Genomic DNA, 288358 nt, shown 5'->3' with positions numbered 1-288358 from the left:
TCCCTTACCGAAGCGAGAGCGGAAAATTTGTGTTGTGGTGTCATTTGACGCCACCAGGGCCGACGGTTTTAAAGCTAGATCAGAAATAGCGTTCTGCGCACAAGAAGCATGAAACGCGCTATATTAAATTACCTAATTCTCTCGAGCGTCAGTGCAATGCAAGCGGGAAAAGCAGCCATACTTACCGCTCACTCCCATTCATTTTCCGATCTACTCCAAAAGCCGGTGCTTTAAACCTTCCCCTTGTCGTACAATATGGAGCTGTTATTTCGTTGCGTCAGTGTTTTCACAGAAGACGACGCTACCGGGTTGCACCGATATGCTGGCTCCCGTGCTAACAAGAGACGCTATGTTGCGTGAAAAACGCAACATAGCGTCTCCAAGTAAATTCTATGAGAGAGAAGTGAACCGCCGCGAGAAGAGGAAAAGAGTGATCTATGAACTAAACTCCGCAACAAGACTCACAAATGTGTGCAATAGAAAACCCGTATCGACGTAAATAAATTCAAAGCCAAGACAAAGGCACGCCAGAACAGTCTTCGTCTTCTCTGTGTTCCACGCACGGGAGCACTTGGATTTCGCTGTCTGGATTTTGCGCTTTTATTTTCGTTCTTTCTGCTTTGCTGGAGCAACGAAATACCCATGCAATCACTGGGCTTCGGCCAGTGACGATGCGGGAATGTGGGGCTTGGCGTCGCACAAGCTAATCAATGAGCTGGAACAATAGAAAAATACGCAGGCAAAGCTGCATTGCTATATACACCCGAAGGCAGATTACTGTGACGACGAAGCTACGAGCGCGAGACCACCGCTTCCACGAGCGCGCCGTTGTCACAGCGTGCCGTTCTCACGAGCGCGCCGTTGTCACGAGCCCATGGCCAAGCCATATAGCATTGCCCGCTGCTGACTTCAACAATGGAATCCCAGAAAACAACGGTGAGTTCACTGAGCTGTGCTTTAGCAGTTGCTAGGCTCTGCTTGCTGTACTTTCTTGCGCTTCGCTACCAGCGAGGAAGCGGCGTTCAAAGCATTGCTGCTGCGACCTTCTGTCCCCATTGTGCCAGCAATTCAGCCATGCTGTCGCAGTGTTTGTGCCGCTCTGTATGTCTCGGGCTGATCTTTGTTCGCTCCGAGTTGAGTGCGGCTGGCGTTCATGTGTCACGTTTAGAACTCGCTTCGCAGCTTTTGCCTCGGGTTGTATCGCTTTTGGCAGCGCTAGCACACAGCTTACAGTCCGTGTAAGCAGTCCCGAAGGGTTCATGGTAACGCGGTTGTGCCGCGCATTCTGCTGCTGGAGGCGCTATTTGCTCTCCGGATGGGTGAGGCCTGTCAGTTTTGAGGGCTACGAGAGCGAGGCGGTCTTGGTTCATGGTAAGCAACGTGCGGCTCAGAGCGTCACTCTTTGTGCTGTGGCGGGATGGTATGAACAAATGGTTAGGCCCAGGAAAGCTGCGACTTTAGACGAGAGCACGCACCAAACATAGGCTGGCGCTCGTGCGGAGGCTGATGACGATAGACTCCTATTTTGGTAGCCTCAGTGCCCTACGCAGAGGAAGTAAATTTGATCTTAACGCGCACCTAAGCGAAGGACGCTGTCAGTCTGAATGAGCGCCTCGTAGCTTAGACTTTTCAAGCTGCGGTCACGTGGGTCTCAGTCGGCAGCAGTTTTCCAGCGCCACCTGTGCAGCGGAGATTGCTTTCACCCATAACTGCTTTTTTCGCACTTTCGTTCACCGACACTTTTGCCATGTGATCCCTATTGTTTGGTACCAGTGGAAGCGTTGCTACCGTTAAAATGTTTTGCATTCTGCCGTCATTGTATTCTCCACCGAACTGAAGCGTGTAACCGGGGCGTAATGCCTACCAAGCAGTGACCAGCGACAGTGCGCCAAATGCGGCCAGGCCTCCAGCAGGTTTCACTCACGGCTCACGGCGGCGAAAGTATTCGCTCGTAAGCTGTAATTGTCCCGAGACAGAAGCGGTTGCGCCGTGCATCCTGCTGTTAGAGGCGCTGCTGCTCTCCCGACGGGTGAGGACTGTCTGTATTCATGGCTACGAGAGTGGTGCGGTTAGCACACAGAGAGTATAGGTGACTGCTGAGTAAGAGAGCTTAGGAAAACAGGACGAAGAGAGCATGGCGAACTGAACGCACCCGGGAGAAATACGGGCATATAATGGCTATGCTCCAAATCACTCTGCGCTAATTGGTCCAGTTGCCGCCCCTACCGGCCCTCCAGAGCCGCAGCACCAAAATGTAAGGAGACCGCAACGCAAAATACGCGAGCGCGATCACTTTGAAATCTTCATACGAGCAGACTGTCACGTCTGCAAAGTCCCTAAGTTGTATCCAATCATGCAGAGCCCCGCCTGGTCCCGCAAAGCCAACACCACGACATCCACTAGCGAGGGCACCACCTTAAGAGTCTTCTAAACTCTGCAGAATACCGCCCTGATGAGGGCATGCGCGTTATAATGAGATATACCTGATGAACTTTCTGCTTTCTTCTAGGACGACTCCCCAGCCTCGTCCGCCATCAACGGCCAGGCCACGGTAAGAAAAACTTACATTCTCCTCACTGCATCACTGGGAATGCTCTGAGGAAAATAACATACATTTTTTAATCTTTATAGGCGGCCCATAACAGTTGCACCACCCCTTCCTACCTACCCGCATGGGACTCCGTCACCGTAAGCGTAACCATGTCTCGTGGATTGAAGTTTACAAGCTGCATGAAGCATGCCTTCGGTCAACTCAGAGCTCTTCAGGTCCTCGGTGCTGGCATCCACCACCGGTGGCTAGATGACCATATGAACGTCATACTCTCAAATCCTAATCTCTCTTTGACTGATGACACAGTCCAAATAAATTTTAATATCTAAAACGATGCAGTCAACAGCCCCCATTTTCCTTGCTTCGCCAATGATCATAGCAAGCGTCAAGACGCACCCAGAAAATATGGTAAAGAAATATCCACCGGCACCATACAAGGCTTCGCCAGCTTTTCGGAAATATCCAAGGTATCAAATTTCTTTAAGTTTGAAACAACATAGAAAAGGTCATCCAACGCGCATCGAAGAAGCGTTGCACGTCGTACAGCAAGCATGAATTGAGATATGAACAAACGTTGCGCAATATGACGAAAAACACTTGCTCAAGCTCACGAACATAGGCACAAAACTAACCCCACTGTAGGCTGAGAATAGAGCGCACGCACTTTCTAGGACAAACAATCAACCACTCACGAAAGTAATTCCAGGCACATAGGTGCCAAAATTTACAACGATCGCCTGATTTCACTACGACGAAACAGAGGTTGTGAGTGCGACTTTCATTGACACTTTTTGTACCGAGCTTAAGTGCACTTCAGGGTCCCGGTGTTAATAGTGTACCTTACTTCTACCCTTGTTACCTCCGTACGCTTTGCGTGGTCTTCAAGTCCATGGTACAGAGAGGTTGGTCAGGTGGTCCTTGATAATCACAAAGTGAACATGGCAAAAAAAAATCAGTGTGCTTGCCAACATTTCGACAAATGGACTTGTCCCCTTGTCGAAACGAAGACAAGTCCCGACGAAGAAAAAAAGTCTAGTCCAAACGTTGGCAAGCGTCTTCTGGTGCTCCTAAACAGCAATGAAGCGGACACCAGAAGTTGTTTCCATGAATTATGCATAATACAAATTCCTCGAGTGCTCACCTAAATTGTGTTTAAAACTTCTGATATCAATTTCATTAAAATCGTGATTAATGGTATATTACCTTTATAACATTGTAAAACGCCATCTGAAACATTGGTCGGTCATAAAACCCCACTTAGTTTGAGACTCAGCCCTGATACCTTACCGGTGCATAATAAGGATGCCACCTCTAGGCCAGGTCATCCCCCGGAAAGGCCCCCACCTGGACACCCTCCGGTGGCGAAACCACTGTAAGCGTCTTTGAAAACCTTCCATATAATAATCGTTAAAATGTTTTGCATCCTGCCGTCATTGTATTCTCCACCGAATTGAAGCGTGTAACAGGGGCGTAATGCCTACCAAGCCGTGACCCTACCAAGCCGTGACCAGCGACAGTGCGCCAAATGCGGCCAGGCCTCCAGCAGGTTTCACTCACGGCTGACGGCGGCGAAAGTATTGGCTCGTAAGCTGTAATTGTCCCGAGACAGAAGCGGTTGCGCCGTGCATCCTGCTGTTAGAGGCGTTGCTGCTCTCCCGATGGGTGAGGACTGTATGTATTCATGGCTACGAGAGCGGTGCGGTTAGCACACAGAGAGTATAGGTGACTGCTGAGTAAGAGAGCTTAGGAAAACAGGACGAAGAGAGCATGGAGAACTCAACGCACCCCGGAGAAATGCGGGCATATAATGGCTATACTCCAAATCACTTTGCGCTAATTGGTCCAGTTGCCGCCCCTACCGGCCCTCCAGAGCCGCACCACCAAAATTGAAGGAGACCGCAACCGAGCGCGATCACTTTGAAAACTTCTTACGTGCAGACTGCCACGTCTGCAAAGTCCCTAAGTTGTATCCAATTATGCAGAGCCCCACCTGGTCCCGCAAAGCCAACACCACGACATCCACTAGCGAGGGCACCACCTTAAGAGTCTTCTAAACTCTGCAGAATACCGCCCTGATGAGGGCATGTGCGTTATAATAAGATATACCTGATGAACTTTCTGCTTTCTTCTAGGACGACTCCCCAGCCTCGTCCGCCATCAACGGCCAGGCCAGGGTAAGAAACACTTACATTCTCCACACTGCATCACTGGGAATGCTCTGAGGAAAATAACATACATTTTTTAAACTTTATATGCGGACCCCACCAGTTGCACCACCCCCTCCTATCTCCCCGCATGGGACTCTGCCACCGTAAGCGTAACCATGTCTCGTGGATTGAAGTTTACAAGCTGCATGAAGCATGCCTTCGCTCAACTCAGAGCTCTTCAGGTCCTCGGTGCTGGCATCCACCACCGGTGGCTAGATGACCATATGAACGTCATACTCTCAAATCCTAATCTCTCTTTGACTGATGACACAGTCCAAAAAAATTTTAATATCTAAAACGATGCAGTCAACAGCCCCCATTTTCCTTGCTTCGCCAATGATCACAGCAAGCGTCAAGACGCACCCAGAAAATATGGTAAAGAAATATCCACCGGCACCATACAAGGCTTCGCCAGCTTTTCGGAAATATCCAAGATATCAAATTTCTTAAAGTTTGAAACAACATAGAAAAGGTCATCCAACGCGCATCGAAAAAGCGTTGCACGTCGTACAGCAAGCATGAATAGAGATATGAACAAACGTTGCGCAATGTGACGATAAACACTTGCTCAAGCTCACGAACATAGGCACAAAACTAACCCCACTGTAGGCTGAGAATAGAGCACACGCACTGTCTAGGACAAACTATCAACCACTCACGAAAGTAATTCCAGGCACATAGGTGCCAAAATTTACAACGATCGCCTGATTTCACTACGACGAAACAGAGGTTGTGAGTGCGACTTTCATTGACACTTTTTGTACCGAGCTTAAGTGCACTTCAGGGCCCCGGTGTTAAAAGTGTACCTTACTTCTACCCTTGTTACCTCCGTACGCTTTGCGTGGTCTTCAAGTCCATGGTAGAGAGAGGTTGGTCAGATGGTCCTTGATAATCACAAAGTGAACAAGGCAAAAAAAAAAAAATCAGCGTGCTTGCCAACATTTCGATATATGGACTTGTCCCCTTGACGAAACGAAGACAAGTCCAGACGAAGAAAATAAGTCTAATCCAAACGTTGGCAAGCGTCTTGTGGTGCTCCTGAACTGCAATGAAGCGGACACCAGAAGTTGTATCCATGAATTATGCATAATACAAATTCCCCGAGTGCTCACTTAAACTGTGTTTAAAACTTCTGATCTCAATTTCATTAAAATCGTGATTAATCGTATATTACCTTTATAACATTGTAAAACGCCATCTGAAACATTGGTCGGACATAGAACCCCACTTAGTTTGAGACTCAGCCCTGATACCTGACCGGTGCATAATAAGGATGCCACCTCTAGGCCAGGTCATCCCCCGGATAGGCCCCCACCTGGACACCCTCCTGTGGCGAAACCACTGTAAGCGTCTTTGAAAACCTTCCATATATTAACCGTTAAAATGTTTTGCATCCTGCCGTCATTGTATTCTCCACCGAATTGAAGCGTGTAACAGGGGCGTAATGCCTACCAAGCCTTGACCAGCGACAGTGCGCCAAATGCGGCCAGGCCTCCAGCAGGTTTCACTCACGGCTGACGGCGGCGAAAGTATTGGCTCCTAAGCTGTAATTGTCCCGAGACAGAAGCGGTTGCGCCGTGCATCCTGCTGTTAGAGGCGCTGCTGCTCTCCCGATGGGTGAGGACTGTCTGTATTCAGGGCTACGAGAGTGGTGCGGTTAGCACACAGAGAGTATAGGTGACTGCTGAGTAAGAGAGCTTAGGAAAACAGGACGAAGAGAGCATGGAGAACTCAACGCACCCCGGAGAAATGCGGGCATATAATGGCTATACTCCAAATCACTTTGCGTCAATTCGTCCAGTTGCCGCCCCTACCGGCCCTCCAGAGCCGCAGCACCAAAATTGAAGGAGACCGCAACGCAAAATATGCGATCGCGATGACTTTGAAAACTTCTTACGTGCAGACTGGCACGTCTGCAAAGTCCCTAAGTTGTATCCAATTATGCAGAGCCCCGCCTGGTCCTTCAAAGCCAACACCACGACATCCCCTAGCGAGGGCACCACCTTAAGAGTCTTCTAAACTCTGCAGAATACCGCCCTGATGAGGGCATGCGCGTTATGAGATATACCTGATGAACTTTCTGCTTTCTTCTAGGACGACTCCCCAGCCTCGTCCGCCATCAACGGCCAGGCCACGGTAAGAAAAACTTACATTCTCCTCACTGCATCACTGGGAATGCTCTGAGGAAAATAACATACATTTTTTAATCTTTATAGGCGGCCCATAACAGTTGCACCACCCCTTCCTATCTACCCGCATGGGACTCCGTCACCGTAAGCGTAACCATGTCTCGTGGATTGAAGTTTACAAGCTGCATGAAGCATGCCTTCGCTCAACTCAGAGCTCTTCAGGTCCTCGGTGCTGGCATCCACCACCGGTGGCTAGATGACCATATGAACGTCATACTCTCAAATCCTAATCTCTCTTTGACTGATGACACAGTCCAAATAAATTTTAATATCTAAAACGATGGAGTCAACAGCCCCCATTTTCCTTGCTTCGCCAATGATCACAGCAAGCGTCAAGACGCACCCAGAAAATATGGTAAAGAAATATCCACCGGCACCATACAGGGCTTCGCCAGCTTTTCGGAAATATCCAAGATACCAAATTTCTTTAAGTTTGAAACAACATAGAAAAGGTCATCCAACGCGCATCGAAGAAGCGTTGCACGTCGTACAGCAAGCATGAATAGAGATATGAACAAACGTTGCGCAATATGACGAAAAACATTTGCTCAAGCTTACGAACATAGGCACAAAACTAACCCCACTGTAGGCTGAGAATAGAGCGCACGCACTGTCTAGGACAAACTATTAACCACTCACGAAAGTAATTCCAGGCACATAGGTGCCAAAATTTACAACGATCGCCTGATTTCACTACTACGAAACAGAGGTTGTGAGTGCGACTTTCATTGACACTTTTTGTACCGAGCTTAAGTGCACTTCAGGGCCCCGGTGTTAAAAGTGTACCTTACTTCTACCCTTGTTACCTCCGTACGATTTGCGTGGTCTTCAAGTCCATGGTAGGTAGAGAGAGGTTGGTCAGATGGTCCTTGATAATCACAAAGTGAACAAGGCAAAAAAAAAAATCAGCGTGCTTGCCAACATTTCGATAAATGGACTTGTCTCCTTGTCGAAACGAAGACAAGTCCAGATGAAGAAAAAAAGTCTAGTCCAAACGTTGACAAGCGTCTTGTGGTGCTCCTGAACTGCAATGAAGCGGACACCAGAAGTTGTTTCCATGAGATATGTATAATACAAATTCCCCGAGTGCTCACTTAAACTGTGTTTAAAACTTCTGATCTCAATTTTATTAAAATCGTGATTAATCGTATATTACCTTTATAACATTGTAAAACGCCATCTGAAACATTGGTCGGACATAGAACCCCACTTAGTTTGAGACTCAGCCCTGATACCTGACCGGTGCATAATAAGTATGCCACCTCTAGGCCAGGTCATCCCCCGGATAGGCCCCCACCTGGACACCCTCCGGTGGCGAAACCACTGTAAGCGTCTTTGAAAACCTTCCATATATTAACCGTTAAAATGTTTTGCATCCTGCCGTCATTGTATTCTCCACCGAACTGAAGCGTGTAACAGGGGCGTAATGCCTTTCAAGCCGTGACCAGCGACAGTGCGCCAAATGCGGCCAGGCCACCAGCAGGTTTCACTCACGGCTGACGGCGGCGAAAGTATTGGCTCGTTAGCTGTAATTGTCCCGGGACAGAAGCGGTTGCGCCGTGCATCCTGCTGTTAGAGGCGCTGCTGCTCTCCCGATGGGTGAGGACTGTCTGTATTCATGGCTACGAGAGTTGTGCGGTTAGCACACAGAGAGTATAAGTGACTGCTGAGTAAGAGAGCTTAGGAAAACAGGACGAAGAGAGCATGGCGAACTGAACGCACACGGGAGAAATACGGGCATATAATGGCTATGCTCCAAATCACTCTGCGGTAATTGGTCCAGTTGCCGCCCCTACCGGCCCTCCAGAGCCGCAGCACCAAAATGTAAGGAGACCGCAACGGAAAATATGCGAGCGCTATCACTTTGAAAACTTCTTACGTGCAGACTGTCACGTCTGCAAAGTCCTTAAGCTGTATCCAACTATGCAGAGCCCCGCCTGGTCCCGCAAAGCCAACACCACGACATCCACTAGCGAGGGCACCACCTTAAGAGTCTTCTAAACTGCAGAATACCGCCCTGATGAGGGCATGCGCGTTATAATGAGATATACCTGATGAACTTTCTGCTTTCTTCTAGGACGACTCCCCAGCCTCGTCCGCCATCAACGGCCAGGCCACGGTAAGAAAAACTTACATTCTCCTCACTGCATCACTGGGAATGCTCTGAGGAAAATAACATAAATTTTTTAAACTTTATAGGCGGCCCCCACCAGTTGCACCACCCTCTCCAATCTCCCCGCATGGGACTCCGCCACCGTAAGCGTAACCATGTCTCGTGGATTGAAGTTTACAAGCTGCATGAAGCATGCCTTCGATCAACTCAGAGCTCTTCAGGTCCTCGGTGCTGGCATCCACCACCGGTGGCTAGATGACCATATGAACGTCATACTCTCAAATCCTAATCTCTCTTTGACTGATGACACAGTCCAAATAAATTTTAATATCTAAAACGATGCAGTCAACATCCCCCATTTTCCTTGCTTCGCCAATGATCACAGCAAGCGTCAAGACGCACCCGAAAATATGGTAAAGAAATATCTACCGGCACCATACAAGGCTTCGCCAGCTTTTCGGAAATATTCAAGATATCAAATTTCTTTAAGTTTGAAACAACATAGAAAAGGTCATCCAACGCGCATCGAAGAAGCGTTGCACGTCGTACAGCAAGCATGAATTGAGATATGAACAAACGTTGCGCAATATGACGAAAAACACTTGCTCAAGCTCACGAACATAGGCACAAAACTAACCCCACTGTAGGCTGAGAATAGAGCGCACGCACTTTCTAGGACAAACAATCAACCACTCACGAAAGTAATTCCAGACACATAGGTGCCAAAATTTACAACGATCGCCTGATTTCACTACGACGAAACAGAGGTTGTGAGTGCGACTTTCATTGACACTTTTTGTACCGAGCTTAAGTGCACTTCAGGGCCCCGGTGTTAATAGTGTACCTTACTTCTACCCTTGTTACCTCCGTACGCTTTGCGTGGTCTTCAAGTCCATGGTACAGAGAGGTTGGTCAGGTGGTCCTTGATAATCACAAAGTGAAGATGGCAAAAAAAAATCAGTGTGCTTGCCAACATTTCGACAAATGGACTTGTCCCCTTGTCGAAACGAAGACAAGTCCAGACGAAGAAAAAAAGTCTAGTCGAAACGTTGGCAAGCGTCTTGTGGTGCTCGTGAACTGCAATGAAGCGGACACCAGAAGTTGTTTCCATGAATTATGCATAATACAAATTCCTCGAGTGCTCACCTAAATTGTGTTTAAAACTACTGATATCAATTTAATTAAAATCGTGATTAATCGTATATTACCTTTATAACATTGTAAAACGCCATCTGAAACATTGGTCGGTCATAGAACCCCACTTAGTTTGAGACTCAGCCCTGATACCTTACCGGTGCATAATAAGGATGCCACCTCTAGGCCAGGTCATCCCACGGAAAGGCCCCCACCTGGACACCCTCCGGTGGCGAAACCACTGTAAGCGTCTTTGAAAACCTTCCATATATTAACCGTTAAAATGTTTTGCATCCTGCCGTCATTGTATTCTCCACCGAATTGAAGCGTGTAACAGGGGCGTAATGCCTACCAAGCCGTGACCAGCGACAGTGCGCCAAATGCGGCCAGGCCACCAGCAGGTTTCACTCACGGCTGACGGCGGCGAAAGTATTGGCTCGTTAGCTGTAATTGTCCCGGGACAGAAGCGGTTGCGCCGTGCATCCTGCTGTTAGAGGCGCTGCTGCTCTCCCGATGGGTGAGGACTGTCTGTATTCATGGCTACGAGAGTTGTGCGGTTAGCACACAGAGAGTATAAGTGACTGCTGAGTAAGAGAGCTTAGGAAAACAGGACGAAGAGAGCATGGCGAACTGAACGCACACGGGAGAAATACGGGCATATAATGGCTATGCTCCAAATCACTCTGCGGTAATTGGTCCAGTTGCCGCCCCTACCGGCCCTCCAGAGCCGCAGCACCAAAATGTAAGGAGACCGCAACGCAAAATATGCGAGCGCGATCACTTTGAAAACTTCTTACGTGCAGACTGCCACGTCTGCAAAGTCCCTAAGTTGTATCCAATTATGCAGAGCCCCGCCTGGTCCCGCAAAGCCAACACCACGACATCCACTAGCGAGGGCACCACCTTAAGAGTCTACTAAACTCTGCAGAATACCGCCCTGATGAGGGCATGCGCGTTATAATGAGATATACCTGATGAACTTTCTGCTTTCTTCAAGGACGACTCCCCAGCCTCGTCCGCCATCAACGGCCTGGACACGGTAAGAAAAACTTACATTCTCCTCACTGCATCACTGGGAATGCTCTGAGAAAAATAACATACATTTTTTAAACTTTATAGGCGGCCCCCACCAGTTGCACCACCCCCTCCTATGTCCCCGCATGGGACTCCGCCACCGTAAGCGTAACCATGTCTCGTGGATTGAAGTTGACAAGCTGCATGAAGCATGCCTTCGCTCAACTCAGAGCTCTTCAGGTCCTCGGTGCTGGCATCCCCCACCGGTGGCTAGATGACCATATGAACGTCATACTCTCAAATCCTAATCTCTCTGACTGATGACACAGTCCAAATAACTTTTAATATCTAAAACGATGCATTCAACAGCCCCCATTTTCCTTGCTTCTCCAATGATCACAGCAAGCGTCAAGACGCACCCAGAAAATATGGTAAAGAAATATCCACCGGCACCATACAAGGCTTCGCCAGCTTTTCGGAAATATCCAAGATATCAAATTTCTTTAAGTTTGAAACAACATTGAAAAGGTCATCCAACGCGCATCGAAAAAGCGTTGCACGTCGTACAGCAAGCATGAATAGAGATATGAACAAACGTTGCGCAATATGACGAGAAACACTTGCTCAAGTTCACGAACATAGGCACAAAACTAACCCCACTGTAGGCTGAGAATAGAGCGCACGCACTGTCTAGGACAAACTATCAACCACTCACGAAAGTAATTCCAGGCACATAGGTGCCAAAATTTACAACGATCGCCTGATTTCACTACGACGAAACAGAGGTTGTGGTGCGACTTTCATTGACACTTTTTGTACCGAGCTTAAGTGCACTTCAGGGCCCCGGTGTTAAAAGTGTACCTTACTTCTACCCTTCTTACCTCCGTACGCTTCGCGTGGTCTTCAAGTCCATGGTAGAGAGAGGTTGGTCAGATGGTCCTTGATATTCACAAAGTGAACAAAAAAAAATCATCGTGCTTGCCAACATTTCGATAAATGGAGTTGTCCCCTTGTCGAAACGAAGACAAGTCCAGACGAAGAAAAAAAGTCTAGTCCAAACGTTGGCAAGCGTCTTGTGGTGCTCCTGAACTGCAATGAAGCGGACACCAGAAGTTGTTTCCATGAATTATGCATAATACAAATTCCTCGAGTGCTCACTTAAACTGTGTTTAATACTTCTGATCTCAATTTCATTAAAATCGTGATTAATCGTATATTACCTTTATAACATTGTAAAACGCCTTCTGAAACATTGGTCGGACATAGAACCCCACTTAGTTTGAGACTCAGCCCTGATACCTGACCGGTGCATAATAAGGATGCCACCTCTAGGCCAGGTCATCCCCCGGATAGGCCCCCACCTGGACACCCTCCGGTGGCGAAACCACTGTAAGCGTCTTTGAAAACCTTCCATATATTAACCGTTAAAATGTTTTGCATCCTGCCGTCATTGTATTCTCCACCGAACTGAAGCGTGTAACAGGGGCGTAATGCCTTTCAAGCCGTGACCGGCGACAGTGCGCCAAATGCGGCCAGGCCTCCAGCAGGTTTCACTCACGGCTGACGGCGGCGAAAGTATTGGCTCGTAAGCTGTAATTGTCCCGAGACAGAAGCGGTTGCGCCGTGCATCCTGCTGTTAGAGGCGCTGCTGCTCTCCCGATGGGTGAGGACTGTCTGTATTCAGGGCTACGAGAGTGGTGCGGTTAGCTCACAGAGAGTATAGGTGACTGCTGAGTAAGAGATCTTAGGAAAACAGGACGAAGAGAGCATGGAGAACTCAACGCACCCCGGAGAAATGCGGGCATATAATGGCTATACTCCAAATCACTTTGCGCTAATTGGTCCAGTTGCCGCCCCTACCGGCCCTCCAGAGCCGCAGCACCAAAATTGAAGGAGACCGCAACGCAAAATATGCGAGCGCGATCAGACTGCCACGTCTGCAAAGTCCCTAAGTTGTATCCAATTATGCAGAGCCCCGCCTGGTCCCGCAAAGCCAACACAACGACATCCACTAGCGAGGGCACCACCTTAAGAGTCTACTAAACTCTGCAGAATACCGCCCTTATGAGGGCATGCGCGTTATAATGAGATATACCTGATGAACTTTCTGCTTTCTTCTAGGATGACTCCCCAGCCTCGTCCGCCATCAACGGCCTGGCCACGGTAAGAAAAACTTACATTCTCCTCACTGCATCACTGGGAATGCTCTGAGGAAAATAACATACATTTTTTAAACTTTATAGGCGGCCCCCACCAGTTGCACCACCCCCTCCTATGTCCCCGCATGGGACTCCGCCACCGTAAGCGTAACCATGTCTCGTGGATTGAAGTTTACAAGCTGCATGAAGCATGCCTTCGCTCAACTCAGAGCTCTTCAGGTCCTCGGTGCTGGCATCCACCACCGGTGGCTAGATGACCATATGAACGTCATACTCTCAAATCCTAATCTCTCTGACTGATGACACAGTCCAAATAAATTTTAATATCTAAAACGATGCAGTCAACAGCCCCCATTTTCCTTGCTTCGCCAATGATCACAGCAAGCGTCAAGACGCACCCAGAAAATATGGTAAAGAAATATCCACCGGCACCATACAAGGCTTCGCCAGCTTTTCGGAAATATCCAAGATATCAAATTTCTTTAAGTTTGAAACAACATTGAAAAGGTCATCCAACGCGCATCGAAAAAGCGTTGCACGTCGTACAGCAAGCATGAATAGAGATATGAACAAACGTTGCGCAATATGACGAGAAACACTTGCTCAAGTTCACGAACATAGGCACAAAACTAACCCCACTGTAGGCTGAGAATAGAGCGCACGCACTGTCTAGGACAAACTATCAACCACTCACGAAAGTAATTCCAGGCACATAGGTGCCAAAATTTACAACGATCGCCTGATTTCACTACGACGAAACAGAGGTTGTGGTGCGACTTTCATTGACACTTTTTGTACCGAGCTTAAGTGCACTTCAGGGCCCCGGTGTTAAAAGTGTACCTTACTTCTACCCTTCTTACCTCCGTACGCTTCGCAGTGGTCTTCAAGTCCATGGTAGAGAGAGGTTGGTCAGATGGTCCTTGATAATCACAAAGTGAACAAGGAAAAAAAAATCAGCGTGCTTGCCAACATTTCGATAAATGGAGTTGTCCCTTTGTCTAAACGAAGACAAGTCCAGATGAAGAAAAAAAGTCTAGTCCAAACGTTGGCAAGCGTCTTGTGGTGCTCCTGAACTGCAATGAAGCGGACACCAGAAGTTGTTTCCATGAATTATGCATAATACAAATTCCTCGAGTGCTCACCTAAATTGTGTTTAAAACTACTGATATCAATTTAATTAAAATCGTGATTAATCGTATATTACCTTTATAACATTGTAAAACGCCATCTGAAACATTGGTCGGTCATAGAACCGCACTTAGTTTGAGACTCAGCCCTGATATCTTACCGGTGCATAATAAGGATGCCACCTCTAGGCCAGGTCATCCCCCGGAAAGGCCCCCACCTGGACACCCTCCGGTGGCGAAGCCACTGTAAGCGTCTTTGAAAACCTTCCATATATTAACCGTTAAAATGTTTTGCATCCTGCCGTCAATGTATTCTCCACCGAATTGAAGCGTGTAACAGGGGCGTAATGCCTACCAAGCTGTGACCAGCGACAGTGCGCCAAATGCGGCCAGGCCTCCAGCAGGTTTCACTCACGGCTGACGGCGGCGAAAGTATTGGCTCGTAAGCTGTAATTGTCCCGAGACAGAAGCGGTTGCGCCGTGCATCCTGCTGTTAGAGGCGCTGCTGCTCTCCCGATGGGTGAGGACTGTCTGTATTCAGGGCTACGAGAGTGGTGCCGTTAGCACACAGAGAGTATAGGTGACTGCTGAGTAAGAGAGCTTAGGAAAACAGGACGAAGAGAGCATGGAGAACTCAACGCACCCCGGAGAAATGCGGGCATATAATGGCTATACTCCAAATCACTTTGCGCTAATTGGTCCAGTTGCCGCCCCTACCGGCCCTCCAGAGCCGCAGCACCAAAATTGAAGGAGACCGCAACGCAAAATATGCGAGCGCGATCACTTTGAAAACTTCTTACGTGCAGACTGCCACGTCTGCAAAGTCCCTAAGTTGTATCCAATTATGCAGAGCCCCGCCTGGTCCCGCAAAGCCAACACCACGACATCCACTAGCGAGGGCACCACCTTAAGAGTCTTCTAAACTCTGCAGAATACCGCCCTGATGAGGGCATGCGCGTTATAATGAGATATACCTGATGAACTTTCTGCTTTCTTCTAGGACGACTCCCCAGCCTCGTCCGCCATCAACGGCCAGGCCACGGTAAGAAAAACTTACATTCTCCTCACTGCATCACTGGGAATGCTCTGAGGAAAATAACATACATTTTTTAAACTTTATAGGCGGCCCCCACCAGTTGCACCACCCCCTCCTATGTCCCCGCATGGGACTCCGCCACCGTAAGCGTAACCATGTCTCGTGGATTGAAGTTTACAAGCTGCATGAAGCATGCCTTTGCTCAACTCAGAGCTCTTCAGGTCCTCGGTGCTGGCATCCACCACCGGTGGCTAGATGACCATATGAACGTCATACTCTCCAATCCTAATCTCTCTTTGACTGATTACACAGTCCAAATAAATTTTAATATCTAAAACGATGCAGTCAACATCCCCCATTTTCCTTGCTTCGCCAATGATCACAGCAAGCGTCAAGACGCACCCAGAAAATATGGTAAAGAAATATCCACCGGCACCATACAAGGCTTCGCCAGCTTTTCGGAAATATCCAAGATATCAAATTTCTTTAAGTTTGAAACAACATAGAAAAGGTCATCCAACGCGCATCGAAGAAGCGTTGCACGTCGTACAGCAAGCATGAATAGAGATATGAACAAACGTTGCGCAATATGACGAAAAACACTTGCTCAAGCTCACGAACATAGGCACAAAACTAACCCCACTGTAGGCTGAGAATAGAGCGCACGCACTTTCTAGGACAAACAATCAACCACTCACGAAAGTAATTCCAGGCACATAGGTGCCAAAATTTACAACGATCGCCTGATTTCACTACGACGAAACAGAGCTTGTGAGTGCGACTTTCATTGACACTTTTTGTACCGAGCTTAAGTGCACTTCAGGGCCCCGGTGTTAATAGTGTACCTTACTTCTACCCTTGTTACCTCCGTACGCTTCGCAGTGGTCTTCAAGTCCATGGTAGAGAGAGGTTGGTCAGATGGTCCTTGATAATCACAAAGTGAACAAGGAAAAAAAAATCAGCGTGCTTGCCAACATTTCGATAAATGGAGTTGTCCCTTTGTCTAAACGAAGACAAGTCCAGATGAAGAAAAAAAGTCTAGTCCAAACGTTGGCAAGCGTCTTGTGGTGCTCCTGAACTGCAATGAAGCGGACACCAGAAGTTGTTTCCATGAATTATGCATAATACAAATTCCTCGAGTGCTCACCTAAATTGTGTTTAAAACTACTGATATCAATTTAATTAAAATCGTGATTAATCGTAAATTACCTTTATAACATTGTAAAACGCCATCTGAAACATTGGTCGGACATAGAACCCCACTTAGTTTGAGACTCAGCCCTGATACCTGACCGGTGCATAATAAGGATGCCACCTCTAGGCCAGGTCATCCCCCGGATAGGCCCCCACCTGGACACCCTCCTGTGGCGAAACCACTGTAAGCGTCTTTGAAAACCTTCCATATATTAACCGTTAAAATGTTTTGCATCCTGCCGTCATTGTATTCTCCACCGAATTGAAGCGTGTAACAGGGGCGTAATGCCTACCAAGCCGTGACCAGCGACAGTGCGCCAAATGCGGCCAGGCCTCCAGCAGGTTTCACTCACGGCTGACGGCGGCGAAAGTATTGGCTCCTAAGCTGTAATTGTCCCGAGACAGAAGCGGTTGCGCCGTGCATCCTGCTGTTAGAGGCGCTGCTGCTCTCCCGATGGGTGAGGACTGTCTGTATTCAGGGCTACGAGAGTGGTGCGGTTAGCACACAGAGAGTATAGGTGACTGCTGAGTAAGAGAGCTTAGGAAAACAGGACGAAGAGAGCATGGAGAACTCAACGCACCCCGGAGAAATGCGGGCATATAATGGCTATACTCCAAATCACTTTGCGTCACTTCGTCCAGTTGCCGCCCCTACCGGCCCTCCAGAGCCGCAGCACCAAAATTGAAGGAGACCGCAACGCAAAATATGCGATCGCGATGACTTTGAAAACTTCTTACGTGCAGACTGGCACGTCTGCAAAGTCCCTAAGTTGTATCCAATTATGCAGAGCCCCGCCTGGTCCTTCAAAGCCAACACCACGACATCCCCTAGCGAGGGCACCACCTTAAGAGTCTTCTAAACTCTGCAGAATACCGCCCTGATGAGGGCATGCGCGTTATAATGAGATATACCTGATGAACTTTCTGCTTTCTTCTAGGACGACTCCCCAGCCTCGTCCGCCATCAACGGCCAGGCCACGGTAAGAAAAACTTACATTCTCCTCACTGCATCACTGGGAATGCTCTGAGGAAAATAACATACATTTTTTAATCTTTATAGGCGGCCCATAACAGTTGCACCACCCCTTCCTATCTACCCGCATGGGACTCCGTCACCGTAAGCGTAACCATGTCTCGTGGATTGAAGTTTACAAGCTGCATGAAGCATGCCTTCGCTCAACTCAGAGCTCTTCTGGTCCTCGGTGCTGGCATCCACCACCGGTGGCTAGATGACCATATGAACGTCATACTCTCAAATCCTAATCTCTCTTTGACTGATGACACAGTCCAAATAAATTTTAATATCTAAAACGATGGAGTCAACAGCCCCCATTTTCCTTGCTTCGCCAATGATCACAGCAAGCGTCAAGACGCACCCAGAAAATATGGTAAAGAAATATCCACCGGCACCATACAAGGCTTCGCCAGCTTTTCGGAAATATCCAAGATACCAAATTTCTTTAAGTTTGAAACAACATAGAAAAGGTCATCCAACGCGCATCGAAGAAGCGTTGCACGTCGTACAGCAAGCATGAATAGAGATATGAACAAACGTTGCGCAATATGACGAAAAACATTTGCTCAAGCTTACGAACATAGGCACAAAACTAACCCCACTGTAGGCTGAGAATAGAGCGCACGCACTGTCTAGGACAAACTATTAACCACTCACGAAAGTAATTCCAGGCACATAAGTGCCAAAATTTACAACGATCGCCTGATTTCACTACTACGAAACAGAGGTTGTGAGTGCGACTTTCATTGACACTTTTTGTACCGAGCTTAAGTGCACTTCAGGGCCCCGGTGTTAAAAGTGTACCTTACTTCTACCCTTGTTACCTCCGTACGATTTGCGTGGTCTTCAAGTCCATGGTAGGTAGAGAGAGGTTGGTCAGATGGTCCTTGATAATCACAAAGTGAACAAGGCAAAAAAAAAAATCAGCGTGCTTGCCAACATTTCGATAAATGGACTTGTCTCCTTGTCGAAACGAAGACAAGTCCAGATGAAGAAAAAAAGTCTAGTCCCAACGTTGACAAGCGTCTTGTGGTGCTCCTGAACTGCAATGAAGCGGACACCAGAAGTTGTTTCCATGAGATATGTATAATACAAATTCCCCGAGTGCTCACTTAAACTGTGTTTAAAACTTCTGATCTCAATTTTATTAAAATCGTGATTAATCGTATATTACCTTTATAACATTGTAAAACGCCATCTGAAACATTGGTCGGACATAGAACCCCACTTAGTTTGAGACTCAGCCCTGATACCTGACCGGTGCATAATAAGTATGCCACCTCTAGGCCAGGTCATCCCCGGATAGGCCCCCACCTGGACACCCTCCGGTGGCGAAACCACTGTAAGCGTCTTTGAAAACCTTCCATATATTAACCGTTAAAATGTTTTGCATCCTGCCGTCATTGTATTCTCCACCGAACTGAAGCGTGTAACAGGGGCGTAATGCCTTTCAAGCCGTGACCAGCGACAGTGCGCCAAATGCGGCCAGGCCACCAGCAGGTTTCACTCACGGCTGACGGCGGCGAAAGTATTGGCTCGTTAGCTGTAATTGTCCCGGGACAGAAGCGGTTGCGCCGTGCATCCTGCTGTTAGAGGCGCTGCTGCTCTCCCGATGGGTGAGGACTGTCTGTATTCATGGCTACGAGAGTTGTGCGGTTAGCACACAGAGAGTATAAGTGACTGCTGAGTAAGAGAGCTTAGGAAAACAGGACGAAGAGAGCATGGCGAACTGAACGCACACGGGAGAAATACGGGCATATAATGGCTATGCTCCAAATCACTCTGCGGTAATTGGTCCAGTTGCCGCCCCTACCGGCCCTCCAGAGCCGCAGCACCAAAATGTAAGGAGACCGCAACGGAAAATATGCGAGCGCTATCACTTTGAAAACTTCTTACGTGCAGACTGTCACGTCTGCAAAGTCCTTAAGCTGTATCCAACTATGCAGAGCCCCGCCTGGTCCCGCAAAGCCAACACCACGACATCCACTAGCGAGGGCACCACCTTAAGAGTCTTCTAAACTGCAGAATACCGCCCTGATGAGGGCATGCGCGTTATAATGAGATATACCTGATGAACTTTCTGCTTTCTTCTAGGACGACTCCCCAGCCTCGTCCGCCATCAACGGCCAGGCCACGGTAAAAAAAACTTACATTCTCCTCACTGCATCACTGGGAATGCTCTGAGGAAAATAACATAAATTTTTTAAACTTTATAGGCGGCCCCCACCAGTTGCACCACCCTCTCCAATCTCCCCGCATGGGACTCCGCCACCGTAAGCGTAACCATGTCTCGTGGATTGAAGTTTACAAGCTGCATGAAGCATGCCTTCGATCAACTCAGAGCTCTTCAGGTCCTCGGTGCTGGCATCCACCACCGGTGGCTAGATGACCATATGAACGTCATACTCTCAAATCCTAATCTCTCTTTGACTGATGACACAGTCCAAATAAATTTTAATATCTAAAACGATGCAGTCAACATCCCCCATTTTCCTTGCTTCGCCAATGATCACAGCAAGCGTCAAGACGCACCCGAAAATATGGTAAAGAAATATCTACCGGCACCATACAAGGCTTCGCCAGCTTTTCGGAAATATTCAAGATATCAAATTTCTTTAAGTTTGAAACAACATAGAAAAGGTCATCCAACGCGCATCGAAGAAGCGTTGCACGTCGTACAGCAAGCATGAATTGAGATATGAACAAACGTTGCGCAATATGACGAAAAACACTTGCTCAAGCTCACGAACATAGGCACAAAACTAACCCCACTGTAGGCTGAGAATAGAGCGCACGCACTTTCTAGGACAAACAATCAACCACTCACGAAAGTAATTCCAGACACATAGGTGCCAAAATTTACAACGATCGCCTGATTTCACTACGACGAAACAGAGGTTGTGAGTGCGACTTTCATTGACACTTTTTGTACCGAGCTTAAGTGCACTTCAGGGCCCCGGTGTTAATAGTGTACCTTACTTCTACCCTTGTTACCTCCGTACGCTTTGCGTGGTCTTCAAGTCCATGGTACAGAGAGGTTGGTCAGGTGGTCCTTGATAATCACAAAGTGAAGGTGGCAAAAAAAAAATCAGTGTGCTTGCCAACATTTCGACAAATGGACTTGTCCCCTTGTCGAAACGAAGACAAGTCCAGACGAAGAAAAAAAGTCTAGTCGAAACGTTGGCAAGCGTCTTGTGGTGCTCCTGAACTGCAATGAAGCGGACACCAGAAGTTGTTTCCATGAATTATGCATAATACAAATTCCTCGAGTGCTCACCTAAATTGTGTTTAAAACTACTGATATCAATTTAATTAAAATCGTGATTAATCGTATATTACCTTTATAACATTGTAAAACGCCATCTGAAACATTGGTCGGTCATAGAACCCCACTTAGTTTGAGACTCAGCCCTGATACCTTACCGGTGCATAATAAGGATGCCACCTCTAGGCCAGGTCATCCCACGGAAAGGCCCCCACCTGGACACCCTCCGGTGGCGAAACCACTGTAAGCGTCTTTGAAAACGTTCCATATATTAACCGTTAAAATGTTTTGCATCCTGCCGTCATTGTATTCTCCACCGAATTGAAGCGTGTAACAGGGGCGTAATGCCTACCAAGCCGTGACCAGCGACAGTGCGCCAAATGCGGCCAGGCCTCCAGCAGGTTTCACTCACGGCTGACGGCGGCGAAAGTATTGGCTCGTAAGCTGTAATTGCCCCGAGACAGAAGCGGTTGCGCCGTGCATCCTGCTGTTAGAGGCGCTGCTGCTCTCCCGATGGGTGAGGACTGTCTGTATTCAGGGCTACGAGAGTGGTGCCGTTAGCACACAGAGAGTATAGGTGACTGCTGAGTAAGAGAGCTTAGGAAAACAGGACGAAGAGAGCATGGAGAACTCAACGCACCCCGGAGAAATGCGGGCATATAATGGCTATACTCCAAATCACTTTGCGCTAATTGGTCCAGTTGCCGCCCCTACCGGCCCTCCAGAGCCGCAGCACCAAAATTGAAGGAGACCGCAACGCAAAATATGCGAGCGCGATCACTTTGAAAACTTCTTACGTGCAGACTGCCACGTCTGCAAAGTCCCTAAGTTGTATCCAATTATGCAGAGCCCCGCCTGGTCCCGCAAAGCCAACACCACGACATCCACTAGCGAGGGCACCACCTTAAGAGTCTACTAAACTCTGCAGAATACCGCCCTGATGAGGGCATGCGCGTTATAATGAGATATACCTGATGAACTTTCTGCTTTCTTCAAGGACGACTCCCCAGCCTCGTCCGCCATCAACGGCCTGGACACGGTAAGAAAAACTTACATTCTCCTCACTGCATCACTGGGAATGCTCTGAGGAAAATAACATACATTTTTTAAACTTTATAGGCGGCCCCCACCAGTTGCACCACCCCCTCCTATGTCCCCGCATGGGACTCCGCCACCGTAAGCGTAACCATGTCTCGTGGATTGAAGTTGACAAGCTGCATGAAGCATGCCTTCGCTCAACTCAGAGCTCTTCAGGTCCTCGGTGCTGGCATCCACCACCGGTGGCTAGATGACCATATGAACGTCATACTCTCAAATCCTAATCTCTCTGACTGATGACACAGTCCAAATAAATTTTAATATCTAAAACGATGCATTCAACAGCCCCCATTTTCCTTGCTTCTCCAATGATCACAGCAAGCGTCAAGACGCACCCAGAAAATATGGTAAAGAAATATCCACCGGCACCATACAAGGTTTCGCCAGCTTTTCGGAAATATCCAAGATATCAAATTTCTTTAAGTTTGAAACAACATTGAAAAGGTCATCCAACGCGCATCGAAAAAGCGTTGCACGTCGTACAGCAAGCATGAATAGAGATATGAACAAACGTTGCGCAATATGACGAGAAACACTTGCTCAAGTTCACAAACATAGGCACAAAACTAACCCCACTGTAGGCTGAGAATAGAGCGCACGCACTGTCTAGGACAAACTATCAACCACTCACGAAAGTAATTCCAGGCACATAGGTGCCAAAATTTACAACGATCGCCTGATTTCACTACGACGAAACAGAGGTTGTGGTGCGACTTTCATTGACACTTTTTGTACCGAGCTTAAGTGCACTTCAGGGCCCCGGTGTTAAAAGTGTACCTTACTTCTACCCTTCTTACCTCCGTACGCTTCGCGTGGTCTTCAAGTCCATGGTAGAGAGAGGTTGGTCAGATGGTCCTTGATAATCACAAAGTGAACAAGGAAAAAAAAAATCAGCGTGCTTGCCAACATTTCGATAAATGGAGTTGTCCCTTTGTCTAAACGAAGACAAGTCCAGATGAAGAAAAAAAGTCTAGTCCAAACGTTGGCAAGCGTCTTGTGGTGCTCCTGAACTGCAATGAAGCGGACACCAGAAGTTGTTTCCATGAATTATGCATAATACAAATTCCTCGAGTGCTCACCTAAATTGTGTTTAAATCTACTGATATCAATTTAATTAAAATCGTGATTAATCGTATATTACCTTTATAACATTGTAAAACGCCATCTGAAACATTGCTCGGTCATAGAACCCCACTTAGTTTGAGACTCAGCCCTGATACCTTACCGGTGCATAATAAGGATGCCACCTCTAGGCCAGGTCATCCCCCGGAAAGGCCCCCACCTGGACACCCTCCGGTGGCGAAGCCACTGTAAGCGTCTTTGAAAACCTTCCATATATTAACCGTTAAAATGTTTTGCATCCTGCCGTCATTGTATTCTCCACCGAATTGAAGCGTGTAACAGGGGCGTAATGCCTACCAAGCCGTGACCAGCGACAGTGCGCCAAATGCGGCCAGGCCTCCAGCAGGTTTCACTCACGGCTGACGGCGGCGAAAGTATTGGCTCGTAAGCTGTAATTGTCCCGAGACAGAAGCGGTTGCGCCGTGCATCCTGCTGTTAGAGGCGCTGCTGCTCTCCCGATGGGTGAGGACTGTCTGTATTCAGGGCTACGAGAGTGGTGCCGTTAGCACACAGAGAGTATAGGTGACTGCTGAGTAAGAGAGCTTAGGAAAACAGGACGAAGAGAGCATGGAGAACTCAACGCACCCCGGAGAAATGCGGGCATATAATGGCTATACTCCACATCACTCTGCGGTAATTGGTCCAGTTGCCGCCCCTACCGGCCCTCCAGAGCCGCAGCACCAAAATTGAAGGAGACCGCAACGCAAAATATGCGAGCGCGATCACTTTGAAAACTTCTTACATGCAGACTGCCACGTCTGCAAAGTCCCTAAGTTGTATACAATTATGCAGAGCCCCGCCTGGTCCCGCAAAGCCAACACCACGACATCCACTAGCGAGGGCACCACCTTAAGAGTCTTCTAAACTCTACAGAATACCGCCCTGATGAGGGCATGCGCGTTATAATGAGATATACCTGATGAACTTTCTGCTTTCTTCTAGGACGATTCCCCAGCCTCGTCCGCCATCAACGGCCTGGCCACGGTAAGAAAAACTTACATTCTCCTCACTGCATCACTGGGAATGCTCTGAGGAAAATAACATACATTTTTTAAACTTTATAGGCGGCCCCCACCAGTTGCACCACACCCTCCTATGTTCCCGCATGGGACTCCGCCACCGTAAGCGTAACCATGTCTCGTGGATTGAAGTTTACAAGCTGCATGAAGCATGCCTTCGCTCAACTCAGAGCTCTTCAGGTCCTCGGTGCTGGCATCCACCACCGGTTGCTAGATGACCATATGAACGTCATACTCTCAAATCCTAATCTCTCTTTGACTGATGACACAGTCCAAATAAATTTTAATATCTAAAACGATGCAGTCAACATCCCCCATTTTCCTTGCTTCGCCAATGATCACAGCAAGCGTCAAGACGCACCCGAAAATATGGTAAAGAAATATCTACCGGCACCATACAAGGCTTCGCCAGCTTTTCGGAAATATTCAAGATATCAAATTTCTTTAAGTTTGAAACAACATAGAGAAGGTCATCCAACGCGCATCGAAGAAGCGTTGCACGTCGTACAGCAAGCATGAATTGAGATATGAACAAACGTTGCGCAATATGACGAAAAACACTTGCTCAAGCTCACGAACATAGGCACAAAACTAACCCCACTGTAGGCTGAGAATAGAGCGCACGCACTTTCTAGGACAAACAATCAACCACTCACGAAAGTAATTCCAGACACATAGGTGCCAAAATTTACAACGATCGCCTGATTTCACTACGACGAAACAGAGGTTGTGAGTGCGACTTTCATTGACACTTTTTGTACCGAGCTTAAGTGCACTTCAGGGCCCCGGTGTTAAAAGTGTACCTTACTTCTACCCTTCTTACCTCCGTACGCTTCGCGTGGTCTTCAAGTCCATGGTAGAGAGAGGTTGGTCAGATGGTCCTTGATAATCACAAAGTGAACAAGGAAAAAAAAAATCAGCGTGCTTGCCAACATTTCGATAAATGGAGTTGTCCCTTTGTCTAAACGAAGACAAGTCCAGATGAAGAAAAAAAGTCTAGTCCAAACGTTGGCAAGCGTCTTGTGGTGCTCCTGAACTGCAATGAAGCGGACACCAGAAGTTGTTTCCATGAATTATGCATAATACAAATTCCTCGAGTGCTCACCTAAATTGTGTTTAAATCTACTGATATCAATTTAATTAAAATCGTGATTAATCGTATATTACCTTTATAACATTGTAAAACGCCATCTGAAACATTGCTCGGTCATAGAACCCCACTTAGTTTGAGACTCAGCCCTGATACCTTACCGGTGCATAATAAGGATGCCACCTCTAGGCCAGGTCATCCCCCGGAAAGGCCCCCACCTGGACACCCTCCGGTGGCGAAGCCACTGTAAGCGTCTTTGAAAACCTTCCATATATTAACCGTTAAAATGTTTTGCATCCTGCCGTCATTGTATTCTCCACCGAATTGAAGCGTGTAACAGGGGCGTAATGCCTACCAAGCCGTGACCAGCGACAGTGCGCCAAATGCGGCCAGGCCTCCAGCAGGTTTCACTCACGGCTGACGGCGGCGAAAGTATTGGCTCGTAAGCTGTAATTGTCCCGAGACAGAAGCGGTTGCGCCGTGCATCCTGCTGTTAGAGGCGCTGCTGCTCTCCCGATGGGTGAGGACTGTCTGTATTCAGGGCTACGAGAGTGGTGCCGTTAGCACACAGAGAGTATAGGTGACTGCTGAGTAAGAGAGCTTAGGAAAACAGGACGAAGAGAGCATGGAGAACTCAACGCACCCCGGAGAAATGCGGGCATATAATGGCTATACTCCACATCACTCTGCGGTAATTGGTCCAGTTGCCGCCCCTACCGGCCCTCCAGAGCCGCAGCACCAAAATTGAAGGAGACCGCAACGCAAAATTTGCGAGCGCGATCACTTTGAAAACTTCTTACATGCAGACTGCCACGTCTGCAAAGTCCCTAAGTTGTATCCAATTATGCAGAGCCCCGCCTGGTCCCGCAAAGCCAACACCACGACATCCACTAGCGAGGGCACCACCTTAAGAGTCTTCTAAACTCTGCAGAATACCGCCCTGATGAGGGCATGCGCGTTATAATGAGATATACCTGATGAACTTTCTGCTTTCTTCTAGGACGATTCCCCAGCCTCGTCCGCCATCAACGGCCTGGCCACGGTAAGAAAAACTTACATTCTCCTCACTGCATCACTGGGAATGCTCTGAGGAAAATAACATACATTTTTTAAACATTATAGGCGGCCCCCACCAGTTGCACCACCCCCTCCTATGTTCCCGCATGGGACTCCGCCACCGTAAGCGTAACCATGTCTCGTGGATTGAAGTTTACAAGCTGCATGAAGCATGCCTTCGCTCAACTCAGAGCTCTTCAGGTCCTCGGTGCTGGCATCCACCACCGGTTGCTAGATGACCATATGAACGTCATACTCTCAAATCCTAATCTCTCTTTGACTGATGACACAGTCCAAATAAATTTTAATATCTAAAACGATGCAGTCAACATCCCCCATTTTCCTTGCTTCGCCAATGATCACAGCAAGCGTCAAGACGCACCCGAAAATATGGTAAAGAAATATCTACCGGCACCATACAAGGCTTCGCCAGCTTTTCGGAAATATTCAAGATATCAAATTTCTTTAAGTTTGAAACAACATAGAGAAGGTCATCCAACGCGCATCGAAGAAGCGTTGCACGTCGTACAGCAAGCATGAATTGAGATATGAACAAACGTTGCGCAATATGACGAAAAACACTTGCTCAAGCTCACGAACATAGGCACAAAACTAACCCCACTGTAGGCTGAGAATAGAGCGCACGCACTTTCTAGGACAAACAATCAACCACTCACGAAAGTAATTCCAGACACATAGGTGCCAAAATTTACAACGATCGCCTGATTTCACTACGACGAAACAGAGGTTGTGAGTGCGACTTTCATTGACACTTTTTGTACCGAGCTTAAGTGCACTTCAGGGCCCCGGTGTTAATAGCGTACCTTACTTCTACCCTTGTTACCTCCGTACGCTTTGCGTGGTCTTCAAGTCCATGGTACAGAGAGGTTGGTCAGGTGGTCCTTGATAATCACAAAGTGAAGATGGCAAAAAAAAATCAGTGTGCTTGCCAACATTTCGACAAATGGACTTGTCCCCTTGTCGAAACGAAGACAAGTCCAGACGAAGAAAAAAAGTCTAGTCGAAACGTTGGCAAGCGTCTTGTGGTGCTCCTGAACTGCAATGAAGCGGACACCAGAAGTTGTTTCCATGAATTATGCATAATACAAATTCCTCGAGTGCTCACCTAAATTGTGTTTAAAACTACTGATATCAATTTAATTAAAATCGTGATTAATCGTATATTACCTTTATAACATTGTAAAACGCCATCTGAAACATTGGTCGGTCATAGAACCCCACTTAGTTTGAGACTCAGCCCTGATACCTTACCGGTGCATAATAAGGATGCCACCTCTAGGCCAGGTCATCCCACGGAAAGGCCCCCACCTGGACACCCTCCGGTGGCGAAGCCACTGTAAGCGTCTTTGAAAACGTTCCATATATTAACCGTTAAAATGTTTTGCATCCTGCCGTCATTGTATTCTCCACCGAATTGAAGCGTGTAACAGGGGCGTAATGCCTACCAAGCCGTGACCAGCGACAGTGCGCCAAATGCGGCCAGGCCTCCAGCAGGTTTCACTCACGGCTGACGGCGGCGAAAGTATTGGCTCGTAAGCTGTAATTGCCCCGAGACAGAAGCGGTTGCGCCGTGCATCCTGCTGTTAGAGGCGCTGCTGCTCTCCCGATGGGTGAGGACTGTCTGTATTCAGGGCTACGAGAGTGGTGCCGTTAGCACACAGAGAGTATAGGTGACTGCTGAGTAAGAGAGCTTAGGAAAACAGGACGAAGAGAGCATGGAGAACTCAACGCACCCCGGAGAAATGCGGGCATATAATGGCTATACTCCAAATCACTTTGCGGTAATTGGTCCAGTTGCCGCCCCTACCGGCCCTCCAGAGCCGCAGCACCAAAATTGAAGGAGACCGCAACGCAAAATATGCGAGCGCGATCACTTTGAAAACTTCTTACGTGCAGACTGCCACGTCTGCAAAGTCCCTAAGTTGTATCCAATTATGCAGAGCCCCGCCTGGTCCCGCAAAGCCAACACCACGACATCCACTAGCGAGGGCACCACCTTAAGAGTCTACTAAACTCTGCAGAATACCGCCCTGATGAGGGCATGCGCGTTATAATGAGATATACCTGATGAACTTTCTGCTTTCTTCAAGGACGACTCCCCAGCCTCGTCCGCCATCAACGGCCTGGACACGGTAAGAAAAACTTACATTCTCCTCACTGCATCACTGGGAATGCTCTGAGGAAAATAACATACATTTTTTAAACTTTATAGGCGGCCCCCACCAGTTGCACCACCCCCTCCTATGTCCCCGCATGGGACTCCGCCACCGTAAGCGTAACCATGTCTCGTGGATTGAAGTTGACAAGCTGCATGAAGCATGCCTTCGCTCAACTCAGAGCTCTTCAGGTCCTCGGTGCTGGCATCCACCACCGGTGGCTAGATGACCATATGAACGTCATACTCTCAAATCCTAATCTCTCTGACTGATGACACAGTCCAAATAAATTTTAATATCTAAAACGATGCATTCAACAGCCCCCATTTTCCTTGCTTCTCCAATGATCACAGCAAGCGTCAAGACGCACCCAGAAAATATGGTAAAGAAATATCCACCGGCACCATACAAGGCTTCGCCAGCTTTTCGGAAATATCCAAGATATCAAATTTCTTTAAGTTTGAAACAACATTGAAAAGGTCATCCAACGCGCATCGAAAAAGCGTTGCACGTCGTACAGCAAGCATGAATAGAGATATGAACAAACGTTGCGCAATATGACGAGAAACACTTGCTCAAGTTCACAAACATAGGCACAAAACTAACCCCACTGTAGGCTGAGAATAGAGCGCACGCACTGTCTAGGACAAACTATCAACCACTCACGAAAGTAATTCCAGGCACATAGGTGCCAAAATTTACAACGATCGCCTGATTTCACTACGACGAAACAGAGGTTGTGGTGCGACTTTCATTGACACTTTTTGTACCGAGCTTAAGTGCACTTCAGGGCCCCGGTGTTAAAAGTGTACCTTACTTCTACCCTTCTTACCTCCGTACGCTTCGCGTGGTCTTCAAGTCCATGGTAGAGAGAGGTTGGTCAGATGGTCCTTGATAATCACAAAGTGAACAAAAAAAAATCAGCGTGCTTGCCAACATTTCGATAAATGGAGTTGTCCCTTTGTCTAAACGAAGACAAGTCCAGATGAAGAAAAAAAGTCTAGTCCAAACGTTGGCAAGCGTCTTGTGGTGCTCCTGAACTGCAATGAAGCGGACACCAGAAGTTGTTTCCATGAATTATGCATAATACAAATTCCTCGAGTGCTCACTTAAACTGTGTTTAATACTTCTGATCTCAATTTCATTAAAATCGTGATTAATCGTATATTACCTTTATAACATTGTAAAACGCCTTCTGAAACATTGGTCGGACATAGAACCCCACTTAGTTTGAGACTCAGCCCTGATACCTGACCGGTGCATAATAAGGATGCCACCTCTAGGCCAGGTCATCCCCCGGATAGGCCCCCACCTGGACACCCTCCGGTGGCGAAACCACTGTAAGCGTCTTTGAAAACCTTCCATATATTAACCGTTAAAATGTTTTGCATCCTGCCGTCATTGTATTCTCCACCGAACTGAAGCGTGTAACAGGGGCGTAATGCCTTTCAAGCCGTGACCGGCGACAGTGCGCCAAATGCGGCCAGGCCTCCAGCAGGTTTCACTCACGGCTGACGGCGGCGAAAGTATTGGCTCGTAAGCTGTAATTGTCCCGAGACAGAAGCGGTTGCGCCGTGCATCCTGCTGTTAGAGGCGCTGCTGCTCTCCCGATGGGTGAGGACTGTCTGTATTCAGGGCTACGAGAGTGGTGCGGTTAGCTCACAGAGAGTATAGGTGACTGCTGAGTAAGAGATCTTAGGAAACAGGACGAAGAGAGCATGGAGAACTCAACGCACCCCGGAGAAATGCGGGCATATAATGGCTATACTCCAAATCACTTTGCGCTAATTGGTCCAGTTGCCGCCCCTACCGGCCCTCCAGAGCCGCAGCACCAAAATTGAAGGAGACCGCAACGCAAAATATGCGAGCGCGATCAGACTGCCACGTCTGCAAAGTCCCTAAGTTGTATCCAATTATGCAGAGCCCCGCCTGGTCCCGCAAAGCCAACACAACGACATCCACTAGCGAGGGCACCACCTTAAGAGTCTACTAAACTCTGCAGAATACCGCCCTTATGAGGGCATGCGCGTTATAATGAGATATACCTGATGAACTTTCTGCTTTCTTCTAGGACGACTCCCCAGCCTCGTCCGCCATCAACGGCCTGGCCACGGTAAGAAAAACTTACATTCTCCTCACTGCATCACTGGGAATGCTCTGAGGAAAATAACATACATTTTTTAAACTTTATAGGCGGCCCCCACCAGTTGCACCACCCCCTCCTATGTCCCCGCATGGGACTCCGCCACCGTAAGCGTAACCATGTCTCGTGGATTGAAGTTTACAAGCTGCATGAAGCATGCCTTCGCTCAACTCAGAGCTCTTCAGGTCCTCGGTGCTGGCATCCACCACCGGTGGCTAGATGACCATATGAACGTCATACTCTCAAATCCTAATCTCTCTGACTGATGACACAGTCCAAATAAATTTTAATATCTAAAACGATGCAGTCAACAGCCCCCATTTTCCTTGCTTCGCCAATGATCACAGCAAGCGTCAAGACGCACCCAGAAAATATGGTAAAGAAATATCCACCGGCACCATACAAGGCTTCGCCAGCTTTTCGGAAATATCCAAGATATCAAATTTCTTTAAGTTTGAAACAACATTGAAAAGGTCATCCAACGCGCATCGAAAAAGCGTTGCACGTCGTACAGCAAGCATGAATAGAGATATGAACAAACGTTGCGCAATATGACGAGAAACACTTGCTCAAGTTCACGAACATAGGCACAAAACTAACCCCACTGTAGGCTGAGAATAGAGCGCACGCACTGTCTAGGACAAACTATCAACCACTCACGAAAGTAATTCCAGGCACATAGGTGCCAAAATTTACAACGATCGCCTGATTTCACTACGACGAAACAGAGGTTGTGGTGCGACTTTCATTGACACTTTTTGTACCGAGCTTAAGTGCACTTCAGGGCCCCGGTGTTAAAAGTGTACCTTACTTCTACCCTTCTTACCTCCGTACGCTTCGCAGTGGTCTTCAAGTCCATGGTAGAGAGAGGTTGGTCAGATGGTCCTTGATAATCACAAAGTGAACAAGGAAAAAAAAATCAGCGTGCTTGCCAACATTTCGATAAATGGAGTTGTCCCTTTGTCTAAACGAAGACAAGTCCAGATGAAGAAAAAAAGTCTAGTCCAAACGTTGGCAAGCGTCTTGTGCTCCTGAACTGCAATGAAGCGGACACCAGAAGTTGTTTCCATGAATTATGCATAATACAAATTCCTCGAGTGCTCACCTAAATTGTGTTTAAAACTACTGATATCAATTTATTTAAAATCGTGATTAATCGTATATTACCTTTATAACATTGTAAAACGCCATCTGAAACATTGGTCGGTCATAGAACCGCACTTAGTTTGAGACTCAGCCCTGATACCTTACCGGTGCATAATAAGGATGCCACCTCTAGGCCAGGTCATCCCCCGGAAAGGCCCCCACCTGGACACCCTCCGGTGGCGAAGCCACTGTAAGCGTCTTTGAAAACCTTCCATATATTAACCGTTAAAATGTTTTGCATCCTGCCGTCAATGTATTCTCCACCGAATTGAAGCGTGTAACAGGGGCGTAATGCCTACCAAGCTGTGACCAGCGACAGTGCGCCAAATGCGGCCAGGCCTCCAGCAGGTTTCACTCACGGCTGACGGCGGCGAAAGTATTGGCTCGTAAGCTGTAATTGTCCCGAGACAGAAGCGGTTGCGCCGTGCATCCTGCTGTTAGAGGCGCTGCTGCTCTCCCGATGGGTGAGGACTGTCTGTATTCAGGGCTACGAGAGTGGTGCCGTTAGCACACAGAGAGTATAGGTGACTGCTGAGTAAGAGAGCTTAGGAAAACAGGACGAAGAGAGCATGGAGAACTCAACGCACCCCGGAGAAATGCGGGCATATAATGGCTATACTCCAAATCACTTTGCGCTAATTGGTCCAGTTGCCGCCCCTACCGGCCCTCCAGAGCCGCAGCACCAAAATTGAAGGAGACCGCAACGCAAAATATGCGAGCGCGATCACTTTGAAAACTTCTTACGTGCAGACTGCCACGTCTGCAAAGTCCCTAAGTTGTATCCAATTATGCAGAGCCCCGCCTGGTCCCGCAAAGCCAACACCACGACATCCACTAGCGAGGGCACCACCTTAAGAGTCTTCTAAACTCTGCAGAATACCGCCCTGATGAGGGCATGCGCGTTATAATGAGATATACCTGATGAACTTTCTGCTTTCTTCTAGGACGACTCCCCAGCCTCGTCCGCCATCAACGGCCAGGCCACGGTAAGAAAAACTTACATTCTCCTCACTGCATCACTGGGAATGCTCTGAGGAAAATAACATACATTTTTTAAACTTTATAGGCGGCCCCCACCAGTTGCACCACCCCCTCCTATGTCCCCGCATGGGACTCCGCCACCGTAAGCGTATCCATGTCTCGTGGATTGAAGTTTACAAGCTGCATGAAGCATGCCTTTGCTCAACTCAGAGCTCTTCAGGTCCTCGGTGCTGGCATCCACCACCGGTGGCTAGATGACCATATGAACGTCATACTCTCAAATCCTAATCTCTCTTTGACTGATTACACAGTCCAAATAAATTTTAATATCTAAAACGATGCAGTCAACATCCCCCATTTTCCTTGCTTCGCCAATGATCACAGCAAGCGTCAAGACGCACCCAGAAAATATGGTAAAGAAATATCCACCGGCACCATACAAGGCTTCGCCAGCTTTTCGGAAATATCCAAGATATCAAATTTCTTTAAGTTTGAAACAACATAGAAAAGGTCATCCAACGCGCATCGAAGAAGCGTTGCACGTCGTACAGCAAGCATGAATAGAGATATGAACAAACGTTGCGCAATATGACGAAAAACACTTGCTCAAGCTCACGAACATAGGCACAAAACTAACCCCACTGTAGGCTGAGAATAGAGCGCACGCACTTTCTAGGACAAACAATCAACCACTCACGAAAGTAATTCCAGGCACATAGGTGCCAAAATTTACAGCGATCGCCTGATTTCACTACGACGAAACAGAGCTTGTGAGTGCGACTTTCAGTGACACTTTTTGTACCGAGCTTAAGTGCACTTCAGGGCCCCGGTGTTAATAGTGTACCTTACTTCTACCCTTGTTACCTCCGTACGCTTCGCAGTGGTCTTCAAGTCCATGGTAGAGAGAGGTTGGTCAGATGGTCCTTGATAATCACAAAGTGAACAAGGAAAAAAAAATCAGCGTGCTTGCCAACATTTCGATAAATGGAGTTGTCCCTTTGTCTAAACGAAGACAAGTCCAGATGAAGAAAAAAAGTCTAGTCCAAACGTTGGCAAGCGTCTTGTGGTGCTCCTGAACTGCAATGAAGCGGACACCAGAAGTTGTTTCCATGAATTATGCATAATATAAATTCCTCGAGTGCTCACCTAAATTGTGTTTAAAACTACTGATATCAATTTAATTAAAATCGTGATCAATCGTAAATTACCTTTATAACATTGTAAAACGCCATCTGAAACATTGGTCGGTCATAGAACCCCACTTAGTTTGAGACTCAGCCCTGATACCTTACCGGTGCATAATAAGGATGCCACCTCTAGGCCAGGTCATCCCCCGGAAAGGCCCCCACCTGGACACCCTCCGGTGGCGAAACCACTGTAAGCGTCTTTGAAAACCTTCCATATATTAACCGTTAAAATGTTTTGCATCCTGCCGTCATTGTATTCTCAACCGAACTGAAGCGTGTAACAGGGGCGTAATGCCTACCAAGCCGTGACCAGCGACAGTGCGCCAAATGCGGCCAGGCCTCCAGCAGGTTTCACTCACGGCTGACGGCGGCGAAAGTATTGGCTCGTAAGCTGTAATTGTCCCGAGACAGAAGCGGTTGCGCAGTGCATCCTGCTGTTAGAGGCGCTGCTGCTCTCCCGATGGGTGAGGACTGTCTGTATTCAGGGCTACGAGAGTGGTGCGGTTAGCTCACAGAGAGTATAGGTGACTGCTGAGTAAGAGAGCTTAGGAAAACAGGACGAAGAGAGCATGGAGAACTCAACGCACCCCGGAGAAATGCGGGCATATAATGGCTATGCTCCAAATCACTTTGCGCTAATTGGTCCAGTTGCCGCCCCTACCGGCCCTCCAGAGCCGCAGCACCAAAATTGAAGGAGACCGCAACGCAAAATATGCGAGCGCGATCAGACTGCCACGTCTGCAAAGTCCCTAAGTTGTATCCAATTATGCAGAGCCCCGCCTGGTGCCGCAAAGCCAACACCATGACATCCACTAGCGAGGGCACCTCCTGAAGACTCTTCTAAACTCTGCAGAATACCGCCCTGATGAGGGCATGCGCGTTATAATGAGATATACCTGATGAACTTTCTGCTTTCTTCTAGGACGACTCCTCAGCCTCGTCCGCCATCATTGGCCAGGCCACGGTAAGAAAAACTTACATTCTCCTCACTGCATCACTGGGAATGCTCTGAGGAAAATAACATACATTTTTTAAACTTTATAGGCGGCCCCCACCAGTTGCACCACCCCCTCCTATCTCCCCGCATGGGACCCCGCCACCGTAAGCGTAACCATGTCTCGTGGATTGAAGTTTACAATCTGCATGAAGCATGCCTTCGCTCAACTCAGAGCTCCTCAGGTCCTCGGTGCTGGCATCCACCACCGGTGGCTAGATGACCATATGAACGTCATGTTCTCAAATCCTAATGTCTCTTTGACTGATGACATAGTCCAAATAAATTTTAATATCTAAAACGATGCAGTCAACAGCCCCCATTTTCTTTGCTTCGCCAATGATCACAGCAAGCGTCAAGACGCACCCAGAAAATATGGTAAAGAAATATCCACCGGCACAATACAAGGCTTCGCCAGCTTTTCAGAAATATCCAAGATATCAAATTTCAGAAAGTTTGAAACAACATAGAAAAGGTTATCCAACGCGCATCGAAGAAGCGTTGCATGTCGTACAGCAAGCATGAATAGAGATATGAACAAACGTTGCGCAATATTACGAAAAACACTTGCTCAAGCTCGCGAACATAGGCACAAAACTAACCCCAGTGTCGGCTGAGAATAGAGCGCACGCACTGTCTAGGACAAACTATCAACCACTCACGAAAGTAATTCCAGGCACATAGGCGCCAAAACTTACAACGATCGCCTGATTTCACTACGACGAAACAGAGGTTGTGAGTGCGACTTTCATTGACACTTTTTGTACCGAGCTTAAGTGCACTTCAGGGCCCCGGTGTTAAATGTGTTACCTTACTTCTACCCTTGTTACCTCCGTACGCTTTGCGTGGTCTTCAACTCCATGGTAGAGAGAGGTTGGTCAGATGGTCCTTGATAATCACAAAGTGAACAAGGCAAAAAAAAAAAAAATCAGCGTGCTTGCCAACATTTCGACAAATGGACTTGTCCCCTTGTCGAAACGAAGACATGTCCCGACGAAGAAAAAAAGTCTAGTCCAAACGTTGGCAAGCGTCTTGTGGTGCTCCTGAACTGCAATGAAGCGGACACCGGAAGTTGTTTCCATGAATTATGCATATTACAAATTTCTCGAGTCGTCACTTAAACAGTGTTTAAAACTTCTGATCTCAATTTCATTAAAATCGCGATTAATCGTATATTACCTTTATAACATTGTAAAACCCCATCTGAAACATTGGTCGGTCATAGAAATCGACTTAGTGCGAGACTCAGCCCTGATACCTGACCGGTGCATAATAATAATGCCACCTCTAGGCCGGGTCATCCCCCGGATAGGCCCCCACCTGGACACCCTCCGGTGGCGAAACCACTGTAAGCGTCTTTGAAAACCTTCAATATATTAACCAGACCTGAATTTCACCCCTGTAATGTCACGGGGAAAATACTCTCTTTCCTGTCATTTAGGTCTCAGGGCTGCCATTTCCAGGTTCTGCCTGCGGTTGCCTGACCGTGGTTAGAATATATGTGACCCTGTGTACTTGCTCACTGACATATTTCCTGAGGCCCATACAAATCAGTTCGAAAAAACCTTCTTCTAGATGTGCGCCAACTTTAGCTCGACGGCCTGCGCCACGGCTGTCTCGTGTTTTAAGTAGTATGCATCCACATGCAATGGTACAGTCGCGAGTTAAAAAGGTTAGCACGATGACGTCACCGGAGCAGGCAACTGTAAGCACCACCTGTTTTTGTCCCACACCTTACTGTTGTTTCGGTCGTGTGTAACACAGTGGACTGTGGCGTGGAAGCTGTGATGCCAGCGCATTTGACAGCTGGTGATATCGCTCTGTCGTTGAGTAAAAGTAAGGAGGTCTGGAATTGAAGCCACGATCCTCCAACACAGCTTGAACATATCGTGCGAAACTAGCTCTAGCCTTGTTGGTCATTTAGAAAAGTCATTTAGAAATTACAGTTCCAAGAGAGACAAATTAATATTGGACAGTTCATTAATCAATCATTCATACTGCCTATGGCACTAAAAAACGATAGTGTCTTTGGAACCAAGGTTTTTCTGTTTTTTTTGTTGCTGCTGGAAGAATTAACTGAGCAATCATTTTGAATCAATCGGTTCTGATAGTGAGCCCAAGACCGCTACGTATAGCGTGCGGTCCTCTACCCATTGTGCCATATACGCCGCCAGTAGCTGACGATTGTTCTGTCGGTGTAGATATTATGACAAGTTTAACATTTCGTGTAGTCTCCAGGGTCACGCCCTCGCGTAGGTGCACACGCGGTGCACCTTTTTGAGACAGCAGGTTAAAAATATTGGTGGTTTAAACTAATGATAGGTCGCCCACCGCACTGGCTGTCCGTGGTAGTGGTCACTACCTAAATTCTAGGATACACTTGGCGTAAGTACATGCGAAAGTAAGGCGACTACACGGCGCGCTGCATGCGGAAGTCATGGGTTCAGCTCTCACTGGTGGGGCATGTTGTTCCTTATTTCTTGGAATTATCTCCCATCTCAAATCATTGCTAAGTTACTTCCAATTTGCGATAGTAAAGCAGAAGAGGAAGAGAAGCAGCAGAATTTCACTGTGCATAAATTGGTTGAAAAAAAATACTGGTTTTAGCAAGGTACACTCTCGTACTAGTTGGTTCAGTTGGATGTAAAAAAATCGAATGTACTGATCCGGAGTATAGGGGTTAAACACGACTGCGGCGGCCGCGTGTCGATGGAGGCAAAATGCGAAAAAGGTGCCGTGTGCTGTGTGACATCTCTACGCGATAAAGATCCCCAAGCGCTCGAAATCATTCCGGAGCCCCCACTACGGCACCTGTTTCTTCTCTTAGTCACACCTTCGTCTCTTCCCCTACGGCGCATTTCAGGTGTCCGCCGAAATGTGAGACAAATACTGCGCCATTTCCTTTCCTCAAGAACCATTTTAAATCTAGACATAGCACGGGGACGTCGTGCTTCATCTCCTCCCCTCCTCTTACGCCCGGCCTTGCCCCCCCCCCTCCCAAATGTTGGAATGTTTTAATGCGACAGCATTAGAGGTCCCGTTCACGAGATAAGTCGGCGTCTGTCCGTCCCTGTCACGAAAAAGCAGGTGGCCACCAGCCACGGACAGGTGGTGAAAACCTGCCCTCGGCATAGTGGACAACCAGCACACCATTACATTCCGCATCTGATCTTGGCCAAGAAACAGACAGCCTCCCGAAGACCTATCTGTTCAAAGAAGGGCCCTGCGGGAGCTAAGGAAGAGCAACCTGGGTCTCACAAGCCCCACTCGTGGCGGTGTTTGAAACAGCCACCTGTCAGTTCACTTTCGCATCTCTTAAACGCTGCGCCACTGCGGCAGGACTTGTGCGGGGACTCCCCGCAATTTATGAATCTGTGAAATATAAGGAGAACTTGTGTGGAACAGACCTTTAATGCAATCGCATTGGAGTCTTTAGAGTAGGTTAAGTGTTCTCATAGTTTGTGTGCACATTGTGCAAGTTTGTGTGCTGTCCGTTTGTTTTGCTTGGGTCGTCCCACCTACCTGTTCAAGGTACATGAGAGCTCGGCTCCCGGCTGAATAGACAGGAGGACTCATCGTAAAGCGTCGCGTTGCGGCAGTGTAGGAAACTGACAGCATACGCAAGCAGGGCTGCAAGAAAGATGATATCGTTTCCATTATCAGTATTAGGGTACTATGCGAGACGAAGGGGTGATCAAATGCGGTTTCATGTTCCGTAGAACTTTCTTGCCACCACTCCGTACGATCAATTTGTGCACGTTTCGCGAGCGAAAAACAATGAAAGTTGGAATTGCATCTGCCAGAAAAGTCACTGAATCCTACTGTGTAGTAGTACATAAAGCAGAACTGCACTCATTTCAGATGAGGACCTGAAATAATAATATGTTAACACTAACAGAACGAGCGAAGGTGGATGCAAGTGGCGCAAAATCATGCAATCCCTGTGAGCTTTCGTTCTCAGCATCACGCTGATAGCCATTTTTTTTTTCGTTTACAGATTGCCTCGTCGCCTTGCAAGGCCCGCACCCACTCCGTCCAGGCCACCGTGAGTTGTGACGGCAGTCTCTGCATGCAACAGTCGTTCACAAACGCGCAGTCTGCGGCTGACAACGCTGTACAAGGATGAGCAATTGCGCGTCGAGGAACCCAGGAACTATTTTAAGGATGATAATTTGAGGAAGGGCTAATTTAAAAATTGAACCGAGATATTTTGTTTGAGACAGCTTCATTGCCGTCTTTTGTTTTTTCTTTTTTTTTCCATCATGGTACTAAGTAAACCAAATCCTTCAAGGATGGACCACAAATGCACCTTCGCCGCACCTTGAGATGGACGGCGAGCTAGGGTGTCCATGAAAAGTGCTTTTCGTTCCATATTATGTGCCGGTTCGTCGCCAAAGGTAGAAAACAAAAGTAATGGTTGATAATGATGAAACTAGCACTGTCTCTATGTGTACGTAGAACATATAGTAGTGATGGCAGCTGGCTGAATCTCCTCCCTCTTAAGCAGACCGACAGAAAATAAACGGGTGCGATCGCTCTTTTTCTCTGCACAAGAAGACAGGGCAGTATGCGTACATTGCGCATGCAGTTGTCACCTTTGCCAGAGCCGTTGGTTAGTTTCCTGGCTACAAGGAGATAAATAGAGGACGGTGAACGATGCCACGTATTACTCCCGCGTGTGGCTGAGTAGCAAGCGAGAGAAGTGGGAGAAGGACAACATGAAATTCTCTTTTCATGCGACGAAATTTATCTGGTTAAGTGTCGCAGAAATCGCAAACAGAAAAGAAGCCACATCTGGGCGTGCTGCGGAGGCTCGTGCACTTCTCACGCCTTTCTTGCGGAGCCAACGCTCTGGAGTGCTCTTGGTTTTGAAGAAATGAAAGGCGCAGTAACTGTCTCATATCTCGGTGGACACCTCAACCACGCCATTGGGAAGGGAGGAGGATGGGAGTGAAAGAAGAAAGGAAAAGGTGCCGTAGCGGTGGGCTGCGGAATAATTTCGACCACATAGGGATCACTAACGTACACTGACATCGCACAGCACACGGGTGTCTGTCCGTTTCGCCTCCAAAGAAACGCGGCCACCACGGCCGCGTTCGGACCAGAGCACTCGAACTGAGTATCCGAGTGCGCTAACCACTGAGCCACCGCTCCATGTTCCCGAGAGCAGACGAGGCTCGTCTGCTGGGAGGTCGGGGGAGAGAGACGCTAAATGGCTGCGAAAATCCGCGGTGTGCTTCCTATCAGCACACTCACTTTACTTTCTATTATCATAGATTATATTTACTTAGCGGTTCTAGGCGAATAGCCTGTAATTCATGTATACTAATGCCTTATTCATCAGTACAAAGAAAAAACACGCAGCAAAAAATTGGGTGTCCCTACTATTATAAGATTACCAAAGAGAATCGCATCACAGGTCTTCAATTCCAAGTTTTGCGCTGTATATTAAGAGGAAACGCCTTTGCGAAATATGTCACACACTGTTTCCGTGAGGGGAACATATTTTGTAGACACGGGGCAGCACAGCAGCCCAAATATGGTGGTTTATTGGCTATCCACCTCTCTTTGCAAGCTCGAAATACTTTAAATATTTTTTTATTAAACCTTCTCTCGTTTAATTTTCAGTCCGGTCATTACGATGCACATTTGTGGTTGCGTGACTCGGAAGCAATTGGTCACTCATTCCTCTCCACATCCTTATGAAGCCATTCTTGATCAATCTCAGCGCTGGATTCTGTTCCGAAATTCGTCGTGGAGCGCACACAAAGCCTGCTCTAACCGTGCACGATGGAAACCACTTAATGTGCCGAAGCTCCGGAGTTACCATGCTGCCCAACTGCAATATATGCGGCAAAATGCAATTGCAGCAACTCAGTGCATCTGCCCCGACTTTCAGCATTGGCCTATTATGAATGAGGTCGACGCAGGAGTCACAATGCACGTTACGGCTAAGGCACTGAGTCTCAGATAGAGCGAACGTTCCTACCGCAACGAAAACGCAGGCCCCAGAACCCCGCGTGCAGGATCGCTCCGTCCATCCGCAGTTTTCATCGCGAACGTATACATAAGTGTTAAAAAATTCAGAGAGCACTGGTGAAAGCGTAAGTGCGTTATCGTGAGCGTTCGAACTCGACACAGGTTGCGCACTGAGAAATAAAACGAATACGCGCCTCCGAACGCCGATTCCACAAACGCTGAATCCATAAAGGTCCGTGCGAAACACTCGGGCACTCGATTTGCACGCTACTGCGGCCGCGGAAAGCGAAGCGCAGGCAGAACGACTAAGCAACTAGTTTATTCTTCATGCTGGGCCGTACAGAAGAAGACAAACACGGAGCGATCTGCTCGCTCGCCTTTTGTAGCGGGAGCTACACTAGGCTACCTGTCGAGCATTTCGCGGTACAGGCGAGACGCCAGTTGTGCGCATGCGCCGTTACCATGGCAATCGGGTTTGAGGAGTGGGTGCGTTGCGCGCACCCAGAGTTCACGGATGGAAGTTGTGAGATCGCAATAATTGGTTGCTATTTGCTTTACATTCATATATCCCTGGGAGTCCATAACACTTCTGGTGGAGTGGTGCAGTTGTTAAGTGAAGCGCCACTGCTCCACGCACCTAAGCCCCGCGATGGCAGGTACTGCATCGCTGGGGTTAGACGCCCTCATGCTTTGGCATATGTTGATCAGATCTTTCGTCACCTGAGATATAGGTTTCCGGTATCCAGCCGAACTGTCCTACCGCCTACTTCTACTGCGCACTCCGTAATGGTGGCGGTCAGATTATCGTTCAGTGTATGGACATTAAGATAGCCTTCCTCAGTTAAAGCTGAATATCTGTTTTGCAGCGATATCCTGAATTCTTTTACTTTCGCTCTTACCGCTAACTCGCTAATGGTCTTCCTCTTCACTGGCTTCTTCCGTTCCCTCTTCTAGTCTAATCGAATTCGAGACTTACCATTCTGTGGTCGCTACAGAGCACCTTTCCGAGGATGGCCACATCTTGAAGGATGCCAGGTTGAGCGCATAGTATGAAGTCAATTTCATTTCTACTCTCACCATTGGGGCTCTTCAGGTCCACTTCCTGTTCTCTCGTTTGCGGAAGAAGGCATTCATTATCTGTAAAATATTTCTCTCTGCGAAATCGACCAATAACTCTCCCCTGCTATTTCTAGAACATATCCCATAGTCGCCTACCGCGTGGTCACCAGACTGCTTGTTGCCCACCTTCGCATTGAAATCAACCATCAGCACAGTGTACTGTGATTTTGCGTTATTCATTGCCGATTGCACGTCTTCATAGAAACTTTCAACGGTCTGGTCATCATGGTTTCATGTATTCGCGTAGGCCTGCACAGGTTTCAGCTTGTACCTCCTATTGTGCCTAATTTCAATAGCTGCTACCCTCTCGTTAATACTATAGAGCTCCTCTACGTTGCCAGATATATCCAGATTAATGAGGAATCCCACAGCTAGTTCTCGTCTATCCGCTAACCCGCGATAGCACAGTATGTGTCTGTCCTTTACTACTGTACACGCCTCACCTGTCCTCCTAACTTCGCTAAGTCCTATGACATCCCATTTAATTCCTGCAAGTTCTTCAAACAGTACTGTTAGGATAGCCTCACCACATGAATTTCTAGCGTTAAACGTTGCCAGTTTGAGATTCCAATGGCGGCCTGTCCGGAGCCAGAAATTCTGATCACCCTCCGCTGCGTCACCGGTCTGACCGCCGCCGTGGTCAGTTGCTCCGCAGGCGCTATGGACTGATGGCCGAGGGCTAATTGGTTTGGTCATTGAAGGTTGTGGCCAGGTACTGAACCAGGGTGGCCAAATCCTGTTATGGTGAGGGAGTGCGTTGTCCGTTCTGGTCACCGAGATCAGGACGCACCTCTGGCCTGGTTATGCAATTCCATCGACACGCGAATTTTTTTTCCAAACCCGGTGGAGAATTGCGCGGCACCAGGATTCGAGCTCTGGTCCTCTTCGATGCGAGGCGGACGCTCTACCTCAACGCCATCGCTATCTCCATCTCCATCGCTACCTCTATCGGGGGAATTTTATGACCTAAAAAAAGTTCCAGGCCCACCTGGCCTTGTCTTCCGTATCTACACTGTTAGAAAAGAACGCCCAAATAGGAGTAAATGGCTTATCCTCTAGCGTACACCCAAAATAAGGTTTTATCTACACCATATACAAGGGAGGTATTTAATAGTACAAGGGAGGTATTTAATAGTACAAGGGAGTAAATTTTTTACTACCCACAGAAATGTTTCCAAAATTGGCGTCATGTTTATTTGCCCTCATTCAGACTCATTCTTACAGCAGTGGCAGTGAGGGAAATTATGCAGTTATTGCGGTGGCCACCGGCAACCCAGCTTGGGATACTGCGCCGCCCTAATGTGACCTGCGTCGTGCGGTCATTTCGCCGTCTGCAAGCCGATCGGCGGCAGCAGAAGTCGCCTGCTTGTTGTCTGCTTTTGCTGTACGAGCTTGTTTCGTTGGCTATATTTAACTAGAAACGAAAGAATAATAATTTCGAACTGATTACTCTCATGAAGGTACCTTGGTATGGCAGTGTTTGCTTTCATATTCAGTTTTTTAATGCTTAGCTTTTTAATATCACCCAGGAAAAATGCAGCGTCACCAGCTCAATCAAGAGCTCGACGTTGAAACTATGTTCTGTCACAGTTCCATGTTCATGAAAAGTACTGTAATTTGTTGAAACACACCGCGAGAACCACACCGAGAAAAAAGCTGTGAGAATTAAGTTTATGCGGGGGCTCTAACGGGTGTGTTGAGACTAAAAAAGAAAGGTCAAGTATGGATAGGGCACTCGAGGCTTCAGAAGAGCAGTTCATTTATGTAGCTTACTGTAGCGGAGAAGGGCGAGAAGCCCATATCTTGTACCGCGGCCGACACCCGTGAAGGAACAGAGGTGAGCAGAGATCCAGCGACTATGGCAACCAAGGAGCCGTGACTCACCGCCATTATCAGACGACCGACCGAAAGAAGATGAAACGCAAAGTGGCGGTGCGGATGGCGCAAAATGATTTTTCTGCTCCATTCAGGACTTGGGGTACATTGAGCCAAAGAAACTAAATTTAAAAACGGGAGTTATGAGGAGGAGAGTCCTCATTTGTGTTTCATTATTTTTTGCAGGGAGTAAAATAGGTAGGAGCACAAGGGAGTAAAATATTTACTGCCCAAAAATGGTGTCATGCTTATTTATCCTCATCCAGGCTCATTCTTGCACCAGTGCCAGCTGCATAAACGAACAGTTAGCTGCGGTGGCCGCCGGCAACCCAGCTTGGGATACTGCGCTACCCTAATGTGACCCCACGTGACGCGTTCGTTTGGCCGTCTGCAAGCCCAGGGGCGGTGTAGGCGGAGGCGGCAGGTGTCGTCTGCTTGTCGTCTGCTTTAGCTTTCCGAACTCAGTTGGTTGCCTGTGGTCATTGATATAGCGATGCAACATTGGAATCAAAAGCTAACAGCTGAAAAGGAGTCTCGGAGCAGTTTTCATGGTCATCCACCAAGCTGTAGATGATTAAAAATCAGAGGAGAATAAAATGACAACACCTCCGGAAGTATTCTGGTATGGCATTGTTTGCTTCCATCTTCTCTTCTTTAAAGCTTGGTTTCTTAAGATGTCTGCGGAAAAGTGTAGCCTCACGAGCTGAATCAAGAGCTAGGCATTGAATTTATGTTCTATCAATGTTCCTTGTAGATGCAACACACTATACTCTGCTGCAGCGGATGGCGACAGCGACAGCGAAAAAAGCTGTGAGAATGATGCCTGGGGGAAGGGGGGGGGCTCCATTGGGATGGCGACACTAACAAAGGAAGGTGAGGTAGTGTTGGAGCGCTGGAAGCTTCACAAGAGAAGTTATGTAGCTTATTCTAGCGGAAAACGGCGACGAGCCGGTATCTTGCAACGCGGTAGGCGCCCGTGAAGGAGCACAAGTGAGCAGACACCCACCGATGATGGTGACCACGAGGACGTCCTTCACCGTCATTATTACACAAATAAGCTCGTGCAGATAAGACGCTAGGTGGCGGTGCGGACGACGCATAATTGTGTTTTTTTTTGTACCACTGTAGACTGGGGAGCACTGAGACCAATAAACTTCGTTTCAAAATGGGAGTTAAAACAAGAGGAGAATCCTCATTTTTTGTGCCTCATTATTCAAGGGTGGAACTAATTCAGGTCATATATCGCATTTTTGATTCATATTGATGAATAAAATGCTTCCGCACAGGCAGTATACAAGAGGGCACCGACCGATTAAAATCCCAATTGTGCTGATTTTTTTATACAGTGAAGGAATTCAGATATTTTTTAAAGAACGTTGACTAATGACCGATGAAAATACCTCCCTTTCTTTAACACATTTCCAAAGAATCGCTTTGCCTGTATAACAATGGCGACTGATAATGCGTTTCTCTCCTCTTTCGGCGCAGACAAACACTATACCGAATAGCGCTATCGCTTTTTCGAGCCTGCAATCCTCGCGCAGCTCTGAGCAGATTGCAGAAATGGAGCGGAATGTCACCCTGATCTCTTCCCATTTTATGCGCTTTGTTCACGCGCTTATCAAGGAACCGAAAACAAATGTTATGAAAAGGAAATAACGTCTACCCTTTCGGTCGTTGTCCAGTAAGCTCGCTGATTATCATGTCCTTTTATCGTCTAGCATGAACTATACATGCGTTATTTCCCTTTTCGAGAAATAAAGACGTGTATGTATGTATGTATGTATGTATGTATGTATGTATGTATGTATGTATGTATGTATGTATGTATGTATGTATGTATGTATGTATGTATGTATGTATGTATGTATGTATGTATGTATGTATGTATGTATGTATGTATGTATGTATGTATGTATGTATGTATGTATGTATGTATGTATGTATGTATGTATGTATGTATGTATGTTTGTATGTATGTATGTATGTATGTATGTATGTATGTATGTATGTATGTATGTATGTATGTATGTATGTATGTATGTATGTATGTATGTATGTATGTATGTATGTATGTATGTATGTATGTATGTATGTATGTATGTATGTATGTATGTATGTATGTATGTATGTTTACAAGGAGTAAACATGCTAGGTGCATGAGTATACACGTGAGTCGCAGCCGTGACGTCATTGAGGAGGCTGCATTGGTGGATTGGTGGGCATACTTGGCCACCGTTTGTTTGCGGTCGTTTGAAATAGTCTGTATCCCCGGGAAAGTACCGGGTGTGTTTTACAGTGTCCTTTGTTTAGCTATCTTCCCCAGGTCCACACTCTGGCGGTTTGGCAACCAACAGGTGTTGGTTGCGATAGTCACCCGTGTGGCATGCTTCAAACGACACTGCACATTGGTCTACTTGTTGAACGGCGTAACTGAAATGGAGGCTCTAATGTGCATGGTAGCAAACGCGCTTGGTAGCGTAGCTGGCGGCTATAGTGGGGCACCGCTGTGCTTGTGGATGACCTATCTTTTGGGTATGATATTTGGTTGAGCGAACAGATCAGGGGCGGGTATTTTGGCTGATCCGTTTGTTTCATGCAGGAGGCTACGGAAGGTGCGGAAGGGGCTGAGAGTAAACAAGACAAGACTATTGTTCGCAAGCCCAGCTTTGCGGTGAGACGACCGGTCACACGTCAATACTGTTCGATGATTCAGTTCACTCACATACCGACTTGAAGGCGCCTTTCTGCACGTTCATACATAGCTATAGCGCGTCATACATTTCTGCATAGCCCCTAAGCGTAGCCTGTAAACCATCCAGTTGTGTTGTACAATGTGTCAATACAATCATCATTCGTAATTGGACGGTGTAAATTTGAATAACGACAGGTCGCATGGGAGTGCACAAGCGACATCGAGTTTCAGTGCTTTTAATCAAATAAAGCTGCAAATATCAAGAGCACAGTCAAAGAATACAGATCTAAAACGGGGGGAGGAATGCGCGTAACAGCGCGAGGATGCTTGCAAAGCACCCAGCATAGTCAGACACCTTCCCATATGGTCCTCTGCTTCCTCTGTTCCGCGAGGAAGCTGGATCGTTCTTAAGCTCAAAGCCATAAACTGCGTCATCATGTTACTTCTGCTAAATGTCAAGCATCTGCAAGCCGCATAAGTATAAGTTACACTAAAAGCTTCCTTTTACTTTTTTTCCGAGGGCCATCGTTTTATTTAGTCTACAAACACTAAACATGGTGGAAATGCAGCCCTGCAATCCTTTCGAATGACTTGGCTTGTGAGTCCGCCCGGTTTCGTGGTTTAGCCATACTTTCCATCCACGCCATGTACATTTCAGGTCAGTTACTACATGAGGCGTAACCACCTGCAGCAGCCTAAGACCCCAAATAACGCTGGCCACGTAGGCAAGTGCTTTTTCTGTCACTCTTTTCAGTTGGTGCTTGCCCCTAACACTTCTCTGCCTTGCATGGAAGAAGGCAAACTATAGCCGGATACAACTCAAGAAAATTTGGCAACTGTCCCTCACAGGCGGCCCTCCAACCACTGGAATCGGCCTATATTCGTTGGCATCGCGCATAACCGCCTTGCACCTGCTAGCAACCTGGGATAATTCGACGCCAGTCGTCAGATGGCCTCCTGTGAGGGGCAGCTCGTTCTTGAATTGCGCCTGACTATAGGAAGGAGCGTATTGCCGAACAGCCAATGTTCTCAGAGCCTTATGATAATTCATCGCTGCCTCATTTACTCATGCGAGCCATTGGAATTTGCTTTTACGACATAGAGTGGTTATCATTAGGTGTTCAATTTGGGGCTTATTGTACTTGAATGTTTTTGTATTGCCTCATCCTTGTCTCCGCTTGACGTGCGACTTGATTATGTCACAAAGACTGTGTGCAAATACGATCGTTAAATTTTTCCACCTATTCACATTTCTTCTATTGTTTTTTTTTTCTAATTATCCGCCGTGGTGGCTATGTGGCTTTGGCATTCGGCTTCTGATTCCACGGTCGCTGGTTCGATCCCGGTCACGGCGGCCGTATTACGATCGATGGAAGCAAAATATAAAAACAACCGTGTGTCCACCGGTTGGTACATATTATTCCTTAGCCCTCCACTACGGCGTCCCACATAGCCTATGTGTCACTTCGGGGTGTTGACCCCCCAGAATTGTTTTAATTTTGAGTGCTTAATTTTGTTTTTTCTTAAACTCTGATACCTGTATTTATCGCACAGATTCCCTTATGTGGCGTCTTTACTGCGTCAACGGTTTTCACTGGCAATTAATTTTATGATAATGATGCTATACTAGCCTCAGGTATTGGATAACGATTTAACTCCATAACTCTGATGTTGAGCTGCAAATGAGAAGGATAACAAAAATAGATCGGCCGAGGCTGCTCGCTCTGCAACTGCCGTTCTCTAATCGGCTGGAGGGTTGACATCTCTACGACAGCCCCCACTTTTTCATCACGCATGGGAATGTCAGCAGACCGGCGCTTGTTATGCGCCGCGCATGACGTCAGCCGATTAATTTCATTATTAAGCCGATTTCTCGACTGCTAAGGTCAGGCGCTGCATTTTTTAGCGTGATAAATTAACCCGAGTAGATTGTGCACACTGATACAAGCTGCTGTGTTCATTTTGCCATTTCCTCGCTGCGCTGCTTAGTTGTACTTCGCATCCTGTCCTGAGCAATGCGAAAAATTATGCTTCCAGGCTGCTTCCCAAATTCTCATTTTCGAAACGTATTTTCTGGTGCACGCTATGTACACCCCTTTCCTTCCGTATTTAAGGGAAAGGGGTGCGAGCTCCATTGAAAAGCACCCTCCTATTGATTGATGCAAAGTTTTGTTTTGTTTAGACACTAGGCACAGTGTTCAATTTTCTTGCTACATGTGAGCTTTCCAAAGGAAGAGAAAAACGAGGGAAAAAGCGCTCTGAGAACATCGCAATGTTAAACATCCACCAACGTACTGTAGTAACAGGTGCGTTGCACCGCGGTCGAGAGCAAGTTACCTTGTCGAAAACGCGGTGGAAACTTCGTAGCGCACTTTGAATGCTCTAACAGACTGTATGCATAGCGCTGAACTTCTCATGACACTTGTCTACGTGCACAAAACAAAGAAAAAAAACTAGCTGACATGTTTCACGTTTCGCGATTCCGCAAACAGCGCGCCTCAAAAGGATGGTCCGCAACATGCTCAAATTGAACAAAGAACTGGCAGTGGCCCTGGCTGCTGCAAGGACAGAAGTAACGAAAATGGAAGAAAACGACCTTCGCCGGGCGGAGGCTCACCAGGTACTTCCACAGGTGAGAGTCCTTGTTTGCAGGGTTCTAGATTTCACGGTGCTAGCTTTGGTCTTTGAGCCCCCACATTAGTGCCCCGGTCCTTTTCCACGAGGCTTACGCTGTAAACTTTTGTTGTCTCTATACTTATTATTTTAAGGCAAACTTACAGGAGGAGGAAAGTTAGAAACATTTCCATGCTACAACCTTTGTCTGTAAAGTTCCGAGGCTGAGTCGATTAAAAAAATGCCTTTAACATATAAATCAATTGTGCGCCACACCTTCCCCCTTGCAGTCTATACAGAGCTTCCAATTTCTTCTTGAGGTCTTGGAAACAGTTGGAAAACGCTTCTTTTGGCAGGGCTGTCAGATCCTTTGTCGTGGCGTCTTGAATGACCTCCACGCTCCCCATCCAGCGACCTTTTAGGGCTCCCTTCACACGAGAAAACAGGAAAAAAAAACGAATTGCGAGAGGTCAAGCGACTATGGCGGATGGGGAAGCACAGTAATGCTGTGCTTGGCGAGAAATTTTGTCACACTGGGAGCAGTGTGCGGCCTTGCGTTATAGTGGAGAAGGCTCCATTGTCCAGATGCACATAAATAAGGTCGACGGCGTCGCGGAGCATCATGCATGTGTTGGAACACGCGGATATAAAACTCCTGCTTCACCGTCTGCCCTTGTGGGACGAACTCGTGAAAAAAAATTATCAGCATCATCTTTGTTTCGGTCTTCTGTCGCCGCACCTTTCCCGATGCCGGAAAGCTTGTGCATCTCCATTCGGTGCTCTGCCTCTTTGTTTGAGGATCGTATTCAAAACACCATGTTTTGTCATCAGCAATGATGCGGTCGACGAATTCAGCATCCTTCTCTGCCTCAGAGAGCAAATCAGCGCTTACTGATGCCCGCGTATCCGTCTGGTCTTGTGTGAGGGAGTGCGGGACAAGTCTGGCATTCAGCTTTCATTTCCCCAAGTTCTCGCGCAAAATTTCGTGGCATGTTGTCTTACTAATGTCGAGAACATCTGATGGCATGCGGACTGTAATGGTGCGGTCTTGCTGTACGGTTTCTCTGATCCCAGCCACGTTGTTTTCATTCCGTGACGTTGAAGGGCGCCCCTGCCTTGTGTCTTCTTCCACCGACTTTCTCCCCGAAACGAACCTCTTGTGCCACTCGAAAACTCGCGCCCGCGATGTCTGGTTCCCGTAAACGTGACGAAGGAGCTCATACGTCTGTGTTGCTGTCTTGCCAATCTTCACACAGAATTTTGTGTTTACACGCTGGTCGAGGTGGACGTCCATCTCTCCACATTCGCTCACAGTAGAATGCGCAGATGACTGGTGACAATGTATTTTTCTGCATGTAGTGCCATATAGGAGCTGCCACAGCAATTAACATAAATAGTTCAGGAGTTCAGGTTAGAAAGAAAAGCTGGCGCTTAACATAGGCACCCGAATTTGCTTATAGGAATCATTTCTAGAGAAGAGAAATAATTCAGTCTCGAAAATTTACGGACAAAAGTTGTATATCTGAGCACGCCACAATTAGTGCAGCAAATAGCAAAATACTTGGTAGGAAACCCCTTACCAGCTAAAGCTACGCCATAATGGTTATATTTCCACTTAGTGTAGTGTACATTAATTAAACCCTGTCGTCAATTTCTTCACTAATATCTACGTAATCACTGTGTCGACGGCGTCGCTTGATGCGAGATTAGAATATCCGCCTCGTCCAGGTCCTTCCAAAGCATTACTACGTGGTCCTGTATCTATAGAACACCGGTTTTTTGCGAAGTAATACTTAGGTTTTTTGTTGCATAAAAACTTCCCCTCGATTCCTTAAACTCCAGAGGCTCTCAGCTATTCTTGTGGAATGCGTTCAGTTTTGTGCGTTGTGGGCGTTCAGAAATTGCCACCAGTTTCCTCCGAAAGCAACGAGCAGATTCGGCCGCATAGACCACATTACGATTTCACAAGAACGGCAAAAACGATCTGCGCACTGTCTTGAGAAAACCACAACCCGTGACGACAAATGTGACAAGAAAATCGATGTCAGGTGGTTTAACTTTTACCACACGCAAAAGGTGGGGCGTTTGCCTATAATTTCTTACATGCAAGGCGGTTCAAAAGTCCGTTTCAGTCGCTGATGCTCCATTAAAGAAATTTGCCCTCCTTCAACGAATTCCAGGGATAACATTTGCCTAAAAGAGGAGATTTTAAGAGCTGAAGTTGTTCCTTTTTTTTTTCAAACTGACGGGAATTTTCATGCGCCTGCAAGTAAAAAGGGCCTGAAAAATAATTTTGGCCAAGTGGAGGGAATTTTCGGTTACGGCATGCAGCACCACTGGGCTGAGAAAGTATTCTTAATTCTGAAGTGAAATTATTATTTTATAAAAAAAACAAGTGAAATTAATATTTTATATAAACAGCGTTAAATTCTATTTATAATTTCCTGAAGTTCAGGTACATACAAGTGTAAGTTATGTGATGGGTACTTACAAGGAATATTTTCTAGTCCGCTGCGTAAAACAGGGCATCATAAGATTGGGACTTCAAACCTGCCTCGCGTCGGGCATACCACCGTAGATCACCGAACTGGAAGGCGAGCCACTAATCTTCAGACAATGCGAGCAGCCGCGGAGGGAGAAGATATCAGGTGGACTGATGTACTCTATAGCAAGTGCGTGTGCCGGAGAACATATGTAGTGCGACTTTCGCGCCTACGGAAGAATGCGAAGAGCTTTGCCTGTCACAACTTCTCGATCAACCCTACAAATTACTGGCGTGTATATACAAGTCTGTCGTGTACATTTTCTGCAGTGACTTGCGAAATCTAAAGCCAGGTTGTCTTAAAAGAGGCTAGTCCTACTAAGAATGTCAGAAAAGCTTTTCTGGATAGTTTCACGGTTTGACCTCTCGTGAACTGTGCAACTCTCACGAGCCCTTGCTCTGTCTCGGCGTAATTCCCAGCTGGGAGCCACAGAACCTGCGCTAGCGCTGTCATGATTCTCGTACTGTATGTTTGGCTTTTTTTTTGTTTTTCTGACGCATGTGACCATTTTGTAGCGAGTACAAGTGTCGGATTTTTTTTGACGCATAGCGTTGATGACGTTTGTCAATGCTAAATTAAACCATTGTAATACTGTTTTATAGGCAATGAAAGTGATTATTAGAAAGCTTTCTTTGCAGGAGTGAGCGACCGACTCGGCCATCACAGATCATAGGTTTCCACATACCATCCCAGCAAACTAATACTGGCAAAAATTTGCGCAAAATGGAGCCATTCCACGGCTTCGCAACGGCTAGCGTCTGCTGCTTTTGTAATATATTCTACTCACTGCTGGAATTGTGCAGCTACGATTGGTGATAAAAAGTTTTACAACTCACATATAGGAAAAAATGCCAGACCCTGGAAAAAATTATTTTTCAGCGTAATTTCTCCTCACACTAATGTACTTCTTCCATTTTCGTGGAAGGCTTTTGATGCCTTGAAATAAAAAGGATCTCTGGTTGCGAAGCCACTCCTTTGCGGCAATTTGAAGCGAGTTGAATTCATCGAACCTTGTTCCTCTCAGGTGTTTCTTCAAATAAGGGAATAAAAGTCACTCAAGGCCGGATCGGGACTTTATGCTGGGTGGTCCAGCTTTCAGAATCCACACTTTCGAAGGGCAGCCTCGGCAACACGAAACTTGTGAACCATGGCGTTGTCGTGCTGGAGGAGGACACCGCTTGTCACCAATCCTCGCCGTTTTTCAACGATGGCTTCACGCAGTACTGAGAGAACGTTGGCGTAATATTCGGCTGTTACTCTCCTGCAGTTTTCAAGGTACTCAATGAGCAGCATCCCCTTTGCGTCCCAAATAAGTATCGCCATCATTATCCTCTCTGAGTGTTCGGTCTTGAAATTAAGGGGACGGGACCCCTAATGCCTCCGCTGCAGAGACTGCTCTATAGTTTCTTGGTCCCATTTGGTACAGCCTGGACTCATCCCCAGTAACAAGGCGGGAGAGAAAACCTTACGGGTCGCTTGAATAGAGGTGCAAAAGTTCCCTCGATGAATGCACCGGGTGGCATCGATCTTGGGCTGAGAGGTTCCGTGGCATCCATCGTGCCGAGTCCTTCGACATACCCAAAGCATCGTGAATGATAGTGAAAGCACTGCCATCAGAATTTTTAAAATTGTCCAGCAACTTCGAACACCTTGATGGGGCGATTATTTATTGTAGGGCTCTCTGCTGAGGCTGAATGGTCCAAATCGGTTGAAGTCTCCGGCCACCCTGACCTTGGGTCGTCTTCCACGTGCACACGGCCACGTTTAAACGTATTGAACCACCGAGTCAGTGTAGAATATGAAGTACATTCACTGCCATACACATTCATTATTACAATCTGAATTTCTTTAGCAAAACTTTATTTTTTTGCAGAAAATTTTGATAACGTTCCGGTACTCGAGTTTGAAATTGTGGGAGGACGCCTTGTTTGACTTACATATGAAGACCAAGCAAAGAAATGGAAGGCTTGTTATCCTGACTGTGCTTTGCTGTAGAGATGACCTAAACAAAATATATAGGAAGGTAATTGTCCGACATTTTGGTTACAGGCAAGAAGCAAAACTGTTTGATCTCCATCGTGTGTCTCTCCGCTTCCGGGAGCGAGTCCCCAGCCCCGATGCTCGAGTTCTAAGTGTGTACGACGCTCGAAAGCGCCCGAAAGTTGATATCATAGTGAATGATAAAAAAAACCCCCACTTGGTCGGAATAAATCAACAGCCTTCCGTTACAGCATGCATCCCTCATTATTAATGACAAAGCTTCAGGATGGAAGTGCACCATTTATTAAGTTCAAACCGGCGCAAAAGAGAGAAAAAAAAGCAACGCATGAAGGAGCTTCACATTTAATCTCGCCTTAGTAAAATGCTGCATTGTTTAAAGAGGCCTGGAACTTCCTCATACCCTCCCCTTTCTTATGTTTAACACTTAATCATGTGTTACGGCGTAGTACTCCTGTGGTGGTGGGCAACGCCTGCGGCCTTTGGAAGGCAGAGGACGACGCTCCCAAACGTGCAAATCAGGGGTAGCCACAGCCAAGACTTCAGGTTGACTGAAATGGCAAGAGCTAATCATCGTTCAGTTTTTTCTCCGCTTCTCATATGCGTTTAGGAAGAATGATTACGGGACTACACCATTCGTGTGACGCTGTATGGAGCCTCCAAGGCTTTTCTGCTAGTCGACAGTGGTGTAGTTCATGGCTCATTCGTGCTTATTATGAAATGCTCATTATGCCCCCTGTTATGCCCTGCCCGTACTGGCGAAAATTAAGTGCATTTCGCTTTCCTTTCTTTAACGCGCTTTTAGATAATAAGCAGCATGGAAGAAGGCAGTGCGGAGCATGGGGGTACGTACGGCCAGCACATAAGGGCATTAAGGCTCCTACACGTCCTCCTGACACCTGGAGCAGAGGTGACGCTCACTGACTCGAACGACGGCAGCGAGGAGGGGTGCGTTTTTCTCTTCTTTATTTTTCCTCTCGCGCTTGTAAATTTTAATACTTGCGCAAGCACGGCAGCGAGAGTTACCGGTAGGGAGGAGAACTGGCTCGTATAAACGATAGGTCGTATTGAAAACCAGAGCTTAAGAACACAGACAGACGACGAGACGAGACGAGACGCACTGAAGACACACTGAACAATAGGAGGGGAAGTGGGACCTTTTTCTTAATGTTTCAGTAATCTGCTGCGTGTTTAAAGAGGTATGGGGACATTACAGCATATTAGCGCGTGCTTGTGCTTGTCATGCGTGTAGCTATTCTGGAGCCTTCGTTCTGCATCTTGCATAGAGATATTAGTTGTGCGAAACTTCCACTGTACTTCGCGACGCGGTTGGGTACTCTCACAGTGTGGATGAGGAGTTACAGCGTAAACAAGCCATGGGTGGAAGGCAGAAGAAATTTGCATTCATACGCAGCAAAATACGCACGTATTTCGTTTATTTAGTACCCTATGCCCAGAAATGTATCTCGCAGGTGACCATTGGATGTGCACCTTTGCTACAAGGTTGCCTCGATAGTACTCTTAAATTGAATGGCACTGATATGGCGCATTACGCAAAGAGATTGATCTTTTGAGTCCCGGAGTGTCCTTACATAAAATTACTGGCGGCAACAGGTGGTCAGTGCAGCGGGAGCGTACAAGGCCGTGTCTTGGCGTATGCTGTAATGTAGATGATCGCTGGTAATGTGATCGAAGCGAAACGAATGACAGGATTGTGAAAGAGAGGTTGGAAATTTTTCGTGGCGTTTCCTGGTAGGGAAGGTAAGCTTCTGGGTCTCAAATTACAAGTGAGCAAAGCTATATTTCCTTGGATCAACGATGCACTATCAAAATTTGGACGGCCACAGTTAAGATACGCGACTAATTTTATGGCTCGGTTAGGAAGTGGCAGACTACGGCGCAGAAAACCCAGGGCACAGCTAGCCTTACTAGCGATATTTCTAATTTTTTGTGACAATGATAGAATACGTGCTAGAGCAATGTTAACTTGCGCGGATATTACTTAAAAACTAATAGGTCGTATTTAGAACAAATTTGTAATTTCCTACAATGAAGAGTAGTTAAGCGTGTTTCAGTGACGTCAGGTAGCAATAATCAACGTAACGTTCAACAGTCTAGCAAAGGAACAGCGGTTCACAATTGATAGCGACGTGCTGGAAGTGGTAAGGGAATACGTCTACATTGGGCAGGCTGTGACTGCTGATCCGGATCTTGAGAAGGAAATAACAAGATGAATAAGAAGGGGGTGGAGTGCAAATGGCAGGTTCTCTCAATCATGAATGGCAATACAACCGCTGCATCTTACCGGTGCGCCTCCATGGGGCAGAAATATGGAGGCTAACGAAAAGGGATCAGCTTTAGTTAAGGACAACGCAGCGAGCTATGGAAATAAAAATTATACGTGTTACGTTAAGTGACCGGAAGCGGGCCGAGTGGGTAAGAGAACAAACGTGGGTTTTTTACATCCCAGTCAAAATCAAGAGGAAGAAATGGGCTTTGGCAGTGCATGTAATGCGAAGGCAAGATAACCGCTGGTCCTTGAGGGTAACACAGTGGATTCCAAGAGAAGGCAAGCAAAGCAGGGGGGGAAAAAAGTTAGGTGGGCGGATGAGAATAAGAATTGTGCGGGGCACGGTGCGCGCAGCTGGCAAATGAGAAGGTTAATTGGAGAGACATGGGAGACGCCTTTGCCCTGCAGTGGGCGTCGTGAGGCTGACGACGATGATGATGGTTAACTACCTCTTCAAGGATACAGGTGTCAATATTGTTAGTAACATTTCGGTAAATTGTACAATTGTCGCCAAATAACTATCTCACAGGAAATATTTCCAGTTAGATGATAATGCATATTAGAAAACGCTTAAACCTAAGATAGGAAAAGATTCCCTAGATAGTTCGTACCTATCGCGCAATCATAGACGCTCTTCCCTACGGTCACGTTACCAGCGCGAGTAATCACCACTCACAAAATCTGTTGATATCAACGTCACCCTTGCTGTCTGAACAAAAGGTCAAACATGGAAAATTCAACGATTGATTCATTGTTGCTCTCATCACGGTTCGCATCGGTAAACTTTGAACTTCCGCGAAGCCCACGACGACTGCTTGGTATGGCAGAAGGTTCCAGGAGTTCAACCTCTCCCAGGAACACTAAGAGTCTGCTCGATATCTCCATGGGGTGCTCGTCGAATTACGTTGGAAGCCATCGTTGATGATGAACTGCGCAAGACCTTAACATTTTTTTTCGTTCAAATTTTTGTTTAGCTTAACGCAGTTGCCCAAGTTTGCTTTGTGCAACATATCAAAGGCGTTTATTGGGTCCTCATGAGAAACGTTTTTGTACACCCGGAATGCATTGCAGTAAGGTGCTTTCATCTCTCAGATTTGGTGCATTGCTCAGCCGTAAATAGCTAGGGTTTAAGCAGTTATAATCAATAACCTTTGTACATAAACTTTTAGAGAAATTCAAAAATAAACGCAGAAATTACAGCTGATCCACAGCAACCGGATATGCACTCGCTTGCAAACTACGGCGTGCAGCCCGATGACTGTTGTCCGATAATCCATCTAAAATTGCTACATCCCGTTTGTTCAGTGCGAAACGCGTATATGTCTCCAAAGTATATATCGAACGCTTCGAGAATCCGCGCTTCTACATAGGAGTGCACTGCGCCGCAGTGCCTTTGTGCGAAGCAGAATCTCAGCACTGAATCGGAAAGAATGTCCCGCTTAACGGGAAGAAAATGACGGCTCTTCCTGCGCGAATATGCTGCCAACGTGTCTGGAAGTTTAATGCCCATGTGGTTTACATAGCTAGCGTTTAGTTTTGCCTATAGCATCGGCGCTAGGTTGCTGATGCTGAAGCTTGGGCCGGCTGTCACTGTCCACTATCACGCGATTTTATGGTTATCGCATTCGCTACGGCCGAGAGCCATAAACGTAGCTCCCAATGAATGCGACAGTGCAGGACGCAAGACCCAAGTGGCATGTTATAATCACTTATCTTGTCAAGCCTCGCTCCAAAGATAAGTAGAATTAAGAAGCATCAATCTGAGTATGTTATGTGATGACCTTGAAGTCGAGTCATGCTGTAAAACGCAGAGAAAATGTCTACACGCAAGCCAAACCAGTGCTCCATCGTACGCAGGGGTCCATGTCAGCAAGAAAATGTCGCCCAGGGGCCGGAGGAGTGTGGCTTCTCTGTAGAAGAGGACAAAAAGCACAAGAAAGATCCGGAAGTGCCGCGTCGTTCAACAGGTTGTACTTCTTAAGCACTCTTCTCCCTTAGGCATTCGGTACTTTAGAACAGTGACTGCGTGCTTTCCTGCTAATATGGGAAAACAGAACAGTGCGCACTCGGTGCACACCGAAAGAGCGAATGTCAATGATGGAACGAAGGCTGGTTCGTATACAGAGGTATAATTCAGCTGGCTGGCAATCACCACAATACAAAGACGCTATTCCACCCTGCCGCCTCCTTTTCGGTATTTCAACTTGAATATCTCTGGTTTTCCAAGGCAAATTTCTGGCTGGTTGTTTACCTTAATAAACCACATAAATTATCATTACGAGATGAGAACAGCCCTGGATAGACACAGCACTACTCACACATGGAGCTTCCCAAAACTACCAGCCTGCCACCCATTTTATCGAATCTGATGCTCTCTATAGCCTCTAAGGGCCAGCAACCTCAAGGGGGTTGCTCTCCGCTCCAAGGAGTGCAGCAGCAGCATCTCTAGGTTGGCGTGTTGCCAGGCCAATTCCCGGGTGGTGGTCCTGTGCAGCAGCAAGGTGGTCTCCTCCAAATCTCGGCGCCTCGGCAACATGGTGGTGCAGGCAGCTATATCGCAGCTGACACGCCTTAAGAACAGGCCACTAGCATGATGGGTTTGATGGGCCGAGATGATGGACAGAGCGGAATGCACATTCAGCCAGAGGCTGCTGGAGCTCTGCCCAGTGGAGAGTGCCCCAATGGGCCGCTCTTTATGCACCCAAACTCCGTGCAGTATCAAGGGGAGCTTTCAGTCAGGTTCCATGGAGCAGCAAAGTAAACATGCTAAATACAAAAGTAAACATGCAGCCCTCTCCATAAAACTCTCATAATCGGGCCTGGGGTGCGGCCTGACCTCGGTGAACCGAGAACGCATTCCCTCCCCAGAACAGGATTTGGCCGCCCAGGTATAGTACTTGACCGAAACCTTCTATATGGAGGAACCAATTAACCCTCGGCCGTCAGTCCCCAGCGGCTGCGGAGCAACTGACCCAGGCGACGGTCAGACCTGTGACGCAGCGTAGGATACCAAGAATATGCGGCTACGGATAGGCCGCCATTTTAAACGAAACCTGATAACGTTTAACGCTAGATCCTAATCCAGAGAGTCTTGACTGGCAGTGCTGTCAGATGAACTAGAGGCTATTAAATGGGATCTCGTAGGGCATAGGTTAAGAGGACAGATGAGGCGTAGGGTATACAGTACTAAGGGACGGGCACGTACTGGGCTATCGTGCGTTAGCGGAGAAACAAGAACTAGGTGTGGGATTCCTCAACAATCAGGTTATAGCTGGCAACATAGCGGAACTCCATAGTATGTGGTGTATTATTAGGGGGATAAATACGTTTTTCCCGGTAGACACCGTTCGCGGGTGACACCGTTCAAAACCGCCCAACCCCACGCCGTGATCCCGCGCGCTAGCTGGCGCTCACCGAACACGGCGGGCCTTGCTCTAAGCGGAAATAAGGAACGACCCTCTGGCTGATAGAAACAAATCATTTATTCCTACGACAACAATAACGCCATCTGGCAACAGAATACGCTAAGGAATCGAGGTCCTCCTACTCACTAGCATGGTTACGAGAGAACTTCGTCCGCGCTAGGGCCGGGGAGAAGCTCCGAAGCCAGACCGGACGAGATTCGGGACAGCATTGCCTTAACGAGGCCTCGCCCCGCTGGCAGCGAGCTCTCCAGACGAAGAGGAGAGCTGTACCCGGTAGTAGTAGTAACAGTAGGTATCTATTATTCACAGAAAACAAAGTTAAGAGGTCATGAGAGGTGGTTGGAGTCCTTAGTTCAGGAGCCCTATGGCCGTCTCTGACGCCTAGGCCTGACGGACAGGTTAGCGTTGGTCGTGCAGTTCGGAGCTTAACGGAGTGGCATTCCACAGTTCCTTGTTCTCAATGTATGTGTTTGGAGGTGAAGTGGCTTGTGCCCGATGCACCCCAAGTCGCATGGTAGGCTGTGGGCTGACCAGCGCACCATTGGCAGGTGGGGCGGTATCGTTCTACGAATATCGTGTTGCAAATCCTTACATTAGGAAATGCGTAGGTCTGGAGTTGCCTCCATTCCCTAGCTTCCTGCGCAGTCAGTTGTTTGTGAGGTGGTGGTATTAATCGAGTCATGAGGTGTTGCTGGCCGAGTCTAGCGTTGTAGACTGTGGACATGGGTTGGATTTGCGAATGGCTTGAGACCAGGAAAAGACGCGCGCGCGCAGCAATCGCGCCGTTCGAGGCGCTCGTACGGCGCTCGTAACGCTGCGACGCCGGCGCCCTGCCTCGTTAGCTACGGTAACTGACTAGGTAAGACGCTTCTTGGGGAAGCAAACTAAAGGAGACGGAGTAGGCGCGTCGTCAGAAGTATTAACGAGAGGGTGGCAGTTATCGCAATTTGGCTTAATAAGAGGTACGTACTGAAGGTGGAAAAGGCCTACGCGCCGACATCTGGCTGTGACAAACAGATCGTAGAAAGCTTCTATGAGGACGTGGAATCGACTATGAGCAAAGCAAAAACACCGTACAGTGAACTGATGGGCGACCACAATGCCAAGGTAGCGAAGAAGCAGGCTGGAGACCAGGCAGTAGGCGACTATAGCACGGGCTCTAGGAATAAAAGGGGGGAGTTTTTATTATTGTTCGCAAGGAATAAACAATTTACGTATCACGAATACACTTTACCGCAAACGTGAGAACCGGTAATGAACATGGAAGAGCCCAATGGTGAAACTAAAAGAAAAGACTTCATAATATGCGCTCACCCTGGCCTCTTACAGGATGTTGCGGCGACCATAAGGTGGGAAGGTCTCGAATTAGTCTAAAATTGAAGAGGGAACGGAAAAGCCTATTAACCAGTTGGCGCTTACAGGAAAAGTAGAGGAATTCGGGATATCGTTGCCAGACAGATATTGGGCTTCAACTGAGGACCACAACCTTAATGTTCAAACAATGAACGATAATCTCAGGGCTATCATTACCGAATCCAGAGTAGATGTAGGTGGTAGGTTTGGTCTACAGGATACCGGCAAGCTAATTCAGGAGTCGAAAGGTCTGATTAAGAAACAACAAAGCATTAAGGCGTCTAACCCCACAGACAGAGTAGCACTGGAAGAGAATCGAGTATGCTCCAAAAGAACGGAGGTAGCCTAAAGCGGTGAGGAAGGAGCCGGGCATAGGTAAAAACGAGATATATTCGTTAAGAGACAAAGAAGGCAATGTCATTAGCAATACTGATGAGTTAGTTAAGATAGCCCAAGACTTCTACACAAATCTATACAGCAGTCAAGGAAAACTGGACGTTAATGCACCGGGCAGTAGAGCAAAGCACTGGGACCTCACGCTACTAACGATAGAGGAAGTAAAAAAAGCTTTATTAGCAATGAAAGAGGGGATAGAAGCTGGTGGGGATCAGGTAACAGCAGATCTGTTGAAGGACGGAGGGGAGATTGCGCACGAAGAAGTGGCTACCCTGTACACGCACTGCCCTATGACCTCGGCCGTACCAGCAGTTTGGGTGAACGCTAACATTATCTTAATTCACAAGGAAGGAGACGCCAAAGACTTGAAAATTACACGCCGATCAGCTTAATGTCCGTTGCCTACAAGGTATTTACCAAGGTAATGACTAATAGAGTCAGGACAACATTAGCCTTCAGTAAACAAAATGATCAGGCAGTTTTTCATAAACAGTAGTCGATAATTGACCAAATTCGCACAATCAATGAGGTGACAGAGAAATGCGCAGAGTATAACTAACTCCTGTATATACCATTTAGAGATTAGAAATCGTTTGACTCAGTTTGAACCTCAGCAGCAATGCAGGCAATGATCATTCAGGGTGTTGAAGAGCCTTATGTAAAAATACAGGAAGATATCTATAGCGGGTGCACAGATACTACAGTCGTCCACATAGTCAGCAATAAAATTCCAAAAAGGAAGGGTGTCCGGCAAAGAGACGCGATCGCTCCAATGCTTTCCACCGCGTGTTTGCAGGAGGTATTCTGGCCTGGATTGGGAACTTTAGGGGATAAGAGTTAATGGAGAATACATAAGCAATCTGCGATTCGCTAATCATATTGCCTTGCTGAGTCACTCAGGAGACGGACCACAAAACCTGAAGAATGTGTTAGACAGAGCAGTACTGTGGGTCTAAAATTAATATGCAGAAAACCAAAGTAATGTTCAAAAGTCTCGGAAGGGAACAGCAGTTTACAGTTTGTAGCAAAGAAGTGGTAAAGGAATACGTCTGCTTAGGGTACATAGAGCAGGTCCCAATCAGGAAAGCGCTTTGGCCAGGTGGGGCGTATTTCCCATATTCTCTCAGATCATGAATGGCAGTTTACCAATATCCCTCAAGAGCAAAGTATATAACAGCTGTATCTTACCGGCACTCACCTGTGGGGCAGACCGTGGAGGCTTACAAAAAGGTTCAACGAAAGGACAGCGCAGCAAGCTATGGAAAGATAAACGTTAACAGACCTGAAGAGGGCAGAGTGGGTGAGGGATCAAACGCTGGTTAATGACATCATATTCGATAACAAGAGGAAGAAATGGGCTCGATAAAGGCATGCAATGAAGACAAGTCAACCGAAGGTCCTATGAGTAGTGAACTCGATTCTAAGAGAAGGAAAGCGTATCGGGTGACGGCAGAAAGTTAGGTCGGCGGATAAGATTAAGAAGTTTGTGGGGATAGGGTGGCTGCAGCTGACATAGGGCAGGGTTACTTGGAGAGTTATGGAAGAGGCTTTTCTCCTGCAGGGGGCGTAGTCAGGCTGACGATGATGATGAAATTGTATTCATGCAAGAAACTTCGGCAGAGATACCGACATCAGTCCTCACCGTGTCCTACATTTTTTTGCGAAATAAAGCCCGAGTCCTTATTTATTGGAGCAGTATAATATGTACAACCATCGTAGACGAATCAAATTCTTTGCACTTATTCTCTCAAGGTCCCTCACAGTGAAAGACGCCTTTGGGTTAGTAGTTAACCCGTCGTCAATTGCCAGAGGGCTGCATGCTTATGTTTTTGTTATTAAGGAGCACAGAAATCACACCTCAACCATAAGCCGCCATGGTGGCTGAGTGGTTATGGCGCTCGGCTGCCGGCCCGAAAGACACGGGTTTGATCTCGGCAGCGGCGGTCGAATTTCGATGGAGGCGAAATTCTAGAGGCCCGTGTACTGTGCGATGTCAGTGCACGTTAAAGAACCCCAGGTGGTCTAAATTTCCGGAGCCATTCACTACGGCGTCTCTCATAGCCTGAGTTGCTTTGGGACGTTAAACCCCTATAAACCATAAACCAAACCAACACCTCAACCTTAATCCACTGAAAACACGAAGGGATGAGACGAAAGAAGAGCGAACAATGCCTAAGGGAAATGCTTGTAACTGTGTTTCTTTCATTGCCTTTGTGATCGGCTACATTCGCCGATATCCTTGGCTGTGTAGAAAATCACTGTGTAGACTACTCGGTAGTGCTTGCTATAATGGACTGCCTGAAAAACAAAAAAAAATTGGCTGGCGGTTTAGCATTGCTAAGCACGAAATAACGCGCGAAGGAAGTTGTTTGCAGGTGGACACCACCGCCACGCGCCTGAAAGCGTGATTGAGGTGTCTGTCTATTGACCCAGGAATTAAGCCAGTTATGCACGTCTTCAAATGTTTCATCATCATTGACGAATTGGCGATTTACCCAATGTGCGCCAGCGGACTATTCTCCAGTGCCGCGTCTCTGCAGCAATGTTGTCAACGCCAGCGCGTATTGCTCTAGTGCCGTGTTTCTATCGCAACGTTGTCCAAGCCAACGCATGCAGCGCACGTCTCTCTGTCACTACCGCAATATAACTGAAGACGCGAATAATGATATAGTATTAGTTGATGAAGAAGCCGATGTGTAATGCACAGAGCGAGAGTGTGGTGCAGGTTCACACGAGGCATGATTTTCTGCGGTGACAGCGTAGTGCTCTGTTGCAGTGTCCTGTGGAGCTCATCTGTTTGCGCCGCAGCTGGTTCGAATCTCAGTTGCGGCAATATTCATTACATTTATTTATTTATGGTTCGCCTAAGGCCACCGTAAAGCTCATGCATCACTCAAAGCGGTCAGCCGGTGTGACCTAGGGAAATAGTGTTTTTACACTGAAAATGCAGTTCGCAAGTGTCTAGTTACCAATTGTTGTTCGCATCTATGTCTATTTGCCTTGCTGCTCCTTACCTCAGAAGGGCCGCAATAAGGATGTTCGTATCGACGCGCCCAGCGAAGGTGAACACCAGCTGTATCTGCAGGCGGGACGCCTTGCGTGTGGGTGGGGGAGAGACACATAGATGGGGGGGGGGATTATGGGACAACAATCCATCTGATGCATTCAACTCCCAATTTATTTCTCTCCGAAAGCAAAAATGGTCCCTATAGAAATCACTTCACGCAATTGGAATCATGCTAGTGCTTTCCTTAGCTGCGTCAGATGGGACTAAGCTGTGCGTGCGTGTTTGAGGAGCGGGGGGATTCGAAGCTCTTTCGCCTTCCGCCCTGCACTGCCATCCCCCTCCCCCCCTCTCTTTGATGAGCGCTGTGCTGGTAAAACACGCAGTTAAAACATTTTTCGATTAATAAATCCGTCATAAAACATCATTGTTGAATGTTTCAAATAGCGACAGGCCTGTCTGTATGGAAAGAGTTCACCGCTGTTGAGTGTCACGCTCAGCATAAGCGTTTCTTTTTCTATCGTCCACAGCAGGGTAAGGCCACACGGCCGGTACCATGGTGACGGACAAAGGCGGTGCAAGATCAAAGCACTTGGCATACGGTGACGGCCAAAGCTGTTTCTCCAGACCAGCTTAGCCCGAAAAATGTGCTGTCAGTTGCGACCGAGTAGGACTACAGCGCTGAAACACAGTGTTGTCGTTTTTACCAGCTGTTAGTAGTCGACGTCAGGATACTCATTAAACCGACGCTTGCCTCTTCGTGAATGAATGCATTATAGTTAGGGGCTACATTTACTCTTTGGGATTTCACAGATTGTTGCACTTTTCTCCACCACTGGTTCGGCGTGATACTGCAGAAGACCGTTCGCAGAAGTCTGTTCCTTAGTGTGGCGGGAAGTGGCAGGCGTTGTATAACATTGTGTTATGTCCCTGTGCGTTTAATGCTACAGCAACAGGCGCATGGAATTCTTCGCTAGGGTAAGTAGCTCCGAAGTAGCGAGCCGTTACGGACCGCGTTCATTTCTGTATGCGATGAGAATATCCCCTACGGGTGGGTACGTCGGAGGGTCGGAGGCCTCGTGCGATGCGGGATGTTCCTCCTTTGCGCCATAGGAGAGAAGATTGTACTGTATCTTTATCCTTCTTTCATATCAGCATCTCAAACGCACTTCTTCCTCTTTCAGCTGTCCGTGACGCTCGGCTGATCCACAGAAGAAGTTCTCCGCCATCCGCCTGCAATTTGCCTGCTATCCCAGAAAGCTACGAAGAATTTTCATGTCAGTCACGTGAGTAATTGCATCTGGCTTCGGCTGGAAGGGCGTAAAGCGTATTTGCTGACGACTTCCTAATTGCTAATTCTGAACGCATCACTGATTTTATTGTGCGACCTTTTCGCCACACCACGCCTTATTATGTTGCGTCGCCGAGGTACACGTCGAACAGAATTCGGCATGAAGCAAAATACGGATAGATGTTTTCTACACCCAGGACTAAGGCATGGGAACTAGGATGAATATTAAAATGAGGAAGGGGACCTCGTCATTGCTTGCGCAGGTATCACCATATACATGGTAGATTTAGGAGAATAAATGTTTGAGCGAGTTGTGTGACATGCATTTATCCTCTTCTGGTTCTTGTCAGTTCCTGCTCTCCTCATAGTTTCAAGTTTTGGTGGTGCCAACAGGGGGACTGTGGTTGGAAACGCACTGGCCAAACATGTGATTAGTTAAGCCATCAAAACCTATTCAGCGAGTTAAATAGTTATGTTTAGGTACAAAGTAAATGTGTAGAACACGTTAATATTATTACTGTGCCAAACTAGAAGCTGTATTCACTGCGTGAAAGAAGCATTCAGGACAATAAATTCGGAAAAGCAAAGTGTGAGAATTGCTCAGCGTCCTCCGATTTCGTCATGATGTAGTCCGCCATCCATTTTATCGAATCTATTGGTCTCTGCAGTCTGCGAGGCCCAGCAACCTGAAGCGGATGGCACACCACGCCAAGGAGCACAACCGCAGGAGCTCCAGGGTGGCTCTTTGCCAGCTGGCTTGTTGCCATTTAGTGTTCCACAGCAGCAGCAAGCAGGACTCCAAAACTCGGCGCGTCTGCCACACGGGGATGCAGGCAGCCAGCAGGCAGCCGACAGCAGCAGCCGAAGGCAGCAAAAACGGGCCACCAGCATGGTGGGTTTGATGGACACAGATCCCATTCGGCGACAGGCAGCGGGAGCTGTCCCTATGGAAGGGGACCCCACTGGGCCGGCATCCATAAAGCCAAGGTCCATGGAGAATGAAGGTGAGCTTTCAGTTAGGTTGGAGCAAAAAAGTGAACATGCAAAAGGCAAAAGTAAAAAATCCAGCCCCTCCCTGAAACTCTGTACTTCGTCTCGTAATTGCCTTGGGGCACTGTGGAGGAAGATAAAGACACCCTCAGCTAATCAGGAGAGCACAATAAAAAGTGTTCGTCCGTGCCTCACCGTTTCTTGTCGTCTGCCCAAGGCGTATATATATGCGGTTAGCAAAATAAAATAGACGATGCCTACATATTCACGCAGATGCAGCGGTACGTAGCAGTAGAGCATCCGCCATGAGTGCAAGAGTACCGCGGTTCGAATATAGGTGCCGCGCAGTTCTCCTCAGGGTTAAAAATAATCTCCCGCGCGGTAGTAGGTGCCCGGAGGATGTGTGCTCGGGCAGCCGCATTCGCAGCTTGGTTACCACGGAGTCCCTGGTGGGCCGGCGCCCACATAATGCGCCTAGGCGTGGGTTGGATGTTTACTAAAGGCGTTGTAGAGTATATGTCACAGGCCAGAGGACATACCTCGCCCTTGACATATCTCTCGCAAGTGAAACGCGAGTCTGTGATGGCAACCTTGCATTGGGGGTCTGCAACCTCGAGGGCGATAGCGACTTCTTCAGCCCGGTGGGCATTCTCGGCGCGGAAGGCGATCCCATTGCAAGGAGGGCCCATTTCAAGATCTGGTGGTCTACGACTGCCGTGTGGTGGCCCAGTGGATTCCGACCTGCGAAGCCAACGTAGAACACGGCGGGTTTGGAACCAGGTTGTGTATCCAACGCCCGAGCACTCGCTGTTCTCCGGCCTTCGTGTGTGTTTGGAGTTAGGTTGTTTGGCATGGGGTCGGCCCATAGCGTGTGCCACCAGAGCTCCGGGGTACGGAGTGGTTCCTCCAGGATAGAGGATATGTTATTTGAGGTGACTGAGTATACGGCGTCCTGGTCCCGTCGGCTGCAGCCTAGTGTATTGACTAATGAGATGAGCCTCCCACAGCTTCGGGAAGGTGTGGAGCACCCCCTGGGCCATGAGGCGGGCCGTGGAGGTGGTAATCGAGAGGCCCAGAGCTCGTTTCACGACTTTGAGAATACTGAGATCTAACTGCTTTGCCTTAGCTGCACTCAGGCGGAGGTAAAACGCCGAGTACAGGAGACGACTAGAGACACAAGCTTGAGCGAAACTTAGCGCATCGCGTCCGCGCAAGCCATCGCTACGGCCTACCACTTGCTCTACGCGCTTAATTTTGCCGATGGTGGTGTCGAATGTTAGCCATCGATGAATGTGTATGCCCAAGAATCTGATCTGGTCAACCTCGAAGACAGAACCCTCGCGGAGGGTAACGCACATCGCGGTGGAGTCGGTCTTGCAGGTGCAAATGTGTAGTAGCTAAGACTTGGCTGGGCAAGAGCGAGTACGCATGAGTTGACATAAGTCTAGATCGACTATGGTCGGGGCTTGCTGGAGGTTGTCCTCCATCTCACCGACACTTTCTTGGTTAGCCCATAGTGTTATGTCGTCGGCATACATTGCGTGGTACCCCCTCTCTAGCCACTGTAGAAGGGAAGGTAGCTCCTCCATTGCGATGTTGAACAGCAAAGGCGAGAGCACAGCGCCCTGAGGAGTGCCCCTAGTGCCCATGCGGCAAAGTCCGTACTCCTGATCATCGATCCAGAGGAGGGCCTGCCGTTGGGAGAGGAATTCCTGGACGTAGCTGAACGCCACAGCAGTGCAATTGGTGCGGCTGAGGTTGGACAGTATGCTGCCGTGTTTGACTTTATCGAAAGCGCCCTTAAGGTCTAATGAGAGAATAGCGTGATCTCTGCGTGTAGTCTTCAGAGCAATGATGATAGCCTCGCGGAACTGTAAGAGTGCGTCTTGGGCCGACTTGTGCGAGCGGAACCCGTACATGGCGTCTTCAAATTGACCATTGGGTTCGAAATAGGAAGACAACACGTCTGGAACCACCGTCTCCAAGAGTATCTCAACACGTGATGTTAGCGCAATGGGTCCCAAGTTGTCAAAGTGCACCGTCTTTCCATGCTTAAAAATAAAAATTACAAGGAAGGTTTTACATTCACTAGGAAGGGGAAGCCCGTCCCAAATCTGATTGATGTAGTCGAGGAGTGGAATATACGCCTGGTCGGGCAGGTTCGCAAGCAGCGTAATTGTAATGCGATCGCGACTGGGAGCCTTACCCCTTCTCACTTTGGCTACGGCTGCTTTAAAACCATAGAGCGCGAAAGGAGCATCTAGGTACGTGCTGGGTTGTCCTGCATACTGGAAGTCAGAACCTTGTGGGTCCTCTGTATGGCATATATGACTCCGCTCACTCCATGCTAATAAAAAAGGGGGATTGCTTCACTTTGTCTCGAATCCGCCCTCAGAGAATCATGCTCTCATAAGATGCCAATAAGTTTTCAAAACCAATTGGCCAGGCTGTCTTCAGCTGGGTGCCCTGGTTCGTTCGTAACGGCAGTCGCTGAAAGGCTGCTACAAAAGATAAAGAGAAAGGCTGTGAGAGCTGGGGAAGACGTCCCTCGGGAAGAGGTGGTGCGACCTGTGGTGGTTCCCTATGTGCACAAGCTAGCCCACATTTTGAATGAAAGAGACCGAAAAGAAAAAAGAGGGCGTGGCACCAAACATGGGCGGTCGTTCATGAAGTGCGCCTAAGGTTGGTTTATGGGGGTTTAACAACCAAAAGCGACTCAGGCTATGAGAGACGCCGTAGTGAAGGGCTGCGAGAATTTCGATCACCTAGGGTTCATTAACGTGCACTGACATCGCACAGTACACGGGCCTCTAGAATTTCGCTTCCATCGAAATTCTACTACAGCGGCCCTGATCGAACCGGCGTCTTTCGGGCCTGCAGCCGAGCGCCATAACCGCTCAGCCACCGCGGCGGGTGCGCCGAAGGTGTCGTCTACGAAATTCCCCTCTCCTGCGGGTGCTCCTATATAGGGCAAACAGGATGCTGCGTTAACGATTGAATCGGGGAACATGAAAGAAACGTAGAGCAAGATAAAGAAGGCCCAAATATGCCTAAGCATATAAGGTCCTGCCCTTCACACTCTTGTGAGCCGTGTTTTTCTGGTGCGCGAATTTTGCCAGAAAGCAAAGACACAAGAGCCAGAGAATAAATCGAAGCTTTTTTATTGCAAAAAAAGGAAGCATGTGCATCTGCGACGCGTCCACATCTTTGTATAAGGTAGAGAAAATTTTTTTCACTCGTTCGCTATCATATAAACTTTGAAGATGATAGCATTCTTTGCGTGTACGATGGTATATATTTGTCCGTGTTGCCTTCAAATAAATCAGTTGTCAGTGGCGCTCCGTTCCGTATTTCTACCTTGTGTTGTGTCTGTTTTCGCGCCTGTAACCAAAAAGATGTATAGCTATCAACTTGCCCCACAAGACCGTCTTTTAAGCTATATTTCCAGTACAGTGGGCCTGTCTGTGTGTGTGTCGTCTCCATGTTTTATTGACCAATGGATTTCATGTACCGTTGCTACCACTTGTCGTGCAAGGAACATCGCCTTTTGTATCAAGAATGGACTGGTGCCTGTCGAAGTATGTGCCCTTTTCCTGCAGTGTTACCCTCCTGGGGACATGTTAAGCGGATAAGCAGGATCCTCAGGTCTGAGTTATGGCGTCAAATCCTCCAGCTAAATGACCTTCTACGCATCGCCTGCCAAAAGCGATATCTTACCTGGTTGGCTGACTTAAACTTTGCGCTCTGTGAAGAGGTTAGCTTCCCAATTGACTGAACAATTCTGGGTGTGCGTGTTAGACAAGCTGCTGAAGGAAAGAAGTGCGAAGAAGGAGAAGTGTGGGGGTGGTTTAGTGGTTGTGGGGGACATTCGTCTGCCTGAGGAAATGTCATCAATTCTTCGGAATGGACCCAAGTATGGACTGGAACCACAAATGCCGCCGCAAGTACTGATAGCCATCAATCGTAGAATCGCCAGTAAGGCCAATTCAGAAGAGCGTGAAACACTGTCTACTTGAGAGCGTAGACTGCCTTCTCAAGTCCTGCGACCGGGTACCTGATCGTCATAAGGGAACTGCACCCCGAGCCATTGTGTCTTTCTTTAAGGAAAATAACCTGAGGCTTTTACAAGCAGGTAAAGAAGGTGGATTTGTAGTGTTACCTGAAAATAATTTCTCGGAAAGAGGAGCCCAGGCTATTGAAAAGAATTTTGCGCCTGTCAAAGTGAAATCTAAGAAAGTTAAAAACAGAGCTGTTGCAATGTGTGAGCAGCTAGGTTTAGTCCGCCTTAGCAAAAAGATTTCCAAATGCAAGAATAATGCATACAAGGTGTTCTTTTCGCTAAAAACACACAAGCAAGGGATGCCCTTTAGAACTATTGTTACTGAAAAGGAGTGATGGCAGAGGCCGCTTAGCCGGTTCTTGTTGGAAAATTTGGGTAAGCTTGATTTAGAAGACCCCTTTCTTACCAAAAAATCTGAAGAAGTATGTCAATTCTTAGAATCTCATCGTGATGTTGGACGCGCCTTTTCGGTAGATGTTGTGGATTTATTTTATTCTTTTCCTCACGAAGCCCTGTTCACTGCAGTCAGAGAGTGCATTGAAAGTAAGGACCCTATTTTTTTTCAGAATACTGCCGGTATATCCATCAAGGATTTTTATCCCTTTTAAAGTTTTATTTACAATCTACCTTTGTAACATTTGACGGGCAGTGTTTTCTGCAGAAAGCTGGCATATGTATAGGCTCCTGTGTTGCACCTGTTTTGTGCAATAATTTTCTTTCCCAAATGGATCAAGTTTTGCACCAGGTTTTAATAGCAAGCAACGTTTTGAAAGTGTTCAGGTATGTGGACGACTTTTTATTCAATTTTACTAAGGACGGAAGTTTGAACTTCGAAGAATCGGTGCGCGATGCTTTAACCTTATTTAGACAACATGGAAATGGCTCAAGTTTTACTTGTGAAGTACCTGAAGGGGATGTTTTACAGATTTTAGATCTCAGTATTGAGTTTTGTGAGGAACGGGTTTGTTGGGCGTATGCTCCGCGCGCAAAAAAGGGACTTCTGCCATATGACTCCGCCCACTTCAAGCTAATAAAAAGGGGGATTGCTTCACTTTGTCTCCAATCCGCCCTCAGAAAATCATGTTCTCACAAGATGCCACTCATTTTCCAAAACCAATTGGCCAGGCTGTCTTCAGCTGGGTTCCCTGGTTCGCTCGTAACGGCAGTCGCTGGAAGCCTGCTACAAAAGATGAAGAGAAAGGCTGTGAGAGCTGGGGAAGATGTCCCTCGGGAACAGGTGGTGCGACCTGTGTGGGTGCCCTATGTGCACAAGGTAGCCCACAACTTGAAGAAGGTCGCGAGCAGGCATGGTGTGCCGCTTGTTTTTTGAGCCCCAGAAAAGATCGGAACCTTTGCTCTCGTATTGAAAGAGACTGAAAAGAAAAGAGGGTGTGGTACCAAACATGGGCGATCGTTCATGAAGTGCGCAGAAGGTGTCGTCTACGGAATTCCCCTCTCCTGCAGCCGCTCTTATATAGGGGCAAACAGGGCGCTGCGTTAACGAGCGAATCAGGGAACATGAAAGAAATGTAGAGCAAGATAAAGAAGGCACAAATATGCCTAAGCATATAAGGACCTGCGCATCACGCTCTTGTGAGCCAGGTTTTTCTGGCGCGCGAATTCTAACAAAAAGCAAAGACAGAAAAGCCATAGAATTAATCGCTCTTTTTATTGCATAGAAAGGAAGCGTGTGCATCAGCGACACGTCCATACCTTTGTACAAGGCAGAGAACAATTTTTCACTCGTTCGCTGTCATAGCAACTTTGAAGATGACAGCATTCCTTGCGTGTACAATGGTATGTATTTGTCCGTGTTGCCTTCAAATAAATCAGTTGTGAGTGGCGCTCCATCCCGTATTTCTACCTTGTGTTGTGTCTGTTTTCACGCCTGTAACTAAAAAGTTGCATAGGAAGCGCTCACACAGATCCTCAGCTAGCTGTGCATTCGTGCCCAAGTATTGTGTAGAGCCCCCTTGAGGTTGCGTTGTGTTTCACCTCGCCTGTTGGACGAGTCGAGGAGAGCACGAAAGAAGTGCCAGGTTCTCTTGGAACCCAGCTGTCCTACAGCTCGGTTGCAGCGTGCGGTCAAGTTGGAGTCAACCAAACGCACAGCATACACCTCGACCTGTGTAGTGAGCTGTGCTATGCGTATCTTGAGACGGCGGTTCGTCTTGTGTGTGCGCTTCCATCGACGGATGACACCGCAGCGGGCCTCCCACAGATGAAAGAAGTGGTCGTCCACCGCCGGCGTGTCATCCGTCATAGGAAGGGTTTGAGTGTGGTCACGCTGCGGTGCAGTCATGTCTGGCCCAAACGACGTACCCCGCTTTTAGTAGGACGTTTGGGATCGGAGCCTTGTGGAATTGGTGCCATTGTGTGAGTTTGGCTTGGCCCCAGTCTTTTCGGGAAATGTTTGTGTGAATGGTGACACGAAGTATGCAGTGGTCCCTACCAAGGGTTTCGCTAAGTTGCGTGTCCAGTGGATTTGGTGAGGATGAGGTTTCGTATTATGGACGTACCGACCAAAGTGGGGAAGATGGGGTCCATAAGGAGCGTCAGTTGGAGCCGGGAAATGAGTTCGGCCAGACGTCGGCCTTTACCGTCGTCCTCACGCTAGCCCCACTATATACTGTGGACGTTAAAATCGCCCACGATAACGTTTGGAGCCTTGCGGGCCACCCGGGCCGCCATGAAGAGGATCTCGTCTAAGGCGACCCGAGTCCATCTGGGCTGGACATGTACGTTCAGCACAAACAGGGAAAGGTCGTGGCGTCGCAAAGGAAGGGTTTGGACCATAGAATATTCGGTGTTGTCGTCGTTGATCTCCAAGTCGTGTGAAAGTGCCGTATGCGATTTGTGAACGAGAATGCAAGCTCGGTTGTGTGCCTGGTACTGCAGTACCCCGTGAGACGGACATCAGGGCCTGCTTCCTGAAGGGTGAGAACAGCCGGAGGTGCACCCAGATTGGCAAGAAAGGTCTGAAATGCAGCCCGACGGCCGTCGCGGAGGAAACTCCGAGTGCTAAACTGCATAATCTCTAAGAGCTCGGCTTGACTGGAACGGTTAAGTGCTTTGGAACTAGCCACGGGTATCGGTAGATGATTGAGAGCGAAATTCTTCGTCGTTCAATAAAGCCACTCTAGCATGTGCAAGGCTACGCTATGGAGGTGGTCGTGCCTTCCTGGGCATTAATGGAGCGTCCGACTTTACTCATGGCCTCCCCTTGCACAATTTCCTGAAACTGTTACACTTGAGGATAAAATGAAGGAATAAATTATGCGTTCGAATGTCAAATAACGTTTCGTGTGTTAACCTCCTGATATTAAGAGCCCAATAAAAGCTGAGAACCTGGCAACTGCTCAATTTCTACCGCAGCATTGTAAAGCACAGCAAACTGTAGGCATGGCGGTCAAATCGTGGTCTTCGTTCCTTTTGCATAAAACAGTTCAACGCTCGCATTTTGTCACTTTCGCTTCACAGCCCTCGCTCCTAAAATGTATTTTTCTGTCAATATTCCTTGCATGACATCTTTCGGTTGCTTGTTACTAAAGGATACTTTTATTTTTGAACAGAAGCCTCTGCCTCTTTTTTTCCCGCAAAGAAAGTGTTTTGTTTGAAGCTCAAATAGTTTTCGCCTGCGCGTGGTTGTTTAAAAGCGATAACGAAACCATAATTTTTAACACTGCGAACGCCTTGCACAGCAGCGGGCAATCTCTTGTGATGAATTAAAAAGGCCGAACGTTGATGAATGACGGCAGTAAACAAAGTTCAGGTGTTGCGCGACACCAGCTGCGCCTGATTCACAAGCCCGCGCCGTTGAACTAAGGTGAGGCAGAACACTGTGCATCTATCATGATAACGGAAAACGCTATACAGTGAGAGTAACTATATGTAATGACATGGTCGTCGCGCGAAGATACCCGTGAGGAAACTTCAGCGCGTCCGTTCTTTTCTCCCCTTTGCAGTTTCAGTGCCGTCGACTGTAGGGCCCGAAAATGGGCACCTCAGGACCGCTCAGTTGCGGCGGCCGGCCTCAAGCGACCAAGACGACACGGTGACGACCACACCTGTTTCCAGTGGACGAGTACGTACCCTCGAAAAACCCAGAAGAGGCGAAAGTTATTATAGCGTACAGAAGCAGGCAGCCTTGAGGACACGCAAGAGGTGGCAGGTCGGCAGGCGCCTACTTAATTCGGATCAGTCATTCGGGATGTCATACAGTTTGCTATATCTGGCGAAAACTATGCCCAGCTTAATGGCAGTCCCTTGCACTCCTACATGCATCCCTTTTAACTGACCAGCCAATTACATTTTAATGCGAAAGCTTTATATGTCGATTAGACCAGAAGCCGCCGTCAGCTGCATGCGGAACGCTAATCTGTTTATCTACCTTCTGTAGTTCTACATTGTGCAGAGACACACGTATGAGAATGCGAAAGGATTATGCATGGTGCTTCACCTAAGAGTTTTCACAATTTTTAAAAATGGGCTTTTTGAGTTAGAATAGCGTTCTTTTTTCTTCGGCATAGCACTGTTACAGGTGTAGAACAGCACAACGCAGCTAAGGCGTGCTAACTAGCAGGCTAGTTAACTAATATTGATTCGTTAACTTTTTAACTATTACTCTTAGGCTCCCTAATTATGGGGCTGAGCGTAGTTAACTGTAAGTAATATCCGTATCAGTTTTTTAGAATTTCGAAAACGCGGTTACCCTCCGTGCTGTAGCCCAACAATTTCTGGCTTCATGCCAAAATACATGCGCTTTCGGCAAGCTTGCACGCAAAGCAAACTTTCCAGCGCACTTAACTCGACGAAATAGCTGAAATCTGATGGGCCACAGCCCCGACAGTAGCAGCGTTTTCGAAAATTTGAAAACTGATATGGATGTTACTTGCGGTGGACTGCATCCCTCTAAATAATTAAGGAGCGTAACAGTAATAGTTAAAAACTTTCTATTCAGGATTAGGTGACCACCCTCAGCTCTATTCTGATGCGCTACACGGCAGCAATGCTATGGCGAAGAAGCGCTCTTCTGGTCCAGAAAGCCTATTTTTAAAAACCTTAGGTAAAACACCCTGTATAAGACTTTCGCATCCACACATGTAAGCATTCTTAAGTGTCTCTGCCGAATGTTTATTGAGAAAGTTTTAGGGGATCCAAATAAGTCATCATTTTCGGCTGAAGAAGGGGTCTCTATAGTGTCGCTTGCTTCGTTCCGAATGTGAAAAGGAATTCAGCTTGGAATAAGTTTAAATTTTCGAGAATATCACGGCATGGTGTCAGCTTTTTCTTTCTTCAATATTTTACAACCTTTCATCAAAGTTTTTTTTTTACCTGCAGCAGTTCAAAATCTGAATTTTCCTTAATTCGCTAATAATCGTCAAAAATAACGCTCACATTGCGCTGTCCGGGACGGATGGCAGTATATTTTGTTATTCCTACCTTGGATATGCGTGGCGCGGACCGCATTCAGCTCTCGTCGACGGCGGCTTCAATTTCAGTGGCGATCAGTTTCGTTATGGTACGAGACCTCTACAGGTTGGTATACCCGCCAATAGAGTGCACACACTTCGCACGTTCTGCACTGTTGCAGGACGTGTCAATGGTGGCGGTTAGCCCAGTCCCGCGAATTGTGGTTGGTCGCACACGTCCGGTGCAGCTTCCACCTTATCCAACCGCGATCACAGAGCCCGGTTCGCTGAGCGGTCCACCGCGAGTGACACACTCGAATCGCCTGCGGTTGGTGTGCGTTTTCATTCTGTGAGAACGCACGTACAGCTGCAGCTGCGACGTTCGCTTCGCAAAGTCGCGACGAGACATGAACCGACTAAATCATAGATGTCGAGGTGTGCACCTCCTGGACCTCGAGCACTTGCTTTCTGTGCGTGTGCAGTACTTGGAGAAGGTGCCGGCCCGCTCGAGCGCGGGTGCCAGCGCGAGTGCCGGCACGGACGAAACGGAACTAGAAGCTGCGGGGCCATCTGCAGCTGCTACAGCCGGCGCGGGAGAGATCGCGGGAGAATCTTCCCTGCAAATAAAAAATGTTAGAAACAAGCGTCAAGGGGCACCGAGGCGAGCACCCGCCCTGGAAGTACTTCCCGATACCTGTGAGTGTGCGCCTTTTCCTGTCGGCGGAAAATCTCGCCTGACTCTTGTCCGAGTGCTCGCTCTTTCGGCGCGTTAATATTTGGGTGCTGTAGTCAAATATGCAACTCAAGAATGCAGCGGCAAACAACCCTCAAAGGGGAGCCAATCTAGAAAGTGTCATCGACCGACTGTCATGACTTCGCGGTTGATCCCATTTCACAGAGGCATCCGTCATTCGCCACCTGCGGTGTAACGCTAGGGGCTTTACAACGACGTCATAACAGTCAAAACTATTGGCTGGAGGGATTCTTTTGAGGGGACTTCTCACGGCGGATGTAATCGGCTGCTTAGAAACTGCGCGTGTGTCGCCTCTGTGTCGTAGCGTCATTTTATACGAGTGCGGCTGCTGCAACTTGGTAGGAGCGTTTTCGTATTCTCAATGCTTTTCTTTGTTTTAATAAAACTCTAGTGTGAGACAGTGTTTGTCTTCAGAGAGGCTCATTGAGCTAGATGAGCGAGCATGATTTGCGGAAACCAGGGGGAAAAGGAGTAAGCAGAGTAAGAACGCAGTAGGGTCATTCCATGCGAAACGCATCAGAATTTGCACTCGGCCCTTCCAGATTTCTTAACGGAAATTGTATGGTTCCTTATCGGATGGTCTAATGTAATTTGTTTTTATATATCTGAGACAAAATTTTTCATTCATGTGGCACCCATATGCGAAACTAGGTCTAGAAAACATAGTACACAGCTTAGTCTCGTTGAAATATTTTCAAAAAACTTGTTCGCCTTTACGCTCCAAATTTTCCTTGAACAATGCAGAAGCAGTGTTGTTTTGTATCAGCCAATAATAAACTGCCCGCAAAATTTTTTTATACATAACTTGTTTGTTGAATCTCAAAAAATACAATATTTACATTTATTTCAGAAAACGTACGCGATATTTGTGACCAACCTAAGCCACTTCACCAGCTCTCTGGGACAAGGAATACTTGGTGAAAATGTTTCAACTCGGGTAGAACAGAATTTTATGAAATAAAAATATAATATAATTGGTTTTTTGGGGAAAGGAAAAGGCGCAGTATCTGTCTCATATATCGTTGGACACCTAAACCGCGTCGTAAGGGAAGGGATGAAGGAGGGAGTGAAAGAAGAAAGGAAGAAGAGGTGCCGTAGTGGAGGGCTCTGGAATAATTTCGACCACCTGGGGATCTTTAACGTGCACTGACATCGCACAGCATACGGGCGCCTTAGCGTTTTTCCTCCATAGAAAGGCAGCCGCCGCGGTCGGGTGAAATAAAAAATCCTAATTAAAAAAAAAGCTTGAGATTTGTTGCATATTCAGCCTTAAATCTCATGCTGAGGTACATCAAGCAAAAATACAAAATCCAGCTAACTATATAGCTAGTATAGTTATAATTGCGTCCAATAATTTTTATTGGGGCAATTTTTGTTTTCGATGAGAAAAAATTGGGAGTTGTATGCAGCAACTGATTGTTGTCCCGTAATTCCATTCCATTGCACAACACGGCGGCAGCGGCGCTGCTAGGTATACTAATATTCTATGTGCTCTCACCATGACTCTCATGTTCATGCCAGAGGGAGGAAAGCGCGAGCAAACTCCGTCCCGGCTAATTGAATAAAGCTTCGCTGAAGCCGCAACTGGTCCGCTATCCGCTATGAACGTAACTGACGGAGGAACGGACGCTCGCATGTGTATTAAATAGCGAGATATAGCCGCAAAAAGTTTCTGAAACCAGAAAAGCTGATCCCTCTCTCTCATTTTCTTTCCCTTTTTAATTTCTGCCCCGCGCGGCCGTTGTAACCTCCTCGCATCCTTTGCGCGTTTGGCGAACTCGGTCCGTCTCATTATCTCGGGCCCTGTCGCTTGCTTTGAGGCGCCTCTTACAGACGTTTTGGCGTCGTGCTCCTTCATGTGTTTGTGATGTCGGTGCCATCGACAGCTACGGCAGTGTTTGGTTTTGTGCTCGTGACCTTAGAAATTGCATGCGGCTGAGTTCAGCGAGACCCGCACGGATAGGACGAAAACTTCTACTCGGTATTGCTTTCTCGGGAGCCACCGCTCATTTCGACGCCGTGGAATATGAACTCTGTTTTGATCACTGCTGTTGAAGAATCAGTCATTGCGTTTGGTGCGCAGAAGAGTCAGAACATCGTGGGAACCTATTATGAAACTATATGTTAACTGAATTTTGTTGGTATTTGGATCCGGGCCTCTGTGGTCACGTTCGGATGGAGGCGAAATGCTAAAGGCCCGTGTACTGTGCGATGTCAATTCACGTTAGAAAATCTCAGGTGGTCGAAATTGGCTGGAGCCCTCCACTACGGCGTCCCTCATAACTTAAGTCACTTTGGGACAGTAACCCCATAAACCAACTTTGATATCGCATATAATAGCATGGACAGCGAAGACCATTGCTTGCTAGTGGTTAGCTTTTGATGTGCTTAAATGATCCTTCTGTATTGTGTGAGAAGTTTGCACGGAATGATCGCACATGTATTGCGTGAATGATGAACGAAATGAGGAACTGGAAATGTCAGCCTCGCCTTTTGAGAGGAAACGTCTATGGTGCGTCGACACACATTATTGGTATTGTACGGAATGCTGTAACATGTACATATCAGTTTATTTTGGGAAATATCTCTTTTAGACTGAAAGTAACGGTAATGATACATGTCTCAATAAAGCCATAGAAAATATGTTCTCTGCTCTATGTATATTTATTCAGGGCTGCGGTTACCATTACCATTGCTGACCAGCAACGCAACCAATTTTAAAAAGCCGCAATAGCAAAAAAATGGCGTACGGCAACCCAAGTAAAGCGCGGCGCGCTGCCATGCGCAGAGCTGGCGGACAACGATACATGCGCCCACCACCCCTAGCGGGCCCGATTTTGGACCGGTCCGCGCATGAAGATGATGCCTTGGGAACACCGTCCGCGCCCGCGTGTTTCGGTCATTCGTTGTCATGTAGATTCATGTGCCGTTTTTCGTCCGTCAACCGCTGTGACTGCCGGAGGATTGGCGCTAGCGTCCTTAGTTCGTGGCCGCTGGGAGGAATAGGAAGTTTCACCCCCTTGTTCAGGCGTCCATGCTCCCACGCCCTGGTCGTAGCAGGCACCAGCGCATTTCAAGTGTCCTCCTTAGACGCGCAATGGAGTGCGCGGTTCAATGGACTCGGGCATCCAGAGCAGCGCAGGGGCGCGTCTCGCATTGCTCCGCTCTTCATTCTCTTGTTCCCCCCTGTTTAAGACGATACCGACACGTAGTACAATGGCCACTTTACAACTGATGTTTATTGCCCGCGTACCGGAAGTGTTCCAGCACGTTGCCAGACTGGCTGGCATGCATCGTACAGTTTTAGCGGTTGCATATACATCCTTTTCGATTTAAATGTTTAGAAGCTGACAATACTGTAAGCCCTTCTCAAGAGGCAGCTAGTCGTACACGGGACGGGACGCTGTTATTCCGGAAGCCCAGTCGGCGGGAAGGGTTTCGGATTCTTGATCACCGTCGGCTTGGTTCTGCACCAACCATTGTACTCGTTCCAAGACATGTAGCATAACACCGCTCTGTAGCAGTCTCTGCAGATCCTCCTATAGCTTGCAGAGCAGTCTGGTCCCCTGCTTGCGGCCTGGACGACACTCATGGCTCAGTTGCACTAAACACTATAGCTGCTCTAAGAGCCGTAGCAGGAAGTCAATCTAGGGCAGCCCTTGCTCCTATACATCTACCGATGATGCTGTAGGTGGTTCCAACTGTGTAAGCGATGCGCACAGCTCCCTTGCGCCGACTGTTGATCTTGCACTAACTACCGAGATGTCAATACCCATAAAGGTCTGTTGCGCTCCGGTCGCTCCCTGCAACGCTGGCTGACCCTCCATGCATCCAGTGCTACGTCCTGTAGGATAAAGCATCTGCGCTGTTGACTTGAAAGCCTGTTTAGTTCTCCGTTAGCTTTGAGATTTCCTTCTAAATTCTCTTCCATCCTCTGTTCGTGCTCAGTACAATCTGGAGACACACGACCCAAGACTTCTACGAATTCTTTTACACAGCTGACAATGCTACGCCGAAAACAAAGCGCTTTTTTAGCTTAAAAAGCCTATTTTAAAATTGTGTGAAATCTTAGGTGCAACACCCTGTATAATACGAACCGAAAGGCTGAAGCAACAATATTGCGTGTGTTCTCGAGATTTTGAGAGCTTCTGAGCTTAATCCGAGCAAGGGTCCGGGAGTGTCGTCCTGCTGTTGCAACCAATGAGTTATTAGGATGGTAAGACACCTCCTTTTAGCAGAGACGCACGGTAGTTGAGGGGGCCAAGCCAGAACTCCTCCTTTGACGTCCCTCTCTTCTTGAGCAGGCTATTGGATAATTCGTATGCTTTTCTCTGTGAGTCCATCTGAATTCGAATTATACGGACTGGAAACGATGTGCTCAAAGTCAGACATCACTGCGAGGTGTTAAATTCCTTGGCTGTGAACCGGAGACCACCATCACTGCAGATTTCGTGAGGCATCTAATAGTACGTACAAATATATGGAAAGTTCTTTTATGACCTCATTTCTCGTGGGGCCGTGCAACTCCTCAAGGTCTGGATAGTTAAACGGTTCCACAAGGATTTAATCTGTATGCAGAGTAAGCATCGTATACTAATAGATAAGGCTGCATATCCTGTTCACACAAGTCAGCTCCGACCCTGAGCCAGCACATGAGACTGCGTCTGCTCGAGATTTGCACTTGGCTATGTCCAGATGTCCCCGATGCAACCGACAAAGCATTTCTTTTCAAACCTCGGAGGAAATGACATCCTCAGTGCGTTTCAACAGCACACTCTTCACCACCGACATTTCTTTAGTGAGTGTTTTCCACTCCGCGTTCATATTTTCTGGCGCCTGCAGTTGTGCCATTACTTGCTGTAGTCCCGGGTTTCTAGATGTGACGCATTTGAGTTTTTTCTATTGTTCTCATGCACTCCCGATCCTCTAAGACACTTGTGGCATGTACTTTAAGTCCTCTGAGCAGTCGCACGAGCAGCCTTTGCAGTCGAGGCGGTATGCCCCAAATCATTTCGTTGCGATAGATATCAATTAACCGTGATTAGTCTATATCACAGTTTTCTGACCCGAAACAAGCTCAATAAACTTCTTACAGCCAAACACTATTCCAAGGGCTTCCTTTTCAATCAGCGCGTATCGGCTCTCAGTTTGTCAACACCCTTGGCGCTAGTTCATAGGCCACTATTCTGTGTGCCAATTGAGCTGCTGAAAGAGCGCTGCACCCAATGTAAAGGCGAATGCGCGGGTAGAAAGTTTTGTAAGTAGGGATTCATAAACAGCGGAAAGTGCAGGAGCTTTCATCCGCGTTTCTTTTAGATCGGCCCACTCGAAGCCCTCAGGAACAGACGACGAAGCGACTCTGTTTGATTTGCTAAGTTCTGCGAGTGCTTGCTGAAACAGTTCACTACGCGAAGTAACCTCTAGAGTTCTTTCTTTGTAACTGGTTTCTGGCAATGGGCTTGGCACTCTACTCGTTCTGGACTTGATTTGATGTTGTTTTTCAAGGCCTTGTACAGTCTTTCCTGGTGCGCTTCTCGTGAAGCAGCCCAAACCAAAATGTCATCGATATAGATGCGCACAAAAGGGCGCCCATCAAAAATTTCAGTCGTTGAGCTCTGAAATATCTCTGGAGGCGATGCAACACCAAAGGGTAGCCATAAGAACCGCTAACTGCCAAATTTACTGGTAAATGTGCAAATCAACGAGTACTTTCGTAAAAGCGGATTTGGTGGAATACTCTATTGGCACCAAGCAAGCTGAAATAATTCGCTCTTGCCAATTTGCTTTCGATCTCCTGAAAGGAGACCGACGAGCACAATAGCCATAGAACAACTCGGTTTATTTCCCGCACACCGGAAGTGTTCCAGCACGTTGTAGACTGGCTGGCGTGCATCGTACAATATTCACCCCCCACTCAGCTTCTTTTCCGGCGCCGACAAATTTCGCCGGGCTCCAGAAACATGTAACAGCAATTATTCGCTTAATAGAGTAGGTGTTATACAGTCCTTATTCCAAGTAACGAAAAAGCAATTTTGTCGTTCCAGTGGAGCATCCAATGCAGTAAACCGCTCCATCGTGTTGGTCTAGTACCAATGTTAATAATAAAGTTTGCTGCAATAAAGTTGCCCCAGTAAATATGAAAGAGATAATGCGTTCAACATCGTAACTCAATACGATGTCTTTGGAAAAGTATGATGGGAGCTTTTCTTTTTTTTTTCACCAAACATTAAATTTTATTTTAATAAATTTCTCAAACAACATACTGGTCGACGGCTACATATATTCAAGCAAGTTGCGATACGGCTGGTTAATGCGACGACTCTAAAGGCACGCGAGCCAATCTTCCTCAGTGGTGCACGTAGCGTATGACAGCCAACGTGCGGCCAATATCAGAGCTTCGGTGCTGCCTTGTCCACATAGCTTTGGTGCCAACACATCTTGTCTTTACTGCGCCATGTTTACTTAGCTGACGTGATTTTTACCTTTTACTACGGCATACACATGTTTTATTGCTGAAACAGACACCGCGAACTGCCCTTATCTGTTAAGTTATTGCTTCAGCGTACTTACTGTGAGAAGTGCCGTCACGGCACTTCATAAAACACGAAGAGATACGAATGCGGGAACACGGCACATGCATTCGGTCGTGTTACCCAACCCCGCAGCACAAAGCGTATACCATGACAAAAAACTCGAATCTTCACTGATTCTGGGAAGAAACCAACTCGTTTGTGCAGCTCTGAGGGTCCACTTAAGGGGACAGGGCAACAGAAAATCAGAAAATTTTCGATTTTTTATTTCGGTTCAATTACTAATTCTGCGTTATTTTTTGCACTTTTACAGTATCGCAATTTTTTCTGCGTTGTGTATTATTTCACTTTAAAGAATAGCTTTGAAAATGAGGAAGCACGGCCAGGCCACATTTTCGGTAGAGGCAATGTCTTACGAGCCATTTGAAACACAATCACATGACCGAAACTAAATGTCTCTTACTTCAGTTGGGGTAACGACACATTTAGGAAGAACCTTGGAGCTCTCAGGGTGCCTTATAGCATTTCTGTCCTTCAATCGCATCATCTGGTCAGAAGCTCCAAAAAATGTCTCTTTAGTACCAGGAACACTAAGTATGTGAACAGCAGATGCTCTCATAACATGCAACGGCGATAAAATAGCAAGCGCAAACATTCTGCAGCCCTTTTGGCTAACCTGAAGGAGTAACTCTCTCTACCGGATGAAAGAAGTTGACTGGTGTCAAGTTTCTTCTGTTGGCTGAGCAGCATAGCAAGTAAAAAAAAACGTAATAAACGAAAGGACCTTTAAAAAAACGACAACTTACATGGGAATAAGGACAATGGAGGTCGTGCCTGTGGAATAAATGGGTCAGGAAATGTTAGCAAAGCGAAAAAGTTGGTGATATTTACTTTTTGCTTTAAACTCATTTATCTTACAACAATTTTTTTGTTACGACGTACCATTATCTTCAAAACAATACAAGGCAGAAGGCAAAAATCTCTGTCTGTGCTTTGTAAATGCATGTGAGAATATACTGAGCCAAAATTAGCGATGCGAATTTTTTAATTTATAGGCAGAGGTAATCGGTTATATCGATTTAAATGGTGCAAAAGCAACTTCGCCAAAAGCTGCCTTAATTATCTAGTCCTGGAGAGAAAAAAATAATAAAAGATTAGTGTTTTAACGGTTTTACAAAGTGTTGATTCAGTCGAGAGAGTCCAACGCAAGGATGAAAATGATATAAACAGGTAGGCGCTACCTCTATTGGTTGTTGCGGAAACTGTACCGAAACATGCACTACAATACATGGGAAAGATGGGGCTTACCCTGTTCCCTTAAAAATCAAAGTACGAAATGGCCGGTGTTTGCCCCTTACATTGAGGCAAGCGTGTTCCATGCAGTGCAGTTGCATTACTGGAAAATAATCGTCGGTGATGGCATTCAACTTCAAAAACTTTTCTCGCCCTAAGGCAGCAATTGCTTCGATAAAAATCGCTGAGCGCAGTTACGATCATATTAGCTATATGATAAGCCGTATTTTTTATTTTTACTTGGAATGCCTCTATATGGAAGTTGAGGCTGAATACGCTACAAATGAGACATTTTTGCCACCTGGGACCATTTTTACGCTCACTTACATTGTTTTATTCGACTTCAAACATTTTTACTAGGTAGTACGCGTCCTAGGAAGTCGATGAAGGGTTTTGTGATAGCTCACGAGTGTAGCATATGCTTTGTGAAAAAAATTTAAGTCGCACTTTTCGCGTTAAAATAAAGAAGTTAAAATTTTTTATAACATTTTCTGGTCGCAGTTTATTCTTGGTTGATACTAAAGTAGAGTGCGTGTACTTTGTTTGGGAAAAATTTTAAGCGTAGAAAACAATTTTTTAATAACACCTAGTTTTGCACTCTATTGGAAAATTCAGAGCAATGTCACAAGACTACAAGATTTTTTCCCCAAGATATTGGAGGAAATTACTCTCGACCGTCTCATAAAGGCATATAAATTTTGGTTGAGAAATCGGGGAGGGTCGAGCGCAAAGTCTGGTACGTTTTGCGCGGTGTTTGGCTTGGAAGCACATAGTAACGAGTACAAAGCGGCACCGAATGTCGTGGTCTCTGCTATTTTCGTGTCCTTTGGCACCAGTGCACGTTGGTCAAGATGTTCTTGGCATTTGCCACACCACCCGAGGCAGTAGAAGACGGCCCTCAGTATGATGTTACAACGCACGTGCAGCTAATCCCACTGTACCCCAAAAATACACTCTCCGTCCCCGGCTCTCAGGTTACAACGAAATGAAGTGAATAAAATATTTTTCATTTCTGGTTTCATTTATTTGTTTCCTTCTCTTTACGGAGACCGTAGCAAAGCGAAAAGCAAGAAGCCTAACACAGGGTTATTTGTAATCCATGCAACTACTTGACGTATGATTAGCAATGTTCACAATAAAAAAGAAAAAAAATAGTGTCATGGGAGAGAACAGCTAAAATGTTGTTGCCAGAGCAACCTGAAGTTCAGGTCTTGGATATAAATTTTTGGAAACCGCTGCAGACATATCTCTGCAACCTTTGTTGATGGCTATTGCGTAGCGCCCGTTGTCGTGACATGACCGAGTCGTTTGGATGCGTCTCCCTGAGTAGCCCAACTAAGAATAATCTTCTCTTTGACACATACTCCCATTATCTAGCTGCGCAGTAAGCGTCCAGGTCCTACATAGCAATCCAGCTAAATAAGAGCCGGAGACCTCTTCGTTACGTTTTACCGTCTGAATTGCAACTCAACCAATCATCGTAATCCACTGAACCGAAGGACCCGGGTTCGAACACGACCGCGGCGACCGCGATTCGATGGGGGCGGAACGCAAAAAGGCACCCGTGTGCTGTGTGTTGTCAGTGCACGTTAAAGATCCCCAGTTGGTCGAAATTATTCCGAAGCCCTCCACTACGGCACCTCTTTCTTCCTTCTTTCTTTCACTCCCTCATTTAACCCTTCCCTTACGGCGCGCTTCTGATGGCCACCGAGTTATGCGATATAGCTACCGCACCATTTCCTTTCCTCAAGACCCAATTTACATATTAATCATTGTAAAATTGACCTTTTGGGCGCGACGTCCGCACAGCTTCTGGCAATTTTAATTTATGGTTCATTCAGGGAGGCAACTGCGTTTGTGTGTGACTGTGCAGGCGAACAAGACATTCCACTAACTGCAAGTGGTCGGCCACTGCGGCAAGCCGCAGTGGGCAAGAACTACAAGGAGCCGGGGGGTGGAAGGTAAGCATGCATCTCCTTGGAACATGTGTGAGGGTAGGCTGGCCGAAGGAGCCCAGTCTCTCATACGACCGACGCTGGTATGGTTGAAGTTGAAGCTAGCCCTACTGATTACTCCTAAAGTATAACGCGGCCCACCTTGTGCAAGAGCATGCGCCGAAAATAGCCGGGATGGAAAGTGAACCACAATTCGTTGACAGCTTCCATTGTACCATGCAGTGAGGACTTAATTCTGAATGTGTATACCTCCATGATCGGCAACCCTATCGCCGTAGATTCACTGTCTGTATGCAGAAGCCACATGACAGTAAGCGGATGGTCAGTAACGTGAAACACGGGTGCGTATCATGTATATTTGCGACCAGGGCTGGTCTTGTGCAGAGCTGAAATGAAGTGCGCTGTAGCAATCACTTTCACGTGGCATCGAAAAGGGTCCTTGCTTCGTGCCACTTTTCTTACGAAATCGTCCGAGTTCAAATGCGAATTTTGTGATCATGTAACCTGGTATCGCTGGGCAAGGTGATGAATACCTGTGCCAAAAACGGGTGCTCCAAGAAGATCTGCGAACATTACTTTCGTTTAGATTGAGCAGGGCCGTGTTGCCGCCAATAACACATCTATGGCACGCGGCCTGCAGTGACAGCAGGGACCCGTAGCGTTTGCCGTCCGATTTGAGGTGTTTATGCCGCAACTTCCCTTTTCTGGAAATAAAGGGACAATAAATGCTCACTGCTTGAATGCCACGTTATAATGAATTAAGAACTGGTAAAGACATTTTGGCTGCTTTCCGAATTACTTTAATGATCACGTAATGCGAGAGCTAAATCCTATGCTAAGAGATAAAAAGAAAACACAAACAAAAAATAACCACATACTAAGTACTGCCTTTTACTGCACCTGCCTATACAGCTAGCAGTGTTTCTTTTTAGATCCAAATCAAGTGGCGTTTTTTAGAGTTCCTGCTTTTCTCGTGCCGATGCCCCTTCGTGCTAGAGGCACGGAAGCATGCTGGAAGCATGTTGAGTATGGAGCGAAAATCGAAGCTCGAGAAGGCGCCCTCTACACAATGGAGGGAAGGGGTGGGTCGACTCACTAGCGCTTGAAAGTAAGAAACGAGTGAAAGCTGTCGTCTTATTCTGTAAACTTCCACTCCTGACTGCAAGACAGCCTTCATCACGCCCGACAGGCTGTTTGTGCCAGCAACATTTCATCGGGTTATGGACAAGGTGTTGGCAGGCTTCAAGTGTCAAACTTGCTTCATGAACCTTGATGACATCGTTGTCTTATAGATAACTTTGACGAACATCTTAAGAGATCACACGCACTACTCGAAGCAGTCGAGTCATCTTGGCGTACATTAACGCCGGGTCACCAGTGCGCATGCGCTGGACTATAACCGGAAGGGCGTTATTGTTCTGCGTCTGCGCACTGGCGCCCTGCTATTCCCTTATTCCCCTGACCTATGGGGCCCTCCCATTCCGAAAGTCACCATCAGCAAGGACTGTGTCGTTTCCGCAGATATCTGTGGTATTCACGTGACTTGACAGCGTCGCTTGAGCACCACCGTGGTTGCACGATTGGCGTCGTCGCCACAGCAACCACACGTGATTTTAGCGATGCGGGCTCTTTCAAACACAGTTAGGAGGAGGAGGTGGAGGAAAAAAACTTTATTGAGGCCAGAACTAAGGCCCAGGGAAGAACAGCGCTTGGTCCGCCAAGGCTTGCTGATAACCTGCTGAGTCCGAGAGAAGCCAAAGAAATTTGGAAAGGTGAGGGAGGGTAAGGGATGTACGCAGGATTGTCGAGAAGCTTGTCGTTTTTTTTTATATCATGCTCGCGGCAGCGCGTGTGCGATTTCCGACTCTCCAACATCGACCAATCAGTGGTAGTTCTGCTTCTGTGTCTTCCGGAGCGGAGAAGGGTCGCGCGCGAGATCAGGCGCGTACTCGCGCCAGGTGCTGGGAGTTGTGTACCCATTGAGGAAGGAAAAATTCCTCCATGTGTGTAGCGCTTATTTGGCGCGTCCGGGCACGGCGCTGGGCGCGCAGGCACGCGGGACGCAGAAGTGTCTATGAAGGCGGAACTTATAGTGCTGCAAACGCGGAAACCTGCAAACCCCGGGCACTTTCTCTTCGAGCCAGTGTATGCTTGTATATCGGAGATCTAATGCTCGAAATGACGCTAGCACTGCAAAATGGTGGATACCGTGCCAAAAATAAACATTTATTTTTTTCCGGCTCTTTTTCGTTTACAATCTCAGTGTTTGGAGTCATATCATCAAATCCCTCCTGTGCAGCAAATATTCGATGCTAAAACTGTCAAAAGCAGTAATCGAAAGCACTCCTGAGCAATTCTTGGTCATCCACTTAGATGTTACTATCGTTATCTTATTATTATTACTATATTTATCTATTATCATTACATAATTGCGTACTTCTCATTGTGAACAGACTCTATGCCTTTTTCTTTTTGTGCAGGAAAACAAGGCGGCGGTGAATTCCTCGGCGTGTGTCCCACATATCTAAAGTTTTTTTTTCGCTCTGAGGCATTTTTTATTTTCTATTCTTTCTAAAACCACGAGTACGCCCAGTTCTTGAGGGGCCCTCAGTCCACGTATTCAGCGGTGGCTGCCGTCAGCCTTGCCCTGCCAACCAGCTCGCGCTGGTCATCCAGTGCCGAGCTCGACAGCACTGCTCACCATTGGGCGTGGGAGGAATTGGGTGACACGGGGGACTTCCGGATTGAGTTGGCACGCCCTGAAAGGCATGCATGGATTTATCTGCTCATTGTTCATTTATATTTGGTTTGATCATAGAAGGTTGTGGCCAAGTACTACACCAGAGTGGCCAAATCCTGCTCTGGTGAGAGAGTGCCTTGTCGGTTCTGGTCACCGAGATAAGGCCGCACTCCAGGCCTGGTTATGCAATTCCATCGACACGCGGATTTTTTTTAAACCCATAAATTCGTAAATTCATTTAAATTCATAAGAAGGGAGACGCCAAGGACTTGAAAAATTACAGGCCGATCAGGTTACTATTCGTTACCTACAAAGTATTTACTAATGTAATCGCTAATAGAGTCAGGGCAACGTTAGACTTTAATCAACCATATGATCAGGCAGGCTTTCGTAAAGGATATTCCACAATAGATCATATTCACACTATCAATCAGGTTATAGAGAAATGCGCAGAATATAACCAACCTCTGTATATAGCTTTCATTGATTACGAGAAAGCATTCGACTCAGTGGAAACCTCAGCAGTCATACAGGTATTGCGTAATCAGGGGGTAGAAGAGCCTTACGTCAAAATACTGGAAGATATATATAGCAACTGCACACCTACTATAGTCCTCCATAAAGTCAGCAATAAAATTCCCATAAGGAAGGGCGCCAGGCAAGGAGACACGATCTCGTCAATGCTATTCACCGCCTGTTTACAGGAGGTATTCCGAGGCCTAAATTGGGAACAGTTGGGAATAAGAGTAAATGGAGAATACCTAAATAATCGGCGATTCGATGATGACATTGCCTTGCTGAGTCACTCAGGAGGTGAACTGCAAATCATGCAAGAATTGAATTGAATTGAGACAGGCAGAGCAGATCGATGGGTCTAAAAATGAACATGCAGAAAACCAAGGTAATGTTCAACAGCCTAGCAAGGGAACAACAGTTCACAATTGGCAGCGAGAGCCTAGAAATTGTGCCGGAATACGTCTACTTAGGGCAGGTAGTGACAGCTGATCCGGATCATGAGAGGGAGTTAACTAGAAGGATAAGAGTGGGGTTGAGCGCAAATATGGCAGGCTCTCTCATTTCATGAATGGACATTCAACAATATCCCTCAAGAGAAAACTATACAACACTTACCGGTACTCAGCTATGGGGCAGAGACATGGAGGCTAACGAAAAGGGTTCAGCTTAAGTACAACGCAGCGAGCCATGGAAACAAAAATGATAGGTGTAACGTTGAGATCGGAAGCAGGCAGAGTGGGTGAGGGAACAAACACGGGTTAATGACATCCTAGTAGAAATCAAGAGAAAGAAATGGGCTTGGGCAGGGCATGTAATGCGAAGGCAAGATAACCGCTGGTCTTTAAGGGTAACGGAGTGGGTTCCAAGAGAAAGTAAGCGTAGCAGGGGGCGGCAGAAGGTTAGGTGGGCGGATGAGATTAAGAAGTTTGCAGGCAAAGGGTGGATGCAGCTGGCAAAGGATAGGGTTAATTGGAGAGACCTGGGAGAGGACTTTGCCCTGCAGTGGGTGTAGTAAGGCTAATGATGATGATGATGTTCATTATAATGTGAAAGCATTATATGCCTGGTCGGCGACGTAACCCGGCATCGGCGTTCACCAGCAGCAGTGGCCCCAGAAATTCGGGTTGATGTCAGCGCGGTATCACAGAGAAATAAAATTCTTCCGAAGGCGCGGGAACTGAACCCAAGACTTCCAGACTGCAAAGCGATCATGCAACCCGCCACAAAACCGCGTCGCTTCTTGGCGAACAAAGGTGAACCTAGTCATTGCGTTGCCGTATGTGACTATGCTATGCGACTATGCTAAAAGACGTTTCTGAATCCATCTTATCGGCATTGTCAAGACGCTTAAAAGTAGTCTATCGAATACCTCTTCTAAACGTCGTTAAAGAATGTCAAGAAATGATCAAAAGGAAGATTTGTTGCCCCATTTCGTTTCCGCGAATTTTGTTCGTCTTGTTCAGCAAAAGATCAGCTAAAGCACAGTTAGCACCCGTCAAGCATTCACTGTGCACTGCACGAGAACCCTCCTGCACACTGCAAGCCTGACGATGGGGTCAACTGCTACCTTTTCGGGTAAATGAAGAGAAAAAAGCGAAAACAACTCTTTTTATTATGATGAATAAAAGATCTTATCCTAAACAAACGGCGCTAGCAGCATCTCAGCTGATGGCACTAAATGGGGTACAGCGGAAAAAACGAGCGTGCCTGGAATAATTTGAATCACCAGCCTCCGATGCAGACGAATGGTGCATCAGGAAGACGAGAAAGCAGCATTCCCATTCAGAATCTACTTAACGTTGTCGCGGTAATATACGCATGCACAATTAGGCTTATTATGGCGCGAAACACTTGTTTTATGGCGAGTAGCCCAACAAAAGATACAAACGACCCTGACCATGCCGCCTTTGCGCAACGGCCTACACCATTTTATAATGAGGAAACATACCTTGCCTTGTGACCTCAGACGCAATGTCTTAATTGATAAGAAAGGAGACACCAAGGACTTGAAAATCAGACCGACCAGCGTAATGTACGTTGACTACAAGGTATTTACGTATTAAGGTAATCGCTTATAGAGTCAGGGCAACCTCGGAGTTTAATCAGCCAAATGGGTAAGGCAGGCTTTCGTAAAGGATGTTCCACAATAGATAACATCCACACTATCAATCAGCTGGTAGAAAAATGTGCAGAATATAATCATTATATAAAGCTTTGATTGAATATATATATATATATATATATATATATATATATATATATATATATATATATATATATATATATATAAACGTTTCGACCGCGGTGATGCTCCGCCTCCTGGTCCCGTTCGAGTGCCCGATGCTTTTATTCCGCCGCCTGCTCATCTGCGAACTTCCTGGTGCATGCCTGATAATACTCGACCGCCTGCTCAACTGGGAAACTCCTGGCGCACGCCTGACAACCGCCCTATCTGCTCCTTCTGCGGCTTGCCAGGTCATGTGGCGCGGCTTTGCCGTCGACGCATGAACATCTCACGAACACCTCCTGAAGTTTCCGGTTACTGGTCCCAGCGTCAGTACTAACCTCCTGCTGAGCCGCCCCTAAGCCGTTCTCTGTCTCCTGAGCGCACCTCCTTCTCTGGACGCCGTTCGCCTTCTCCACGTCGGAGCTCCATCTCTCCGATGCGACGGCATCCCACGACCACTAGAGAGGAAAACTAGGTGCCGCAGTTCCTGAGGCGAGAACTGCGGAGTCATCGAAATTTGAAAGGCCTCGTTTGTCTGCCGCCAATTTAATTGATGTTTTTGTAGAGGGCGTATCTGTGTTCGCGCTTGTGGACACCGGTGCTGCGGTTTCTGTCATGGATGCAACGCTTTGCCGATCTTTGAAGAAAGTGAAGACGGCCCTTTCTGGCCTGTCGTTACGAACTGGAAGAGCGCACCTCATCCAGCCGTTAGCAGCGTGCACTGCTCGAGTAGTCATAGCAGACATACTATATTTGGTTGAGTGCATCGTTCTGCCGTCACGTTCGCATTCAATCATCTTGGGCTGGGACTTCTTATCGCTTCATGACGCGGTCATCGACTGTGCTCGAGCTCAAGTAGCGCTCTCCACTTTGCCGAATCCCGTGCCAGAGACTGAAACTTGCGGTGCCCCTGTTCCTGCTAAAGCTTTTGTCGCCGACAGTACCGATATTCCTGCGTGCTCTTCCGTGATTGTGCCTCTCTCCTGTGCTTGTGTTCGCGATGCCAGTGTCCTCTTCCTGTAATACCGCGAGTGTGACGTGGAACGTCATCTAACGGCGAGAGCGGAAACTGTGCGAGAGCCCTCTAATGCTGCCTATGGCATCACGACTGCCAGAACCTCGCGGTATTACAGGACGTGCTGCGTGCGCCGCTATGTACGAGGGTGGCGCTGGTGAACACTCTCAAGGTTCGCTTACACCCAATGAACATAAATACCCACGAGCAGATTGGACAGCCGTCGCCGTAGCTCAGTTGGTAAGAGCACCGGACGCGATATTCGGAGGTCGTGGGTTCGAATCCCACCTGCGGAATGGTTGTTTTTTCTGCTGCTTTATCAGTAATATTCTTTTAACGATAGATCAATTCAAGTATTATTATTCCACTGATAAACACAACACATAAAAAAACATTCCCCTATGCACCTTGGTTTCGGTGACTGTTAGCTCCCTTCATAAGTATATATACTTATTTAGGGAGCCAACAATCACCGAATTCAAGGTGCATACGGGAATGTTTTCCTTCATATATATATATATATATATATATATATATATATATATATATATATATATATATATATATATATATATATATATATATATATATATATATATATATATATATGAAGGGAGCCAACAGTCACCGAAACTAAGGTGCACAGGGGAATGTTTTCTTTAAAATTTTTTTTAATGTGTAGTGCTAATCAGTGGCATAATAATACTTAAATTAATCTATCGCCTAAAGAAGATTACATTTAAAGCAGCAGAAAAAACAACCATGCCGCCGGTGGGAACCGGACCCACGACCTCCGAATATCGCGTCCGGTTATCGACCTCCGAATATCGTTTCGGTTCCCACCGGCGGCATGGTTGTTTTTTCTGCTGCTTTATAAGTAATCTCCTTTAGGCGATAGATTAATCTAAGTATTATTATCCCACTGATTAGCACTACACATTTAAAAAAATTTAAAAAAAAAACATTCACCTGTGCACCTTAGTTTCGATGACTGTTGGCTCCCTTCATAACATTGTCGAAACGAGTCTCTTATTTCCTTTACCTTGTCTGCTATATATATATATATATATATATATATATATATATATATATATATATATATATATATATATATATATATATATATATATATATATATATATATATATATATATATATATATAGCATCTGCACAGCTAACAGAATTAGGACAGATATAAAATTCAAATAAGGAAGGGCATCAGGAAAGGAGACACGATCTCTCCAATGCTATTCACCGCCTGTTTACAGGAGGTATTCCGGGGCTGAATTGGGAACAGTTGGGGATAAGAGTTAATTAAGAGTACTTAATCTGCGATTTGCTGATGACATTGCCTTGCTGAGTCACTCAGGGGGTGAAGAGTAAATCATGATCAATGACATGACTTAGACAGGAAGAGCACAACGGTGGGGTAAAAATTAACATGCATAAAACCAAAGTAATGTTCCCCGGTGGCTCATTGGCTATAGGGCACTCGGCTACTGATCCCGAGTTCCCGGGTTCGAACCCGACCACGGCGGCCGCATTTATACGGAGGCGAAACGCAATGGCGCCCGTGTGCTGTGGGATGTCAGTGCACTTTAAAGATCCGCAGGTGGTCGAAATTATTCCGGAGCCGTCCACTACGGCACCTCTTTCTTCCTTTGTTCTCTCAGTCCTACGTTTATTCCTTCTCTTACGGCGCGGTTCAAGTGTCCATCGAGATTTGAGACAGATACTGCGCCATTTCCTTTCCCCAACGACCAATTTTGATTTTCAATGTTCAACAGTCTTGCAACGCATCAGCAGTTAACAACTGGCAGCAAGGTGCTGAAAGTGGCAAAGGAATGCGTCTTCTTAGGACAGGTAGCGACTGCTAGTCCGGATGATGAGAGGGAAATAACCAGAAGAAGAAGGGTTGGGTAAAGCTCATATGGCAGGCTCTCTCATATTATGAATGACAGTTTACCAATATCCCTCAAGAGAGAAGTGTACAACTGTTTATTACCGTTACTCACCTATGGGGCAGAAACTAAAGAAACATCTAAAGAAACACTAAAGAAACATCTACTAAAGAAACATCGAAGCGGAACAAAGCACAGATACCAGGCTTCTTTAGATGAACAATCTGTTGTGGGTTTCGGTTGACCATGTATTTGTTTCCTTCTGTGCTGACAAGGAAAGAAAGAAGGCTGGAAAAGGCCAGTGTTTCGCATACGGACACCTACATGCATGCTTGGAGAGCTGCCTGTCAGCGCACGAGACCTCTCGATTGACTTTTCGCAAATTTTCACCTCATCTAGGATTTTCGAGGGTACGTACTCGTCCACTGGAAACATGGGTGCTCATCACTGGTGTCGTGGGGATGCCCGGAGAGTCGGGACAGCCATCTTGGTCAGTGGTGGCCGACAGCCGCAACTGAGCGGGCCTGAGGTGCCTACTTTTGGGCCCTGTAGGCGACGGCAAAAACACTGCTAAGGGGAGAAAAGAACGGACGCGCTGAAGTTTCCTCACGGGTATCTTCGCGAGACGCCGTCACGTCATTACGTATAGTTACCCTCACTGCATAGCGTTTGCCGTAATCACGATAGATGCACAGTGTTCTGCCTCACCTTAGTTCAACGGCGTGGGCTTGTGAATCAGGCGCAGCTGGTGTCGCGCAACACCTGAACTTTGTTTACTGCCGTCATTCATCAACGTTCGGCCTTTTTAGTTCATCAGAAGAGATTGCCCGCTGCTGTGCAAGGCGTTTGCAGTGTTAAAAATTATGGTTTCGTTATCGCTTTTAAACAACCACGCGCAGGCGAAAACTATTTGAGCTTCCAACAAAACACTTTCACTTGCGGAAAAAAAAAGAGGCAGAGGCTTCTGTTCAAAAATAAAAGTATCCTTTAGTAACAAGCAACCGAAAGAAGTCATGCGAGGAATATTGACAGAAAAATACATTTTAGGAGCGAGGGCTGTGAAGCGAAAGTGACAAAATGCGAGCGTTGAACTGTTTTATGCAAAAGGAACGAAGAACACGATTTGACCGCCATGCCTACAGTTTGCTGTGCTTTACAATGCTGTGGTAGAAACTGAGCAGTTGCCAGGTTCTCAGCTTTTATTAGGCTCTTAATATCAGGAGGTTAACGCACGAAACATTATTTGACATTCGAACGCATAATTTATTCCTTTATTTTATCCTCAAGTGTAACAGTTTCAGGAAATTGTGCAAGGGGAGGTCATGAGTGAAGTCGGACGCTCCATTAATACCCAGGAAGGCACGACCACCTCCATTGCGTAGCCTTGCACATGCTAGAGTGGCTTTATTGGACGACGAAGAATTTCGCTCTCAATCATCTACCGATACCCGTGGCTTGTTCCAACGCACTTAACCGTTCCCCTCAAGCCGAGTTCTTAGAGATTATACAGTTTAGCACTCGGAGTTTCCTCCGCGACGGCCGTCGGGCTGCATGTCAGACCTTTCTTGGCAATCTGGGTGCACCTCCGACTGTTCTCACCCTTCAGGAAGCAGGCCCTGATGTCCGTCTCACGGGGTACTGCAGTACCAGACACACAACCGAGCTTGCATTCTCGTTCACAAATCGCATACGGCACTTTCACACGACTTGGAGATCAACGACGACAACACCGAATATTCTATGGTCCAAACCCTTCCTTTGCGACGCCACGACCTTTCCCTGTTTGTGCTGAACGTACATGTCCAGCCCAGATGGACTCGGGTCGCCTTGGACGAGATCCTCTGCAAGGCGACCGGGGTGGCAGGCAAGGCTCCAATCGTTATCGTGGGCGATTTTAACGCCCAAAGTATCCACAGGGGCTACCACGAGGACGACGCTAGAGGTAGACGTCTGGCTGAACTGTTTTCCCGGCTCCAACTGACGCTTTTTACGGACCCTATCTTCCCCACTTGGGTTCGTACGTCCATAATACGCAACCTCACCCTCACCAAATACACCGCACACGCAACTCAACGATACCCTTGGAAGAGACCACTGCATACTCCGTGGCACCACTCACGCGAACGCGTCCCGAAAACGCTGGGGCCAAGCTCAACTCATACAGTGGCACCCATTCCGCAAGGGTTTCGTTGCCAAACGTTCCTCTAACAGAGGGGTACGATGTTTCGGCCAGACATCACTGATCTGCTGCGCGACCACACTCAAACCCTCCCTCTGACGGAAGACACGCTGGCGTTGGACGACCACTTCTTCCATCTGCGGCAGGCCCACCGCGGTGTCATCCGTCGATGGAAACGCACACACAGGACGAAGCGCCGCTTCAAGATAAGCATAGCAGCACTCACTACTAAGGCCGAGGTGTATGCTGTGCGTTTGGTTGACTCCAACTTGACCGCACGCTGCAACTGAGCTGCAGGACAGCTAAGTTCCAAAAGAACCTGGCACTTCTTTCGCGCTCTCCTCGACTCGTCCAACACGCGAGGTGAAACACAACGCAACGTAAAGGGGGCTCTACACAATACTCGGGCACGAATGCACAGCTAGCTGAGGGTCTGTGTGACCGCGTTTCCTATGCCGCACAGTGGACCCACGAGGTCCTGATTTGAAAGCAGCCATAGCCATAATGAGAAGGACTACGGCTCTGTGTCGTGATCGCATTACAGTTACGCTGCTTCCGAACCTGCCCGACCAGGCGTATTTTCAACTCCTCGATTACATGAATCGGATTTGGGAAAGTCTTCCCCTCCCTAGTCAATCGAAAACCTTCCTCGCAATTTTCATTTTTATGCCTGGAAAGACAGTGCACTTTGACAACTTGAGACCCATTACGCTAACCTCACGCGTTGGGAAACTCTTGGAGACGGTGGTTCGAGACCGGCTGGCTTCCTATATCGAACCCAATGGTCTGTTTGAAGACGCCATGTACGGGTTCCGCTCGCACAAGTCGGCCCAAGACGCACTCTTACAGTTCCGCGAGGCTATCATCATTGCTCTGAAGACTACACGCAGAGATCACGCTATTCTCTCATTAGACCTTAAGGGCGCTTTCGATAAAGTCAAACACGGCAGCATACTGTCCAACCTCAGCCGCACCAATTGCACTGCTGTGGCGTTCAGCTACGTCCAGGAATTCCTCTCCCAACGGCAGGCCCTCCTCTGGATCGATGATCAGGAGTACGGACTTTGCCGCATGGGCACTAGGGACGCTCCTCAAGGCGCTGTGCTCTCGCCTTTGCTGTTCAACATCGCAATTATGGAGCTACCGTCCCTCCTACAGTGGGTGGAGAGGGTGTACCACGCAATGTATGTTGACGACATAACACCATGTGCTAAGCAAGACAGCGTCGGTGAGATGGAGGGCAACCTCCAGCAAGCCCCGACCATAGTCGATCTAGACTTATGTCGACTGATGCGTACTCGCTCTTGCCCAGCCAAGCCTTAGCTACTACACATTTGTACCTGCAAGACCGACTCCACCGCGATATGCGTTACACTCCGCGAGGGTTCTGTCTGCGATGTTGAAGAGATCAGATTCTTGGGCTTACACATCCATCGCTGGCTAAAACCTTACACCACCATCACCGAAATCAAGCGCGTCGAGGAAATGGTAGGCCGTATGATACGACACGTGTCTAACCGGCGCGGTGGCTTGCGCGGACGCTGCGCTCCGTCTCGCACAAGCTTGTGTCTCTAGTCGTATCCTGTACTCGGCGCCTTACCTCTGCCTGAGTGCAGCTAACACAAAACAGTTCGACGTCAGTATTATCAAAGTCGTGAAACGATCTCTGGGCCTCCCGATTACCACCTCTACGGCCCGCCTCACGGCCCTGGGGGTGCTCAACGCCTACCCGTAGCTGTGAGAGGATAATATCATTATTCAATACACGAGGCTGCAGCAGACGGGGCCAGGACGCCGTATACTCAGTCACCTCAAATAACATACCCTGTATCCTTGAGGAACCACCCCGTATCCCGGAGCTCTGGTGGCACAGGCTATGGGTCGACCCCGTGCCACACAACATAACTCCACAAACACACGAAGGCCGGAGAACAGCGCGTGCTCGGGCGCTGGATGCACAATCTGGTTTCAAACCCGCCGTGTTCTACGTTGACGTGGCAAGTCCGACTCCATTGGGCCTCTACATGGCAGTCGTCGTCCACCATAACTTGGAATTAGCTCTCCTTGTAATGGGATCTCCTTCCGCAGCGAGAATGGCGACCGGGCTGAAGAAGTCGCTGAAGAATATTACAGACACTCAATGCAAGGTTACCACCACAGACTCGCGTTTCGCTTGCGAGAGCTATGTCAAGGGCGAGGTATGTCCTCTGGCCTAAGACATACTCTACAACGCCGTTAGTAAACGTCGTACCCACGCCTAGGCGCATCGTGTGGGCGCCGGCCCACCAGGGACTCCGTGGTTACGAAGCTGCGAATGCGGCTGCCCGAGCACTAATCCTCTGGGAACCTACTTCCATGCGGGGCACTAATCCTCTGGGAACCTACTTTCATGCGGGAGGTTTCTTTTAACCCGGTGGAGAATAGCACGGCCCCGTTATTCGAACTCCGGTACTCTTGCACATGAGGCGGTACTCTTACTCCCATATGGTTTCGGCTTCTTTCGGAGCTTGTCGGGGTGCCGCTGTCACGTGTGAGGAAGTCCTCGCTAGCACAAGAAGTAGATGTGCGCAAGCACAAACGATGGACTTTCTGCTTCCCTGGTGTACCACATTGTTCGAGAACCTAATGAAGAGTGAAGTCCAGGCAACTGTCATGTTCCCGAAACACTTTGCGGCGATAACAGATGTGACATGACTTCAGTACTGCTGTACATAGGCGCATGTTCAGTATGTTACTTGCGAGGATGGATGTGCACGTGGTAACGATCTGCGAAGGTTCCACGTGTCGTTTGTCAGGACTGCACCGAGATAATCGAAGACAGCTTTGCAGATCGGCTTGCGTACTCTGTCGGACAGTTGGTAGTGACGAAGTGCGTGATTAACTGCACGTGTTCGGAGAAGTGCATGCGATCAAAAACAGCGACGAAGGATCCGAGCAATTTCAGAATGTTTTCCTGAGATACGTGGCGCTGCGTTGTTGTGGCCGCGCGCCTTACCCTATGGCTAAAGCAGCACGAGGGTACGGCTCTTCCGCGAAAGACGCGGTGACGTGATTGCACGAGCCAGTGCATGGACGACAACGCAAACCCCGGGGGATTCGTCAGCCGGAAAAAAAGAGAAAGGGGCACGCATTCTTTCCGAGATTTTCGCGGCCAGTGTGACGAATAGGGTTTTTTTTTCAGATTCGGTTCGGGTTCAGGTTCAAGCTTTTCATGTTCATATCTATGTTCATCTCCGGACCAACATTTCTTTTCGATTCGGACCGGTTCTTATTTGTTCTGGGCCAAAAACAATTTTTAATAAGGACAAATTTTCTAGTACCTCATTGATGCAGCCTCCTCGACGCCTGTATTCAAACAGGAAAGAAGACGTAATTCGTTTGATGCGATATGTTTTGACTTGACCTATTGTCCACGGCAATGGGTATAAGGCTCTAGGACGTTTGTGGAAATGGCTAGGGTCAAATTTGGAAGTCACCGTCGTGTTAGGCATGGTCAAAATCGGGGTTGATCGGGCCTAATTTGAGAATATCTCTGATATGCTTTTTTTAGCATTGCGCGGTGTCACTGTTGCTAGGTGTCGACACAAGATCGGGCAGACAAGATTCTTGGGTGTTGGGGAGCGTATGAGGACTTTCGCACTAAAAGTGTACCGGGTCGCGCACCTCGCGAACCAGATCTCCCTGACTTTCCAGACCCGGTCCGAGGCTGCCTCCAGAGGGCTGCTGCTCCAGAAATGCCCTTTCCTTCTCTGTCTCCTCCTTTCTCTCATAGGTCAGACCAGGTTGAATGTTGAGGTCTAAGCCTTGCCAGCACCACTATTGCATAAGAATGTGGCAAATACAAGGCTAAAAATCTATCTTGCTTAGTGGGCTGTCTAATTTCAGGGATTTTTAAGCAGCGTACATTCGTCGTTCCCCTGTGTGGCTTCTGAAGAGACCTTGTTTCTAGAATTCAACCAACCTGTATTCAGTAATATTTCTAATTGCCCGCTGTAACACTTGGTACATAATAATAAAAAAACGGGAAGTTCCACAAGAGATTGCGAATAGGGCTCACATACGTATGTGAGCCGAAATGCTCTGTTTTTATAGATTTATTAGCGGGTGTCTTCATTTTGGCGTTTTATTACGTTTGTCCGCGATTAGATAATTTTCTTCAAAGTCCCGGGTTCATATAGTGGTCACGTTTTCTAAGCGACGATATCTGTGGACTCCAAAGCACCCTGGCGGGTCCCCGAGATCAGTTGCTCTTTAGGCTGGCGAACATCCTATCCGGTAGGGTCTTGTTCGAATACCTGAAAGAAAACGACTTCATAAGAAAAACGGTGTGAGTGGAAGAAGAAGTAAGCGACGAACAGACCTGCACGTTCACCGGCCGCCATTTGCTGTTGGCACGACCGGATTGAAGTCGGCTGTTTCGCATAGGGTGGCCTGTCCAGTGTTCTGGTGCGCCTAGCGTTCAAGATTCTGTGCAGGAAGGCACGTTAAGTCCCGTGACTACTATGAACGTTATTATCGGGGCGTCTGGTTCGTAGCACTGATACGCAGTAGCGTACGCACGCGGCATAATCTCCTTGCGTGTCTAGGCTTAACCTCGCCGCGGTGGCTCAGTGGTTATGGCGCTCGGCTGCTGACCCGAAAGACGTGGGTTCGATCCCGACCTATGCTGTCGAATTTCAACGGAGGCGAAATTCTAGAAGCCCGTGCACTGTGCCATGTCAGTGCATGTTGTAAGGGATGGGGGTCCATGCCCATCGTAGGCCACTATTGTTGGGGATGCGCTTCAATCCCACCGTTTCCACCGTAGTTGGAGACGGAGGGGCCATTGAGCAGGCCGACCCGTTCAGTGCCGCAGGTCCCATCCCCGAATGACGTGGTCGGACTTCGTTAAGAGAGAAACTGTACCGTGGGTTTATTTACATTTTTACAGGAGTAATGAACACAATGGAGGATGACCTTCACTGCACTCACTGTCGAGTTTTATCAAATTCTCCGTCCCTAGACTCCCCAGGTTGAGGACACAATCGCCGGGGTGGGAGTGGCCTGAAACTTTCGCTCACACGCACAAACTCACACCACCGCATATAGGGACACGGCCCCGTCACATGTTGAGCCTGGGAGAGAGGGGGATGCCGTCGGGTCCGCGTAGATTGCGGAGGGTGATGTTATCTGGCCAGCCGAAAGTTCCCACGTGCTGCTGACACCTGTTCTTTAGATGCCAGCCGACGCACCGGACAAGATCGCACGGTCGGGTCTAGAAGCCGAAAGGGGTCGCTTCGTCCTTTCCGATGCCTGCGAAGATTGCGGACGCTGACCGCTAGCCGACGTTATATTCGGCACGCCGTCTTACACCGGAAACGAGGCCCCTTTCGTTCCCCCAACTTAGTCACGACCATTGCGTAAGATAAATGCCGCTCGTTCGCTGCGGCGACGTCTGCGAGGTCTCCGCTCCTTCGGGCATCCAGAATCCAACCGGGGACGCTCCGCGTGGTCCTTAACGGGAACCGTGTGAACGATCACTATCGGGTGGCTCGGAGCCACCCTGAAGAAGCATAGTGTTGGCTGCCAGCAGGCGACACTTGCTGTCGACGTTGCCAATCCAGAGAGGCCGCCGCCGCCTATAACAACGTTAAAGAACTATAGTTGGTCTAAACTTCCGGAGCCTTTCCCTACGGCGTCCCTCATAGCCTGAGCCGGCTTGGGACATTAAACTCCCATACAACCGATAAAACCAATCCTTCTGCGCACCATTTTATTAGGGCAGGGACAGCAGAGGCATTTTCTGCAGGTGTGCGCAAACATCTCCGAGGAAAGCTCGTGCAGTCGTGTTGGCGCGGGCGCTTAGTTTGGCACGAAAAACTGGAGCGACGAATGACGCTAGAAAAGTGCGAACAACAGACGAGAGGAGCAGTAGCGCCTGTCCTGTCCTCCTTGTTTTTCGCATCGTTTCGACAGCTGCTTCCGACCTTTAAGTATGTCTTAATCGTGTGACACTATCTTGCCACCAAAAAATATACAGAAATAGTAAAAACGCCAGGCTTAAATTGTAAATAGACAGATTGTGCCAAGTGCTGGTATATGCTGAATGTAACGCTTGAAGGACAGCAAGGTAAGAATCATCGATTGTCAGCTGCAATTTTTCAAAACATAATTTCATCTAAAATTGAAATTGTTAATGCTGATGTTAAGTAGCGGAGCGTGAGTGGCATGCCAAAGTCCAATTACATGCGGGGGATGGAATAGAGGACGAACCCACGATCGAAACGCTGGCCTCGATCGCGCTGCAGGACAATATCCCGCACATCCCAAAATGACGTACTACTCACCACAGGCATGTGTCAAATATTGGCTTCTCGATGTGTATTACGAGTATTTTAATGTGTGCTGCTAGGCATCGTACCTACTGCATTAGCCTGGACAAGCTGTTCGCTCAGAGGTCTTGGCCCGGCAACCGACCAGAACATTCTGGGAAGTAACCTGTATTCAACTGAATTGAATCGATGCGAAACGACGAAATGAAATTCAGGGCTTTCGACAAAACAATCGCTGAAATTCGCGTTACATGTGGTGATCAATCTTAGATAACTTTTTTTTTTCTGAAGCAAGATTACCTCTCTTATGCAATGCAACGTTCACAATCGTTCGCGATACCGATAGCCCGTACAGTGTAGATGATTCGAAATTCCAAGCAGAGGATAGTCATGAAGGGAATGGCTTGGTTTGGTTTATGGGGGTTTAACGTCCCAAAGCGACTCAGGCTATGAGGGACGCCGTAGTGAAGGGCTCCAGAAATTTCGACCACCTAGGGTTCTTTAACGTGCACTGACATCGCACAGTACACGGGCCTCTAGAATTTCGCCTCCATCGAAATTCGACCGCCGCGGCCGAGATCGAACCCTCGTCTTTCGGGCCGGCAGCCGAGCGCCGTAACCACTCAGCCACCGCGGCGGCTCATGAAGGGAATGGTTGACATAACTTCCGTTGTAAAGCCGCTCTTGGTAAGAGTACCAGTCGCTGTTGTAATAGGCCGCTGTCTGACGAAACATTACAACATGCAATATGGTTTGTTGCTTCGAGAAATTACGTGACGCGGGGCAATTTCCGCTAGCGCCAGCCTGTGCATACCAGTTGGTGTTGTCTATATAATTTCTGAACATTTCGATGTAGCATGAAAACGCGGTTTCACGTGCAGGTAGTTTTTCTCACTACTAAATCGGCACCACAACAGAAGGAAGAACGAATAAAAAGTGTTCGTACCTGCCTATCATGACCTACCAGGAATATTTATCATGAATATCGTATCTGCCTATCAAGTGCTAATCATAGCATAGACGTGCGTAAGTGTCCATCAACATTTGTTTAAGAACTGTGAATTTCGATGCACTGCTGTACTACTCAAATCTCATGCCAGGCTTGGTCGTGCCGTGGAAGTTTGAACCGCCGCTCTGGGCGGCCGCAACGGCTGGGCTGAATCGCGGCCACGACAGCGGTCTCGATTTGTGACACGCGCTACTTGAGGTTTCTGTGATTCTGTTCGTGAGACAGAGTGTCACGGCATTACACAGTTTCTCCCTCGCGTTCATCTGGTTCTCAATTTATGTGTCTCTAGTGATATATTCGTTAAAAATTTAAATTTTCTTACTGACAATGCCTATTGGCGCCTGTAAATAACTTGCGAAGCAACGATGGACCAGTTTTATGCTCTTTACGTTCCAGCGTCTACCTGCCGTGGTCGAATGCAGAGCTGATCAGTTCATCCTGGACCATACCTGACATGACGCCAGAGTTACAGTCTGCTGCCAGGGCGGGACTTCTCCTCGGACGCCATCGGATTGGAGACGTGAATAAGGTGCGCGCCAAGAGAACTGAGACAAGATCATCCCCCAGTTATGAACGCACTGCTACCACGTTCAGACGCCCAGTGGAGCACTGCCCATTTCACAAGGTGTGTGACCGGAGCCACCACAATTCTGCATCCAGGTGCTGGCATATGCATGTACGGTGAAATAAAAGCGGATCATAATAGAATTAGTCCACACTGGTTCCCTGACAGGCCCAAAACATTCGCTTTTCGAATTTCTCGCGTGATGAAATATGAAAATATGAAAAATATTTTCATATCCTCAAGAACTACCTCTTTTTTCCCTGACCGGATGTCGTATACATATATAAATTGCCGTGGTCCATAAGAATTGAACCGTATGACCTGGTAGAATTCTCAGCTCTTGGTGAACAAGTAGTATATTTAATTTCCCTGAGACAAGAACACTGACTTAACTAGGGCTTAAAAAGGCAAGCTAAAACTCGCCCGCAGTCATACGTGATGGAGGAAGAGAGTAGGTTCTGAAACCTGTCTTATTTCGGTTACAGTTTGCGTTCTTGTCTCGTTTAATTGCTTCCCCAAACAGACAGATTTCTTCGAGTGTTTTATTTTGAAACATTTGCTGCTTCAACAAGCGAACTCCGCTGAACTCGGCGTCGTCGCATAAGCCTGCGGTGGATCCAACGAGAACATTCTTGCATGGCGGCTGGTTACTGAAACGTTTACGAAGATGTTGTACTACTTAATTGTCGAGTTTTTAATGAGAAAATTTTTGACTGCATAAACTGGCATAAAGTGGCTACATAGCGCTCTTCAGAAAAACCTCGCCATCCACGTAAATACGTGCCCTATTTGAACAGAACTGCATACTCGTCTTCTGAAGAAGCTCTGGACGTCCTACCACCGTCTGAGGCCTCCTGGGAACCACGCATGTGTGCAGCTGAGCTGCGCACTGACGCTAGGCTTAGTGCCTCCGCTGCCACGCTGGCGGAGGTATCTATGCCGGTGTCTCTCGTGGCATCACCTGCCACACAGTCGACACCTGATCCGCGGCGCCAGGTTCAGCTTTGTGCTTCCGGATCATCAGCAGATGCACCCCTCCTGCCTTCCCGAAATGCCGGACTGCTCGTGAGTGATCTGTCACCAGGGCACATGGCCATCAACTCTGCACCACCAGACGGGCCTCAAACCGCGCGGCATGATTAACAGGGCATTCCAATGGACTTCTGGCACCTCTACCCGTGCAAAAGTGCCCTCGCGCAACTCACAAGCGTCCCTCAAACGAGAGCCAACCGATTCCACCTTCGGCAAGTGATGGCTTCCAAGGTAAGCACACTTGTCTTACGGTCGAAAACTCGGTGGAGCCTACACCCGGATCGTCTTCTTACAAAGTGACCATTAAATCGCTAGCCAACAAAAGCCTCACGGATATACCTAACAAGATTTTACAAGCTAACTTGGACGCGCGCCTCGGAACCAAAGGTTTTCGGGGCTTCACAGCGAGGACAAAGTCCAACACCATTGCAGTGTGGCTTCCGACTGTGACTGCCATAGAACGCCTGCAAACGCTCACCTGTATTTCACTGACAAGCAAAATCTCCGTGCCAGTACAAGTGTTTTTAGTTGAAGGCTCCGACTTGCAGCGCTGCGTCGTCTACAACGTCAATATCACTGAGGATCAAACTGCCCTCCAGCGTGAGCTGTACTGTCCCACGCACCGTGTCATCCAGGCCCGACGCACGGGAAAGGGGCGCTCTTGCATACTCACCTTGCAAGGCCCTCTGACACTCCCAGCCCGTCTGTACTATTATGGCTGTATTTTACGGCCTCGGCCATATAAACCGAGTGCGGTATATTGCTATAACTGCTTCCGTACTGGACATATGCGCAAATCTTGCCCCTTCACTGCTGCCAGTGAAAGTACATCGGAAGGGAAAGTGGCTTATCGATGCGGCCTTTGCAAATCCGACGACCACGAGATAACATCTCCAAGCTGTTCGACAAAACAAAAGGCAACACAACAGGCTCGTGGTCGAATGACTAAGCATTGGCCAATGCAAGACAGTATAACTTCATTGCAGACATCCAATCGCTTCGCAGCTCTCCAGTGGGATGACGACGAGTGACCGGAGCTCCCTGAGCACACCTCGCATGATCCTTCAGCTCAGCAGTCTTCTAACGGTACTGTGCGAAAAGAACGCATCCGAAAACAGCTAGCAAAGTAGCGCAGTGTGCCTGAACTCCCGCAGGACGATATGGCCGCAGTAGACGAACAAATCGCACGTCTTTTAGCGGAGGTCACCAAGCTCCGGCAACACCGTGAACTGCTCGCTCGACGTAGACGGGCTGCGGAATAATCCGCCGCATATATCAATGGCGCAGCAACATCGCCTTCCTGCCGCCCACCAGTGTCATTTCCTTCCGCCTCTTCCCAGATTACCGCAATGCCACTGGACAACTCTGCGACTTCTCTGCTCCGGTTTATGGTCAACCAGTTGTCCAACGTGACGTCCGTGATTCTACAGCGCTTGGGCTAGTAACTAGAAATGGCAAGTTCCAGTCGTGCAGGTGTGCTGCAGTGGAACAGCAGAGGCATTTCCACGAAGGTGGGAAAGCTCAAGACCCGACTACAAATTCACAAGCTCCAGGTATGTGCCATGCTGCTACAGGAAACAAACGCCTTGCCATCGATTCCACGCTTCAGTGCCTACATGTCTGCTTCAATGAAAGACCGTCGTGTACAAACTGCTGCTTCCCCGGGAAAGGCGGCGGTGTATGTGGACTCACATTTTCCGCTTGTACGTCTTGCTCTCGAAAACTGGTGCACGTCGTATCAAGATGTAGTGGCAGTGGCTGCGAAACTTAAGAAGGGAACCGTTGTGGTCGTTTCATTTTACGTTAGACCAGCCGGTGGTGCTTCCTCCCGTATCAATCGTGGCTGGTCAACAAGTGTCCGTCGGCAGTATCCCGGGTGTGCGATTTTAGTCTGAGGCGACTTTTACGCCCCTCACCAGGATTGGGGGTGCCCCACTTCAAGCCCTCGTGGCAGGCGAGTGTGGGACGCCTTCACGGATGCCCAATTTGTGCTGCTCAACCATCCTGGGACAGCAACATGGCCAGTGCGTCAAACCCGCAGTGCTTCCTATGTTCCAGACTTGACTTGGTGGTCGGGACCGGATACTCCCTCCTGGCACATGGAGCCAGACTGCTGGGGAAGTGATGATCACCCTATCATCACCGGTCTTCACACCTCACATTTCCGACCGTTACGCTGCAAATGTTCTGTGATCAACTGGGACAGTTTCCGCTCCTGTCTGGACAATCTCTCCTCAGATTCTTCGCCAGTGCTTGGTGAGCGCATACAAACAGCACTCAACAGTGCTACAACTACCACCTGGACTGATGTTGGTCGACCGGCACCAGACCTCGGCCTTCTTAGCTTGTGGGCGGCACGCCGTCAAACCGAGCTGGCTGCTACGAGAGACCCTACTTCGTCGCAGGCACGTATGCGATTGCACTATCTTACAGCTAAGGCACGCAAATATGAACGCGACCTCTCTCGGCCGCAGTGGCATGCGTGGTGCGAACAATTTTCTGCAAAATCCTCGAATGCCGGTCTCTGGCGAACATTCCGTACAATGGAACGCGGTCGCGGTACAACTCACACAGCGGCAACCGCATGCTTCGCGGCTAGCCTGTCGCCAGATGATTTCGCCAAAGAAGCAGCGCGAAAGTTTTTCCCGATATACGATGCTGTGCCTTCTTCATCCGCTAGTTTAAATATGGCAGGCATACCAGCGCATGTATATCAAATACCGTTTGATGGCGACGTAGATGGAATTGCATGTTCACTCTCTATGCCTGAGTTGCTGGCTGCGATAGATGATGCGAAACGAAAAACAGCGCTCGGCCCGGACAATATTCAGTACGAGGTGTACAAGAACCTGAGTAGCGCTGCACTCCCTCAACTACTTGACACCATAAACAGAGTATGGTTGGATGGCGTAGTGCCCGAGAGCTGGAAATCCGCTGTCGTGATTCCTATCCCGAAACCAGGAAAGCCTCCGACGGACCTCGCCAACTTGCGACCTATCTCCTTAACTCCTACGCTGTGTAAGCTGGCGGAGAAAATGCTAGCTACACGACTGTCATGGTGGCTACAGCAGCACGGTTTTTGTCACCCAGCACAAATCGGCTTTCGTCCATATATCGGTACAGAGGACGGGTTAGCTCTTAGAATCTGCAGTTTTGTCATCTACCCGCAGCAGCAATGTGCGTACTGTTTTAACAATGGACGTTGAAAAGGCATATGATAACATCAGTCGTGCAGCCATTCTGAACTCCATTGACATGCTTCATCTCCCACTGAGAGTGCGTAGTTTTGTCCAATCATTTTTTAAGGCAGAAAATTTGCAATACGCCTCAGCGGCGAAGCGCTCGGATCATTTTTTCTTTTCTGCGGCGTGCCCCAGGGATCAGTATTGTCGCCGACGTTATTTATTATTGCTTTCATCCCGCTGACTTGGCGCTTACATGACATCCGTGACATAACATTTCTTCAGTACGCTGACGACATCACGGTGTGGAGTACTCACCAAGATCTCCGTACTCAGGAGGCTGCCCTTCAATCTGCCTTGGATGTTACCTGCAATTACGTATCATCCATCGGACTTCAGCTATCCGTGCATAAAACAACATACACGTCATCGCCATCCACTGGGGACGCCGTAAACTTGCGGCAAGTCCAATCCGCCTTTGTCTATCAGGAACCCCACTACAGGAAAGTCCGAGTGTAAAAATCCTTGGCTTAATCATTCACCAATCAGGATCAGCGACTGCATGGCTTTCTCAGGCAAAAAGGCGAGCTATTCAGACTTTGGGTTTGATTAGAAGAATTGCCCCTAAAGCTGGTGAAGCAGGCACGTTCGTTGCACAGCAATTGGTGAGGGCAGTTCTGCAGCCACGTATTGTTTATCAAGCCCAGTTTCAACGTCTTACAAGAGCCCAATGGGATCGCCTTGAAGCCGTGAACCGAGAGGCTATGAGGACCATTACGTGCCTTCCACGCATCACACTTGTCATAGCTTTAGAAGAGAATGCGCAGCTCAATACCATTGATGAGCTGGTGCAGCAGCGCCGTGAAGCGCGCAGCCTTAAAGCCAGTTTATCGTACTCCACGCATGCACTGATGACTTATGCAACGTCACACTCCATTCTTCAGTAGCCAACGCCTTTCATCAAGAAAGGAACTCCTCCGGTGCCGCACACGTGCTCTCATCCCTCCGTGTGCGGTAACCCTCCCCCGCGGTCTCACCCGCGCAGAGGAGGTTGCGCTTCAGAGGATCCGGGTCGGGGTTGCCCTTACACCAGCCATCACTCGGAAGTGGCTTCAATACCGAGAATTGTTTCCTCGGCCAGGGTGTCCGGTATGAAAACACGAGGACATTGAGGCCGACATTCATCACTTACTATGGGACTGCCCCGCTCTCAAGCCTACAAGGATCCGGCACCTAATGGTAGCAGGTCTTTCACCAAGCAACCCTTCTACATACATTGCCTGGACGCAGGGACCGCACCATCGTTCTTTACTGGACTTCATCAAATCCGCTAACCTTGTTGCATTCATTTAGATCATTCATCACACCTTCACCCATCATTGATGCCATGAGGCAATAAATTTCGCTTTCAAAAAAAAAACAATACACGATAGATCTTAAGAGCACATAGCAAAGAATCAAAGGTGCACACGACCTCTATTTTTGCATCATACGTTAAAAAACACCTTCGTCACGGTGCGGTAATTTTTCCCCTCTCTCTAATTTTGCAACATTTTCAACTGGCGACGCCTTCCTCGCCGCGAACATCTGCAGCATGGCGAACACTTTTGTCTCCCACCTACCCGCGAGCATCACCCGACTGTCCCCTGGCAAATTCGGATTCTACCTGAAGATGTCCCGCGATGAAATTATCCGGTCCGCGACCACCTCTGTGGCGGTCAATTTATGACATATTTATATTTAATTTATATGTATGTATACGACGTCCTATCGGGGAAAAAAGGGGTAGTTCTCGAGGATATGAAATTATTTTCATATTTCATCACGCGAGAGATTCGAAAACGAATGCTTTGGGCCTGTAAGGGAAGCAGTGAGGACTAATTATATTATGCTCCACTTTTATTTGACCGTACATGCATATGGCAGCACCTGGGTGCAGAATTGCGGTGGCTCCGATAACACAGCTTCTGAGATGTGGCAGTGAGCGACCACTTTCGTTGAGGTTTGAACTGGACCGCTGTCGACGGGCTCCCATCAGCTCGAGCCTTGATCAGCGGTTGCTGCTTTCCCGCCATCGAAGACGGCCAGGCCAAACCTACTGCCCCATGACACTGGTACAGTCAGTGTCGGCGACCGGACGGAGTGTTCAAATGCCACCCAGACTCCGGTGAAACCCCCAGCACATATATAGCAGTGTAGCACTGGTAGCTACACTACTGGTACATAATCTCCTGGATCTGTATATACCGTGAATTTTGTACGTCTAAAAACTTACCTTGCTCATACTTTTATGTCATATGAGTTCAGTAAATTATATGTGGGTATGTATCAATTGTGTTGACCTATTCACTGGCGTATGTGGTTTGATGTGCTGCTGCTTACTGCCTCTCACGTTGCGGCACCAGGCATATGAAAGCGGCTGTTTCTTAAATTTCGCTTGTCTATAGACTGAAGTACATTCTGTTTAGTTCCATTTATCTTCGGTGCTTTCTCTCTGATTTCGTTCTTAAACATTTGTAGGGTGTTGTTAACGTTTTACATTTCCTTTGAATTCAAATGCGTTAGATATAAACCCGAGTCCATGCCACGGTCAGAAGTATTTCGGACGGTTCTAACAACAGTCTTGAAAAATGTAGCTCCGACCCGTAGCGCACAATAATAGGCAAGGGAACATCACACTGCTATTTGTGCTGACAGCTTAGCGGAAATCATGGTAAGGTAGGGCTATAGCACAGAGCCTAAATGAAGAAAAGCTGGTAATACGCGAAACCACTGGTCGCCATCACCATATGCTGCGGTAAGTTTTCAATATATACATTTTTAATCAGTGACATGACGCTAATGTTGCCATAGATAGTTTAGAACTATGGCAGTTTGACTTCCTTACCAAGCTGTAAGGAAACCGTCAATACCGTGCGAAAAATGAACACAGGAAGTCTCTTTTTTTGTCGACTGTAGAATGCTCTCGATGACGACTCCACGTCCTACTGGGTGTGAAAGTAGGCCGATGAAGAAGTCGAGAGTTGGACGAAAACTCGTCTGGTCGGGGACAATCATAATAAAACTTAAAAGGAGGACGCCGACCCCCATTGACATTCCAGATCTCCGCAGGCTCTTACAGTTCTGCCTGGACAACACTTATTTCGTCTTCCAAGGCTCTTTTTACCGACAACTTCAGGGCACACCAATGGGCGCCTCTATCTCAGTGACTGTCGCGAATCTGACTATGGAATATGTTGAGCGCCGTGCCCTTGAAACATCCCCATCACCGCCAAGAATTTTTCTTAGATATGTAGATGACTGCTTCTGCCTCATTCGGAAAGATGATTTGCTGACCTTTTCGTACATTTAAATTCCATTGAAGAAGCGATTGATTTCACCGTCGAAGATGTATTGGTAAAACAACTGGATGTATTGGTAAAACAAAACAGTGGAAAGCTATCATTCAGCGTCTACAGGAAACCCACCCACACCGGAAAATACCTTAACTTCAAATCTGTGCACCCGGCTATGCAAAAGAAATCTGTTGCCACAACCTTGTTCAAACGCGCAGAACGCATATGCAGTTTTCCTGAAGATCGGGCAGTCGACTTTGGTACTGTACGGCAAGAACTCGCGCGCAACGAGTACCCAGCTGCTTTTGTGGCATCCGTTGAAAAGCAGTTATCTTGCCCGACACGTGAAACTCCCGTGTTGTCCCGTCTGATACGTGCCGCTGTTCCCTACACACCTGGAATAAGCGAAGCCTTGGCGCGTATTTTGCGCACATTCCAAGTTCACGTTGCCCATGTCCCCAGAAGGAAACTTCGGCATGCGCTGGTTAATATCAAAGACGTTCTCCCCAAAGAAAAGTACCCTGGCGTTGTTTACAGCGTCCCGTGTTCCGATTGTGACAGCGTCTACATCGGCGAAACTGGTGATTTTGAAAGACGCCTAAAAGAACTTTGTAATGATGTTAAAAACAAAAAAGTGAACTCTAATGCTATCGCCAAACACTCCGTATCAACTGGCCACGATATTGACTGGGGTAGGGCACACGTGCTGGCAACTGAAAAGAATCTGTACCGTCGCCTTCACCTCGAATTATTATTCATTCAAACGACTAATCGCACCCTCAATCGCAACACTGGAAATCTAACTCCTGTATACGCACGCTCCCTGCGCCCTCTTTTCAAACGTATTTAATCCTGACGCACTTTCTAATCCTTGTCATTGTGAACAAGGCTCCCGTATGGGAGCCGAAACGTCATTTTGTTTTTTTTTGTTTTTTACTTTGGTCGGCGTCCTTCTTTTAAATTTTATTAGGCCGATGAAGATGAGCTACTTCCATTGACATTCTGCAAAGCTGCGCCGAAAAGCAGTCCTCTGTAATGCCGATATAGTGAGGTACTCTCTTACAGGGCGTGTAAATCGCCAGCAGACACAGCTAAGTTCCCGTTAACCTTCAACGCTTGATCATCCTCTCTAATTGTGGCGCATCTTTGTGCTATGCTCATGCGCTCTCTGCGGCGCCACGATCGCTTTTCCAGTGCCTTTGCGGATCTGCGGAACACCTTTCACGCGTCTTAAGCGCTTCGGCTCTGGTGTCCTCGTAGGAGGAAAAGCAAACATTTTGTGTTTTTTTTTGCGCCCTATAGCATTTAGAGTAACTGAGACAAAAAATGCAGTTGGTGCAATTAGGCCTCCTTAATGTTAGGGGCGCCACTTTTTACGCTTTCCTGCTTTTCGTTCCGATTGAAAACGACGGTATACAGACGGGGCACGACACATATCAAGGACGCAATAGGATGTGCGTATGCCCGGATAGTGCTTGGACGACAACAACAAGAAAATGGGGTGCGCGTGCTGTGATGGTTTTATTCCTTAACTATTTTTTTTATTTCGAGCAATTTGTATGTCGCACAAGATGGGGCTGCCAGTATACTACAGAATGTCGTGCAGGGCATTTGCATGCTGAAAACTTGGCAGGCTCCGGGTCTCAGCGCTGTCTGTCGGCCACAGGGTGAAGTCTTCCTCTCTTGTGGCCCTTAGTACAACTTCTTCTATTAGTCTTGTTCTCCAAGCCTTTGTTTCGGGACACGTCCACAGCCGGTGGCGAACGTCCACGTGCTTTAGGACAGGTGCTAGGCGCTGTTTCTTCTTAAGAGACCCAAAGGCACGCCACTGGCGGGATAAGGGCCGCCGCAGCCCTAACCAATCTAAGGAATACCTCCTCTAATCTCATTAAATTATGAGCGAGGGGGTAAGTGCACGTGTACTCCCCCTAAGTAAGGAAGTCAATATGGGAAAAGTGGAGCGGAGATCAAAAGGCAGGCTAGTTTTGGAAGGCATTCGAGGTCGGGGTTTGGTGTGGAAGAACGTGTGCTCTCCTCTGGCCAACTCTCGCCGGATCTTATTGTGTCTGCATGGTGTAACCTGGATGCGCGCTTCGTTATTCTCTATTTAGAGAGCACGTATAGCTTGAGTAATGATGAGCGCCATCGTAACTCTGTTGAGTTACCTAGTAGCCGCTAGACAGTCTGCGTAAATATGAGCGTCTCTTATAGACACTGAGAAGACATGGGCAGGAAAATGAGGTCCTCGTTATGACATATTAATATGAAGGAAGCTAAAAGTCACCGAATCCAAGGAGAGCATAGAAAGTGTTTATATTTCTTTTAAAAGTTTGTGGTGCTAATCTATGACGATTTGAAAGTGACCTTCTTTTATGGCTGAAAGATATTGTAGAAAAATAAACAACTGCATGCCGTCGGTGGAATATGAACCCACGGCGTCCGAATATCGTGCTCACTGCTCCATAAATATAAGGGTACATTTTCGAAACACTTAAAAATGCCGGCTTCGATACCAGAAAAAAAAAGGCCTTTGATGAATAATTTACTGAGATTTCAAAAGGCGTGGCAGCGATGAAAAAAGGCTTATATTTTGACGCTGACGAAGAAAAAATAGGAAATGAGTATTTTTCCCCCTCAACTGATGGGTAAAGCGCGACAGGATCCTTCAATATGTATACTCTAAACAATAGCATAGCTGAATCTTTACACTTACCCTTCATTAGTGAGTGTTACATCAACGGAAAAAGAATTTCCGTTGGTGAACTGCGAATGCTATTTAACATCCTATTTGTCAGTTTTTAATAGCATAACCAAAAGTGGCAAGATTCCGTGAAAACAGCTCTATGTCGAACGCATTTATAACGAACGCTCACTTATTACGAACAGTGGCGGTGCTACCGTCAAAATATGCATTAGGGCGATGGGGCAACGTCTCAGATACAACGAACAAGCATGCTGGCGGAACTAGGTTAGAACGAACGAAGAGTAGCCGTAAATTCGCACCGCCATGCAGCGAAGAATCCCGCGCATCTGGTAAGCGCGGAGTTTGAAAAGCGCCTCCGAGCCCCCGTGACACCCGTTCTCGAAAAAAATGTGGCGACCTAGAAATGCAATAGGAAAGGCAAAATAATGCAGGAAAATGGCGCAGTTTTAGTAATTTGTGCCGTCAAAAATGAATGCCTTGAAAGGCGACGCCTGCACCTGACGTAAACATTGGCGTTAACGTACTTTTTGTGCGTGAGGATGAACGACTGAGGCCGGCGGCAATAATTTGTCATCGGAAATTCTAGCAGAGTGTGGTACTTTGGCAGATACGCTTTTGTACGCTACAGGCCGAACTCGAAGAACTGCATAAAGCGTCACTTTTTGCTGCTATTCGAGGAGCGTGCAAACAGGCGATACACGATTTTCACGTGAAGGGATTTGTTCACTTGAACCGCGATAAAGCGAAAGAAGATTAGAACTCCTGGGCGTGCTTGACAAAAATGCGACGCATCACGGGTTGCTGTTTTTGATTGCGGCAACAATGCAGTTCTCGCCACCGAATGAAATTTGCAAGATTCAGCCACCGGACGTGGGCGTCATTCAGGGGCTCAAGAAGTCATCGCATTGGTTCTACATACAGCGCACGCAGGTAGCAGTTTACGCACCAGATGCTAGAGTTCGGATTCAGATATCTTTCTTCGCCGCTGTTGAAATAATTAAGGTCGTGTTGATGGGACTGACGGCCGAGTGCATCGGAAATTGGTTGAGTAAAGCATGGTTAAAGGGAGAAGAAACGACAGAAGACGCTGTAGAACGCCCGCTTGATTAGACACATGTAGGTTTGTGACAACGCGTTGTTGATGCAGAGATGGCCGGACATCATTTCGCCTGGGATGACTTCGTGACCCCATTGTACGCGAAGTGTGAACTTTTCCCGACTGCCAAGAACCTGGTGACGAGGAGGCCGACCAGTTTCCGGTTGCCGTGAACGCTTTAACCAAGATTGGCTTAACCGCGTTATTAAAGGAAATTGTTGCTTGGCCTCGGGCGAGAAACATACGTATGACTGCTCTGCAGGGCATGTAAAGCGCGGTGATATGGTGTTCACTGAGGAAACCGACGCGCATCACGAAATTTGCTGAGGAACAAACGCCACTTTCATCGGGCTGCGTATTTGTGGCTGTAAAAAAGAAAAGTCTACTTACCACGAACTTCGAATACAATGAACACAATTCGCGCGAACGTCAATTTCTTTATAAGAGGGCTCGAGTGTGAATATTCCGATTTACAAAACCGACGCACATAACAGATACGAGCAATATCGTCCCATTTTAGTCTTCCCCTCTTTGACGCAAGTATTAGAAAAACATCTGCTATTGACAACGTCAAGTTTTTGAATAAGCACGAAACTCTGTCACTCAGTCAGTATGGTTGCCAAGGGACGAAAATTCTACTGGAGGACTTTCCTGACTTCTTAAACTCACCCTTTGAATGTGACCAGGTTGTGTGTGCATTAATGTTTCTGGATGACAGCAAGGCCTTTGACAGCGTGTGTCGCACTATGTTGTAAACTGTCGATGCTTGGCTTTCGAGCTTTTCTTTCGCATTTAGAGAATTTTTTTTTACGGCAGAGAACGCAATATGCTACAATTTTGCGAGCCAGGAGTGATTTCGTGCCAATCAAAGCTGCCGTTCCTCAAGACTGCATATTTAGTATATTGTTATTTAACACCTACCTGAACGACCTTGCAAGGGCTGTGCCTGTAGGCTTTTGTCATACTGTCCTAGTAGCCCGGTCGCCGAACAACCCTGACAAGCTTTCCTTTCTTCAAGGTGCTGCAGCGAAGGCTATGGACGGGTTCTCGCAGTATCTTATTAAAGTTAGCACTTCGACTCAACTCATTTATTTCAAAGCCGTAACAAAAATGGCCGACCTTAGTTAGCAGCTTTTGTTCCAAGGGTGCGATTGTTCTCATTGTAAATGTTAACCACTGAACTATGCAACTAAAGTAAAATATTGAGGAATATACTTTGACAGTGCCTTTTCATATAAAGATCGCCTGTCCTGTGTTTGTAAGAAGCTCCGAACCATCTCGTGCTTACTTTGCAACATCAGGCATCACGTGCCGAGTTCAGAACGAAAAATTATTGTAAACAATCTCGTTTATAGTATACTGCGATATTGAATAACGGTTTATGGCCACTGTGCAGTTCGCTGGAAGTATAGGATTAAGTGTATCTTACGTTGTCTGTTATAAGATATTGACTATGATTTGGACCCAATTCTGATGTTTACAAAATATTTTAGCTGCCTGATTTTGACCGTATTTTGATGGAAGCTGCTTTTGAGAAACATATTTGATTTAGCAACTACGTGTATAATATCCCATATTGTCCCACACGGTTTGTTCGACCGAAGGAACAAGTTGCAAAGATATGGTAAGCCCGATTGGTGCCAAGATGAGGTAAGCCATTGAGAGATTATTACATTCCTTTTTGACTTTAAAAGGCTACCTTCGTGTTTTTCGTGCAAAAACTAAATATAAACTCAAAACAATACTGAGATAGACTGACAACTAAAGTGCTAATGACTTTGCGTACATGAAATGTTTTACCGGTTTGAACACAAAATCTGACCGCCTCTGGGTTATTCCAAGGGTCTTCTTTTTATTGAAATTGAGAAATGCAGAGCGATTTACACCGAGCTCTTAATGACAATATGTTATTTAAACGCACCTGTAGTGATTTTCTCCTGCATTTTCATTTTCATTTGTGTTAGCTTTAATCTCGTAGCATTCTTGTTTTCTGTAACTCTACCTTTCAGAGGAGTGGTATTCAGTACAGAGCATGCTTTTTCTTTCTTTGTTTGGTCTCCTAACTAATTTGATTTTTGTCATGTTTATGTTGTCTTATCATGCCCTGTGTGTATGAATGCGCAGTTTCTCTGCCTGTCGTTCTCTGCTTCTCAAGCCCAATGAGACATTCGCAGTGGGGATCTCAGTACATTTTGTTTATATTTGGCGCAATGCGGTAGTGTTCTTGTTGTCATTGCTAATATTATTGTGATTATTAAACAGCATATATTAAATAATTTCTTTCAATGCTCACTGGAACAGATGATATATATCATGGAGGAAGGAAAAATTAGAGAGGCCATCACGTGACATTTTTTGAAGCCGGAAACGAGCTCGGCGCCATATTGTCCGGGCGCGCTTTTGTTTATTTTTATCCGCGTTCTTGTTTACGTTTCTCCGCGCGCGCGTTTCAAACCACGCGAAGAAGCCAGCATAAAGAGACTCCAGTGCAAGTGTGTGCTTGGTTTCTGGCCGTTGTTCATGTACGGGAGACGTCGGAAGCATTCGTGCGAGACATTCGGCTGCTTCCAGTTATTTCTCTTTGCCGCGTCGTCTCAGCACCATTCCCGCTCTCTCGTTCGAACGAAACAGTCCGGCCTTGCATGGCCATAATCAAGTAGCATTCGGCGAAGGCACTTATCGCAACTGCGGTAAGCGCGGGTAGGAACTTCACTTATTAAGGTGGCCCACCATGGTACACAGTGTTTTTTGCCGCTTTTGCCTGCGTCGTTTTGCGACGGCGGATGCTGCTTACAGGCTGCACTTGGAGAAATATACTGGTTTACTTACATCCGGTTCATCCTAGTCTCGTGTTAATCGTAGGGATAGAAGGTTCATTTCACCAGATGAGGTGAAGGGCACAAAATTTTATTTCTTTGAAATTGTGTGTAAACATGCAGCTGCTGCCAGAATAGAGCAGAATAAATGAAAGCCTGCTCTAGCATACACTTTAAAGAGCATGCTTGTTTGTGTTCTTTCATTTTTTTCTGATGTAAACTGTTACCCATGGCGCCATTGAAATAGAACTGGTTACTTTGCGCCATGTATCATCTTTCATTACTTTTTTTTTTGCAGTGTGTCTTGGATCGCGCTGTGTATTTCATAATGCTTTCGAACCAACTACCCCACCTTAATGCAGTGTAAAGTACAGTGTTGTGTTTTATGGCACATAGGCAACTCAGGCCATCATGCACCAAACTCGAGGCAAGGAAAATTGTTTTCTGCAGACTTTTTTATCAATATTAAATATAGGTGGTGTAGAGGGTGTAAAACATTAACTGTGTTACTTAATGATGAAAAAAGAAATTTTATGAATGGCTAATATTAAGAGCTATAAAGAAGGTCGGGTAGCCAGCAGGCATCCTTGGCTGGGCCAGGTAGTTGAGCCTCCCAACCAGTAATACAAAACCACAGCCGTTTTAGAAATGAGAAGCTGGCTGAGGTGTACAAAAAAATGAAGCGAATCAATTGGTAGAAATTTAAAGTTTGCTGAGGAAACCTGCTTCTCTTAAAAAGCTAAAAACACATGTATTGTCAGCAATTGCATCATCACACAAAAGAAGCATTGGGTGTAAAGGAATGTGTCCATTGCAAAACTAAGTAAAATATTTTTTCCTAAGTTTTTCATGTTTTGTGCATAAGTATGAAATATGATTAACTGTTTGACAATCTCCGCATTTTTCACAAATAGACTTGTCTTCAATTGTCAATGGAAAGTTGTGAGTGATGTGCATGTGGCCTATAGCGAGACGACATAAAATAACTTCAATGAAACGCTCCCATTGCGAACACGACTTCCATTCACCTAGAACTGAATTTACCAAGTGCAGTTTGTTGTTTACTTCATTGTTCCAAGCTGTCTACCATTTTTTCCTTAATTCCCGTTGTACTAATCTAATGCAATCCCTAAAGATCATATTTACCTTTTTTATTTCCTTGCCACGAGATTGAGCAGCGCACAAATCTGCTCTCTCGTTGCCCTTTCTTCCTATATGACTCGGGACCCAGCACAGTTTTATGTTTTGCCCTAGAGCTGTGGCTGCTACATTGTTGTGTATGCCACCAACCATAGCAGTGATTGCATTTTTAGAGTGTAGAGCAGTAAGTAAACTTAAGGAGTATGTGTAAGTAATACTGTTTGTGAGGTTCTCGTAAACTATTTGTTCAATGGCTACACAGACGGCGTAACATTCTGCAGTGAAAATTGATGTGCACTGTGGAAGCCTATTTCATTCCAATTCTATTTTATCACTGTGCTTCCAAAGTAAATATCTGCTTTTGAGCCATCTGTATAAAACGTGTGAAAGTACTGTATTTTGCCTCAAGTGCAAGATATTCTTCTGTATTATATGTCGTTGTGGAGTTTGTTTCATACGGAACTGTGTAAGAGTAAAATCACAGATTGTAGGAAAATGAAACCATGGAGGCAGTGGACCTCGTCTTCGAGCAATGCCAGGTAATGTCAAAGTAAAGTACTGCCTTTAAACTAAAGCTCACTGGAAATATTTAATACATGGCTCTCCTTGGAGGCTTCCTGTGTCCAGCCTGCTGGCACGGGGCTTTTATTTAAATGGCCTTCCGCAACACTTTGTATTTGAGAGAGTAATGATTTTTGAGCGAACAGCTGTCAACTGTGCTTATGAGGTAGTATAAAAAATCTTTCTTTGCTAGAATGAATTTAGAGCTTCATGCATGACGTCCCTGAGCAAGGTTTTTGATGACGGGCTGTTTGCATGCTATGCTCCATGAAAGTGGCCCACATACTGGCCACACTTTAATCACGCTCTGTGGTGGATAGCACAACCCTCTCAGTTTTATGCTGAATGAGCGTGCACGTTTCTGCTTTTGGCTGAGTCGTGAACAATGCTGCCATGTATGGTCACACCCCAGTTTAGTGTTCAGCCTGCCTTTTAATGCTGCTCTTGCTTTTGAATGTTGCAACCTGTCTCCATTGCGTTTGCATGGGCGCTGTGTCAACAGGGCATTCTGCTACAGCAGTGAGGACGAGAAAAATCCTGTAGTATTTTGTTTTTTGATCTTGAATGCGGTATTTATTTTCATAACTAGTTTTTGTGTGGCTGCCCATGCCAGGAATGCTTTCTCATGCAGGAGTGAGGATGGGCAAATATACTAAAATTTAGAGTGCTAGACCCTCAATGCAAAATGTAGTATCAGAACATGTTCATAAAGGTGGCCGTGCCAACAATGACTTTTGATTCACAACTCCAAGAGCCACTCATAGAGGTGACAGAAACAGAGAGGGCTGAAGTGCCTATAGTAGCACGGCAGGAGAGGATATATGGCGGTGGGGGTGTCACCCCCTTCCCGAAACCAGATATTTTACTTAGGAAAACCATGCTGAACCCTTTTTTCTCAACAACAATGGTCCAAGAAATACATGTTTCAAATTGGACTGGCCCTCTTCTTCTTCATCATCATCATCATCATCATAATCATCATTTATTGATCCCTTAAGGACCCTTCACAGGGTATTAAATAAGGGGGGTGACGTAGGTAGGACAATACGAGAAGAAAGTCAAAGAGGTTGAAAAAAACAGAACAAATCTAGTAAAACATGTATATAAACATACAATGAGGGCAATTAGGACAACGAACACAATCAGTAACATCAAATGAGAACACGATTAAAACAGTTACAAAAAAATCAATCGAGTAGAGAAAGGGATTTACAAACGAATGGCTCAAGCACATCAAACTATGGGCGAGAAAAGAAATATAGACAAATTTATTGTTCAAAGAAAGACAGTAACCGGTCTTTAAATTTGACAGGGTCACTTTCCATGACAGTAGAATCTGGCAATTCATTCCATTCCTGTATTGCGATTGGTAGGAATGACTTATTAAAATCAGATGTTGATCCATGCAGGCGTTGCATACTTAAGCTATTGAAAAAAGCGTCGAGATGAACGTGCTGGTGGATGAAGAAATGAAGAAGAGATTGGCGCAGATGCGTGAAATGATAGAATATCTTGTGAAAGAGGCATAGTCGTGATATCTTGCGGCGAAAGACCAATGAGGGGAGATCCAGTGATGATTTTATACTGCTGATATTGATTTTGTAGTCATATTTTGAAGATATAAAGCGAGCGGCGCGGTTCTGCACACATTCTAAAGAGCTGATGAGATAAGTCTGATGTGGACACCGGTTTGCGCATGCATATTCGAGTTTGGATCGTACGAAGGTTTCTTATGCCAGTTTACGGACGGCCGGGGGCAACAACGATAATGTTCTTCGAATAAAGCCCAGTGTTTTGGAGCACTCCGTGACCAGTTTAATTATATGCTCGGACCAAGTTAGATATCTTGAGATAAGGATACCGAGGTAACGACACGTTAGTACTTGTGAAATATTGACTGAGTTTAAAGAGTACACGTGGATGATATTAGAGCGTTTGCGCGAAACTTGCATAAACTTGCATTTTGAAATATTAAGCTGCATCAGCCACTTATTTCACCAGTCATCCGTTAAAATTAAGTCATCCTGAAGCATGGTCTGCTCGGTTTGAGATGAAATTCACCGGTAGAGGACACACTCATCTGCGAAGAGACGTATTGATGATGAAATGCCACAAGAAGGTCGTTAATATGGATGAGAAAAAGAAGCGGGCCATGGACTGAGCCCTGTGGAACGCCAGAAAGAACCTGGGTTGAGGCTGAAGGATGCCCTCCTATGACAGTGAACGGAAAGCGGTCGGTGAGGAAGCATTTGATCTATGATAAGATTAACGGATCTAGGCTGAGAGAAGCAAGTTTACAGACGAGTCGCAAGTGAGGAACACGATCAAAAGCCTTAGAAAAGTCTAACAATATAACATCAGTTTGAAAAAATCAATCAAGGTTTAAATGAAGATCAGTCGTGAATTCAAAAAGCTGCGACTCACAAGAAAGACCAGAGCGGAAACCGTGGTAATCTGATTAGCGAAGAAGAATGCTTCATAAGAATGATTCATAAATCCACGCATTGTAGCACTGCAACACAGCATGTTTCACATCCACAGATCTAGATTGGGGCATAATATATATGACCGCAGCTTTTTCAGACTGCTTCTAGAAGTTTAGAAGTACCAAGTGGCTGCAGTATGTTGCACAGTGCTGTGCATTATTTCAGTGCTGTATTTCATGTTTAATGTGCAGAGCTGCAGCTGTACGCACCAATTTTCACTACTTGATGAAATACTACTTGTAATGTTACTACATAGTAGCACACTTTACTTGTCTTCAACCATACAGGCAATGAAAGTGAATTTATTGTATGTAATGAACTCAAGGAATTATGTTTCTTCAACATATCCACAGGCATCACTGAAATTAAATGCACATATGTGGATCCTCATTTCACTAAGTGCTTTTTACCACAAATAACACTCTCACAGAACATGGGCACACTAAACACGTGTGCGAAAAGTCCTCCAAATTCAGTTAGAGCTTAACCGTTCGTTTTTGTACCAGAAAAGCAATTGCAATACCTGCTAAAGTAAACTGGTCTAAAAATAGCACGCGATCAAAAATACAGACTTCACCTCGATATGAACGAATACAGCTGAGCCCGGCACGTCACAGAGGCAAACACAGACGCTTCAGACGTTATACGCTACAAACGGGCATGCAGCAAAGTTTCTGAATACTAAGCACAAAGCTAGCGCAGCTGCTTCCTTTACAATAGCGCTCTCCTCCCATATTATGGCCCCCGCCGCTAACACAAGCGCAATTTCTGGAAAACAAAATTGGCAGTTGAATTATAATCAACACCAGTTGCAATCGCTGGAGCGTTGCAAGAACACGTATGAGTAGCAACGAGGTTTCACTGCCGACGGAAACGGGAGCGCGAATGTCACACGCACACGGCACGCACAAGACACGAAACATTCGCACAACACGCCAACGAACACTCGGCAGCGCGCGCCGCACTAAGCCAATGGTGAACGAACAGCGCGAAAGGTCCTCGGTGAACAGCGGCGGTCTCCCGACGGCTCCGAGCATTGTCGCAGTAGATGAAATGCCCGTGCTATCGTTGTCGCCGAGCGCGTTCAAATCCGGGCACGCAAAAAAATTTTTTGTGCTCAATTCCACCTTGAGATATGGGCGAACGCCGGCAAACGTCAGCCTGTGAGCACCACCAAAAACAGAAACTCGAGCAGTTACGCCAACGCCGCACCACAAATGGCACGCCGCGGCCCGCTGCTGCCACCCGGTTTGTAAACAAGCTGCCCGGACAATCGAGAAAATTCACGTCACTTCCGCCACACTTTTCTCCTATGTTGTTGTATGGGAAGGGCCTCTCCTGAGTTTTACTTCCTCCATGATATATATCAGTACAGCCGCCGCATTGACTGAGGGGTTATGGAGCTCGGCTGCTGGCGCGAAAGCCGCGGGTTCGCTCTCGGCCGCGGCGGTCGAATTTCCATGGGGGCGAAATTCTAGAGGTCCGTGCGCTGTGCGATGTCAATGCTCGTTAAAGAACCCCAGGTGGTCAAAATTTCTGGTGCCCTTCACTACGGCGTCCCTCATAGCCTCAGTCGCTTTGGGACGTTAAACACCCGTAAACTATAAACTATATATCAATACAGGACTGTCACAGCAACCATTACAAGTTAAGGATCATCCGCCCAGAAAAAAATGTGGGCAGACGCTGAGCACGAAAGAAAAACAAAAATAAGACTGATTGTTAATAGAGACCCCGCACGTACAGGAAGCTTAACGGTCTGTTTTTGTTTATTTCATTGTCGGCATCTGCATTTTCACATTTTATTACGATTGTCCAAGCCAGGCGAGTTTTTGTCCATGTCTCGACCTCATATAGGAATTTCAACAAAAGGGCGGAACCTGCGGATCCAAATATGCGTACACAAGAAAAGAGACCCCCCCCCCCCCCACCCCTTATGCTATAATTTCAAGATCCACCAAATGGCCCAGCAGCAAGCTCACTGCACCAAATTTCATTTAGGGATCTGTTATTGTAAGCTACAGTATCTGATTTACGGATTGGAAACCACTCTCACGGGCCCCGAGATCAATTGCGCCCCGGGCTGGGCAACCTTTGATTGGGTCGAGGTTTGCTCCAATAGCTGGAGGGAGACGACTTCGAAGATAAACGCTGCGAGTAGAGTAAGTGGTAAACGAAGAACAGGCCAGCGCGTTCTCCGGCCGCCTTTTGTTGTTTGACGAAGGCATGGGAGCGAGCTGTTCGCGGAAGGCCGCCTGTCCGGCATTGCGCAGCGCCGAGGGTTCAAGATCCAGTGCAGGAACGCATGGTGAGTCCCGTGACTATTGTGGACGTTGTTATGAGGGCGTCATGTTCCTAGATGCGGTGCCGTACTCGCGGGGCATCGACAGCTTTAGCCTCTCGGCTTAGCTTGGCTCCCTTTTTCTCTGCTGTAGCGCATTAATACAGCTGTAATAGCTTTGTACGAGCCATCTGTAGAAGCAGTTTTGGGCGGTACAACGGCAGCCATGTAATGCGTTACGCTTAACAAGATCGGTAGACACCACCGGCACGTACGTCGCAGCGTGATTGAGGTGTCCACTTACCTACTGAGCCAGTTATGCGTATTTCCTTTCCATTCCTAAAAGCAAACCAAATAGTTAGACTTTGAATAAGATAGCGCTGAGAATTGGACTATTTCCTTCGTGCCAGCGGGCCCTGGTGTCCATAAAGTGTGCCGGGAACGTGATCGAAGCAAAAACCGCAATAGGACGATTGACGTGAATACCAAAAAGAGGCTTTGAAACGTCAAAATAGGCCAGTCACTTCTGACTTCTCGGCCACTGATGCCAATTAGTTTTCGCAGATAAATGTGCTACGCTGAGAACTTTAAATCTTATAATTTTTTGCGACCGCCGTTCAGCGCACCATGCTATTAGAGCAGGAAGCGCGCAGGCTTCATTCTGTACGTGTACAAAAACTTCTCCGAGGAGAGCTGGTGGAGTTGGGTTACCGCGCCCCCTTGGCTTAGCAAGAAAAACTGGAACGATGGAAATGGCGCTAAAAACAATACGAAGAATGGACGAGTATAAGGGTAACGCCTCTCCTGTCCTCGTTCTTCGCGTCGTTTTTAAATTTGCTTTCGTCGTGCATGTATAATGGCGTCAAAATCCAGATTATCGCAAAAAATACAAAAAAGAGAAAAGGTGCCGGGCTGAAAGTGTAAATGGAAAGCGCACGTCAGATGCTGTTAAATGCTTGAAGGAGTGCAAGGGAAGAAACGTCGCCTCTAAGCTCTAATTAGTCAAGAGATTACTTCACCGGCAAATCAAATCGAGAGTGCCGAAGTCAATTAGCGCGCCACCTTGGTAACAATCGATGGCAAGATGTCGCTAATCGTATGGTCACCTAATTTGAATCTAAGACTCGCACAGCATCATTCTTTTATAGCGACGGTTGCTATGCACTACGTCACCCGGTTTCACTGCGGGTTGGTATAGTGCTAATACGTATATTGTATATATATCGTTGACAGGTTGGGGTCATCACGGTAGTGCGAGCTTTCTGACACCTGTCAGCGCTTCTTCCACGCAAGGGTAGGCCAGCCGAAGAAACGTACTACGGCGAGGCAAATGAACACGGCTTTATACACCATTTACATCTCCATAGTGCAAGAGTTCAGCACGCGGGGCCGACATCATTGCTGGTTCTCGAGATGGAGCTCACTCGGTGATTATCAGCGAGGAGCCACTCGATGCACCAGCCGCTGTGCAACAGCACCGGCGCTGCATTTTACCGGGCGGCTTCGCGGCGGTTTGCAACGCCCCGGGGACGTCCGGACCTTTTGCTGGCGCTGGTAGGGCAGTGGGATGAACTTGCGAAGTGTCGATTAGCACTGAGCCTCGCTTCAACAGGCGCAGGGAACACCCGTTGCAAAAGTTCTGCCACGAGGCGCGAGGAAAGGGGCACATGGGGTGCGTGCGAGTGTCAGCCTTGCCTCTTCGAGGAACCATTTGAGCAACAGCTTTATACGCCAAGGAGACACCGCACCCCGTGGACGCACAAGCTTTGCGTCAAGCACGAGACGCTTCGAGGAACTAATTTACTGTACAGCCGAGGTCGGAAGGAAGAGGGCGTGCATGTGAATGCTAGGTGGCCTTTATGTGGCCGAGAAGTTTCGGGCTCGGGACGCTGCATCTCTTTAACACCTGCGAATTTGCATGCACTGCTCCACGACTAAAATTTCATGCCACTAAATGGACGGCTTGGGCAGACACTGGAAGTATCAATGGCCGCCATGGGCGTGCTCAGCGGTTCTGTACATGAGGCCGAACCGTGGCCACGAAAGCGATCGCGATTTGTCACACGCGCTATGTGCTTTCGGGGATTCTGTTCGTGCGACAGGCTATCACGGCAATACACGGTTTCTCCTTCACGTTCTTCTGGTTGCGTCCATTTAGATGCGTCTAGCGATCGTTGTTCAGAATTGCTAATTTTGGGACTGACGATTATCACTGGCGCCTATTAATACTTTCCGGAGCGAAGATGGCCCCGTTTTATGCTCTTTACGTTTCAGCGTCCTCCTACCGTGGTGGCGCGCTGAGCGGACCATTCCAGCCTGGCCGATACCTGACATGACGCCAGAGCCACAGTCTGCTGCCAAGGCGGGAGTCCTCGTCGGACGCCATCGGGTTGGAGATGTGATGAAGCTGCTGGTCGGGAGAACCGAGACAAGGCTATCCTCCGGTTGTCACAAGCTTCAGATACCCAGTGGAGCATTGCCCATCTTAAGAGGTCTGTGACTAGAGCCATGTGCAATTTTGCGGCCAGTTGTTGACAAGTGCGTGTAGGGTAAAAAAAAAAAGTTGCCGCATATTAGAATAAGCTCTCAGTAGTTCTCCGACAGACATTTAAAAATTGACTTTCGATTGTGTTAATCGCGCAATAAAATTTGAAAATAATTTTATATAATCAAGAAGTGCCACTTTCAATTCACGACAACATGTGGTATACATATATAAATTATCGAATTGAAGCATATGACTCCTAGAATTTTCAGTCCTTGCCGAACCAATAGTAGTCTCACCAGCGAACCCTTCTGAAAAGCGAGCTCTCCGAACTAGAACACATGTGTCACGCGATTCTTGATTACTGAGTTTCTTATGAGAAAACTTTTAATGAGAAAACAATAGGTGTAAAGAGGACACAGCAAAGAAATAAAGCTGTACACGACGTGTATTTTGGCAAGATACGTTATTAACGTCTTCTCTGCGACGTGCGAATTTTTTCGTCGAATTTGGCAGCAAATTCTCCTGGGTGCCAATTTCTTCAATGCGAACATCATCAGCTTGTCGATGACATCGGGGTGCGACCCACCCGCAAGGATCGCTCGCCTGTCGCTTGGCAAGCTCGGATTCTACCAGGACATGTTCTGCGACGAAGGAGGCTGGTCTGCTACCCGTTGTGTGGCAGTGACGGTCTTCTCAGGCCGAAGTTTGAACTGGACCTAGTTGACAGGCTCCCATCAGTTTGTTGCTTGGGCATGCATTCCTCATACCCAGTCTTCGCCGAGAGGCTCTGCGCAGTCCTGTCGCTCGTCAGCCGCCTGGTTGCGCCGAGGCGACGATGTAGTCGTCGTCGCAAATGCGGTGGCAGCAGAACACATGGCCGTCACCAACGACTCTTGCAGGACGAAACCGACCGTTAGGCTTTCAAGTATAGCGGCATGAGCGCCTGCTCTGAAATTCATTATTCGTTTATAATCTACGTTTTTTTATATGTACCTAATACTTTGGTATAAAAACACCAATGTGTGTATGCCCACACACCCGTGACAACCTAGACAAAAGGAGAGCGGAAGATAAAGAGCCTGAAGGTGAAAATAACAATTCAACGAAAACGAATTAAATGACAAAACCATGATTACGAGCGAAAACTTAATTTGTCCAGCATAAGGGGATGAGACGCGGAATGAACAGCAACAACAGTAAAATATGAAGGTGCAAAGCATTAAAAATTAAGCAGAAAAGAACTAAAAAAGAAACCATACGAATGATACAAAACAAGATTAACCGTAAGAAGTGTCTGGGAATCATTAACAACGAAGCTAAAACCGTAAAACCAAGAGCGAAAGTAGAACACAACAATAAGCAAAGTTCTAAAAACGAGATTTCCTCATCAGAAAGCATAAAGGACGGTGTGCTCACACAATTATTAACGTTCTTTGAGATTTTATAGTGTTAATACCAATTGTATTTCGATAACGGTGTTTAGTAAAGTTTTGTCAACGTGTGTATGTGTTGTATTGATTTATGTGTTGTTGTTTGGCATCTCACTTTACTGCTGCTGCCTTAAGGATGGGGCTTTCTAAGACACGGCGTTAGGATTGCGCCGGTTATTATTTCCCTTCCTGTTTTGGTTCTAGCCGTAGGGAGGAATTTTGTGCTTTCGAGATGCGGGTGGCAATCACTTTTTTTCGCACTTTTTACAGTGTAAAGCTCGATTGCCTCCTAAGGTGGTAGAGATTGCGAACATGTTCAGCCGCTCTCTCATTGAAGCATCGCACAGTTTGGCCGATTTACATCTTCCCACAGGATAATGAAACCTGATATATAACTTCTCTGGCACATTGTTTCTACTCAAGGCTGTCATTTAAGGTGCATCTTTGCTGTCTATCGTCTCTGTTCTTGATTGCACACACTTTACCCAGCTTACATGGCGCCGCAAAACACGAGATGGACACCGTATCTTCCTGCCGCCTTCTTCTTTTACTGTTTTTACTGTTCATTGGGCGCCTCATTCCATTATGTTGAACAAGTTTTCGCTCGTAATCATGGTTTTGTAGTTACGTTCGTTCTCTTTGAATTGTTATCTTCACCTTCAGCCTCTTTACCTTACCCTCTCCTTGTGTCTAGGTCGTCACGGGTGTGTGGGCATGCACACATTGGTGTTTTTATATTGGCTTTCCAGCTGAACCGCGCTGTTGTACACTTCACTGTTAAGTTTATCTGGTTTTGTTTGACCTCGGCTGTGTCATGTGGTGGTTTTTGGAGCGTATAAAAAGGAATGCTCGAAGCGTTTCCGGATAAAAATTGGAAGTCTGCGGTCTGGTGTGTACCTGTTTCCTGTTCAGTCCCCGTTCTATAAGCGCCGTTTAACTCTCACGCTCAGGCTTAAGCTGCGCGGATCTCTCTCGCGCCGCATAAGCATACGGTTGCTGCTCATGAGCATATCGAATACGCGTTCTCAAGAAAAAGTCGACAGAAAGTCTGCATTGCTCCCAATGTCGAGGATGCGCCACACGATCTGCACAAGGGGCGGTGCGCGAGTTGCAGCGTGAATGCCCAGGTCACTTCTTGCGGCTCACGCCGATGCTCACAGAAGGGGAGAGTGGCAGAACAAAAAGGAATGCGCAATGAAAGCGCAAGGTCAGGCGTGCACATATTTTCACTGTGCTTTTGCTCCGGTTGTTGTTCGTCGACGTCCGGATTGTGATTTCCAGTCTCCATCCCAACATTCAGTCGCTACGATTGGGAAAAGTTCCGTTAATTAGAAAGCTAACGTTAATATTAGTGTATTTGCCACGACGAATATTCTTGTCAGGACCTGTCTTGTCCCCTTTTGTGTCACGCTAAAAAAGAATTTCCCTTGGAAGCATCACGTCAGCAGTCCAACAAACTCATCAGTATAGGTGCATCAGCAAAAATACTAGGAGAACTTCCTCAAGAAAGAATACATACCTTGACTCTATGGCCACCGCTCGCAACCGTTGAGCCCTGGTGGCTTCAAAATCGCACACCTGAAAAAATTTGAGACGCGAATATGAGCCTGGATAGGTGTTTCACAAAGCATTTAAAATCTAAACGGGAAAGAAGGAATGGCTAGGGACACAGGAGAATAGCAACCTCTACCTCCCGATTCTTGGCCTATCCCCAGTGAGAGTAGTGACATCTTTTGAAAGGCTACCAACAACATCAACAACAAGAACATATCATTCTACATATTTGCTATGCCTCGGCTTCTTCATCGCATGCATACCAGGCTGCTCTCTAGTGTTCCTGAAACCGCACAGCTGAATGGAAATGCGCGAAGAGCGATTCCGATAGCAACAGGGATCCTAGAGGAGCTAGTCCATTAAACTTTTCTGGTATATTCGTCCCTTACCGAGGCGAGAGCGGAAAATTTGTGTTGTGGTGTCATTTGACGCCACCAGGGCCGACGGTTTTAAAGCTAGATCAGAAATAGCGTTCTGCGCACAAGCAGTATGAAACGGGCTATATTAAATTGCCTAATTCTCTCGAGCGTCGGTGCAATGCAAGCGGGAAAAGCAGCCATACTTACCGCTCACTCTTATTCATTTTCCGATCTACTCCAAACGCCGGTGCTTTAAACCTTCCCCTTGACGTACAATATGGAGCTGTTATTTTGTTGCGTCAGCGTTTCCACACAGAAGACGACGCTACCGGGTTGCACCGATATGCTGGCTCTCGTACTAACAAGAGACGCTATGTTGCGTGAAAAGCGCAGCTTCTCACCTCGGCAAAACCGGAAAATTGGGTCAGGGAACGACGGCCTCGCCGTGCTGCTTTCCGCGACGGTCGGCGTCTCTGGCGGCCGAATCCGCTTCGCTCGTCGGATATTTGAACTAGCGCGAACGAGCCTTAAATGGAGTGGAGAAGTTGGTATTAGGGTAGCTACAGATAAGTCTACTCATGCAGTATGGGACAAGACAAATGATGTTGATGATATCCTCAGGCTTACGGCACATACTTACGGCGGGGCAATGTCCAGGGTGCATTGCAGAAACAAACGCACTCATGGACAAGGGGTGGAGTAATTGAATAATTTTGCATCTAGACTCAAATTTGGACAAACAAATAAAAAAAGAAAAGAAGAACCTGCGAATTATCATTCTAGCAGAGGAATGTACCTGATGCAATTACACAGTCGAGCATGTATTCGCAGACTGGTTTCAGGGTATATGCCTTGGCGGGCTTCCCCGATGGAGAGGAGAATCGGAATAGACAGAGCAAGCCCCAGCCGAGCGAGGGGGATCTCCAAGTAAATTCTATGAGAGAGAAGTGAACCGCCGCCAGAAGAGGAAAAGAGTGATCTATGAACTAAACTCCGCCACAAGACTCACAAAGGTGTGCAAAAGAAAACCCGTATCGACGTAAATAAATACAAAGCCAAGACAAAGGCACGCCAGAACAGTCTTCGTCTTCTCTGTTCCACGCACGGGAGCACTTGGATTTCGCTGTCTGGATTTTGCGCTTTTATTTTCGTTCTTTCTGCTTTGCTGAAGCAACGATATACCCATGCAATCACTGGGCTTCGGCCAGTGACGATGAGGGAATGTGGGGCTTGGCGTCGCACAAGCTAATCAATGAGCTGGAACTATAGAAAAATACGCAAGCAAAGCTGCATTGCTATATACACCCGAAGGCAGATTACTGTGACGACGAAGCTACGAGCGCGAGACCTCCGATTCCTCGAGTGCGCCGTTGTCACGAGCGCGCCGTTCTCACGAGCGCGCCGTTGTCACGAGCCCATGGCCAAGCTCGATAGCATTGCCCGCTGCTGACTTCAATAATGGATTCCCAGAAAACCACGGTGAGTTCACTGATCTGTGCTTTAGCAGTTGCCAGGCTCTGCTTGCTGTACTTTCTTGCGCTTCGCTACCAGCGAGGAAGCGGCGTTCAAAGCATTGCTGCTGCGACCTTCTGTCCCCACTGTGTCAGCAATTCAGCCATGCTGTCGCAGTGTTTGTGGCCGCTCTGTATGTCTCGGGCTGATCTTTGTTCGCTCCGAGTTGAGTGCGGCTGGCGTCCATGTGTCGCGTTTAGAACTCGCTTCGCAGCTTTTGCCTCAGGTTGTATCGCTTTTGACAGCGCTAGCACACAGCTTACAGTCCGTGTAAGCAGTTCCGAAGGGTTCATGGTAACGCGGTTGTGCCGCGCATTCTGCTGCTTTAGGCGCTTTTGCTCTCCCGATGGGTGAGGCCTTTCAGTTTTGAGGGCTACGAGAGCGATTCGGATTTGGTTCATGGTAAGCAACGTGCGGCTCAAAACGTCACTTTTTGTGCTGTGGGGGGATGGTATGAACAAATGGTTATGCCCAGGAAAGCTTCGACTTCAGGCGAGAGCACGCACCAAACAACGGCTGGCGCTCGTGCCGAGGCTGATTACGATAGACTCCTATTTTAGCGGCCTCAGTGCCCTACGCAGAGGAAGTAACTTTGATCTTAACGCGCACCTAACCGAAGAACGCTGTCAGGCTGAATGAGCGTCTCGTAGCTTAGACTTCTTTCAAGTTGTGGTCACGTGGGTCTCAGTCGGCAGCACTTTTCCAGCGCCACCAGTGCAGCAGAGATTGCTTTCGCCCATAACTGCTTTTTTCGCACTTTCGTTCACCGACACTATTCCCATGTGATCCCTGTTGTTTGGTACCAGTGGAAGCGTTGGTACCGTTAAAATGTTTTGCATCCTGCCGTCATTGTATTCTCCACCGAACTGAAGCGTGTAACCGGGGCGTAATGCCTACCAAGCCGAAACCAGCGACAGTGCGCCAAATGCGGCCAGGCCTCCAGCAGGTTTCACTCGCGGCTGACGGCGGCGAAAGTATTGGCTCCTAAGCTGTAATTGTCCCGAGACAGAAGCGGTTGCGCCGTGCATCCTGCTGTTAGAGGCGCTGCTGCTCTCCCGATGGGTGAGGACTGTCTCTACTCAGGGCTACGAGAGTGGTGCGGTTAGCACACAGAGTATAGGTGGCTGCTGAGTAAGAGAGCTTAGGAAAATAGGACGAAGAGAGCATGGCGAACTGAACGCACCCGGGAGAAATACGGGCATATAATGGCTATACTCCAAATCACTCTGCGCTAATTGGTCCAGTTGCCGCCCCTACCGGCCCTCCAGAGCCGAAGCACTAAAATGTAAGGAGACCGCAGCGCCAAATACGCGAGCGCGATCACTTTGAAAACTTCTTACGAGCGGACTGTCACGTCTGCAAAGTCCCTAAGTTGTATCCAATCATGCAAAGCCCCGCCTGGTCCCGCAAAGCCAACACCACGACATCCACTAGCGAGGGCACCACCGTAAGAGTCTTCTAAACTCTGCAGAATACCGCCCTGATGAGGGCATGCGCGTTATAATGCGATATGCCTGATGAACTTTCTGCTTTCTTCTAGGACGACTCCCCAGCCTCGTTCGGTCTCAACGGCCAGGCCACGGTAAGAAAAACTTACATTCTCCTCACTGCATCACTGGGAATGCTCTGAGGAAAATAACATACATTTTTTAAACTTTATAGGCGGCCCCCATCAGCTGCACCACCCCCTCCGATCTCCCCGCATGGGACCCCGCCACCGTAAGCGTAACCATGTCTCGTGGATTGAAGTTTACAAGCTGCATGAAGCATGCCTTCGCTCACCTCAGAGCCCTTCAGGTCCTCGGTTCTGGCATCCACCACCGGTGGCTAGATGACCATATGAACGTCATATTCTCAAATCCTAATCTCTCTTTGACTGATGACATAGTCCAAATAAATTTTAATATCTAAAACGATGCAGTCAACAGCCCCCATTTTCTTTGCTTCGCCAATGATCACAGCAAGCTTCAAGACGCACCCAGAAAATATGATAAAGAAATATCCACCGGCACCGTACAAGGCTTCGCCAGCTTTTCGGAAATATCCAAGATATCAAATTTCAGAAAGTTTGAAACAACATAGAAAAGGTCATCCAACGCGCATTCGAAGAAGCGTTGCACGTCGTACAGCAAGCATGAATAGAGATATGAACAAACGTTGCGCAATATTACGAAAAACACTTGCTCAAGCTCACGAACATAGACACAAAACTAACCCCAGTGTAGGCTGAGAATAGAGCGCACGCACTGTCTAGGACAAGCTATCAACCACTCACGAAATTAATTCCAGGCACATAGGTGCCAAAATTAACAACGATCGTCTGATTTCACTACGACGAAGCAGAGGTTGTGAGTGCGACTTTCACTGACACTTTTTGTACCGAGCTTAAGTGCACTTCAGGGCCCCGGTGTTAAAAGTGTTACCTTACTTCTACCCTTGTTACCTCCGTACGATTTGCGTGGTCTTCAACTGCATGGTAGAGAGAGGTTGGTCAGATGGTCCTTGATAATCAGAAAGTGAACATGGCAAAAAAAAATCAGCTTGCTTGCCAACATTTCGACAAATGGACTTGTCCCCTTGTCGAAACGAAGACAAGTCCAGACGAAGAAAAAAAGTCTTGTCCAAACGTTGGCAAGCGTCTTGTGGTGCTCCTGAACTGCAATAAAGCGGACACCAGAAGTTGTTTCCATGATTTTTGCATAATACAAATTCCTCGAGTGCTCACTTAAACTGCGTTTAAAACTTCTGATCTATATTTCATTAAAATCGTGGTTAATCGTATATTACCTTTATAACATTGTAAAACGCCATCTGATACATTGGTCGGTCATAGAACCCCACTTAGTGCGAGACTCATCCCTGATACCTGACCGGTGCATAATAAGGATGCCACCTCTAGGCCAGGTCATCCCCCGGATAGGCCCCCACCTGGACACCCTCCGGTGGCGAAACCACTGTAAGCGTCTTTGAAAACCTTCCATATATTAACCAGACCTGAACATCACCCCTTTAATGTCACGGGGAAAATACCCTCTTTCCTGTCATTTAGGTCTCAGGGCTGCCATTTCCAGGTTCTGCCTGCGGTTGCCTGACCGTGGTTAGAATATATGTCACCCTGTGTACTTGCTCACTGACATATTTCCTGAGGCCCATACAAATCAGTTCGAAAAAACTTTCTTCTAGATGTGCGCCAAATTTAGCTCGACGGCCTCCGCCGCGGCTGTCTCGTGTTTTAAGTAGTATGCATTCACATGCAATGGTACAGTCGCGAGTTAAAATGGTTAGCACGATGACGTCACCGGAGCAGGCAACCGTAAGCACCACCTGTTTTTGTCCCACACCTTACTGTTGTTTCGGTCGTGTGTAACACAGTGGACTGTGGCGTGGAAGCTGTGATGCCAGCGCATTTGACAGCTGGTGATATCGCTCTGTCGTTGAGTAAAAGTAAGGAGGTCTGGATTTGAAGCCCCGATCCTCCAACATAGCTTGAACATATCGTGCGAAACTAGCTCTAGGCTTGTTGGTTAGGTAAAAAGAATTCTGGGATATTCTTGCGTCTAGAAAAGTAATTTTGAAATTACAGTTCCAAGAGAGACAAAATAATATTGGACAGTTCATTAATCAATCACTACATACTTCCTATGGCACTAAAAAACGATAGTGTCTTTGGAACCAAGGTTTTTCTGTTTTTTTTTTTGTTGCTGCTGGAAGAATTAACTGAGCAATCATTTTCAATGAATCAGTTCCGGTAGTGAGCCCAAGACCGCTACATATAGCGTGCGGTCCTCTACCCATTGTGCCATATACGCCGCCAGTAGCTGACGATTGTTCTGTCGGTGTAGATATTATGACAAGTTTAACATTTCGTGTAGTCTCCAGGGTCCCGCCCTCGCGTAGGTGCATACGCGGTGCACCTTTTTGAGACAGCAGGTTAAAAATATTGGTGGTTAAAACTAATGATAGGTCGCCCACCGCACTGGCTGTCCGTGGTAGTGGTCACTACCTAAATTCTGGGATACACTTGGCGTAAGTTCCTGCGAAAGTAAGGCGACTACACGGCGCGCTGCGTGCGCAAGTCATGGGTTCAGCTCTCACTGGTGGGGCATGTAGTTCCTTATTTCTTGAAATTATCTCCAATCTCAAATCATTGCACAGTTACTTCCAATTTGCGATAGTAAAGCAGAATAGGAAGAGAAGCAGCAGAATTTCACTGTGCATAAATTGGTTGAAAAAAAAATACTGGTTTTAGCAAGGTACACTCTCGTACTAGTTGGTTCAATTGGCTGTAAAAGAATCGAATGTACTGATCCGGAGTATTGGGGTTAAACACGACTGCAGCGGCCGCGTGTCGTGGAGGCAAAATGCGAAAAAGCTGCCGTGTGCTGTGTGATATCTTTACGCGTTAAAGATCCCCAAGCGCTCGAAATTATTCCGGAGCCCCCACTACGGCACCTGTTTCTTCTCTTAGTCACACCTTTGCCTCTTCCCCTACGGCGCGGTTCAGGTGTCCGCCGAAATGTGAGACAGATACTGCGCCATTTCCTTTCCTCAAGAACCATTTTAAATCTAGACATAGCACGGGGACGTCGTGCTTCACCTCCTCCTCTCCTCTTACGCCCGGCACTGCCCCCCCCTCCCAAATGTTGGAATGTTTGAATGCGACAGCATTAGAGGTCCCGTTCACGAGATAAGTCGGCGTCTGTCCGTCCCTGTCACGAAAAAGCAGGTGGCCACCAGCCACGGACAGGTGGTGAAAACCTGCCCTCGGCATAGTGGACAACCAGCACACCATTACATTCCGCATCTGATCTTGGCCAAGAAACAGACAGCCTCCCGAAGACCTATCTGTTCAAAGAAGGGCCCTGCGGGAGCTAAGGAAGAGCAACCTGGGTCTCACAAGCCCCACTCGTGGCGGTGTTTGAAACAGCCACCTGTCAGTTCACTTTCGCATCTCTTAAACGCTGCGCCACTGCGGCAGGACTTGTGCGGGGACTCCCCGCGATTTATGAATCTATGAAATATAAGGAGAACTTGTGTGGGACAGACCTTTAATGCAATCGCTTTGGAGTCTTTAGAGTAGGTTAAGTGTTCTCATAGTTTGTGTGCACATTGTGCAAGTTTGTGTGCTGCCCGTTTGTTTTGCTTGGGTTGTCCCACCTACCTGTTCAAGCCACATGAGAGCTCGGCTCCCGGCTGAATAGACAGGAGGACTCATCGTAAAGCATCGCGTTGCGGCAGCGTAGGACACTGACAGCATACGCAAGCAGGGCTGCAAGAAAGATATCGTTTCCAATATCAGTATTTTGGTACTATGCGAGACGAAGGGGCGATCAAATGCGGCTTCATGTTCCGTAGAACTTTCTTGCCACCACTCCGTACGATCAATTTGTGCACGTTTCGCGAGCGAAAAACAATGAAAGTTGGAATTGCATCTGCCAGAAAAGTCATTGAATCTTACTGTGTAGTAGTACATAAAGCAGAACTGAACTCATTTCAGATGAGGACCTGAAATAATCAAATGTTAACACTAACAGAACAACCGATGGTGGATGCAAGTGGCGCAAAATCATGCAATCCCTGTGAGCTTTCGTTCTCAGCATCACGCTGATCGCCATTTTTTTCGTTCACAGACTGCCTCGCCGCCTTGCAAGGCCCGCACCAACTCCGTCCAGGCTACCGTGAGTTGTGACGGCAGTCTCTGCATGCAACAGTCGTTCACAAACGCGCAGACTGCGGCTGACAACGCTGTACAAGGATGAACAATGGCACGTAGAGGAACCCAGGGACTATTTTAAGGAGGATAATTTAAGGAAGGGCTAATTTAAAATTTGAACCGAGATATTTTGTTTGAGACAACTTCATTGCCGTCATTTGTTTTTTCTTTTTTTTTCCATCATGGTATAAGTAAACCAAGTCCTTCAAGGATGGACCACAAATGCAACTTCACCGTACCTTGAGATGGACGGCGAGCTAGGGCGTCCATGAAAAGTGCTTTTCGTTCCATATTATGTGCCGGTTCGTCGCCAAAGGTAGAAAACAAAAGTAATGGTTGATAATGATGAAACCAGAACTGTCCCTATATGTACGTAGAACATATTGTAGTGATGGCAGCTGGCGGAATCTCCTCCCTCTTAAGCAGACCGACAGAAAATAAACGGGTGCGATCGCTCTTTTTCTCTGCACAAGAAGACAGGGCAGTATGCGTACATTGCGCATGCAGTTGTCACTTTTGCCAGAGTCGTTGCTTAGTTTCCTGGCTACAAGGAGATAAATAGAGGACGGTGCACGATGCCACGTATTACTCCCGCGTGTGGCTGAGTAGCAAGCGAGAGAAGTGGGAGAAGGACAAGATGAAATTCTCTTTTCATGCGACGAAATTTATCTGGTTAAGTGTCGCAGAAATCGCAAACAGAAAAGAAGCCAATTCTGGGCGTGCTGCGGAGGTTCGTGCACTTCTCACGCCTTTCTTGCGGAGCCAACGCTCTGGAGTGCTCTTGGTTTTGAATAAATGAAAGGCGCAGTAACTGTCTCACATCACGGTGGACACCTAAACCACGCCATTGGGAAGGGAGGAAGATGGGAGTGAAAGAAGAAAGGGAAAGGTGCCGTAGCGGTGGGCTGCGGAATAATTTCGGCCACATAGGGATCACTAACGTACACTAACATCGCACAGCACACGGGTGTCTGTCCGTTTCGCCTCCAAAGAAACGCGGCCACCACGGCCGCGTTCGGACCAGGGCACTCGAACTCAGTATCCGAGTGCGCTAACCACTGAGCCACCGCTCCATGTTCCCGAGAGCAGACGAGGCTCGTCTGCTGGGAGGTCGGGGGAGAGAGACGCTAAATGGCTGCGAAACTCCGCGGTGTGCTTCCTATCAGCACACTCACTTTACTTTCTATAATCATAGATTATATTTACGTAGCGGTTCTAGGCGAATAGCCCATGGTAATTAATGTTTACTAATGCCTTATTCATCAGTACAAAGAAAAAACACGCAGGACAAAATTAAGTGTCCCTACTCTTTTAAGATTACCAAAGAGAATCGCATCACAGGTCTTCAATTCCAAGTTTTTCACTGTATATTAAGAGGAAACGCCTTTGCGAAATATGTCACACACTGTTTCCGTGAGGGGCACATACCTTGTAGACGCGGGGCAGCACAGCAGCCCAAATATGGTGGTTTATTGGCTATGCACCTCTCTTTACAAGCTCGAAATACTTTAAATATTTTTTATTAATCCTTCTCTCGTTTAATTTTCAGTCCGGTCATTACGATGCACATTTGTGGTCGTGTGACTCGGAAGCAGTTGGTCACTCAGTCGTCTCCACATCCTTATGAAGCCATTCTTGATCAATCTCAGCGCTGGATTCTGTTCCGCAATTCGTCGTGGAGCGCACACAAAGCCTGCTATAACCGTGCACGATGAAAACCACTTAATGCGCCGAAGCGCCGGAGTTACCATGCTGCACAACTGCAATGTATGCGGCGAAATGCAATTGCAGCAACTCACTGCATCTGCCCTGACTTTCAGCAATGGCCTATTATGAATGAGGTCGACGCAGGAGTCACAATGCACGTTACGGCTACGGCACTGTGTCTCAGATAGCACGAACGTTCCTACCGCAACGAAAACGCAGGCCCCAGAACCCCGCGTGCAGGATCGCGCCGTCCATCCGCAGTTTTCATCGCGAACGTATACATAAGTGTTAAAAAATTCAGAGGGCACTGGCGAAAGCATAAGTGCGTTATCGTGACCGTTCGAACTCGACACAGGTTGCGCACTGAGAAATAAAACGAATACGCGCCTCCGAACGCCGATTCCACAAACGCTGAATCCATAAAGGTCCGTGCGAAACACTCGGGCACTCGATTTGAACGCTACTGCGGCCGCGGAAAGCGAAGCGCTGCCAGAACGATTAAGCAACTTGTTTATTCGGCATGCTGGGGCGTACAGAAGAAGCCCCCATTTTCTTTGTTTCGCCAATGGTCACAGCAAGCGTCAAGACTCACCCAGAAAACATGGTAAAGAAATATCCACCGGCACCATGCAAGGCTTCGCCAGCTTTTCGGAAATATCCAAGATATCAAATTTCAGAAAGTTTGAAACAACATATAAAAGGTCATCCAACGCGCATCGAAGAAGCGTTGCACGTCGTGCAGCAAGCATGAATAGAGATATGAACAAACGTTGCGCAATATTACGAAAAACACTTTCTCAAGCTCACGAACATAGGCACAAAACTAACCCCAGTGTAGGCTGAGAATAGAGCGCACGCACTGTCTAGAACAAACTATCAACCACTCACGAAAGTAATTCCAGGCACATAGGTGCCAAAATTTACAACGATCGCCTGATTTCACTACGACGAAACAGAGGTTGTGAGTGCGACTTTCACTGACACTTTTTGTACCGAGCTTAAGTGCACTTCAGGGCCCCGGTGCTAAAAGTGTTACCTTACTTCTACCCTTGTTACCTCCGTACGATTTGCGTGGTCTTCAACTGCATGGTAGAGAGAGGTTGGTCAGATGGTCCTTGATAATCAGAAAGTGAACATGGCAAAAAAAAAATCAGCGTGCTTGCCAACATTTCGACAAATGGACTTGTCCCCTTGTCGAAACGAAGACAAGTCCAGACGAAGAAAAAAAGTCTAGTCCAAACGTTGGCAAGCGTCTTGTGGTGCTCCTGAACTGCAATGAAGCGGACACCAGAAGTTGTTTCCATGAATTATGCATAATACAAATTCCCCGAGTGCTCACTTAAACTGTGTTTAAAACTTCTGATCTCAATTTCATTAAAATCGTGATTTATTGTATATTACCTTTATAACATTGTAAAACGCCATCTGAAACATTGGTCGGACATAGAACCCCACTTAGTTTGAGACTCAGCCCTGATACCTGACCGGTGCATAATAAGGATGCCACCTCTAGGCCAGGTCATCCCCCGGATAGGCCCCCACCTGGACACCCTCCTGTGGCGAAACCACTGTAAGCGTCTTTGAAAACCTTCCATATATTAACCGTTAAAATGTTTTGCATCCTGCCGTCATTGTATTCTCCACCGAATTGAAGCGTGTAACAGGGGCGTAATGCCTACCAAGCCGTGACCAGCGACAGTGCGCCAAATGCGGCCAGGCCTCCAGCAGGTTTCACTCACGGCTGACGGCGGCGAAAGTATTGACTCGTAAGCTGTAATTGTCCCGAGACAGAAGCGGTTGCGCCGTGCATCCTGCTGTTAGAGGCGCTGCTGCTCTCCCGATGGGTGAGGACTGTCTCTACTCAGGGCTACGAGAGTGGTGCGGTTAGCACACAGAGTATAGGTGGCTGCTGAGTAAGAGAGCTTAGGAAAATAGGACGAAGAGAGCATGGCGAACTGAACGCACACGGGAGAAATACGGGCATATAATGGCTATGCTCCAAATCACTCTGCGGTAATTGGTCCAGTTGCCGCCCCTACCGGCCCTCCAGAGCCGCAGCACCAAAATGTAAGGAGACCGCAGCGCCAAATACGCGAGCGCGATCACTTTGAAAACTTCTTACGAGCGGACTGTCACGTCTGCAAAGTCCCTAAGTTGTATCCAATCATGCAAAGCCCCGCCTGGTCCCGCAAAGCCAACACCACGACATCCACTAGCGAGGGCACCACCGTAAGAGTCTTCTAAACTCTGCAGAATACCGCCCTGATGAGGGCATGCGCGTTATAATGCGATATGCCTGATGAACTTTCTGCTTTCTTCTAGGACGACTCCCCAGCCTCGTTCGGCCTCAACGGCCAGGCCACGGTAAGAAAAACTTACATTCTCCTCACTGCATCACTGGGAATGCTCTGAGGAAAATAACATACATTTTTTAAACTTTATAGGCGGCCCCCATCAGCTGCACCACCCCCTCCGATCTCCCCGCATGGGACCCCGCCACCGTAAGCGTAACCATGTCTCGTGGATTGAAGTTTACAAGCTGCATGAAGCATGCCTTCGCTCACCTCAGAGCCCTTCAGGTCCTCGGTGCTGGCATCCACCACCGGTGGCTAGATGACCATATGAACGTCATATTCTCAAATCCTAATCTCTCTTTGACTGATGACATAGTCCAAATAAATTTTAATATCTAAAACGATGCAGTCAACAGCCCCCATTTTCTTTGCTTCGCCAATGATCACAGCAAGCTTCAAGACGCACACAGAAAATATGATAAAGAAATATCCACCGGCACCATACAAGGTTTCGCCAGCTTTTCGGAAATATCCAAGATATCAAATTTCAGAAAGTTTGAAACAACATAGAAAAGGTCATCCAACGCGCATCGAAGAAGCGTTGCACGTCGTACAGCAAGCATGAATAGAGATATGAACAAACTTTGCGCAATATTACGAAAAACACTTGCTCAAGCTCACGAACATAGACACAAAACTAACCCCAGTGTACGCTGAGAATAGAGCGCACGCACTGTCTAGAACAAACTATCAACCACTCACGAAATTAATTCCAGGCACATAGGTGCCAAAATTTACAACGATCGTCTGATTTCACTACGACGAAGCAGAGGTTGTGAGTGCGAATTTCACTGACACTTTTTGTACCGAGCTTAAGTGCACTTCAGGGCCCCGGTGTTAAAAGTGTTACCTTACTTCTCCCTTCTTACCTCCGTACGCTTTGCGTGGTCTTCAACTCCATGGTAGAGAGAGGTTGGTCAGATGGTCCTTGATAATCACAAAGTGAAAAAGGCAAAAAAAAAATCAGCTTGCTTGCCAACATTTCGACAAATGGACTTGTCCCCTTGTCGAAACGAAGACAAGTCCAGACGAAGAAAAAAAGTCTTGTCCAAACGTTGGCAAGCGTCTTGTGGTGCTCCTGAACTGCAATAAAGCGGACACCAGAAGTTGTTTCCATGATTTTTGCATAATACAAATTCCTCGAGTGCTCACTTAAACTGTGTTTAAAACTTCTGATCTATATTTCATTAAAATCGTGGTTAATCGTATATTACCTTTATAACATTGTAAAACGCCATCTGAAACATTGGTCGGTCATAGAACCCCACTTAGTGCGAGACTCAGCCCTGATACCTGACCGATGCATAATACGGATGCCACCTCTAGGCCAGGTCATCCCCCGGATAGGCCCCCACCTGGACACCCTCCGGTGGCGAAACCACTGTAAGCGTCTTTGAAAACCTTCCATATATTAACCAGACCTGAACATCACCCCTTTAATGTCACGGGGAAAATACCCTCTTTCCTGTCATTTAGGTCTCAGGGCTGCCATTTCCAGGTTCTGCCTGCGGTTGCCTGACCGTGGTTAGAATATATGTCACCCTGTGTACTTGCTCACTGACATATTTCCTGAGGCCCATACAAATCAGTTCGAAAAAACTTTCTTCTAGATGTGCGCCAAATTTAGCTCGACGGCCTCCGCCGCGGCTGTCTCGGGTTTTAAGTAGTATGCATTCACATGCAATGGTACAGTCGCGAGTTAAAATGGTTAGCACGATGACGTCACCGGAGCAGGCAACCGTAAGCACCACCTGTTTTTGTCCCACACCTTACTGTTGTTTCGGTCGTGTGTAACACAGTGGACTGTGGCGTGGAAGCTGTGATGCCAGCGCATTTGACAGCTGGTGATATCGCTCTGTCGTTGAGTAAAAGTAAGGAGGTCTGGAATTGAAGCCACGATCCTCCAACATAGCTTGAACATATCGTGCGAAACTAGCTCTAGGCTTGTTGGTTAGGTAAAAAGAATTCTGGAATATTCTTGCGTCTAGAAAAGTAATTTTGAAATTACAGTTCCAAGAGAGACAAAATAATATTGGACAGTTCATTAATCAATCACTACATACTTCCTATGGCACTAAAAAACGATAGTGTCTTTGGAACCAAGGTTTTTCTGTTTTTTTTTTGTTGCTGCTGGAAGAATTAACTGAGCAATCATTTTCAATGCATCAGTTCCGGTAGTGAGCCCAAGACCGCTACATATAGCGTGCGGTCCTCTACCCATTGTGCCATATACGCCGCCAGTAGCTGACGATTGTTCTCTCGGTGTAGATATTATGACAAGTTTAACATTTCGTGTAGTCTCCAGGGTCCCGCCCTCGCGTAGGTGCATACGCGGTGCACCTTTTTGAGACAGCAGGTTAAAAATATTGGTGGTTAAAACTAATGATAGGTCGCCCACCGCACTGGCTGTCCGTGGTAGTGGTCACTACCTAAATTCTGGGATACACTTGGCGTAAGTACCTGCGAAAGTAAGGCGACTACACGGCGCGCTGCATGCGCAAGTCATGGGTTCAGCTCTCACTGGTGGGGCATGTTGTTCCTTATTTCTTGGAATTATCTCCAATCTCAAATCATTGCACAGTTACTTCCAATTTGCGATAGTAAAGCAGAATAGGAAGAGAAGCAGCAGAATTTCACTGTGCATAAATTGGTTGAAAAAAAAATACTGGTTTTAGCAAGGTACACTCTCGTACTAGTTGGTTCAATTGGCTGTAAAAGAATCGAATGTACTGATCCGGAGTATTGGGGTTAAACACGACTGCAGCGGCCGCGTGTCGTGGAGGCAAAATGCGAAAAAGCTGCCGTGTGCTGTGTGATATCTCTACGCGTTAAAGATCCCCAGGCGCTCGATATTATTCCGGAGCCCCCACTACGGCACCTGTTTATTCTCTTAGTCCCACCTTTGTCTCTTCTCCTACGGCGCGGTTCAGGTGTCCGCCGAAATGTGAGAGATACTGCGCCATTTCCTTTCATCAAGAACCATTTTAAATCTAGACATAGCACGGGGACGTCGTGCTTCACCTTTTACCCTCCTCTTACGCCCGGCCCTTCCCCCCCCTCCCAAATGTTGGAATGTTTTAATGCGACAGCATTAGAGGTCCCGTTCACGATATAAGACGGCGTCTGTCCGTCCGTGTCACGAAAAAGCAGGTGGCCACCAGCCACGGACAGGTGGTGAAAACCTGCCCTCGGCATAGTGGACAACCAGCACACCATTACATTCCGCATCTGATCTTGGCCAAGAAACAGACAGCCTCCCGAAGACCTATCTGTTCAAAGAAGGGCCCTGCGGGAGCTAAGGAAGAGCAACCTGGGTCTCACAAGCCCCACTCGTGGCGGTGTTTGAAACAGCCACCTGTCAGTTCACTTTCGCATCTCTTAAACGCTGCGCCACAGCGGCAGGACTTGTGCGGGGACTCCCCGCGATTTATGAATCTATGAAATATAAGGAGAACTTGTGTGGGACAGACCTTTAATGCAATCGCTTTGGAGTCTTTAGAGTAGGTTAAGTGTTCTCATAGTTTGTGTGCACATTGTGCAAGTTTGTGTGCTGTCCGTTTGTTTTGCTTGGGTTGTCCCACCTACCTGTTCAAGCCACATGAGAGCTCGGCTCCCGGCTGAATAGACAGGAGGACTCATCGTAAAGCATCGCGTTGCGGCAGCGTAGGACACTGACAGCATACGCAAGCAGGGCTGCAAGAAAGATATCGTTTCTAATATCAGTATTTTGGTACTATGCGAGACGAAGGGGCGATCAAATGCGGTTTCATGTTCCGTAGAACTTTCTTGCCACCACTCCGTACGATCAATTTGTGTACGTTTCACGAGCGAAAAACAATAAAAGTTGGAATTGCATCTGCCAGAAAAGTCATTGAATCTTACTGTGTAGTAGTACATAAAGCATAACTGAACTCATTTCAGATGAGGACCTGAAATAATCAAATGTTAACACTAACAGAACGAGCGATGGTGGATGCAAGTGGCGCAAAATCATGCAATCCCTGTGAGCTTCCGTTTTCAGCATCACGCTGATAGCCATTTTTTTTCGTTTACAGATTGCCTCGTCGCCTGGCAAGGCCCGCACCAACTCCGTCCAGGCCACCGTGAGTTGTGACGGCAGTCTCTGCATGCAACAGTCGTTCACAAACGCGCAAACTGCGGCTGACAACGGTGTACAAGGGTGAACAATGGCATGTCGAGGAACCCAGGGACTATTTTAAGGAGGATAATTTAAGGAAGGCCTAATTCAAAACTTTGAACCGAGATATTTTGTTTGAGACAGCTTCATTGCCGTCATTTGTTTTTCCTTTTTTTTTCCATCATGGTACTAAGTAAACCAAATCCTTCAAGGATGGACCACAAATGCACCTTCACCGCACCTTGAGATGGACGGCGAGCTAGGGCGTCCATGAAAAGTGCTTTTCGTTCCATATTATGTGCCGGTTCGTCGCCAAAGGTAGAAAACAAAAGTAATGGTTGACAATGATGAAACCAGAACTGTCTCTATATGTACGTAGAACATATTGTAGTGATGGCAGCTGGCGGAATCTCCTCCCTCTTAAGCAGACCGACAGAAAATAAACGGGTGCGATCGCTCTTTTTCTCTGCACAAGAAGACAGGGCAGTATGCGTACATTGCGCATGCAGTTGTCACTTTTGCCAGAGCCGTTGCTTAGTTTCCTGGCTACAAGGAGATAAATAGAGGACGGTGCACGATGCCACGTATTACTCCCGCGTGTGGCTGAGTAGCAAGCGAGAGAAGTGGGAGAAGGACAAGATAAATTCTCTTTTTATGCGACGAAATTTATCTGGTTAAGTGTCGCAGAAATCGCAAACAGAAAAGAAGCCACATCTGGGCGTGCTGCGGAGGCTCGTGCACTTCTCACGCCTTTCTTGCGGAGCCAACGCTCTGCGGTGCTCTTGGTTTTGAATAAATGAAAGGCGCAGTAACTGTCTCACATCTCGGTGGACACCTCAACGACGCCATTGTGAAGGGAGGAAGATGGGAGTGAAAGAAGAAAGGGAAAGGTGCCGTAGCGGTGGGCTGCGGAATAATTTCGGCCACAAGGGATCACTAACGTACACTGACATCGCACAGCACACGGGTGTCTGTCCGTTTCGCCTCCAAAGAAACGCGGCCACCACGGCCGTGTTCGGACCAGGGCACTCGAACTCAGTATCCGAGTGCGCTAACCACTGAGTCACCGCTCCATGTTCCCGAGAGCAGACGAGGCTCGTCAGCTGGGAGGTCGGGGGAGAGAGACGCTAAATGGCTGCGAAACTCCGCGGTGTGCTTCCTATCAGCACACTCAGTTTACTTTCTATTATCATAGATTATATTTACTTAGCGGTTCTAGGCGAATAGCCCATGGTAATTAATGTTTACTAATGCCTTATTCATCAGTACAAAGAAAAAACACGCAGGACAAAATTAAGTGTCCCTACTCTTTTAAGATTACCAAAGAGAATCGCATCACAGGTCTTCAATTCCAAGTTTTTCACTGTATATTAAGAGGAAACGCCTTTGCGAAATATGTCACACACTGTTTCCGTGAGGGGCACATACTTTGTAGACGCGGGGCAGCACAGCAGCCCAAATATGGTGGTTTATTGGCTATCCACCTCTCTTTACAAGCTCGAAATACTTTAAATATTTTTTTATTAATCCTTCTCTCGTTTAATTTTCAGTCCGGTCATTACCTTGCACATTTGTGGTCGTGTGACTCGGAAGCAGTTGGTCACTCAGTCGTCTCCACATCCTTATGAAGCCATTCTTGATCAATCTCAGCGCTGGATTCTGTTCCGCAATTCGTCGTGGAGCGCACACAAAGCCTGCTATAACCGTGCACGATGAAAACCACTTAATGCGCCGAAGCGCCGGAGTTACCATGCTGCACAACTGCAATGTATGCGGCGAAATGCAATTGCAGCAACTCACTGCATCTGCCCTGACTTTCAGCAATGGCCTATTATGAATGAGGTCGACGCAGGAGTCACAATGCACGTTACGGCTACGGCACTGTGTCTCAGATAGCACGAACGTTCCTACCGCAACGAAAACGCAGGCCCCAGAACCCCGCGTGCAGGATCGCGCCGTCCATCCGCAGTTTTAATCGCGAACGTATACATAAGTGTTAAAAAATTCAGAGGGCACTGGCGAAAGCATAAGTGCGTTATCGTGACCGTTCGAACTCGACACAGGTTGCGCACTGAGAAATAAAACGAATACGCGCCTCCGAACGCCGATTCCACAAACGCTGAATCCATAAAGGTCCGTGCGAAACACTCGGGCACTCGATTTGAACGCTACTGCGGCCGCGGAAAGCGAAGCGCTGCCAGAACGATTAAGCAACTTGTTTATTCGGCATGCTGGGGCGTACAGAAGAAGCCCCCATTTTCTTTGTTTCGCCAATGGTCACAGCAAGCGTCAAGACTCACCCAGAAAACATGGTAAAGAAATATCCACCGGCACCATGCAAGGCTTCGCCAGCTTTTCGGAAATATCCAAGATATCAAATTTCAGAAAGTTTGAAACAACATATAAAAGGTCATCCAACGCGCATCGAAGAAGCGTTGCACGTCGTGCAGCAAGCATGAATAGAGATATGAACAAACGTTGCGCAATATTACGAAAAACACTTTCTCAAGCTCACGAACATAGGCACAAAACTAACCCCAGTGTAGGCTGAGAATAGAGCGCACGCACTGTCTAGAACAAACTATCAACCACTCACGAAAGTAATTCCAGGCACATAGGTGCCAAAATTTACAACGATCGCCTGATTTCACTACGACGAAACAGAGTTTGTGAGTGCGACTTTCACTGACACTTTTTGTACCGAGCTTAAGTGCACTTCAGGGCCCCGGTGTTAAAAGTGTTACCTTACTTCTACCCTTGTTACCTCCGTACGATTTGCGTGGTCTTCAACTGCATGGTAGAGAGAGGTTGGTCAGATGGTCCTTGATAATCAGAAAGTGAACATGGCAAAAAAAAATCAGCGTGCTTGCCAACATTTCGACAAATGGACTTGTCCCCTTGTCGAAACGAAGACAAGTCCAGACGAAGAAAAAAAGTCTAGTCCAAACGTTGGCAAGCGTCTTGTGGTGCTCCTGAACTGCAATGAAGCGGACACCAGAAGTTGTTTCCATGAATTATGCATAATACAAATTCCCCGAGTGCTCACTTAAACAATGTTTAAAACTTCTGATCTCAATTTCATTAAAATCGTGATTTATCGTATATTACCTTTATAACATTGTAAAACGCCATCTGAAACATTGGTCGGTAGTAGAACCCCACTTAGTGCGAGACTCAGCCCTGATACCTGACCGGTGAATAATAAGGATGCCACCTCTAGGCCAGGTCATCCCCCGGATAGGCCCCCACCCCGACACCCTCCGGTGGCGAAACCACTGTAAGCGTCTTTGAAAACCTTCCATATATTATCCGTTAAAATGTTTTGCATCCTGCCGTCATTGTATTCTCCACCGAACTGAAGCGTGTAAGAGGGGCGTAATGCCTACCAAGCCGTGACCAGCGACAGTGCGCCAAATGCGGCCAGGCCTCCAGCAGGTTTCACTCACGGCTGACGGCGGCGAAAGTATTGACTCGTAAGCTGTAATTGTCCCGAGACAGAAGCGGTTGCGCCGTGCATCCTGCTGTTAGAGGCGCTGCTGCTCTCCCGATGGGTGAGGACTGTCTCTACTCAGGGCTACGAGAGTGGTGCGGTTAGCACACAGAGTATAGGTGGCTGCTGAGTAAGAGAGCTTAGGAAAATAGGACGAAGAGAGCATGGCGAACTGAACGCACCCGGGAGAAATACGGGCATATAATGGCTATACTCCAAATCACTCTGCGCTAATTGGTCCAGTTGCCGCCCCTACCGGCCCTCCAGAGCCGAAGCACTAAAATGTAAGGAGACCGCAGCGCCAAATACGCGAGCGCGATCACTTTGAAAACTTCTTACGAGCGGACTATCACGTCTGCAAAGTCCCTAAGTTGTATCCAATCATGCAAAGCCCCGCCTGGTCCCGCAAAGCCAACACCACGACATCCACTAGCGAGGGCACCACCGTAAGAGTCTTCTAAACTCTGCAGAATACCGCCCTGATGAGGGCATGCGCGTTATAATGCGATATGCCTGATGAACTTTCTGCTTTCTTCTAGGACGACTCCCCAGCCTCGTTCGGCCTCAACGGCCAGGCCACGGTAAGAAAAACTTACATTCTCCTCACTGCATCACTGGGAATGCTCTGAGGAAAATAACATACATTTTTTAAACTTTATAGGCGGCCCCCATCAGCTGCACCACCCCCTCCGATCTCCCCGCATGGGACCCCGCCACCGTAAGCGTAACCATGTCTCGTGGATTGAAGTTTACAAGCTGCATGAAGCATGCCTTCGCTCACCTCAGAGCCCTTCAGGTCCTCGGTGCTGGCATCCACCACCGGTGGCTAGATGACCATATGAACGTCATATTCTCAAATCCTAATCTCTCTTTGACTGATGACATAGTCCAAATAAATTTTAATATCTAAAACGATGCAGTCAACAGCCCCCATTTTCTTTGCTTCGCCAATGGTCACAGCAAGCGTCAAGACTCACCCAGAAAACATGGTAAAGAAATATCCACCGGCACCATACAAGGCTTCGCCAGCTTTTCGGAAATATCCAAGATATCAAATTTCAGAAAGTTTCAAACAACATAGAAAAGGTCATCCAACGCGCATCGAAGAAGTGTTGCACGTCGTACAGCAAGCATGAATAGAGATATGAACAAACGTTGCGCAATATTACGAAAAACACTTGCTCAAGCTCACGAACATAGACACAAAACTAACCCCAGTGTAGGCTGAGAATAGAGCGCACGCACTGGCTAGGACAAGCTATAAACCACTCACGAAAGTAATTCCAGGCACATAGGTGCCAAAATTTACAACGATCGTCTGATTTCACTACGACGAAACAGAGGTTGTGAGTGCGACTTTGACACTTTTTGTACCGAGCTTAAGTGCACTTCAGGGCCCCGGTGTTAAAAGCGTTACCTTACTTCTACCCTTGTTACCTCCGTACGCTTTGCGTGGTCTTCAACTCCATGGTAGAGAGAGGTTGGTCAGATGGTCCTTGATAATCACAAAGTGAACAAGGCAAAAAAAATCAGCGTGCTTGCCAACATTTCGACAAATGGACTTGTCCCCTTGTCGAAACGAAGACAAGTCCAGACGAAGAAAAAATGTCTTGTCCAAACGTTGGCAAGCGTCTTGTGGTGCTCCTGAACTGCAATGAAGCGGACACCAGAAGTTGTTTCCATGAATTATGCATAATACAAATTCCTCGAGTGCTCACTTAAACTGTGTAAAACTTCTGATCTCAATTTCATTAAAATCGTGATTAATCGTATATTACCTTTATAACATGTGGGTTTCTCAGTAGGCACAGGCCACTACCCACCGCAGGTTCGAGCTTCGCGCGAGCCAAGGGCCCCGATCAGCCGTCACCACACGCACCCTGGGGCACCGCTGCGGCGGCGTTCAACCTCTGCAAAGAGGAGAGCGGCTCGCCGCAAGAAACAGGCCTCCAAGTTCACAAAGGAGACGTTTATTGACGCCGTCCTCCAGCGGTACATACACACACTCAACAGTCACCCCGTCCCGGGGCGCGCTCAGAGCAAGGCTCCGGTGCACGCTCGGGGCAACAAGAGAAATGCGCGCCGCTAGCACGCCGCTGCAGGAGATTGTCCCCGCGGCAGTGCTGTGATCTCTCTCGTGTCGGCCGTTGGGCCGTTTGCGAGAGAGAGTGGGCAGTCAACGCAAGGTGCGCCTGTCAGAGGTCGTTGGACTCCTGGATAGGCTCGAGCCGCGGCGGATCGAGGACCCACGCTGGCGAGCTCGAATATGAACTGGTCCGAACGGCAGAGGCCGGCCCGGACGAACAGTAACGTACGCACCTTACGCTGTCTCGGAGGGGTCTCTCTCTCTGGGCCCCCGCTCGGACGGTCGCGCGCCGCGCGACCACCCAAAACAGGTCCCGAATTCCCGCCAAAAGTCACCAATGGCAAAGGCCCTTGGGAAGCCGGGGGCGGAGCTGCGGCCGAATGGCAGTGATTAGCCACCACCCGTCTCTCCGCCGCCCGAGGCGGGAGAAAGGGAAAGAGGGCGACGCGGGATGCCGCGCAGACGCCACGGCGGGAATCTAGCAGGCTTCCCACATCCTCCTCTCCTTAAATGCCCTCATACCCATCGGCGAAAGCATGCGGCAAAATAAAAAAATAAAAAAATTAATCCATATAAAACTACCACACTTCAGTTCCAGCCATAAACTCAAAAGACAAACAAGAACAGAAAACAAACAACACTTGCATACATTTCAAGGAGACAAAACTAACTACACTGTACATAAGGCCAGCTGACAGGTGGCCTGCAGCCTCATAATGTTCGGTGGTGCGGCCCATTGGGCCTGTCGGCGGCCAACTCACGCTTTTGCTGCCTTCAGGGTCCCGGTGGACGATTTATTAACGGCGGTCCCATGTCCTCCACAAGGTCATCAAAGTGGAGCATGAGGACGTCGACGATGCTCGACGATCCCGAAGAGGACCCGCAGCCCGACACCTCCTCGCCGGTGGACCACTTGCCTGGCCGCCGCTAGGCGCCGGCACTCCGGTGCCAACAGCGCGGCGAACACCGGGCTGGCCTCCGCCCGCCGGCGGGAACCCCAACGGGAAAGGGCGCTGTCCTTCCTGCCCCCCTCTCGGCGTTGCCTTTGATCTTGGGAACACGCACATCATCCCAGGCACGCACCGGCACAGAAGCGGACATTCATCAGTGACAACGACCCGCTTGTCGGAATCGTCCCGAGGCGCCGTGGCAGGGGTCAAAGGACACACAGACGCACTCTTCACACAAAAACCATGCCGCGAGACACTCGCTCCTTAATGAGCAAACCACTCCCCAGCTGGAAGGGGACACTTTCGCCGACACTTCCGCGAATCAGCCGGTCCCGTGTTCGCGAGGAAGGCCGCACCCGTGGGGTCAGAACGTAAATGAAAAGAAGGCGCGCTGTACAAAAGGCCATCTCTGCGCTACAAGAAAAGTGCAATCGCGAGTAGGCTGAAGTTTACATATGTACAAGTCTGGTTTAAAAAAAACTGAACGCCAACGCAAACTTATATTACATATGTACAGATCTCAGAACGTTAGAAGAAACAACCAATAAACTGGAAACAAAAATATGCTACAGACTGACTAAAACAAACAAACGACAAAATAACTCCACAAGGCTGGAACTGAGCATGCGGCAAACAAAAAAAAGAAACCGCCGTGCTTCACCTGGGGTAGGGCCCGACGAAAAAGCTCGCCAGCTAGCTGAGGCTGCGTGCCTTCGGTTGCGGAAGAGTCCGCCATCCGGCATCAATCGCATCGGTGACCGTCGCCTCAGATTGTACCAGTGCTCGGTACGGTTGCGTTCCGCAGCACCAGTTGTGCCTTTGCGCTTGCTTGTGATACCAATGGATACCGACGCAAACTCGTCAGACCGTGACGCATAGGCCTTCAGGTCTGCGATGTGGGCACGGCTGGTTTTCCCCGTAAGGGGATCCTCCAACAGGTACGCGAGCGGCGACCAGACTCTGACCACTCGGTACGGACCAAGCCACTTAGGAGCGAGCGAGGCTGAGAACCCCTTGCTCGCAACATTAAGAACGTGGTTGCGCTTCAGGACAAGATCACCCGCCTGAAAAGTCAGGCTGCGGTGCTTGCGGTCATACTGCGCCTTCTGTTGGGCTCTGGCTGCCGCCAAACTCTGCCTTGCTCTGTTGAAAGCCCGACCAAGCCGGTCCCGAAGCGTCGACGCATAAGCAGAGCAGTCTGCCCGCGTCTGCTCATCCCCGAGCTGGCTCTGCACGATGTTTGACATCGGATTCGCCAGCTCCCTCCCGAAATTGAAGAAGGCGGGAGGGAAACCAGTTGAGCGATTCTCAGCCGTTCGAATGGCGAACGCAAATTCGCTCAAATGGTCTGCCCAGTCCTTTTGACACTCGGCAAAGGCCGCCAGCATTGGCTTGAGCGTTCGGTTGATTCGCTCGGTCAAGTTGGACTGGGGATGGTAGGGTGAAGTGGTGTAGTGCTCGATTCCGAGGGAACGGCACGTGTTACCGAACACCCGAGCGGTGAAATAGGACGCATTGTCCGTGATCAGTCTTTCCGGAAAGCCGAACCGACAGAACATTTCCTGGAGTTTATCCAGCACCGCTCGTGCTGACACTTTCCGAAGCGGGTACAACTCGACCCATTTGGAAAAATGGTCAGCTACCACCATCAGGTGAATGAAGCCCTGCTTACTCCTGGGGAAAGGCCCCATCAGATCGCAGGTGGCCATCTGCCACGGACGCACACTGTCAATTGGTTTCATCATTCCGGGCGGCTTGGCGCCCCTTGACATCACCGCTTGACAGACATGGCAGGAACGGCAATAGCGGAAAATGTAACGGTTCATGCCGGGCCACGTCACCGATTTACTCAGTTTTGTAAAAACTTTGGAGCCACTCAGGTGACCGGCCAGTGGTTCGTCATGAGAAAATCGCAACAGTGCGCCTCTCATACTTTTGGGGATAACCACCTTGAACGGGTCAATGGACTCATCATCGGTGGCTATGTATTTCAGCACGAGCCCGTCATGGTCCAGCAATATGAATCCCCGGGGCTCGCAGCGACACACGCTGGCTTTTACCCCTGCGCCGCTACAATACAAGTAGCGTTCGGCGCTCCGTCTCCCTGAGACCGTCGCTCATCTCGCGACACATGGGGTCATTTTGCTGGGCTTTCAGCAGCTCTTTCCGGCTGAAAACGATTCCAGTTCTCCCAGAGGGGGGCCTGGCCTCTTCCCCCTTCAGGTTTGCAGCCAAAATCTCCGCTCGCGACGGCGTCTTCGAGGCGCTCACGCGGAGCTCTGCCTCTCGGCCGCTTTGCGAAGCGCTGCTTGCCTGATTAGCGGAATGGGTTAGCCCGTTTGCGGGCTCCCCCTCCTTGCTGCCCGGCGGCTCGTCCGCTTTTCCGCCCGCTCCGCCTGCTGGCGTCAAGGCGCCGCTGGCGAGTAGGGGCACGGGATAGCGCGTCAGCTACCACGTTCGTGCTCCCCTTTCGATACTGCACCGAAAAGTCGTATGCTGTATCAGGAGAGCCCAGCGCGCCAGCCGACCCGCAGGCTCGCGGAGCCGCATCAGCCAACTGAGCGCACTGTGGTCTGTCTGCACCACGAATTGCGTTCCGTCAAGGTAGACGTCGAATTTACGCAGTGCAAACACGATGGCGAGGCACTCCTTCTCAGTCACGGAATAATTCCTCTCCGAGGGCAGCAAGGAAAGGCTGGCAAAGGCCAGCGGCTGCAGCACGCCATCGAAATCCTGTAGAACTGCTCCTAAACACAGATCGCTCGCGTCAGTCTGGACTACGAACTGTCTGGTCAGGTCGGGTAGCCTGAGCTGCGCTGTCTCGGCAATGGCACTAGACAGGAGGCGAAAGCATCGCTCTTGCTCGGGCCCCCATCGCCACGCGGCAGTCTTTCCCAAGAGCTTGTCAAGGGTGCCTGCACGCGGCACAGGACGGGATGAACGACCGATAGAAATTGGCCATTCCCAGAAAACGCGGAGCCGCGTACGTCCTTGGGCACGGAAACTCGAGTATGGCTCCGAGTTTGTCCGCATCGGGCTCAATGGAGCCCTGGCCCAGCGTGAACCCTAGCAACTGAACTCGGGTCCGCGCTATTTGGGCTTTCGCAGGATTCAAAGTCATCCCAGCAGCCCATACCCTCGCGAGCACGTCGGCAATGTGGCCTAAGTGCTCATCGAAGGTTCGTGAATAAATCACGATATCGTCCAGGTAGCACATGGCGTGCGACCATTTAGCTTCCCCTAGGACGCGGTCCATGAGCCTCTGAAAAGGTCGCAGGACCATTGCAGAGACCGAAGGGCATGCGAGTGAACTCACACAGCCCTCTGTGGCACGTGAAAGCGTCTTAGACCGGTCAGCGTCCGCCATCTGGACCTGTAGGTAACCTTTGGAGGCATCTAGCGTGGAAAAGTCCGCGCACTGCCCAAGTTTCCTACGATTGAGCTGATCGTCGGGAGCGGATAGGCATCCTTTCGAGTCAGCGCATTCAGACGGCGATAATCCACACACAACCGGTGGCTGCCATCTTTCTTAGCCACCAACACAACCGCAGACGCCCAAGCGCTGGACGAGCGACGAAGAATGTCCGCCGACAGCATCTCATCCAGCAACCCATCGATCACCTGCCTTTTCGCAAAGCTGACGGGTCTAGGGTTGCACGTCAAAGGAAGCGCATCTCCGGTGTGGATCTTGTGGCTCACTAGATTAGTACAGCCAGGTTGATCCGTGAAGAGCTCATTGTACTGACGCAACAGTGCTGTCAAACGTGCCTTCTGAGTGTCATCCAACGTTACCGCAAAGGCGGCCAGCGGATGTGGTGCCTGGTCGTGCCGCGCCGCTCGGTCCCAAAGGGGAGCGTGAACGACGGGACGCTCGACAAAAGGGCTTGGCCCTGGTCGCTGAGCGTGGCTCTCTCCGAACGCCTTCACTGCGCAGGCAGTTATAGACACCGGTGGGCAGATGAACGGATTCAACGCAAGGTGCGCCTGTCAGAGGTCGTTGGACCCCTGGACAGGCTCGAGTAACGTACGCACCTTACGCTGTCTCGGAGGGGTCTCTCTCTCTGGGCCCCCGCTCGGACGGTCGCGCGCCGCGCGACCACCCAAAACAGGTCCCGAATTCCCGCCAAAAGTCACCAATGGCAAAGGCCCTTGGGAAGCCGGGGGCGGAGCTGCGGCCGAATTGCAGCGATTAGCCACCAGCCGTCTCTCCGCTGCCCGAAGCGGGAGAAAGGGAAAGAGGGCGACGCGGGATGCCGCGCAGACGCCACGGCGGGAATCTAGCAGGCTTCCCATCATCATCATCATCATCATCATCAGCCCTACTACACCCACTGCAGGGCAAAGGCCTCTCCCATGTCTCTCCAATTAACCCTATCCTTTGCCAGCTGCATCCACCCTTTGCCTGCAAACTTCTTAATCTCATCCGCCCATCTAACCTTCTGCCGCCCCCTGCTACGCTTACTTTCTCTTGGAACCCACTCCGTTACCCTTAAAGACCAGCGGTTATCGTGCCTTCGCATTACATGCCCTGCCCAAGCCCATTTCTTTCTCTTGATTTCGACTAGGATGTCATTAACCCGTGTTTGTTCCCTCACCCACTCTGCCCGCTTCCGATCTCTTAACGTTACACCTATCATTTTTCTTTCCATGGCTCGCTGCGTTGTCCTTAACTTAAGCTGAACTCTTTTCGTTAGCCTCCACGTTTCTGCCCCGTAGGTGAGTACCGGTAAGAATATGCTGTTGTACACTTTCCTCTTGAGGGAAATTGGTAAACTGCCACTCATGATCTGCGAGAATTTGCCATATGCGCTCCACCCCATTCTTATCCTTCTAGTTATCTCCCTCTCATGATCCGGATCAGCTGTCACTACCTGCCCTAAGTAGACGTATTCCGTCACCATTTCTAGGCTCTCGCTGCCAATTGTGAACTGTTGTTCCCTTGCTAGGCTGTTGAACATTACCTTGGTTTTCTGCATGTTAATTTTTAGACCCATCGATCTGCTCTGCCTGTTTAACTCGTTGATCATGATTTGCAGTTCACCTCCTGAGTGACTCAGCAAGGCAATGTCATCAGCAAATCTCAGATTATTTAGGTATTCTCCATTTATTCTTATTCCCAACTCTTCCCAATTCAGGCCTCGAAATACCTCCTGCAAACATGCGGTGAACAGCATTGGCGAGATTGTGTCTCCTTGCCTGACGCCCTTCCTTATTGGAATTTTATTGCTGACTTTATGGAGGACTATAGTAGCTGTGCAGTTGCTATATATATCTTCCAGTATTTTGACATAAGGCTCTTCTACTCCCTGATTACGCAATGCCTGTATGACTGCTGAGGTTTCCACTGAGTCGAATGCTTTCTCGTAATCAATGAAAGCTATATATAGAGGTTGGTTATATTCTGCGCATTTCTCTATCACCTGATTGATAGTGTGAATATGATCTATTGTAGAATATCCTTTACGAAAGCCTGCCTGATCATTTGGTTGATTAAAGTCTAACGTTGCCCTGACTCTATTAGCGATTACCTTAGTAAATACTTTGTAGGCAACGGATAGTAAGCTGATCGGCCTATAATTTTTCAAGTCCTTGGCGTCTCCCTTCTTATGAATTAAGATAATGTTTGCATTCTTCCAAGCTTCTGGTACAGTCGAGGTCATAAGGCATTGCGTATACAGGGTGGCTAGTTTCTCTAGCACGATGTCCCCTCCATCCTTCAACAGATCTGCTGTTACCTGATCCTCCCCAGCTGCTTTTCCCCTTTTCATTGCTTCTAAGGCTTTCTTTACTTCATCTTTCGTTACTGGCGGGATGACGCATTGCTGTGCACTGCTGTCTTTCTCATTAGCGCTCTGATTACATTGGCTACTGTACAGGTCTGTGTAGAACTCTTCGGATACGTTAACTATCTTATCCATATTGCTAATGACATTGCCCTGCTTGTCTCTTAATGCATACATCTGGTTTTTACCTATGCCTAGTTTCCTCTTCACTGTTTTTAGGCTACCTCCGTTCTTTATAGCATGCTCGATTCTCTCCATATTAAACTTCCTTATGTCGGCTACCTTGCGCTTATTTATTAACTTTGATAGCTCCGTTAGTTCTATTCTATCGGTAGTGTTAGATGCCTTCATGTTTTGGCGCTTCTTAATCAGACCTTTCGTCACCTGAGATAGCTTCCCGGTATCTTTTCGAACTGTCCTACCGCCTACTTCTACTGCGCACTCCGTAATTATTGATGTCAGGTTATCGTGCATTGAATGCACATCAAGATCATCTTCCTCAGTTAAAGCCGAGTATCTGTTTTGCAGCGCTATCCTAAACTCCTGTGCTTTCCCTCTTACGGCTAACTCGTTAATGGTCTTCTTCTTCGCTAGTTTCTTCCGTTCCCTCTTCAAGTCTAAGCTAATTCTAGACCTTACCATTCTATGGTCGCTGCAACGCACCCTTCCGAGTACGGCCACATCCTTAATGATGCCAGGTTTAGTGCATAGTATGAAGTCGATTTCATTTTTAATCTCACCATTGGGGCTCTTCCAGGTCCACTTCCTGTTTTCTCGTTTGCGGAAGAAGGTATTCATGATCCGTAAATTATTTCTATCCGCGAATTCGACTAATAACTCTCCCCTGCTATTTCTAGAGCTTATCCCATAGTCACCTACCGCGTGGTCATCATCCTGCTTCTTGCCCACCTTCGCATTGAAGTCACCCATCAGTACAGTGTACTGTGATTTTACTTTATTCATTGCTGATTCTACGTCCTCATAGAAGCTTTCAACGGCCTGGTCATCATGGCTGGATGTGGGCTTCCCACAAACATTGTAAAACGCCATCTGATACATTGGTCGGTCATAGAGCCCCACTTAGTGCGAGACTCAGCCCTGATACCTGACCGGTGCATAATACGGATGCCACCTCTAGGCCAGGTCATCCCCCGGATAGGCCCCCACCTGGACACCCTCCGGTGGCGAAACCACTGTAAGCGTCTTTGAAAATCTTCCATATATTAACCAGACCTGAACATCACCCCTTTAATGTCACGGGGAAAATACCCTCTTTCCTGTCATTTAGGTCTCAGGGCTGCCATTTCCAGGTTCTGCCTGGGGTTGCCTGACCGTGGTTAGAATATATGTCACCCTGTGTACTTGCTCACTGACATAATTCCTGAGGCCCATACAAATCAGTTCGAAAAAACTTTCTTCTAGATGTGCGCCAAATTTAGCTCGACGGCCTCCGCCGCGGCTGTCTCGTGTTTTAAGTAGTATGCATTCACATGCAATGGTACAGTCGCGAGTTAAAAAGGTTAGCACGATGACGTCACCGGAGCAGGCAACCGTAAGCACCACCTGCTTTTGTCCCACACCTTACTGTTGTTTCGGTCGTGTGTAACACAGTGGACTGTGGCGTGGAAGCTGTGATGCCAGCGCATTTGACAGCTGGTGATATCGCTCTGTCGTTGAGTAAAAGTAAGGAGGTCTGGAATTGAAGCCACGATCCTCCAACACAGCTTGAACATATCGTGCGAAACAAGCTCTAGGCTTGTTGGTTAGGTAAAAAGCATTCTGGAATATTCTTGCGTCTAGAAAAGTAATTTTGAAATTACAGTTCCAAGAGAGACAAAATAATATTGGACAGTTCATTAATCAATCACTACATACTTCCTATGGCACTAAAAACCGATGGTGTCTTTGGAACCAAAGTTGTTCTGTTTTTTTTTGTTGCTGCTGGAAGAATTAACTGAGCAATCATTTTCAATGAATCAGTTCCGGTAGTGAGCCCAAGACCGCTACATATAGCGTGCGGTCCTCTACCCATTGTGCCATATACGCCGCCAGTAGCTGACGATTGTTCTGTCGGTGTAGATATTATGACAAGTTTAACATTTCGTGTAGTCTCCAGGGTCACGCCCTCGCGTAGGTGCATACGCGGTGCTCCTTTTTGAGACAGCAGGTTAAAAATATTGGTGGTTTAAAGTAATGATACGTCGCCCACCGCACTGGCTGTCCGTGGTAGTGGTCACTACCTAAATTCTGGGATACACTTGGCGTAAGTACCTGCGAAAGTAAGGCGACTACACGGCGCGCTGCATGCGCAAGTCATGGGCTCAGCTCTCACTGGTGGGGCATGTTGTTCCTTATTTCTTGGAATTATCTCCAATCTCAAATCATTGCACAGTTACTTCCAATTTGCGATAGTAAAGCAGAATAGGAAGAGAAGCAGCAGAATTTCACTGTGCATAAATTGGTTGAAAAAAAAACACTGGTTTTAGTAAGGTACACTCTCGTACTAGTTGGTTCAATTGGCTGTAAATGAATCGAATGTACTGATCCGGAGTATTGGGGTTAAACACGACTGCAGCGGCCGCGTGTCGTGGAGGCAAAATGCGAAAAAGCTGCCGTGTGCTGTGTGATATCTCTACGCGTTAAAGATCCCCAAGCGCTCGATATTATTCCGGAGCCCCCACTACGGCACCTGTTTCTTCTCTTAGTCACACCTTTGTCTCTTCTCCTACGGCGCGGTTCAGGTGTCCGCCGAAATGTGAGAGAGATACTGCGCCATTTCCTTTCATCAAGAACCAGTTTAAATCTAGACATAGCACGGGGACGTCGTGCTTCACCTTTTACCCTCCTCTTACGCCCGGCCCTGCCCCCCCCCCCCCTCCCAAATGTTGGAATGTTTTAATGCGACAGCATTGAAGGTCCCGTTCACGAGATAAGACGGCGTCTGTCCGTCCGTGTCACGAAAAAGCAGGTGGCCACCAGCCACGGACAGGTGGTGAAAACCTGCCCTCGGCATAGTGGACAACCAGCACACCATTACATTCCGCATCTGATCTTGGCCAAGAAACAGACAGCCTCCCGAAGACCTATCTCTTCAAATAAGGGCCCTACGGGAGCTAAGGAAGAGCAACCTGAGTCTCACAAGCCCCACTCGTGGCGGTGTTTGAAACAGCCACCTGTCAGTTCACTTTCGCATCTCTTAAACGCTGCGCCACAGCGGCAGGACTTGTGCGGGGACTCCCCGCGATTTATGAATCTATGAAATATAAGGAGAACTTGTGTGGGACAGACCTTTAATGCAATCGCTTTGGAGTCTTTAGAGTAGGTTAAGTGTTCTCATAGTTTGTGTGCACATTGTGCAAGTTTGTGTGCTGTCCGTTTGTTTTGCTTGGGTTGTCCCACCTACCTGTTCAAGCCACATGAGAGCTCGGCTCCCGGCTGAATAGACAGGAGGACTCATCGTAAAGCATCGCGTTGCGGCAGCGTAGGACACTGACAGCATACGCAAGCAGGGCTGCAAGAAAGATGATATCGTTTCCAATATCAGTATTTTGGTACTATGCGAGACGAAGGGGCGATCAAATGCGGCTTCATGTTCCGTAGAACTTTCTTGCCACCACTCCGTACGATCAATTTGTGTACGTTTCACGAGCGAAAAACAATAAAAGTTGGAATTGCATCTGCCAGAAAAGTCATTGAATCTTACTGTGTAGTAGTACATAAAGCATAACTGAACTCATTTCAGATGAGGACCTGAAATAATCAAATGTTAACACTAACAGAACGAGCGATGGTGGATGCAAGTGGCGCAAAATCATGCAATCCCTGTGAGCTTCCGTTTTCAGCATCACGCTGATAGCCATTTTTTTTCGTTTACAGATTGCCTCGTCGCCTGGCAAGGCCCGCACCAACTCCGTCCAGGCCACCGTGAGTTGTGACGGCAGTCTCTGCATGCAACAGTCGTTCACAAACGCGCAAACTGCGGCTGACAACGCTGTACAAGGGTGAACAATGGCATGTCGAGGAACCCAGGGACTATTTTAAGGAGGATAATTTAAGGAAGGCCTAATTCAAAACTTTGAACCGAGATATTTTGTTTGAGACAGCTCCATTGCCGTCATTTGTTCTTCCTTTTTTTTCCATCATGGTACTAAGTAAACCAAATCCTTCAAGGATGGACCACAAATGCACCTTCACCGCACCTTGAGATGGACGGCGAGCTAGGGCGTCCATGAAAAGTGCTTTTCGTTCCATATTATGTGCCGGTTCGTCGCCAAAGGTAGAAAACAAAAGTAATGGTTGACAATGATGAAACCAGAACTGTCTCTATATGTACGTAGAACATATTGTAGTGATGGCAGCTGGCGGAATCTCCTCCCTTTTAAGCAGACCGACAGAAAATAAACGGGTGCGATCGCTCTTTTTCTCTGCACAAGAAGACAGGGCAGTATGTGTACATTGCGCATGCAGTTGTCACTTTTGCCAGAGCCGTTGCTTAGTTTCTGGCTACAAGGAGATAAATAGAGGACGGTGCACGATGCCACGTATTACTCCCGCGTGTGGCTGAGTAGCAAGCGAGAGAAGTAGGAGAAGGACAAGATAAATTCTCTTTTCATGCGACGAAATTTATCTGGTTAAGTGTCGCAGAAATCGCAAACAGAAAAGAAGCCACATCTGGGCGTGCTGCGGAGGCTCGTGCACTTCTCACGCCTTTCTTGCGGAGCCAACGCTCTGCGGTGCGCTTGGTTTTGAATAAATGAAAGGCGCAGTAACTGTCTCACATCTCGGTGGACACCTCAATGACGCCATTGGGAAGGGAGGAAGATGGGAGTGAAAGAAGAAAGGGAAAGGTGCCGTAGCGGTGGGCTGCGGAATAATTTCGGCCACATAGGGATCACTAACGTACACTGACATCGCACAGCACACGGGTGTCTGTCCGTTTCGCCTCCAAAGGAACGCGGCCACCACGGCCGCGTTCGGACCAGGGCACTCGAACTCAGTATCCGAGTGCGCTAACCACTGAGTCACCGCTCCATGTTCCCGAGAGCAGACGAGGCTCGTCAGCTGGGAGGTCGGGGGAGAGAGACGCTAAATGGCTGCGAAACTCCGCGGTGTGCTTCCTATCAGCACACTCAGTTTACTTTCTATTATCATAGATTATATTTACTTAGCGGTTCTAGGCGAATAGAACATGGTAATTAATGTTTACTAATGCCTTATTCATCAGTACAAAGAAAAAACACGCAGGACAAAATTAAGTGTCCCTACTCTTTTAAGATTACCAAAGAGAATCGCATCACAGGTCTTCAATTCCAAGTTTTTCACTGTATATTAAGAGGAAACGCCTTTGCGAAATATGTCACACACTGTTTCCGTGAGGGGCACATACTTTGTAGACGCGGGGCAGCACAGCAGCCCAAATATGGTGGTTTATTGGCTATCCACCTCTCTTTACAAGCTCGAAATACTTTAAATATTTTTTTATTAATCCTTCTCTCGTTTAATTTTCAGTCCGGTCATTACCTTGCACATTTGTGGTCGTGTGACTCGGAAGCAGTTGGCCACTCAGTCGTCTCCACATCCTTATGAAGCCATTCTTGATCAATCTCAGCGCTGGATTCTGTTCCGCAATTCGTCGTGGAGCGCACACAAAGCCTGCTATAACCGTGCACGATGAAAACCACTTAATGCGCCGAAGCGCCGGAGTTACCATGCTGCACAACTGCAATGTATGCGGCAAAATGCAATTGCAGCAACTCACTGCATCTGCCCTGACTTTCAGCAATGGCCTATTATGAATGAGGTCGACGCAGGAGTCACAATGCACGTTACGGCTACGGCACTGTGTCTCAGATAGCACGAACGTTCCAACCGCAACGAAAACGCAGGCCCCAGAACCCCGCGTGCAGGATCGCGCCGTCCATCCGCAGTTTTCATCGCGAACGTATACATAAGTGTTAAAAAATTCAGAGGGCACTGGCGAAAGCATAAGTGCGTTATCGTGACCGTTCGAACTCGACACAGGTTGCGCACTGAGAAATAAAACGAATACGCGCCTCCGAACGCCGATTCCACAAACGCTGAATCCATAAAGGTCCGTGCGAAACACTCGGGCACTCGATTTGAACGCTACTGCGGCCGCGGAAAGCGAAGCGCTGCCAGAACGATTAAGCAACTTGTTTATTCGGCATGCTGGGGCGTACAGAAGAAGCCCCCATTTTCTTTGTTTCGCCAATGGTCACAGCAAGCGTCAAGACTCACCCAGAAAACATGGTAAAGAAATATCCACCGGCACCATACAAGGCTTCGCCAGCTTTTCTGAAATATCCAAGATATCAAATTTCAGAAAGTTTGAAACAACATATAAAAGGTCATCCAACGCGCATCGAAGAAGCGTTGCACGTCGTGCAGCAAGCAAGAATAGAGATATGAACAAACGTTGCGCAATATTACGAAAAACACTTTCTCAAGCTCACGAACATAGGCACAAAACTAACCCCAGTGTAGGCTGAGAATAGAGCGCACGCACTGTCTAGAACAAACTATCAACCACTCACGAAAGTAATTCCAGGCACATAGGTGCCAAAATTTACAACGATCGCCTGATTTCACTACGACGAAACAGAGGTTGTGAGTGCGACTTTCACTGACACTTTTTGTACCGAGCTTAAGTGCACTTCAGGGCCCCGGTGTTAAAAGTGTTACCTTACTTCTACCCTTGTTACCTCCGTACGATTTGCGTGGTCTTCAACTGCATGGTAGAGAGAGGTTGGTCAGATGGTCCTTGATAATCAGAAAGTGAACATGGCAAAAAAAAAAATCAGCGTGCTTGCCAACATTTCGACAAATGGACTTGTCCCCTTGTCGAAACGAAGACAAGTCCAGACGAAGAAAAAAAGTCTAGTCCAAACGTTGGCAAGCGTCTTGTGGTGCTCCTGAACTGCAATGAAGCGGACACCAGAAGTTGTTTCCATGAATTATGCATAATACAAATTCCCCGAGTGCTCACTTAAACTGTGTTTAAAACTTCTGATCTCAATTTCATTAAAATCGTGATTTATCGTATATTACCTTTATAACATTGTAAAACGCCATCTGAAACATTGGTCGGTCATAGAACCCCACTTAGTGCGAGACTCAGCCCTGATACCTGACCGGTGAATAATAAGGATGCCACCTCTAGGCCAGGTCATCCCCCGGATAGGCCCCCACCTGGACACCCTCCGGTGGCAAAACCACTGTAAGCGTCTTTGAAAACCTTCCATATATTATCCGTTAAAATGTTTTGCATCCTGCCGTCATTGTATTCTCCACCGAACTGAAGCGTGTAAGAGGGGCGTAATGCCTACCAAGCCGTGACCAGCGACAGTGCGCCAAATGCGGCCAGGCCTCCAGCAGGTTTCACTCACGGCTGACGGCGGCGAAAGTATTGACTCGTAAGCTGTAATTGTCCCGAGACAGAAGCGGTTGCGCCGTGCATCCTGCTGTTAGAGGCGCTGCTGCTCTCCCGATGGGTGAGGACTGTCTCTACTCAGGGCTACGAGAGTGGTGCGGTTAGCACACAGAGTATAGGTGGCTGCTGAGTAAGAGAGCTTAGGAAAATAGGACGAAGAGAGCATGGCGAACTGAACGCACCCGGGAGAAATACGGGCATATAATGGCTATACTCCAAATCACTCTGCGCTAATTGGTCCAGTTGCCGCCCCTACCGGCCCTCCAGAGCCGAAGCACTAAAATGTAAGGAGACCGCAGCGCCAAATACGCGAGCGCGATCACTTTGAAAACTTCTTACGAGCGGACTGTCACGTCTGCAAAGTCCCTAAGTTGTATCCAATCATGCAAAGCCCCGCCTGGTCCCGCAAAACCAACACCACGACATCCACTAGCGAGGGCACCACCGTAAGAGTCTTCTAAACTCTGCAGAATACCGCCCTGATGAGGGCATGCGCGTTATAATGCGATATGCCTGTTGAACTTTCTGCTTTCTTCTAGGACGACTCCCCAGCCTCGTTCGGCCTCAACGGCCAGGCCACGGTAAGAAAAACTTACATTCTCCTCACTGCATCACTGGTAATGCTCTGAGGAAAATAACATACATTTTTTAAACTTTATAGGCGGCCCCCATCAGCTGCACCACCCCCTCCGATCTCCCCGCATGGGACCCCGCCACCGTAAGCGTAACCATGTCTCGTGGATTGAAGTTTACAAGCTGCATGAAGCATGCCTTCGCTCACCTCAGAGCCCTTCAGGTCCTCGGTGCTGGCATCCACCACCGGTGGCTAGATGACCATATGAACGTCATATTCTCAAATCCTAATCTCTCTTTGACTGATGACATAGTCCAAATAAATTTTAATATCTAAAACGATGCAGTCAACAGCCCCCATTTTCTTTGCTTCGCCAATGATCACAGCAAGCTTCAAGACGCACCCAGAAAATATGGTAAAGAAATATCCACCGGCACCATACAAGGCTTCGCCAGCTTTTCGGAAATATCCAAGATATCAAATTTCAGAAAGTTTGAAACAACATAGAAAAGGTGATCCAACGCGCATCGAAGAAGTGTTGCACGTCGTACAGCAAGCATGAATAGAGATATGAACAAACGTTGCGCAATATTACGAAAAACACTTGCTCAAGCTCACGAACATAGACACAAAACTAACCCCAGTGTAGGCTGAGAATAGAGCGCACGCACGGGCTAGGACAAGCTATCAACCACTCACGAAAGTAATTCCAGGCACATAGGTGCCAAAATTTACAACGATCGTCTGATTTCACTACGACGAAACAGAGGTTGTGAGTGCGACTTTGACACTTTTTGTACCGAGCTTAAGTGCACTTCAGGGCCCCGGTGTTAAAAGTGTTACCTTACTTCTACCCTTGTTACCTCCGTACGCTTTGCGTGGTCTTCAACTCCATGGTAGAGAGAGGTTGGTCAGATGGTCCTTGATAATCACAAAGTTAACAAGGCAAAAAAAATCAGCGTGCTTGCCAACATTTCGACCAATGGACTTGTCCCCTTGTCGAAACGAAGACAAGTCCAGACGAAGAAAAAATGTCTTGTCCAAACGTTGGCAAGCGTCTTGTGGTGCTCCTGAACTGCAATGAAGCGGACACCAAAAGTTGTTTCCATGAATTATGCATAATACAAATTGCTCGAGTGCTCACTTAAACTGTGTTTAAAACTTCTGATCTCAATTTCATTAAAATCGTGATTAATCGTATATTACCTTTATAACATGTGGGTTTCTCAGTAGGCACAGGCCACTACCCACCGCGGGTTCGAGCTTCGCGCGAGCCAAGGGCCCCGATCAGCCGTCACCACACGCACCCTGGGGCACCGCTGCGGCGGCGTTCAACCTCTGCAGAGAGGAGAGCGGCTCGCCGCAAGAAACAGGCCTCCAAGTTCACAAAGGAGACGTTTATTGACGCCGTCCTCCAGCGGTACATACACACACTCAACAGTCACCCCGTCCCGGGGCGCGCTCAGAGCAAGGCTCCGGTGCACGCTCGGGGCAACAAGAGAAATGCGCGCCGCTAGCAAGCCGCTGCAGGAGATTGTCCCCGCGGCAGTGCTGTGATCTCTCTCGTGTCGGCCGTTGGGCCGTTTGCGAGAGAGAGTGGGCAGTCAACGCAAGGTGCGCCTGTCAGAGGTCGTTGGACTCCTGGATAGGCTCGAGCCGCGGCGAATCGAGGACCCACGCTGGCGAGCTCGAATATGAACTGGTCCGAACGGCAGAGGCCGGCCCGGACGAACAGTAACGTACGCACCTTACGCTGTCTCGGAGGGGTCTCTCTCTCTGGGCCCCCGCTCGGACGGTCGCGCGCCGCGCGACCACCCAAAACAGGTCCCGACTTCCCGCCAAAAGTCACCAATGGCAAAGGCCCTTGGGAAGCCGGGGGCGGAGCTGCGGCCGAATGGCAGCGATTAGCCACCACCCGTCTCTCCGCCGCCCGAGGCGGGAGAAAGGGAAAGAGGGCGACGCGGGATGCCGCGCAGACGCCACGGCGGGAATCTTGCAGGCTTCCCACATCCTCCTCTCCTTAAATGCCCTCATACCCATCGGCGAAAGCATGCGGCAAAATAAAAAAATAAAAAAATTAATCCATATAAAACTACCACACTTCAGTTCCAGCCATAAACTCAAAAGACAAACAAGAACAGAAAACAAACAACACTTGCATACATTTCAAGGAGACAAAACTAACTACACTGTACATAAGGCCAGCTGACAGGTGGCCTGCAGCCTCATAATGTTCGGTGGTGCGGCCCATTGGGCCTGTCGGCGGCCAACTCACGCTTTTGCTGCCTTCAGGGTCCCGGTGGACGATTTATTAACGGCGGTCCCATGTCCTCCACAAGGTCATTAAAGTTGAGCATGAGGACGTCGACGATGCTCGACGATCCCGAAGAGGACCCGCAGCCCGACACCTCCTCGCCGGTGGACCACTTGCCTGGCCGCCGCTAGGCGCCGGCACTCCGGTGCCAACAGCGCGGCGAACACCGGGCTGGCCTCCGCCCGCCGGCGGGAACCCCAACGGGAAAGGGCGCTGTCCTTCCTGCCCCCCTCTCGGCGTTGCCTTTGACCTTGGGAACACGCACATCATCCCAGGCACGCACCGGCACAGAAGCGGACATTCATCAGTGACAACGACCCGCTTGTCGGAATCGTCCCGAGGCGCCGTGGCAGGGGTCAAAGGACACACAGACGCACTCTTCACACAAAAACCATGCCGCGAGACACTCGCTCCTTAATGAGCAAACCACTCCACAGCCGGAAGGGGAGACTTTCGCCGACCCTTCCGCGAATCAGCCGGTCCCGTGTTCGCGAGGAAGGCCGCACCCGGGGGGTCAGAACGTAAATGAAAAGAAGGCGCGCTGTACAAAAGGCCATCTCTGCGCTACAAGAAAAGTGCAATCGCGAGTAGGCTGAAGTTTACATATGTACAAGTCTGGTTTAAAAAAAACTGAACGCCAACGCAAACTTATATTACATATGTACAGATCTCAGAACGTTAGAAGAAACAACGAATAAACTGGAAACAAAAATATGCTAGAGACTGACTAAAACAAACAAACGACTAAATAACTCCACAAGGCTGGAACTGAGCATGCCGCAAACAAAAAAAAAAGAAACCGCCGTGCTTCACCTGGGGTAGGGCCCGACGAGAAAGCTCGCCAGCTAGCTGAGGCTGCGTGCCTTCGGTTGCGGAAGAGTCCGCCATCCGGCATCAATCGCATCGGTGACCGTCGCCTCAGATTGTACTAGTGCTCGGTACGGTTGCGTTCCGCAGCACCAGTTGTGCCTTTGCGCTTGCTTGTGATACCAATGGATACCGACGCAAACTCGTCAGACCGTGACGCATAGGCCTTCAGGTCTGCGATGTGGGCACGGCTGGTTTTCCCCGTAAGGGGATCCTCCAACAGGTACGCGAGCGGCGACCAGACTCTGACCACTCGGTACGGACCAAGCCACTTAGGAGCGAGCGAGGCTGAGAACCCCTTGCTCGCATGTATAAGAACGTGGTTGCGCTTCAGGACAAGATCACCCGCCTGAAAAGTCAGGCTGCGGTGCTTGCGGTCATACTGCGCCTTCTGTTGGGCTCTGGCTGCCGCCAAACTCTGCCTTGCTCTGTTGAAAGCCCGACCAAGCCGGTCCCGAAGCGTCGACGCATAAGCAGAGCAGTCTGCCCGCGTCTGCTCATCCCCGAGCTGGCTCTGCACGATGTTTGACATCGGATTCGCCAGCTCCCTCCCGAAATTGAAGAAGGCGGGAGAGAAACCAGTTGAGCGATTCTCAGCCGTTCGAATGGCGAACGCAAATTCGCTCAATGGTCTGCCCAGTCCTTTTGACACTCGGCAAAGGCCGCCAGCATTGGCTTGAGCGTTCGGTTGATTCGCTCGGTCAAGTTGGACTGGGGATGGTAGGGTGAAGTGGTGTAGTGCTCGATTCCGAGGGAACGGCACGTGTTACCGAACACCCGAGCGGTGAAATAGGACGCATTGTCCGTGATCAGTCTTTCCGGAAAGCCGAACCGACAGAACATTTCCTGGAGTTTATCCAGCACCGCTCGTGCTGACACTTTCCGAAGCGGGTACAACTCGACCCATTTGGAAAAATGGTCAGCTACCACCATCAGGTGAATGAAGCCCTGCTTACTCCTGGGGAAAGGCCCCATCAGATCGCAGGTGGCCATCTGCCACGGACGCACACTGTCAATTGGTTTCATCATTCCGGGCGGCTTGCCGCCCCTTGACATCACCGCTTGACAGACATGGCAGGAACGGCAATAGCGGAAAATGTCACGCTTCATGCCGGGCCACGTCACCGATTTACTCAGTTTTGTAAAAACTTTGGAGCCACTCAGGTGACCGGCCAGTGGTTCGTCATGAGAAAATCGCAACAGTGCGCCTCTCATACTTTTGGGGATAACCACCTTGAACGGGTCAATGGACTCATCATCGGTGGCTATGTATTTCAGCACGAGCCCGTCATGGTCCAGCAAATATGAATCCCCCGGGGCTCGCAGCGACACACGCTGGCTTTTACCCCCTGCGCCCGCTACAATACAAGTAGCGTTCGGCGCTCCGTCTCTCTGAGACCGTCGCTCATCTCGCGACACATGGGGTCATTTTGCTGGGCTTTCAGCAGCTCTTTCCGGCTGAAAACGATTCCAGTTCTCCCAGAGGGGGGCCTGGTCTCTTCCCCCTTCAGGTTTGCAGCCAAAATCTCCGCTCGCGACGGCGTCTTCGAGGCGCTCACGCGGAGCTCTTCCTCTCGCCCGCTTTGCGAAGCGCTGCTTGCCTGATTAGCGGAATGGGTTAGCCCGTTTGCGGGCTCCCCCTCCTTGCTGCCCGGCGGCTCGTCCGCTTTTCCGCCCGCTCCGCCTGCTGGCGTCAAGGCGCCGCTGGCGAGTGGGGCACGGGATAGCGCGTCAGCTACCACGTTCGTGCTCCCCTTTCGATACTGCACCGAAAAGTCGTAATGCTGTATCAGGAGAGCCCAGCGCGCCAGCCGACCCGCAGGCTCGCGGAGCCGCATCAGCCAACTGAGCGCACTGTGGCCTGTCTGCACCACGAATTGCGTTCCGTCAAGGTAGACGTCGAATTTACGCAGTGCAAACACGATGGCGAGGCACTCCTTCTCAGTCACGGAATAATTCCTCTCCGAGGGCAGCAAGGAAAGGCTGGCAAAGGCCAGCGGCTGCAGCACGCCATCGAAATCCTGTAGAACTGCTCCTAAACACAGATCGCTCGCGTCAGTCTGGACTACGAACTGTCTGGTCAGGTCGGGTAGCCTGAGCTGCGCTGTCTCGGCAATGGCACTAGACAGGAGGCGAAAGCATCGCTCTTGCTCGGGCCCCCATCGCCACGCGGCAGTCTTTCCCAAGAGCTTGGTCAAGGGTGCCTGCACGCGGGCACAGGACGGGATGAACGACCGATAGAAATTGGCCATTCCCAGAAAACGGCGGAGGCCGCGTACGTCCTTGGGCACGGGAAACTCGAGTATGGCTCCGAGTTTGTCCGCATCGGGCTCAATGGAGCCCTCGCCCAGCGTGAACCCTAGCAACTGAACTCGGGTCCGCGCTATTTGGGCTTTCGCAGGATTCAAAGTCATCCCAGCAGCCCATACCCTCGCGAGCACGTCGGCAATGTGGCCTAAGTGCTCATCGAAGGTTCGTGAATAAATCACGATATCGTCCAGGTAGCACATGGCGTGCGACCATTTAGCTTCCCCTAGGACGCGGTCCATGAGCCTCTGAAAAGTCGCAGGACCATTGCAGAGACCGAAGGGCATGCGAGTGAACTCACACAGCCCTCTGTGGCACGTGAAAGCGGTCTTAGACCGGTCAGCGTCCGCCATCTGGACCTGTAGGTAACCTTTGGAGGCATCTAGCGTGGAAAAGTACCGCGCACTGCCCAAGTTTCCTACGATTGAGCTGATCGTCGGGAGCGGATAGGCATCCTTTCGAGTGAGCGCATTCAGACGGCGATAACCCACACACAACCGGTGGCTGCCATCTTTCTTAGCCACCAACACAACCGCAGACGCCCAAGCGCTGGACGAGCGACGAAGAATGTCCGCCGACAGCATCTCATCCAGCAACCCATCGATCACCTGCCTTTTCGCAAAGCTGACGGGTCTAGGGTTGCACGTCAAAGGAAGCGCATCTCCGGTGTGGATCTTGTGGCTCACTAGATTAGTACAGCCAGGTTGATCCGTGAAGAGCTCATCGTACTGACGCAACAGTGCTGTCAAACGTGCCTTCTGAGTGTCATCCAACGTTACCGCAAAGGCGGCCAGCGGATGTGGTGCCTGGTCGTGCCGCGCCGCTCGGTCCCAAAGGGGAGCGTGAACGACGGGACGCTCGACAAAAGGGCTTGGCCCTGGTCGCTGAGCGTGGCTCTCTCCGAACGCCTTCACTGCGCAGGCAGTTATAGACACCGGTGGGCAGATGAACGGATTCAACGCAAGGTGCGCCTGTCAGAGGTCGTTGGACCCCTGGACAGGCTCGAGTAACGTACGCACCTTACGCTGTCTCGGAGGGGTCTCTCTCTCTGGGCCCCCGCTCGGACGGTCGCGCGCCGCGCGACCACCCAAAACAGGTCCCGAATTCCCGCCAAAAGTCACCAATGGCAAAGGCCCTTGGGAAGCCGGGGGCGGAGCTGCGGCCGAATTGCAGCGATTAGCCACCAGCCGTCTCTCCGCTGCCCGAGGCGGGAGAAAGGGAAAGAGGGCGACGCGGGATGCCGCGCAGACGCCACGGCGGGAATCTAGCAGGCTTCCCACAAACATTGTAAAACGCCATCTGATACATTGGTCGGTCATAGAGCCCCACTTAGTGCGAGACTCAGCCCTGATACCTGACCGGTGCATAATACGGATGCCACCTCTAGGCCAGGTCATCCCCCGGATAGGCCCCCACCTGGACACCCTCCGGTGGCGAAACCACTGTAAGCGTCTTTGAAAATCTTCCATATATTAACCAGACCTGAACATCACCCCTTTAATGTCACGGGGAAAATACCCTCTTTCCTGTCATTTAGGTCTCAGGGCTGCCATTTCCAGGTTCTGCCTGGGGTTGCCTGACCGTGGTTAGAATATATGTCACCCTGTGTACTTGCTCACTGACATAATTCCTGAGGCCCATACAAATCAGTTCGAAAAAACTTTCTTCTAGATGTGCGCCAAATTTAGCTCGACGGCCTCCGCCGCGGCTGTCTCGTGTTTTAAGTAGTATGCATTCACATGCAATGGTACAGTCGCGAGTTAAAAAGGTTAGCACGATGACGTCACCGGAGCAGGCAACCGTAAGCACCACCTGCTTTTGTCCCACACCTTACTGTTGTTTCGGTCGTGTGTAACACAGTGGACTGTGGCGTGGAAGCTGTGATGCCAGCGCATTTGACAGCTGGTGATATCGCTCTGTCGTTGAGTAAAAGTAAGGAGGTCTGGAATTGAAGCCACGATCCTCCAACACAGCTTGAACATATCGTGCGAAACAAGCTCTAGGCTTGTTGGTTAGGTAAAAAGCATTCTGGAATATTCTTGCGTCTAGAAAAGTAATTTTGAAATTACAGTTCCAAGAGAGACAAAATAATATTGGACAGTTCATTAATCAATCACTACATACTTCCTATGGCACTAAAAAACGATGGTGTCTTTGGAACCAAAGTTGTTCTGTTTTTTTTTTGTTGCTGCTGGAAGAATTAACTGAGCAATCATTTTCAATGAATCAGTTCCGGTAGTGAGCCCAAGACCGCTACATATAGCGTGCGGTCCTCTACCCATTGTGCCATATACGCCGCCAGTAGCTGACGATTGTTCTGTCGGTGTAGATATTATGACAAGTTTAACATTTCGTGTAGTCTCCAGGGTCACGCCCTCGCGTAGGTGCATACGCGGTGCTCCTTTTTGAGACAGCAGGTTAAAAATATTGGTGGTTTAAAGTAATGATACGTCGCCCACCGCACTGGCTGTCCGTGGTAGTGGTCACTACCTAAATTCTGGGATACACTTGGCGTAAGTACCTGCGAAAGTAAGGCGACTACACGGCGCGCTGCATGCGCAAGTCATGGGCTCAGCTCTCACTGGTGGGGCATGTTGTTCCTTATTTCTTGGAATTATCTCCAATCTCAAATCATTGCACAGTTACTTCCAATTTGCGATAGTAAAGCAGAATAGGAAGAGAAGCAGCAGAATTTCACTGTGCATAAATTGGTTGAAAAAAAAACACTGGTTTTAGTAAGGTACACTCTCGTACTAGTTGGTTCAATTGGCTGTAAAAGAATCGAATGTACTGATCCGGAGTATTGGGGTTAAACACGACTGCAGCGGCCGCGTGTCGTGGAGGCAAAATGCGAAAAAGCTGCCGTGTGCTGTGTGATATCTCTACGCGTTAAAGATCCCCAAGCGCTCGATATTATTCCGGAGCCCCCACTACGGCACCTGTTTCTTCTCTTAGTCACACCTTTGTCTCTTCTCCTACGGCGCGGTTCAGGTGTCCGCCGAAATGTGAGAGAGATACTGCGCCATTTCCTTTCATCAAGAACCATTTTAAATCTAGACATAGCACGGGGACGTCGTGCTTCACCTTTTACCCTCCTCTTACGCCCGGCCCTGCCCCCCCCCCCTCCCAAATGTTGGAATGTTTTAATGCGGCAGCATTGAAGGTCCCGTTCACGAGATAAGACGGCGTCTGTCCGTCCGTGTCACGAAAAAGCAGGTGGCCACCAGCCACGGACAGGTGGTGAAAACCTGCCCTCGGCATAGTGGACAACCAGCACACCATTACATTCCGCATCTGATCTTGGCCAAGAAACAGACAGCCTCCCGAAGACCTATCTGTTCAAAGAAGGGCCCTGCGGGAGCTAAGGAAGAGCAACCTGGGTCTCACAAGCCCCACTCGTGGCGGTGTTTGAAACAGCCACCTGTCAGTTCACTTTCGCATCTCTTAAACGCTGCGCCACAGCGGCAGGACTTGTGCGGGGACTCCCCGCGATTTATGAATCTATGAAATATAAGGAGAACTTGTGTGGGACAGACCTTTAATGCAATCGCTTTGGAGTCTTTAGAGTAGGTTAAGTGTTCTCATAGTTTGTGTGCACATTGTGCAAGTTTGTGTGCTGTCCGTTTGTTTTGCTTGGGTTGTCCCACCTACCTGTTCAAGCCACATGAGAGCTCGGCTCCCGGCTGAATAGACAGGAGGACTCATCGTAAAGCATCGCGTTGCGGCAGCGTAGGACACTGACAGCATACGCAAGCAGGGCTGCAAGAAAGATGATATCGTTTCCAATATCAGTATTTTGGTACTATGCGAGACGAAGGGGCGATCAAATGCGGCTTCATGTTCCGTAGAACTTTCTTGCCACCACTCCGTACGATCAATTTGTGTACGTTTCACGAGCGAAAAACAATAAAAGTTGGAATTGCATCTGCCAGAAAAGTCATTGAATCTTACTGTGTAGTAGTACATAAACCATAACTGAACTCATTTCAGATGAGGACCTGAAATAATCAAATGTTAACACTAACAGAACGAGCGATGGTGGAGGCAAGTGGCGCAAAATCATGCAATCCCTGTGAGCTTCCGTTTTCAGCATCACGCTGATAGCCATTTTTTTTCGTTTACAGATTGCCTCGTCGCCTGGCAAGGCCCGCACCAACTCCGTCCAGGCCACCGTGAGTTGTGACGGCAGTCTCTGCATGCAACAGTCGTTCACAAACGCGCAAACTGCGGCTGACAACGCTGTACAAGGGTGAACAATGGCATGTCGAGGAACCCAGGGACTATTTTAAGGAGGATAATTTAAGGAAGGCCTAATTCAAAACTTTGAACCGAGATATTTTGTTTGAGACAGCTTCATTGCCGTCATTTGTTCTTCCTTTTTTTTCCATCATGGTACTAAGTAAACCAAATCCTTCAAGGATGGACCACAAATGCACCTTCACCGCACCTTGAGATGGACGGCGAGCTAGGGCGTCCATGAAAAGTGCTTTTCGTTCCATATTATGTGCCGGTTCGTCGCCAAAGGTAGAAAACAAAAGTAATGGTTGACAATGATGAAACCAGAACTGTCTCTATATGTACGTAGAACATATTGTAGTGATGGCAGCTGGCGGAATCTCCTCCCTCTTAAGCAGACCGACAGAAAATAAACGGGTGCGATCGCTCTTTTTCTCTGCACAAGAAGACAGGGCAGTATGTGTACATTGCGCATGCAGTTGTCACTTTTGCCAGAGCCGTTGCTTAGTTTCCTGGCTACAAGGAGATAAATAGAGGACGGTGCACGATGCCACGTATTACTCCCGCGTGTGGCTGAGTAGCAAGCGAGAGAAGTAGGAGAAGGACAAGATAAATTCTCTTTTCATGCGACGAAATTTATCTGGTTAAGTGTCGCAGAAATCGCAAACAGAAAAGAAGCCACATCTGGGCGTGCTGCGGAGGCTCGTGCACTTCTCACGCCTTTCTTGCGGAGCCAACGCTCTGCGGTGCGCTTGGTTTTGAATAAATGAAAGGCGCAGTAACTGTCTCACATCTCGGTGGACACCTCAATGACGCCATTGGGAAGGGAGGAAGATGGGAGTGAAAGAAGAAAGGGAAGGTGCCGTAGCGGTGGGCTGCGGAATAATTTCGGCCACATAGGGATCACTAACGTACACTGACATCGCACAGCACACGGGTGTCTGTCCGTTTCGCCTCCAAAGAAACGCGGCCACCACGGCCGCGTTCGGACCAGGGCACTCGAACTCAGTATCCGAGTGCGCTAACCACTGAGTCACCGCTCCATGTTCCCGAGAGCAGACGAGGCTCGTCAGCTGGGAGGTCGGGGGAGAGAGACGCTAAATGGCTGCGAAACTCCGCGGTGTGCTTCCTATCAGCACACTCAGTTTACTTTCTATTATCATAGATTATATTTACTTAGCGGTTCTAGGCGAATAGAACATGGTAATTAATGTTTACTAATGCCTTATTCATCAGTACAAAGAAAAAACACGCAGGACAAAATTAAGTGTCCTACTCTTTTAAGATTACCAAAGAGAATCGCATCACAGGTCTTCAATTCCAAGTTTTTCACTGTATATTAAGAGGAAACGCCTTTGCGAAATATGTCACACACTGTTTCCGTGAGGGGCACATACTTTGTAGACGCGGGGCAGCACAGCAGCCCAAATATGGTGGTTTATTGGCTATCCACCTCTCTTTACAAGCTCGAAATACTTTAAATATTTTTTTATTAATCCTTCTCTCGTTTAATTTTCAGTCCGGTCATTACCTTGCACATTTGTGGTCGTGTGACTCGGAAGCAGTTGGTCACTCAGTCGTCTCCACATCCTTATGAAGCCATTCTTGATCAATCTCAGCGCTGGATTCTGTTCCGCAATTCGTCGTGGAGCGCACACAAAGCCTGCTATAACCGTGCACGATGAAAACCACTTAATGCGCCGAAGCGCCGGAGTTACCATGCTGCACAACTGCAATGTATGCGGCAAAATGCAATTGCAGCAACTCACTGCATCTGCCCTGACTTTCAGCAATGGCCTATTATGAATGAGGTCGACGCAGGAGTCACAATGCACGTTACGGCTACGGCACTGTGTCTCAGATAGCACGAACGTTCCTACCGCAACGAAAACGCAGGCCCCAGAACCCCGCGTGCAGGATCGCGCCGTCCATCCGCAGTTTTCATCGTGAACGTATACATAAGTGTTAAAAAATTCAAAGGGCACTGGCGAAAGCATAAGTGCGTTATCGTGACCGTTCGAACTCGACACAGGTTGCGCACTGAGAAATAAAACGAATACGCGCCTCCGAACGCCGATTCCACAAACGCTGAATCCATAAAGGTCCGTGCGAAACACTCGGGCACTCGATTTGAACGCTACTGCGGCCGCGGAAAGCGAAGCGCTGCCAGAACGATTAAGCAACTTGTTTATTCGGCATGCTGGGGCGTACAGAAGAAGCCCCCATTTTCTTTGTTTCGCCAATGGTCACAGCAAGCGTCAAGACTCACCCAGAAAACATGGTAAAGAAATATCCACCGGCACCATACAAGGCTTCGCCAGCTTTTCGGAAATATCCAAGATATCAAATTTCAGAAAGTTTGAAACAACATATAAAAGGTCATCCAACGCGCATCGAAGAAGCGTTGCACGTCGTGCAGCAAGCATGAATAGAGATATGAACAAACGTTGCGCAATATTACGAAAAAACTTTCTCAAGCTCACGAACATAGGCACAAAACTAACCCCACTGTAGGCTGAGAATAGAGCGCACGCACTGTCTAGAACAAATTATCAACCACTCACGAAAGTAATTCCAGGCACATAGGTGCCAAAATTTACAACGATCGCCTGATTTCACTACGACGAAACAGAGGTTGTGAGTGCGACTTTCACTGACACTTTTTGTACCGAGCTTAAGTGCACTTCAGGGCCCCGGTGTTAAAAGTGTTACCTTACTTCTACCCTTGTTACCTCCGTACGATTTGCGTGGTCTTCAACTGCATGGTAGAGAGAGGTTGGTCAGATGGTCCTTGATAATCAGAAAGTGAACATGGCAAAAAAAAAATCAGCGTGCTTGCCAACATTTCGACAAATGGACTTGTCCCCTTGTCGAAACGAAGACAAGTCCAGACGAAGAAAAAAAGTCTAGTCCAAACGTTGGCAAGCGTCTTGTGGTGCTCCTGAACTGCAATGAAGCGGACACCAGAAGTTGTTTCCATGAATTATGCATAATACAAATTCCCCGAGTGCTCACTTAAACTGTGTTTAAAACTTCTGATCTCAATTTCATTAAAATCGTGATTTATCGTATATTACCTGTATAACATTGTAAAACGCCATCTGAAACATTGGTCGGTCATAGAACCCCACTTAGTGCGAGACTCAGCCCTGATACCTGACCGGTGAATAATAAGGATGCCACCTCTAGGCCAGGTCATCCCCCGGATAGGCCCCCAACTGTACACCCTCCGGTGGCAAAACCACTGTAAGCGTCTTTGAAAACCTTCCATATATTATCGGTTAAAATGTTTTGCATCCTGCCGTCATTGTATTCTCCACCGAACTGAAGCGTGTAAGAGGGGCGTTATGCCTACCAAGCCGTGACCAGCGACAGTGCGCCAAATGCGGCCAGGCCTCCAGCAGGTTTCACTCACGGCTGACGGCGGCGAAAGTATTGACTCGTAAGCTGTAATTGTCCCGAGACAGAAGCGGTTGCGCCGTGCATCCTGCTGTTAGAGGCGCTGCTGCTCTCCCGATGGGTGAGGACTGTCTCTACTCAGGGCTACGAGAGTGGGGCGGTTAGCACACAGAGTATAGGTGGCTGCTGAGTAAGAGAGCTTAGGAAAATAGGACGAAGAGAGCATGGCGAACTGAACGCACCCGGGAGAAATACGGGCATATAATGGCTATACTCCAAATCACTCTGCGCTAATTGGTCCAGTTGCCGCCCCTACCGGCCCTCCAGAGCCGAAGCACTAAAATGTAAGGAGACCGCAGCGCCAAATACGCGAGCGCGATCACTTTGAAAACTTCTTACGAGCGGACTGTCACGTCTGCAAAGTCCCTAAGTTGTATCCAATCATGCAAAGCCCCGCCTGGTCCCGCAAAGCCAACACCACGACATCCACTAGCGAGGGCACCACCGTAAGAGTCTTCTAAACTCTGCAGAATACCGCCCTGATGAGGGCATGCGCGTTATAATGCGATATGCCTGATGAACTTTCTGCTTTCTTCTAGGACGACTCCCCAGCCTCGTTCGGCCTCAACGGCCAGGCCACGGTAAGAAAAACTTACATTCTCCTCACTGCATCACTGGGAATGCTCTGAGGAAAATAACATACATTTTTTAAACTTTATAGGCGGCCCCCATCAGCTGCACCACCCCCTCCGATCTCCCCGCATGGGACCCCGCCACCGTAAGCGTAACCATGTCTCGTGGATTGAAGTTTACAAGCTGCATGAAGCATGCCTTCGCTCACCTCAGAGCCCTTCAGGTCCTCGGTGCTGGCATCCACCACCGGTGGCTAGATGACCATATGAACGTCATATTCTCAAATCCTAATCTCTCTTTGACTGATGACATAGTCCAAATAAATTTTAATATCTAAAACGATGCAGTCAACAGCCCCCATTTTCTTTGCTTCGCCAATGATCACAGCAAGCTTCAAGACGCACACAGAAAATATGATAAAGAAATATCCACCGGCACCATACAAGGCTTCGCCAGCTTTTCGGAAATATCCAAGATATCAAATTTCAGAAAGTTTGAAACAACATAGAAAAGGTCATCCAACGCGCATCGAAGAAGCGTTGCACGTCGTACAGCAAGCATGAATAGAGATATGAACAAACTTTGCGCAATATTACGAAAAACACTTGCTCAAGCTCACGAACATAGACACAAAACTAACCCCAGTGTACGCTGAGAATAGAGCGCACGCACTGTCTAGGACAAGCTATCAACCACTCACGAAATTAATTCCAGGCACATAGGTGCCAAAATTTACAACGATCGTCTGATTTCACTACGACGAAGCAGAGGTTGTGAGTGCGACTTTCACTGACCCTTTTTGTACCGAGCTTAAGTGCACTTCAGGGCCCCGGTGTTAAAAGTGTTACCTTACTTCTACCCTTGTTACCTCCGTACGCTTTGCGTGGTCTTCAACTCCATGGTAGAGAGAGGTTGGTCAGATGGTCCTTGATAATCACAAAGTGAACAAGGCAAAAAAAATCAGCGTGCTTGCCAACATTTCGACAAATGGACTTGTCCCCTTGTCAAAACGAAGACAAGTCCAGACGAAGAAAAAATGTCTTGTCCAAACGTTGGCAAGCGTCTTGTGGTGCTCCTGAACTGCAATGAAGCGGACACCAGAAGTTGTTTCCATGAATTATGCATAATACAAATTCCTCGAGTGCTCACTTAAACTGTGTTTAAAACTTCTGATCTCAATTTCATTAAAATCGTGATTAATCGTATATTACCTTTATAACATGTGGGTTTCTCAGTAGGCACAGGCCACTACCCACCGCGGGTTCGAGCTTCGCGCGAGCCAAGGGCCCCGATCAGCCGTCACCACACGCACCCTGGGGCACCGCTGCGGCGGCGTTCAACCTCTGCAGAGAGGAGAGCGGCTCGCCGCAAGAAACAGGCCTCCAAGTTCACAAAGGAGACGTTTATTGACGCCGTCCTCCAGCGGTACATACACACACTCAACAGTCACCCCGTCCCGGGGCGCGCTCAGAGCAAGGCTCCGGTGCACGCTCGGGGCAACAAGAGAAATGCGCGCCGCTAGCACGCCGCTGCAGGAGATTGTCCCCGCGGCAGTGCTGTGATCTCTCTCGTGTCGGCCGTTGGGCCGTTTGCGAGAGAGAGTGGGCAGTCAACGCAAGGTGCGCCTGTCAGAGGTCGTTGGACTCCTGGATAGGCTCGAGCCGCGGCGGATCGAGGACCCACGCTGGCGAGCTCGAATATGAACTGGTCCGAACGGCAGAGGCCGGCCCGGACGAACAGTAACGTACGCACCTTACGCTGTCTCGGAGGGGTCTCTCTCTCTGGGCCCCCGCTCGGACGGTCGCGCGCCGCGCGACCACCCAAAACAGGTCCCGAATTCCCGCCAAAAGTCACCAATGGCAAAGGCCCTTGGGAAGCCGGGGGCGGAGCTGCGGCCGAATGGCAGCGATTAGCCACCACCCGTCTCTCCGCCGCCCGAGGCGGGAGAAAGGGAAAGAGGGCGACGCGGGATGCCGCGCAGACGCCACGGCGGGAATCTAGCCAACACCCTCTAAATACTTTCTTCAGGCCTCTCCAGGCCCTCCTTTCCACACGCGCTACGTCACGCCAAGTGTCCGGTCAGGCTGCTCACCAAGCGCGGCTCCGCTCCGCTCGGTTGTCTCCCTCGATGTGCTCGCGCTTGCCCGGGCAAGCACAGACACGAACGCAGTCTTGCAGTGAGCGTCTAGCTGCTGCTTGAGTCTTTCAGCCTGGCGTTGGGTGCATTTCCGTTCGCTCCTCGCACGGCTGTGTCTGTTTCGTGTGGCCGTTTCTTGTGTGGCGTGCGTACCTGTGCTAGCGCACGAATGGGAAACTGATTGCCTGCCGTGTAGCGAGTGCAACTTCGTGAAACATGGGCCGGTGCTGTGTTCCCGGGTGCCGCGGGAACTACCAGAATGGTCCCAAAGTACGTGTTTATTGCTTCCCAAGAGACGAAGTACGAAGAAAAGCCTGGTTGCGAGCCATTCCACGGAAGGATTTCACACCTACAGAGCATTCGAGGGTAAGACTCTGAAATATTGCTTAATAGGCGCTGGTAATTATCTTAGTTGTGAGCTGTCGCTCCCGGAAAGGCATGCTGTCTTTGTAGGCAATGATATCACTTCTTACACTTATGTATGAATTGTCCAGGAAGCATTTAGTTCTGTGGATGTGCATAAGGCTTGTGTAAAAGCTGTGTAAATATGTAAAGGCTGTTCACTATTCAGACTCTTTTTACTTAGTGTTTTAGGCAATGGAGAGTCATGGCGAATGGCCTTGCTTCATTTTCTCGTGCAGGTGTGTGAACTGCACTTCCACGCAGGCGACTTCATTACGACGTTGTCACACCAAGATGAACTGACAGGGAAAATAATAGAGGTGAAGCGTGACAGGCTACAGTTGAAGATTGATGCTGCGCCTTCTGTTTTTCCAAACTGCCCAAAATACTTGTCCTCAACGCCTGGACGGAGTGAATCGCCAGAGACGAAAAAAGCAAGAAGGGAAAACGCTGCTTTGCAGGAGGCTATGAGGAAGTCACTTCAGTCTAATGAGCTTGAACAGAAAAGAAACAAAGTTTCATCTTACGAGGAGTTCAAATCTAAGTTGCCTGGAATCTGCAACACGAAATTCTGGACCGTTTCTGTCGATGAGCAGTGCGTTAGGTTCCTTCTCATCGAGAATGATCCTTCACCTAATGTGAAATGCGCCTTGGTAGTTCTCCCTGATCTGTCACTTTCTGTTTTCTTGAATGGAGTGAAGCTTCTGTCGCTTCCTTCAGGCAGGATTCTGCCAGCTCAAGTATGCGACACCTCCAGCCTGTCCTTGCTGCTAGAAGAACTCGAGATAGGCTTGCATAATATACCTGAGGTGACGAAAGAGTCGAAACATACTAAAGTATTGCAGTTTGTCGGTTCACTGCTTGCAGACCTCATTGAGGACAGTGATACGACGAAAGAACAGTCTTCTTTGCTGAAATTTCTGGTTGAGCAGATAGAGCTTCTCCTCGCGAAACAGCATGTGTATAGCGCAGAGCTGCTGGTATTCGCCAGTATTTTGAATTCAATTTCTCCTCACGCATATCACTTCACAAGAGCTGCATCAAGAATCATTCTGCCCCATCCTTCCACACTGCGCCGTGTTTGCTCAAATTACAAAGCTGACCCTCTTGTGGAGCAAAATCAACCGCACTGTCTCTCCTACATCCGAGAACGAGTCAAATCAATGAAAGACCACGAGAAGACAGTGACCCTGATGATCGATGAGATCCACATAAAACCATACTTCGACTACAAAGGGGGCACAATAGTAGGATCGTCGGTTCATTCAACGGAACCAGCAACAACAGCCCATGTGTTCATGGTACAATCACTCCTTTCTGCAAACAAGGACGTCATTCACATATTACCTGTGAGCAAACTGAGCGCAGAAATTTTGCACGAGCATGCTAAGAACATAATCATTAATGTTGAGAAAATGGGGCTCAAAATTATCGCTGTGATAACGGACAACAATGCTCTGAACCGCAAGATGATGTCGTTATTTGCTACAAGTCCTCAGGTGAGCATTGTCTATCCCCATCCAGCCGATAACGCTCGCCCTCTTTTCTACGTGGTCGATCCTGTGCATCTCTTGAAGTGCATTAGGAACAATTGGATTAACCAGAAAAACCCTGGAACATGCCTCTATTTCCCTGAAATGGACTTGAGTGGAGCAATGCCCGAAGGGCCTCCTCGTATGAAAGCTGCTTCTTTCGCAGCTGTGCGGCAGCTTTATTCTTCAGAGAAGACGTCGCTTGTGAAGGCTGCTTACAGACTGAACGCAAAAGCCGTGAATCCAACCTCAATGGAGCGGCAAAATGTAAAGCTCGCTCTCGACGTCATTAATCAGTTTGTTTCAAATGCCCTCAGGACACATGGTTCCGCGTTCAAGATTCCTCAAGCTGAGTCGACTGCTCTTTTCATTGACGTTATCCTCACATGGTGGCAAATAGTCAATGTTAAGACCCCTTGCAAAGGCCAGAGGCTAAGGGACAGCATGCAAGACCCTGTAAGGTCTGTTGATGACACACAGTTAGCTTTCCTGAGCGGCGTTGTGGACTGGTTGGACGCTTGGGCAAGAATAAACATCACCAGTGGCTCGCTGACGAAAGAGACTCACAGTGCTTTGCGACTGACATGCTATTCTCTGGTAGAACTCTCGCGCTACTGCTTAGAAGAACTTCACTTCAAGTACGTACTGCTGGGCAAATTTCAGACGGATGCGCTAGAAGACCGGTTCGGCCGTTACCGCCAGCTGGCAGGATCACAGTACCACATTTCCGTGCGTCAGCTCTACGAATGTGAGAAGAAGCTTCGTCTTCAAAAACTTGACATTTCCACGCGAGGAAACAGAGTTTGAAGACGTAAGTGAGGATCTTGTCCCATGCAACTTTTCTGTGGCTGTCAGCGACGACGATATTACACACGCCCACTCTGACATGGATGCTATTGTCTACATTGCAGGATACGCTGCTCATGCTGCTTTAAAGAAGCTTTCATGTTCTGCTTGCTTCAGCACATTGGTGATTGAAAATCGAGAGATCGAAGCGGAAAATACTGCCATGATAGCTAACCTGTCGAGAGGAGGGCTGAAGTTTCCCCAGCCATGCACAGTTCACATGGTACTGATGACTAAACTAGTTGCAGAGAAGTTGTCTTTTGGAGCAACCGCGGAAGATTTTCTCTCCTGTAGAAATCAACGTGGTGTCGTGATTTCACAGACGATTTCCCTCCTGGACGAACACGACATTGAGACATGTGAAAATGGCCACACTGCACAAACTCTCCTGCGCTTGGTAGTACGCGTTGCAACCAACGTTGTTCTAAACAACTTTTGCAAACTAAGAAATGATGCCATACAAGACAATGCGCAGCAGAAGGCCGCAGCCCGGAAAGCAGCAACGCTTAAGAAGAAGTAAGTTTTATTCCCAAGCAATAAAAATGCTTTGCGCACACTTCATTGCTGGTGTCTCGTCGTTTTTTATTGTAAGGGTCAGATTAGCTGTACAAATACTCAACAGCGCAACATTATTGTGAGTGTCATTATTGCTGTGTGTGAAAGCTTTAAGCAAAACACAATACAGAATAAAACTAACACAATGCGCAGTAGACGGTTTTTTTTTTTTTCAATGTTCGCGAACTTCTACTTTAACAACTAGATATACGCATGTGCGGTCTGTGCGGATGGATTTTACCGCACGGCAGACATCATGTACGTGATAGAACCTAATAATTAGATGATTAATTGAAATTAACTAATCAATTTTTTATTATAATGACCAATAATGCGAAATTGGCGGCCGTATGCTAAATTGTTTATTATAAAAAACTGTATTAGCAGCTCGAACTTTCTTGACAATAAGGTGTTCTGCAATAAAAAAAATATATAAAGCAGATAAAATGATAGCCTAAGGCGCGCACAAACTAGCGAATTTCTTTTCTGCAGCAACGACAAAAATGAAAATGAAGGAATCACTTATAAGGCAGCTACGTACGGCAGTACCCGAATAGTGCAGACGGGCGCGGCGCGCTGAAATCGCGGAGCGCGGGGCCTGCACGGTCCCTTGGCGTGACGTTACGCGGCCGGTGGAGAGGCCTTAGCATTGAGAGGGTGTTGATCTAGCAGGCTTCCCACATCCTCCTCTCCTTAAATGCCCTCATACCCATCGGCGAAAGCATGCGGCAAAATAAAAAAATAAAAAAATTAATCCATATAAAACTACCACACTTCAGTTCCAGCCATAAACTCAAAAGACAAACAAGAACAGAAAACAAACAACACTTGCATACATTTCAAGGAGACAAAACTAACTACACTGTACATAAGGCCAGCTGACAGGTGGCCTGCAGCCTCATAATGTTCGGTGGTGCGGCCCATTGGGCCTGTCGGCGGCCAACTCACGCTTTTGCTGCCTTCAGGGTCCCGGTGGACGATTTATTAACGGCGGTCCCATGTCCTCCACAAGGTCATCAAAGTTGAGCATGAGGACGTCGACGATGCTCGACGATCCCGAAGAGGACCCGCAGCCCGACACCTCCTCGCCGGTGGACCACTTGCCTGGCCGCCGCTAGGCGCCGGCACTCCGGTGCCAACAGCGCGGCGAACACCGGGCTGGCCTCCGCCCGCCGGCGGGAACCCCAACGGGAAAGGGTGCTGTCCTTCCTGCCCCCCTCTCGGCGTTGCCTTTGATCTTGGGAACACGCACATCATCCCAGGCACGCACCGGCACAGAAGCGGACATTCATCAGTGACAACGACCCGCTTGTCGGAATCGTCCCGAGGCGCCGTGGCAGGGGTCAAAGGACACACAGACGCACTCTTCACACAAAAACCATGCCGCGAGACACTCGCTCCTTAATGAGCAAACCACTCCCCAGCCGGAAGGGGAGACTTTCGCCGACCCTTCCGCGAATCAGCCGGTCCCGTGTTCGCGAGGAAGGCCGCACCCGTGGGGTCAGAACGTAAATGAAAAGAAGGCGCGCTGTACAAAAGGCCATCTCTGCGCTACAAGAAAAGTGCAATCGCGAGTAGGCTGAAGTTTACATATGTACAAGTCTGGTTTAAAAAAAACTGAACGCCAAGCAAACTTATATTACATATGTACAGATCTCAGAACGTTAGAAGAAACAACGAATAAACTGGAAACAAAAATATGCTAGAGACTGACTAAAACAAACAAACGACTAAATAACTCCACAAGGCTGGAACTGAGCATGCCGCAAACAAAAAAAAAGAAACCGCCGTGCTTCACCTGGGGTAGGGCCCGACGAGAAAGCTCGCCAGCTAGCTGAGGCTGCGTGCCTTCGGTTGCGGAAGAGTCCGCCATCCGGCATCAATCGCATCGGTGACCGTCGCCTCAGATTGTACTAGTGCTCGGTACGGTTGCGTTCCGCAGCACCAGTTGTGCCTTTGCGCTTGCTTGTGATACCAATGGATACCGACGCAAACTCGTCAGACCGTGACGCATAGGCCTTCAGGTCTGCGATGTGGGCACGGCTGGTTTTCCCCGTAAGGGGATCCTCCAACAGGTACGCGAGCGGCGACCAGACTCTGACCACTCGGTACGGACCAAGCCACTTAGGAGCGAGCGAGGCTGAGAACCCCTTGCTCGCATCACTAAGAACGTGGTTGCGCTTCAGGACAAGATCACCCGCCTGAAAAGTCAGGCTGCGGTGCTTGCGGTCATACTGCGCCTTCTGTTGGGCTCTGGCTGCCGCCAAACTCTGCCTTGTTCTGTTGAAAGCCCGACCAAGCCGGTCCCGAAGCGTCGACGCATAAGCAGAGCAGTCTGCCCGCGTCTGCTCATCCCCGAGCTGGCTCTGCACGATGTTTGACATCGGATTCGCCAGCTCCCTCCCGAAATTGAAGAAGGCGGGAGAGAAACCAGTTGAGCGATTCTCAGCCGTTCGAATGGCGAACGCAAATTCGCTCAAATGGTCTGCCCAGTCCTTTTGACACTCGGCAAAGGCCGCCAGCATTGGCTTGAGCGTTCGGTTGATTCGCTCGGTCAAGTTGGACTGGGGATGGTAGGGTGAAGTGGTGTAGTGCTCGATTCCGAGGGAACGGCACGTGTTACCGAACACCCGAGCGGTGAAATAGGACGCATTGTCCGTGATCAGTCTTTCCGGAAAGCCGAACCGACAGAACATTTCCTGGAGTTTATCCAGCACCGCTCGTGCTGACACATTCCGAAGCGGGTACAACTCGACCCATTTGGAAAAATGGTCAGCTACCACCATCAGGTGAATGAAGCCCTGCTTACTCCTGGGGAAAGGCCCCATCAGATCGCAGGTGGCCATCTGCCACGGACGTACACTGTCAATTGGTTTCATCATTCCGGGCGGCTTGCCGCCCCTTGACATCACCGCTTGACAGACATGGCAGGAACGGCAATGGCGGAAAATGTCACGCTTCATGCCGGGCCACGTCACCGATTTACTCAGTTTTGTAAAAACTTTGGAGCCACTCAGGTGACCGGCCAGTGGTTCGTCATGAGAAAATCGCAACAGTGCGCCTCTCATACTTTTGGGGATAACCACCTTGAACGGGTCAATGGACTCATCATCGGTGGCTATGTATTTCAGCACGAGCCCGTCATGGTCCAGCAAATATGAATCCCCCGGGGCTCGCAGCGACACACGCTGGCTTTTACCCCCTGCGCCCGCTACAATACAAGTAGCGTTCGGCGCTCCGTCTCCCTGAGACCGTCGCTCATCTCGCGACACATGGGGTCATTTTGCTGGGCTTTCAGCAGCTCTTTCCGGCTGAAAACGATTCCAGTTCTCCCAGAGGGGGGCCTGGTCTCTTCCCCCTTCAGGTTTGCAGCCAAAATCTCCGCTCGCGACGGCGTCTTCGAGGCGCTCACGCGGAGCTCTGCCTCTCGCCCGCTTTGCGAAGCGCTGCTTGCCTGATTAGCGGAATGGGTTAGCCCGTTTGCGGGCTCCCCCTCCTTGCTGCCCGGCGGCTTGTCCGCTTTTCCGCCCGCTCCGCCTGCTGGCGTCAAGGCGCCGCTGGCGAGTGGGGCACGGGATAGCGCGTCAGCTACCACGTTCGTGCTCCCCTTTCGATACTGCACCGAAAAGTCGTAATGCTGTATCAGGAGAGCCCAGCGCGCCAGCCGACCCGCAGGCTCGCGGAGCCGCATCAGCCAACTGAGCGCACTGTGGTCTGTCTGCACCACGAATTGCGTTCCGTCAAGGTAGACGTCGAATTTACGCAGTGCAAACACGATGGCGAGGCACTCCTTCTCAGTCACGGAATAATTCCTCTCCGAGGGCAGCAAGGAAAGGCTGGCAAAGGCCAGCGGCTGCAGCACGCCATCGAAATCCTGTAGAACTGCTCCTAAACACAGATCGCTCGCGTCAGTCTGGACTACGAACTGTCTGGTCAGGTCGGGTAGCCTGAGCTGCGCTGTCTCGGCAATGGCACTAGACAGGAGGCGAAAGCATCGCTCTTGCTCGGGCCCCCATCGCCACGCGGCAGTCTTTCCCAAGAGCTTGGTCAAGGGTGCCTGCACGCGGGCACAGGACGGGATGAACGACCGATAGAAATTGGCCATTCCCAGAAAACGGCGGAGGCCGCGTACGTCCTTGGGCACGGGAAACTCGAGTATGGCTCCGAGTTTGTCCGCATCGGGCTCAATGGAGCCCTCGCCCAGCGTGAACCCTAGCAACTGAACTCGGGTCCGCGCTATTTGGGCTTTCGCAGGATTCAAAGTCATCCCAGCAGCCCATACCCTCGCGAGCACGTCGGCAATGTGGCCTAAGTGCTCATCGAAGGTTCGTGAATAAATCACGATATCGTCCAGGTAGCACATGGCGTGCGACCATTTAGCTTCCCCTAGGACGCGGTCCATGAGCCTCTGAAAAGTCGCAGGACCATTGCAGAGACCGAAGGGCATGCGAGTGAACTCACACAGCCCTCTGTGGCACGTGAAAGCGGTCTTAGACCGGTCAGCGTCCGCCATCTGGACCTGTAGGTAACCTTTGGAGGCATCTAGCGTGGAAAAGTACCGCGCACTGCCCAAGTTTCCTACGATTGAGCTGATCGTCGGGAGCGGATAGGCATCCTTTCGAGTCAGCGCATTCAGACGGCGATAATCCACACACAACCGGTGGCTGCCATCTTTCTTAGCCACCAACACAACCGCAGACGCCCAAGCGCTGGACGAGCGACGAAGAATGTCCGCCGACAGCATCTCATCCAGCAACCCATCGATCACCTGCCTTTTCGCAAAGCTGACGGGTCTAGGGTTGCACGTCAAAGGAAGCGCATCTCCGGTGTGGATCTTGTTGCTCACTAGATTAGTACAGCCAGGTTGATCCGTGAAGAGCTCATCGTACTGACGCAACAGTGCTGTCAAACGTGCCTTCTGAGTGTCATCCAACGTTACCGCAAAGGCGGCCAGCGGATGTGGTGCCTGGTCGTGCCGCGCCGCTCGGTCCCAAAGGGGAGCGTGAACGACGGGACGCTCGACAAAAGGGCTTGGCCCTGGTCGCTGAGCGTGGCTCTCTCCGAACGCCTTCACTGCGCAGGCAGTTATAGACACCGGTGGGCAGATGAACGGATTCAACGCAAGGTGCGCCTGTCAGAGGTCGTTGGACCCCTGGACAGGCTCGAGTAACGTACGCACCTTACGCTGTCTCGGAGGGGTCTCTCTCTCTGGGCCCCCGCTCGGACGGTCGCGCGCCGCGCGACCACCCAAAACAGGTCCCGAATTCCCGCCAAAAGTCACCAATGGCAAAGGCCCTTGGGAAGCCGGGGGCGGAGCTGCGGCCGAATTGCAGCGATTAGCCACCAGCCGTCTCTCCGCTGCCCGAGGCGGGAGAAAGGGAAAGAGGGCGACGCGGGATGCCGCGCAGACGCCACGGCGGGAATCTAGCAGGCTTCCCACAAACATTGTAAAACGCCATCTGATACATTGGTCGGTCATAGAACCCCACTTAGTGCGAGACTCAGCCCTGATACCTGACCGGTGCATAATACGGATGCCACCTCTAGGCCAGGTCATCCCCCGGATAGGCCGCCACCTGGACACCCTCCGGTGGCGAAACCACTGTAAGCGTCTTTGAAAACCTTCCATATATTAACCAGACCTGAACATCACCCCTTTAATGTCACGGGGAAAATACCCTCTTTCCTGCATTTAGGTCTCAGGGCTGCCATTTCCAGGTTCTGTCTGCGGTTTCCTGACCGCGGTTAGAATATATGTCACCCTGTGTACTTGCTCACTGACATAATTCCTGAGGCCCATACAAATCAGTTCGAAAAAACTTTCTTCTAGATGTGCGCCAAATTTAGCTCGACGGCCTCCGCCGCGGCTGTCTCGTGTTTTAAGTAGTATGCATTCACATGCAATGGTACAGTCGCGAGTTATAAAGGTTAGCACGATGACGTCACCGGAGCAGGCAACCGTAAGCACCACCTGCTTTTGTCCCACACCTTACTGTTGTTTCGGTCGTGTGTAACACAGTGGACTGTGGCGTGGAAGCTGTGATGCCAGCGCATTTGACAGCTGGTGATATCGCTCTGTCGTTGAGTAAAAGTAAGGAGGTCTGGAATTGAAGCCACGATCCTCCAACACAGCTTGAACATGTCGTGCGAAACAAGCTCTAGGCTTGTTGGTTAGGTAAAAAGCATTCTGGAATATTCTTGCGTCTAGAAAAGTAATTTTGAAATTACAGTTCCAAGAGAGACAAAATAATATTGGACAGTTCATTAATCAATCACTACATACTTCCTATGGCACTAAAAAACGATGGTGTCTTTGGAACCAAAGTTTTTCTGTTTTTTTTTGTTGCTGCAGGAAGAATTAACTGAGCAATCATTTTCAATGAATCAGTTCCGGTAGTGAGCCCAAGACCGCTACATATAGCGTGCGGTCCTCTACCCATTGTGCCATATACGCCGCCAGTAGCTGACGATTGTTCTGTCGGTGTAGATATTATGACAAGTTTAACATTTCGTGTAGTCTCCAGGGTCACGCCCTCGCGTAGGTGCATACGCGGTGCTCCTTTTTGAGACAGCAGGTTAAAAATATTGGTGGTTTAAAGTAATGATACGTCGCCCACCGCACTGGCTGTCCGTGGTAGTGGTCACTACCTAAATTCTGGGATACACTTGGCGTAAGTACCTGCGAAAGTAAGGCGACTACACGGCGCGCTGCATGCGCAAGTCATGGGCTCAGCTCTCACTGGTGGGGCATGTTGTTCCTTATTTCTTGGAATTATCTCCAATCTCAAATCATTGCACAGTTACTTCCAATTTGCGATAGTAAAGCAGAATAGGAAGAGAAGCAGCAGAATTTCACTGTGCATAAATTGGTTGAAAAAAAAAACACTGGTTTTAGTAAGGTACACTCTCGTACTAGTTGGTTCAATTGGCTGTAAAAGAATCGAATGTACTGATCCGGAGTATTGGGGTTAAACACGACTGCAGCGGCCGCGTGTCGTGGAGGCAAAATGCGAAAAAGCTGCCGTGTGCTGTGTGATATCTCTACGCGTTAAAGATCCCCAAGCGCTCGATATTATTCCGGAGCCCCCACTACGGCACCTGTTTCTTCTCTTAGTCACACCTTTGTCTCTTCTCCTACGGCGCGGTTCAGGTGTCCGCCGAAATGTGAGAGAGATACTGCGCCATTTCCTTTCATCAAGAACCATTTTAAATCTAGACATAGCACGGGGACGTCGTGCTTCACCTTTTACCCTCCTCTTACGCCCGGCCCTGCCCCCCCCCCCCCCTCCCAAATGTTGGAATGTTTTAATGCGACAGCATTGAAGGTCCCGTTCACGAGATAAGACGGCGTCTGTCCGTCCGTGTCACGAAAAAGCAGGTGGCCACCAGCCACGGACAGGTGGTGAAAACCTGCCCTCGGCATAGTGGACAACCAGCACACCATTACATTCCGCATCTGATCTTGGCCAAGAAACAGACAGCCTCCCGAAGACCTATCTGTTCAAAGAAGGGCCCTGCGGGAGCTAAGGAAGAGCAACCTGGGTCTCACAAGCCCCACTCGTGGCGGTGTTTGAAACAGCCACCTGTCAGTTCACTTTCGCATCTCTTAAACGCTGCGCCACTGCGGCAGGACTTGTGCGGGGACTCCCCGCGATTTATGAATCTATGAAATATAAGGAGAACTTGTGTGGGACAGACCTTTAATGCAATCGCTTTGGAGTCTTTAGAGTAGGTTAAGTGTTCTCATAGTTTGTGTGCACATTGTGCAAGTTTGTGTGCTGTCCGTTTGTTTTGCTTGGGTTGTCCCACCTACCTGTTCAAGCCACATGAGAGCTCGGCTCCCGGCTGAATAGACAGGAGGACTCATCGTAAAGCATCGCGTTGCGGCAGCGTAGGACACTGACAGCATACGCAAGCAGGGCTGCAAGAAAGATGATATCGTTTCCAATATCAGTATTTTGGTACTATGCGAGACGAAGGGGCGATCAAATGCGGCTTCATGTTCCGTAGAACTTTCTTGCCACCACTCCGTACGATCAATTTGTGTACGTTTCACGAGCGAAAAACAATAAAAGTTGGAATTGCATCTGCCAGAAAAGTCATTGAATCTTACTGTGTAGTAGTACATAAAGCATAACTGAACTCATTTCAGATGAGGACCTGAAATAATCAAATGTTAACACTAACAGAACGAGCGATGGTGGATGCAAGTGGCGCAAAATCATGCAATCCCTATGAGCTTCCGTTTTCAGCATCACGCTGATAGCCCTTTTTTTTCGTTTACAGATTGCCTTGTCGCCTGGCAAGGCCCGCACCAACTCCGTCCAGGCCACCGTGAGTTGTGACGGCAGTCTCTGCATGCAACAGTCGTTCACTAACGCGCAAACTGCGGCTGACAACGCTGTACAAGGGTGAACAATGGCATGTCGAGGAACCCAGGGACTATTTTAAGGAGGATTATTTAAGGAAGGCCTAATTCAAAACTTTGAACCGAGATATTTTGTTTGAGACAGCTTCATTGCCGTCATTTGTTTTTCCTTTTTTTTCCATCATGGTACTAAGTAAACCAAATCCTTCAAGGATGGACCACAAATGCACCTTCACCGCACCTTGAGATGGACGGCGAGCTAGGGCGTCCATGAAAAGTGCTTTTCGTTCCATATTATGTGCCGGTTCGTCGCCAAAGGTAGAAAACAAAAGTAATGGTTGACAATGATGAAACCAGAACTGTCTCTATATGTACGTAGAACATATTGTAGTTATGGCAGCTGGCGGAATCTCCTCCCTCTTAAGCAGACCGACAGAAATTAAACGGGTGCGATCGCTCTTTTTCTCTGCACAAGAAGACAGGGCAGTATGCGTACATTGCGCATGCAGTTGTCACTTTTGCCAGAGCCGTTGCTTAGTTTCCTGGCTACAAGGAGATAAATAGAGGAAGGTGCACGATGCCACGTATTACTCCCGCGTGTGGCTGAGTAGCAAGCGAGAGAACTGGGAGAAGGACAAGATGAAATTCTCTTTTCATGCGACGAAATTTATCTGGTTAAGTGTCGCAGAAATCGCAAACAGAAAAGAAGCCACATCTGGGCGTGCTGCGGAGGCTCGTGCACTTCTCACGCCTTTCTTGCGGAGCCAACGCTCTGGTGTGCTCTTGGTTTTGAATAAATGAAAGGCGCAGTAACTGTCTCACATCTCGGTGGACACCTCAACGACGCCATTGGGAAGGGAGGAAGATGGGAGTGAAAGAAGAAAGGGAAAGGTGCCGTAGCGGTGGGCTGCGGAATAATTTCGGCCACATAGGGATCACTAACGTACACTGACATCGCACAGCACACGGGTGTCTGTCCGTTTCGCCTCCAAAGAAACGCGGCCACCACGGCCGCGTTCGGACCAGGGCACTCGAACTCAGCATCCGAGTGCGCTAACCACTGAGTCACCGCTCCATGTCCCCGAGAGCAGACGAGGCTCGTCAGCTGGGAGGTCGGGGGAGAGAGACGCTAAATGGCTGCGAAACTCCGCGGTGTGCTTCCTATCAGCACACTCAGTTTACTTTCTATTATCATAGATTATATTTACTTAGCGGTTCTAGGCGAATAGCCCATGGTAATTAATGTTTACTAATGCCTTATTCATCAGTACAAAGAAAAAACACGCAGGACAAAATTAAGTGTCCCTACTCTTTTAAGATTACCAAAGAGAATCGCATCACAGGTCTTCAATTCCAAGTTTTTCACTGTATATTAAGAGGAAACGCCTTTGCGAAATATGTCACACACTGTTTCCGTGAGGGGCACATACTTTGTAGACACGGGGCACCACAGCAGCCCAAATATGGTGGTTTATTGGCTATCCACCTGTCTTTACAAGCTCGAAATACTTTAAATATTTTTTTATTAATCCTTCTCTCGTTTAATTTTCAGTCCGGTCATTACCTTGCACATTTGTGGTCGTGTGACTCGGAAGCAGTTGGTCACTCAGTCGTCTCCACATCCTTATGAAGCCATTCTTGATCAATCTCAGCGCTGGGTTCTGTTCCGCAATTCGTCGTGGAGCGCACATAAAGCCTGCTATAACCGTGCACGATGAAAACCACTTAAAGCGCCGAAGCGCCGGAGTTACCATGCTGCACAACTGCAATGTATGCGGCAAAATGCAATTGCAGCAACTCAGTGCATCTGCCCTGACTTTCAGCAATGGCCTATGATGAATGAGGTCGACGCAGGAGTCACAATGCACGTTACGGCTACGGCACTGAGTCTCAGATAGAACGAACGTTCCTACCGCAACGAAAATGCAGGCCCCAGAACCCCGCGTGCAGGATCGCGCCGTCCATCCGCAGTTTTCATCGCGAACGTATGCATAAGTGTTAAAAAATTCAGAGGGCACTGGCGAAAGCATAAGTGCGTTATCGTGAGCGTTCGAACTCGACACAGGTTGCGCACTGAGAAATAAAACGAATACGCGCCTCCGAACGGCGATTCCACAAACGCTGAATCCATAAAGGTCCGTGCGAAACACTCGGGCACTCGATTTGAACGCTACTGCGGCCGCGGAAAGCGAAGCGCTGCCAGAACGATTAAGCAACTTGTTTATTCTGCATGCTGGGGCGCACAGAAGAAGCCCCCATTTTCTTTGTTACGCCAATGATCACAGCAAGCGTCAAGACGCACCCAGAAAATATCGTAAAGAAATATCCATCGGCACCATACAAGGCTTCGCCAGCTTTACGGAAATATCCAAGATATCAAATTTCAGAAAGTTTGAAACAACATAGAAAAGGTCATCCAACGCGCATCGAAGAAGCGTTGCACGTCGTGCAGCAAGCATGAATAGAGATATGAACAAACGTTGCGCAATATTACGAAAAACACTTGCTCAAGCTCACGAACATAGGCACAAAACTAACCCCAGTGTAGGCTGAGAATAGAGCGCACGCACTGTCTAGAACAAACTATCAACCACTCACGAAAGTAATTCCAGGCACATAGGTGCCAAAATTTACAACGATCACCTGATTTCACTACGACGAAAAAGAGGTTGTGAGTGCGACTTTCACTGACACTTTTTGTACCGAGCTTATGTGCACTTCAATGCCCCGGTGTTAAAAGTGTTACCTTACTTCTACCCTTGTTACCTCCGTACGCTTTGCGTGGTCTTCAACTGCATGGTAGAGAGAGGTTGGTCAGATGGCCCTTGATAATCAGAAAGTGAACAAGGCAAAAAAAAAAATCAGCGTGCTTGCCAACTTTTCGACAAATGGACTTGTCCACTTGTCGAAACGAAGACAAGTCCAGAAGAAGAAAAAAAGTCTAGTCCAAACGTTGGCAAGCCTCTTGTGGTATTCCTGAACTGCAATGAAGCGGACACCAGAAGTTGTTTTTATGAATTATGCATAATACAAATTCCCCGAGTGCTCACTTAAACTGTGTTTAAAACTTCTGATCTCAATTTCATTAAAATCGTGATTAATCGTATATTACCTTTATAACATTGTAAAACGCCATCTGAAACATTGGTTGGTCATAGAACCCCACTTAGTGCGAGACTCAGCCCTGATACCTGACCGGTGCATAATAAGGATGCCACCTCTAGGCCAGGTCATTCCCCGGATAGGCCCCCACCTGGTCACCCTCCGGTGGCGAAACCACTGTAAGCGTCTTTGAAAACCTTCCATATATTAACCAGACCTGAACATCACCCCTTTAATGACACGGGGAAAATACCCTCTTTCCTGTCATTTAGGTCTCAGGGCTGCCATTTCCAGGTTCTGCCTGCGGTTGCCTGACCGTGGTTAGAATATATGTCACCCTGTGTACTTGCTCACTGACATATTTCCTAAGGCCCTTACAAATCAGTTCGAAGAAACTTTCTTCTAGATGTGCGCCAACTTTAGCCCGACGGCCTCCGCCACGGCTGTCTCGTGTTTTAAGTAGTATGCATTCACATGCAATGGTACAGTCGCGAGTTAAAGAGGTTAGCACGATGACGTCACCGGAGCAGGCAACCGTAAGCACCACCTGTTTTTGTCCCACACCTTATTGTTGTTTCGGTCGTGTGTAACACAGTGGTCTGTGGCGTGGAAGCTGTGATTCCAGCGCATTTGACAGCTGGTGATATCGCTCTGTCGTTGAGTAAAAGTAAGGAGGTCTGGAATTGAAGCCACGATCCTCCAACACAGCTTGAATATATCGTGCGAAACTAGCTCTAGCCTTATTGGTTAGGTAAAAAAGCATTCTGAAATATTCTTGCGTCTAGAAAAGTCATTTTTAAATTACAGTTCCTAGAGAGACATAATAATATTGGACAGTTCATTAATCAATCACTACATACTTCCTATGGCACTAAAAAATGATAGTGTCTTTGGAACCAAGGTTTTTCTGTTTTTTTTTTTGTTTCTGCTGGAAGAATTAACTGAGCAATCATTTTGAATGAGTCGGTTCTGGTAGTGAGCCCAAGACCGCTACATATAGCGTGCGGTCCTCTACCCATTGTGCCATATACGCCGCCAGTAGCTGACGATTGTTCTGTCGGTGTAGACATTATGACAAGTTTAACATTTCGTGTACTCTCCAGGGTCACGCTCTCACGTAGGTGCACACGCGGTGCACCTTTTTGAGACAGCAGGTTAAAAATATTGGTGGTTTAAACTAATGATAGGTCGCCCACCGCACTGGCTGTCAATGGTAGTGGTCACTACCTAAATTCTATTATACACTTGGCGTAAGTACCTGCGAAAGTAAGGCGACTACACGGCGCGCTGCATGCGGATGTCATGGGTTCAGCTCTCACTGGTGAGGCATGTTGTTCCTTATTTCTTGGAATTATCTCCAATCTCAAATCATTGCTCAGTTACTTCCAATTTGCGATAGTAAAGCAGAAGAGGAAGAGAAGCAGCAGAATATCACTGTGCATAAATTGGTTGAAAAAAAAATACTGGTTTTAGCAAGGAACACTCTCGTATAGTTGGTTCAATTGGCTGTAAAAAATCGAATGTACTGATCCGGAGTATAGGGGTTAAACACGACTGCGGCGGCCGCGTGTCGATGGAGGCAAAATGCGAAAAAGCTGCCATGTGCTGTGTGATATCTCTACGCGTTAAAGATCCCCAAGCGCTCGAAATTATTCCGGAGCCCCCACTACGGCACCTGTTTCTTCTCTTAGTCACACCTTTTTCTCTTTCCCTACGGCGTGGTTCAGGTGTCCGCCGAAATGTGAGACAGATACTGCGCCATTTCCTTTCCTCAAGAACCATTTTAAATCTAGACATAGCATGGGGACGTCGTGCTTCATCTCCTCCCCTCCTCTTACGCCCGGCCCTGCCCCCCCCTCCCAAATGTTGGAATGTTTTAATGCGAAAGCATTAGAGGTCCCGTTCATGAGATAAGTCGGCATCTGTCCGTCCCTGTCACGAAAAAGCAGGTGGCCACCAGCCACGGACAGGTGGTAAAAGCCTGCCCACGGCGTAGTGGACAACCAGCACACCATAACATTCCGCATCAGATCTTGGCCAAGAAACAGACAGCCTCCCGAAGACCTATCTGTTCAAAGAAGGGCCCTACGGGAGCTCAGGAAGAGCTACCTGGGTCTCACAAGCCCCACTCGTGGCGGTGTTTGAAACAGCCACCTGTCAGTTCACTTTCGCATCTCTGAAACGCTGCGCCACTGCGCCAGGACTTGTGCGGGGACTCCCCGCGATTTATGATTCTGTGAAATATAAGGAGAACTTGTGTGGGACAGACCTTTCATGCAATCGCATCGGAGTCTTTAGAGTAGGTTAAGTGTTCTCATAGTTTGCGTGCACATTGTGCAAGTTTGTGTGCTCTCCGTTTGTTTTGATTGGGTCGTCCCACCTTCCTGTTCAAGCCACATGAGAGCTCGGCTCCCGGCTGAATAGACAGGAGGACTCATCGTAAAGCGTCGCGTTGCGGCAGCGTAGGACACTGACAGCATACGCAAGCAGGGCTGCAAGAAAGATGATATCGTTTCCAATATCAGTATTTTGGTACTATGCGAGACGAAGGGGCGATCAAATGCGGCTTCATGTTCCGTAGAACTTTCTTGCCACCACTCCGTACGATCAATTTGTGCACGTTTCACGAGCGAAAAACAATAAAAGTTGGAATTGCATCTGCCAGAAAAGTCATTGAATCTTACTTTGTAGTAGTACATAAAGCAAAACTGAACTCATTTCAGATGAGGACCTGAAATAATCAATTGTTAACACTAACAGAACGAGCGAAGGTGGATGCAAATGGCGCAAAATCATGCAATCCCTGTGAGCTTTCGTTCTCAGCATCACGCTGATAGCCATTTTTTTTTCGTTTACAGATTGCCTCGTCGCCTTGCAAGGCCCGCACCAACTCCGTCCAGGCCACCGTGAGTTGTGACGGCAGTCTCTGCATGCGCAGACTGCGGCTGACAACGCTGTACAAGGATGAACAATGGCACGCCGAGGAACCCAGGGACAATTTTAAGGAGGATAATTTAAGGAAGGGCTAATTTAAAATTTGAACCGAGATATTTTGTTTGAGACAGCTTCATTGCCGTTATTTGTTTTTTCTTTTTTTTCCATCATGGTACTAAGCAAACCAAATCCTTCAAGGATGGACCACAAATGCACCTTCACCGCACCTTGAGATGGACAGCGAGCTAGGGTGTCCATGAAAAGTGCTTTTCGTTCCATATTATGTGCCGGTTCGTCGCCAAAGGTAGAAAACAAAAGTAATGGTTGATGATGATGAAACCAGCACTGTCACTATATGTACGTAGAACATATTGTAGTGATGGCAGCTGGCTGGATCTCCTCCCTCTTAAGCAGACCGACAGAAAATAAACGGGTGCGATCGCTCTTTTTCTCTGCACAAGAAGACAGGGCAGTATGCGTACATTGCGCATGCAGTTGTCACCTTTGCCAGAGCGTTGCTTAGTTTCCTGGCTACAAGGAGATAAATAGAGGACGGTGCACGATGCCACGCATTGCTCCCGCGTGTGGCTGAGTAGCAAGCGAGAGAAGTGGGAGAAGGACAAGATGAAATTCTCTTTTCATGCGACGAAATTTATCTGGTTAAGTGTCGCAGAAATCGCAAACAGAAAAGAAGCCACATCTGGGCGTGCTGCGGAGGCTCGTGCACTTCTCACGCCTTTCTTGCGGTGCCAACGCTCTGGAGTGCTCTTGGTTTTGAATAAATGAAAGGCGCAGTAACTCTCTCACATCTCGTTGGACACCTCAACCACGCCATTGGGAAGGGAGGAAGATGGGAGTGAAAGAAGAAAGGGAAAGGTGCCGTAGCGGTGGGCTGCGGAATAATTTCGACCACATAGGGATCACTAACGTACACTGACATCGCACAGCAGACAGGTGTCTGTCCGTTTCGCCTCCAAAGAAACGCGGCCACTACGGCCGCGATCGGACCAGGGCACTCGAACTCAGTATCCGAGTGCGCTAACCACTGAGCCACCGCTTCATGTTCCCGAGAGCAGACGAGGCTCGTCTGCTGGGAGGTCGGGGGAGAGAGACGCTAAATGGCTGCGAAAATCCGCGGTGCTTCCTATCAGCACACTCACTTTACTTTCTATTATCATAGATTATATGTACTTAGCGGTTCTAGGCGAATAGCCCATGGTAATTCATGTATACTAATGCCTTATTCATCAGTACAAAGAAAAAACACACAGAAAAAAATTGGGTGTCCCTACTCTTTTAAGATTACCCAAGAGAATCGCATCACAGGTCTTCAATTCCAAGTTTTGCGCTGTATATTAAGAGGAAACGCCTTTGCGAAATATGTCGCACACTGTTTCCGTGAGGGGCACATACTTTGTAGACGCGGGGCAGCACAGCAGCCCAAATATGGTGGTTTATTGGCTATCCACCTCTCTTTACAAGCTCGAAATACTTTAAATATTTTTTATTAAAGCTTCACTCGTTTAGGTTTCAGTCCGGTCATTACCTTGAACATTTGTGGTTGCGTGACTCGGAAGCAATTGGTCACTCAGTCGTCTCCACATCCTTATGAAGCCATTCTAGATCAATCTCAGCGCTGAATTCTGTTGCGCAATTCGGCGTGGAGCGCACACAAAGCCTGCTCTAACCGTGCACGATGGAAACCACTTAATGCGCCGAAGCGCCGGAGTTACCATGCTGCACAACTGCAATGTATCCGGCAAAATTCAATTGCAGCAACTCAGTGCATCTGCCCCGACTTTCAGCAATGGCCTATTATGAATGAGGTCGACGCAGGAGTTACAATGCACGTTACGGCTACGGCACTGAGTCTCAGATAGAGCGAACGTTCCTACCGCAACGAAAACGCAGGCCCCTGAACCCCGCGTGCAGTATCGCGCCGTCCATCCGCAGTTTTCTTCGCGAACGTATACATAAGTGTTAAAAAATTTAGAGGGCACTGGCTAACGCGTAAGTGCGTTATCGTGAGCGTTCGAACTCGACACAGGTTGCGCACTGAGAAATAAAACGAATACGCGCCTCCGAACGCCGATTCCACAAACGCTGAATCCATAAAGGTCCGTGCGACACACTCGGGCACTCGATTTGAACGCTACTGCGGCCACGGAAAGCGAAGCGCAGGCAGAACGACTAAGCAACTTGTTTATTCGGCATGCTGGGCCGTACAGAAGAAGACTAACACAGAGCGATCTGCTCGCTCGCCTTTTGTAGCGGGAGCTACACTAGGCTACCCGTCGAGCATTTCGCGGTACAGGCGAGGCGCCAGTTGTGCGCATGCGCCGTTACCATGGCAGTCGGGTTTGAGGAGTGGGTGCGTTGCGCGCACCCAGAGTTCACGGATGGAAGTGTGAGATCGCAATGATTGGTCGCTGTCTGCTTTACATTCATATTAACCTGGGAGTCCATAACACTTCTGGTGCAGTGGTGCAGTTGTTAAGTGAAGCGCCACTGCTCCACGCACCTAAGCCCCGCGATGGCAGGTACTGCATCGCTGGGTTTAGACGCCCTCATGCTTTGGCATTTGTTGATCAGATCTTTCGTCACCTGAGATATAGGTTTCCGGTATCCAGCCGAACTGTCCTACCGCCTACTTCTACTGCGCACTCCGTAATGATGGCGGTCAGATTATCGTTCAGTGTACGAACATTAAGATCGCCTTCCTCAGTTGAAGCTGAATATCTGTTTTGCAGCGATATTCTGAATTCTTTTACTTCCGCTCTTACCGCTAACTCGCTAATGGTCTTCCTCTTCACTAGCTTCTTCCGTTCCCTCTTCTAGTCTAATCGAATTCGAGACTTCCATTCTGTGGTCGCTACAGCGCACCTTTCCGAGGTTGGCCTCATCTTGAAGGATGCCAGGTTGAGCGCATAGTATGAAGTCAATTTCATTTCTACTCTCACCATTGGGGCTCTTCCAGGTCCACTTCCTGTTCTCTCGTTTGCCGAAGAAGGCATTCATTATCTGTAAAATATTTCTCTCTGCGAAATCGACAAATAACTCTCCCCTGCTATTTCTAGAACATATCCCATAGTCGCCTACCGCGTGGTCACCAGACTGCTTGTTGCCCACCTTCGCATTGAAATCAACCATCCGGACAGTGTACTGTGATTTTGCTTTATTCATTGCCGATTGCACGTCTTCATAGAAACTTTCAACGGTCTGGTCATCATGGTTGGATGTAGTCGCGTAGGCCTGCACCGGTTTCAGCTTGTACCTCCTATTGTGCCTAATTTCAATAGCTGCTACCCTCTCGTTAATACTATAGAGCTCCTCTACGTTGCCAGATATATCCAGATTAATGAGGAATCCCACAGCTAGTTCTCGTCTATCCGCTAATCCGCGATAGCACAGTATGTGTCTGTCCTTTACTACTGTACACGCCTCACCTGTCCTCCTAACTTCGCTAAGTCCTATGACATCCCATTTAATTCCTGCTAGTTCCTCAAACAGTACTGCTAGGATAGCCTCACCACATGAATTTCTAGCGTTAAACGTTGGCAGGTTGAGATTCCAATGGCGGCCTGTCCGGAGCCAGAAATTCTGATCACTCTCCGCTGCGTCACTGGTCTGACCGCCGCCGTGGGCAGTTGCTCCGCAGCCGCTATGGACTGATGGCCGAGGGTTAATTGGTTTGGTCATTGAAGGTTGTGGCCAAGTACTGAGCCAGGGTGGCCAAATCCTGTTATGGTGAGGGTGTGCGTTGTCGGTTCTGGTCACCGAGATCAGGACGCACCTCTGGCCTGGTTATGCAATTCCATCGACACGCGAATTTTTTTTCCAAACCCGGTGGAGAATTGCGCGGCACCATGATTCGAGCTCTGGTCCTCTTCGATGCGAGGCGGACGCTCTACCTCAACGCCATCGTTATCTCTATCTCCATCGCTACCTCTATCGGGGGAATTTTATGACGTAAAAAAAGTTCGAGGCCCACCTGGCCTTGTCTTCCGTATCTACACTGTTAGAAAAGAACGCCCAAATAGGAGTAAATGGCTTATCCTCTAGCGTACACCCAAAATAAGGTTTTATCTACACCATATACATGGAATATTTTATTTCCTCCTTTATACAAGGGAGGTATTTAATAGCACAAGGGGGTAAATTTTTTACTACCCACAGAAATGCAGCCCAAAATTGGCGTCATGTTTATTTGCCCTCATTCAGACTCATTCTTACAGCAGTGGCAGTGACGGAAATTATGCAGTTATTGCGGTGGCCACCGGCAACCCAGCTTGGGATACTGCGCCGCCCTAATCTGACCTGCGTCGTGCGGTCATTTCGCCGTCTGCAAGCCGATCGACGGCAGCAGAAGTCGCCTGCTTGTTGTCTGCTTTTGCTGTACGAGCTTGTTTCGTTGGCTATATTTAACTACAAACGAAAGAATAATAATTTGGAACTGATTTCTCCCATGAAGGTACCTTGGTATGGCAGTGTTTGCTTTCATATTCAGTTCTTTAATGCTTAGCTTTTCAATATCGCTCAGGAAAAATGCAGCCTCACCAGCTCAATCAAGAGCTCGACGTTGAAACTATGTTCTGTCACAGTTCCATGTTCATGAAAAGTACAGTAATCTGTTGAAACACACCGCGAGAACCACACCGTGAAAAAAGCTGTGAGAATTAAGTTTATGCGGGGGCTCTAACGGGTGTGGCGACACTAAAAAAGGAAGGTCAAGTATGGTTAGAACACTCGAGGCTTCAGAAGAGCAGTTCATTTATGTAGCTTACTGTAGCGGAGAAGGGCGAGAAGCCCATATCTTGTACCGCGGCCGGCACCCGTGAAGGAACAGAGGTGAGCAGAGATCCAGCGACGATGGCAACCAAGGAGCCGTCACTCACCGCCATTATCAGACGACCGACCGAAAGAAAATGAAACGCAAAGTGGGGGTGCGGCTGGCGCAAAATGATTTTTCTGCTCCATTCAGGACTTGGGGTACATTGAGCCAAAGAAACTAAATTTAAAAACGGGAGTTATGGGGAGGAGAGTCCTCATTTGTGTTTCGTTATTTTTTTGCAGGGAGTAAAATAGGTAGGAGCACAAGGGAGTAAAATATTTACTGCCCAAAAATGGCGTAATGCTTATTTATCCTCATCCAGGCTCATTCTTGCATCAGTGAAAGCTGCATAAACGAACAGTTAGCTGCGGCGGCCGCCGGCAACCCAGCTTGAGATACTGCGCTACCCTAATGTGACCCCACGTCACGCGTTGGTTTGGCCGTCTGCAAGCCCAGGGGCGGCGTACGCGGAGGCGGCAGGTGTCGTCTGCTTGTCGTGTACTTTAGCTTTCCGAACTCAGTTGGTTGCCTGTGATCATTGATAAAGCGATGCTACATTGGAATCAAAAGTTAACAGCTGAAAAGGAGTCTCGGAGCAGTTTTCATGGTCATCCACCAACCTGTAGATGATTAAAAATCAGAGGAGAATAAAATGAGAACACCTCCGAAAGTATTCTGGCATGGCATTGTTTGCTTCCATCTTCACTTCTTTAAAGCTTGGTTTCTTAATATGTCTGCGGAAAAATGTAGCCTCACCAGCTGAATCAAGAGCTCGGCATTGAATTTATGTTCTATCACTGTTCCTTGTAGATGCAACACACTGTACTCTGCTGCAGCGGATCGCGACAGCGACAGCGAAAAAAGCTGTGAGAATGATGCCTGGGGGAAGGGGGGGGGGGGGCGGGGGGCTCCATCGGGATGGCTACACTAGGAAAGGAAGGTGAGGTATGGTTGGAGCGCTGGAAGCTTCACAAGAGAAGTTATGTAGCTTACTCTGGTGGAAAACGGCGACCAGCCGGTATCTTGCAACGCGGTAGGCGCCCGTGAAGGAGCACAAGTGAGCAGACACCCACCGATGATGGTGACCACGAGGACGTCCTTCACCGCAATTATTACACAAATAAGCTCGAGCAGATAAGACGCTAGGTGGCGGTGCGGACGACGCATAATTGTGTTGTTTTTTTTGTACCACTGTAGACTGGGGAGCACTGAGACCAATAAACTTCGTTTCAAAATGGGAGTTAAAACAAGAGGAGTATCCTCATTTTTTATGCTTCATTATGCAAGGCAGGAACTAATTCAGGTCATATATCGCATTTTTTCTTCATATTGATGAATAAAATGCTTCCGCACAGGCAGTATATAGGAGGGCGCCAACCAATTAAAATCCCATTTGTGCTGATTTTTTATACAGTGAAGGAATTCAGATATTTTTTAAAGAACGTTGACTAATGGCCGATGAAAATACCTTCCTTTCGTTAACACATTTCCAAAGGATCGCTTTGCCTGTATAACAATGGCGACTGATAATGCGTTTCTCTCCTCTTTCGGCGCAGACAAACACTATACCGAATAGCGCTATCGCTTTTTCGAGCCTGCAATCCTCGCACAGCTCTGAGCAGATTGCAGAAATGGAGCGGAATGTCACCCTGATCTCTTCCCATCTTATCCTTGCCGCTTTGTTCGCGCGCTTATCAAGGAATCGAAAACAAATGTTATGAAAAGGAAATAACGTCTACCCTTTCGGTCATTGCCCAGTAAGCTTGCTGATTATCATGTCCTTTTATCGTGTAGCATGAACTATACATGCGTTATTTCCCTTTTCGAGAAATAAAGATGTGTATGTATGTATGTATGTATGTATGTATGTATGTATGTATGTATGTATGTATGTATGTATGTATGTATGTATGTATGTATGTATGTATGTATGTATGTATGTATGTATGTATGTATGTATGTATGTATGTATGCATGCATGCATGCATGCATGTATGTATTGATACGGGAATAAAAGAAGAGGCGGAGAGCGAGCGCGAGCGGCGAGCGCGCGGCTCTAGCACGAGGGAGATAGAACGAGAAAGCTTGGCCGCCGCCGGTCGTGCTTCGCCGGCTCTCCTCCGTACTGCTGCTATATTTCTCTGGGCGGGCCCGTGGCCACCCCGTGGCATCCCACACCGTAACATTTTGGTGGCAGCGGTGGGATCATGCCGCTCACCCGCTACCAGAATCAAGCACCCGACGTGCCAGACGACAGGAGTCCACCACCAGCCGATAGCGCCGACGACGCGGCGGCCGGCGCCGCTAGACCTAGGCGCTCGGAGAGGCTCGGCTCTTCGCAGCAGCCGGACGCCGGTGTTGAGCGCCTCCTGGATACAGTCACCCAACGGATGGACGCATGGGAGGCCCGTCTGACTGCCCAGGCTGGGGAGATGGAAGCTCTCCGGCGCGAACTCCGTCGCCTGGTGCCAGCCGAGCCGAGCACAGGTCAGGTGCCTTTGGGCGTCCCCGCCGCCGCTGTTTACGGCTCTGCCGTCGCTGGGCCTGCGGTCGTGGCCGCCAATGGCGTGCTCGGCGCGGGTGCGTCCTCGCCGCAGTGTTCGTTGGACGTTGTGGAATTGCCCACATTTGACGGCACCATCTCGTGGGATGCTTACCGCATCCAGCTGGACGGTATTGCGGCGGCGAGAGGTTGGGACGAGCAAATGAAGGCATGGATGCTCGTTGCAAAACTGAGGGGCCGCGCCACCGAGCTGCTGCAGAACGTGCCGCCCGACCAGCTGGGCTCTTACACTGTTCTGGCGGGCCTCCTCGCCGACCACTATGGTGCCTCAGGTCAACCCCGTGTGCAGTACCACCGCCTGCGAGCCCGCCGTCAAGAGCCCGGGGAGACGTACCAGGACCTCGCCGCCGCCATTGAGCGCCTGGCTCTGCAGTCGCTGCCGGGAGCGCCTCAGAACGCCGTGGCCCTGGTCGGCACCGAGGCGTTTGTCGACGCCATCCGACTCCCCGAGGTGCAGCGCTTGGTCCGCTCTGGCCGTCCTGATTCCGTCCGCGCCGCCATGGCGCTCGCCATCGAGGCGGAATTGACTTTGCTGGCCACGCGGGGGTCGCCACCGTCTGCCGAGCGCAGCGTCCGGGTGCAGGCTGCTCGGTCCGCAGCCCCAACTGCGGCCTCTATCCGACGCCTGCGTAACGACGTCCGCATGACCTGCTTCCGCTGCGGCCTGCGGGGACACTACGCGAGGGACTGTGCCGGCCTTCCAACGTCGGGAAACGATTTGGCGGAACTCCGGGCTGGCATAAAGTCCGTCCCCACACTCCTTCGTTCTCCGCGTCCCCTCCTTTCGTCGGCTCCGATTACCCCTGATGCTCCTTACGTGCTCGTCGACGTCGCCCTGCTTGACCGGCACGTAAAGGCCTTGGTTGACACTGGAGCGGCTGTCAATGTACTGCACAAATCGTTTGTTGCTAACGCGCCCCACCTGCTTCTGCCAGCCGCCAAAACCCGGCTCTTAGCTTTTAACGGCACCCCTGTGGAGCAAGTCGGACGTGTCGTCGTCAACCTGACAGCACTCGGAAATACCTTCTCCACCGAGTTTGTTGTCGCAGACAGCCCTATTTGGCCAGTGGTCCTCGGGTGCGGGTGGTGCCAGCAAGCCGGAGTCGTCCTTAATTTTACTAGAACCAAACCACGGGCGAGCCGAACTCTCTGTGGGCCGGGCTGGCTTAGCCGGGTTTCCAGCCTCGGTGTCGCCCTGTGGCAGTCCCTGGTGTCGGCGACCAAGCGTGCCTCAGCATCTCTGCGTGACCTCGCGACGAGGTGGCCGTGTCGAGTCAAGCCGTTCGACGTCACTACCGTGACTGTGGCGTCCGCCGTGACCCTGCCACCGGGTGCGGCAACGTGGGTGTATGCCAAGCTTGACAGTCCGGTCACAGCAGACGTGCTGTTCGAACCCATCCGGTGTTCAGCTCCAGCCCGTCAGATGACCTCCCCTCGAAGCCTTCTGCCTGTGCTCAAAGGAGAGGCCCACGTATTTATACTCAACATCAGCAGCGTACCTCTCGCGCTGACTCCCGACGGCCTTTACCAGTTCAACCGTATGCCCTTCGGTCTCTCGAACGCTCCAGCCACCTTCCAACGTCTCATGGACCGAGTCTTAGGCCATTTGAAGTGGACTATGGCGTTGGTCTACCTGGATGACGTAATTGTCTACGCGGCTACGTTTGAAGAACACCAGAGACGCCTCAAACTCGTCCTCGAAGCCCTTACCTCTGCTGGGCTTCGCTTAAAACCAAAAAAATGTTTCTTCGGTTTCGCGGAGGTGACGTACTTGGGTCACGTTGTGAGCCAGCACGGCATCCGTCCCGACCCTGAAAAGCTAAAAGCGCTTACAGCTTACGAAGCTCCCACCACCGCCATGGAGCTCAAAAGTTTCCTTGGATTTGCTTCGTATTTCCGTCGTTTCATTCCGGACTTTGCCAAGCGCAGCGCTCCATTGACCGCCCTGCTGAAGAAGAATGCACCGTGGAGTTGGACGCAGGCCCAACAGCTCGCGTTTCTTGACGTCAAGCACGCCCTCCTCGAGCCTCCTACATTGGCCCATTACGACGAATCGGCCCCCATCGTCCTCCACACGGATGCCAGCCAAGATGGGCTCGGCGCTGTCCTCCTGCAAGAAGACGAGTCTGGTGACCACAAAGTCCTAGCTTATGCCAGCCGCCAGCTTTCCGACGTTGAGCGCCGCCGCCACTCTTCAGAACTCGAGTGCCTCGCCGTTGTCTGGGCCGTCGAGAAGTTCCGTCCCTACCTGTACGGCCGTCACTTCACCATAGTCACGGACAATAGCGCTCTCACTTGGCTGCAGTCCGCCAAACATTTGAATGCCAAGATTTCACGCTGGTCCCTGCAACTTCAAGAGTACAATTTCACAATAGTACATCGGCGCGGCTCTGCCCATCAAGATGCCGATTTCCTTTCTCGCCACCCTTGTTCCGTGACGGCTTTGACGGAGCTGAGGACTGCACAAACGCAAGATCCCGCCATTGCTGCCATAATCCACTCCCTTGGCACCGCCGCCGGCGCAGGCCTCCGCCAACTACGCCGGGTCTATCGAATGAAGGACGACCTCTTGTGTCATGTGAAGCGGCTCCGTGGTCGACCACCCGTCTGGTTGCCAGTTGTGCCGGCAACACTGCGGTCGCAAATCTTGCGCGGCTTACACGACGCTCCCACGGCTGGTCACCTTGGTCGCGGCAAGACCTACGCACGAGTGTCGGAGCGGTTTTGGTGGCCTAATATGTCCAAAGATGTCAAGGAACACGTGGCGTCCTGCCAGACATGCCAGTACAGAAAACCGTCCACAGGTGTAACCAAGCCACCCCCGCAGGCTTTTTCGCCACCAAGTTCACCTTTCGAGCTGGTTGGACTGGATCATTTGGGCCCGTTTCCGAAGACGCGTTCCGGCAACCGGTATGTTCTGGTTGCGATCGACTACTTCTCCAAGTGGGTCGAAGCACTACCCGTTCCAGACACGTCGTCCGCTCATGCCGTCGCGTTTGTGGAACAGCATCTCGTTCTTCGGCACGGTGTTCCCCGGCGCCTCATCACGGACCGTGGGAGCTGCTTTATGTCCCATGAATTCGAGCGAGCCCTCCGCTCCTTCGGCATTGCGCATTCCACTACATCCGTCAATCATCCGCAGTGCAATAGCCTCGTGGAGCGTGTTAACCGTACCCTCACGGATATACTCGCATCCTACGTCGCTCCGTCCCACACAAACTGGGATCGTTTTGTTTCTGCTGCAGCTTTTGCAGTCAACACTGCAGCGCAAGAAACAACGCATGTGACGCCGTTCTCAGTCGTCTATGGCAGAACGCCCTCCATCCCTCTCGACGCGCAGTTGGGCCTTCCCCATCCTACTGCGTCACCAACTGAATCTGCTCAACGACTTCATTCCGCCCGCCTCGACGCCCAGCGCAACCTCCTCACGGCTCACGCGCGTGTGCAAGCGGCCAACGCGGCAGCACCACCATATCCCCCCTTCCGGCCCGGTGACTTGGTCCTCGTTCGCCGCACCATCCGTACGACTGGCCGTGCCGCAAAGCTCTTGCCCCGATACCGCGGCCCTTACCGTGTCGTTGCCCGACTCGGCCCCGTGACATACCGCCTCGAAGACCTGCCAGAGCATCGACCATGCGGTGTGCACCACATTTTCCCAGAGCATGTTTCAAACATGAAGCGATATGTCTCCGGCGCCTGCGGTGCTCCGACTTAGCTACCGGGTCCTCATCAGTGCCGTCGTCGCCTGCTGGCTCCATGCCTTCCCCACGAAGAGTGTGACCGTTTCCTATCTGCGAGCCCACATTGCATCGCCCCAGGAAACCCTGCATCAAAGCACGGCCTGACTTCTCCGCCCCCCCCCCCGGTGGAAAGGTGATACGGGAATAAAAGAAGAGGCGGAGAGCGAGCGCGAGCGGCGAGCGCGCGGCTCTAGCACGAGGGAGATAGAACGAGAAAGCTTGGCCGCCGCCGGTCGTGCTTCGCCGGCTCTCCTCCGTACTGCTGCTATATTTCTCTGGGCGGGCCCGTGGCCACCCCGTGGCATCCCACACCGTAACAGTATGTATGTATGTATGTATGTATGTATGTATGTATGTATGTATGTATGTATGTATGTATGTATGTATGTATGTATGTATGTATGTATGTACAGTATTGAGCGTTTTTATCGCTGACACTTTCAAAAATTTCCCCGCCTCAACCGCTGGCTCGTTTGCGGTGAAACTGCACACAGAGCTTGTGTATTATGGTAACTTTTGTATCGTAGCAAGTTTGACAATGGTACTTACTTAGTACAGGCGCACATGATGCGAAAACGTAAGCGTCTACGAGAGATCGGCGAGCCAAAACCCGCAGACGACGCTTTTTCGCTGAGAACCGGCAGTGGCGCCATCTTTCGGCAGCGGAAAGCGTCACGACTAGGCCGCCGAGGCGAGCGTTGCAAGGAGCGCGGGCCCTTTGAATATGCCGTTCGGCATTTGCTTCATCTTAAGTATTTTCAAATTATAGCACTGGAAAAAAAAACAATTCCAGGCGTATCTGATCATTTGCCTTATTAAAACGATATACACACATTAGCCCGGAAGAACGGCTCTTTTTCTCGCAGCACGCTCCGTCGTCGGAAGGGAATGGTGTGAGCTGTTGAAAGAAACAATACTACTTTATTGGCAGTACACGCCGTACGCTCGTGTGTACGTTCCGTCCATGTGTCCGTATCTTTCTGAACTGTTTTAAGAATGATCTGCCACCGACTCACCCTTGCAGCTGCATTGGTTGGAAAGCTGGCAAGTAAAAGACGTTCAGGCTGCAAAGCAATCAATCCTCAAAGTGGCCTCCTGCAGCGTCTATGCATCGCTGCAACCTGTGAGCGTATTCGCTGAACACTGCAGCTCTCATGTCGTCGCTCATCGTGTCGAATTCTTTTTTTTTTATATGCTCCTGAAGGCGCTTAACAGTGTGAAGGCTTCCAGCCCTGTAGACGCGCGATTTTATGTATCCCCACACGAAAAAATCGCACGGCGTCAAGTCTGGCGATCGTGGTGGCCAAGACATATTGGGCGACCCACGCCCCATCCACCGGCCCGGAAATTCTTCATTGAGCCATTGTCTAACTTTGCTTGCGTAGTGAGCAGGTGCGCCATCTTGCTGGAAGATGCATAGCTGCTGCTGCATGTGGTACTCCACCAGCTCCGGCAGAAATCGTTCCTTCAACAGGCGCAGATAAGAGTCAGCAGTCACAGTGTCCTCAAAGAAGAACGGGCCGACCACTCCCTCTCGCCAAATTGCGCACCAGACAACAGTCCGTGGCGAGTTCACGGCCCTGGTGTGAGTGAAATGCGGGTTGTTTTTCGACCAGAAACGTGTGCACTGCCGGTTTACTTGGCCGTCCAGGTGAAAAACAGCCTCGTCGCTGAACATAAAAAAATCGAGGCGTCCAGGATCTGCTGCTCTGAGCGACAGAATGAGACCCGCTGGGCTTTGTCTGCTGGGCTTAAGTGCTGGTGTACACGCACCCTGTACGGACGCCATCCTTTAACCTGAAGTGCTCGGCTCACCGTCGATGGGGCTACGCCGAAAAGAAGCCCAGCACGGGTGCATGTCATACGAGGGTTGGTTTCAAAGACCCCCTCAACCGCATCACCGATTCCACGGTGTCCCTTTTCTTTATCTTTTCTTGCTTGCCTATTCACGGATCCAGTCTCTTCAAACTTATGGCGCCATTCCGAAACGGCTGTGTGAGATGGTGGCCGCCGACGAAACCGCACCATAAATTGTTTGCGGACGTAGTGCATTGAGTTTCTCTCAATTAGCCACACCACTGCCGAAGCTTTCTCTTTCGCACTGTAAGTTGGCATACCGCAGCTCAACACACAACACAGTGCAACGAAGACGTCTAAACAGCAGGGAAGAATAAAAAGTTCGCACCACACAACGAAATTAAACGAGAACAGCAGCTCAGGACTTCGTGGTGTCACCTTCCGATGCTTACAGAGTCCCGAAAGCAGACGAAATGAGCTGAATTGGATAAGCCACTCGGCAGAAGAAGAGATCAAACAATATTCTTATTAAGGTAAAGCCTCTTTAAATCAGTTGTTTGGATATTTTTCCGCTCAATTAGGCGAAATGTTGTAAGCGCTTCAGTTGAAGCAGACGCAAATGCCGAACGGCATATTCAAAGGGCCCGCGCTCCTTGCAACGCTCGCCTCGGCGGCCTAGTCGTGACGCTTTCCGCTGCCGAAAACAGAAGGCGCCACTGCCGGTTCTCAGCGAAAAAGCGTCGTCTGCGGGTTTTGGCTCGCCGATCTCTCGTAGACGCTTACGTTTTCGCATCATGTGCGCCTGAGCTAAGTAAGTACCATTGTCAAACTTGCTACGATACAAAAGTTACCATAATACGCAAGCTCTGTGTGCAGTTTCACCGCAAACGAGCCAGTGGTTGAGGCGGGGAAATTTTTGAAAGTGTCAGCGATAAAAACGCGCAATACTGTATGTATGTATGTATGTATGTATGTATGTATGTATGTATGTATGTATGTATGTATGTATGTATGTATGTATGTATGTATGTATGTATGTATGTATGTATGTATGTATGTATGTATGTATGTTTACAAGGAGTAAACACGCTAGGTGCCTGAGTATACACGTGAGTCGCAGCCGTGACGTCATTGAGGAGGCTGCATTGGTGGATTGGTGGTCATATTTGGCCACCGTTAGCTTGCGGTCGTTTGAAATAGTCTGTATCACCGGGAAAGTACCGGGTGTGTTTTACAGTCTCCTTTGCTTAGCTATCCTCCCCAGCGCCACACTCTGGCGGTTTGGCAACCAGCAAGTGTTGGTTGTGATAGTCACCCGTGTGGCATGCTTCAAACGACACTGCACATTGATCTACTTGTTGAACGGCGTAACTGAAATGGAGGTTCTAATGTGCGTGGTAGAAAACGCTCTTGGTAGCATAGCTGGCGGCTATGGTGGGGCACCGCTGTGCTTGTGGATGACCTATCTTTTGGGTCTGATATTTGGTTGAGTGAACAGATCAGGGGCGGGTATTTTGGCTGATCCGTTTGTTTCATGCAGGAGGCTACGGAAAGTGCGGAAGGGGCCGAGAGTACACAAGACAAGACTATTGTTCGCAAGCCCAGCTTTGCGGTGAGACGACCGGTCACACGTGAATACTGTTCGAATATTCAGCTCACTCACATACCGACTTGAAGGCGCCTTTCTGCACGTTCATACATAGCTATAGCGCGGCATACATTTCTGCATAGCCCCCAAGCGTAACCTGTAAACCATCCAGTTGTGTTGTACAATGTGTCAATACAATAATCATTCATAATTGGACGATGTAAATTTGAATAACGACAGGTCGCATGGGAATGCACAGGCGACATCGAGTTTCAGTGCTTTTAATCAAATAAAGCAGCAAATATCAAGAGCACAGTCAAAGAATACAGGTCTAAAACGGGGGGAGGAATGCGCATAACAGCGCGAGGATGCTTGCAAAGCTCCAAGCATAGTCAGACACCTTCCCATATGGTCCTCTGCTTCCTCTGTTCCGCGAGGAAGCTGGATCGTTCTTAAGCTCAAAGCCATAAACTGCGTCGTCATGTTACTTCCGCTAAATGTCAAGCATCTGCAAGCCGCATAAGTATAAGTGACACAAAAAGCTTCCTTTTACTTTTTTCCGAGGGCCATCGTCTTATTTAGTCTACAAACTTTAAACATGGTGGAAATGCAGCACTGCAATCCTTTCGAATGACTTGGCTTTTGAGTCCGCCCGGTTTCGTGGTTTAGCCATACTTTCCATCCACGCCATGTACATTTCAGGTCAGTTGCTACATGAGGCGTAACCACCTGCAGCAGCCTAAGACCCCAAATAACGCTGGCCACGAAGTAGGCAAGTGCTTTTTCTGTCACTCTTTTCAGTTGGTGCTTGCCCCTAACACTTCTCTGCCTTGCATGGAAGAAGGCAAACTATAGCCGGATACAACTCAATAAAAAATTGGCAACTGTCCCTCACAGGCGGCCCTCCAACCACTGGCATCGGCCTATATTCGTGGCATCGCGCATAACCGCCTTGCACCTGCTAGCAACCTGGGATAATTCGACGCCAGTGGTCAGATGGCCTCCTGTGAGGGGCAGTTCGTTCTTGAATTGCGCCTGACTATAGGAAGGAGCGTATTGTCGAACAGCCAATGTTCTCAGAGCCTTATGATAATTCATCGCTGCCTCATTTACTCATGCGAGCCATTGGCATTTGCTTTTACGACGTAGAGTGGTTATCATTAGGTGTTCAATTTGGGGCTTATTGTACTTGAATGTTTTTGTACTGCCTCATCCTTGTCTCCTCTTGACGTGCGACTTGATTATATCACAAAGACTGTGTGCAAATACGATCGTTAAATTTTTCCACCTATTCACATTTTTTCTATTGTTTTTTTTTCTAATTATCCGCCGTGGTGGCTATGTGGCTTTGGCATTCGGCTTCTGATTCCAAGGTCGCTGGTTCGATCCCGGTCACGGCGGCCGTATTACGATCGATGGAAGCAAAATAGAAAAACAACCGTATGTCCCCCGGTTGGTACATATTCCCTAGCCCTTCACTACGGCGTCCTACATAGCCTATGTGTCACTTCGGGGTGTTGACCCCCCAGAATTGTTTTAATTTTGAGTGCTTAATTTTGTTCTTTCTTAAACTCTGATCACTGTATTTATCGCACTGATTCCCTTATGTGGCGTCTTTACTGCGTCAACCGTTTTCACTGGCAATTAAGTTTATGATAATGATGCTATACTAGCCTCAGCTATTGGGTAACGATTTAACTCCTTAACTCTGATGTTGAGCTGCAAATGAGAAGGATAACAAAAATAGATCGGCCGAGGCTGCTCGCTCTGCAACTGCCGTTCTCTAATCGGCTGGAGGGTTGACATCTCTACGACAGCCCCCACTTTTTCATCACGCATGGGAATGTCAGCAGACCGGCGCTTGTTATGCGCCGCGCATGACGTCAGCCAATTAATTTCATTATTAAGCCGATTTCTCGACTGCTGAGGTCAGGCGCTGCATTTTTTAGCGTGATTAATTAAGCCGAGTAGATTGTGCACACTGATACAAGCTGCTGTGTTCATTTCGCCATTTCCTCGCTGCGCTGCTTAGTTGTACTTCGCATCCTGTCCTGAGCAATGCGAAAAATTATGCTTCCAGGCTGCTTCCCAAATTTTCTTCTCATTTTCGAAACGTATTTTCTGGTGCACGCTATGTACACCCCTTTCCTTCCATATTTAAGGGAAAGGGGTGCGAGCTCCATTGAAAAGCACCCTCCTATTGATTGATGCAAAGTTTTGTTTTGTTTAGACACTAGGCACAGTGTTCAATTTTCTTGCTACATGTGAGCTTTCCAAAGGAAGAGAAAAACGAGGGAAAAAGCGCTCTGAGAACATCGCAATGTTAAACATCCACCAACGTACTGTAGTAACAGGTGCGTTGCACCGCGGTCGAGAGCAAGTTACCTTGTCGAAAACGCGGTGGAAACTTTGTAGCGCACTTTGAATGCTCTAACAGACTGTATGCATAGCGCTGAACTTCTCATGACAATTGTCTACGTGCACAAAACAAAGAAAAAAAAACTAGCTGACTTGTTTCACGTTTCGCGATTCCGCTAACAGCGCGCCTCAAAAGGAAGGTCCGCAACCTGCTGAAATTAAACAAAGAACTGGCAGTGGCCCTGGCTGCTGCAAGGGCAGAAGTAACGAAAATGGAAGAAAACGACCTTCGCCGGGCGAAGGCTCACCAGGTACTTCCACAGGTGAGAGTCCTTGTTTGCAGGGTTCTAGATTTGACGGTGCTAGCTTTGGTCTTTGAGCCCCCACATTAGTGCCCCGGTCCTTTTCCTCGAGGCTTACGCTGTAAACTTTTGTTGTCTCTATACTTATTATTTTAAGGCAAACTTACAGGAGGAGGAAAGTTAGAAACATTTCCATGCTACAACCTTTGTCTGTAAATTTACGAGGCTGAGTCCATGAAAAAAATGCCTTTAACATATAAATCAATTGTGCGCCACCCCTTCGAAATAGTCCCCCTTGCAGTCTATACAGAGCTTCCAATTTCTTCTTGAGGTCTTGGAAACAGTTGGAAAACGCTTCTTTTGGCAGGGCTGTCAGATCCTTTGTCGTGGCGTCTTGAATGACCTCCACGCTCCCCATCCAGCGACCTTTTAGGGCTCCCTTCACACGAGAAAACAGGAAAAAAAACGCATTGCGAGAGGTCAAGCGACTATGGCGGATGGGGAATCACAGTAATGCTGTGCTTGGCGAGAAATTTTGTCACACTGGGAGCAGTGTGCGGCCTTGCGTTATAGTGGAGAAGGCTCCATTGTCCAGATGCACATAAATCAGGTCGACGGCGTCGCGGTGCATCATGCATGTGTTGGAGCACGCGTATATAAAACTCCTGCTTCACAGTCTGCCCTTGTGGGACGAACTCGTGGTAAAAAAAAATTTTTTTCAGCATCATCTTTGTTTCGGTCTTCTTTCGCCGCACCTTTCCCGATGCCGGGAAGCTGGTGCACCTCCATTCGGTGCTCTGCTTCTTTGTTTGAGGATCGTATTCAAAACACCATGTTTCGTCATCAGCAATGATGCTGTCGAGGAATGCAGCATCCTTCTCTGCCTCAGAGAGCAAATCAGCGCTCACTGATGCCCGCGTATCCGTCTGGTCTTGTGTGAGGCAGTGCGGGACAAGTCTGGCATTTAGCTTTCATTTCCCCAAGTTTTCGCGCAAAATTTGGTGATATGTCTTACTAATGTCGAGAGCATCTGATGGCATGCGGACTGTAATGGTGCGGTCTTGTTGTGCTTTTTCGGTGATCCGAGCCACGTTGTTTTCATTCCGTGACGTTGAAGGGCGCCCCTGCCTTGTGTCTTCTTCCACCGACTTTCTCCCCGAAACGAACCTCTTGTGCCACTCGAAAACTCGCGCCCGTGATATCTCGTTGCCGTAAACGTGACGAAGGAGCTCATACATCTGTGTTGCTGTCTTGCCAAGCTTCACACAGAATTTTGTGTTTACACGCTGTTCGAGGTGGACGTCCATCTCTCCACATTCGCTCACAGTAGAATGCGCAGACGACTGGTGACAATGTATTTTTCTGCGTGTAGTGCCATATAGCAGCTGCCACAGCAATTAACATAAATAGTTCAGGAGTTCAGGTTAGAAAGAAAAGCTGGCGCTTAACATACGCACCAGCATTTTCTTATAGGAATCATTTCTAGAGAAGAGAAATAATTCAGTCTCGAAACTTTACGGACAAAAGTTGTATATCTGAGCACGCCACAATTAGTGCAGCAAATAGCAAAATACTTGGTAGGAAACCCCTTACTAGCTAAAGCTACGCCGTAATGGTTATATTTTTACTTAGTGAAGTGTACATTAATTAAACCCTGTCGTCAATTTCTTGACTAATATCTACGTAGTCACTGTGTCGACTGCGTTGCTTGACGCGAGATTAGAATATCCGCCTCGTCCAGGCCCTTCCAAAGCATTAATGCGTGGTCCTGCATCTATAGAACACCGCTTTTTTGCGAAGTAATACTTAGGTTTTTTGTTGCATAAAAACTTCCCCACGATTCCTTAAACTCCAGAGGCTCTCAGCTTTTCTTGTGGAATGCGTTCAGTTTTGTGCATTGTGGGCGTTCAGAAATTGCCACCAGTTTCCCCCGAAAGCAACGAGCAGATTCGGCCGCATAGACCACATTACGATTTCACAAGAACGGCAAAAACGATTTGCGCACTGTCTTCGGAAAATCACAACCCGTGACGACAAATGTGACCAAAAAATCGATGTCAGGTGGTTTAAGTTTTACCACATGCAATAGGTGGTGCATTTGCCTATAATTTCTTACAATAAATAGTTTTTAGGCGCATAAAAGGACAAGACACATAGGGTAGGTGACAGCTGTCCTGTCACCTACCCTGTCCTGTCACCTACCCTATGTGTCTTGTCCTTTTTTGCGCCTAAAAACTATTTAATTATGAACCAAAACCAACTAGCCCAGCAGCAAGTGCTCTTAGACTAAATTTCTTACATGCAAGGCGGTTCAAAAGACCGTTTCAGTCGCTGATGCTCCATTAAAGAAATTTCCCCTCCTTCAACGAATTCCAGGGATAACATTTGCCTAAAAGAGAAGATTTTTAGAGCTGAAGTTGTCCCTGTTTTTTTTTCAAACTGACGGGAGTTTTCATGCGCCTGCAAGCAAAAAGGGCCTGAAAAATAATTTGGGCCAAGTGGAGGGAATTTTCGGCTACGGCATGCAGCACCACTGTGCTGAGAAAGTATTCTTAATTCTGAAGTGAAATTATTATTCTATAAAAAAACAAGTGAAATTAATATTTTATATAAACAGCGTTAAATTCTATTTTTAATTTCCTGAAGTTCAGGTACATATAAGTCATGTTACGCGATGGCTACTTAGAAGGAATATTTTCTAGACCGCTGCGTAAAAGAGGGCATCATAAGATTAGGACTTCAAACCTGCCTCGCGTCGGGCATACCATTGTTGATCACCGAACTGGAAGGCGAGCCACTAATCTTCAGACAATGCGAGCAGCCGCGGAGGGAGAAGATATCACGTGGACTGATGTACTCTATAGCAAGTGCGTGTACCGGAGAACATATGTAGTGCGACTTTCGCGCCTACGGAAGAATGCGAAGAGCTTTGCCTGTCACAACTTCTCGATCAACCCTACAAATTACTGACGTGTATATACAAGTCTGTCGTGTAAATTTTCTGCAGTGACGTGCGAAATCTAAAGCCAGGTTGTCTTAAAAGAGGCTTGTCCTACTAAGAATGTCACAAAAGCTTTTCTGGATAGTTTCACGGTTTGAACTCTCGTGAACTGTGCAACTCTCACGAGCCCTTGCTCTGTCTCGGCGTAATTCCCAGCTGGCAGCCACAGAACCTGCGCTAGCGCTGTCATGATTCTCGTACTGTATGTTTGGCTCTTTTTTGTTTTTCTGACGCATGTGACCATTTTATAGCGAGTACAAGTGTCGGAGTTTCTTTGACGCATAGCGTTGATGACGTTGGTCAATGCTAAATTAAACCATTGTAATACTGTTTTATAGGCAATGAAAGTGATTATTAAAAAGCTTTCTTTGCAGGAGTGAGCGACCGACTCGGCCATCACAGATCATAGGTTTCCACATACAATCCCAGCTAACTAATACTGGCAAAAATTTGCGCAAAATGGAGCCATTCCAGGGCTTCGCAACGGCTAGCGTCTTCTGCTTTTGTTATATATTCTACGCACTGCTGGAATTGTGCAGCTACGATTGGTGATAAAAAGTTTTACAACTCACATATAGGAAAAACTGCCAGACCTTGGAAAAAATTATTTTTCAGCATAATTTCTGCTCACACTAATGTACTTCTTCCATTTTCGTGGAAGGCTTTTGATGCCTTGAAATAAAAAAGATATCTGGTTGCGAAGCCACTCCTTTGCGGCAATTTGAAGCGAGTTGAATTCATCGAACCTTGTTCCTCTCAGGTGTTTCTTCAAAAAAGGGAATAAAAGTCACTCAAGGCCGGATCGGGACTTTATGTTGGGTGGTCCAGCTTTCAGAATCCACACTTTCGAAGGGCAGCCTCGGCAACACGAAACTTGTGAACCATGGCGTTGTCGTGCTGGAGGAGGACACCGCTTGTCACCAATCCTCGCCGTTTTTCAACGATGGCTTCACGCAGTACTGAGAGAACGTTGGCGTAATATTCGGCTGTTACTCTCCTGCAGTTTTCAAGGTACTCAATGAGCAGCATCCCCTTTGCGTCCCAAATAAGTATCGCCATCATTATCCTCTCTGAGTGTTGGGTCTTGAAATTTTTAAGGGGACGGGACCCCGAATGCCTCCGCTGCAGAGACTGCTCTATAGTTTCTTGGTCCCATTTGGTACAGCCTGGACTCATCCCCAGTAACAAGGCGGGAGAGAAAATCTTACGGGTCGCTTGAATAGAGGTGCAAAAGTTCCCTCGATGAATGCACTGGGTGGCATCGATCTTGGGCTGAGAGGTTCCGTGGCATCCATCGTGCCGAGTCCTTCGGCATACCCAAAGCATCGTGAATGATAGTGAAAGCACTGCCATCAGAATTTTTAAAATTGTCCAGCAACTTCGAACACCTTGATGGGGCGATTATTTATTATAGGGCTCTCTGCTGAGCCTGAATGGTCCAAATCGGTTGAAGTGTCCAGCCACCCTGACCTTGGGTCGTCTTCCACGTGCACACGGCCACGTTTAAACGTATTGAACCACCGAGTCAGTGTAGAATATGAAGTACATTCACTGCCATACACATTCATTATTACAATCTGAATTTCTTTAGCAAAACGTTATTTTTTGCAGAAAAATTTGATAACGTTCCGGTACTCGAGTTTGAAATTGTGGGAGGACGCCTTGTTTGACTTACATATGAAGACCAAGCAAAGAAATGGAAGGCTTGTTATTCTGACTGTGCTTTGCTGTAGAGATGACCTAAACAAAATATATAGGAAGGTAATTGTCCGACATTTTGGTTACAGGCAAGAAGCCAAACTGTTTGATCTCCATCGTGTGTCTCTCCGCTTCCGGGAGCGAGTCCTCAGCCCCGATGCTCGAGTTCTAAGCGTGTACGACGCTCGAAAGCGCCCGAAAGTTGATATCATAGTGAATGATAGAAAAACCCACTTGGTCGGAATTAATCAAGAGCCTTCCATTACAGCATGCATCCCTCATTATTAATGACAAGGCTTCAGGATGGAAGTGCACCATTTATTAAGTTCAAACTGGCGCAAAAGAGAGAAAAAAAAGCAACGCATGACGTAGCTTCACATTTAATCTTGCATTAGTAAAATGCTGCATTGTTTAAAGAGGCCTGGAACTTCCTCATACCCTCCCCTTTCTTATGTTTAACACTTAATCATGTGTTACGGCGTAGTACTCCTGTGGTGGTGGGCAACGCCTGCGGCCTTTGGAAGGCAGAGGAGGACGCTCCCAAACGTGCAAATCAGGGGTAGCCACAGCCAAGACTTCAGGTTGACTGAAATGGCAAGAGCTAATCATCGTTAAGTTTGTTCTCCGCTTCTCATGTGCGTTTAGGAAGAATGATTACGGGACTACACCATTCGTGAGAAGTTGTATGGAGCCTCCAAGGCTTTTCTACTAATCGACAGTGGTGTAGTTCATGGCTCATTCGTGCTTATTATGAAATGCTCATTATGCCCCCTGTTATGCCCTGCCCGTACTGGCGAAAATTAAGTGCATTTCGCTTTCCTTTCTTTAACGCGCTTTTAGATAATAAGCAGCATGGAAGAAGGCAGTGCGGAGCATGGGGGCACGTACGGCAAGCACATAAGGGCATTAAGGCTCCTACACGTCCTCCTGACACCTGGAGCAGAGGTGACGCTCACTCACTCGAACGACGGCAGCGAGGAGGGGTGCGTTTTTCTCATCTTTATTTTTCCTCTCGCGCTTGTAAATTTTAATACTTGCGCAAGCACGGCAGCGAGAGTTACCGGTAGGGAGGAGAACTGGCTCGTATAAACGATAGATCGCATTGAAAACCAGAGCTTAAGAACACAGACAGAGGACGAGACGAGACGAGATGCACTGAAGACACACTGAACAATAGGAGGGGAAGTGGGACCTTTTTATTAATGCTTCAGTAATCTGCTGCGTGTTTAAAGAGGTGTGGGGACATTACAGCATATTAGCGCGTGCTTGTGCTTGTCATGCGTGAAGCTATTCTGGAGCCTTCGTTCTGCATCTTGCATGGAGATATTAGTCGTGCGAAACTTCCACTGTACTTCGCGACGCGGTTGGGTACTCTCACAGTGTGGATGAGGAGTTACAGCGTCAACAAGCCATGGGTGGAAGGCAGAAGAAATTTGCATTCATACGCAGCAAAATACGCACGTATTTCGTTTATTTAGTACCCTATGACCAGAAATGTATCTCGCAGGTGACCATTGGATGTGCACCTTTGCTACAAGGTTGCCTCGATAGTATTCTTAAATTGAATGGCACTGATATGGCGCATTACGCAAAGAGATTGATCTTTTTAGTCCCGGAGTGTCCTGACATAAATTTACTGGCGGCAACAGGTGGTCAGTGCAGCGGGAGCGTACAAGGCCGTGTCATGGCGTATGCTGTAATGTAGATGATCGCTGGTAATGTGATCGAAGCGAAACGGATGCCAGCATTGTGAAAGAGAGGTTAGAAATTTTTCGTGGCGTTTCCTGGTAGGGAAGGTAAGCTTCTGGGTTTCAAATTAGAAGTGAGAAAAGCTATATTTCCTTGGATCAACGATGCACTATCAAAATTTGGACGGCCACAGTTAAGATACGCGGCTAATTTTATGGCTCGGTTAGGAAGTGGCAGACTACGGCGCAGAAAACCCAGGGCACAGCTAGCCTTACTAGCGATATTTCTAATTTGGTGTGACAATGATAGAATACGTGCTAGAGCAATGTTAACTTGCGCGGATATTACTTAAAAACTAATAGGTCGCATTTAGAACAAATTTGTAATTTCCTACAATGAAGAGTAGTTAAGCATGTTTCAGTGACGTCAGGTAGCAATATTCAACGTAACGTTCAACAGTCTAGCAAAGGAACAGCGGTTCACAATTGATAGCGACGTGCTGGAAGTGGTAAGGGAATACGCCTACATTGGGCAGGCTGTGACTGCTGATCCGGATCTTGAGAAGGAAATAACAAGAAGAATAAGAAGGGGGTGGAGTGCAAATGGCAGGTTCTCTCAATCATGAATGGCAATACAACCGCTGCATCTTACCGGTGCGCCTCCATGGGGCAGAAATATGGAGGCTAACGAAAAGGCTTCAGCTTTAGTTAAGGACAACGCAGCGAGCTATGGAAATAAAAATTATAGGTGTTACGTTAGGTGACCGGAAGCGGGCCGAGTGGGTAAGAGAACAAACGCGGGTTTTTTACATCCCAGTCAAAATCAAGAGGAAGAAATGGGCTTTGGCAGTGCATGTAATGCGAAGGCAAGATAACCGCTGGTCCTTGAGGGTAACACAGTGGATTCCAAGAGAAGGCAAGCAAAGCAGAGGGGGGGGGGGGGGGAAGAAAGTTGGGTGGGAGGATGAGAATAAGAAGTGTGCGGGGCACGGTGCGCGCAGCTGGCAAATGAGAAGGTTAATTGGAGAGACATGGGAGACGCCTTTGCCCTGCAGTGGGCGTCGTCAGGCTGACGACGATGATGATGGTTAACTACCTCTTCAAGGATACAGGTGTCAATATTGTTAGTAACATTTCGGTAAATTGTACAATTGTCGCCAAATAACTATCTCACAGGAAATATTTCCAGTTAGATGATAATGCATATTAGAAAACGCTTAAACCTAAGATAGGAAAAGATTCCCTAGATAGTTCGTACCTATCGTGCAATCATAGACGCTCTTCCCTACGGTCACGTTACCAGCGCGAGTAATCACCACTCACAAAATCTGTTGATATCAACGTCACCCTTGCTGTCTGAACAAAAGGTCAAACATGAAAAATTCAACGATTGATTCATTGTTGCTCTCATCACGGTTCGCATCGGTAAACTTTGAACTTCCGCGAAGCCCACGACGACTGCTTGGTATGGCAGAAGGTTCCAGGAGTTCAACCTCTCCCAGGAACACTAAGAGTCTGCTCGATATCTCCATGGGGTGCTCTGTCGAATCACGTTGGAAGCCATCGTTGATGATGAACTGCGCAAGACCTTAACATTTATTTTCGTTCAAAATTTTGTTTAGCTTAACGCAGTTGCCGAAGTTTGCTTTGTGCAACATATCAAAGGCGTTTATTTGGTCCTCATGAGAAACGTTTTTGTACACCCGGAATGCATTGGAGTAAGGTGCTTTCATCTCTCAGATTTGGTACATTGCTCAGCCGTAAATAGCTAGGGTTTAAGCAGATATAATCGTTAACCTTTGTACATAAACTTTTAGAGAAATTCAAAAATAAACGCAGAAATTACAGCTGATCCACAGCAACCGGATATGCACTCGCTTGCAAACTACGGCGTGCAGCCCGCTGACTGTTGTCCGATATTCCATCTAAAATTGCTACATCCCGTTTGTTCAGTGCGAAACGCGTATATGTCTCCAAAGTATATATCGAACGCTTCGAGAATCCGCGCTTCTACATAGGAGTGCACTGCGCCGCAGTACCTTTGTGCGAAGCAGCATCTCAGCACTGAATCGGAAAGAATGTCCCGCTTAACGGGAAGAAAATGACGGCTCTTCCTGCGCGAATATGCTGCCAACGAGTCTGGAAGTTTAATGCCCATATGGTTTACATAGCTAGCGTTTAGTTTTGCCTATAGCATCGGCGCTAGGGGGCTGATGCTGAAGCTTGGGCCGGCTGTCACTGTCCACTATCACGCGATTTTATGGTTATCGCATTCGCTACGGCCGAGAGGCATAAACTTAGCTCTCAATGAATGCGACAGTGCAGGACGCAAGACCCAAGTGGCATGTTATAATCATTTATCTTGTCAAGCCTCGCTCCAAAAATAAGTAGAATTAAGAAGCATCAATGCGAGTATGTTATGTGATGACCTAGAAGTCGAGTCATGCTGTAAAACGCAGAGAAAATGTCTACACGCAAGCCAAACCAGTGCTCCATCGTACGCAGGGGTCCATGTCAGCAAGAAAATGTCGCCCAGGGGCCGGAGGAGTGTGGCTTCTCTGTAGAAGAGGACAAAAACCACAAGAAAGATCCGGAAGTGCCGCGTCGTTCAACAGGTTGTACTTCTTAAGCACTCTTCTCCCTTAGGCATTCGGTACTTTAGAACAGTGACTGCGTGCTTTCCTGCTAATGGGGGAAACAGAACAGTGCGCACTCGGTGCACACCGAAAGAGCGAATGTCAATGATGGAACGAAGGCTGGTTCGTATACAGAGGTAAAATTCAGCTGGCTGGCAATCACCACAATACAAAGACGCTATTCCACCCTGCCGCCTCCTTTTTGGTATTTCAACTTGAATATCTCTGGTTTTCCAAGGCAAATTTCTGGCTGGTTGTTTACCTTAATAAACCACATAAATTATCATTACGAGATGAGAACAGCCCTGGATAGACACAGCACTACTCACACATGGAGCTTCCCAAAACTACCAGCCTGCCACCCATTTTATCGAATCTGATGCTCTCTATAGCCTCTAAGGGCCAGCAACCTCAAGGGGGTTCCTCTCCGCTCCAAGGAGTGCAGCAGCAGGATCTCTAGGTTGGCGTGTTGCCAGGCCAATTCCCGGGTGGTGGTCCTGTGCAGCAGCAAGGTGGTCTCCTTCAAATCTCGGCGCCTCGGCAACATGGTGGTGCAGGCAGCTATATCGCAGCTGACACGCCTTAAGAACAGGCCACTAGCATGATGGGTTTGATGGGCCGAGATGATGGACAGAGCGGAATGCACATTCAGCCAGAGGCTGCTGGAGCTCTGCCCAGTGGAGAGTGCCCCAATGGGCCGCTCTTTATGCACCCAAACTCCGTGCAGTATCAAGGGGAGTTTTCAGTCAGGTTCCATGGAGCAGCAAAGTAAACATGCTAAATACAAAAGTAAACATGCAGCCCTCTCCATAAAACTCTCATAATCAGGCCTGGGGTGCGGCCTGACCTCGGTGACCAGAACCGAGAACGCATTCCCTCCCCAGAACAGGATTTGGCCGCCCAGGTATAGTACTTGACCGCAACCTTCTATATGGAGGAACCAATTAACCCTCGGCCGTCAGTCCCCAGCGGCTGCGGAGCAACTGACCCAGGCGACGGTTAGACCTGTGACGCAGCTTAGGATACCAAGAATATGCGGCTACGGATAGGCCGCCATTTTAAACGAAACCTGATAACGTTTAACGCTAGATCCTAATCCAGAGAGTCTTGACTGGCAGTGCTGTCAGATGAACTAGAGGCTATTAAATGGGATCTCGTAGGGCATAGTTTAAGAGGACAGATGAGGCGTAGGGTATACAGTACTAAGGGACGGGCACGTCCTGGGCTATCGTGCGTTAGCGGACAAACAAGAACTAGGTGTGGGATTCCTCAACAATAAGGTTATAGCTGGCAACATAGCGGAACTCCATAGTATGTGGTGTATTATTAGGGGGATAAATACGTTTTTCCCGCGGGACACCGTTCGCGGGTGACACCGTTCAAAACCGCCCAACCCCACGCCGTGATCCCGCGCGCTAGCTGGCTCTCACCGAACACGGCGGGCCTTGCTCTAAGCGGAACTAAGGAACGACCTTCTGGCTGATAGAAACAAATCATTTATTCCTACGACAACAATAACTCCATCTGGCAACAGAATACGCTAAGGAATCGAGGTCCTCCTACTCACTAGCATGGTTACGAGAGAACTTCGTCCACGCTAGGGCCGGGGAGAAGCTCCGAAGCCAGACCGGACGAGATTCGGGACAGCATTGCCTTAACGAGGCCTCGCCCCGCTGGCAGCGAGCTCCCCAGACGAATAGGAGAGCTGTGCCCCGTAGTAGTAGTAACAGTAGGTATCTATTATTCACAGAAAACAAAGTTAAGAGGTCATGAGAGGTGGTTGGAGTCCTTCGTTCAGGAGCCCTATGGCCGTCTCTGACGCCTAGGCCTGACGGACAGGTTAGCGTTGGTCGTGCAGTTCGGAACTTAACGGAGTGGCATTCCACAGTCCCTTGTTCTCAATGTATGTGTTTGGAGGTGAAGTAGCTTGTGCCCGATGCACCCCAAGTCGCATGGTAGGCTGTGGGCTGACCAGCGCACCATGGGCAGGTGGGGCGGTATCGTTCTACGAATATCGTGTTGCAAATCCTTACATTAGGAAATGCGTAGGTCTGGAGTTGCCTCAATTCCCTAGCTTCCTGCGCAGTCAGTTGTTTGTGAGGTGGTGGTATTAATCGAGTCATGAGGCGTTGCTGGCCGAGTCTAGCGTTGTAGACTGTGGACATGGGTTCGATTTGCGAATGGCTTGAGGAGACCAGGAAAAGACGCGCGCGCGCAGCAATCGCGCCGTTCGAGGCGCTCGTAACGCTGCGACGCCGGCGCCCTGCCTCGTTAGCTACGGTAACTAACTAGGTCAGACGCTTCTTGGGGAAGCAAACTAAAGGAGACGGAGTAGGCGCGTCGTCAGAAGTATTAACGAGAGGGTGGCAGTTATCGCAATTTGGCTTAATAAGAGGTACGTACTGAAGGTGGAAAAGGCCTACGCGCCTACATCTGGCTGTGACAAACAGATCGTAGAAAGCTTCTATGAGGACGTGGAATCGGCTATGAACAAAGCAAAAACACCGTACAGTGAACTGATGGGCGACCACAATGCCAAGGTAGCGAAGAAGCAGGCTGGAGACCAGGCAGTAGGCGACTATAGCACAGGCTCTAGGAATAAAAGGGGGAGTTTTTATTATAGTTCGCAAGGAATAAACAATTTACGTATCACGAATACACTTTACCGCAAACGTGAGAACCGGTAATGAACATGGAAGAGCCCAATGGTGAAACTAAAATGAAAGACTTCATAATATGCGCTCACCCTGGCTTCTTACATAATGTTGCGGCGACCATAAGGTGGGAAGGTTTCGAATTAGCCTAAAATTGAAGAGGGAACGGAAGTAGAGAAGAGGAAGCCTATTAACCAGTTGGCGCTTACAGGAAAAGTAGAGGAATTCGGGATATCGTTGCCAGACAGATATTGGGCTTCAACTGAGGACCACAACCTTAATGTTCAAACAATGAACGATAATCTCACGGCTATCATTACCGAATCCAGAGTAGATGTAGGTGGTAGGTTTGGTCTACAGGATACCGGCAAGCTAATTCAGGAGTCGAAAGGTCTGATTAAGAAACAACAAAGCATTAAGGCGTCTAACCCCACAGACAGAGTAGCACTGGAAGAGAATCGAGTATGCTCCAAAAGAACGGAGGTAGCCTAAAGCGGTGAGGAAGAAGCCGGGCATAGGTAAAAACGAGATATAGTCGTTAAGAGACAAAGAAGGCAATGTCATTAGCAATACTGATGAGTTAGTTAAGATATCCCAAGACTTCTACACAAATCTATACAGCAGTAAAGGAAAACTGGACGATAATGCACCGGGCAGTAGAGCAAAGCACTGGGACCTCACGCAACTAACGATAGAGGAAGTAAAAAAAGCTTTATTAGCAATGAAAGAGGGGATAGAAGCTGGTGGGGATCAGGTAACAGCAGATCTGTTGAAGGACGGAGGGGAGATTGCGCTCGAAGAAGTGGCCACCCTGTACACGCACTGCCCTATGACCTCGGCCGTACCAGCAGTTTGGGTGAACGCTAACATTATCTTAATTCACAAGGAAGGAGACGCCAAAGACTTGAAAATTACACGCCGATCAGCTTAATGTCCGTTGCCTACAAGGTATTTACCAAGGTAATGACTAATAGAGTCAGGACAACATTAGCCTTCAGTAAACAAAATGATCAGGCAGTTTTTCAGAAACAGTAGTCGATAATTGACCAAATTCGCACAATCAATGAGGTGACAGAGAAATGCGCAGAGTATAACTAACTCCTGTATATACCATTTAGAGATGAGAAATCGTTTGACTCAGTTTGAACCTCAGCAGCAATGCAGGCAATGACAATTCAGGGTGTTGAAGAGCCTTATGTAAAAATACAGGAAGATATCTATAGCGGGTGCACAGATACTACAGTCCTCCACATAGTCAGCAATAAAATTCCAAAAAGGAAGGGTGTCCGGCAAAGAGACGCGATCGCTCCAGTGCTTTCCACCGCGTGTTTGCAGGAGGTATTCTGGCCTGGATTGGGAACTTTAGGGGATAAGAGTTAATGGAGAATACATAAGCAATCTGCGATTCGCTAATCATATTGCCTTGCTGAGTCACTCAGGAGACGGACCACAAAACCTGAAGAATGAGTTAGACAGAGCAGTACTGTGGGTCTAAAATTAATATGCAGAAAACCAAAGTAATGTTCAAAAGTCTCGGAAGGGAACAGCAGTTTACAGTTTGTAGCAAAGAAGTGGTAAAGGAATACGTCTGCTTAGGGTACATAGAGCAGGTCCCAATCAGGAAAGCGCTTTGGCCAGGTGGGGCGTATTTCCCATATTCTCTCAGATCATGAATGGCAGTTTACCAATATCCCTCAAGAGCAAAGTATATAACAGCTGTATCTTACCGGCACTCACCTGTCGGGCAGACCGTGGAGGCTTACAAAAAGGGTTCAACGAAAGGACAGCGCAGCAAGCTATGGAAAGATAAACGTTAACAGACCTGAAGAGGGCAGAGTGAGTGAGGGATCAAACGCTGGTTAATGACATCATATTCGATAACAAGAAGAAGAAATGGGCTCGATAAAGGCATGCAATGAAGACAAGTCAACCGAAGGTCCTAAGAGTAGTGAACTCGATTCTAAGAGAAGGAAAGCGTATCAGGTGACGGCAGAAAGTTAGGTCGGCGGATAAGATTAAGAAGTTTGTGGGGATAGGGTGGCTGCAGCTGACATAGGGCAGAGTTACTTGGAAAGTTATGGAAGAGGCTTTTCTCCTGCAGGGGGCGTAGTCAGGCTGACGATGATGATGAAATTGTATTCATGCAAGAAACTTCGGCAGAGATACCGACATCAGTCCTCACCGTGTCCTACATTTTTTTGCGAAATAAAGCCCGAGTCCTTATTTATTGGAGCAGTATAATATGTACAACCATCGTAGGCGAATAAAATTCTTTGCACTTATTCTCTCAAGGACCCTCACAGTGAAAGACGCCTTTGGGTTAGTAATTAACCCGTCGTCAATTGCCAGAGGGCTGCATGCTTATGTTTTTGTTATTAAGGAGCACAGAAATCACACCTCAACCATAAGCCGCCATGGTGATTGAGTGGTTATGGCGCTCGGCTGCCGGCCCGAAAGACACGGGTTTGATCTCGGCAGCGGCGGTCGAATTTCGATGGAGGCGAAATTCTAGAGGCCCGTGTACTGTGCGATGTCAGTGCACGTTAAAGAACCCCAGGTGGTCGAAATTTCCGGAGCCCTTCACTACGGCGTCTCTCATAGCCTGAGTTGCTTTGGGACGTTAAACCCCTATAAACCATAAACCAAACCAACACCTCAACCATAAGCCACTGAAAACACGAAGAGATGAGACGAATGAAGAGCGAACAATGCCTAAGGGAAATGCTTGTAACTGTGTTTTTTTCATTGCCTTTGTGATCGGCTACATTCGCCGATATCCTTGGCTGTGTAGAAAATCACGGTGTAGACTACTCGGTAGTGCTTGCTATAATGGACTGCCTGAAAAACAAAAAAATTGGCTGGCGGTTTAGCATTGCTAAGCACGAAATAACGCGCGAAGGAAGTTGTTTGCAGGTGGACACCACCGCCACGTGCCTGAAAGCGTGATTGAGGTGTCTGTCTATTGACCCAGGAATTAAGCCAGTTATGCACGTCTTCAAATGTTTCATCATCATTGACGAATTGGCGATTTACCCTATGTGCGCCCGCGGACTATTCTCCAGTGCCGCGTCTCTGCAGCAATGTTGTCAACGCCAGCGCGTATTGCTCTAGTGCCGTGTTTCTACCGCAACGTTGTCCAAGCCAACGCATGCAGCGCACGTCTCTCTGTCACTACCGCAACATAGCTGAAGACGCGAATAATGATATAGTATTAGTTGATGAAGAAGCCGATGTGTAATGCACAGAACGAGAGTGTGGTGCAGGTTCACACGAGGCGTGATTTTCTGCGGTGACAGCGTAGTGCTCTGTTGCAGTGTCCTGTGGAGCTCATCTGTTTGCGCCGCAGCTGGTTCGAATCTCAGTTGCGGCAATATTCATTACATTTATTTATTTATGGTTCGCCTAAGGCCACCGTAAAGCTCATGCATCACTCAAAGCGGTCAGCCGGTGTGACCTAGGGAAATAGTGTTTTTACACTGAAAATGCAGTTCGCAAGTGTCTAGTTACCGATTGTTGTTCGCATCTATGTCTATTTGCCTTGCTGCTCCTTACCTCAGAAGGGCCGCAATAAGGACGTTCGTATCGACGCGCCCAGCGAAGGTGAACACAAGCTGTGTCTGCAGGCGGGACGCCCTGCGTGTGGGTGGGGGAGAGAGACATAGATGGGGGGGGGAGGATTATGGGACAACAATCCATCTGATGCATTCAACTCCCAATTTATTTCTCTCCGAAAGCAAAAATGGTCCCTATAGAAATCACTTCACGCAATTGGAATCATGCTAGTGTTTTCCTCAGCTGCGAACGATGGGACTAAGCTGTGCGTGCGTGTTTGAGGAGCGGGGGGATTCGAAGCTCTTTCGCCTTCCGCCCTGCACTGCCATCCCCCCCCCCCCTCTCTTTGATGAGCGCTGTGGTTGTAAAACACGCAGTTAAAACATTTTTCGAATAATAAATCCGTCATAAAACATCATTGTTGAATGTTTCAAATAGCGACAGGCCTGTCTGTTTGGAAAGAGTTCACCTCTGTTGAGTGTCACGCTCAGCATAAGCGTTTCTTTTTCTATCGTCCACAGCAGGGTAAGGCCACACGGCCGGTACCATGGTGACGGACAAAGGCGGTGCAAGATCAAAGCACTTGGCATACGGTGACGGCCAAAGCTGTTTCTCCAGACCAGCTTAGCCCGAAAAATGTGCTGTCAGTTGCGACCGAGTAGGACTACAGCGCTGAAACACAGTGTGGTCGTTTTTACCAGCTGTTAGTAGTCGACGTCAGGATACTCATTAAACCGACGCTTGCCTCTTCGTGAATGAATGCATTACAGTTAGGGGCTACATTTACTGTTTGGGATTTCACAGATTGTTGCACTTTTCTCCACCACTGGTTCGGCGTGATACTGCAGAAGACCGCTCCCAGAAGTCTGTTCCTTAGTGTGGCGGGAAGTGGCAGGCGTTGTATAACATTGTGTTATGTCCCTGTGCGTTAAATGCTACAGCAACAGGCGCATGGAATTCTTCGCTAGGGTAAGTAGCTCCGAAGTAGCGAGTCGTTACGGACCGCGTCCATTTCCGTATGCGATGAGAATATCCCCTACGGGTGGGTACGTCGGAGGGTCGGAGGCCTCGTGCGATGCGGGATGTTCCTCCTTTGTGCCATAGGAGAGAAGATTGTACTGTATCTTTATCCTTCTTTCATATCAGCATCTCAAACGCACTTCTTCCTCTTTCAGCTGTCCGTGACGCTCGGCTGATCCACAAAGAAGTTCTTCGCCATCCACCTGCAATAAGCCTGCTATCCCAGAAAGCTACGAAGAATTTTCATGTCAGTCACGTGAGTAATTGCATCTGGCTTCGGCTGGAAGGGCGTAAAGCGTATTTGCTGACGACTTCCTAATTACTAATTCTGAACGCATCACTGATTTTATTGTGCGACCTTTTCGCCACGCCACGCGTTATTATGTTGCGTCGCCGAGGTACACGTCGAACAGAATTCGGCACGAGGCAAAATACGGATAGATGTTTTCTACACCCAGGACTAAGGCATGGGAACTAGGATGAATATTAAATTGAGGAAGGGGACCTCGTCATTGCTTGCGCAGGTATCACCATACACATGGTAGATTTAGGAGAATAAATGTTTGAGCGAGTTGTGTGACATGCATTTATCCTCTTCTGGTTCTTGTCAGTTCCTGCTCACCTCATTTTCAAGTTTTGGTGGTGCCAACAGGAGGGCTGTGGTTGGAAACTCACTGGCCAAATATGTGATTAGATCAAAACCTATTCAGCGAGTTTAAAAGTTATGTTTAGGTACAAAGTAAATGTGTAGAACACCTCAATATTATTATTGTGCCAAACTAGAAGCTGTATTCACTGTGTGAAAGAAGCATTCAGGACAATACATTCGGAAAAGCAAGGTGTGAGAATTGCTCAGCGTCCTCCGATTTCGTCATGATGTAGTCCGCCATCCATTTTATCGAATCCATTGGTCTCTGCAGTCTGCGAGGCCCAGCAACCGGAAGCGGATGGCACACCACGCCAAGGAGCGGAACCGCAGGAGCTCCAGGGTGGCTTGTTGCCAGCTGGCTTGATGCCTGGTAGTGTTCCACAGCAGCAGCAAGCAGGACTCCAAAACTCGGCGCGTCTGCCACACGGGGATGCAGGCAGCCAGCAGGCAGCCGACAGCAGCAGCCGAAGGCAGCAAAAACGGGCCACCAGCATGATGGGTTTGTTGGGCACAGATCCCATTTGGCGGCAGGCAGCGGAAGCTGTCCCTATGGAAGGGGACTCCACTGGGCCGGCATCCATAAAGCCAAGGTCCATGGAGAATGAAGGTGAGCTTTCAGTCAGGTTGGAGCAGAAAAGTGAACATGCAAAAGGCAAAAGTAAAAAATCCAGCCCCTCCCTGAAACTCTGTACTTCGTCTCGTAATTGCCTTGGGGCACTGTGGAGGAAGATAAAGACACCCTCAGCTAATCAAGAGAGCACAATAAAAAGTGTTCGTCCGTGCCTCACCTTTTCTTGTCGTCTGCCCAAGGCGTATATATATGCGGTTAGCAAAATAAAATAGACGATGCCTACATATTCACGCAGATGCAGCGGTACGTACCAGTAGAGCATTCGCCATGAGTGCAAGAGTACCGCGGTTCGAATACAGGTGCCGCGCAGTTCTCAGGGTTAAAAATAATCTCCCGCGCGGTAGTAGGTGCCCGGAGGATGTGTGCTCGGGACGCCGCATTCGCAGCTTGGTTACCACGGAGTCCCTGCTGGGCCGCCGCCCACACAATGCGCCTAGGCGTGGGTTCGATGTTTACTAACGGCGTTGTAGAGTATATGTCACAGGCCAGAGGACATACCTCGCCCTTGACATAGCTCTCGCAAGCGAAACGCGAGTCTGTGATGGCAACCTTGCATTGGGGGTCTGCAACCTCGAAGGCGATAGCGACTTCTTCAGCCCGGTGGGCATTCTCGGCGCGGAAGGCGATCCCATTGCAAGGAGGGCCCATTTCAAGATCTGGTGGTCTACGACTGCCGTGTGGTGGCCCAGTGGATTCCGACCTGCGAAGCCAAAGTAGAACACGGCGGGTTTGGAACTAGGTTGTGCATCCAACGCCCGAGCACTCGCTGTTCTCCGGCCTTCGTGTGTGTTTGGAGTTAGGTTGTTTGGCATGGGGTCGGCCCATAGCGTGTGCCACCAGAGCTCCAGGGTACGGAGTGGTTCCTCCAGGATAGAGGGTATGTTATTTCAGGTGACTGAGTATACGGCGTCCTTTTCCCGTCGGCTGCAGCCTAGTGTATTGACTAATGAGCTGAGCCTCTCACAGCTTCGGGTAGGTGTGGAGCACCCCCTGGGCCATGAGGCGGGCCGTGGAGGTGGTAATCGGGAGGCCCAGAGCTCGTTTCACGACTTTGAGAATACTGACATCTAATTGCTTTGGGTTAGCTGCACTCAGGTGGAGGTAAAGCGCCGAGTACAGGAGACGACTAGAGACACAAGCTTGAGCGAAACTTAGCGCATCGCGTCCGCGCAAGCCATTGCTACGGCCTACCATTTGCTCTACGCGCTTAATTTTGCCGATGGTGGTGTCGAATATTAGCCATCGATGAATGTGTATGCCCAAGAATCTGATCTGGCCAGCCTCGAATGCAGAACCTTCGCGGAGGGTAACGCACATCGCGGTGGAGTCGGTCTTGCAGGTGCAAATGTGTAGTAGCTAAGACTTGGCTGGGCAAGAGCGAGTACGCATGAGTTGACATAAGTCCAGATCGACTATGGTCGGGGCTTGCTGGAGGTTGTTCTCCATCTCACCGACACTTTCTTGGTTAGCCCATAGTGTTATGTCGTCGGCATACATTCCGTGGTACCCCCTCTCTAGCCACTGTAGGAGGGAAGGTAGCTCCATCATTGCGATGTTGAACAGCAAAGGCGAGAGCACAGCGCCCTGAGGAGTGCCCCTAGTGCCCATGCGGCAAAGTCCGTACTCCTGATCATCGATCCGGAGCAGGGCGTATCGTTGGGAGAGGAACTCCCGGACGTAGCTGAACACCACAGCATCGCAATTTGTGCGGCTGAGGTTGGACAGTATGCTGCCGTGTTTGACTTTATCGAAAGCGCCCTTAAGGTCTAATGAGAGAATAGCGCGATCTCTGCGCGTGGTCTTCCGAGGAATGATGATATCCTCGCGGAACTGTAAGAGTGCGTCTTGGGCCGACTTGTGCGAGTGGAACCCGTACATGGCGTCTTCAAACTGACCATTGGGTTCGATATAGGAAGACAACACGTCTCGAACCACCGTCTCCAAGAGTATCTCAACACGTGATGTTAGCGCAATGGGTCTCAAGTTGTGAAAGTGCACCGTCTTTCCATGCTTAAAAATAAAAATTACAAGGAAGGTTTTACATTCACTAGGAAGGGGAAGCCCGTCCCAAATCTGATTGATGTAGTCAAGGAGTTGAATATACGCCTGGTCGGGCAGGTTCGCAAGCAGCGTAATTGTAATGCGATCGCGACTGGGAGCCTTACCCCTTCTCACTTTGGTTACGGCTGCTTTAAAACCATACAGCGCGAAAGGAGCATCTAGGTACGTGCTGGGTTGTCCTGCATACTGGAAGTCAGAACCTTGTGGGTCCTCTGTATGGCATATATGACTCCGCTCACTCCAAGCTAATAAAAAAGGGGGATTGCTTCACTTTGTCTCGAATCCGCCCTCAGAGAATCATGCTCTCATAAGATGCCACTAAGTTTTCAAAACCAATTGGCCAGGCTGTCTTCAGCTGGGTTTCCTGGTTCACTCGTAACGGCAGTCACTGAAAGCCTGCTACAGAAGATAAAGAGAAAGGCTGTGAGAGCTGGGCAAGACGTCCCTCGGGAAGAGGTGGTGCGACCTGTGGTGGTTCCCCATGTGCACAAGCTAGCCTACATTTTGAATGAAAGAGACCGAAAAAAAAAGAGGGCGTGGCACCAAGCATGGGCGGTCGTTCATGAAGTGCGCCGAAGGTTGGTTTATGTGGGTTTAACATCCCAAAGCGACTCAGGCTATGAGAGACGCCGTAGTGAAGGGCTGCGAGAATTTCGATCACCTGGGGTTCTTTAACGTGCATTGACATCGCACAGTACACGGGCCTCTAGAATTTCGCTTCCATCGAAATTCTACCACAGCGACCCTGATCGAACCCGCGTCTTTCGGGCCAGCAGCCGAGCGCCATAACCGTTCAGCCACCGCGGCGGATGCGCCGAAGGTGTCGTCTACGAAATTCCCCTCTCCTGCGGGGGCTCCTATATAGGGCAAACAGGACGCTGCGTTAACGATCGAATCAGGGAACGTGAAAGAAACGTAGAGCAAGATAAAGAAGGCCCAAATATGCCTAAGCATATAAGGTCCTGCCCTTCACACTCTTGTGAGCCATGTTTTTCTGGTGCGCAGATTCTGCCAAAAAGCAAAGACACAAGAGCCAGAAAATAAATCGAAGCTTTTTTATTGGAAAAAAGGAAGCATGTGCATCTGCTACATGCCAACATCTTTGTATAAGGTAGAGAAAAATTTGTTCACTCGTTCGCTATCATATCAACTTTGAAGATGATAGCATTCTTTGCGTGTACGATGGTATATATTTGTTCGTGTTGCCTTCAAATAAATCAGTTGTCAGTGGCGCTCCGTCCCGTATTTCTACCTTGTGTTCTGTCTGTTTTCGCGCGTGTAACCAAAAAGATGTACAGTTACCAACTTGCCCCTCAAGACCGTCTTTTAAGCTATATTTCTAGTACAGTGGGCTTGCCTGTGTGTGTGTCGTCTGCATGTTTTATTGACCAATGGATTTTATGTACCGTTGCTACCACCTGTTGTGCAAAGAACATCGCCTTTTGTATCAAGAATGGACTGGTGCCTGTCGAAGTATATGCCCTTTTCCTGCCAGTGCTACCCTCCTGGGGACATGCTAAGCGGATAAGCAGGATCCTCAGGTCTGAGTTATGGCGTCAAATCCTCCTGCTAAATGACCTTCTACGCATCGCCTGCCAAAAGCGATATCCTACCTGGTTGGCTGACTTAAACTTTGCGCTCTGTGAAGAGGTTAGCTTCCCAATTGACTGAACAATTCTGAGTGTGCGTTTTAGACAAGCTGCTGAAGGAAAGAAGTGCGAAGAAGGAGAAGTGTGGGGGTGGTTTAGTGGTTGTGGGGGACATTCGTCTGTCTGAGGAAATATCATCAATTCTTCGGAAGGGACCCAAGTATGGACTGGTACCAGAAATTCCGCCGCAAGAACTGATAGCCATCAATCGTCGAATCGCCAGTAAGGCCAATTCAGAAGAGCGTGACACACTGTCTACTTGAGGGTGTAGACTGCCTTCTCAAGTCCTGCGACCGGGTACCTGATCGTCATAAGTGAACTGCACCCCGAGCCATTGTGTCTTTCTTTAAGGAAAATTACATTTTTTTTAAGGAAAATAACGTCTTTGCCTATATGCCGTCTCTTTTGTGCGCTTCATCCACTCAAGCTATGAACCAACTTGCCCAAGAACGTGTTCTTCTACAATAACATAAGGCTTTTACAAGCAGGTAAATAATGTGGATTTGTAGTGTTACCTGAAAATAATTTCTCGGAAAGAGGAGCCCAGGCTATTGGAAAGAATTTTGCGCCTGTAAAAGTGAAATCTAGGAAAGTTAAAAACAGAGCTGTTGCAATGTGTGAGCAGCTAGGTCTAGTCCGCCTTAGCAAACAGATTTCCAAATATAAGAATAATGCATACAAGGTGTTCTTTTCGCTAAAAACGCACAAGCAAGGGACGCCCTTTAGAACTATTGTTACTGAAAAGGAGTGATGGCAGAGGCCGCTTAGCCGGTTCTTGTTGGAAAATTTGGGTAAGCTTGATTTAGAAGACCCCTTTCTTACCAAAAAATCTGAAGAAGTTTGTCAATTCTTAGAATCTCATCGTGATGTTGGACGCGCCTTTTCGGTAGATGTTTTGGATTTATTTTATTCTGTTCCTCACGAAGCGCTGTTCACTGCAGTCAGAGAGTGCATTGAAAGTAAGGACCCTATTTCTTTTCAGAATACTGCCGGTATATCCATCGAGGGCTTTTAGCCCTTTTAAAGTTTTATTTACAATCTACCTTTGTAACATTTGACGGGCAGTGTTTTCTGCAGAAAGCTGGCATATGTATAGACTCCTGTGTTGCACCTGTTTTGTGCAATAATTTTCTTTCCCAAATGGATCAAGTTTTGCACCAGGTTTTAATAGCTAGCAACGTTTTGAAAGTGTTCAGGTATGTGGACGACTTTTTAATCATTTTTACTAACGACGGAAGTTTGAACTTCGAAGAATCGGTGCGCGATGCTTTCACCTTATTTAGACAACATGAAAATGGATCAAGTTTTACTTGTGAAGTACCTGAAGGGGATGTTTTACAGTTTTTAGATCTCAGTATTGAGTTTTGTGAGGAACGGGTTTGTTGGGCGTGTGCTCCGCGCGCACAAAAGGGCTTCTGCCATATGACTCCGCCCACTTCAAGCTAATAAAAAGGGGGATTGCTTAACTTTGTCTCCAATCCGCCCTCAGAAGATCATGCTCTCACAAGATGCCACTAATTGTCCAAAACCAATTGGCCAGGCTGTCTTCAGCTGGGTTCCCTGGTTCGCTCGTAACGGCAGTCGCTGAAAGCCTGCTACAAAAGATGAAGAGAAAGGCTGTGAGAGCTGGGGAAGATGTCCCTCGGGAACAGGTGGTGCGACCTGTGTTGGTGCCCTATGTGCACAAGCTATCCCACAACTTGAAGAAGGTCGCGAGCAGGCATGGTGTGCCGCTTGTTTTTTGAGCCCCAGAAAAGCTCGGAACCTTTGCTCTCGCACTGAAAAAGACTGAAAAGAAAAAAGAGGGTGTGGCACCAAACATGGGCGATCGTTCATGAAGTGCGCAGAAGGTTTCGTCTACGAAATTCCCCTCTCCTGCGGCCGCTCCTATATAGGGGCAAACAGGGCGCTGCGTTAACGAGCGAATCAGGGAACATGAAAGAAACGTAGAGCAAGATAAAGAAGGGCCAAATATGCCTAAGCATATAAGGTCCTGGCCGTCACGCTCTTGTGAGCCATGTTTTTCTGGCGCGCGAATCCTAACAAAAAGCAAAGACACAGAAGCCATAGAATTAATCGCTTTTTTTATTGCAAAGAAAGGAAGCATGTGCATCAGCTACACGTCCATACCTTTGTACAAGGAAGAGAACAATTTTTCACTCGTTCGCTGTCATAGCAACTTTGAAGATGACAGCAGTCCTTGCGTGTACGATGGTATATATTTGTCCGTGTTGCCTTCAAATAAATCATTTGTGAGTGGCGCTCCATCCCGTATTTCTACCTTGTGTTGTGTCTGTTTTCACGCCTGTAACTAAAAAGATGCATAGGAAGCGCTCACACAGATCCTCAGCTAGCTGTGCGTTCGTGCCCAAGTATTGTGTAGAGCCCCCTTGAGGTTGCGTTGTGTTTCACCTCGCCTGTTGGACGAGTCGAGGAGAGCACGAAAGAAGTGCCAGGTTCTTTTGGAACCCAGCTGTCCTGCAGCTCGGTCGCAGCGTGCGGTCAAGTTGGAGTCAACCAAACGCACAGCATACACCTCGGCCTGTGTAGTGAGCTGTGCTATGCGTATCTTGAGACGGCGGTTGGTCTTGTGTGTGCGCTTCCATCGACAGATGACACTGCGGCGGGCCTCCCACAGATGGAAGAAGCGGTCGTCCACCAGCGGCCTGTCATCCGTCATAGGAAGGGTTTGAGTGTGGTCACGGTGCGGTGCAGTGATGTCTGGCCCAAACGGCGTACCCCGCTTTAAGTAGGGCGTTTGGGATCGGAGCTTTGCGGAATTGGTGCCACTATGTGAGTTGGGCTTGGCTCCAGGCTTTTCGGGACATGTTGGTGTGAATGGTGACACGAAGTATGCAGTGGTTCCTACCAAGGGTATCGCTACGTTGCGTGAGCAGTGGATTTGGTGAGGAGGAGGTTTCATATTATGGACGTACCGACCCAAGTGGGGAAGATGGGGTCCGTAAGGAGCGTCAGTTGGAGCCGGGAAATGAGTTCGGCCAGACGTCGACCTTTACCGTCGTCCTCACGCTAGCCCCACTATATACTGTGGGCGTTAAAATCGCCCACGATAACGTTTGGAGCCTTGCATGCCACCCGGGCCGCCTTGAAGAGGATCTCGTCTAAGGCGACCCGAGTTCATCTGGGCTGGACATGTACGTTTAGCAGAAGCAGGGAAAGGTCGTGGCGTCGCAAAGGAAGGGTTTGGACCATATAATATTCGGTGTTGTCGTCGTTGATCTCCAAGTCGTGTGAAAGTGCCGTATGTGATTTGTGAACGAGAATGCAAGCTCGGTTGTGTGCCTGGTACTGCAGTACCCCGTGAGGCGGACATCAGGGCCTGCTTCCAGAAGGATGAGAACAGCCGGAGGTGCCCCCAGAGTGGAAAGAAAGGTCTGAAACGCTGCCCCACGGCCACCGCGGAGGAAACTCCGAGTGATGCACTGTATAATCTCTAAGAGCTCGGCTTGACGGGAACGGTTAAGTGTGTTTGAGCTAGCCATGGGTATCGGTAGATGATCGAGAGCGAAATTCGTCGTCGTCCATGAAAGCCACTGCAGCGTCAGCCAGGGCTGGGCTAGGGAGGTGGTCGTGCCTTCCTGGCTATTAATGGAGCGTCCGACTTTACTCATGACCTCCCCTTGCACAATTTCCTGAAACTGTTACACTTGAGGATAAAATAAAGGAATAAATGATGCGTTCGATTGTCAAATAATGTTTCGTGTGTTAACCTCCTGATATTAAGAGCCTAATAAAAGCTGAGAACCTGGCATTTGCTCAGTTTCTCCCACAGCATTGTAAAGCACAGCAAACTGTAGGCATGGCGGTCAAATCGTGGTCTTCGTTCCTTTTGCATAAAACAGTTCAACGCTCGCATTTTGTCACTTTCGCTTCACAGCCCACGCTCCTAAAATGTATTTTCTGTCAATATTCCTTGCATGACTTCTTTCGGTTGCTTGTTACTAAAGGATACTTTTATTTTTGAACAGAAGCCTCTGCCTCTTTTTTTTCCGCAAGTGAAAGTGTTTTGTTTGAAGCTCAAATAGTTTTCGCCTGCGCGTGGTTGTTTAAAAGCGATAACGAAACCATAATTTTTAACACTGCGAAGGCCTTGCACAGCAGCGGGCAATCTCTTGTGATGAACTATAAAGGCCGAACGTTGGTGAATGACGACAGTAAACAAAGTTCAGGTGTTGCGCGACACCAGCTGCGACAGATTCACAAGCCCGCGCCGTTGAACTAAGGCGAGCTAGAACACTGAGCATCTATCGTGATTACGGCGAACGCTATACAGTGAGAGTAACTATATGTAATGACATGGTCGTCTCGCGAAGATACCCGTGAGGAAACTTCAGCGCGTCCGTTCTTTTCTCCCCTATGCAGTTTCAGTGCCGTCGCCTGTAGGGCCCGAAAATGGCCACCTCAGGGCCGCTCAGTGTCGGCGGCCGGCCTCCAGCGACCAAGACGACACGGTGACGACCCCACCTGTTTCCACTGGACGAGTACGTACCCTCGAAAAACGCAGAAGAGGCGAAATTTGACGAAAAATCAATCGAGAAGTCTCGTGCGTTTACAGGCAGCTCTTCAAGCATGCATGTAGGTGTCCGTATGCGAAACACTGCCCTTTTTGCAGACTTCTTTGCTTGTCAGCACAGCAGGCAACAAATATATGGTCAACCGAAACCCACAGCTGTTTGCTGATCTAAAGAAGCGTGGGATCTGTCCTTTTGTTCCGCTTCGATGTTTCTTTAGTAGATCTTGGGGCGCAATGTTCTAATCGAAATGACTCAACAGGCTTAAACAAAAACGGCAAAGAAAACTGCATTTCTCTATTCGGGAACCAATAGAATGAACAAAATGAATAGGAGAAAAGCTCAAGATGCCAGCTTCTTGTTTGCAGGACGGATCAAAACAATACACTTCAAACTACCTCAATGAAGTCATTATAAATCCTTGATGATTTCTATTCAGCCCCTCCCTACCAGCGTGACTAGACACTAATTTCTTGCATAATACTACAACCAGTGCGTGCGAAGGCTGCTGCAGTGCAAGTTGCTCGTAAATTCTCGAAAACCACACGGCCAAATATTTTCTTTAGGTGTTAGTTATTATAGCGTTCGCAGGCAGGCTGCCTTGAGGACTCACAAGAGGTGGCAGGTCGGCAGGCGGCTACTTAATTCGCATCAGTCATTTGGCATGTCATACAGTTTGCTATATTTGGCGAAAACTATGCCCACCTTTATGGCAGTCCTTTGCACACCTACGTGCATCCCCCTTAACTGACCAGCCAATTACATTTTAATGCGAAAGCTTTATATGTCGATCAGACCAGAAGCCGCCGTCCGCTGTCCATGGCACAAAATTCGGAGGATGTCAGAACAGCTTCTGACACGGAACCTGATTTCATTTCGGTGCCGTGTCATCGTAGTCAACGCTCCTGCGCTTGACCACATTTATTGCTTGGGCACGTGAATCAAGATTTTCGGTCGCCAGCGCCCGACCCCTTAAAAGCGCCTGCATCATCATTCTATGTCAACATGCGCAGAGTAGTGTGCGCCGCGACTCCAGGTGGCGACACAGTGCAGTCAAGCTATAATTGGGCCTCGCGCTGGCTTCGCAGTCACCGGGCACGGCAGCATCGGAAGCATGCGGAACGCTAATCTGCTTATCTACCTTCTGTAGATCTACATTGTGCAGAGACACACGTGCGAGAATGCGAAAGAATTATGCAGGGTGCTTCACCTAAGAGTTTCCACAATTTTTAAAAATGGGCTTTTTGAGTTAGGAGAGCGTTGTTTTTTCTTCGGCATAGCACTGTCAGAGGTGTAGAACAGCACAAAGCATCTAAGGCGTGCTAACTAGCAGGCTAGTTAACTAATATTGATTTGTTATCTTTTTAACTATTACTGTTAGGCTCCCTAATTATTGAGCTGAGCTTAGTTAACTGCAAGTAATATCCGTATCAGTTTTTAGAATTTCGAAAACGCGGTTACCCTCCGTGCTGTGGCCCAACAATTTCTGGCTTCATGCCAAAATACATGCGCTTTCGGCAAGCTTGCACGCAAAGCAAACTTTCCAGCGCACTTAACTCGACGAAATAGCTGAAATCTGTTGGGCCACAGCCAAGACAGTAGCAGCGTTTTCGAAAAATTGAAAACTAATATGGATATTACTTGCGGTGTGACTGCATCCCTCTAAATAATTAAGGAGCGTAACAGTAATAGTTAAAAAGTTAACTATTCAGGATTAGGTGACCACCCTCAGCTCTATTCTGATGCGCTACACGGCTGCAATGCTATGGCGAAGAACCGCTCTTCTGGCCCAGAAAGCCTATTTCTAAAAATCTTAGGTAAAACACCCTGTATAAGACTTTCGCATCCACACATGTAAGCATTCTTAAGTGTCTCTGCCGAATGTTTATTGTGAAAGCTTTAGGGGATCCAAATAAGTCATCATTTTCGGCTGAAGAAGGGGTCCCTATAGTGTCGCTTGCTTCGTTCCGAATGTGAAAAGGAATTCAGCTTGGAATAAGTCTAAATTTTCGAGAATATCACGGCATGGTGTCAGCTTTTTCTTTCTTCAATATTTTACAACCTTTCATAGAAGTTTTTTTTTACCTGCAGCAGTTCAAAATCTGAATTTTCCTTAATTCGCTAATAATCGTCAGAAATAACGCTCAAATTGCGCTGTCCGGGACGGATGGCAGTATGTTTTGTTATTCCTACCTTGGATCTGCGTGGCGCGGAGCGCATTCAGCTCTCGTCGACGGCGGCTTCAATTTCAGTGGCGATCAGTTTCGTTATGGTACGAGACCTCTACAGGTTGGTATACCCGCCAATATAGTGCACACACTTCGCACGTTCTGCGCTGTTGCAGGACGTGTCAATGGTGGCGGTTAGCCCAGTCCCGCGAATTGTGGTTGGTCGCACACGTCCGGTGCAGCTTCCACCTTATCCAACCGCGATCACAGAGCCCGGTTCGCTGAGCGGTCCACCGCGAGTGACACACTCGAATCGCCTGCGGTTGGTGTGCGTTTTCATTCTGTGAGAACGCACGCACAGCTGCAGCTGCGACGTTCGCTTCGCAGAGTCGGGACGAAACATGAACCGACTAAATCATAGATGTCGAGGTGTGCACCTCCTGTACCTCGAGAACTTGCTTTCTGTGCGTGTGCAGTACTTCGAGAAGCTGCCGGCCCGCTCCAGCGCGGGTGCCAGCGCAGGTGCCGGCACGGATGAAACGGAACTAGAAGCTGCGGGGCCATCTGCAGCTGCCACAGCCGGCACGGGAGAGATCGCGGGAGAATCTCCCCGGCAAATAAAAGATGTTAGAAAGAAGCGCCAAGGGGCACCGAGGCGAGCACCCGCCCTGGAAGTACTTCCGGACACAGGTGAGTATGCGCCTTTTCCTGTCGGCTGAAAATGTCGCCTGACTCTTGTCCGAGTGCTCGCTCTTTGGGCGCGTTAATATTTGAGTGCTGTAGTCGGATATGCAACTCAAGAATGCAGCGGCAAACAACCCTCAAAGGGGAGCCAATCTAGAAAGTGTCATCGACCGAATGTCATGACTTCGCGGTTGATCCCATTTCAAAGATGCATCCGTCATTCGCCACCTGCGGTGTAACGCTAGTGGCTTAACCACGACGTCATAACAGTCAACACAATTGGCTGGAGGGATTCTTTTGAGGGGCCTTCCCACGCCGGATGGAATCCACTGCTTAGAAACTGCGCGTGTGTCGTATGTGTGTCGTAGTGTCATTTTCTACGAGTGCGGCTGTTGCAACTTGGTAGGAGCATTTTCGTATTCTCATTACTTTTCTTTTTTTTTTTCAATAAAACTCTAGTGTGAGACAGTTTTTGTCTTCAGAGAGGCTCATTGAGCTAGCTGAGCGAGCATGATTTGCGGAAACCAGGGGGAAAAGCAGTAAGCAGAGTAAGAACGCAGTCGGGTCATTCCATGCCAAACGCATCAGAATTTCCACTCGGCCCTTCCAGATTTCTTAACGGAAATTGTATGGTTCCTTATCGGATGGTCTAATGTAATTTGTTTTAATATATCTGAGACAAAATTTTTCATTCATGTGGCACCCATATGCAAAACTAGGTCTAGAAAACATAGTACAGAGCTAAGACTCGTTAAAATATTTTCAGAAAACTTGCTGTTCATTTTTACGCTCGAAATTTTCCTTGAACAATGCAGAAGCAGTGTTGTTTTGTATCAGCCAATAATAATCTGCCCGCAAAATTTTTTTATACATATCTTGTTTGTTGTATCCCAAAAAATACAATATTTACATTTCTTTCAGAAAACGTGCGCGATATTTATGAGCAACCTAAGCCACTTCACCAGTTCTCTGGCACAAGGACTACTTGGTGAAAATGTTTCAACTCGGGTAGAACAGAAGAAGTTTATGAAATAAAAAATCATAATTTAAAGAAAAACGTGAGATTTGTAGCATATTCAGTCTTAAATCTCATGCTGAGGTGCATTAAGCAAAAATACAAAGTCCAGCTAACTACATAGCTAGTATAATTATAATTGCGTCCAATGATTTTTATAGGGGCAATTTTTGTTTTCGATGAGAAAGAATTGGGAGCTGAATGCAACAGATGATTGTGTTCCCGTAATTCCACTGCACTGCACAACACGGCGGCAGCGGCGCCGCTCGGTATCCTAATCTTCTATGTGCTCTCACCGTGACTCTCACGTTCAGGCCAGGGGGAGGAAATCGCGAGCAAATTCCATCCCGGCTAATTGAATAAAGCTTCGCTGAAGCCGCAACTTGTCCGCTTGCGCTATGAACGTATCTGACGGAGGAACTGGCGCTATCGTCTGTATTAAATAGCGACATATAGCCGCAAGAAGTTTCTGAAACCAGAAAAGCTGATCTCTTTCTCTCATTTTCTTTCCCTTTTTAATTTCTGCCCCGCGCGGCCGTTGTAACCTCCTCGTGTCCTTTGCGTGTTTGGCGAACTCGGTCCGTCTCATTATCTCGGGCCCCGTCGCCTGCTTTGAGGCGCCTCTTACAGACGCTTCGGCGTCGTGCTCCTTCATGTGTTAGTGATGTCGGTGCTGCGACAGCTACGGTAGTGTTTGGTTTTGTGCTCATGACCTTAGAAGTTGCATGCGGCTGAGTTCAGCGAGACCCACACGGATAGGACGAAAACTTCTACTCGGTCTTGCTTTCTCGGGAGCCACCGCTCATTTCGACGCCGTGGAATATGAACTCTGTTTTGATCACTGCTGTTGAAGAATCAGTCATTGCGTTTGGTGCGCAGAAGATTCAGAACATCGTGGGAACATATTGTGAAACTATATGTTAACTGAATTCTATTGGTATTTGGATCCGGGCCGCTGCGGTCGCGTTCGGGATGGAGGCGAAATGCTAAAGGCCCCTGTACTGTGCGATGTCAATTCACGTTAGAAAATCTCAGGTGGTCGAAATTGGCTGGAGCCCTCCACTACGGCGTCCCTCATAACTTAAGTCACTTTGGGACAGTAACCCCATAAACCAACTTTGATATCGCATATAATAGCATGGACAGCGAAGGCCATTGCTTGCTAGTGGTTTGCTTTTGATGTGCTTAAATGATCCTTCTGTATTGTGTCAGAAGTTTGCACGGAATGATCGCACATGTATTGCGTGAATGATGCACGAAATGAGGAACTGGAAAGGTCAGCTTCGCCTTTTGAGAGGAAACGTCTATGGTGCGTCGACACACATTATTGGTATTGTACGGAATGCTTTAACATGTACATATAAGTTTATTTTGGGAAATGTCTCTTTTAGACTGAAAGTAACGGTAATGATATATGTCTCAATAAAGCCATAGAAAATATGTTCTCTGCTCTATGTATATTTATTCAGCGCTGCGGTTACCATTACCATTGCTGACCAGCAACGCAACCAATTTTAAAAAGCCGCAATAGCAAAGAAATGGCGTACGGCAACCCAAGTAAAGCGCGGCGCGCTGCCATGCGCAGAGCTGGCGGACAACGATACATGCGCCCACCACCCCTAGCGGGCCCGATTTTGGACCGGTCCGCGCATGAAGATACCTTGCGAACTCCCTTCCGCGCCAGCGTGTTTCGTTCGTTCGTTGTCATATAAATTCATGTGTCGTTTTTCGTCCGTCAACCGCTGTGACTGCCGGAAGAATTGGCGCTAGCGTTTGTACTTCGTGGCCCCTTTGAGGAATAGGAAGTTTCACCCCCTTGTTCAGGCGTCCATGCTCCCACGCCCTGGTCGTAGCACGCACCAGCGCTTTTCCCGTGCCCTCCTTAGACGCGCAATGGCGTGCGCGGTATCAATGGACTCGGGCATCCGGAGCAGCGCAGGGGCGCGTCTCGTATTGCTCCGCTCTTCGTTTTCTTGCGAAGCAATACTACTTTAGGTCGCACTTCAGCCCGTTCAGTGGCGAGGCGGTGTAGGCACCATTGACCTTTAGCGTGACCTCGCTGCGTGACGTCACACCACGTGACCTGGAGTCACGTCACACCAGCTGTGTAAAAACGGGGCCCCATCTCACGCCGTCGCGAGGCGAGGCGGTAGCCACCAACGGCGGCCTAACTCCCGCTCCTCTCACCAGGGGCGCTACGGTCAGAGTGACGTCACACCAGCTGTATAAAACAGCTCCGCTCCTCTCGCCAAGGCAGTCAAATCTTACGACGCGGTGAAAATGGAGTGTTACCGCACCGTCAGCCAATCGATACTGGAAGATTTTGTAATGGGCACTCTGGAGAGGGAAATGTTTGTCGGCATACACGGATTCGACGGATGACTTCCTCTTAAATGATTCACTGTAAGCCGTAACACTAGCATAGCCTAAGACTACCACCAGCCATAATACCAGCTGATCCGAGAATAACACACTATTGCTTCGCAATCACCAGGCTTAACCAAGCTAACCCACGGCCGTTTTTCTTGTCCCCCCCCCCCTGTTTAAGACGATACCGACACGTAGTACAATGGCCACTTTACAACTGATGTTTATTGCCCGCGTACCGGAAGTGTTCCAGCACGTTGCCAGACTGGCTGGCATGCATCGTACAGTTTTAGCGGTTGCATATACATCCTTTTCGCTTTAAATGTATAGAAGCTGACTATACAGTAAGCCTTCTCAAGAGGCAGCTAGTCGTATACGGGACGGGACGCCTTTATTCCGGAAGCCCAGTCGGCGGGAAGGGTTTCTGATTCTTGATGATCGTCGGCTTGGTTCTGCACCAACCATTCTACTCGTTCCAAGAGATGTAGCATAACACCGCTCTGTAGCAGTCTTTGCTGATCCTCCTACAGCTGGAAGAGCTGGCTGTGCCCCTGCTTGCGGCCTGGACGACACTCATGGCTCAGCTGCACGAAACACTATAGCTGCTCTAAGAGCCGTAGCAGGAAGTCATCCTAGGGCAGCCCTTGCTCCTATACATCTGCCGATGATGCTGTAGGTGGTTCCAGCTGTGTAAGCGATGCGTACAGCTCCCTTGCGCCGACTGCTGATCTTGCACTAACTACCGAAATGTCAATACCCTTAAATGTTTGTTGCGCTCCGGTCGCTCCCTGCAACGCTGGCCGACCCTCCAGGGATCCAGTGCTACGTCCTGTAGGATAAAGCATGTGCGGTGTTGACTTGAAAGCCTGTTTAGTTCTCCGTTACCCTTGACATTTCCTTCTAAACTCGCTTCTATCCTCTGTTCTTACTCTGTACAATCTGGAGACACACGACCCAAGACTTCTACGAATTCTTTTACACAGCTGACAACGCTACGCCGAAAAAAAAAGCGCTCTTTTAACTGAAAAAGCCTATTGTAAAATTGTGTGAAATCTTAGGTGAAACACCCTGTATAATGCGAACCGAAAGACTGAAGCAACAATTTTGCGTGTGTTCTCGAGATTTTGTGAGCTTCTGAGCTGAATCCGAGCAAGGGTTCGGGAGTGTCGCCCTGATGTTGCAACCAAAGAGGTATTAGGATGGTAAGACACCGCCTTCCAGCAGAGACGCATGGTAGTTGAGGGGGCCAAGCCAAAACTCCTCCTTTGATGGCCCTCTCTTCTTGAGCAGGCTATTAGATAATTCGTATGCTTTTCTCGGTGAGTCCGTCCGAATTCGAATTATAGGGACTTGAAACGATGTGCTCAAAGTCAGACATCCCTGCGAGGTATTAAATTCATTGGTTGTGAACTGGAGACCACCATCACTGCAGATTTCGTGCGGCATCCAATAGTATGTACAAATATATGGAAAGTTTTTCATGACCTCATTTCTCGTGGGGCCATGCAATTCCTCAAGGTCTGGATAGTTAAACGGTTGCACAAGGATTTAATCTGTATGCAGAGTAAGCATCGTACACGACTACATAATGCTGCATATCCTGTTCACAAGAGTCAGCTCCCACCCTGAGCAAGCACATGAGACTGCGTCTGCTCGTGATTTGCACTTGGCTATGCCCAGATGCCCCCGATGCAACCGACAAAGCATTTCTTTTCAAACTTCGGAGGAAATGACATCCTCAGTGCGTTTCAACAGCACACTTTTCACCACCGACGTTTCTTTAATGAGTGTTCTCCACTCCGCGTTCATATTCTCTGGCGCCTGCAGCGGTGCCATAACTTGCTGTAGTCCCGGGTTTCTAGGTGTGACGCATTTGAGTTTTTTCTATTGTTCTCATGCACTCCCGATCCTCTAAGACACTTGTGGCATGTACTTCTAAGTCCTCTGAGCAGTCGCAGGAGCAGCCTTTGCAATCGAGGTGGTATGCCCCAAATCCTTTCTTTGCGATAGATATCAATTAACTGTGATTAGCCTATATCACAGTTCTCCGTCCCGAAACAAACGCATTAAACTTCTTACAGCCAAACACTATTCCAAGGGCTTCCTTTTCAATCGGCGCGTATCGGCTCTCAGTTTGTCAACACCCTTGACGCTAGCCCATAGGCCACTATTCTGTGTGCCAATTCTGCTGCTGAATGAGCGCTGCACCCAATGTAAAGGCGAATGCGTCGTTAGAAAGCTTTGTAGGTAGGGATTCATAAACAACGGAAAGTGCAGAAGCTTTCGTCCGCATTTCTTTTAGATCGGCCCAATCGAAGCCCTCAGCAACAGACGACGAAGTGACTCTGATTTGCTAAGTTCTGCGAGTGCTTGCTGAAACAGTTCACTACGCGAAGTAACCTCTAGAGTTCTTTCTTTGTAACTGGTTTCTGGCAATGGGCTAGGCACTCTACTCGTTCTGGACTTGATTTGATGTTGTATATGATGTTGTTTTCCAAGGCCTTGTACAGTCTTTCCTGGTGCGCTTCTCGTGAAGCAGCCCAAACCAAAATGTCAATATAGATGCGCACAAAAGGCCGCCCATCAAAAATTTCAGTCGTTGAACTCTGAAATATCTCTGGAGGCGATGCAGCAGCAAAGGGTAGTCATAAGAACCGTTAACTGCCAAATGTACTGGTAAATGTGCAAATCAACGAGTACTTTCGTAAAAGCGGAATTGGTGGAATACTCTATTGGCACCAAGCAAGCTGAAACAATTCGCTCTTGCCAATTTGCTTTCGATCTCCTGAAAGGAGACCGACGGGCACAGTAGCCATAGAACAACTCGGTTTATTTCCCGCACACCGGAAGTGTTCCAGCACGTTGCCAGACTGGCTGGCGTGCATCGTACAATATTCACCCACCACTCAGCTTCTCTTCCGGCGCCGACAAATTTCGCCGGGCTCCCGAAACATGTAACAGCAGTTATTCGCTTAATACAGTAGGTATTATGCAGTCCTTATTCTAAGTAACGAAAAAGCAATTTTGTCGTTCCAGTGGAGCATCCAATGCAGTAAACCGCTCCATCGTGTTGTTCTAGTACCAATGTTAATAATAAAGTTTGCTGCAATAAAGTTGCCCCAGTAAATATGAAAGAGATAATGCGTTCAACATCGTAACTCGATACGATGTCTTTGGAAAAGTATGATGGGAGCTTTTCTTCTTTTTCACCAAGCATTAAATTTAATTTTAATAAATTTCTCAAACAACATACTGGTCGACGGCTACATATATTCAAGCAAGTTGCGATACGGCTGGTTAATGCGACGACTCTAAAGGCACGCGAGCCAATCTTCCTCAGTGGTGCACGTAGCGTATGACAGCCAACGTGCGGCCAATATCAGAGCTTCGGTGCTGCCTTGTCCACATAGCTTTGGTGCCAACACATCTTGTCTTTACTGCGCCATGTTTACTTAGCTGACGTGATTTTTACCTTTTACTACGGCATACACATGTTTTATTGCTGAAACAGACACCGCGAGCTGCCCTTATCTGTTAAGTTATTGCTGCAGCGTACTTACTGTGAAAGTGCCGTCCCGGCACTTCCTGAAACACGAAGAGATACGAATGCGGGAACACGGCACATGCATTCGGTCGTGTTACCCAACCCCGCAGCACAAAGCGTATACCATGACACAAAACTCGAATCTTCACTGATTCTGGGAAGAAACCAACTCGTTTGTGCAGCTCTGAGGGTCCACTTAAGGGGACAGGGCAACAGAAAATCAGAAAATTTTCGATTTTTTATTTCTGTTCAATTACTAATTCGGCGTTATTTTCTGCACTTTTCCAGTATCGCAATTTTTTCTCCGCTGTGTATTATTTCACTTTAAAGAATATCTTTGAAAATGAGGGAGCACGGCCAGGCCACATTTTCGGTAGAGGCAATGTCTTACGAGCCATTTGAAACACAATCACATGACCGAAACTAAATGTCTCTTACTTCAGTTGGGGTAACGACACATTTAGGAAGAACCTTGGAGCTCTCAGGGTGCCTTATAGCATTTTTGTCCTTCAATCGCATCATCTGGTCAGAAGCTCCAAAAAATGTCTCTTTAGTACCAGGAACACTAAGTATGTGAACAGCAGATGCTCTCATAACATGCAACGGCGATAAAATAGCAAGCGCAAACATTCTGCAGCCCTTTTGGCTAACCTGAAGGAGTAGCTCTCTCTACCGGATGAAAGAAGTTGACAGGTGTCAAGTTTCTTCTGTTGGCTGAGCAGCATAGCAAGTAAAAAAAAACGTAATAAACTAAAGGACCTTTAAAAAGCCATAACTTACATGGGAATAATGACTATGGAGGTCGTGCCTGTGGAATAAATTGGTCAGCAAATGTTGGCAAAGCGAAAAAGTTGGTGATATTTAATTTTTTCTTTAAACTGATTTATTTTACAATTTTTTTGTTACGCCGCACCATTATCTCCAAAACAATACAAGGCAGAAGGCAAAATCTCTGTCTGTGCTTTGTAAAGGCATGTGGGAATATACTGAGCCAAAATTAGCGATGCGAATGTTTTTAATTTATAGGCAGAGGTAATCAGTTATATTGATTTATATAATAATAATAATAATAATAATAATAATAATAATTGGTTTTTTGGGGGAAAGGAAATGACGCAGTATCTGTCTCATATATCGTTGGACACCTGAACCGCGCCGTAAGGGGAGGGTAAAGGAGGGAGTGAAAGAAGAAAGGAAGAGAGAGGTGCCGTAGTGGAGGGCTCCGGAATAATTTCGACCACCTGGGGATCTTTAACGTGCACTGACATCGCACAGCACACGGGCGCCTTGGCGTTTTTCCTCCATAAAAACGCAGCCGCCGCGGTCGATTTAAATGGTGCAAAAGCAACTTCGCCAAAACCAGCCTTAATTATCTAGTCCTGGAGAGAAAAAATAATAAAAGATTAGTGTTTTAATGGTTTTACAAACTGTTGATTCAGTCGAGAGAGTGCAACGCAAGGATGAATATGACATAAACAGGTAGGCGCTACCTCTATTGGTTGTTGCGGAAACTACCGAAACATGCCCTACAATACATGGGAAAGATGGGGCTTACCTTGTCCCCTTAAAAAGCAGAGTACGAAATGGCCGGTGTGTGCCCCTTACTTTGAGGCAAGCGTGTTCCATGCAGTGCAGTTTCATTACTGGAAAATAATCGTCGGTGATGGCATTCAACTTCAAAAAATTTCCTCGCCCTAAGGCAGCAATTGCTTCGATAAAATTTGCTGAGCGCAGTTACGATCATATTAGCTATATTATAAGCCGTATTTTTATTTTTACTTGGAATGCCTATATATGGAAGTTGAGGCTGAATACGCTACAAATCAGACATTTTTGCCACCTGGGACCATTTTTACGCTCACTTACTTTGTTTTATTCGACTTCAAACATTTTTTACTAGGTAGTACGCGTCCTAGGAAGTCGAAGGGTTTTGTGATAGCTCACGGGTGTAGCTTATGCTTTGTGAAAAAAAGTTAAGTCGCACTTTTCGCGTTAAAATAAAGAAGTTAAAATTTATACAACATTTTCTGGTCGCAGTTTATTCTTGGTTGATACTAAAGTAGTGTGCGTGTACTTTGTGAAGAATTTTAAGCGTAGACAACAATTTTTTAATAACACCTAGTTTTGCACTCTATTGGAAAATTCAGAGCAATGTCACATGACTACAAAATTTTTCCCCAAGATATTGGAGGAAATTACTCTCGACCGTCTCATAAAGGCATATAAATTTTGGTTGAGAAATCGGGGAGGGTTGAGCACAAAGTCTGGTACGTTTTGTGCGGTGTTTGGCTTTGAAGCACATAGTAAGGAGTACAAAGCGGCACCGAATGTCGTGGTCTCTGCTATTTTCGTGTCCTTTGACACCAGTGCACGTTTGTCAAGATGTTCTTGGCATTTGCCACACCACCCGAGGCAGTAGAAGACGGCCCTCAGTATGATGTTACAACGCACGTGCAGCTAATCCCACTGTACCCCGAAAATACACTCTCCGTCTCCGGCTCTCAGGTTACAACGAAATGAAGTGAATAAAATATTTTTCATTTCTTATTTCATTTATTTGTTTCCTTCTCTTTACGGAGACCGTAGCAAAGCGAAAAGCAAGAAGCCTAACACAGGGTTATTTGTAATCCATGCAACTACTTGACGTATGATTAGCAATGTTCACAATAAAAAAGAAAAAAAAATAGTGTCATGGGAGAGAACAGCTAAAATGTTGTTGCCAGAGCAACCTGAAGTTCAGGTCTTGGATATAAGTTTTTGGAAACCGCTGCAGACATATCTCTGCAACCTTTGTTGATGGCTATCGCGTAGCGCCGGTTGTCGTGACATGACCGAGTCGTTTGGATGCGTCTCCCTGAGTAGCCCAACTGAGAATAATCTTCTCTTTGACACATACTCCCATTATCCAGCTGCACAGTAAGCATCCAGGTCCTACATAGCAACCCAGCTAAATAAGGGCCGGAGACCTCTTCGTTACGTTTTACCGTCTGAATTGCAACTCAACCAATCATCGTAGTCCACTGAACCGAAGGACCCAGGTTCGAACACGACCGCGGCGACCGCGATTCGATGGGAGCGGAACGCAAAAAGGCACCCGTGTGCTGTGCGTTGTCAGTGCACGTTAAAGATCCCCAGTTGGTCGAAATTATTCCGAAGCTCTCCACTACGGCACCTCTTTCTTCCTTCTTTCTTTCACTCTCTCATTTAACCCTTCCCTTACGGCGCGCTTCTGATGGCCACCGAGTTATGCGAGATAGCTACCGCACCATTTCCTTTCCTCAAGACCCAATTTACATATTAATCTTTGTAAAATTGACCTTTTGGGCGCGACGCCCGCACAGCTTCTGGCAATTTTAATTTATGGTTCATTCAGGGAGGCAACTGCGTTTGTGTGTTACTGTGCAGGCGAACAAAACATTCCACTTACTGCGAGTGGTCGGCCACTGCGGCAAGCCGCAGTGGGCAAGAACTACAAGGAGCCGGGGTTTGGAAGGTAAGCATGCATCTCCTTGGAACATGTGTGAGGGTAGGCTGGCCGAAGGAGCCCAGTCTCTCATACGACCGACGCTGGTATGGTTGAAGTTGAAGCTAGCCCTACTGATTACTCCTAAAGTATAACGCGGCCCACCTTGTGCAAGAGCATGCGCCGAAAATAGCCGGGATGGAAAGTGAACCACAATTCGTTGATAGCTTCCATTGTACCATGCAGTGAGGACTTTATTCTGAATCTGTATACCTCCATGATCGGCAACCCTATCGCCGTAGATTCACTGTCTGTATGCAGAAGCCACATGACAGTAAGCGGATGGTCAGTAACGTGAAACACGGGTGCGTATCATGTATATTTGCGACCAGGGCTGGTCTTGTGCAGAGCTGAAATGAAGTGCGCTGTAGCAATCACTTTCACGTGGCATCGAAAAGGGTCCTTGCTTCGTGCCACTTTTCTTACGAAATCGTCCGAGTTCAAATGCGAATTTTGTGATCATGTAACCTGTTATCGCTGGGCAAGGTGATGAATACCTGTGCCAAAAACGGGTGCTCCAAGAAGATCTGCGAACATTACTTCCGTTTAGATTGAGCAGGGCCGTGTGGCCGCCAATAACAACACATCTATGGCACGCGGCCTGCAGTGACAGCAGGGACCCGTAGCGTTTGCCGTCCGATTTGAGGTGTTTATGCCGCAACTTCCCTTTTCTGGAAATAAAGGGACAATAAATGCTCACTGCTTGAATGCCACGTTATAATGGGTTAAGAACTGGTAAAGACATTTTGGCTGCTTTCCGAATTACTTTAATGATCACGTAATGCGAGACCTAAATCCTATGCTAAGAGATCAAACAAAAAATAATCACATACTAAGTACTGGCTTTTACTGCACCTGCCTATACAGCTAGCAGTGTTTCTTTTTAGATCCAAATCAAGTGGCGTTTTTTAGAGTTCCTGCTTTTGTCGTGCCGATGCCCCTTCGTGCTAGAGGCACGGAAGCATGCTGGAAGCATGTTGAGTATGGAGCGAAAATCGAAGCTCGAGAAGGCGCCCTCTACACAATGGAGGGAAGGGGTGGGTCGACTCACTAGCGCTTGAAAGTAAGAAACGAGTGAAAGCTGTCGTCTTGTTCTGTAAACTTCCACTCCTGACTGCAAGACAGCCTTCATCACGCCCGACAGGCTGTTCGTGCCAGCAACATTTCATCGGGTTATGGACAAGGTGTTGGCAGGCTTCAAGTGTCAAACTTGCTTCATGAACCTTGATGACATCGTTGTCTTACAGATAACTTTGACGAACATCTAAAGAGATCACACGCACTACTCGAAGCAGTCGAGTCATCTTGGCGTACATTAACGCCGGGTCACCAGTGCGCATGCGCCGGACTATAACCGGAAGGGCGTTATTGTTCTGCGTCTGCGCACTGGCGCCCTGCTATTCCCTTATTCCCCTGACCTATGGGGCCCTCCCATTCCGAAAGTCACCATCAGCAAGGACTGTGTCGTTTCCGCAGATATCTGGGGTATTCACGTGACTTGACAGCGTCGCTTGAGCACCACCGTGGTAGCACGATTGGCGTCGTTGGCACTGCAACCGCACGTGATTTTAGCGATGCGGGCTCTTTCAAACACAGTTAGGAGGAGGAGGTGGAGGAAAAAAACTTTATTGAGGCCAGAACTAAGGCCCAGGGAAGAATAGCGCTTGGACCGCCAAGGCTTGCTGATAACCTGCTGAGTCCGAGTGAAGCCAAAGAAATTTGGAAAGGTGAGGGAGGGTAAGGGATGTACGCAGGATTGTCGAGAAGCTTGTCGTTTTTTTTATATCATGCTCGCGGCAGCGCGTGTGCGATTTCCGACTCTCCAACATCGACCAATCAGTGGTAGTTATGCTTCTGTGTCTTCCGGAGCGGAGAAGAGTCGCGCGCGAGATCAGGCGCGTACTCGCGCCAGGTGCTGGGAGTTGTGTACCCATTGAGGAAGGAAAAATTCCTCCATGTGTGTAGCGCTTATTTGGCGCGTCCGGGCACGGCGCGCAGGCACGCGGGACGCAGAAGTGTCTATGAAGGCGGAACTTAAAGTGCTGCAAACGCGGAAACCTGCAAACCCCGGGCACTTTCTCTTCGAGCCAGTGTATGCTTGTATATCGGAAATCTAATGCTCGAAATGACGCTAGCACTGCAAAATGGTGGATACCGTGCCAAAAATAAACATTTATTTTTTTTCCGGCTCTTTTTCGTTTACAATCTCAGTGTTTGGAGTCATATCATCAAATCCCTCCTGTCCAGCAAATATTCGATAATAAAACTGTCAAAAGCAGTAATCGAAAGCACTCCTGAGCAATTCTTGGTCATCCACTTAGGTGTTACTATCTTTATCTTATTATTATTACTATATTTATCTATTATCATTACATAATTGCGTACTTCTCATTGTGAACAGACTCTATGCCTTTTTCATTTTCTGCAGGAAACCAAGGCGGCGGTGAATTCCTCGGCGTCTGTCACACATATCGAAAGTTTTTTTTTCGCTCTGAGGCATCTTTTATTTTCTATTCTTTCTAAAACCACGAGTACGCCCAGTTCTTGAGGGGCCCTCAGTCCACGTATTCAGCGGTGGCTGCCGTCAGCCTGGCCCTGCCAACCAGCTCGCGCTGGTCATCCAGTGCCGAGCTCGACAGCACTGCTCACCATTGGGCGTGGGAGGGAGTGGGTGACACGGGGGACTTCCGGATGGAGTTGGCACGCCCTGAAAGGCATGCATGGATTTATCTGCTCATTGTTCATTTATATTTGGTTTGATCATAGAAGGTTGTGGCCAAGTACTACACCAGGGTGGCCAAATCCTGCTCTGGTGAGAGAGTGCCTTGTCGGTTCTGGTCACCGAGATAAGGCCGCACTCCAGGCCTGGTTATGCAATTCCATCGACACGCGGATTTTTTTTAAACCCATAAATTCATAAATTCATTTAAATTTATAAGAAGGGAGACGCCAAGGACTTGAAAAATTACAGGCCGATCAGCTTACTATTCGTTACCTACAAAGTATATACTAAGGTAATCGCTAATAGAGTCAGGGCAACGTTAGACTTCAATCAAACAAATGATCAGGCAGGCTTTCGTAAAGGATATTCCACAATAGATCATATTCACACTATCAATCAGGTGATAGAGAAATGCGCAGAATATAACCAACCTCTGTATATAGCTTTCATTGATTACGAGAAAGCATTCGACTCAGTGGAAACCTCAGCAGTCATACAGGCATTGCGTAATCAGGGGGTAGAAGAGCCTTATGTCAAAATACTGGAAGATATATATAGCAACTGCACAGCTACTATAGTCCTCCATAAAGTCAGCAATAAAATTCCAATAAGGAAGGGCGTCAGGCAAGGAGACACGATCTCGCCAATGCTTTTCACCGCATGTTTGCAGGAGGTATTTCGAGGCCTGAATTGGGAACAGTTGGGAATAAGAATGAATGGATAATACCTAAATAATCTGCAATTTGCTGATGACATTGCCTTGCTGAGTCACTCAGGAGGTGAACTGCAAATCATGATCAACGAGTTAGACAGGCAGAGCAGATCGATGTGTCTAAAAATTAACATGCAGAAAACCAAGGTAATGTTCAACAGCCTAGCAAGGGAACAACAGTTCACAATTGGCAGCGAGAGCCTAGAAATTGTGCCGGAATACGTCTACTAAGGGCAGGTAGTGACAGCTGATCCGGATCATGAGAGGAAGATAACTAGAAGGATAAGAGTGGGGTGGAGCGCATATATGGCAGGCTCTCTCATTTCATGAATGGACATTCAACAATATCCCTCAAGAGAAAACTATACAATACTTACCGGTACTCACCTATGGGGCAGAGACATGGAGGCTAACGAAAAGGGTTCAGCTTAAGTACAACGCAGCGAGCCATGGAAAGAAAAATGATAGGTGTAACGTTAAGAGATCGGAAGCAGGCAGAGTGGGTGAGGGAACAAACACGGGTTAATGACATCCTAGTAGAAATCAAGAGAAATAAATGGGCTTGGGCAGGGTATGTAATGCGAAGGCAAGATAACCGCTGGTCTTTAAGGGTAACGGAGTGGGTTCCAAGAGAAAGTAAGCTTAGCAGGGGGCGGCAGAAGGTTAGGTGGGCGGATGAGATTAAGAAGTTTGCAGGCAAAGGGTGGATGCAGCTGGCAAAGGATAGGGTTAATTGGAGAGACATGGGAGAGGCCTTTGCCCTGCAGTGGGTGTAGTAAGGCTGATGATGATGATCATTATAATGTGAAAGCATTATATGCCTGGTCGGCGACGTAACCCGGCATCGGCGTTCACCAACAGCAGTGGCCCCAGAAATTCTGGTTGATGTCAGCGTGGTATCAGAGAGAAATAAAATTCTTCCGAAGGCGCAGGAATTGAACCCAAGACTTCCAGACTGCAAAGCGATCATGCAACCCGCCACAAAACCGCGTCACTTCTTGGCGAACAAAGGTGAACCTAGTCATTGCGTTGCCGTACGTGACTATGCTATGCGACTATGCTAAAAGACGTTTCTGAATCCATCTTATCGGCATTGTCAAGACGCTTAAAAGTAGTCTATCGGATACCTCTTCTAAACGTCGTAAAAGAATGTCAAGAAATGATCAAAAGGAAGACCTTTTGTCTACGAATACAGGTAGTTTAGAATATGTTTGCACTATGATTTGTTGCCCCATTTCGTTTCCGCGAATTTTGTTCGCCTTGTTCAGCAAAAGATCAGCTAAAGCACAGTTAGCACCCGTCAAGCATTCACTGTGCACTGCACGAGAACCCTCCTGCACACTGCAAGCCTGACGATGGGGTCAACTGCTACCTTTTCGGGTAAATGAAGAGGAAAAAAGCGAAAACAACTCTTTTTATTATGATGAATAAAAGATCTTATTCTAAACAAACGGCGCTAGCAGCATTTCAGCTGATGGCACTAAATGGGGTACAGCGGAAAAGAGCGTGCCTGGAATAAATTGAATCGCCAGCCTCCGATGCAGACGAATGGTGCATCAGGAAGACAAGAAAGCAGCATTCCCATTCGGAATCTACTTAACTTTGTCGCGGTAATATACGCATGCACAATTAGGCTTATTATGGCGCGAAACACTGGTTTTATGGCGAGTAGCCCAACAAAACATACAAACGACCGTGACCATGCCGCCTTTGCGCAACGGCCTACACCATTTTATAATGAGGAAACATACCTTGCCTTGTGACCTCAGACGCAATGTCTTAATTGATAAGGAGACACCGAGGACTTGAAAAACAGACCGACCAGCGTAATGTACGTTGACTACAAGGTATTTACGTATTAAGGTAATCGCTTATAGAGTCAGGGCAACCTCGGAGTTTAATCAGCCAAATGGGTAAGGCAGGCTTTCGTAAAGGATGTTCCACAATAGATAACATCCACACTATCAATCGGCTGGTAGAAAAATGTGCAGAATATAATCATTATATAAAGCTTTGATTGAATATATATATATATATATATATATATATATATATATATATATATATATATATATATATATATATATATATATATATATATATATATATATTATTTATTTATCAACGTTTCGACCGCGGTGATGCTCCGCCTCCTGGTCCCGTTCGAGTGCCCGCTGCTTTTATTCCGCCGCCTGCTCATCTGCGAACTTCCTGGTGCATGCCTGATAATATTCGACCGCCTGCTCAACTGGGAAACTCCTGGCGCACGCCTGACAACCGCCCTATCTTCTCCTTCTGCGGCTTGCCAGGTCATGTGGCGCGGCTTTGCCGTCGACGCATGAACATCTCACGAACACCTCCTGAAGTTTCCGGTTACTGGTCCCAGCGTCAGTACTAACCTCCTGCTGAGCCGCCCCTAAGCCGTTCTCTGTCTCCTGAGCGCACCTCCTTCTCTGGACGCCGTTCGCCTTCTCCACGTCGGAGCTCCATCTCTCCGATGCGACGGCATCCCTCGACCCCTCAAGAGGAAAACTAGGTGCCGCAGTTCCTGAGGCGAGAACTGCGGAGTCATCGAAATTTGAAAGGCCTCGTTTGTCTGCCGCCAATTTAATTGAAGTTTTTGTAGAGGGCGTATCTGTGTTGGCGTTTGTGGACACCGGTGCTGCGGTTTCTGTCATGGATGCAACGCTTTGCCGATCTTTGAAGAAAGTGAAGACGGCCCTTTCTGGCCTGTCGTTACGAACTGGAAGTGCGCACCTCATCCAGCCGTTAGCAGCGTGCACTGCTCGAGTAGTCAGAGCAGACATTCTATATTTGGTTGAGTTCATCGTTCTGCCGTCATGCTCGCATTCAATCATCTTGGGCTGGGGATTTCTTATCGCTTCATGACGCGGTCATCGACTGTGCTTGAGCTCAAGTAGCGCTCTCCACGTTGCCGAGTCCCGTGCCAGAGACGGAAACTTGCGGTGCCCCTGTTCCTGCTAAAGCTTTTGTCGCCGACAGTACCGATATTCCTGCGTGCTCTTCCGTGATTGTGCCTCTCTCCTGTGCTTGGGTTCGCGATGCCAGTGTCCTCTTCCTGTAATACCGCGAGTGTGACGTGGAACGTCATCTAACGGCGAGAGCGGAAACTGTGCGAGAGCCCTCTAATGCTGCCTATGGCATCACGACTGCCAGAACCTCGCGGTATTACAGGACGTGCTGCGTGCGCCGCTATGTACGAGGGTGGCGCTGGTGAACACTCTCAAGGTTCGCTTACAGCCAATAAACATAAATACCCACGAGAGCAGCAGATTGGACAGCCGTCGCCGTAGCTCAGTTGGTAGAGTACTGGACGCAATATTCGGAGGTCGTGGGTTCGAATCCCACCGGCGGAATGGTTGTTTTTTCGGCTGCTTTATCAGTAATATTCTTTTAGCGATAGATTAATCCAAGTATTATTTTTCGACTGATAAACACAACACATAAAAAATTAAATATTCCCGTATGCACCTTGGTTTCGGTGATTGTTGGCTCCCTAAATAAGTATATCTATATATATATATATATATATATATATATATATATATATATATATATATATATATATATATATATATATATATATATATCCCACTGATAAGCACAACACATAAAAAAACATTCCCCTATGCACCTTGGTTTCGGTGACTGTTAGCTCCCTTCATAAGTTTGTCAAACGGGCCCCTCATTTCATTTAACTTATCTGCTAATAGCTTAACGAGGGTCTCGGTTCTGGCAGTCTTGATGCCATAGGTAGCTTAAGAGGGCTCTCGCACAGTTTCCACCCTCGCCGTTAGACGACGTTCCACGTCACACTCGCGGTATTACAGGACGTGCTACGTTCGCCGCTATGGTCGAGGGTGGCGCTGGTGAACACTCTCAAGGTTCGCTTACACCCAATGAACATAAATACCCACGAGAGCAGCAGATTGGACAGCCGTCGCCGTAGCTCAGTTGGTAAGAGCACCGGACGCGATATTCGGGGTGGGTTCGGATCCCACCGGCGGCATGGTTGTTTTTTTCTGCTGCTTTATAATTAATTTTCTTTAAGCGATTTATTAATCTAAGTACTATAATATCCCACTGATAAGCACAACACATAAAAAAAACATTCCCCTATGCACCTTGGTTTCGGTGACTGTTAGCTCCCTTCATAAGTATATATATATATATATATATATATATATATATATATATATATATATATATGGAGGGAGCCAACAGTCACCGAACCTAAGGTGCACAGGGGAATGTTTTCTTTAAAATTTTGTTTAATGTGTAGTGCTAATCAGTGTCATAATAATACTTAGATTAATCTATCGCCTAAAGAAGATTACTTTTAAAGCAGCAGAAAAAACAACCATGCCGCCGGTGGGAACCAGACCCACGACCTCCGAATATCGCGTCCGGTTATCGACCTCCGAATATCGTTTCGGTTATAAGTAATCTCCTTTAGGCGATAGATTAATCTAAGTATTATTATCCCACTGATTAGCACTACACATTACAAAATATTTAAAAGAAAACATTCACCTGTGCACCTTAGTTTCGGTTACTGTTGGCTCCCTTCATAGCATTGTCGAAACGAGTCTCTTATTTCCTTTACCTTGTGTGCTATATATATATATATATATATATATATATATATATATATATATATATATATATATATATATATATATATATATATATATATATATATAACCAGAAGTAGAAGGGTTGGGTAAAGCTCATATGGCATGCTCTCTCATATTATGAATGACAGTTTACCAATATCCCTCAAGAGAGAAGTGTACAACTGTTTATTACCGGTACTCACCTATCGGGCAGAAACTAAAGAAACGTCTAAAGAAACACTAAAGAAACATCTACTAAAGAAACATCGAAGCGGAACAAAGCACAGATCCCAGGCTTCATTAGATGAACAATCTGTTGTGGGTTTCGGTTGACCATGTATTTGTTGCCTTCTGTGCTGACAAGGAAAGAAAGAAGGCTGGAAAAGGCCTGTGGTTCGCATACGGACACCTACATGCATGCTTGGAGAGCTGCCTGTCAGCGCACGAGACCTCTCGATTGACTTTTCGCAAATTTTCACCTCATCTAGGATTTTCGAGGGTACGTACTCGTCCACTGGAAAAATATATATATATATATATATATATATATATATATATATATATATATATATATATATCATCTGCACAGCTAACAGAATTAAGAGAGATATAAAATTTTTATCTCCCTCACGCCTACGCGTCTACGGAAAATACGCCGCACTGTACGAATAACATCATGGGATTCTGTACGCGCAGACAATCATTTATCTACATTCAACCCCTCTACAGCATTGTCTACTCTATCTGATGTTCTCGCTACTCACACTATTACCACTACTGTAAATTAAGATGACCCAAACCCGGACATACATCTCTTGAATCTGTGGGCTCTTCGTCGCCAGGCGGATCTTTACGCTACTCGTCACCCCGATGACCCTTCGGCTCTTCCTACTCTTCACCGCGCTACCGCACGGGCGCGGCGCTATGCAAAGCGGCTAGGCAGGCAACGCTGGGCTGCATGGTGTGCCCGCCTGTCCTCTACGCAGGGCAATCGACATCTTTGGAGAGTGTTTCACGCCATGGAGCGCCCTTCTCAGGTTGCAGATTACACAGAGAGCATTCGCCTCGCGCTAAATGTGGATGAGGACACATTTGCACAACAAGCGGCCCGTCAATTTTTTCCAAACCATGACTGCACCGCTACGTCTCCACCTGACTTATCGGTAACAGAGCCCCCCGATGGGATTACTTCTGACCTCACCATGGCAGAGCTGCTGGCCTCCATTGACCGTTTAAAAACTACTACTACTCCCGGGCACGACGGCATACCTAACTCCTTATTCCGTAACTTGGAAGGGAGGGCTTTGGAAACCCTACTTGATACTTTTAACGAAGTGTGGCTTTCTGGCGTCATGCCGGGAGACTGGAAGCATTCTATTGTGGTTCCAATCCCCAAGTCAGGTCAGCCTCCAGTATCTCTCTCGGCCCTTCGTCCAATTTCCCTTACCCCTACCATCTGCAAGCTTTATGAAAACATTCTAGCCGCACGCTTATCATGGTGGCTGGAATCCCATGATTGTTACCCAGATTCCCAAATTGGTTTCCGCCCACATATTGGAACGGAGGACGGCCTTGCTACTTTGGCTGCTGACGTGCTTGACCACTCTCCACAGAGTCACCTTGTACGAACCGTAATAGCTACAGACATAACAAAGGCATATGATAACATCCTTCACTCTGCCATTCTTGCCTCCCTTCAAACTCTTGGTCTCCCTCACCGGTTCCTCCTCTCCATTCACGCCTTTTTAGCAAATCGAACCTTCAGCGTGCGTGTCCACGGAAAGCCCTTTGGTAATTTCACTTCCAATAGAGGAGTGCCGCAGGGCTCCGTTCTCGCCTCCACATTATTTAATGTGGCTTTAATTCCTCTGGTTCGAACCCTAGAGACCATCCCTTCTATCCGCGTGCTTGCATATGCCGATGATATCACCTTGTGGTGCTGTCATCCAGATGCGTCTATTCATCAGTCGGTCCTTCAACACGCGCTGGATGTATTGACATCTCGCCTCCCACCTTTGGGTCTAACACTCTCTCCTACTAAATCATGTTTCATTCGAATTGGAAATAAAGCCGCCTTACGGAAAGCTCCCCCTTTAAATTTTACGGTACATAATTCTCTGATTCCTCAGGTAGAAACTGTTCGTATTCTTGGTCTTCTCCTCCATACATCTGGGACTGGCACCCCGTGGCTGACAGCCACCCGTAAATCGGCTCACGCTACTCTAGGTCTGATTCGTCGCATAGCTATGCGCTCTGGTGGCGCACGTGCTCATACGGCCCGCCAGCTTGTGCGCTCTATCCTTCAGCCACGGATAGTATATCAGGCTCAATTTCAACGTCTCACCCGCAGACAGTGGGACTCCCTTGAAGCTATCAATCGTGAGGCTATGCGCGTCATAACATATCTGCCTCGTTTAACACCCATACCTGTGCTACAGGAGTTCGCCCAACTTAATACACTCAGTGAGATCATCGACCAACGGGTGGCAAATAGAGCTCAAAAACAGTCTCTCAAACTTCATCGTTTAAAGACACTTCCACCGTGGTCCTATTGCCAGCTCACTGACAATCGCCCCACTGTTTCCCCGTCGGTATCAGCAGCGTATCTGCCTGAAGGGTGCATATTATACACGGATGCATCTCATTCTGCAGAGAGGGGAGTTACTGCTGTGTATAGTCCATCTCATCCGCATCTCAACTCTCGCGCGACGTATACTGCGGATACGTGCACTCCCCTGGCATTGGAACTTCAAGCCATTTACAATGCCATTGCTTCCCTTCCGCTCGTTACAACATTCAATACAGTTCACATTTACACCGACTCCCGCGCCGCCCTTAAACAGCTGAAGGCTGTTCGACGAACGTTCCAGATTTCACAATCTATTCATGTGCTCTGCGCAAAGTATCCATGTCCTGTGCGCATACACTGGATTCGCGGCCATGCCCAGGATCCACATAACATTCAAGCGGATGCTATGACTCATCTTCATACATTAGACGATCCGCCACCTTCCCCTCTTCCCCCAGATCCGTTCCTGTCCCACGTTTCCGATTCTGAAGTTCTGCGCCAGCGAACACGCGCTCTAATTCCTCCGTGTTCGCACCCTCTCCCCCGTAGTCTTACTCGGCAGGAGGAGGTATCCGTGCGCCGGATTCGGGCAGGGGCGGCTCTGACACCATCTGTCCGTCATCGGTGGCGTGCCAAAGATCTGCCACTACCTGACAGGTGCCCTCACTGTGGCGCTGCACCGGACATATGTGATGTGCGGCACTTGTTGTGGACGTGCCCAGCGACGGCTGCTATCAGAAAACGGCTCCTCAGGGAGGTGGGCCTGCGGTGGAACCGCGAAAGTGACTTCGTGAAGTGGACAATGGACAACCGTTTCATTAACAACCTCTGCGAATACCTCAGCGCAACGGTTCTTCACTCCTTCTTTTAACTTTCAATCCCGTGCATTCCTTCCCCCCTTTCCTTTTTCAACTTATGCCTCATGGCACGCTTCTCGAATAAAAAAAAAAGATATAAAATTTAAATAAGGAAGGGCATCAGGAAAGGAGACACGATCTCTCCAATGCTATTCACCGCCTGTTTACCGGAGGTATTCCGGGGCCTGAATTGGGAACAGTTTGGGATAAGAGTTAATTAAGAGTACTTAATCTGCGATTTGCTGATGACATTGCCTTGCAGAGTCACTCAGGGGGAGAAGAGTAAATCATGATCAATGACATGACTTAGACAGGAAGAGCACAACGGCGTGGTAAAAATTAACATGCAGAAAACCAAAGTAATGTTCCCCGGTGGCTCATTGGCTATAGGGCACTCGGCTACTGATCCCGAGTTCCCGGGTTCGAACCCGACCACGGCGGCCGTATTTCGATGGAGGCGAAACGCAATGGCGCCCGTGTGCTGTGTGATGTCAGTGCACGTTAAAGATCCCTAGGTGGTCGAAATTATTCCGGAGCCGTCCACTACGGCACCTCTTTCTTCTTTTGTTCTCTTAGTCCTACGTTTATTCCTTCTCTTACGGCGCGGTTCAAGTGTCCATCGAGATGTGAGACAGATACTGCGCCATTTCCTTTCCCCAACAACCAATTTTGATTTTCAATGTTCAACAGTCTTGCAACGCATCAGCAGTTCACAACTGGCAGCAAGGTGCTGAAAGTGGTAAAGGAATGCGTCTTCTTAGGACAGGTAGCGACTGCTAGTCCGGATGATGAGAGGGAAATAACCAGAAGGAGAAGGGTTGGGTAAAGCTCATGTGGCCTGCTCTCTCATATTATGAATGACAGTTTACCAATATCCCTCAAGAGAGAAGTGTATAACTGTTTATTACCGGTACTCACCTACGGGGCAGAAACTAAAGAAACATCTAAAGAAACACTAAAGAAACATCTACTAAAGAAACATCGAAGCGGAACAAATCACAGATACCAGGCTTCTTTAGATGAACAATCTGTTGTGGGTTTCGGTTGACCATGTATTTGTTGCCTTCTGTGCTGACAAGGAAAGAAAGAAGGCTGGAAAAGGCCAGTGGTTCGCATACGGACACCTACATGCATGCTTGGAGAGCTGCCTGTCAGCGCACGAGACCTCTCGATTGACTTTTCGCAAATTTTGACCTCATCTAGGATTTTCGAGGGTACGAACTCGTCCACTGGAAATATATATATATATATATATATATATATATATATATATATATATATATATATATATATATATATATATATATATATATATATATATATATATATATATATATATATATATAGCATCTGCACAGCTAACAGAATTAAGAGAGATATAAAATTTAAATAAGGAAGGGCATCAGGAAAGGAGACACGATCTCTCCAATGCTATTCACCGCCTGTTTACTGGAGGTATTCCGGGGCCTGAATTGGGAACAGTTGGGGATAAGAGTTAATTAAGAGTACTTAATCTGCGATTTGCTGATGACATTGCCTTGCTGAGTCACTCAGGGGGTGAAGAGTAAATCATGATCAATGACATGACTTAGACAGGAAGAGCACAACGGCGGGGTAAAAATTAACATGCAGAAAACCAAAGTAATGTTCCCCGGTGGCTCATTGGCTATAGGGCACTCGGCTACTGATCCCGAGTTCCCGGGTTCGAACCCGACCACGGCGGCCGTATTTCGATGGAGGCGTGTGCTGTGTGATGTCAGTGCACGTTAAAGATCCGCAGGTGGTCGAAATTATTCCGGAGCCGTCCACTACGGCACCTCTTTCTTCTTTTGTTCTCTTAGTCCTACGTTTATTCCTTCTCTTACGGCGCGGTTCAAGTGTCCATCGAGATGTGAGACAGATACTGCGCCATTTCCTTTCCCCAACAACCAATTTTGATTTTCAATATTCAACAGTCTTGCAACGCATCAGCAGTTCACAACTGGCAGCAAGGTGCTGAAAGTGGTAAAGGAATGCGTCTTCTTAGGACACGTAGCGACTGCTAGTCCGGATGATGAGAGGGAAATAACCAGAAGGAGAAGGGTTGGGTAGAGCTCATATGGCATGCTCTCTCATATTATGAATGACAGTTTACCAATATCCCTCAAGAGAGAAGTGTACAACTGTTTATTACCGGTACTCACCTATGGGGCAGAAACTAAAGAAACATCTAAAGAAACACTAAAGAAACATCTACTAAAGAAACATCGAAGCGGAACAAAGCACAGATCCCAGGCTTCTTTAGATGAACAATCTGTTGTGGGTTTCGGTTGACCATGTATTTGTTGCCTTCTGTGCTGACAAGGAAAGAAAGAAGGCTGGAAAAGGCCAGTGTTTCGCATACGGACACCTACATGCATGCTTGGAGAGCTGCCTGTCAGCGCACGAGACCTCTCGATTGACTTTTCGCAAATTTTCACCTCATCTAGGATTTTCGAGGGTACGTACTCGTCCACTGGAAACATGGGTGCTCATCACTGGTGTCGTGGGGATGCCCGGAGAGTCGGGACAGCCATCTTGGTCAGTGGTGGCCGACAGCCGCAACTGAGCGGGCCTGAGGTGCCTACTTTTGGGCCCTGTAGGCGACGGCAATAACACTGCTAAGGGGAGAAAAGAACGGACGCGCTGAAGTTTCCTCACGGGTATCTTCGCGAGACGCCGTCACGTCATTACGTATAGTTACTCTCACTCCATAGCGTTTGCCGTAATCACGATAGATGCAAAGTGTTCTGCCTCACCTTAGTTCAACGGCGCGGGCTTGTGAATCAGGCGCAGCTGGTGTCGCGCAACACCTGAACTTTGTTTACTGCCGTCATTCATCAACGTTCGGCCTTTTTAGTTCATCACAAGAGATTGCCCGCTGCTATGCAAGGCGTTCGCAGTGTTAAAAATTATGGTTTCGTTATCGCTTTTAAACAACCACGCGCAGGCAAAAACTATTTGAGCTTAAAACAAAACACTTTCACTTGCGGAAAAAAAGAGGCAGAGGCTTCTGTTCAAAAATAAAAGTATCCTTTAGTAACAAGCAACCGAAAGAAGTCATGCAAGGAATATTAACAGAAAAATACATTTTAGGAGCGAGGGCTGTGAAGCGAAAGTGACAAAATGCAAGCGTTGAACTGTTTTATGCAAAAGGAACGAAGACCACGATTTGACCGCCATGCCTACAGTTTGCTGTGCTTTACAATCCTGTGGTAGAAAGTGAGCAGTTGCCAGGTTCTCAGCTTTTATTAGGCTCTTAATATCAGGAGGTTAATACACGAAACATTATTTGACATTCGAACGCATCATTTATTCCTTTATTTTTTCCTCAAGTGTAACAGTTTCAGGAAATTGTGCAAGGGGAGGTCATGAGTAAAGTCGGATGCTCCATTAATACCCAGGAAGGCGCGACCACCTCCATAGGGTAGCCTTGCACACGCTAGAGTGGCTTTATTGGACGACGAAGAATTTCGCTCTCAATCATCCACCGATACCCGTGGCTAGTTCCAACACACTTAACCGTTCCCCTCAAGCCGAGCTCTTAGAGATTATAGAGTTTTGCACTCGGAGTTTCCTCCGCGACGGCCGTCGGGCTGCATTTCAGACCTTTCTTGCCAATCTGGGTGCACCTCCGGCTGTTCTCACCCTTCAGGAAGCAGGCCCTGATGTCCGTCTCACGGGGTACTGCAGTACCAGACACACAACCGAGCTTGCATTCTCGTTCACAAATCACATACGGCACTTTCACACGGCCTCGAGATCAATGACGACAACACCGAATATTCTATGGTCCGAATCCTTCCTTTGTGACGCTGGGACCTTTCCCTGTTTGTGCTGAACGTACATGTCAAGCCCAGATGGACTCGGGTCGCCGTGGACGAGATCCTCTGCAAGGCGACCGGGGTGGCAGGCAAGGCTCCAATCGTTATCGTGGGCGATTTTAACGCCCAAAGTATCCAAAGGGGCTACCACGAGGACGACGCTAGAGGTCGACGTCTGGCTGAACTGTTTTCCCGGCTCCAACTGACGCTTTTTACGGACCCTATCTTTCCCACTTGGGTTCGTACGTCCATAATACGCAACCTCACCCTCACCAAATCCACTGCACGCGCAACTCAACGATACCCTTGGAAGGGACCACTGCATACTCCGTGTCACCATTCACGCGAACGCTTCCCGAAAACGCTGGGGCCAAGCTCAACTCATACAGTGGCACCCATTCCGCAAGGGTTTCGATGCCAAACGTCCCACTAACAGAGGGGTACGATGTTTCGGCCAGACATCACTGATCTGCTACGCGACCACACTCAAACTCTCCCTCTGACGGAAGACACGCTGGCGTTGGACGACCACTTCTTCCATCTGCGGGAGGCCCACCGCGGTGTCATCCGTCGATGGAAACGCACACACAGGACGAAGCGCCGTTTCAAGATAAGCATAGCAACACTCACTACAAAGACCGAGGTGTATGCTGTGCGTTTGGTTGACTCCAACTTGACCGCACGCAGCAACTGAGCTGCAGTACAGCTAAGTTCCAAGAGAACCTGGTACTTCTTTCGCGCTCTCCTCGACTCGTCCAACACGCGAGGTGAAACACAACGCAACGTAAAGGGGGCTCTACACAATACTCGGGCACGAATGCACAGCTAGCTGAGGGTCTGTGTGACCGCGTTTCCTATGGCGCACAGAGGACCCACGAGTTCCTGATTTCCAGTATGCAAGGCAACTCAACACGTACCTGGATGCTCCTTTCGCGCTCTATGATTTGAAAGCAGCCATAGCCATAATGAGGACTACGGCTCTGTGTCGTGATCGCATTACAGTTACGCTGCTTCCGAACCTGCCCGACCAGGCGTATTTTCAACTCCTCGATTACATGAATCGGATTTGGAAAGGGCTTCCCCTCCCTAGTCAATCGAAAACCTTCCTCGCAATTTTCATTTTCATGCCTGGAAAGAAAGTGCACTTTGACAACTTGAGACCCATTACGCTAACCTCACGCGTTGGGAAACTCTTGGAGACGGTGGTTCGAGACCGGCTGGCTTCCTGTATCGAACCCAATGGTCTGTTTGAAGACACCATGTACGGCTTACGCTCGCACATGTCGGCCCCCGACGCACTCTTACAGTTCCGCGAGGCTATCATCATTGCTCTGAAGACTACACGCAGAGATCACGCTATTCTCTCATTAGACCTTAAGGGCGCTTTCGATAACGTCAAACACGGCTGCATACTGTCCAACCTCAGCCGGACTAATTGCACTGCTGTGGCGTTCAGCTGCGTCCAGGAATTCCTCTCTCAACGGCAGGCCCTCCTCTGGATCGATGATCAGGAGTACGGACTTTGCCGCATGGGCACTAGGGGCGCTCCTCAAGGCGCTGTGCTCTCGCCTTTGCTGTTCAACATCGCAATGATGGAGCTACCGTCCCTCCTACAGTGGGTGGAGAGGGTGTACCATGCAATGTATGTTGACGACATAACACTATGTGCTAAGCAAGACAGCGTCGGTGAGATGGAGGGCAACCTCCAGAAAGCCCCGACCATAGTCGATCTAGACTTATGTCGACTCATGCGTACTCGCTCTTGCCCAGCCAAGCCTTAGCTACTACACATTTGTACCTGCAAGACCGACTCCACCGCGATGTGCGTTACCCTCCGCGAGGGTTCTGTCTGCGATGTTGAAGAGATCAGATTCTTGGGCATACACATTCATCGATTTCTAACGTTCGACACCACCATCGCCAAAATCAAGCGCGTAGAGCAAGTGGTAGGCCGTAGCGATGGCTTGCGCGGACGCGATGCGCTAAGTTTCGCTCAAGCTTGTGTCTCTAGTCGTATCCTGCACTCGGCGCCTTACCTCTGCCTGAGTGCAGCTAACACAAAACAGTTCAACGTCAGTATTATCAAAGTCGTGAAACGATCTCTGGGCCTCCCGATTACCACCTCTACGGCCCGCCTCACGGCCCTGGGGGTGCTCAACGCCTACCCGTGGCTGTGAGAGGATAATATCATTATTCAATACACGAGGCTGCAGCAGACGGGGCCAGGACGCCGTATACTCAGTCACCTCAAATAACATACCCTGTATCCTGGAGGAACCACCCCGTATCCCGGAGCTCTGGTGGCACAGGCTATGGGTCGACCCCGTGCCACACAACATAACTCCACAAACACACGAAGGCCAGGGAGCAGCGCGTGCTCGGGCGCTGGATGCACAATCTGGTTTCAAACCCGCCGTGTTCTACGTTGACGTGGCAAGTCCGACTCCATTGGGCCTCTACATGGCAGTCGTCGTCCACCATAACTTGGAATTAGCTCTCCTTGCAATGGGATCTCCTTCCGCAGCGAGAATGCCGACCGGGCTGAAGAAGTCGCTGAAGAATATTACAGACACTCAATGCAAGGTTACCACCACAGACTCGCGTTTCGCTTGCGAGAGCTATGTCAAGGGCGAGGTATGTCCTCTGGCCTAAGACATACTCTACAACGCCGTTAGTAAACGTCGAACCCACGCCTAGGCGCATCGTGTGGGCGCCGGCCCATCAGGGACTCCGTGGTAACGAAGCTGCGAATGCGGCTGCCCGAGCACTAATCCTCTGGGAACCTACTTCCATGCGGGAGGTTTCTTTTAACCCGGTGGAGAATAGCGCGGCCCCGGTATCCGAACTCCTGTACTCTTGCACGCGAGGCGGTACTCTTACTCCCATATGGTTTCCGGTTCTTTCGGAGCTTGTCGGGGTGTCGCTGTCAAGTGTGAGGAAGTCCTCGCTAGCACAGGAAATAGATGTGCGCAAGCACAAGCAATGGACTTTCTGCTTCCCTGGTGTACTACAATGTTTCTTGAATCTAATGAAGAGTGAAGTCCAGGCAGCTGTCATGTTCCCGAAACACTTTGCGGCGATAACAGATGTGACATGACTTCAGTACTGCTGTACATAGGCGCATGTTCAGTGTGTTACTTGCGAGGATGTGCACATGGTAACGATCTGCGAAGGTTCTACGTGTCGTTTGTCAGGACTGCACCGAGATAATCGAATACAGCTTTGCAGATCGGCTTGCGTACTCTGTCGGACAGTTGGTAGTGACGAAGTGCCTGATTAACTGCACGTGTTCGGAGAAGTGCATGCGATCAAAAACAGCGACAAAGGATCCGAGCAATTTCAGAATGTTTTCCTGAGAGGCGTGGCGCTCCGTTGTTGTGACCGCGCTCCTTACCCTATGAATAAAGCAGCACGAGGGTAGGGCTCTTGCGCGAATGATGCGGTGACGTGATTGCACGAGCCAGTGCATGGACGACAACGCAAACCCCGGGGGATTCGTCAGCCGGAAAAAAAGAGAAAGGGGCACGTTCTCATCTGTTTTCACACTCGCACAAGCGTAAACGGCGCTGTTTCGCTCGTTTACACGAATATGCCGAGATCTCCTGGCAGACTTCTTTTTTTCAAGGGGGGGGGGGGGGTATAATTTCAGTATTCAGTATTTTTCAGAAGTGCCGCCGTTGCAGCCGTCACGAACGCACGCATTCTTTCCGAGATTTTCGCGGCCAGTGTGACGAATAGGGTTTTTTTTCAGATTCGGTTCGGGTTCAGGTTCAAGCTTTTCATGTTCATATCTATGTTCAGCTCCGGACCAACATTTCTTTTCGATTCGGACCGGTTCATATTTGTTCTGGGCCAAAAACAATTTTTAATGAGGATAAATTTTCTAGTACCTCATTGATGCAGCCTCCTCGACGCCTGTATTCAAACAGGAAAGAAGACGTAATTCGTTTGATGCGATATGTTTTGACTTGACCTATTGTCCACGGCAATGGGTATAAGGCTCTAGGACGTTTGTGGAAATGGCTAGGGTCAAATTTGGAAGTCACCGTCGTGTTAGGCATGGTAAAAATCGGGGTGGATCGGGCCTAATTTGAGAATATCTCTGTTATGCGTTTTTTAGCATTGCGTGGTGTCACTGTTGCTAGGTGTCGACACAAGATCGGGCAGACAAGATTCTTGGGTGTTGGTGAGCGTATGAGGACTTTCGCACTAAAAGTGTACCGGGTCGCGCACCTCGCGAACCAGATCTCCCTGACTTTCCAGACCCGGTCCGAGGCTGCCTCCAGAGGGCTGCTGCTCCAGAAAGGCCCTTTCCTTCTCTGTCTCCTCCTTTCTCTCATAGGTCAGACCAGGTTGAACGTTGAGGTCTAAGCCTTGCCAGCACCACTATTGCGTAAGAATGTGGCAAATACAAGGCTAAAAATCTATTTTGCTTAGTGGGCTTGTCTAATTTGAGGGATTTTTAAGCAGCGTACATTCGTCGTTCCCGTGTGTGGCTTCTGAAGAGACTTTGTTTCCAGAATTCAACCAACCTGTATTCAGTAATATTTCTAATTGCCCGCTGTAACACTTGGTACATAATAATAAAAAAACGGGAAGTTCCACAAGAGATTGTGAATAGGGCTCTCATACGAATGTGAGCCGAAATGCTCTGTTTTTATAGATTTATTAGCGGGTGTCTTCATTTTGACGTTTTATTACGTTTGTCCGCGATTAGATAATTTTCGTCAAAGTCCCGGGTTCATATAGTGGTCACGTTTTCTAAGCGACGATATTTGTGGACTGCAAAGCACCCTGACGGGTCCCCGAGATCAGTTGCTCTTTAGGCTGGCGAACATCCTATCCGGTGGGGTCTTGTTCGAATACCTGAAACAAAACGACTTCATAAGAAAAACGGTGCGAGTGGAAGAAGAGGTAAGCGACGAACAGACCTGCACGTTCACCGGCCGCCATTTGCTGTTGGCACGACCGGATGGAAGTGGTCTTTCCGCATAGGGTGGCCTGTCCAGTGTTCTGGTGCGCCTAGCGTTCAAGATTCTGTGCAGGAAGGCACGTTAAGTCCCGTGACTAATATGAACCTTATTACCGAGGCGTCTGGTTAGTAGCACTGATACGCAGTAGCGTACGCACGCGGCATAATCTCCTTGCGTGTCTAGGCTTAACCTCGCCGCGGTGGCTCTGTGGTTATGGCGCTCGGCTGCTGACCCGAAAGACGTGGGTTCGATCCCGACCTATGCTGCCAAATTTCAACGGAGGCGAAATTCTAGAAGCTTGTGCACAGTGCCATGTCAGTGCACGTTGTAAGGGATGGGGGTCCATGCCCATCGTAGGTCACTATTGTTGGGGATGCGCTTCAATCCCACCGTTTCCACCGTAGTTGGAGATGAAGGGGCCATTGAGCAGGCCGACCCGTTCAGAGCCGCAGGTCCCGTCCCCGAATGACGTGGTCGGACTTCGTTAAGAAACAAACTGTACAGTGGGTTTATTTACATTTTTACAGGAGTAATGAACACAATGGAGGATGACCTTCAATGCACTCACTGTCGAGTTTTATCAAATTCTCCGTCCCTAGACTCCCCAGGTTGAGGACACCCTCGCCGGGGTGGGAGTGGCCTGAAACTTTCGCTCACACGCACAAACTCACACCACCGCATATAGGGACACGGCCCCGTCACATGTCGAGCCTGGGAAAAAGGAGGATGCCGTCGGGTCCGCGTAGATTGCGGAGGGTGATGTTATCTGGCCAGTCGAAAGTTCCCACGTGCTGCTGACACCTGTTCTTTAGATGCCAGCCGACGCACCGGACAAGATCGCACGGTCGGGTCTATAAGCCGAAAGGGGTCGCTTCGTCCTTTCCGATGCCTGCGAAGATTGCGGACGCTGACTGCTAGCCGGCGCTGTATTCGGCACGCCGTCTTACACCGGAAACGAGGCCCCTTTCGTTCCCCCAAATTAGTCACGACCATTGCGTAAGATAAATGCCGCTCGTTCGCTGCGGCGGCGTCTGCGAGGTCTCCGCTCCCTCGGGCATCCAGAATCCAACCGGGGTCGCTCCGCGTGGTCCTTAACGGGAACCGTGTGAACGATCACTATCGGGTGGCTCGGAGCCACCCTGAAGAAGCATAGTGTTGGCTGCCAGCAGGCGACACTTGCTGTCGACGTTGCCAATCCAGAGAGGCCGCCGCCGCCTATAACAACGTTAAAGAACTATAGTTGGTCTAAACTTCCAGAGCCTTTCCCTACGGCGTCCCTCATAGCCTGAGCCGGCTTGGGACATTAAACTTCCATACAACCGATAAAACCAATCTTTCTGCGCACCATTCTATTAGGGCAGAGACAGCAGAGGCATTTTCTGCAGGTGTGCGCAAACATCTCCGAGGAAAGCTCGTACAGTCGGGTTGGCGCGGGCGCTTAGTTTGGCACGAAAAACTGGAGCGACGAATGGCGCTAGAAAAGTGCGAACAACAGACGAGAGGAGCAGTAGCGCCTGTCCTGTCCTCGTTGTTCTTCGCGTCGTTTCGACAGCTGCTTCCGTCCTCGAAGTATGTCGGAATCGTTTAACACTATCTTTGCAACAAAAATGTAAAGAAATAGTAAAAGCGCCAGGCTTAAATTGTAAATAGACAGAGTGTGTTAATTGCTGGTATATGCTGAATGTAACGCTTGAAGGAGAGCAAGGTAAGAAACATCGATTGTCAGCTGCAATTGGTCAAAACATAATTTCATCTAAAATTGAAATTGTTGATGCTGATGTTAAGTAGCGGAGCGTGAGTGGCATGCCAAAGCCCAATTACATGCGGGGGATGGAATAGAGGACGAACCCACGATCGAAACGCTGGCCTCGAACGCGCTGCAGGACAGTATCCCGCACATCCCAAAATGACGTACTACTCACCACAGGCATGTGTCAAATATTGGCTTCTCGATGTGTATTACGAGTATTTTAATGTGTGCTGTTAGGCATCGTACCGGCTGCATTAGCCTGGACAAGCTGTTTGCTCAGAGGTCTTGGCCCGGCAACCGACCAGAACATTCTGGGAAGTAACCTGTATTCAATTGAATTGAATCAATGCTAAAACAAAGAAATGAAATTCAGGGCTTTCGAAAAACAATCGCTGAAATTCGCGTTACATGTGGTGATCATTCTTAGATAACTTTTTTTTTTCTCAAGCAAGATTACCTCTCTTATGCAATGCAACGTTCACAATCGGTCGCGATAGCGATAGCCCGTACAGTGCAGATAATTCGAAATTCCAAGCAGAGGAGAGCCATGAAGGGAATAGTTTGGTTTGGTTTATGGGGGTTTAACGTCCCAAAGCGACTCAGGCTATGAGAGACGCCGTAGTGAAGGGCTCCAGAAATTTCGACCACCTAGGGTTCTTTAACGTGCACTGACATTGCACAGTACACGGGCCTATAGAATTTCGCCTCCATCGAAATTCGACCGCCGCGGCCGAGATCGAACCCGCGTCTTTCGGGCCGGCAGCCGAGCGCCGTAACCACTCAGCCACCGCGGCGGCTCATGAAGGGAATGGTTGACATAACGTCCGTTGTAAAGCCGCTCTTGGTAAGAGTACCCGTCGCTGTTGTAATACGCCGCTGTCTGACGAAACATTACAACATGCAATGTGGTTTGTTGCTTCGAGAAATTACGTGACGCAGGGCAATTTCCGCTAGCGCCAGCCTGTGCATACCAGTTGGTGTTGTCTATATGATTTTTGAACATTTCGATGTAGCATGAAAACGCGGTTTCACGTGCAGGTAGTTTTTCTCACGACAAAGTCGGCACCACAACAGACGGAAGAACGAATAAAAAGTGTTCGTACCTGCCTATCATGACCTACCAGGAATATTTATCATTATCATCATCAAGTGCTAATCATAGCATAGACGTGCGTAAGTGTCCATCAACATTTGTTTAAGAACTGTGAATTTCGATGCACTGCTGTACTACTCAAAGCTCATGCCAGGCTTGGTCGCGCGGTGGAAGTTTGAACCGCCGCTCTGGGCGGCCGCAACGGCTGGGCTGAATCGCGGCCACGACAGCGGTCTCGATTTGTGACACGCGCTACTTGAGGTTTGTGTGATTCTGTTCGTGAGACAGAGTGTCACGGCATTACACGGTTTCTCCTTCCCGTTCATCTGGTTCTCAATTTATGTGTCTCTAGCAATATATTCGTTAAAAATTTAAACTTTCTTACTGACAATGCCTATTGGCGCCTATAAATACGTTGCGAAGCAACGATGAACCAGTTTTATGCTCTTTACGTTCCAGCGTCCACCTGCCGTGGTCGAATGCAGAGCTGATCAGTTCATCCTGGACCATACCTGACATGACGCCAGAGCCACAGTCTGCTGCCAGGGCGGGACTTCTCTTTGGACGCCATCGGGTTGCAGACGTGAATAAGGTGCGCGCCAATAGAACTGAGACAAGATCATCCCTCAGTTATGAATGCACTGCTACCACGTTCAGACACCCAGTGGAGCACTGTCCATTTCACAAGGTGTGTGACCGGAGCCACCACAATTCTGCATCCAGGTGCTGGCAAATGCATGTACGGTGAAATAAAAGCGGATCATAACAGAATTAGTTCATACTGGTTCCCTGACAGGCCCAAAACATTCGCTTTTCGAATTTCTCGCGTGATGAAATATGAAAATATGAAAAATATTTTCATATCCTCAAGAACTACCTCTTTTTTCTCTGACCGGATGTCGTATACATATATAAATTGCCGTGGTCCATAAGAAATGAACCGTATGACCTGGTAGAATTCTCAGCTCTTGGTGAACAAGTAGTATAATTAATTTCCCTGAGACAAGAACACTGACTTAACGAGGGCTTAAAAAGGCAAGCTAAAACTCGCCCGCAGTGATACGTGATGGAGGACGAGAGTAGGTTCTGAAACCTGTCTTATTTCGGTTACTGTTTGCGTTCTTGTCTCGTTTAATTCCTTCCCCAAACAGACAGATTTCTTCGAGTGTTTTATTTTGAAACATTTGCTGCTTCAACAAGCGAACTCCGCTGAACTCGGCGTCGTCGCATAAGCCTGCGGTGGATCCACCGAGAACAAGCTTGCATGGCGGCTGGTTACTGAAACGTTTACGAAGATGCTGTACTACTTAATTGTCGAGTTTTGAATGAGAAAATATTTGACTGCATAAACTGGCATAAAGTGGCTGCATAGCGCTCTTCAGAAAAACCTCGCCATCCACGTAAATACGTGCCCCATTTGAAGAGAACTGCATCCTCGTCTTCTGAAGAAGCTCCGGACGTCCTACCACCGTCTGAGGCCTCCTGGGAACCATTCATGTGTGCAGCTGAGCTGCGCACTGACGCTAGGCTTAGTGCCTCCGCTGCCACGCTGGCGGAGGTAGCTATGCCGGTGTCTCACGTGGCATCACCTGCCACACAGTCGACACCTGATCCGCGGCGCCAGGTTCAGCTTTGTGCTTCCGGTTCATCAGCAGATGCACCCCTCCTGCCTTCCCGAAATGCCGGACTGCTCGTGAGTGATCTGCCACCAGGGCACATGGCCATCAACTCTGCACCACCAGATGGGCCTCAAACCGCGCGGCATGATTAACAGGGCATTCCAATGGACTTCTGGCACCTCTACCCGTGCAAAAGTGCCCTCGCGCAACTCACAAGCGTCCCTCAAACGAGAGCCAACCGATTCCACCTTCGGCAAGTGATGGCTTCCAAGGTAAGCGCACTTGTCTCACGGCCGAAAACTCGGTGGAGCCTACACCCGGATCGTCTTCTTACAAAGTGACCATTAAATCACTAGCCAACAAAAGCCTCACGGATATACCTAACAAGATTTTACAAGCTAACTTGGACGCGCGCCTCGGAACCAAAGGTTTTCGGGGCTTCACAGCGAGGACAAAGTCCAACACCATTGCGGTGTGGCTTCCGACTGTGACTGCCATAGAACGCCTGCAAACGCTCACCTGTATTTCACTGACAAGCAAAATCTCCGTGCCAGTACAAGTGTTTTTAGTTGAAGGCTCCGACTTGCAGCGCTGCGTCGTCTACAACGTGAATATCACTGAGGATCAAACTGCCCTCCAGCGTGAGCTGTACTGTCCCACGCACCGTGTCATCCAGGCCCGACGCATGGGAAAGGGGCGCTCTTGCATACTCACCTTGCAAGGCCCTCTGACACTCCCAGCCCGTCTGTACTATTATGGCTGTATTTTACGGCTTCGGCCATATAAACCGAGTGCGGTATATTGCTATAACTGCTTCCGTACTGGACATATGCGCAAATCTTGCCCCTTCACTGTTGCCAGTGAAAGTACATCGGAAGGGAAAGTGGCTTATCGATGCGGCCTTTGCAAATCCGACGACCACGAGATAACATCTCCAAGCTGTTCGACAAAACAAAAGTCAACACAACAGGCTCGTGGTCGAATGACTAAGCATTGGCCAATACAAGACAGTATAACTTCATTGCAGACATCCAATCGGTTCGCAGCTCTCCAGTGGGATGACGACGTGTGACCGGAGCTCCCTGAGCACACCTCGCATGATCATTCAGCTCAGCAGTCTTCTAACGGTACTGTGCGAAAAGAACGCATTCGAAAACAGCCAGCAAAGTAGCGCAGTGTGCCTGAACTCCCGCAGGACGATATGGCCGCAGTAGACGAACAAATCGCACGTCTTTTAGCGGAGGTCACCAAGCTCCGGCAACCCCGTGAACTGCTCGCTCAACGTAGACGGGCAGCGGAATAATCCGCCGCATATATCAATGGCGCAGCAACATCGCCTTCCTGCCGCCCACCAGTGTCATTTCCAGATTACCGCAATGCCACTGGACAACTCTGCGACTTCTTTGCTCCTGTTTATGGTCAACCAGTTGTCCAACGTGACGTCCGTGATTCTACAGCGCTTCGGCTAGTAACTAGAAATGGCAAGTTCCAGTCGTGCAGGTGTGCTGCAGTGGAATAGCAGGGGCATTTCCACGAAGGTGGGAGAGCTCAAGACCTGACTACAAATTCACAAGCTCCAGGTATGTGCCATGCTGCTACAGGAAACAAACGCCTTGCCATCGATTCAACGCTTCAGTGCCTACATGTCTCCTTCAATGATAGACCGTCGTGCACAAACTGCTGCTTCCCCGGGAAAGGCGGTGGTGTATGTGGACTCACATTTTCCGCTTGTACGTCTTGCTCTCGAAAACTGGTGCACGTCGTATCAAGAGGTAGTGGCAGTGGCTGCGAAACTTAAGAAGAGAACCGTTGTGGTCGTTTCATTTTACGTTAGACCAGCTGGTGGTGCTTCCACCCGTATTAATCGTGGCTGGTTAACAAGTGTCCGTCGGCAGTATCCCGGGTGTCCAATTTTAGTCGGAGGCGTCTTTTACGCCCCTCACCAGGATTGGGGGTGCCCCACTTCAAGCCCTCGTGGCAGGCGTGTGTGGGACGCCTTCACAGATGCCCAATTTGTGCTGCTCAACCATCCTGGGACAGCAACATGGCCAGTGCGTCAAACCCACCGTGCTTCCTATGCTCCAGACTTGACTTGGTGGTCGGGACCGGATACTCCCTCCTGGCACATGGAGTTAGATTGCTGGGGAAGTGATCATCACCCTATCATCACCGGTCTTCACACCTCACATTTCCGACCTTTACGCTGCAACTGTTCTGTGATCAACTGGGACAGTTTCCGCTCCTGTATGGACAATCTCTCCTCAGATTCTTCGCTAGTGCTTGTTGAGCGCATACAAATAGCGCTCAACAGTGCTACAACTACCACCTGGACTGATGTTGGTCGACCGGCACCAGACCTCGGCCTTCTTAGCTTGTGGGCGGCACGCCGTCAACCGAGCTGGCTGCTACGAGAGACCCTACTTCGTCGCAGGCACGTATGCGATTGCACTATCTTACAGCTAAGGCACGCAAATATGAACGCGACCTCTCTCGGCGGCAGTGGCATGCGTGGTGCGAACAATTTTCTGCAAAATCCTCGAATGCCGGTCTCTGGCGAACATTCCGTACAATGGAACGCGGTCGCGGTACAACTGACGCAGCGACAACCGCATGCTTCGCGGCTAACCTGTCGCCAGATGATTTCGCCAAAGAAGCAGCGCGAAAGTTTTTCCCGATATACGATGCTGTGCCTTCTTCATCCGCTAGTTTAAATATGGCAGGCATACCAGCGCACGTATATCAAATACCGTCTGATGGCGATGTAGATGGAATTGCGTGTTCATTCTCTATGCCTGAGTTGCTGGCTGCGATAGATGATGCGAAACGAAAAACAGCGCTCGGCCCGGACAATATTCAGTACGAGGTGTACAAGAACCTGAGTAGCGCTGCACTCCCTCAACTACTTGACACCATAAACAGAGTATGGTTGGATGGCCCGGACAATATTCAGTACGAGGTGTACAAGAACCTGAGTAGCACTGCACTCCATCAACTACTTGACACCATAAACAGAGTATGGTTGGATGGCGTAGTGCCCGAGAGCTGAAAATCCGCTGTCGTGATTCCTATCCCGAAACCAGGAAAGCCTCCGACGGACCTTGGCAACTTGCGACCTATCTCCTTAACTCCAACGCTGTGTAAGCTGGCGGAGAAAATGCTAGCTACACGTCTGTCATAGTGGCTACAGCAGCACGGTTTTTATCACCCAGCACAAATCTGCTTTCGTCCATATATTGGTACAGAGGACGGGTTAGCTCTTAGAATCTGCAGTTTTGTCATCTACCCGCAGCAGCAATGTGCGTACTGTTTTAACAATGGACGTTGAAAAGGCATATGATAACATCAGTCGTGCAGCCATTCTGAACTCCATTGACATGCTTCATCTCCCACTGAGAGTGCGTAGTTTTGTCCAATCATTTTTTAAGGCAGAAAATTTGCAATACGCCTCAGCGGCGAAGCGGTCGGATCATTTTTTCCTCTCTGCGGCGTGCCCCATGGATCAGTATTGTCGCCGACGTTATTTAATATTGCTTTCATCCCGCTGGCTTGGAGCTTACATGACATCCGTGACATAAAATTTCTTCAGTACGCTGACGACATCACGGTGTGGAGTACTCACCAAGATCTCCGTACTCAGGAGGCTGCCCTTCAATCTGCCTTGGATGTTACCTGCAATTACGTATCATCCATCGGACTTCAGCTATCCGTGCATAAAACAACATACACGTCAGTCGCAAACCGCTGGGGACGCCGTAAACTTGCTGCAAGTCCAATCCGTCTTTGTCTATCAGGAACCCCACTACAGGAAAGTCCGAGTGTAAAAATCATTGGCTTAATCATTCACCTATCAGGATCAGCGACTGCATGGCTTTCTCAGGCAAAAAGGCGAGCTATTCAGACTTTGGGTTTGATTAGAAGAATTGCCCCTAAAGCTGGTGAAGCAGGCACGTTCGTTGCACGGCAACTGGTGAGGGCAGTTCTGCAGCCACGTATTGTTTATCAAGCCCAGTTTCAACGTCTTACAAGAGCCCAATGGGATCGCCTTGAAGCCGTGAACCGAGAGGCTATGAGGATCATTACGTGCCTTCCACGCATCACACCGGTCATAGCTTTATAACAGAATGCGCAGCTCAATACCATTGATGAGCTGGTGCAGCAGCGCCGTGAAGCGCGCAGCCTTAAGGCCAGTTTATCGTACTCCACGCATGCACTGATGACTTATGCAACGTCACACTCCATTCTTCAGTAGCCAACGCCTTTCATCAAGAAAGGAACTCCTCCGGCACCGCACACGTGCTCTCATCCCTCCGTGTGCGGTAACCCTCCCCCGCGGTCTCACCCGCGCAGAGGAGGTTGCGCTTCAGAGGATCCGGGTCGGGGTTGCCCTTACACCAGCCATCACTCGGAAGTGGCTTCAATACCGAGAATTGTTTCCTCGGCCAGGATGTCCGGTATGAAAACACGAGGACATTGAGGCCGACATTCATCACTTACTATGGGACTGCCCCGCTCTCAAGCCTACAAGGATCCGGCACCTAATGGTAGCAGGTCTTTCACCAAGCAACCCTTCTACATACATTGCCTGGACGCAGGGACCGTACCATCGTTCTTTACTGGACGTCATCAAATCCGCTAACCTTGTTGCATTCATTTAGATCATTCATCACACCTTCACCCATCATTGATGCCCTGAGGCAATAAATTTCGCTTTCAAAATAAAACAATACACGATAGATCTTAAGAGCACATAGCAAAGAATCAAAGGTGCACACGACCTCTATTTTTGCATCATACGTTAAATAACACTTTCGTCACGGTGCGGTAATTTTTCCCCTCTCTCTAATTTTGCAATATTTTCAACTGAGGACGCCTTCCTCGCCGCGAACATCTGCAGCATGGCGAACACTTTTGTCTCCCACTTACCCGCGAGCATCACCCGACTGTCCCCTGGCAAATTCGGATTCTACCTGAAGATGTCCCGCGATGAAATAAGCAGGTCCGCGACCACCTCTGTGGCGGTCAATTTATGACTTATATTTATGTTTAATTTATATGTAGTATACGACATCCTATCAGGGAAAAAAGGGGTAGTTCTCGAGGATATGAAATTATTTTCATATTTCATCACGCGAGAGATTCGAAAACGAATGCTTTGGGCCTGTAAGGGAAGCAGTGAGAACTAATTCTATTATGCTCCACTTTTATTTGACCGTATATGCATATGGCAGCACCTGGGTGCAGAATTGCGGTGGCTCCGATCACACAGCTTCTGAGATGTGGCAGTGAGCGACCACTGTCGTTGAGGTTTGAACTGGACCACTGTCGACAGGCTCCCATCAGCTCGAGCCTTGATCAGCGGTTGCTGCTTTCCCGCCATCGAAGACGGCCAGGCCAAACCTACTGCCCCATGACACTGGTACAGTCAGTGTCGGCAACCGGACGGAGTGTTCAAATGCCACCCAGACTCCGGTGAAACCCCCAGCACATATATAGCAGTGTAGCACTGGTAGCTACACTACTGGTACATAATCTCCTGGATCTGTATATACCGTGAATTTTGTACGTCTAAAAACTTACCTTGCTCATACTTTTATGTCATATGAGTTCAGTAAATTATATGTGGGTATGTATCAATTGTGTTGATCTATTCACTGGCGTATGTGGTTTGATGTGCTGCTGCTGACTGCCTCTCACGTTGCGGCACCAGGCATATCAAAGCGGCTGTTTCTTAAATTTCGCTTGTCTATAGACTGAAGTACATTCTGTTTAGTTCCATTTATCTTCGGTGCTTTCTCTCTGATTTTGTTCTTAAACATTTGGAGGGTGTTGTTAACGTTTTACATTGCCTTTGAATTCAAATGCGTTAGATATAAACCCGAGTCCATGCCACGGTCAGAAGTATTTCGGACGGTTCTAACAACAGTCTTGAAAAATTTAGCTCCGACCCGTAGCGCACAATAATAGGCAAGGGAACATCACACTGCTATTTGTGCTGACAGCTTAGCGGAAATCATGGTAAGGTAGGGCTATAGCACAGAGCCTAAATGAAGAAAAGCTGGTAATACGCGAAACCACTGGTCGCCATCACCATATGCTGCGGTAAGTTTTCAATATATACATTTTTAATCAGTGACATGACGCTAATGTTGCCATAGATAGTTTAGAACTATGGCAGTTTGACTTCCTTACCAAGCTGTAAGGAAACCGTCAATACCGTGCGAAAAATGAACACAGGAAGTCTCTTTTTTTTTTGTCGACTGTAGAATGCACTCGATGACGACTCCACGTCCTACTGGGTGTGAAAGTAGGCCGATGAAGAAGTCGAGAGTTGGACGAAAACTCGTCTGGTCGGGGACAATCATAATAAAACTTAAAAGGAGGGCGCCGACCCCCATTGACATTCCAGATCTCCGCAGGCTCTTACA

At 48.3% G+C, this 288358-nt stretch overlaps 3 protein-coding genes, 1 long non-coding RNA gene and 1 other non-coding gene across 5 annotated transcripts; all 5 read left to right on the top strand.

The window, feature by feature from the left end:
- Nucleotides 1-840: 840 nt before the first annotated feature.
- LOC144136015 (uncharacterized) lies at nucleotides 841-2678 on the top strand. Its single transcript, XR_013315567.1, has 3 exons — nucleotides 841-936; nucleotides 2510-2551; nucleotides 2632-2678. It is a non-coding gene; the product is annotated as an uncharacterized LOC144136015 (long non-coding RNA).
- A 4173-nt stretch (nucleotides 2679-6851) lies between these two features.
- On the top strand, nucleotides 6852-89090 carry LOC144113689 (uncharacterized). Its single transcript, XM_077646938.1, has 41 exons — nucleotides 6852-6894; nucleotides 6975-7031; nucleotides 9025-9066; nucleotides 9147-9203; nucleotides 11192-11233; nucleotides 11314-11370; nucleotides 11611-11639; nucleotides 13330-13371; nucleotides 13452-13508; nucleotides 15495-15536; nucleotides 15617-15673; nucleotides 17663-17704; nucleotides 17785-17841; nucleotides 19834-19875; nucleotides 19956-20012; nucleotides 22002-22043; nucleotides 22124-22180; nucleotides 24167-24208; nucleotides 24289-24345; nucleotides 26334-26375; nucleotides 26456-26512; nucleotides 28501-28542; nucleotides 28623-28679; nucleotides 30638-30679; nucleotides 30760-30816; nucleotides 32800-32841; nucleotides 32922-32978; nucleotides 34946-34987; nucleotides 35068-35124; nucleotides 39015-39062; nucleotides 46593-46664; nucleotides 47344-47410; nucleotides 49178-49317; nucleotides 54645-54787; nucleotides 57987-58096; nucleotides 65492-65593; nucleotides 66267-66602; nucleotides 74614-74732; nucleotides 76542-76755; nucleotides 86510-86597; nucleotides 89072-89090. The coding sequence occupies exons 2-41, from the start codon at nucleotides 7016-7018 to the stop codon at nucleotides 89088-89090; spliced, it is 2790 nt and encodes a 929-aa protein (XP_077503064.1). The 5' UTR covers nucleotides 6852-6894; nucleotides 6975-7015.
- Nucleotides 89091-134415: 45325 nt separating this feature from the next.
- Nucleotides 134416-216405, top strand: LOC144113685 (uncharacterized). Its single transcript, XM_077646925.1, has 19 exons — nucleotides 134416-134478; nucleotides 134572-134613; nucleotides 134694-134750; nucleotides 138662-138709; nucleotides 142774-142815; nucleotides 142896-142952; nucleotides 146861-146908; nucleotides 150973-151014; nucleotides 151095-151151; nucleotides 163129-163176; nucleotides 167242-167283; nucleotides 167364-167420; nucleotides 176889-176936; nucleotides 180999-181040; nucleotides 181121-181177; nucleotides 200833-200880; nucleotides 215380-215451; nucleotides 216130-216195; nucleotides 216325-216405. The coding sequence occupies exons 1-19, from the start codon at nucleotides 134416-134418 to the stop codon at nucleotides 216403-216405; spliced, it is 1017 nt and encodes a 338-aa protein (XP_077503051.1).
- Nucleotides 216406-217972: 1567 nt separating this feature from the next.
- LOC144135999 (uncharacterized) lies at nucleotides 217973-235447 on the top strand. The gene is made up of 5 exons (XM_077668215.1): nucleotides 217973-218108; nucleotides 223627-223769; nucleotides 226980-227089; nucleotides 234492-234592; nucleotides 235257-235447. The coding sequence occupies exons 1-5, from the start codon at nucleotides 218058-218060 to the stop codon at nucleotides 235347-235349; spliced, it is 498 nt and encodes a 165-aa protein (XP_077524341.1). The 5' UTR covers nucleotides 217973-218057; the 3' UTR covers nucleotides 235350-235447.
- Nucleotides 235448-263897: 28450 nt separating this feature from the next.
- TRNAL-CAA (transfer RNA leucine (anticodon CAA)) lies at nucleotides 263898-263970 on the top strand. The gene has a single exon. It is a non-coding gene; the product is annotated as a tRNA-Leu (tRNA).
- Nucleotides 263971-288358: the final 24388 nt, after the last annotated feature.

Source organism: Amblyomma americanum, chromosome 1 (genome assembly GCF_052857255.1).
Source record: "Amblyomma americanum isolate KBUSLIRL-KWMA chromosome 1, ASM5285725v1, whole genome shotgun sequence".
Classification (NCBI taxonomy): Eukaryota; Metazoa; Arthropoda; class Arachnida; order Ixodida; family Ixodidae; genus Amblyomma; species Amblyomma americanum.
Note: the sequence above shows the minus strand (reverse complement) of the source record. Positions and strands in the feature narration are given on the sequence as shown.

Bases quoted from the DNA above. Each gene is read 5' to 3' on its own strand.
- LOC144113689 (XM_077646938.1), top strand. The intron at 28,543-28,622 runs GTAAGAAAAACT...TAAACTTTATAG, and splicing joins CCATCAACGGCCTGGACACG to GCGGCCCCCACCAGTTGCAC. The intron at 28,680-30,637 runs GTAAGCGTAACC...GCTTTCTTCTAG, and splicing joins CCGCATGGGACTCCGCCACC to GACGACTCCCCAGCCTCGTC.
- LOC144113685 (XM_077646925.1), top strand. From the start codon at position 134,416: ATGCAAAGCCCCGCCTGGTCCCGCAAAGCCAACACCACGACATCCACT. The intron at 176,937-180,998 runs GTGAGTTGTGAC...GCTTTCTTCTAG, and splicing joins CCAACTCCGTCCAGGCCACC to GACGACTCCCCAGCCTCGTT. The intron at 215,452-216,129 runs GTGAGACGACCG...TGTACATTTCAG, and splicing joins TTCGCAAGCCCAGCTTTGCG to GTCAGTTGCTACATGAGGCG.
- LOC144135999 (XM_077668215.1), top strand. From the start codon at position 218,058: ATGGAAGAAAACGACCTTCGCCGGGCGAAGGCTCACCAGGTACTTCCA. The intron at 223,770-226,979 runs GTGCGTTTTTCT...CATCGTACGCAG, and splicing joins AACGACGGCAGCGAGGAGGG to GGGTCCATGTCAGCAAGAAA. The intron at 234,593-235,256 runs GTGAGTAATTGC...TGGTCTCTGCAG, and splicing joins AGAATTTTCATGTCAGTCAC to TCTGCGAGGCCCAGCAACCG.